Genomic DNA, 287,069 nt, shown 5'->3' on the forward strand with positions numbered 1-287,069 from the left:
GGTGTAGTGGACAGTGGGGCACTGGAGTCAGACCTGGATTTGAACTCTGGCTCTGCCACTTCTATGTGATGCAGAGTAAGCTGTGCTAAACTGTCCAAGGAAGCTTGTTTCCTTGTTCATAAATGGGATTAATACCTACTTCACAGGGTCGTTTTGAGGATTAAATATATGTGAAATATCTGGAACACAGCAGATACTCCATGAAATGGAACTGTTAAGCTTAAAGGGACGTTTGTTTTTAAAGATGGTAATGTTTATAGGTTGAGAAGCTACAGCCGAGAGAGGTTGAAAATGAAGAGGGTCTATATGGATGGTAAAGGGTAATCCGTGGTTTTACAGCCTGTTGTGTCTAGTACTCCACTTCTCATAAGTGACAGCCCCCCCGCCCCGGGCTTCCCTGATGGCGCAGTGGTTGAGAGTACGCCTGCCGATGCAGGGGACGCGGGTTTGTGCCCTAGTCCGGGAGGATCCCACATGCCGCGGAGCCTGCGCGTCCGGAGCCTGTGCTCCGCAATGGGAGAGGCCACAAGAGTGAGGCCCGCGTACCGCAAAAAAAAAAAAAAAAAAAAAAAAATTGACACCCCCAGAATTTCCATCTGGAGGAGTTTAGAAATAATCTTAGGAAGTGGGTGCTATCCAAGGGGGGGAGGTGGTGGTGGAATGAACGGGGAGATTGGGATTGACATGTATACACTAAAATGTATAAAATAGGTAACTAATAAGAACGTGCTGCATAAAAAAATAAAATTCAAAAAATAAAGTGGGTGCTGAGGTTGATTTTTGCCTTAAATCTAAGTATACGTATCAAGCATGAGGTGATTTGGGAAAGGGCTGATGGAGATCCTGGGGCGCTTTAGCCTTTGCAGGTCTCCCTTGGCACAGATACTTGCCGAGGGCTCTCTGGAGACTCCCGCGCTCTTTAGGTTTCCATACCACGCATGCGCCTGACGGTCTCGACCCATTTCCTCTGCGTGAGGCTTGCTGCGGGCCCTCCAAACGTGTGCCCGCCTCCCTTCCCCCTCATCGGGAGACGAACCTGGCGGGTGCCCTGCGCACGCTCAGGAGCCGGCGGACTGAGGCGCCTCCTGGCAACCGGACGCCAGCCTCGGCCTAGGGAGCGAGGCAGCAGCAACGGAGCAGCCAATCATGGCCATCGCCTCCGCCCGAGTAAGGGAAGAAGCGAGGCGGGGCGGCCTCGGTATCGCCTTCCTTCCCCGCCCTCCCACCTCCACAACAATGTTCCCCTCGCCGAGCTCCGCCCCAAGTCCCACCTCTCTCTAATCCCGGGCTCTGGCGCCCCTCCGCTTCTCACTACCTTCACGTCGGCACCTGCAGTCCTTTCTTCCCGATCGGTATTTGAGTGCCACTTCGTTTGCTTTCCTCTTCCCTCGCTCTCCCTTATCCTTCCCATTCGCCCTTTGTTTTCTGTGTTGTTTTTCCCCCCTCTTACCTACTGCTAATTGCACTGGACAACTGTTTTAATAGGGTAATTAGATTTCTTTCACTTTCTGCCGAGAGATTGCGTTTTTCCTTCCTTAGTCTATTGGACACGTTTTTGCCCTGCTTCCTACTTTAGTATTTATACAATATTTGAAAGTATCTTTGTTTAGTTTTTAAATAAATTTGGGCAAGTGATGTCTAACCCGTCTTGTGTAAAGTGATTCACCCCTGAAGTGAATTGGAAGTGGGAGATTGGTGAAGTTGAGATCACCTGTCCTGGGCAAAACAAAACAGGAGCCGCCAATTACCTTCCTTTAGATGTATCATGTTTACTTCTCCCTTCTTCCCACCTCATTTCCCTGGTCCTAGGTAGAGATGGGGACCTGTCTCGACCTGCCTGAAAAAGTTTGATTTCTGTGACTATAAATGTGCAACAGAGAAGAGTCAACATAAATCTAATAAAGGGAATGTATAGGAAGAAATTCAAACTTAGCAGTGCGTATGAAACAATGCTTTTTTAGAGAAATGCCTATATTTCATAGTAAAACTAAAGCCCAAGGGTACTTGTAAGTGGATATAAGTTGCTAGACAGGAATAATTAATTATATCCGTTGACTGATTAGATTGTTTATTATTTTTAATGCCTTGTTGCTTGAGATAACCTATATTTCATAGTAATAACAAAAGTATTCTAAATGAAAGTAGAACTCAATATTGTAATGATTTTACCTACTGGAAATAGCACAAAAGGAAAAAACTAAACAACCCTGTTCTGTTGACAGTTAAGCTGAAACAAATATGGGATAATAAGTGGGTGTAAAGTACTTACTATGGAAGACAAGAGTGTCCTTGGAAACTGAAGAATATCAAAATAATCTGCTTCTTAACTTGACAGATGAGATGTTAAAAATAAAAGCTGCCACTTACTGAGCCCTGGTTGTGGGTACAGGTTTTACAATGCCTTATTTTCATGCCAGGCCTGGTGCCTTTTTTTTGTATTCCTAAGAGGAAGCTGAGGTTCATTAAGGTTAACTTGCCTAGTGCTCCTAGCCAGTGGAGGAGCTGGAGTTCAAGCCCAAGTCATAGCATATGTAAATCCAGGAAATGGCAGTGTTCAACATCTGCCATATCGCCAGGAATTTGTATCCCAATATCCCATTAATGTGATGACTATACCTTGAGCTCCCTGAGCCATAAATCTTAACAATTATACTAACACAATTTTGGGTTTATACAACTCTTTTCTTCCTAAGAGCACCAAATTTTGTCACCTCTAATTATTCTCATGACATCTCTGTGAGATGGGGATGTTTATTACTCTAATTTACCCAAAGGGAATTTAGATGTTTAAAAAGCACTTAAGATCATAAAATAGTAATTTAAGGAAATATTACAGGCAAAATTTATCATTATGTAGCTTTTATTTTAATTCAGGCTCACCAGTTTGGTACTGGTATCCATTTTTTCAAGTACATGTTTTATAAGTGATGTTTAATTTCCAGGGATCACTTCTAAAATGAATAAGCACATTTTATGTTTATTAATAGAAACCAAGCCGGAAGTCATCTTTTGAAAGAGAAGGATGGTGGAGAATAGCATTAACAGTATGTATATTTTCATCCTTTCCTATTCAAATTATTTTCATTCTTATTAGTATTATAATCAGTCTAACCTGATTAATTCACTAATACTTAATTTTAAGAAAACAGTGGGGCTTCCCTGGTGGCGCAGTGGTTGAGAGTCCGCCTGCCGACGCAGGGGACACGGGTTCGTGCCCCGGTCTGGGAGGATCCCACATGCCGCGGAGCGGCTGGACCGGTGAGCCATGGCCGCTGGGCCTGCGCGTCTGGAGCCTGTGCTCCGCAATGGGAGAGGCCACAGCAGAGAGAAGCCCACATGCCACACACACAAAAAAAACAATAACAACAGCAACAATGGTTGTTCAAATCTACATGGGCCTTATTTCATATTTATAATTTTAGTATCAGCATATGACTGAGAAACTAACTTTAAATTTTGAATGCAGTAAAAGCTTGGAAGTAAAACATCTCTAGGCATCCAGGTGTTTTACAGGATATCTTGATAAAGTCAACCTAGTTTACGACCTTGGTGAGATTACACAAGGAAGAAAAAGCATGCATTCTGGAAATGTGTTTGATTTTGGTTGTTATCTTACTTAGATAAAAAGTAAGAGTCTAGGGCTTCCCTGGTGGCGCAGCGGTTGAGAGTCCGCCTGCCGATGCAGGGGACGCGGGTTCGTGCCCCGGTCCGGGAAGATCCCACGTGCCGTGGAGCGGCTGGGCCCGTGAGCCATGGCCGCTGAGCCTGCGCGTCCGGAGCCTGTGCTCCACGACGGGAGAGGCTGCAGCAGTGAGAGGCCCGTGTACCTCAAAAAAACAAAACAAAAAAAAAGTAAGAGTCTATGATAACTTTTGTTAACATGGTCAATGTATGAAAACAAGGTGGTAATATACGAAAGAAAGATGACTGGAAGATCTGCCTCTCAAGATACATTGCTTCTATATGGCAGAAATATTTTCTGTTCACACCTTTCTATAACAGAGGGGGCCTCAGGAGTCAACGCCTCCTTGGAATTGAACTAATTTTAATGGTAGAACTGAGCTGAGTGCTCAGTGGGAAGATGGCCACAAAAGCAGCAGCAACTAAACTGTCAGGTCTGGCCATTCAGCCATACCGTGGTTGTGATTTGAAAGTACCAAACCTCTTATGGGACTAATTAGGCCATGTGTTCTGCCAATTCATCCTCAGTCTCGTGTTATTATCCTTTAGCTTCCCACTTGAGGGCTAGAAAGAAACACGTGGTATCTACTAAGCAGAAGTAGGATAACTTCTGTTTAGTCACGAAGCTTATCCTGAGGGGTCTCATGAGAGGCCTGACATTTACAGTCAAATTGAATCTCAAGTTTAAGTATCTCTGAAGCTCCTTTTTAAAAAGTTAAAACTTCAACTATGGCCGTAACCCATTTGTTATAATTTAGCAATTGTCTCAGAGAGGACATCATCATGATTGTCTTGAAATATTGTTCTGGCAGGAGTGTTTACTCTGTTTGATAGAATCTTATTAAACTGTGAAACAAAGAGAAATGCTACTTAGGAGTGACCTTTGCAAGAATGATGCTTTAAGAGATGTTAACCAGTTTACACACTGACTTTAAAAATGATGTCAATTCTCCACAGAACACTCCTAATCCTGGCACTTACCACTTGAAAACTTTTATTGAAGAATCTCTATTAAATCCAGTGACAGCAACATACAGTTTTAAAAATGAAGGAAGGAAAAAAACACCTCTTCTGCGAAGAAACGATCTGGTACTAAATGACCTTCCCCAGTACACGCCTCCTGACTTCTTGGACTTGTTAAAGAAGCAAGTGGCCACCTACTCGTTTAAGGACAAACCACGGTCAAACCCCAGCACTCTGGTTTACAGAGATCAGGTAAAGCACTATTAGCCGCTGGCTTTGTATGGGAAAGCTACCAAGAGGCCCTGAGGAAAATATTCTCTATACTTAGAGTGTATCTTCCCCAGGAGAAACTGAAAACCTGTAGAATGCCTTATTTCGTCCACAAATCAAACAAAGGGCTGTCTCATTTGCAAATATATCCAGCAAGGTGTATCCCTGTGAGACCTCCTCAACCTAAAGTGGGTGCACGGGGAAATTTTGTTTCCCTCGCTGGGAACGGTTAGCAGGATTCGCCTGACTTGTGGTCTTATCCATGATGGGGCCATGCTCCTGGTCTCTTCAAGCCGTTGATATGGTGTGCCCTCTTCTTTTAAAGAGAAAGCTTTGCCTTTCAGTCAGTAGTCCTCTTATTAGAGCGTGAGTACAACTATACACCATAGGGAAGCTTTTGCAAGAATTTCTTGTAGAAATGAGCACCCTGGTACCAGAAGGGTCAGGGTGTACTCTCAGCTCCATCAGTTCATGCATCACATTGAGAATACAGAGAACTGCTTGCTTATAGCCCTGGGCTAGGCTCTTCTGAGGGAAGATGTTTCTGACTTGGAAATATTTAAATAACAACACAAGAGCCCATAGATCAAGTACTGAGATAGTGTAAGAGGAAATGCCAGGGGGTGGGATTGAAAGTCTGGAAGGCTCCCTGGATTGAGTAGGACTCAAGCTGGACCTTGGATAACATATGACATTTGTGTGGCTCTTAGCAGTATGCTGTGAGCTTCCACATATATTCTCCTAGTAGTTCGTCACAGGCATTCTGAGATAGGCAAAACAGATGTTAATCCCCATTGTGCAGATGAGAAAACTGAGGTGAATAGAGACGAAGTAACTGGCTCTGAGGCACATAGCTAATAAAGAGGGGAGGCAGTAATTTTTTTTTTTTTTTTTTTTTTTTTGCGGTACACAGGCCTCTGACTGTTGTGGCCTCTCCCGTTGCGGAGCACGGGCTCCGGACGCTCAGGCTCAGCGGCCATGGCTCACGGGTCCAGCCGCTCCGCGGCATGTGGGATCCTCCGGGACCGGGACACGAACCCACGTCCCGTGTATCGGCAGGCGGACTCTCAACCACTGCGCCACCAGGGAAGCGCGGGGAGGCAGTACTTTTAACGGAGGGCTTCTGAGCCCCAGTTTGGTGCTTTTTCCAGTCTACCTTGCGCCTCTGGCCTTGAATGAGGGGCAGGGTTTCAGCGGGTGGAATCCGAGGGAGGCGTTTCACGGGAGGGGCAGAGCACTGTCTGGGGCCTGCCCGAGGGCCAGAGTTGGGACTTGGACCTTGTTATTTGGGACTTTGGGCCTTAATAGCTCCCATTTATAAAGGAGCTAATAACAGTATCAGTCTTCACCACCTTACCAGAATAATATGGTGCTAACCGGAGAAGATGCATTGCCGCAGGTGGTTGAATTAAATGGAAGGGGTGTGGTTAGTAGGGTGGACAAGGAATCTTCAGCAGGATGAGCACGAACCCTTCCTGCAGCTTTGCAAATTATAGCTTTGAAATAGGACAGGATGATAAACGTTCATGGGATAAATCTTATCCCATTCGGTTCAGTGGATGAATACAAACACTAAATTAGATTTTTATGACTTGGTATCAGGTAACCAGGCAACTTGTGAAATCATTCTGGCCACCTCCAATACAAAATCATTCTTCATTGGCCTCCCTCACCATTTACTTCTCTTCTGCTTCCTCTCTCTGGCTTTTAGAGGTTTCTAAGGGTAGGCCCAGGCCCACTGCTGAAAGGAGAAAACATAGATGATTGGTATTAAGCAAAATTTAAGGCTTTAAAAGACCAAAAGAGTGTGGCTTACCCAGAGGGATGGATAAAAATCTTCTGAAAACATACTTTTCCTGTTTCTTTCCTTTCTTTCTCCTCTGTCTCCCTACCTCCCACAAAGGCTTGAGCTCCAGAAACTGGAAGAATTAAATGTTTTCCTAATTTTCTGTTTCAAAGGCATATAATAATATATTCATGAGAGGAGAGCTATTCAGATGTAACCCTGTTTAGTGACCAATAAAATTCATAATTCTGGTAAAGCAACTATACTCCAATAAAAATTAATTAAAAAAAAAAAAAGAAATCCCTGCCTACTCTAAGGCTGTACACATATTCTCCTATGCTTTCTTCTAGAAACCTTATAGTTCTATCTTTTTTGTGTGTGTGGTACGCGGGCCTCTCACTGTTGTGGCCTCTCCCGTTGTGGAGCACAGGCTCCGGACGCACAGGCTCAGCGGCCATGGCTCACGGGCCCAGCCGCTCTGTGGTACGCGGGATCCTCCCAGACCGGGGCACGAACCCGTGTCACCTGCATCGGCAGGCGGATTCTCAACCACTCCGCCACCAGGGAAGCCCAATAGTTCTATCTTTTGCATCTAGGCATATGATCCTGCTTGCATTAAAGTGTTTCTATGAAGTGAAATAGGAGAAAAAAATTCATAATTCTGTTTTTTTAATAGCAGAACTCAGTAAAATAATAATTGGAATTCGAGGTAGATACAGTATACATTATTATTTATTAAGATAGAACAGCATTCTCAAGCGTTATAATTTTTAATAGAATATTCACATTATACCTTGTTAGTGCTGTTCTTCATTTGTAAGAAAGTTTTTACAATTTTTAGCACCTTTATTCTGAAGCATGTAACTAGAATCTATATCAAAGAATCATGTGTGCATAGATATATTTATATTTATATTCACATTTGAATGTTTATGTGTGTATACTCATCTATATCTGGCTCTTTCCAAAGAGTATTTGATGTAGACCTACAACTTTAAAAGTAATTTTTTTCCTATTAGAGAAATAATGTTTTTATTTTAGAATATATGTACAGAAGTGGGACTTTTCTCTCCATTATATAATTTTATGACCTGCTTTTTCCCAGTGTTGCAGTCATCCCAGTAACCCCTGTGTTACTCCACCTTATTTCTGGGTGATTTTAGCTCCCTTTGCACCCTGTCACTCTTTTCCACTACTCCTGTCATAATTTCAGTACACGCACAGATGATGACTTTCCAACAATCTGGCTTCTCAGCTTCTTGAACTCTCCTGCACTTCAGCCCTCACTCCTTAAATTTTTTTCAACACCAATCATTTCAACCCTCCTTAATTTCAGTTGCAGGCATCCCACTCTGATCACTCTCCCCTGATCTTCTGCCTTACCCACTCTAATATCCCAGCCTCAACAATTTTTCTGTTCCCACCCAGTCTACAATCCGTTGATCTCACAGTTGCCCGAAAAATGAGTTTGCCTTCTGATGGGTGTCGAACCAAAAGATACAACTAAGCCAAAGAGCGGGAGGAGGAAGGATTCATTACTTGCAGCGAGTTAGGAGAAAACAGGTATCTTTCCCAAAGCAGTGTCTCCCCAACAGCAAAATTGGGGAAGTCTAAAGCTAAAGGTACATGCATATTCATGAGGGGGCTTGAGCAGAGGAGGATTCAGCGTAGGATCAGGGCAAAGGTCGACAGAGTCCAAGCTTTAGTTGATTGAAGTCAGGAGGGTCAGCATCATCCTTCTATCCTCCACCTGGTTAGAGGCCTTAGTTCCTGCAGAACTCAAAGACGCGAATCAAATTGTTACATATATCCCTTGAGGAGGAACTGCTACTCCCACTCTGACCTCGGTCTTTGCACTGGATCTTCCTTCATATGCTCTTTTTCCAGATATCTGCATGGCTTATCCCCTCTCCTTCAAGTCTTTGGTCAAGTGTCACCATCTCAATGAGCCTCATTTAAATTGGCCACCTGACACTCCTGACCTTCCTACCCTGCTCTTTCATTGTTTCCATAGCACCTAGAGCCCTCAGTATACTATAATTTATTTGCACTTTGCATTTATTATTTGTTGTCTGCCTCCTTCCTTGAGAGTGAAGCTTCATGAGGACATGAATACTTACCCGCTTTGTTCACTGTTACATCTTTGCCTCTAGAACAGTGTCTGATGGTTAATATTTGTTGAATGCATGAATGAATTAATGATGGCTTACATTTCTGAAATCTGACTCAGCCTTACTCATTTTGGTTCCTTGGATGTGTGATTATCTTTGACTGTGTGTTGCCCCGTTCCCACTGAAAGGTTGTTTTCATGAATTCCCTAAGATGAAAGACTTTTTCTTTCAGAGAAGGTTTGCTTTTGGTTCTCCTAATACTTAGGGGAGCTACCAGTTTGGTGCCACTTGAAATACACTGATTATGTATTCTTTTTTTTTTTTTTTTTTTTTTTTTGCGGTATGCGGGCCTCTCACTGTTGCGGCCTCTCCCGTTGCGGAGCACAGGCTCCGGACGCACAGGCTCAGCAGCCATGGCTCACGGGCCTAGTTGCTCCGCGGCACGTGGGATCCTCCCGGACCAGGGCACGAACCCGCGTCTCCTGCATCGGCAGGCGGACTCTCAACCACTGCGCCACCAGGGAAGCCCTGATTATGTATTCTTGGATCACTCTAGTGATGGGCATTTGGACTGAATCCATGAAAGGAACCAGCCCATGGTTACAGTCTCTCAAGGATGTGTTTCTTCCCCCTCTCCCAATTCTCCTTAGCACCAAGACAACTCTTTTTGCAGTCCCTAGCACTGGGGTGAGGTGGTAGGTTTGCTTTCAGGAAGTCCCCTTTTAGGGCCTCCAATTCCTGTTGGTAGGACTTCCATTAAATCAGCAACATTGATGGTCCAGTCCTCTGGATCCTGCTAGGGCTCTGAAGTTCACTCAAACACAGCTCTGTTCCTCTGCTGAGTTTAGTCTGGACCAGCATACATCCTCTGAGCAAAACTGGGCCATTTGCCTGTCTGGTTTCTTGCTATCTCTTGGTTTGGGAGGTTTATATTCCTTATTGTCATCAATTTCATATCTTTTTAAAAGCTCTTGTCTATTTTTAATATTTCAACTCTCATTTATAGTAAATGTCTTCAGTGGGAAGTTTCATCATCCAAATAACCTAGCCTGCCGTTAGCAGAAAGCAGAACTCTTTTTTTCCTTTGGAAGTATATTGTGAATCTTTTCTACACCATCATGTATTCTCTACATCATTTTAAATAGCTGCATAGTATTCTACTGTAAGGACATAACCTAATACTGCATATTCAGTCATTTCCTGCTTTTAGTCAGAGAGTGGGGTTGTTGAGGAAAGGGCATGTAGGTGTCTAAGTCTTTTGAGATGCATTGCCAAAATGCCCCACAGAAAAATTGTGCCCCACTGCCACTCCACCTTGCAGAGTATAAGTCCAGGACCATTTAAAATGTACTGTTTATGTTTTCAACTGGAAACCTGGATCCAGTGATTTAAATGGGAAAGTTTAAAGTGTTAGCTTGAAATCAACATGGTAGGGGAGTTTCAGAGCAATCCAAAGTCAAATAAGTCTGTGCCAGAGTTTCCCTACAATGAACGGGGCGAGGAGAAGATGGTTACTCTGCCCCAGTCTGTAGGCAGTGAGTCAGTACTGGCCCTATTGAGTTGTATGAGTTCCTTATATATTTTGGATATTAACACCTTATCAGATATATGGTTTGCAAATATTTTCTCCCATTCCTTAGGTTGCCTTTGCATTTTATTGATAGTTTCCTTGGCTTTACTTTGATGTAGTCCCACTTATTTATTTTTGCTTTTGTTGCCTGTACTTTTGGTGTCATATCTAAAAAAATCATTGCCGAGACCAATGTCAAGGAGATGTTTCTATATGTTTTCATTTAGGTGTTTTGTTATTTCATATGTTATGTTTAAGTATTCAATCATTTTGAGTTAGTATTTGTGCATAAGATAGGGTTTAGTTTTATTCTTTTGCATGTGGATATCCAGTCTCCCCAATACCATTTATTGAAGGGACTATCCTTTCCCTATTGTGTATTCTTGGTGCCCTTGTCAAAGATTAGTTGACTGTTTCTGTGTGGATTTATTTCCGGGCTCTCTATTTTGTTCCATTAGTCTATGTGTCTGTTTTTATTCTGGTATCGTACTGTTTAGATTACTGTAGCTCTGCAATATAGTTTGAAATCAGGAAGTGTGATCCCTCCAGCTTTGTTCTTCTTTCTCAAGATTGCTTTGACTATCTGGGGCCGTTTGTGGTTCCATACTGAATTTAGGATTGTTTCTTCTATATCTTTGAAAAAATGCTATTGGGATTTTGATAGGGATTGCACTGAATATGTAGATTGCTTTGGATAATATGGATATTTTAACAATATTAATTCTAATCCATAAACATGGGATATCTTTCCATTTATTTGTGTCTTCTTCAGTTTCTTTCATCAGTTTCTTATAGTTTTCAGTGTACAGATCTTCCATCTTCTTAGTTAAATTTATTCCTAAGTATTTTATGTTTTGATGCTATTGTAAATGAGATTGTTTTCTTAATTTCTTTTTCAGATACTTCATTGTTAGTGTATAGGAACTCAACTGATTTTTGTATGTTGTTTTTATATCTGCAACTTTATTGAATTTCCTTATTAGTTCAAACAGTTTTTTGGTGGAGTCTTTAGAGTTTTTTATATATAAGATTATGTCATCTGCAAACAGGGACAGTTTTACTTCTTCCTTTCCAATTTGGTTGCCTTTTATTTCATTTTCTTGCCTAATTACTCTGGCTCGGACTTCCAGTACTATGTTGAATAGGAATGGAGACATAGGCACCCTTGTCCTGTTCCTGACCTTAGAGGAAAAGCTTTTAGCTTTTCACCATTGAGTATGTGATGTTAGCTGTTGGTCACCCAGTTGGGTTAATCTCTCCCTATCCCCGACATCTCCAATCTTTCTTTTAGTGTCAATTATAGTGTTTTATATTAGCATTGTTTATGTATTATTAGAACACTCCTGTATTCCCCACCATACCTAGCACAGTTCTTTACCAACAGAGCAGGCTCACTAATTGGTGATCAATTGGATTTGTTGAATCTAGTAATAATTAAAATATGATTAATTGTACAGCATTTTTCTCCATACCACTGTAGGCATACTGTCATAATATTCACCATGAAAAGTGAATATCTTTTGAGTGTTTTGAAGCTCTACCTTTGAGAGTGTAGCTTTTCCACTCTCAAAATAGAAAATAAATTATATAATGTTGTATAAAATAAAGGATTATGAATGATAGATAATAAAGTGAGTTTGAGACTTGTATTAATCTATTATTGGTGTTCTTGTCCATTCTGTGTAGTCAGTTCAGCTTTCACCAGGACAATACGAGCTACTTCCTGCACCAGTTCCCAAGCATGCTTCCAGGTAATTATATACTTATTAAATTGCTTTTACTAATTTCACTGATGCCTTTCTATTTACATACTTAACCACCAACACTAATGACTTTTTTTTTTTTGGCTGCATTGGGTCTTCGTTGCTGTGCACGGGCTTCTCATTGCTGTGGCTTCTCTTGTGGAGCACGGGCCTAGGCGCGTGGGCTCAGTAGTTGTGGTGCATGGGCTCTAGGGCACACGGGCTTCAATAGTTGTGGTGCTCAGGCTTAGTTGCTCCGCAGCATGTGTGATGTTCCAGGACCAGGGATCTAACCTGTGTCCTGTACACTGGCAGATGGATTCTTAACCACTGCACCACCAGGGAAGTCCCAACACTAATGACTTTTAAACCTCATTTATGCCCATCATATTAGATTACCATTTTAAAAAAATATTTATTATTTATTTATTTGGTTGCTCTGGACCTTAGTTGCGGTTTGCCGGCTCCTCAGTTGTAGCACATGGGCTCCTTTGTTGGGGCAGGTGGGCTCCGTAGCTGTGACTGGTGGGCTCCTTAGTTGTAACACGTGGGCTCCTTGTTGTGGTATGCAAACTCTTAGTTGTGGCATGCATGTGGGATCTAGTTCCCTGACTAGGGATCGAACCCAGGCCCCCTGCACTGGGAGCACAGAGTCCTATCCACTGCGCCACCAAGGAAGTCCCCAGATTAGCATTCTTAAATATTTAATGAGAGACAGGGAATATGTTAAAGATCCTCACATTAAAAAAGAATAGATTTAGAAGATCATATCTTTTTTTGTTTTTTTAATATAGGAGCTTTGTATTTCGTTCTACAGTTCAAAGGTTTCCAACAGGCTGCTTCACTCCTGTAAGTATGTTGGTAGACAATTAACTCATGATGAATTTGATTTGATGTTTAAAATATGCCATGATTCCTTTTTTTTTTTTTTTTTTTTTTTTCGGTACGCGGGCCTCACTGTCACAGCCTCTCCCGCTGTGGAGCACAGGCTCCGGACGCACAGGCTCAGTGGCCATGGCTCATGGGCCCAGCTGCTGTGCGGCATGTGGGATCTTCCCGGACTGGGGCACGAACCCGTGTCCCCTGCATCGGCAGGCAGACTCTCAACCACTGTGCCACCAGGGAAGCCTGCCATGATTCCTTTTTGATATATCAAGATTAACATTTCACTCATCATAGTAGGAAAGCAATGAATGATTGATGTAGTTGATTTAAGATATACTTAAGAGGGCTTCCCTTCCCTGGTGGTGCAGTGGTTAAGAATCCACCTGCCAATGCAGGGGACACAGGTTCAAGCCCTGGTCCGGGAAGATCCCACATGCCATGGAATAACTAAGCCCGTGAGCCGCAACTACCGAAGCCCATGCACCTAGAGCCCTTGCTCCACAGCAAGAGAAGCCAATAAAATGAGAAGCCTGCATGCAGCAACGAAGACCCAACACAGCCAAAAATAAATAAATTTTTTTAAAAAGATATGCTTAAAATATATCTAAAGATACACTGGGTATTTCAATGTAAGTAACCCATTTGTGTCAAGTTATAGAAGAAAAGTAAAGGCTCCTTTACTTTCTTTAGGTCTTGACTCATATGACCTTCTTATTGAGGTCATTTCTAATCACCTGTTCAGAATTTCCTGTCCCTCTTTCTTGGTTTATTTTTCTCCATAGCACTCATCACTTTCTGATACATTACATTTAAAAATTTGCATATCCTGTTTTTATCTGTCTCCCCCACCAGAATGTAAGCTTCATGAAGGTGGGGATTTTTGCCTGTTTTTGTCCTGTATACCTAGTGCCTAGGAAAATGGCTGGCACATAGTGTTTGTGGAATTAATTAATTATTTAAATCATCAAAGATATTCAATGTATCACTGTATGAACAGCAAGAAAGAAAAGTAGTCCTAGTTTCTTTCCTTTAAAAAAAGGTGAAAATGCTTTCCTGTTTCTAAAAATTTTCAAATACATGTACATGTATTTGATAAAAATGAACTCTTTTAGATAAGTAACTAATCAGCAGGATGCCAAAATATAAAAAAAGAAAGTGAGAAAATATGAAGTTATTGTGGGGTGTTTTGATGGACTATGATTATTTATTTGTAACTAGAAACTTGAGGGGGAAAGATACAGTGAGCATATGAAAGAGGAGTTGAGACAACTGAACAGAGCTCAAAAACAGACTCTAGAATATGTAAAATTTTTATATTTGATAAAGATGGTATGACAAATCAGTAGGGAAAGGAAGAGCTATTTTGTGCTAGACAATTGATTAACTTGTAAATATTAGACTCTTCATACCACATATTATAATAAATTCCATATTGATTAAAGAATTAAATATTTTTGAGACTATAAAACCAGGAGAAAATGTATTAGCATATATCTAATTTTAGGATAGGCTGATTTTCTGAGACAACAGCAGTGGGTGAATTGCAAAGGAAAAGAAGTCTTAGATATGATTTTTAGATATATTTTTTAGATATGATTATTAGCATTTTGAATTTTTTGTACATCAGGAAACAAACTGTAAACAAAGTTAACAGGCAAATGTGAATTAGGAAAAGTATTTTGAACATACATGGCAGATAAACAGTTAATGGCCTTATCTGAAATTCTCTTGATGATTTATAGGAAAAACACCAATAGAAAAGTAAAATGGATGAAGGCAGTGAATAGAAAATTCATAAAATAAGAAATTCAGATATCCAGTAAAGGTGAAAAATTTTTTTTTTCACTAATACTTAAGTGTGAGAAACTAAAAAGCTAATTGAAAGCCTTCTGTATGTGGGTGGTGTGGTGGGCTAAATAATAGACCACAAAGATGTGCCCACGTCCTAATGCCCAGAACCTATAAATGTTACCAGATGGCAAAAACTTTGCAGATGTGAGTATATTAGGGATCTTGAGATGGAAAAATTATCCTGGATTATCCAGTGGGCCCTAAATTCAATCACAAATGTCCTTATTAAATGAAGGCAGAGGGAAATTTAAGAAAGGAGGAGAAAGCAATGTGACCAGGGAGGTGGAGATTTGAGTGATGCGGCCAAAAACCAAGGAAGGCGGCACCACCAGAATCTGGGAGAGGCAGGGAATGGATTCTAACAGTCTCCAGAGGGACCACAGGCCTCCCAACACCTTGATTTCAGCTCAGTGAAATTGATTTGGGACTTCTGGCCTCTAGGACTATGAGAGAGTAAAATTCTGTTGTTCTAAGCCACCAAATTTCTGGTAATTTGTTATAGCAGCCACAGGAAACTAATACAGGTGGGGATTATTTCCAGGTGGATTTCACAGTAGACTGATGAGGACTGGCTTTTCCTCTCTGTAGCTCATAAATGTTTGTATCTGTTAGGCTTTCTCTTTTGAACTTGTCAGTTGCTTCAGAATGACTCCTCAGCCTCCTGCCTAGGCTATAAGCTAGTTGCCAGTGTTCTGGTTACTGAGTGGGGGAACTGGCTGTGCTGGGGTGGTGGTGTCTCACCATTTGTTGTGCAGAAGTTCTCTCTCTTTTTAAAAATTGAAGTATAGTTGATTTACAATATTTTGTTAGTTTCAGGTGTACAGCAAAGTGATTCTGTTTTATATATATATATTTTTCAGATTATTTTCACTTACAGGCTATTACAAGATATTGCATATAGTCCCTGTGCTATACAGTAAATCCTTGTTACTTATCTGTTTTATGTGTTGTAGTTTATATCTATTAATCCCATACTCCTACTTTATCCTCCCCTCCACCTCTGGTAACCATAAGTTTGTTTTCTATGTCTATTCCTTTTTTGTATATCGATTCCCTTGCATTAATTTTTAGATTCTACATGTGAGTGATATCGTATGGTATTTGTCTTTCTCTTTCTGACTTTACTTAGTATGATAATCTCTAGGTCCATCCATGTTGCTGCACATGGCAATATTTCATTCTTTTTTATGGCTGAGTAATATTCCACTGTATATATACATACCACATCTACTTTGTCCATTCATCTGTTGATGGGCATTTGAGTTGTCTCCATGTTTGCCTGTTGTAAATAGTGCTGCTATGAAAATTGGGGTGCATGTATCTTTTCAAATTAGAGTTTTCATGTTTTCCAGTGCTCAGGGATGAGGTTGATGGATGGTATGGTAACTCTATTTTTAGTTTTTTAAGGAACCTCCATACTGTTCTCCATAGTGGCTGCACCAATTTACATTCCTACCAACGGTGTAGGAGGATTCCCTTTTCTCCACATCCTCTACATCATTTCGTATTTGTAGACTTTTTGATCATGGTCATTCCGACCAGTGTGAGGTGATAACTCATTGTAGTTTTGATTTGCAGCGATGCTGAACATCTTTTCATGTGCCTGTTGGCCATCTGTATGTCTAGAAGTTCTCTTAATTCCTGTTTTCAGTAAAAACCCCTGTCCTAACAGTGCCTGGGGCTCCTGGGTCCAGATCTCTGGCTCAGTCTCCCTGGAAACAAAAACCTCCGTCTCCTACAGGGATGAGGGAAGGGTAGCTACCTTACTGCTGGGAGTAGGTAGGTAGGGACCTGGGGAAAAGACACTCAGTCAATCTTCCTGCTTTCAGCCTTACCCTCACCTCCACCTCACAGGTGTCTAAAGCCTGAAATTTCTGAGCTTTTCTTGGATTCTGTGGAGCAAATCAGCCCTCTTCTCATCAGCAGGCCCTCTCCACACGCTGGGCTTTAGCATTCTCCACCTTACTACCTCAGGGCCAAACACATGATCTCTGTTGGCTGTTGTCTCTTCGCTTCATTCTGTGTGTGTGTACAGTTGTGTGTGTACAGGTGTATATGTTTAGGGGGAGATAGTTGTGCCTTTTTAATTTGATCGGGGAAGAATGGAGATAAATGCACGTGTTCAGTTCGCTTTGGCAGCAAGCAGTCAAGACATCAGTTCCCCCCGCCCCACTGGCTGATATTGTATTTCCTTTGAAATGCATGCTTTAAATGAATGCCGTGAGTTAATAATGATTTATTTACTAATAGTAAACAGACTCAGTTAAAATTAATTTGGTTTTAGTTCAGGTTAGGCATCCTGAAGGATAAGCAGCCTGGTATGTGAAATAGCACAAAGCAGTTGATTCTGACAGCTTTTGCCTTTGTTCTCATTGCTTTATGGAGGAGGAGTTTTCCGGATATCCTTATTCTGCCGTTTTCATTGATGTCACCTCATTCATCCCATTTTATAAATAAAAGTGATCACAATTTGGAACATCCTGTCCTTCAACAAAGTGAAAAGAATACTTTCATGGAAAATGTTCCAAGACAAAGAAATAGCTCAGGGCTGTGATTCATTTCTGTCCTAAACACAAACTCCCAGAGCAGAGTTTGTTAGATCCACAAACTTGTAAACTGCAGAGAGCAAATGACTTTGATCCCAACAGTGGGAGATAGTGGCACGCAGTGCGAGTGTGGTGAAGAAATGATGCTTGCTAGGAGAACATCATCCCAGACCTTCCGGAGATAAATGCATTAACCCTTAGGCCTTTATCTGGAAATTGATTTGATCACTTTTATCATTCAGTTTCCTTGTTCTAGATATTAACGTCATAAGTCATAGAACTGTCAAGGACTCTCAGAACTAGAACAAACTTAACTACTCTGTTGGGGTCATTTTTTTGGTTTGTTTTTGTGTTTGTTTGTTTGTTTGTTTTTGTGGTACACGGGCCTCTCCTGTTGCGGAGCACAGGCTCCGGATGCACAGGCTCAGCGGCCGTGGCTCACGGGCCCAGCCGCTCCGCGGCATGTGGGATCTTCCCGGACCAGGGCACGAACCCGTGTCCCCTGCATCGGCAGGCGGACTCTCAACCACAGTGCCGCCAGGGAAAGCCCTGGGGTCAGTTTTGATGATGGTGATCACCATCATTCATTGGTTTTCTGGTGCCAGGCACAGTGCTCAGTGACTGACATACCCCATATCATTTCATCCTCACTGCAATGTGGGGAGGGTGCTATTTATCATCTCTCTTTGATAGGTTAGGAAATGGAAGTCAGTGGCCCAAGGTAGAGCCAGGACTTAGACCCAGTCTATGGTGACTCAGAACCTGAGCTTGACCAAGTGACTTGCTTAATGTCTTTAGATGTGTAGAGCTGATCTGGGGTCAAATCCAAGTGGCAGACATGGTACCGTCTCTGGAGTCACAACTCCCCACTGATGACTGAGGCTTATTCATGGGGCCGGGTTGGCCTGCTTGACCCTGTTTGCAGTGGGATGAGTTCTCTCTCCTGTGAGGCCCACATGCCAGCCCGCCTTCTGGGCCTTTATCATCGAAGATCCTTACGATGGAGGGCCACAGCTTAGGCTCCTGCTGAGACCCTTGCTATATACTGGCTTTTCTTTTCTTTTTTTAACTTTTTATTTTAATAAATTTATTTATTTATTTATTTAATTTTTTGGCTGCGTTGGGTCTCCATTGCTATGAGTGGGCTTTCTCTAGTTGCAGGGAGTGGGGGCTACTCTTCGTTGCGGTGCGCAGGCTTCTCAATGAGGTGGCTTCTCTTGTTGCGGAGCACAGGATCTAGGCACGCGGGCTTCAGTAGTTGTGGCTCGCGGGCTCTAGAGCGCAGGCTCAGTAGTTGTGGCTCACGGGCTTAGTTGCTTCACAGCACGTGGGATCTTCCTGGACCAGGGCTCAAACCCGTGTCCCCTGCATTGGCAGGCGGATTCTTAACCACTGCGCCATCAGGGAAGCCCTAAAAATTTTTTTATTGAAATATAGTTTATTTACCATGTTGTATTAGTTTCAGGTGTACAGCAAAGTGATTCAGTTATACCTACACACATATATATACATATATATATTCTTTTTCAGATTATTTTCTACTGTAGGTTATTACAAGATATTGAGTATAGTTTTCTGTGCTATACAGTAGGTTCTTATTGGTTATCTATTTTATATATCTATTTTATAGTGTGTATATGTTAATCCTAAATTCCTAAAGGACATTTTCAAACATGCAAACATTCATAAGAATTACCTCCAAGATACCCTTTTTAAAGATGCCATTGGTGATAAAATACAGCAAAACAAAGGAATAATCCAGAAAGAGGAAGGGATGGGATCCAGGAGAAAGTGGATCCATTTTGGGAAAGTAGTTAAAAGATGTCCCAGGTTGACTACTGTATAGCAGGCTGAGAGAGAAACCAATCCACATTTGAGAAAGAAACTAAAAACTCCAGAAGGAATGATTCTAAGGAAAAAGGGACTCAAGAACAGCTGATGTGATGGGAAAATTTAAGAAAGTATGTATAGCAAAGTGTGCAAGTGAAAAAACAAGGCACTGATTAACTCCAGGTAAAACAAAAGATGGTGCAAGACAATAAATCATATTATATAACTTGACTCTGCAAGGAATATTATTTATTTAGCAAACATTGGTTAGTGATTTAAAATGCTACTTTGAGTGGATGGGGAGAGAGGAATAGTGGATAGAGCAAGAGAGCCATATCTTCATTTATTCCAGGACATCACCAAGAGATAATTTATAAAATATAAATTAAGGAATAACAATATGAACATATTATTTATTGATAAGGAAATAACTTCCAGAAGAACAACTAAGAGTTAAAAATAGCTGTCTTAGGCTCTCTAGAGCCTGCTCAGACACGTGTGCCTAAGACATGTGGAAAAGATGTTTCTAAGAGTGCTAGTTGCCTAAAAGAATCAGAATAGTGTCATTTCAGTGAAAGAACTGTGTTCACCATCTTGTGCTGCGTGTTATACACTCTTAAAAACAAAACCCATTAGGGAATGAAACTGGAGAGGGATGAGACCAAAGACTTCTGTTTTTCATTATAAGGCTTTTGGTTCCAGTTGATTTTTAAAATGATTTTTATCTATAAATTTAATAAAATATCTTAAAATTTAAGTAAAAATGTATTTAAAAATTTAAGTTAGAATGAAAATGAGTGAATAAAATTTGGAAAATATAGAAAATTATCTTTTTAAAACTTCCTATTACTCATAAGCACCAATAACGTTAAGTAATTTTCTCCCTTTTTTTCTGTGCAGTTTTAAAAACATACTTGTGATTATGGTACACTACAATTTTATATCCTTTTTTTCAATTAGCATATGTTCCACTTTTATGTTATTAGAAATCCTGTTAAACTTTCTTTTTACTGGGTAAATAATCAAGTTATCACATCTCAATTTATTCACCCATTCTCCTGTTGATGATTAACCTCATTTTCAATTATTCCTTATACAGGAGTCTTCATTATCTAAGTATAACTTAACCCACAAAAAAGACCTATTAAGGTGAACCTAATTTAAATGGAATCAAAATTTCAGAGTAATCAATAAAGTTATTGAATTTTACTGAAAAAGAGTTAAACTAAATGAGCCTATCTACGAAACAGAAACAGATTCACAGACATAGAGAACAGGCTTGTGTGTGCCAAGGAGGGGTCAGTGGGGGCAGGATGGATTGAGAGTTTGGGGTTAGCAGATGCAAACTATTATATATATAAATTGGATAAACAACAAGGTCCTACTGTAGAGCACAGGGAACTATATTCAATATCCTGTGATAAACCATAATGGAAAATAATTTTTAAAAGAATGTATATATGTATATATAACTGAATCACTTTGCTGTATAGCAGAAATTAACACAACACTGTAAATGTATCATACTTCAATTAAAAAAAGAGTTAAACTAAAAATCATGAAAATATAACTGCAACTATGTACTAAATCATATTAAAAAAGGAAATTGTATTCATTTTAGTTTATTTTTTCTGATAATATTTTATGATAGTATAGTGACATCCTTCATTTCATATTTGACATTCTAATGAAATCATGAAGAACAAATTTTAGAAAAAAGTATTTGAAGTTTCATCAGTTTTCCCAAGGGTGTCTTCTTTGATATTGTAAATCATTCTTTACTGAAGTGCCAATAATGTCACAATCCTTGTCTAGCTTTTCTTCTTTCTTTTTTTTTTTTTTTTTTTTTGCGGTACGCGGGCCTCTCACTGTTGTGGCCTCTCCCGTTGCGGAGCACAGGCTCCGGACGCGCAGGCCTAGCGGCCATGGCTCACGGGCTTAGTTGCTCCGCGGCATGTGGGATCTTCCCGGACCAGGGCACGAACCCGTGTCCCCTGCATCGGCAGGCGGATTCTCAACCACTGCGCCACCAGGGAAGCCCTCTTCTTTCTTTTTAACTGATCTAACTTTGCTGGATCCTCATTGGTCAATCAAAGACTGTTCCTGTGATTTAGGCACTTCATTACTTACATCAACTTCACGAAATATTGCATTATTTGGTAAAATTTGCATTTTCATGTGAAGTGGATTTGCATTTTATTTGCAGTGTGTTGTTGAATATCATTTAATGAGGGACAGAAACTGACTCACAAAGAGCCTCACCTGTCTGCAGTGGTGGATGCTAGTGTTAAGCAGGGAGGGATATTTGAATAGGATATAATTTTATTAGTGGTTAGCTCTTTGGAGAATTCTTGTGTGCTATGACAAATTCTGTCTACATTCACAGCTTTGTTATGCAAGGACAATGGTGCTGAATACACAGATCAAAAGACTAATGCTATGATAAGACAACGCATAAAGTCTTTTCTAAACTTGGGAATCATTTTTTATAGATCATCACAAATAGGATTTACTAGAGTAGAGATTATATACAGGTTCTTGATCTGTTTAAAAAAGTATTACATTAACTTATATCTCCACTGGCAATCAAGAGAGTACCGGGGGACTTCCCAGGTGGTGCAATGGTTAAGAATCTGTCTGCCAGTGCAGGGGACATGGGTTCAAATCCTGGTCCGAGAAGATTCCACATGCTGCGGAGCAGCTAAGCCCGTGTGCCACAACTACTGAGCCTGTACTCTAGAGCCCGTGAGCCACAACTACTGAGCCTGCGTGCTACAACTACTGAAGCCCGCATGCCTAGAGACCGTGCTCCACAACAAGAGAAGCCACCACAATGAGAAGCCTGCACACTGCAACAAAGAGTAGCCTCTGCTCTCCACAGCTAGAGAAAAGCCCGCTTACAGCAATAAAGACCCAATGCAGCCAAAAATAAATAAATAGATAGATAGATAGATTAAAAAAAGAGAGTACCGGGACTTCCCTGGCGGTCCTGTGGTTGAGACGCTGTGCTCCCAATGCAGGGGAACTAAGATCCCGTGTGCCACAGAGCTCGGCCAAAAAACAAAAAAAAAGAGTGCCTATTTCACAAAATTTTTTATAAATCTTGTTTATCATTGTTAATTTGATGGTAAAAGAATGATATCTCATTATTTTAATCTGTAGGATCGGAGGCTACACATTCTAATTATTTGTTAGCAAGTTCCTTGTGGCCCTTCTTGCATACTTTCTGGCCACATTCTTTACCCAGCTATCTATTGGTTGGAGCTTTAACATTCTTTTTTGTTGATTTGTATAAACTCTATAGAGAAGAGATATTAACAGTTCTATTTGTGGAAGTTTTTCAGGGATTTTTGCCTTTTACTTTGTGTTTTTTTACATACAGAAGTTTAAAATGTAAAAAAATTTTTTTAAAGTTTTTTTGATATAGACCATTTTTAAAGTCTTCATTGAATTTGTTACAACATTTCTTCTGTTCTTTGCTTTGGTTTTTTGGCTGCGAGGCATGGGGGATCTCAGCTCCCTGACCAGGGATGGAACCCACACCTCCTGCATTGGAAGGCGAAGTCTTAACCACTGGACCGCCAGGGAAGTCCCTAAAATGTAAAATGTTTATGTCATCAAATTAGAGAGTTGTAATCACCTTCTGGAATGTAAGATCCATGAAAGAAAGGGCTGTCTTATTCAATGCCCCCAGCACCTAGGACAGTGCTCCAAAAATGTATTGAATGAATGAATGAAACCTATGTCTCCTTTCCTTTTCCAAATTTCCAATTTTCCATTCTTTTCTATGTATCCTTTCCACCACTTAAAAAATTCCCTCCAGAGACATGATTTCACTTCAATTTTCTTTGGGGTATTTTTTGGCATTTTGGTGTTTTCTTTTAGCCAACTTGTCACTCTTTAATTCTTCTGAAATGCATTTTGTGTAAGGTCACAGTGTCACTTGAGCCCTGTTGATTTAGGACAGGTTGCCTCACTGTTGGTATACATGAAACCTACAATCACCAGAAATCTGACCTGTGGATCCGGTGCAATAGAGTACGACAACCTATAGACATTCACCAAGTCACTTTAAACCCTTTAGGGAATGAGGCAGGTTATAAAAGATGGATACATACAGGTGTGTATCTCTTCCTTCTTTCTTTCCATCATCTGTGAAAACTAGCTCATTGAAATGTGTTAATCATTTATGCCTAGAATCTCCAGGAGCAGCCTATCAAAAAATGAGTGGATGACCAAGTTGAAGGCATGACAGATTACTACACCATTTTTTTAGTTGTAAAAAGTACAGTAACTGGGGCTTCCCTGGTGGCACAGTGGTTGAGAATCCACCTGCCGATGCAGGGGACACGGGTTCATGCCCCAGTCCAGGAAGATTACACATGCCGCGGAGCGGCTGGGCCCGTGAGCCATGGCCTCTGAGCCTGTGCATCCGGAGCCTGTGCTCCGCAACAGGAGAGGCCACAACAGTGAGAGGCCCGCGTACCACAAAAAAAAAAAAAAAAAAAAAAAAAAGTACAGTAACTTTGAATTTGAAAATCCTCTAGGATCTTATGTGCCTGAAGGCCCCCCCATGTGGATGAGCCATTATCACTTGTCAAAAAAATGCAGCTTTTTTGTTTATGTCAAGGATTCCATTGATGAATTACACTTTGTCCCAAGGTGTAGGTAGCTCTCAGGAGAAGCAGTTGGGAAGGGATTTGTCTGGTTGGAAGATGGTTTCTAATCTTCAGATTACCAATGTAAGGTTGTATACTTATTGGCTATTTCAGTTATTGTTGAAATAATAATAATAATTGATTATGGATCAGCATAATCGTTTTGTCCATAGGAAAGACTGTGAGAAGTGTTTATGTGAGAATTTTGGGATAGACACCAGAAGATATGTTCTACCAAAAGTAAAAAGGGCCCTTTTGTACCCACAGAAAAAAATTGTATTGGAAAATTCTACCAGCGTTTTAGCACTTTGATAATAATGACCAAGCCCCTCAAATCCCCAGACCCAAAGGCACAGTTCCCTCATAGCAGGATTTTTTTTAAGAGCAGAAAACAAACTGCAACAAATCCCAGTCATTCTTATCCAAGCAAAGTGGACAAAGTAAAACTTGTCATTTGTAGTTTCTCCTCCCCTCATTCCTCCCTTTAATCTTAGCTTTTATAAATGACTCAATCTCTTGACCTACAAAAAAATTGCATGAATTTTGTTCCCTCCTGAATGCATTTCAAAATTCGGGCATTAAGGATAGCAGATATTCTGCACAACTTCTTTAAACATATAGGGGACACTGATGACTTTATTTAATACTCCCATTAAGGTAAGGAGGAGTAAGGAAGATTTTTGTTTTTCTAAATCTTTTTTCCCCAATATCTACTTGGCATGTGGACCATAACGTCAGTGCTTTTCTTGTCTCTTGCTGGTGGGAATATGTATTGAGCTATTAAAACTCTTTCTGTTAGCCCACTAATTCCGTTGTGTGAAAACCCTCATAAAGTAATAATTTATATACAGTAATATTAATCTATACAAAGAATATCATCAAGGAATTATTTATAATAGCAAGATAACAATAGCAACAACTGTGTATTCAGGAGAAGGATATAGTTGAAAAAGAATATTACATATCTACACAAAGGAATATTTTACAGTTATTAAAACAATTATTGTTAAAATTTATAAAATAGTACCAAAAATATTTATGATCTAATGCATAGTGAAAAAATGCAAGATACAAATTGGTATGTCTATCATGATTATAATAATGTAAAAAAATTATGTGTATGAAAAAACAGGAAATGAACCAAAATGCTTTTAGTTTCTATGCTGAGGTGTTGTGATTAAGGGTGGTTGTTTGCTCCCTTTCTCTCTTTTGCATTGCTTTTATAATTTTTCAAAGTATAATTTTTAAAAGTCAGAAAAGTGATAGTTTGAAGAAAAGAGCCATGGAAATGGTCAACATAAAAATATTTTGTTACTTTAATAAAAATAGTGCCATTACTACTACTTAATTAGGACTCAGTCATTCATATGATTTGGGGCTTCCAACAGTGATTCGCTGAGCAGGTTCTTTTCAGTGATTACTTCTCTCAGTTGTACATAAAGTGAAAAAATGAGACACACGCATCTTTCCTGACAGTAGGAATAAAATCTTACATCGTCAAATGAAAAAATGGGTTTCTTTTATTTGATATCAGAAGTGTTTCAAGATGTTTCTGTATTTCTTAAAACCAGACAAGCCTATAAAAAATAAGGAAAGGATCAGATAAACAGGGAACAGTCTGTACAGACACAAATGAGCGTTATGTGATTTATCTGTTTTAGTCACATTTGATAGAAGTTTGAAAAGGGGATAGCAGATCCATAGCAGGCATATATATATATGCCTATATATAGCTATATATAGCTATATATAGCTATATATATATATATATATATATATATATATATATATAGCTATATATAGCTATATATATATATATATATATATATATATATATATATATATATATATAGCTATATATAGCAGGCATACTCCCTGCATTAAAACTAGCGTTATGAAAGAACGCTGAATCATTTCAGTTGTTTCTGCATTTAAGGAATTACTTCAATTAAAAGCTAAGCTGCTAGTTTAAAATTCCGTGAGGAGCAGAAAAGTAATTAGTAAACATGGTCACATGGAAAAAAAGCCAAATGGACGTCTGACTGAAAGGAATCTGAAAGTTTAGATGTGAGTAAAACAGGTCCCAGTGTCAGTCTCCTCAAAGATGAGTTCACTTGTAGGTAACATTTTTGGAAAGATATAACCTTTCAAATATAACTACAGATGTACTAGGGTTTTTAAGAAGTACGGAGCTTCAGAGGTACCATCAATTCTTAATTTCAAATGTGAATAACTTTTGGCCCCTGGCAGGTTTGTTGCTACCCCACCCACCAGCAGGCATGTCTCCTTTCTCTGAACCTGTAGACCAATAGTTACAGAATTCTAGAATTTCCCAAGTTGGATACACCCTGCCACATGCCTCCTCCTGAATTCCCACAGAGGCAGCTCTAGCTCCTCTCTTTGCCCACCACCACACAGGGTTCCACCCTCCTTGTTGGGGCATCTGTTTTATTTTGGGCAGTGTGGTCCAGCTATCACACTCATCCACCACACCAAATTTGGGGGGAGATCATTTTTACCACCACGTCTAGTAATTTCAGTTTATGTTGCATATTTCTTATGTTTTACATGTGTATATATATACATTTGGGGCCATACATTTTATCTCTGACCTTTTCTCTTTTCAAGTATAATTCGTTGAAAGTTGTTTGCGCCTAGGATCAGTAGGGATGGACTGTGTGCTCTTTCTAGGTTCCCTTTAGCTTTATGATTTTAAAGGAAAATAGCTTAGAACTAAGTACTGATACCTCCCAGCGCTGAGAAGCAAGGTCAGTCACTGGTTCTGGCTTCTGCAGCTGAGGTGCTAAGTCATTTGTTTCTAACCCCACTGAGCCTCACTTATTTGTCTGTTAAATGGAGGTAATAGCATTTCTTCCACCGGGCTGTTGTGAGCCCTCTGGCCGTGCAGAAGGTCCTTGGGAACTTGCAATGGGCAGTGGTGGAGACTGCCTGCTGAGTCTGCTTCAGACCAGGCAGGAGAGGTGCCCTGGATGACCAGCACACCTGCCTGCAAACGAGAAGACTTCAGGAAACAGAGGACTTGTAGATTGGACATACTTAGGTGACATTTGACAGTTTACCTCTGCAATTAAATCGTAAAACCATTCTTAGTGTTAATACACATGTGAAAAAACAACAAAGTGGTAACGGTCACAAGCAAGTTGAATTTCAGGTCCCTAACCCTATTTTTTGACAGGAGCCTATGCACTTTTTATTTTATTCCTGTGATGCCATGAATTTGTCCCAACAGGGTTAGAATAAACAATATCCTCCTTTCAGGCTTGCCCTGAGGCCCTGCCCCTTTTGATGTTTCCTAATCCTTCCCATTACTTCTTCTTACACAGACCCTTCCTCCAGCCTTTTTGCCCTGCAAACTCCTCCTCCTCCTTGTTCTTTTGGTCTTAGCTCAAATGTACTTCTTTAAAGAGCTTCTCAGGCCCCTCAGGCCAGATCAGTTTACCCTCTTACATGCTCTCATGGCACCATATATGTCCTTTGTGTGATACTCCACACATTCATCATATTTTTGTAAGGTAGACATTCCCTACTGGAATGTAAACCCCATGAGAGTAGGAAACATGCCTACCTTGTCAATTAAGACTGAGTTCTGCTGCCACTAACAGAGCCCACAGGTAACTATATTAGAAACAAGATAGGAACTTATTTCTCTCTTGTATAAAGTGACTGTGGTAGGCAGTTTAGGGCTGTGTGGTAATTCTGCGGCATCAGATTTCTGTGTGCTGCTCTGCTAAGCATTGCTTCCACACCCGTGGTCCCAGAGAGATGAGAACATGGGACCAGCTAGCAGGCAGGAGGGCAGGGAAGATGGATGAGCTGCCCGCTCCTTTAGGATGCTCCTTAGAATTTGCATACACCTCTTCTACCTCCATCCTATTGGCCAGAAATTAGCTATGTGGCCACACCTAGCTGCAAGGGAGGCTGAGAAATTCAGTCTTTATTCTGGGTGGACATGTGCCCAGTTTAAAATTGTCCTGATACTAAGGAATTAGGAGAACAGAGATTGGGAGACAATCATATACCACTGTATTCCCAACTCCCAGCACAGTATCTGGCACATTGTATATTGTTTGAATGAAGAAATGAACTGAACACTTATATATTCATTAGCTAGGGCTGCCATAATAAAGGACTATAGACTGAGGTGGCTTAAACAACAGAAATTTATTGTCTCTGTTCTAGAGGCTAGAAGTCCAAGATCAAGGTGCCAGCAGTTTTGGTTCCTTTCGAGTGAGGGAAAGTCAGTTCCATGCCACTCTCATAGCTTCCTGTGGTCTCCTGGCCATCTTTGGCATTCCTTGGTTTGTAGATCTCTGCCTTCATCTTCACATGATGTTTTCCCCGTCTGTGTGTCTCGTGCCCAAAATTACCCCCTTTTAAATGATACCATTCATATTGGATTAGGGTCTATCCTAATGACCTCATCTTAACTTACTACATCTGGAGTGGACTTATTTCCAAGTAAGGTCACATTGTGAGGTACTGGGAATTCCAAATCCACAGGTCTTAAGACTTTGGGGGGGAACACCATTCAACATTCAATGTAATTCAACACACCAAAAACTCATAGGATTTATGGATTTGGGAGAACATAATTCAATACACAAAATCGTGGGATAATTTCATCTACTCTCACACAGTCTTTCAGAGGCACCTGGCACCTCTCAATTCCTAAGCGGTGTGTGTAGATAAGCCAGTCCCATCCTCTCAGCCCTGGAGGAGGAGTGTGTTCAGTGGCAGGTGAGAGGGTGGCAAGGCTTTTACCAAAGGCCTACAACGGTACTGAGCATTATTGCACATTAGGGGTTGGAACCAAATAGGTCAAGAAGGCCAAGGTGGAAGCTATGGTATGTCTTCATGGTATGATACAGTCCCAGCAGAACTCCAGAAAAATGAGTGAGACCCATGCATTCCGAGTCCTTTGCAGTAAGTGGAAAGCTCCTGCTCTTTGTAACATCCCACTGAGATCAAACTTACCTAGCACAGGCCCGGTACACCAAGGGCCTGGTTTGGAATCTTGAAGCCATGCAGCTAGCTCTGCCCTCACTCAGCACCATCCTAACTCCTCACATCTTCATTTATTCTTTTTTGGTGTTTCTGTTTGCCTGTGTCCCTCACTGGACCATAAACTCCTCTAGGTAGATGATAGTATTTTATTCATCATAAAATACTATCATACATAAAATACTGTGTAATCCCTTAAGGTTAAGATTGTCCTCAAGTAGAAACTCAATTAGATAAGACTCTTTCAAAGGCAAGAGAAAGATATGATCATCTTACCAGGAGGGTTGAGATGTAATCATGCCCCGAATCGAGGAATGGGAACTATAAAAGGTTCCTGTTGTTTCTTTTGGCAGAAGGTTCTGGGATTCTAGGAGGGTGATAATTCTGTTCTCCCTTGACACCAGATGTCAATGGTCTTTAAAAAGTTTAGTTTGGGAAACCCAGAGTTGCCAAAGCATGGCCCTGATGATAGGAAGGTTTAAGAAATGGTCCATCCAATTTGTGCAAGAGGTGCTTAGTACTGCTTGATGAAACTGGGTGCCACCCTTCACCCACACATCGTACGTAATGTGGTCCAAAGTTCTGGATCTTGCTCAGAGATCACCAGCAAACCAGAGAGCAGAATTCCCAACTTCAGGGAGGAGTAGGACACAGTAAAATTTCCTTCTTTTTTTTAAAAAAATAGATATATAGTTGATGTACAATATTATATGTTACAGATGTACAATATAGTGATTTACAATTTTTAAAGGGTAGTTATTATAAAATATTGGTCATATTCTCTGTGTGGTACAATATATCCTTGTAGCTTATTTTATACATAATAGTTTGTACCTCTTAATCTCCTATCCCTATATTACCCTTCCCTGTTCTCCTTGTTTTAAACATCCCTCTCGTTGAACCGGGTCCATTTCTCAACACACATTCATTCAGAGGCATCCTGGACCAAGTCCTCTTCCCTCCTTTCAGCTCTGCCCACTTGCCATCCTCGGTTAGGGCAGAATCGGGGACTCTGCTGGAGCTGCTTCCTGCCCATTGCAGGGCCCTGGCCTGACCGTTACTTCTCACTTAGAGCAGGATTCCTGTGGCTTCTGGAATATGAACTTGGGCCCATATCCACTTCCTTAACGTTCCCCATTTAAAAGATCCCATGTAACACATGGGGCAAATAGCATTTAGTAATTTCTTTCTGCCCTAAGTCTCACGCCCTTTGATTCAGATGACCAGGCACATGCAGGGAGGCTGCTGGATGGCATAGGCACACATCAGGGCTTCGCCAGGCCTGGCACCTGGCCTCCCAAGCAGCTCATGACTTGGAAGCTCAGAAGTGAAAGCCACATGAGGCTTGGGGGGAAAGGGTGCAGGTCACAGCATTTCTTAGCCATCCCACAGACAGCTAGGCTGTCGTAGGCATAGAGTCAGTGGTAGCACCCTCAGCAGCATCTTTTGCCCCAGCTACCACTTTGGCTTGAGAGCTTGCATTTCTTATGGCCAAACCAAAGGGACTTTGTACAAACCGTTCCTGTCTAGATTTCCCCGACTTTCTATGCCTGTGTTCTTATCGTGGCTGGGACTTCTCCAGTGGGAGTGCAGAGGTTGGTCACGTACGGAGAGCCTTGCCCTGACAGTGATCTTTGTCCCATGGATTCATCAGGTTGAAAACATTGCTATTTTCATCTCTCTGCCATGAATTGTAAAATGATGAGGTGCATCCCTTGATTATCAGATTTGTGCTTGGCTGATAATAACAGACTTCATTTGTGGTGGATAATTGAGAATGGCAGCCCTAATTATGGTACTGTGCCACCCAAAGGAGAACAGGGTTTTGAAAGCCTTGCTCTTAAATCCTGAGGAGGGGCTGCAGTTGGTGCTTGTTCAGCCAAAGCCATTGAGCTACCTTGTGGCTCAGCCTCGAGTGTTACAGGATCTTACAGGAACATTTCTGTTCTAACCTTACTACTCATTTTATTTTTTTCCCTACTCCCTTTTTCACTTACCCAATTTCCATATTCATTTATCTATACATTAGGTATATATTTTTTCATATTTCAAGAGTACTTAAGTCCATCATAGAAAAATTAGAAACTGCCAATAAGCAAAAAAAAAAGTTTCTTTTTACTCAACATGCCACCACCTGGAGAAAACTACTGTCAGTGAACATTCCATTCCCAGTTTTTTTATGCACATTTTTTAAAGCTTGCACTGTTCACTTAACAATATTTGGGAATAGTGTTTATGTCCCTAAAAATTCATCAACCTGGATGGCTGGATGGAAGAATCCCAATTTATTTAACCAGGCACACGTCATTGGTCATTCCATTTATTTCCAATTTTCAACTTTTAGAAACAATGTTATAGTGAATGTCTCTGTGGCCAAATATTTGCACACATTCTCAATTGTTTTCTTAGGAAGAATTCCTAAAAATGGAATTGATGGGTCAAAATGATAAATATATATTGTCTTTAACTTTGTACTGTAGAAAGTTTAAAAATATATACCACATAGACAGAACCCCCATGTACCCATTCGAAAATGACCAGCTCCTGGCCAGTCCATACCCCACCCACTTCCCCTAGTTCCTGTTATTGTTTAGAAACAGATGCAAGACATCATGCCAGAAAGACTCTTTTCTGTCAAATAGCACAGGTATTTGAAAATGGGAGAGGAAAAGAAGTGAATTTCTAGAAAAGAAAAAAAGGTTAACATTTTGTCTATGTTATCTACTGTGCTGTTTGGGCTGTGTTCATTTTCCTGCCATACCTGGGCTCAGGACTCATCATTTGTCTTCTGGGTTCCTGCAACAATCTTCTAACCAGACTCCTTTCTTCTTTCTCTCCCTTTGGATAGGTATATCTGTTTTGTTTTTTTTTGGGGGGGTGGTACGTGGGCCTCTCACTGTTGTGGCCTCTCCCGTTGCGGAGCACAGGCTCCGGACACACAGGCTCAGGGGCCATGGCTCACGGGCCCAGCCGCTCCGCGGCATGTGGGATCTTCCCGGACCGGGGCATGAACCCGTGTCCCCTGCATTGGCAGGCGGACTCTCAACCACTGCACCACCAGGGAAGCCCGGTATATCTGTTTTTAAGCTGTTTCATAGCTTGCCAAATTGTGTGCTTCAGAAAGGCTAATCAAATTAATACTTCCACTAGAGTCATATAGGAGTGTCATGCGGTGGATAAAGTTTTCCTCCCTCCTTCCCTCCCTCCCTCCCTCCCTTCCTCCTTCCCTTTCTTCCTCCCTCCCTTCCTCTCTTTCTTTCCTGGCCCCCACAAAAGTATCTCTTTGTTTTAATTACTCCTTATTTGGTTATTAATGACCTTAAAGCCTGCCCCAGCCCCCAATTTCCTCACTGCATTTCCTCTTTGTGAATTGCCTTTTGCTAACTTTTCTTCTGAGGTGTTTGTCTTTTTAAAATTGTGTTCATGCATTTCTGTTAAACTCATAGCATTGTATCAATACTTAGGTCAGTGAGTTGCTGTGAATACTTTTTTTTTTTGGACTAAGAGAACATATACTGCATTTATATGAAAGGATAAGCATGTTTTATAAAGCTAACAGCTCAGAGCAGCAAGTCACTGTCAACAGAGGGACAAGGATGGAGTGAGGCCTGCAGGGGTGAGCAGGGGGCCTGGGAGAGGGGAGGGCATCCAGGCAGGGACAGGGGAGACTTTCACAGGTCACCTAACTCCAGTCTTCACAGTCATCCATGAGGCAGGTAAAGCAGATGTTATTCCCATTCACAGTGGCTTGTGCCAGGGCACACCTTTAAGAAGATCTTCCAAGCCCCAATCCAGGGATTTTTCTACCCTATCACACTGATTCATACGCTTATTCATAAAAGGCAAATATAGCATCAAAATATATCTGATAGCCCTATTTATGAAACACTTAAAAAAAATTTTTTTTTTCTACAGCGTGAAGGCCCAGGACCAGGTCATTATAACTTGAAAATACCTGCAGTAAGTTCTGTTACTTCCTGTTTTCAATCCAGAGTACCTCGATTCTTGCCTGCCTGTTCAGTAAGTATCCTAAAAGACAGATGTGGTTGTAGGTTTTGTGGCTGGTTGCTGGGTGGAGAGTGGGCGTTGGGGGTCGGATGGGGGTAACAGAGTTATATACAATTCTAGTATATATACACTAAAATTGCTTATCAAGGCAGCAAAGGGCATAGAGCTCACTCGGCAAGCCCTCGGCCAGCTTCAGGCTCAGAGTGACTGCAGACCTGAAGCCCGTGGCTGAATTATGGGTCCAGTTGCGAACAGCCAGCACGGTAATTAGCCATCGGTGTTATGTCCCAGATGCTCTGGGGGGAAACTCCTATAATGAATTGAAGCCAGCAGTGGGCACAGGCTGGCCCCTCCCATCCAGAACTGTCATTCTTTGTGTATATGTCTTCTGGGAGCAAAAAGTCACAGCAGAAACATTATGATTGAACCAAAGGGGACCATTAAGGCCTGAGCCATCATCCTGCCCCCAGGGAGTCGGGACAGACAGGGAAGAGGCTCAAGTTCATGGAGATACACAAAGAAGGTAGGTTCTGGGAGTGTGCGAGAGCCTCTGAGGCCTAGAGAAGACCAAGAAAGATGGCAAAAGCATAACGTGGAGCTTATGAAAGTGGCTAGGGCTGTTGTTTGTTTGATGCTAAAAGTTTGAATTCCCTTGGCCTTATTGTTTCCCAGCCAGCACCTCAGTCTCAGAGTCCCCCAAACTCAGTGGTTTGTAGCCTTATTGGAGATTGTTAGGAAGACAGAAACACGAATTCTGCTCATAAGAAAACGGCACCACCCCGGGGTGGGGGGTAAACAAGGAGGGTGGGAGGAGCTGGGGCGGTGGGCAGGAGACAGCTGCCTGCAGGTCACCTCCCCCAGCACCCCCTGGGTTGTCCCAGGCCATCTTGCTGCAGAGCTGCCCGCTGCGGTGCTACAGTGTGGCAGCAGTGAGGTCTTTCTCTGGAGGAATACTGGGGAGGCTCTACCGATAATATTAAAAACAGACCAACAGCAGGAGGCTAGTGGATCCCTTCAGCAAATCCTCACGTGTTACATGATAATGCTAGTGACATTATCACGATCCAAACACAGATTTTTGTCAGAGCTCACAGGGCTGAGCTTCCTCAGGAAGTTGGAGTCATGCTAGCCAAACCCCAAGGAGACTGATGGAGAAGCCGGAAGGTGTGGTATTCATTTACAAGCGTCCAGCAAGGGGGCTGGTGTCCGGGGCCGCTGCTCTGCGGAGCGTCTCCCCTTGTAGGAAACTCGGAAGGAAGCCGACAACAATCAGAAGTTTGCTTGGTGACAGTGGAATCAGGGCTGGGGGACGGAGCCGGATGTTCTCAAGGTCTGAGAAGCACAACCAGTAGCCTCCCGAGGGGTGGCCTTGCGAGGCCCAGGCCCACGAACCTCCTGTTTGGGGACTGGCCTTCCAGGACTCCACACGCATGCTGCTTCCTCATTAAGAGCACTAATAAAAGCTTCAGCTTCCTTCGACGTCTGGCCAGGAGTTGATTAGATTTCCAGGCTGCTCCTCTGCTTTTGGCAAGGGAGACATCCTGTCGTTTAAAGCAGCTTCTGCAGGCAGCTGATCTCATCCACTCTGGGCTGACGCTCTAGTTAGTCCTGTTTCCACTCTCACTGTTTCCTGAAGAGATTACAAACTGCAAGGAAGAATGGCAGTGACAAGTAGGTGACGATAGGGGATAATAATAGCGGTGGTAGCTAGCGTGCGGCGCAGTGCAGTACTTGCTGCCAGCCTGGTGGTGCTGTCTGTCTTGGGGGGCCCCCAGTGAACCTCCAAACCTCATTTGCTGGGTGAGGCATGGGAAGCACGTGGCCCAGGGTCATACTGAACCATTGGTGGTGGGACTAGGACTCAAACCCAGCCCCGTCTGACATTAAAACGCTTCCCGTAACGATACCCAGAGACACCAGTGTGTCGCTAAGATCAAATATTGGGGCATTCAAGAATATGTGGATGCACCTCAGCATGGGCAACACTGACCTCAGAAATCAAAGTCTTCGTCTACGAGAATGACATTCATTTATATCTTATCACTACAGAAGAGAAGCTTTGTTTAAATAATTGGCTAAATAATTTTTCAAAAATTTCATCAGGGCTTCCCTGGTGGCGCAGTGGTTGAGAGTCCGCCTGCCGATGCAGGGGACACGGGTTCGTGCCCCGGTCCGGGAGGATCCCACATGCCGCGGAGTGCCTGGGCCCGTGAGCCATGGTCGCTGGGCCTGCGCGTCCGGAGCCTGTGCTCCGCAATGGGAGAGGCCACAACAGTGAGAGGCCCGCGCACCACAAAAAAAAAAAAAAAGAATTTCATCAAAACGAAAACATGGCTTTTCAAAATTAGAACTCGTCAGTCCCTTGAGAATACATCCCGAGGTCCACAGCCCCTGGTAGTGAAGCACCTTACTCTGTTATACTGGGGAAAACGATGGAAACACACGAGTTTGGGCTTTTGAGGTCAACCACCCAGGTTCAGAATCCATCCTCTCCAACCCATTACCACTAGACTGAGGTCATTGAGGGCAGAGGGTGGGTGGGGGGAGACGCTGGCATCCCCAGGGACAGGGGGTGCCCTGGAGAAAGCGTGCCCTGAGGTGAGGGTGGGATGTGAGCCCGCCTCCCCTGGGCTGTCACTTGCTTGTCCTCTCTTCTCTCAGCACCTCTGCAGTCTTGGGGAGAACCGTGGACAGGATCAGGTCTCAGCCCCAAGGACAGGCTCCAATTCCAGGGTGCATAGGCCCCAGCCCCGGACACCGTGGCCCTCGTCTCCCTCCGTGGCGATTTGCCAGCCACGTCTGAGCCCACAGCCAGGCTCAGGAGGCTTCAGGTTCTGGTGTCACTATCTCATCACTCCCTGTTTTCTGTTGTGTTTTCAGAAAACTCCAGGCCCAGGAGCATACACATCTTCAGCACAATTCCCCAAGCAGCCCCGGACCATAGCCAAAATGGGCCGAGAACATAGCCTTTTCTTCAACAACACAATTGGCTTTTAAAATAAACCCATCTTGGCCCTAAGGGACTTTGAGTTTTAGTAAGTTCTTATGTTTAGAAAACCCTATTTTGTCTCTTCTTTAGGAGGGTTTGACCACAGACCATAATCTATGGCCTGGGGGGACCACCCAGCCCGCTTATCTGGAATAGTCCCAGCAAAACGTCCAGTTCAAGTGCAGAAGTTTCCTGGTTTGAACAATCAGTTATATGTTCCCTCTGTGTGTTGTCAGAGGGTGTATCCCCAGAGGCTGTGCCCCTGGGCTGCTCTCACAGCACCCGGACGGGCCCTGATATGTCAGGTGGGCTCTGTGTGACCTTGGGCTCTCTAGCTGGGTCTCCACTGCACTGGGGTTATCATGCCTCACAGACTCATGGAGACTTTCTTGGGGGGTCGGCATTCAGCCAAGGCCAACCCGAACTTGACGGGATCCCAACAGATGGTTCTTTCTCTTTCTCAACTCCCTGAAGAGAACAACATTGATTCAACCCGACGATCATTTGTGGTTTCAAGTCAACAGAAATATTTTGAGGATCTGCTCCGTGTCAGGTGCTGTGCTGGGGTTAGGGAGTGGAGGTTGAAACAAAGATGAACAAGGCATGTGACTGAGTTTAGGGAGGGTTGGAGGGGAGACAAGGCCAGAAAGGTAGTTTGGAATAGTTCCTGGCTTGAGGAAGGCTTTGAAAACCATGCCAAGAGCCTCCTTCCGGTCACCTTGTGTGTGCAGCTCAGGGGTGGCCATCATGTGGATGGCAGTTCCACCAGCAGGACAGGCCCTAGTCTCGGGAAACTGTGAGATCACCATGCCTGGCGCATGGAGGAGCAAATTCTGACAACAAAGGCCACAACAGGCACTCAGAGCAGGGACAGGGCAGCACGGCCCGAGCAGGGAAGGACGGCCGGGTGCAGGAGGCAACTTGGCTGGTACCCAAGGGACCAGGAGGCCGAGATAGGCAGAGAGGAGAGGGAGGAAGATGGAGGGCAGGGAAGCCCGTTTGGGCGAAAAGCAGGAAGAAACATTTGCTGGAGGGGAACAGAGGGAGCCTGGCCCAACTAGAGTGGAGGGTGCAAATGGGGGCGGGAGGGGGCTTGGGCAACACCCAGACCACAGGCCAAGCAGTCAGTCCTGCTCTGGGAGCTCCAGACAGACAGACCCTATGCTGGACAGCCAGGGTCTCATGAAGGATGAGCAGACTAGAGTCATGAATCAATAATAGGAAGGAATCTTTTTCTTTTTAACTAAAAGAAAGAAGAAGAAAACCTAATATAAATCCCTATATTTTATTATATTAAAAAAAACCCAGCTCTCTTCTCTAGTCATATAAACACCATTATAAAGTGGGTGTTGGGCACAAGGAAGGGGAGGTCGTCATCTCCCTGGGTTTATCCACGTCTCACATTTGTGGAAGAAACTCCCTGCACTGTGTTCCTTCAGAGCAGAAAACAGCCCCTTGGAAGATGAGGCAGACGCCTCAGGGGTGGCAGCTCCTGTTCCGCTCTGATCAGCGGATGTGGCTGCAGGGCAGATAGTTCCCAATTTTATTCTCCAAGTGGGTCAAAGGCCCCTGCAGGATCAGAAGGTAACACTGGCAGTTCTGACAGTGTGTTCCTCTAGAAAGCAGTGTGTCAGGTTGTGCCTGGCTCTCAGGGCAGCAGTTTTAGAGAGAGGGAGGTGAGAGGCGGTCACATCTGTCTTGGGGCTCGTGGGTGGAAGGTTAGGGCAGGAGGGAGCTTGTGTTGCAGGTGTGTGGGTTATCTCCCCGACAGCAGTGTGAACCAGGGGCGGCCAGGAACTTCCTCTCTCTCCCTCTGTCTCCCCTCTGCTTCTCCCTCAGGCCAGCCTCTCCCCATGCTTAGGGTCTAATGCAGCCTTCTCCTCGCATCATTTCCTGAGCCCACGCCCTAAAGAATGTAAGCAGCACCTCCTGGTTCCAGTATCAGGTTCCCAGGAGAGAGAATCCAGTTGGCCAGCTTGGGTCAGGGGTCCACCCTTGGGCCCTCCAGCTGTGGCCAGGAGGGCCTAGACCCTTGGTGCAGACATAGCTGCAGGGCCCAGCTGTGCCGGGGTGGAGGGCAGCTCCCCTGTGTTCTAGAAGAGAATGAAGACCCTTTCAGAATAAGGAGAGGGCGTCTCCTGCCTGGCCTGCGAGAAGGGGGCTTGGGAGGCCTGCAGGGACGTCACCTGGAGGTGGAACCGCTGGAGAACAGTCTGCAGGGCCACCCTTGAGTTTCCAGTCCATGCACTAACTTTGCCCTTGGCTCCTGTGACTTCTGTCTTCTTTCTGGAGCTGGGGGTACCCCAGCCCTGTCCTCCTTTCCAGTCTTGCCACCTGCGCATCATGCAGCCTCCCCCTCCTCTGTGTCTCCTCTGTGGTGATGTGACAGAGGCTTTTCCCTAGGTGCTAGCAGAAGGGCTGGCAGGCACTAGGCGGCGAGGAGAGCAGTGTTTTGCTTCTCTTCTTTGACATATTCCAGCATTTTTTATAGTATCTCATACAGGTAGGGAGAGGCTTTCCCAAATAGACCAGAGGGATTCTGGATGGCTTTTTCCTGCCACAAGCCTAAAAACTGGGACAGGGCCTCCTTCTGTCCTTTCCAACATGGAGAGACTGGACAGACTGGGGTTGACTTTGAGCTTGAGCTTTGAGATTGGGATATAAACACCTAGCAGCTACGGCTGTTGTATGCATCCAGTGACAGGTCCAAACTGACTTAGAAAAGCCAAGAGCCAGCAGATGGAAGGGAATGTGGTGTTTATCCTACGTCCCGAGGGGCCTTCCTTGCAGGGTCCCTCCTCCATCCCCCATGGACCGCTGTGACACTGGCTTCTCGAGGTCCGGGCCCTGGCTTCCCTGAGCATTCTGCTGTTCCTCTCCCCTCCCCCACCCACACGCCAACTGCCCTCTGAATTTGGCTTCAACCAAAGCGAATGGTTTTCTTGGCTGCAAATATCTTCTGCCGTTGCCATGTGAAATTCCCTCTGCATTAAGTCAGAGCATGTCAAAAGTCGCAGCACTCAGTGGGGACAGCTTGTCCTCCCCCCCACATCTCTTTCCCTCCTTCCTCACCCCCACCCCATTGTTTTCTGGACCCACAGGGGACACCTGGCAGACCTGGAGACCTAGGGCCAAAGGTTGCTCAGGTGATCGGCCCCGGCCTCCAGCATCACCTCTCACCTGCTCGGTGCCACCCGCCTCAAAGCAGCACACAGCTGCCTGAACTCCGGTCCCTGTGGCTAGGATTACTTTGAAAGTCCTATTGTCTTGAAAACACGTTCTACAAGTTCAGAATCAGTTGTTCTAAGCTGCATTTTAGAATCCCCGGGGGAGACTTTACAAAGCTCAGTGCCTGGCAGCTCCCAAACAGATCACATCAAACTCTCTTGGGTACGACTCAGGCTCAGTATTTTTGTAATGTGCCTCCCGTCCCCACCCCCGCTCCCAGGTGATTGCAATGATCAGCCAAGGCTGAGAACTGCTGCTGAGATGGTGTGAAGGCACCAATCACCAATAACTCTGGGCGGGGCCACAGGGAGTTTCCCCCACCCCTGAAGGTTTAAGAAGACTTCGCCGTTGCCCTAGGAAGTCGTGCTCCAGCTAAGAAGTTGGTCCGTGTTAGCGTCTGGCTGAGTCCTAAGGAAAGAGGATGGCGCCGGGCCGGATCATCTGAGTGAAGTAAGTTCCTGGAACGTTACCGGTGGAGGTCGTTCTGCGTAGAGAGGTCAGCAGGGCCCTGAACTCAGGCACCTCTCGCCAGCCTGACTCTTGGCTGGGCTTCTCACAGATCTTTGCCTTTGGCCAAGGGCGGGGCTGCAGGCATACAGAGCCTGCCAGGCCCAAAGGGAGGGGTTTGGTTTCCGGATTCAAGGCCTCAGGGACCGGGTGGGCTTGTGAGGGCCAGTGCCAGAGACCCAGAACCTGGCCCGGCTTGCTAACCGTCTCCCCAGAGAAGGGGCGACTCTGGATGGCAGGAAGAGCCAAGGCTGACGTAGCCCTGGGTGTTGGGGGTGGCGAGTAGGTGAGGGGGTGGCGGAGAGAAGGAGGAGGAGCCAGAGGAAGGGGAGGCCCCCGGGGTGGACGCGAGGAGGATGTCTCAGCAGGTGCTTCGCGTTGCCTTGTTGACAGCACCCTTAGCTCTATTAGAGCCCAGAAGAGTGTGTCACCCTTTTGAAGAGAGATGGGGGCTCAGAGAGGCCCACCCATCAGGGGAGGGAGGTGGCAATGTGGCTGCTTTGGGTCGGAGTGTTGCTTAGTCCCTGAGAAGTGTAAGCAGGAAGGGAGCTCAGGCCCAGTGACACTGCATCTCTGGTCACCAGAATGGGCTGGGGGGTGGGGGTGGGGGGTGGGGGGGAAGGAGCCAGGGAACTGAGCGACCTGGGAGTGGGGCAGGGTTGGATGGCAAGGCAGTGTGCTGGAGCTGTGCAGGTCACAAACAGAGCTCTGGGCTTGATGAGGGCTGGCCTTTGTCCCCTCAACCCCTTTCTGAAGTCCCAGAGCTCAGAGGTCCTGCATGGTAACTGAGGGCCGTCACGGAAAAAGGAAGTTGCTGGAGCTTCTCTTATTCATCAGGACCAGAGGGGACGCTTGGAAACACGCCAGGCAGGGTCACAGCTGTTGAGGCTTCTAATCCCCAGCCCATACTGGGCTGGGCATGGGAGCTGGACTGCAGAGAACCTGTGTGCCAGGGTAGCTCGCTGTGGAAACTGACCATCTGTGTTAGTTTCCCATGGCCGCTGTAACAAATTTCCATAGACTTTGGTGCTTAAAACAACACACATTTATTCTGTTACAGTTCAGGAGGTCAGGGGTCCCCAAATCAGTCTCTGGGCTAAAGTCAAGGTGTTGGCAGGCTGGTTCCAGAAGGAGTCTCTTTCTGGGAGCTCTGGGAGGAGAATATTTTCTTCTCTTTTTTAGCTTCTGGAGACCACCTGTATTCTATTGCTCATGGCCGCTTCCTCAAATCACTCCAAACTCCCGCTCCCACAATCACATCCACTCCTGACTCTGATGCCCTGTTTTCCTCTCCTCTTGTAAGGATCCTTTTTTTTTTTTTTTTTTTTTTAAAGTCAAGAGTGGTACATTTATTCAGTATCAAAGGCATGCTGAGTATATTTGTTTGAGTGGTGGATAAGAGCCTTTGGTTAGTTACTTTCAGTTAGTTGGTGTAAGGATCCTTATGATTATATTGGGCCCACCTGGATACTCTCCCCATCTCAAGACCCTTAACTTAATCACGTTTGCAAAGTCCCTTTACCATGTGAAAGAACATATTCACAGGTTCTGGGGATTAGATATGGACACCTTCGGGAGGGCGTTATTCAGCATTCCACACCATCTATCTAACTTGTAGCTGGGATAGGATGTGAGGCATCCTTTTGCCTGAAATGCTACTCTCCCCTGGCCCTTTATGTGCTATCTTCACCTTCCCCAGTCTTCCCCAAGCTGGTTGGTGCTTCTCCTAAGGGCCCCAGTAGTCCCCAGATCCTTGCCTGAGGCCAGCGTTGGATTGTGGGCTCTGAGATCATAGAGTTGGGATCTACTGGGGCATGGGTGAATTTCCCAGTGCCTAGTACAGTGTTAGCACATAGTAGATGCTCACTGAATACTATATTTTACTGAGGTATAGTTGATACAACATTATGTAAGTTTCAGGTGTAAAACATAATGGTTTACAATTTTAAAGGTTATACTCCATTTATAGTTATTATAAAATATTGGCTATATTCCCTGTGTTGTACTATATATGCTTGTAGCTTATTTATTTTATACATGGTAGTTTGTACCTCTTAATCCTCTATGCCTATCTCACCCCTTTCCTCTCCCCACTGGTAACCACTAGTTCATTCTCTATATCTGTAAATCTGTTTATTTTTTTGTTATATGCACTAGTTTGTATTAGTTTTTGGATTCCACATATAAGTGATATCATACAGTATTTGTCTTTCTCTGACATATTTCACTGAGCATAATACCCTCCAGGTCCATCCATGTTGTTGCAAATGGCAAAATTTCATTTTTTTATGGCTGAGTAGTATTCTATTGTGTATATATGTGCCACATCTTCTTTATCCTTTCATCTGTTGATGGACACTTAGGTTGCTTCCATATCTTGGCACTTGTAAATAATGCTGCTATGAACATTGGGGTGCATGTATCTTTTTGAATTAGTGTTTTTTGTTTTTTTCTTTTTGGATATATATGCAGAAGAATTGCTGAGTCATGTGGTAGTTCTATTTTTAGCTTTTTGAGAAGCCCCCATACCGTTTTCCACAGTGGCTGCACCGGCTGCACCAGTTTACATTCCCACCAACAGAGTAGGAGTGTTCCCATTTCTCTACATCCTTGCCAACATTTGCTATTTGTGTTCTTTTTGATGGAGCCATTCTGACAGATGTGATATCTCATTGTGGTTTTAATTTGCATTTCTCTGATTAAGGATGATGAGCGTCTTTTCATGTGCCTGTTGGCCATTTGTGTGTCTTCTTTGGAGAAATGTCTATTAAGGTTTTCTCCCCATTTCTTAATCAAGTTGTTTGTTTTTTTGATGTTGAGTTGTATGAGCTGTTTATATACTTTGGATATTAACCCCTTATTGGTCATATCATTTGCAAATATTTCCTCCCATTCAGTAGGTTGTCTTTTCGTTTTGTCATAGGTTTCCTTTGCTGTACAAAAGCTTTTACGTTTAATTAGGTCCCATGTGTTTATTTTTGCTTTTATTTCTTTTGGCGTAGGAGACAGATCCAAAAAAATATTGGTATGATTTATGTCAGAGTGTTCTGCTTATGTTTTCTTCCTGGAGTTTTATGGTTTCTGGTGTTACCTTTAGGTCTTTAATCCATTTGGAGTTTATTTTTGTATATGATGTGGGAAAAGTGTTCTAATTTCATTCTTTTACATGTAGCTGTCTAGTTTTCCCCACACCACTTACTGAAGAGATGGTCTTTTCCCCATTGTATATTCTTGCCTCCTTTGTCATAGATTAATTGACCATAAGTTCGTGGATTTATTTATGGGCTGTCTGTTTTGTTCCATTGATCTATGTGTCTGTGTCTGTGCCAGTACCATACTGTTTCGATTACTGTAGCTTTGTAGTATAGTCCAAAAGTCAGGGAGTGTGATACCTCCAGTTTTGTTCTTTCTCAAGATTGTTTTGGCTATTTGGGGTCTTTTGTGTTTCATAAAATCTTTCATACTATGGAAGTTCCTTTGATTATTTTGAACCTCAAAGAATTGTCTAGGGAAGGGCTGTTAGCCTGAATATCATCAGCCATTTTTGGTGTTTGATGCTGACAAAAGTCACCTGATGAAATAAGTTTTTAAAAAGAGGAGGTAAAGAAACTTAGTACTGATTTTAGAAATCATTCCTGGAGGTTTGACCTTAAGATTGTAGGTGTTAGATGTTATAAACAGGCTCTCTAAGACCACTTAAAAAGCAGTCACATTGGGAGTTCCCTGGTGGTCCAGTGGCTAGGACTCAGCACTTTCACTGCCGTGGGTCCAGGTTCAATCCCTGGTTGGGGAACTAAGATCCCACAAGCTGTGAGGAGCAGCCAAAAGTTAAAAAAATAAAAAAAGTAAAAAGCAGTCACATTAAAAGTTACATTCTGGGGAATGAGGTTGGGCAGGGGGAGAACGCTCCTAATGTTTTACATATGTTACTTATGGCTCCAGTAGCCACATTATTCCAAAAATTTAAATGTGCCCTATCTTACATGGAAATGAAGATGAAGCTTCTGGAAAGTTGTGTTTAATGACCCACGTATCTGTAGTGCAGATGAAGATCCTAATGGCAAAGATGCATGAGTATTTCTAAAATAATTTCTACAATGGGATGAAACATACATGTAACTCTATTAAGAAAATATAATGGATTGAGACCAACTGTAGGTTCTTGAACAGCCATAACAGACTCAGGAGGGCTAAGGTCCCTCTTCGGAGCTTCACCCCCAGGGTGAAGCTCTGGGATTGGTGTGTGTGCTGGGCAAGAGGGAAGGCTAAGGTCAGCCGCTGGGTGGGGCCAAGGTGGCCTCACTCCACATTTGTACCCCAAGCCTCCCAATGGCAGGAGAGCCTCCCTAGAGGCCAGCCTGTGTCCCGCTCATGAGGGCATGTGTAGGTGTGGCTGAGCCCAGGTGTGTGGGATGTGGGGGCCACACCCGGGAAGCAGAACCCCCAGGGCCTGTGTGCCAGCCTGAGTGTTCTGACAAAGCATAAGGGTCCCATGAGGTGAGTGGTGAGGGGTGCAGTGGGGGAGGGAGGGGGGGAGAGAAACTTCTGGAAGGTGTGGGAACTGGGTCTTGAAGAAGGGGCACAAGGTGAATTCTGGAAAGAGGCCCAGTAGGAGTGGAGTGGACGTGGGAGAGCGTGGGTCATTGAGGGCACAGGAGACCCCCTCACAGGTAGGGAGAGGGCCCAGGACGGGGTGTTCCCAGCTCAGAGGAGATGCTGTCTGGATGGAGGAGAGTGCCTGGCCCCAGGCTAGCAACTGCCGGGGCCCTCTGTGTGCTCACACCAGCCTGCACTGGGCCAGGCCGTCAAAGCCCCTGCACCTTTGGCGGGGTGCTCTCAGGGGTGCGGGTGTGAGAGGTGTAGGGGGCCCCACTCACAGCCAGTGAGCCGGGGGCCTTGTTGGGGGTCGGGTAGTGAGCTGTGGGCTCCTGGGCATGAGACAGCTGAGAAGGAGCTTGCGGTGGCCTCTTCCTTCTGGGCCCAAGCTGAGGCCATGGAGGTCACAGTCAGTTACAGAGACTGCCCCAGCTGCTGAGACCTGGGGACGGGGAGCTGGGGAAGCCACCTATGCTCTGACCTCCGCACAGAGAAGGGACCCATCTCAGGTGTCAGAGCTGACACCTGAGGCCAGTTAGTCTTTGTGACAGTGTCCCTGTGCCTGCTCTGATCCCCGTTTCAGCATACACACTCCTCCTCTGGTTGGTGGGTGTCCCAGGAAGAATGCCATAGACCGAGGTTCTCGCATGCAGACCTCCCGAGTGTCGATCACTCACTGCCCAGGTGGCTGGAGGCCTCGGGCCGGTCACTTCACCTTCCTGCACTGCCTTCGCTCCCCTGTGAGATGGGTTTCGCCATGCCTACCGGTGCCCCTTTGCTTCGGGTCGGAGCCCCTCCCCCCATAGGCGGGTGCCCTGGCATGCGCCCCTCCACCCCCAAAGCCTGGTCTGGTCTCCAGGTGCACACTGAGAGGAGACCTGGGGAAGGAGAGTCTGCCTCTCTGGGGATGGGCAGGGCCACCAGGAACAAACACACTCGAGGTCCCTTACGTCATCAGGGGGTCATTGCAAGGACCGAGGAAAGGATTCAGATGGGAGTCTTGACTTCAGGCTGCAGGAGCTGGAAAGGTCGTCTGGGATAGAATGGAGCTCTCTTGAGTCCATCATCTTTTGCCCCCTTGAAAATGGGCATCCATTTCTTGTGATTGGAGAGCTCCATCTTTATGGAGATTCACCTGCTCTGCATTTTTCTATCTTCTTGCCTTGGCCCTTGGCTCCTGCCGCTTTTCAGCTTCTGCTCCCACCACCACCTGCTTCTGTCTCTGTCCCAACTCACACCACAGAGGCCAGACCCTCTGCAGCCTTCAGCACTGTCAATGTCATGCGAGGCAAGGAGAGGTGCAGGGACCATTCCACATTAAAGGAGACTAAAGAGATGTGACAGCTAAGTGGAATATGTGACCCCAGCCAGGGGAAGACAGTGCTACAAAAAACAGTGGTGACAAACTGGCATATGGACGGGAGAGGAGAGAAAACTACTGTGTCGGGGTTAAATTCCCTCATTTGTGAACTGTGCTGTGCTTATATAAGACAAGGACCTTTGTTCTTAGCGAAAACACACTGAATTATTAAGGGGTAAAGGGGCATGATTTATGCAACCTATTCCCAAATGGTTCGGAAAAAAATATGTTTTTAAAAGAGACCCACAATGACTGACTTCTTGCCAAATTCCAAAGAGACAAGTTAAGGGGGGAAGAGAATGCGTGAGAGTGTGAGAGAGCAGGGCCGGTCACCACCAGTCTGGGGGTCTCTGTGTGGGGTGCCCAGGCCACCTCATAGGCTGTGGGCCAGTGCAGGAACTTTGGTTCTAGAAACCACCCATGGCCCAGTCAGCTGGTGGGCAGGACAGTGGGGTCACGTGGCCCAGCGCACAGCTCCCATGGTGACCTTTTCTTGTTTCTGGGTTGCCTGGCCTCTTGAGAACCCTCTTGCTCTTTGGGGGACTTTCCAGCTTGTTGAGTGGTCTCTGTTTAAGGAACCTCCTCTCCGGCTGCAGAAGGGGCAAGGGCGGCAGGCGGCAGCACCGAGCATCGGCCGTCCTCCCCTGCCGGAGGATTCCTGGTGATGCACGTTTCCATGGATCCCAGAGGGGTCATTCTGCTGCCTCAGTGACGGGCACTGCCTGCCTCTCTCCCATCGTCTGGTGAGCTCGTGCTGGCTCTGTGGGCGAGGACCTTACTCTCAGCTTTGCCATATTCCTAGCTGGGAGTGGAGGCACCATAATCTCGTCACCTTTCATGGGGACAAAACCCACTTGCCTACGTTGTTGACTCCCAAAGGAGCGATGTTGGAGAGAGAGTCCACCGCTAAGCAAAGTGCCTTATGCCTAGTATAGTGTGGGGAGAATGTTAGGATTGTCATTATCAAGAGAAGAGACAGGACAGGAGCCCCCGTCATGTACCGTAAGTGACAATGATAGGGAAGGGGTGGGGTGGGTGTTCAAGGGGGTGTGAGTTCTGTTGTCCCCCTTCTCGGGGGGGACCTGCATCGTACCGAGTGCCCAGGAGGGCAAGGCTTGAGGGAATGACGGGCTGATGCAGGGTCTCAGAAGGGGCCCGTTACTGCTCACCCAGAACTCCAGCTGCTCAACCAGCCAGGTTTTGTGTCCTGAGGCCCATCCCCTTGTCACAGCTGGTTGTCCTTGGGGACCCATGGAAAAATGAGTGGGACCAGTGGGATCCTCTCCTCCAGGAATCTAAGCTCAGACGCTCAGAGGGGGGTTGCTGCAGCACTGGAGGTGGAAGGGCAGCCAGGGTATGTAGATTGAACGTAGTCCCATGGGAGCATCTCTGAGTGAGCGAGGTCAGCCAGCAGGGAGAGGAGGCAGGGCAGAGAAAATCATCACACAGGTATCCAGTGCTTATTATGGGCCAGGCACTGTTCTAGGCTCTTTCCATGTTTTTTCTCACTTAATCATCATGACAGTCCGCAAAGCAGGCACTGTTCCAGGATTATTCTTACTTTACAGATGAGGAGACAGGCACAGAGAGGGTAGGTGACTTGCTCAAGGGCACAGGGCCAGTCAGTGGTAGAGTGGCCTTGGAGTGGCCTTGGAGCTCAGTCTGGGTGCTGACTCCATCACCAAAGACGGATGCATGGCTGCTTCGGCCCCATATCTGTGCACTGCAGTCCCTGCCCTAGGGCTCCAGGGAACCCCCCTTGTCTCTTTCCTGGCGCTACCTTCAGTGGGTCTCTGCTTTTCGCAACTGAGAGAGTTTGATGAAAATTCGAAGGAGTTTCTGGCATGGGCTACTCTCCCAGTAGGACCTCCCTAGCTTCCAGAATCCAAGTCTGCACCACGTGGGTTGGTCCCACAGGTCGCTTATGCATGAGGCTCGCTGACTGTGGGTTGTCATCAAGAGCCGGCAGCGCGGGCTGGGGGATATTTGTTTAGCTGGATGCTTCCCGAAAACTAGGCCAAGAAGTATTTGCACAGTGACATCTGAGCGCTCAGAGTCGGGTGTGTGAATGCAACAGTGAGTACTTTGGTAGGAGTCTGGGGGTGGTGGCTGAAATTCCATTCATACCTGTGCCTGCAGATAAACGCTATTAATACTGCAGGGCTGTGGGCTGGAGGTCCATGGCGGTGACAGTGCAACCGAGTCTCAGCCCCAAACTGCAGCCCTTGTTTTGGTACAATGGGTTGGACACGAGGCTGGCCACCCCCCGCTCCAGGGAGGGCTCGAGAGTGAATGAGGGGTCTGCAGATGGGGAGGTGGAGGTCAGGAAGCGCCTGGGTCTCCACCACTGCCTGACTTTCCAACATCTGACCACCCTGAGGTCAGCTCAGCAAAGCCCTCCTCAGGGACAGGAAGGCCACCCCTCCCTGCCCCTCCCTCCCTCCAGATTCCCTCCAGTCTCCTCCTTGTAGGATGAGCTTTTCTAGGCCTTTCTCCCAGGCTGGCAGACAAGTGACACCATGTATAGCCTAAAGCAGCCTTTAATTCTCACCCCAGGGGGCCGTGAGCTGGTGGGTGAGGGTGTGTGACAAGTAATCTGATACTAATTGTTAAACCACTAAAGACTGAGTGCGTTTTCTAAAAAGTATCACAGGGAAATCAAAGCTGGGCACCTAGGAGCTCCAAGAAGGGGCCCTTGCTCACTAACAGCAAAACTGTAACCCCGGTAATAGGGCTGAGGATCAGGGTGGAGGTGGCCAGGGTGCTGAGCGGACAGCTCTGCCTAAGCCAGCCCCCGAGTTCGAGGGGAAGCCTTCTGGGCAGCTGTCTTCAGCCCGTGTGGGTGCAGCTTTGGGGGTCCATCAGATAATCCCTTGGGGTGCACGAAGAAAACAGGGCTTCTGTGTAAACTGATGTCATCCTTTGATACAAATTTTATGACAGTGTATTTGTAATGTGGCATAACTTCTATTAGGAGAATATCGGTATGGACTTCTCAGAGCAGGTGGCTGATCTGGATGTGGCCTGGATTCTCACCCCACACCCCTCCCCTGGCGCTTTCCCCCAGGTGCTGACGATGCTCCATTGGCAGTGCCCTTGGGGCAGTCTCTCCTGTTCAGGTGGCACGTCTGGCCCTGGCTTCTCCCAGCCAGGCGCTGGAGGCAGCAGGGGTCTCCAGCCCTGTCTGGACCCCTCTGGGCCTCCCACCTGCCTCCAGGCTTTGGCCACGCCTCCGCAGTCTTTAGCACCCTCCCCCAGCCCTCCCCACATATGCGTCCCTGCCGTGGCCTTCATGACCTCTCAGGCCTCTGCCTCTTCTCCAGGGCTCCTCCCTCAAGGCCTGTCCCATGGGCACCTGGTAGATAAATGAACACACTGCTTCACACACACACCTGCTTTCCCTTCATGGGCCTCTTTATTCAAGACCTTTGTTTTGAATTGTCAAGCAACTTGCCCGGCCCCGCTGAGGCTTCCTATAAGGAACGCTTCAAGTCAAAATGCATTTGTTGCCTTTGCCTTTCCTATTACCAAGGACTCAGTACCAACAGCTTTGGGCATCCCAATGTAAACCAACAGCATTTGCTTTTTCTTATTTTTTTTTCTAACAGAATTCCAGAATAAAAATAGATCTCTATCATATATATATTTATACACATACATACACATATAGAGATCCTTCAACCAGGCGGGATGAAGGATCTGGTGTCCTTACAGTGTCCCTTGGCCTGGCATGGGAAGGCTAGAGGCACAGGCTCTCCCTGGTAGCACCTGGGGGTGTGCAGTGCTGAGCCAGGGCTGGGAGGAGGGTGGGTCTCCAACAGCCTCTCGCCTCGCCTCCGAGGAACAGACCCGGCTCTGACGAGCCAGGGCAGCCCTCACCTGACCTGTCCACACACCTTCAAGTGAGAGATGTACCACACGGAGCTTTAAAACTGAAACCCAAAGTGCAGATAAGGAGTTCCCTGATAGGCCCGTGGGGGCTGCCTTGCTGGGGAGAGTTCCAAGAGCATCACGCAGCAGGGCTAGGGGAGCCGGCAGGGAAGACACCCACCCACCAGCACCCCCAGGACCCCGGTAGAGACGGGTGTCACATACACAGAGGCCTGCACAACCAGGGAGGGGCTAGGCTCCGGCCCTTCCTTGGGTCTCTAGTTACAGTTCCTGTTTGGCCCCAGGCAGGGGGAACCAAAGGGCCAGGAGGGGCTTGGGTCACCCAAGAGAGCCTGAGGTGAAAATGGGCTGCGACTGGTGAGCGGTGTTAAGGGCAGTCCTAGAGATTGCCAATCTCCCCATTATAACCCCTAGAGGGATCTACACTGTACCCATTGCCCAGAAAAGTAAGGCTTGAAGGAATGAGGTGTTGATGCGAGGAAGGGCTGGGTCCAGCGGCCATGTTTGTATCCTAGGGGCTACAGCCCAGGGCCTGAGGAGGTGGCTGAGGCCTGTTTCTAGAGAGGTGGAGGTGGGCAGAAATGCAAGTTTCGTTAGGGCCAGAACTCAGTGGCCTTGGCCAGACACCCGAGCCCCCAAAGGCACTTGACAACAGAGGGGAAGATTATAGGTGGGGCCCAAGCAAAGAGGGGCAGGGCCAGGCACTGTCCACTCACGTAAACCTGGGAGAGGACCCAGAGGTCCATCCTCTTCCCGATTGCCAGCAGATTCTTCAAGCCATGACCGCCCTGGGCACGACCTGAGAGTGGGGTGTGAGGCCAGGGCCATGGGGCTCCCCCAGGCACCGAGGCATGGTGAGGGTAGGTGGTGAAGTACAGCTGTGAGGCTCCCCCACTAGCGCTCTTGGGGAACAAGTCCAGTCACCATGACTCTAAGTCACTTAGGGTTCAAGCAGACTGCCTCCCGAGGGGCCGAGGAAGGAACCCAGGAGGACCCTCTCGGCTCGGCCAAAGGGCAGCTCATCTTTGGCGTGGGGAGCAGACAGCTGAGGTTCGAGACTAAAGCTTGTGCAAAGCTGGGAAATCCAGGGTCAGAGATATTGAAGGAGGGGGGAAGGTACAGTACAGGTGCTTTTTAGACAGGTGTGGGGAGGTACCCAAGCCTCACAGACCCTTACTGCGCATTTAGATGATGCACAGATACACCGGGGAGTGTCCCCCGTGTTGATGTGGCCTCCCAGCTACTTCCTTGCTCATAAACTCCATGGAGTCCGAGTTCCAAGGAACAAGGGATTTGTTTTTGATGCAGATCTGGTCCACCCTGCTCCAGATGAGCAGCTCCCAGTCCCAGCTGGCCCTGGAGGGAAAGCAGGGGTGGGGTGGTGGGGAGGTGAGGAGAACTAGGGCTGCAGCCTGCAGACATGTTCCCTAGAGGTGTATCTCCCTGAGGCCCCGAACCTCCCCTGACCCATGCTCCCTGCTGCCCGCCTGCCCACTGGGCAGCTCCCTCCCTCCCAGAAGCTGCGGCCGGCTGGCCGTGTCAGAGCTCTCTGGGGATGATGGAGAAGGGCAGCACTGGGCTGCTGGCCTCCAGTTCGAGGGCGGTGAGAAAGCAGTCGACGGCGGCCTCGCTCTGGCCCTGGGCCTGCAGCACCTCGCCCAGGCCCTGCCATGCCTCGTGGCAGGTGCTCTGCCTCTCCACGGCGTCCCGTAGCACCTTCTGGGCCAGGCTCTTATGGCCCAGCTGACTCAGCATCACACCCTGGGGAGCAAGCACAGGGCAGGGTGAGTGAGGCTGTCCCGGGGCAGGGGCATCCTGGCCATCGGGGTAAGGATTGGAAGCGGCGCGGCCACGAGCCCGAGAGGGCCCTGCATCTCAGGCTCGGGTACTGTCAAGTGACCGTGCCCTTGACCCATGCAAACCCTCCCTGGGTCCGTCCCAGCCTTGCTTCCAGCCCGGCCTCCCGGGTCACCCACTGTGGCAGCTCTGATCCTCCTTGCCCCAGGGGATGGGCTTTAAGGAGCAGCAGACCTGGCTTCAGGTCTCCCCATTACAGCTGAGGGATTCCGGGCAAGTCACCCCTCTCTGGCCCTCAGTTTCCTCATCTGTAAATGGGAAAGACCACTGTGCCCACCTCTAGGGTCGTTGTGAAGTTTACACGACAGTATAGGCAAAGCAGTTGAACAGTGCCTGACGTGCGTGAGCTCTCAGTCAAGGGATCTGTTACCCCAAGGCCCCGTGCTGCACTGTGGCGCTGCCCTTCTCCCCAGGGACCTGTGAGACCAAGGAGTGTGTGCTACAGGCCTGGGGACGACCTCAAGCCTGTGGGTGAATGGACGGTTCCTGTGCCCGCATCAGTAGCCGGTCTTCCCGGGACCTAAAGCCCATCCCAGCCTGGCCAGGCAGGGGAGGGTCGCAGGAGGAGAGTCAGATGGCCGGGGAAGCAGGGACAGATGCTGGGTGAAAGGAGGACCTCTGGGAGGGGGATCAGGGCCACCCGGGAAGCTGGGCCCTGTTGTTTGGAGAGATAGAGGAAGTGACAGGAACTGTCACAGAGTTGGGAAGTGAAACTGGCACCTTGTCCCCCTCTATGTCCACCCACACTGGGAGGGGTGTGGGGAGGTGGGGTGGACAGGGTGCTGAGCAGGGGGAAGGGCCAGGGTCCTCCTTCGACCTCCAGTCCCAGAAAGACTGCTTTCCACCATCCCACCAATCTGTGTCCCAGCCCTCAAAGGTGCCATAGGATAGCAGCACAGGGGGGCCATCCTCTCATTCAGACATGAGGTAAAGCCCAAACAACAGCGACTTCCTGGACAGGGAATGGGGGTGTGGAGCTGCCTTCTGTGCGCCTGGAGCCCCCTCTCGGGTGCCCGCCCACTGACGGCCATGTACATTTTTAGCTGGAACATTCTCCTCCTCACCGCACTCCCCAGAGTTAGGCCCTCCGTTGCTATGGAGACCCACTGGGGAAGATGCACATGGCTGATTTCATAAAGTCTTCCGAGGGCTTGGAATACGACCAATTAGGCAAGAGTGAAAGATGGTGCTCAGGAAGCCCTAGGAAAAGCCTCCCTCTCTGAAGGCACTGGCTGGCGGTCTGGTGGCCAGGGGGAGGGAAGGGAAAGGGAGCTCTTCAACCGAGGGCGAAGCTGTCCCCAGGGGACCACAGGGCTTGGGGGAGGACAGGGGAACCAGGGGCAGGGTAGAGCCTCAGGCAGGGCTCCTGGATCTGGCCAGATGGGTGCAGTGCTGACTCAGGGCTGTCCAGGACCAGTGGGCAGTGTCCAGTCTGGCCAGCAGGGCTCCAGGCCAAGCTGCTCTGTCCACATGGCCTGGGAGCTGGACCCTGAGCAGCTCATGATGGAACAGGGCCCACAAGGAGGAGGGCAGGAAGGCGAGACGACAGGCCACCAGACACCACAATTAAGCACCAAAAATGGAAGGTTTGAGCCCTGTGAGTGCTGCCCATGGGGGAGCAACAGAGGACAGATGGGGGAAGGCCAGCGGGGCCACCCAGGGTGGGGGCGGGGCCACGGTGGCTTTTACACACCAAGTTTTCTATATTGAGCTTCCATGTGAGATTTTTGTGTGAAAAAGAGGGCTTTATAGCTAAAAACAAGTTTGAAAACCCCTGATCTCAAGAAGTGTGTAGGTGTTTGGGAAGGGGCCAGATGTGTCTGCAGGCTGAACAGGGTGGGTGAGTGAGTGGGTGGGTGGGTGTTGGTTTTACTGGTGTGTGGGTGTGTTGGTTTTACTCGTGGTTTAGGAAGTTTGTGGCAGGCTCCTCTGTATGTTCTATGTAGAGGGAAAAAGCCCGGGGCTGCACAGCCGGAAGACCTGGCCGGGTTGGAATCCCAGCTGTGCCACTGACAAGTGCCATGACCCTGGGGAAGTGGCCCATTTTCTCTGAGCTGCTGTTCCCTCATCTGTAAACCAGGGGATAGAACAGTCCTACCTCATAGGATCTTGTGAGGATTCTTTCTGCAAGGATGAATTTGAAATTATATAGCAGGGTGCATGGAGGGCTGACAGCAAATGGAAGTGTCCCCAGGATGAACAGAGGGTCCTGGGTGGAGGGGCAGGGAGGGCACAGAAGAGCGGATTTCTCTGGAGGGCAAGGCTCCCTGTGAGGGAAGACTGTGGGCTGGCGTGGGGTTGGATCACGTCCCCCCCACCCTGGGGTGCTGACCTGAGAGCCTGAAAGGAGACACCGGGGTCAGGCTGGGGTCTGGAGGCCCAGGGTCTGTAACAGGATCTGCTGCCACCTGCCCGAGACACCAGCCCGTTGGGTTCATGTTTGGTAGCAACTCGGGAGCTGTTTGCTGCCTGACAACTGGGCGGGGGCCCTGCCCCAGGAGGATGTGAGCTCTCACCTGCTCTCCCACAGCAACCCCCCCGCCCCTGCCAGCTGCCCCGAGAACAGGTCTCCAGGGAGATGGTGGGAACACAGAACTGGTGTCTCAATTCCATCCAAATATCCCGGCTGACCTTCCCTCCCTGTGCCGAGAGAGGAGACCAGACCTGCTAAGTGACTCTCAGCTTCTGACGCTTGCCCTGGGAGATGCCATCGCCGCGCTGCCCACACAGGGATTAGAAAGAAGTGCGAGTCACTGATAGTGGTGGAGCATGGCGCCTATAACCGGAGCTCAGGGAGGGGCAGGGCGGTGGAGGAAGTCCCCAGAAATTTCCGAGGTCACCCGTTCCCTCTTCCTTCTCTCCCTTCCTGGATCTCAGAAAGGAGGGAGCATCGGGCCACCGGGGACCCTGCCTTTCTTGCCTAAGGGCAGCACCTGCTGCCACGCCTCTGCCTGGAGGGTATGCTCCTCACTAGCTCTCCAATGCCATCCCTGACCCGACCCCCTTAGGCTGAGACAGGGTCCCCAGCTCCTGCCTGCTCCGTGATTCCCCACAGGACAGCAGCTCAAAAGAGTTCGGGGGGATGGTGGTGGTCCTGGATGCAAAGCCAGGCACACCAGAGGCCTTTATGCTTACTTAGTGACCTGCTTAGGGCCACAAAGGCGGGCAGCCTGAGGGCTGCCTCCCTGGCTAGGGTCTGGTCTCCGGTTTGTATGGAGGCTCTGAAGGGACTCTCCCTGTTGGGAACCCAGGTTCTCTGGGGCAGTACAGGTTGGGGTCAGGAGCCGCAGCCTGGGATGGGGATGGAGGGGAGCGGGGCTCCTGCCTGCCTTTTGGAGAATTACCACCGCACACCATCTCAACCGGTTAATTCAGTGCCGGACGCTGTCCCCCAGAGGGGAGGGGCGACAGGAAGGTCCCGGCTGGTGAGCCTTTTTCTTCTTTGGGGGGAGGGCAGCCCTGGGAAGCAGCCCTGAGTGCTAGGCCATCTGCAGGCCAGGCTGAGGGCTCCCTCCCCACCCCTACCCTCAAGTATTTATAGAAGTTATTTTGGGAATTTTCTTTCTGAGCTCAAGGCACATTCCTGGGATTCTATAACAGCCTTTCCAGCTGGGAAGCCGGGAAATCAGCTGGAGGCTGCTGGAGCCTCCGGGTCCCTGGAGCCCCCTGCTTGGGGACCATGGGGCTGCAGGAAGGAGCCCATGGTGGGACAACCTCTGAGGCTGCTCCAGGGCTCCCTCCCTTCACCAACCCTAGGGGCGGGGAGGGGAGGGGAGGGGGGGGCTGACACACCCTTCAGGGAGGCCCACATTCCAGCCGAGCTCACAGCTCTCTCCATGCACTCCCGGATCCTCCCAGGTGTGTCAGCCCCTACCTGTCCAACCACACTGGGAATGAGGACTCTGTCCCTGCTGAGAACCTAGCCCACCCATCACCACATCCTGCCTGGAGCTGGGGCAGCTCCAGGCCCACAGGCTGGTCCTACCTCCTTGTTGGGGGGAAGGGTATGATTCCTTCTAGACCCACCCGAGGCCTGGCTGATGAGCTCCCACCCAGAGCTCCCCTTGGCTCTCTCTCACAGGAAGAGGCCTCGGCTGAGAGAGCCCCAAGACTCACTCAGAGCCCAGCCTAGCTAGGGGGCTTCTGGGGCAACAGAGATGGAGGTGCTCTTCACATGCCAGAACTCACGCCTGTCCCTTCCTCCTCCTGGGGGTTCCACAGGTGAGATGTCGTGAACACCAGCGGGCTCCTCGGCTTGGGGGGTGTCTGTCTTCAGAGGGCCACAGCCAGGCTCAAGGACAAGCCCCGGCTTGGTCAGAGGGTGGGCACAGCCTGCGGGGGAGGGGGGGTCTTGCCAGTCCCACTTCTAGGCCAGGCTCTGGGCTGGCTGGGGGCTCTGCCACCCTGGAGCACGGCCAGGCCCACGGGGCCAGGTCAGGAGGCTGCAGTGAGGCCTCTGGACTTTGGATTCTAGAAGTGAACACCCTGTGATGGGCAGCGAGAAGGGGACCCCATGGCAGATGCTCCTCTCTAAGCAGGAGCCAGAGCCGAAGGGGGTGCTGATGGCCTATTTGTGGGGTGTGCTGGCCTTCTGCACAAGGGGAAAGGCCTGAACCCTACCACATCCTCCAGACATGTCTTTCCGAACACTGATTCTGGGGTTAAATTAAGCCAACAGTGCTTAACCATGGCCCTGAGCTGAGCCCGTGACACTGCCAGAAAGCTTCCTGTCCACTTCCTAATCAGGGTTGGTGTGGACTTCAGGAGTCCACACATCGGCCTAAGGTTTGCCTAAAGTCCTGGGTCAGAGGCAGGGGGACCCGCCTCCACAAGCCCGGGGTGTGGACTCAGGGGGAGTGCTGGGGCTGTGCCAGCATGGGCATGAGGTGGGCTAGGGGCAGCCACTGGACACAGGAGGCCCAGGCTGAGGGGACACGCCCTGGCACCTCCCACCCCTCCTCCCTTCTCCACTGCCCCATCAGGGAATGCAGACCACAGGCAGCACTGCGGAGGGACCAGGAAAGAGAGCTCACGATAAAACCACTGCACTAAGAGGTCACATGGCCAAGAAGACGTTCCACGCACGCACGCGCACGCAAGACTTCCAGGTTCTCCCATTGCCTCAGGCTGCCTGGACCCTCTCAGCCCTCTGCTACGGCTCAGGAAGCCAACAAGGAAGAAGAAGCCTAGAGCAGGCGGGCTGTCCTGCATCTGGAGGCATGGGACCCTGGAACCAGAGACCTTGCTGTTCTATGTACTGCCAGCCTCATCCAGCGTCAGGGAACCTCCAGAAGGCCAGGTGCTGAGTTTCACTTCTCAGCTGCTCAGGACACTTTTTCCTCCTTCAAGTCAGGAAGCAGCGGCTGAACCAGCCTGACAAGACTATGGGCCCGAGGGTAGGGCCTCCCCGAGCCAGGCCTTCCCTGCTCTTCCTCTCCAGAAGCCTCAGGGCCCAGCAGGCCCCTTTAGCTGCACAGTCTCACCTGACATATGCGATGGCAAGAGGGGGTCTCAAATCCCCCTTGTCCCTCAATGCAGACTCTAGCTCACTGGGCCGGCTGCTTTTGCTCTCAGCCAGGGTCAGCCTGGCCTCGCACTGTGCACAGTCTTGTCCCATCCGCAGGGCAGCTGGGGCTGATGTCCCAGACCTCTGTGCCTTGGTCAGAGTCGCTTGGTGGACTCGGAGGACGGAGAGCCTTGGCTACAAGGAGTGTCTGGGCATCCCCTTCCCTCTGCAAACCAAGAGCGTCTGAACCTGGCCTGGGAGCCACACTTTGAAATGAAAAAGGTAAAAGCAAAAGCTTTCGCACAGCAAAGGAGACCATGAGCAAAATGAAAAGACAACTCACAGAATGGGAGAAAACATTTGCAAATGATGCGACCGACAGGGATTAATCTCCAAAATATACCAATAGCTCGTGCAGCTCAACAGCAAAAAAACCACCCAATCAAGAAATGGGCAAAAGATCTAAAAAGACATTTGTCCAAAGAAGACACACAGATGGCCAAAAAGCACATGAAAAGATGCTCAACATCGCTGATTATTAGAGGAATGCAATTCAAAACTACAATGAGGTATCACCTCACACCGGTCAGAATGGCCATCATCAAAAAAAATCTACAAATAATAAATGCTGGAGAGGGTGTGGAGAAAAGGGAACCCTCCTGCACTGTTGGTGGGAATGTAAATTGGTGCAGCCACTATGGAGAACAGTATGGAGGTTCCTTAAAAAACTATAAATAGAAACTACCATATGATCCAGCAATCCCACTCCTGGGCATATATCTAGAGAAAACCATAATTTGAAAAGATACATGCTCCCCAATGTTCACGGCAGCACTATTTACAACAGCCAAGACATGTAAGCAACCTAAATGTCCATCAACAGAGGAATGGATAAAGAAGATGTGGTACACATATACAATGGGCTATTTACTCAGCCATAAGAAAGAATGAAATAATGCCATTTGCAGCAACATGGATGGACCTGGAGATGATCATACAGTCAGGCAGAGAAAGACAAACGTCATATGATACCACTTATATGTGCAATCTTAAAAAATGATACAGATGAATTTTACAAAACAGAGACTTAAAAAATCACAGGGAAATCTACTCAATACGCTGTAATAACCTAAATGGGAAAAGAATCTGAAAAAGAGTGGATATATGTATAACTGAATCACTTTGCTGTACACCTGAAACTAACAGAACATTGTAAATCAAACATACTCCAATATAAAAAATAAATTAAAAAATCAAAAAAGAAAAAGGTAAAAGTAACCCTGTCTACTGGGCCATTAACTTACAGAATTCTTTAACCTAATCCTAACAAGAGCCCTAGGTGCTTGGCATCACGAGTCCCATTTTACAGAGGAGGACACTGAGGTTCTGGGAGGTTGAAGAACTTGGCCAAGGTTAAATGGTGAGTATAGGCAAAGTGGAACTCAAGTCCAGCTCAGTCATACTCGAATGCTGTGCTCCAACCTCCAGATGTGATACTGGGGGCTTAAAAACCATCCCAGCCGGGCTTCCCTGGTGGCGCAGTGGTTGAGAGTCCGCCTGCCGATGCAGGGGACGAGGTTCGTGCCCTGGTCCGGGAAGATCCCACATGCCGCGGAGCGGCTGGGCCCGTGAGCCATGGCTGCTGAGCCTGCACGTCCGGAGCCTGTGCTCCGCAACGGGAGAGGCCGCAGCAGTGAGGGGCCCGCGTACCACAAAAAAAATACAAACAAACAAACAAAAAAACCACCCCAGCCGAGCAGCCCCAGAGGCAACCCCAAAGGCAGCTCTGCTGGCACCACGGGCCACCCAACAGCACAAGGAAATTTGGGCCAATGACCCTTGTCCCATGGCAGTGAGGTCAAGCGGCCCAGTCAAAGGTGGGGCTCAAGCTCAGGCGACCTGGTCTTCCACGTGAATGGTAGCAAAATACCCAGTGTTGACTTATCTTCTCACAGCTCTCGGCTCGTCCCCTAAAACTACCCCTTCAGGTCACAAGGGCCTGAATTATTATCCCCGTTTGACAGAAGAGAAACTGAACCAGCGAGGGGAAGTAATCTCCAAGTGCCCCCATAACTTGAAGGCTGGCAGGGCTGATTGCGTGTCTCAGACCTCTCCTGTCTGGTCCTACCCTCCAGGATTAGGGATAGGACCAGTCAGGGGAGGGTGGGTGGAGCTCTGTGCAGCCAGAGTTCACCTCTTTGACCTTAGAGAGCAGAGGCTTCCAGGTTAGATTCCTGGATCACCTGCAAAAGGCCCAACCCAGAACCTCAGGTTTGGGTGGGACAGAGCCCTGGTCCTTGCTGACTCAGGCCCCGCCTTGGGGAGGGAGAGGGATGGTGGGAGGGAGCTTCTGAGGACTTAAGTCGTTAAGTGGCACACCCCAGCCTGGAGAGAGGGAGGCAAGAAGCTCTGGGGCCAACTGGGGCTGGCCGCACGCCATGGCCGTGCCCCAAGTCCACTTAACCATGCTGGGAGCCAGAGGGAACAAATGCAGGGGAATAATTCATCACCGGCTCTCATCAGAATGGGGTAACAGATGACAGAAACACTGTCTTCCTGTCTTTCCAGGGGCATCTGGAGAGAGGATAGGCCGGGTCACACAGCCAGGACTGCTTCAGAAATCACATCTCTGGGAATTACACGACAGGAGCCAAAGCTTACGCAGGGCTGTCTCCCCCTACTGCTGGGGTGTCCGAGCTGGAAAGGGTTCTGGGGAGAGGGGGCAGCAGGAGCTAAAGCTCTGTCCCAAGAAGAAAGCATGACCAGGGGCAGAGGCCAGTGACGAGCAGGGAAGCCTGCCCAGAGAGGGGCCAGGAAACCACTACCTCCCAGGATCTGTCCCTGGGAGAGGAGGGCGGGACGCCAACCACCACAAACACAGATGGCAGGGACGCAGACACACCTGCCCACTCCTGGCTGAGGCTTTCAAGCTATCACTTGCAGTGAGACAGGCTGCACCAAAGCATCCACAGTCCCGGCTCAGCCAAGTGGAGGGCAGGGAGAGTGAGGCAGTCTGTGGCCAGGGCTAGGGACCCTCCTGCCATCAAGGTCAGGTGACCTCAAAGGAGCCCCCTCTTGGGAGGGTTCTCAGGGACTTGCTGACTCCATCAGTCACTCCTGGGCTCCTTGCCTTCCCTAAGCATCCCTGCTCCCTTGGAGGTTCTCCTCTCGGCCAAGCCCATGGAGCCTTCTCTGAAAAACAGTATCACCCGAGGGACAACTCCTCTGCTGATCTTGGGAAGGACGCTGCTTCCATTCTCAGGTTTCCTCAGGGACAGGCAGGTAAAGTTCAGGTTTTCCCTTTTTTTTTTTTTTTTTTTTTTTTTTGCGGTACGCGGATCTCTCACTATTGTGGCCTCTCGCATTGCGGAGCACAGGCTCCGGACGCGCAGGCCCTGCGGCCGTGGCTCACGGGCCCAGCCGCTCTGCGGCACGCGGGATCCTCCCAGACCGGGGCACGAACCCGTGTCCCCTGCATCGGCAGGCGGACTCTCAACCACTGCGCCACCAGGGAAGCCCAGGTTTTCCCTTCTTAACTAGATTCTCTGCCAGTCAATTAAGTTCTGAGCAGCCAGGCTGAGTGAGTGGGGTTTCCGGCTACCTGGAGGGGAGGCTGAGACAGAGCTGGCAGAGACTGTCAGGACCTGCTCCTGGGATTTCACTGGGAATTTCCATTGGCAGAGAGCATGTCTTTCTCTTTGCGCACCTGGCGGTCTCCCAAAGCCACCTGGCCATCCCTGAGCCTGGTGGAGGTGGCAGCCTGTGGGATCGGGGCTTGACGGCACAGACTCCTCAGGGACGCTGCTGTGCGCGCAGCGGGAACTCTTTGCTGGCACAGCACTGCCAGAGAGGTGTCTCCTTCCTGCCTGATCTGGGTGGAAAAGTCTGATCTGAGCCCAGGGTGGAGCTGGAACCATGGAAACGTCCCCATCACATCCAGGGCCGGAGGACAGGAAGAGCAGAGAATATGCTTCTGGGCCAAAGTTCATGTTCTTGGAAGCCTGAACCCCGGCTCCTGAAAACAACAGCCCTTCCCTCCCAGAGGCTTTCTCCAGCTTGTCTCCAAATCTCGTGCCCTATGTACCAAGCCCGAGAGAGGCGACAAGGCCGGCCTCCTAGTGTTGGACCATCCTGCCCAAGAATTGCAGGGCAGAACCGGGCAACCACACAGCTCACTGAGTGCATCTCTGCCCTCCTCTCGCCGGAACTCGGAGCGTGGGACTCAGCCACTATATCAGAGGGCTCACTGAGGAACCCAGAGCTCTTCCAGACCAGGCTATGGGTGGCCATGCTCTCAGGGGAGGACTGTGTCTCCTTCCCCTTGTACCCAGCAGAGGATGTCTTCCCTGGGAACCTGCCTTGGCAATGACTCCAATGGGGGTGATGGTGTGTGTGTACCAGTTCCCCTCCATATTCCTCTTTCTGGATAATTCTCCAAGGATGCGCCAGCCTCTCGCTGAGACAACTGCTGTGTCTCTCTTATTCGCTACTATTTTTAGTTTGTGAATCTAAGGGATTCACATCAAATCTGAGGGATTTGTGAATCCCTTACATAAGTGCCAAGCTGACTTAGACCGATGGGGAGTGACTCCCATCATGCAGAACCATGGTGAAAAAGATCCCAAGATCCCATCTGTGCTCAGTGGGAAAAAACGCTGTGACCGATAAGCGACGTCTGTCATGGGCGAGGGACTGGAGAGTGTGGCATGTGTTGTGTTCTGTCTTTTCTGATATTGCACTGCAGACTTTCAGAAGCAGTCTCACATGCGTCACCTCATTTGATTAGAACAACACTGGTCTAGTAATGACTAAGGTCATTATTCATTTATAAAAGGAGACATCAGGAGCATGGAAGTTAAGTGTGTCTTTTCCTAAATCACCCAAGTGAATTAGGGCCAGAGCCGGGATTAGACTCCAGATGTCCTGAGTCTGAGGACCGTACAGGGAAGACACTTAGCTCAGGGAACACTGCAGTCCAACAAGCCAAAGTGTTCGCAGGTCTTTGGGAAAACAGTGCTTAGTAAATCTTCCCCAGGCTTGAAATTTGCTATTCTTTATGCATATGTGTGGGATGCTGGCAGGAACACAGAGTGTGGAAAGGGGATGGGCTGCCCACGCTGGAGCCAACTGCCCCTCTGGTTGCTTGTAACTTAACAGTGGGCAGTCCTTTCTCCGATTATATCAAATCAGCAAGGCACCCCAGGAAGAGAAAAGGGACCTTTTCAGAAACATCTGTAGGGAGCCACTCCGGACAACTTATTCAGTTACCATGGAAACCCACCCTTGCAAACTGCTTCAGTTTCAGGAAAACAGCTACCAACAATAATAAGCATAAATGAAAAATGGTACATGTTGCTTCAAAATTGTACTCGTTATTGGATTTGGTCGGGTTTTCGAGACCGAGACGGCAGGCTCATATCCACGAGCACAGGGAAAGGCAGCCATCTGCCTGGCTGCAGGCCTAACGACAGAGCCCACATCCCCCCTCCCAGATCCCAAATCAAGTTTCTGGATGTGACCTCCGGGGAGGCATTTATCAGAGGAGCTAATGTCTGAATTGTGGGAGGAAGGAGGATGTGCCTTGCAAAAAACAAACATTTGCTGAGCCGACAGGAAGGCAACATGGCGCCACGTGGAGGGAACCTGGACCAGGCCAAGATGTTGCTACATGGGCCTGAGCTAGAAATCCTTTAAGAGATCAGGCTGAGATGGGAATCTCTGTTCTAGTCTGTTTTCAAGGACTCTCAGGGTTAGCAAGGACCTTGTAAAGATGACCTGGTCCAGCTCCTCCCACGTGTGATATTTACATTCTCTGGGCAACATCCTCACCAGTTTATTCACGAGTCTGTGCCTGGACTATGCCAAGAGTTAAATCGCTTTTCCTGACACTGAGCTGACATCCGACTCCTCGTAGCTTCTACTCACGAACAAATCAGACCCCCTTTGTCAATGATAATCCTTCAGCCACCTGGAGCCATGCTCCTGATGCTTCTGTGTTCTCCATGGGGCAGACATCAGTGATACCCTCACAGCCATTCTCCTCAGAGAGCTCTCAAAGTGAGACATCTGAGGTGGAACCCAGACCCTGAGACTGGGAAAGACTGTTGCTGTAGGCTCCTAAATTATACTTCAGAAATCACGGTGCATACGCAGGCCTGTACACGTTCAATCACTACATTTATCCTGATACCTGCTCTCTGAAAGCAGATAAGGAAGGCAAGGAAAAACAGTCTTCCCTACGGTATGCTATATACCACCTGTTAGATGTTCCCTGGACCAGAGAAGCCCCATTGCACAGGTAAGTAAAACTGAGGTTCCAAGAAGGGGCTGACTTGCCCATGATCACGCAGGAAGAGAACGGCAAGGCCAGGACAAAAGCACCGGCATCCTGCTCCCAGCCTCTGAACCATCCCACAGGAGAGTCACTGAGCCCTGGGCACCCAAGTCCTGGGCTCCATGTCCTAGGATTAGCGGCTGCCGGCCCCTCTTAGCAGCCTGAGGCCATTCTCAATGTGTGCTTGAGTCAGGCCTGACATGACAGCGCACCCCCAAAACATCGCCTGAATCCCACAAGGAGGCACGGAGCTCCTCTCAAATGGGCAAGGCAGCCCCGTGATCAGGGAGGGCCTGGGGGCCCCCCGAAAAAAAGCATTTTGGTATCTGCCTAGAGTCTCCAGGGCAGGGACCTGATGAGTAACAGTGAAAACCTTTGGGGCGGGCTAGATCGCCTTACAGAAACGCAGCAAAAGGGAGTCACAAAGAATCAACCAATCCTCCACATCCCCTTAGGCAGGCTCTCATTGAAGGGGGATGGCCTGTCTCTACAAGAACAGAGAATGGTCTCTGTTCTCCCAACAGAACAGGAAGGAAGCCACTTCCCCCTGGACAGCAGGGAACAGTGGCAGCAGGGCACTGTAGGCTGCGGGGTAAGGAGGGGGCCCTGAGGCCTTCGGAGCGGGTACGGGGCTGACTCACCAGGCTATGCATGATGCGCACGCCGTCGGGGTTCACTGTGAGCGCCTCCTTGTACAGCTGCTTGGCCTCCTCCAAGCTGCCCTTCATCTCGGCCAGCCGGCCCCGCATGTAGAGTACCGAGTGTGACGTGGGGAAGAGGCCCACTGCCTCCTGGATGCAGAAGCCTGCTTCCTTGAGGTGCTGCTGTTCCATGAACAGCTCGGCTGTGAAACCAGAAGGGCAGGTGAGGCGGTGGGAAAAGTCAGAGGCAGCGGCCCTCTCCCGCATCCGACCGTCAGCCCCCCGGACTTTAGGAACTGGTCTTGGGTGATGGAAACCACCCCACCGAGACACAGCATGGGACTGGCTTGCTCTGGGGTGCGGCGGTAGCACCAGGCCACGGTTTCTGAGTGCTCGCTCTGTGTCAAGTTCATGCTCTGTGCTGCACGCAGACCGACTCCACCAACAGTCACAAAACCCTATGTGAACAACGCACTTCTATTACCCACTTCAGGGAGGAGGAAAGGGGCACAGAGAGGGTAAGGAACTCGCGTTAAGGCCACAGGGAGAGTAAGCGATGGAGCCAGGGTTTGCACTGGGCTGTCTGACTTCAGGGCCTGGCAGTGGGGGCATGAGTGGGGTCCCCTGCAGCTAAGCGTTTGCTTGGGTGACTCTTCTGTCCCGTCACTTCACCTATTCGTCACGTATCTGGGAACAGGGGGCGGGAGGCAGATGAGGTCGCTTTTCCAGGGAGGGCGGCTGACTAAAGAGCTAATCCGCCTGCGTGGTCAGGAAGAGGACAGCCAAGTGATGCTACCAAGGAAGGATGGGAGGAAGGAGGCCCAGGGAGCGCCCGCGGAGGGCAGTGCAGTGCCAGCACCTACTGAGAGCTGACCGTGGGCCAAGCAAGCAGCTCCTCTCATTTAATCCCCAGGAGTCTGGGAGGGAGACTCTCCCGCGCCCCAGGCTGACACACCAGGCTGAGAGAGGGAGGGCCTCACCCCAGTCCCTTGGTTGGAAGGGGCAGCTCCTGGCCTCCCTCCCAACTCGGGACTTTGTGTCGCATGGAGAGGAATCAGGGACGCACACGCCTTTCAACCAACAGCTGGGGAAGATCCGCCCCACAACCAGTTTGCCTTCTTCCCCCAGATCAGTAGAAAATAGGGCAGTTTCTCCAATTGCGGGCCCACCCACACAGACGCGCATTTCAAACCCTCGCTGCACAGGTACACACCCACTGGAGGCACCCTCAGAAGCGCGGAGCATCGGAGGTGCCTCGCAGCCCACTCAGCCTTCGTCTAGTCTCATGGCAGCCCGGGCTCGGCTGCCCCACACAGGTGGGAGGGAGCACAGAAGGGCAAGCAGAGCCGGGCTGGGGGCTTTGCCAAGAGCTGTTCCCAGCACAGGCCGAGAGCTGAGGTTACACGAGTTCAGATTAGGTCCTGGGGCTGGGGGCGGATAACAGACTCCGCAGAGAAAGCTCCCAGAAAAGGTGGAAGACCTGGGCCCAGGCAGCCTGTCTTCTGGTTCCAACGAGAAGCAGGAAGGAGGCCCGAGGCCTTGACTGTAGCACACAGCACAGCGGGCACTCAGCATGAATGTGGCCTAAGGTCCACTGTAATCAAAGTAGCTTGAAATGCTGCAGAAGGCATTCTGAGCAGGGTACTCTTTTTCTCTTCTGCAGTTGAGAATTCGGGAGAATCAGAGAATTAATTAAACTCAGAGGAGCCAGGTTCCCATGATAAGGTGTGAGAGAAGCACAGGCTCTTGTCCTCAGACAGCCTGAATTGGAGAGTCCCACGGTGGAAAGCTTGGAAGGCCAGGCCAGGAGGGGTGGGCTTTGAACCCGGTGCCCAGCAGGGAGGGCTGGTTATCTCAGCCTCGTTCTCTTCTGCTCTGCTGTTGTGTTCCCTTCCGGAGCTGCCGCCTGGGGCTCTCCGCCGACTGCCTTCATACGTGGGTCCAATGTCCAGCTGCTGAGGACTGACCGTGTGCCTGGCCCTCCCAAGAGAAGGAGAAAGAGGAGAGGGGGGGGAAAGCAGAGCAGCTGAGCCACCAATCCATTGGAGTGACCGAGGGCAGTGGAGTGACAAGTGCCATCGCTGAGTGTTCTGGGCGCTCGGGCTCAGGCTAGCTGTGCTGGTGTGGTCAGGGAAGTCTTCCTGGCGGAGGCGGCATCTGAGCTGGGGCCTGAAGGCACAGGGACACTTGGACTGGCAGAGAGGAGAAGGGAGACTGTGCTGACCTGGAGGGCTGGGCCCCACTGCGGCAGGACTTTTCAGGGTCACAGAGGAGAAGGGAAGAAGCAGAAGGAAGTATGTGGTGTGAGTGCTGGGCGTGGGGAGGCCTGTCCTGCACCAGCCCCTGTGGCTGCTTCCTCCATCGCCAGGAGCTGAGCTCAGAGGCCGGCTCTCCACTCCCCTGGACCTTGTCCCAGCAGACCCTCCCCAGGCCTGGCCCACCTGGTCCTGGCCCACCTCATTAAGCTGATTACAACTTGCTGCCCTGTCTCCTGAGCCCCATCTCTGGAGGCTGGCCCCAGTCCCTCCCTTGGGAACTCCTCACAGCGCCTTCACATCAACAGATTTCAATTACAGGGATCTCCACCTTCTTTCTTCCTCGAACTCTGGGTCTTGTCCTGGTCCTACACCCCAGAGAACATACCCTGAAAAATAGGTAGGACTGCTTTGCTCCGATGAACTTCATTACCAGTCAGGCAGGAAACCAGATGACACAGAACACAGCCAGAGAAGTGAGGTCTCCTGAGGGCTCCTGGCCGCCTTACAGATAGCCCCTGGCAGGCCCAGCCTCCAGGGCGGGGTCCCTGACCTACACACAGACCCACAGGTCTGGGGGCTGCAATGCACCACTTTTTCCTAGCCTCAGCGTCCCTGGGCAGTTGTTTTACCCAACATGGTGCTGCCCAGACAGCCGGCCTCGGCTGCAGCAGGAGCCGCGTGGCACGGTGCCCACCCACTGCCCGATCCTCTACCTCCCAGTCCTGGCTGCCAGGGCCCAGAGGTGCCCACACCCATGCCGGCCTCCCCTGGCCAGGGCTGGATGAGCAACCACTGTTACTGGATTTTCCTTGAATTCTCATAGTCGAGGTCACCACTCCAGCAAACAGGGGCCTTGCTGCCCTCTCCGTGTCAGAGGCCCCTCTCTGGTCCCCTGGGTTCCTTCTCTCTCCCCCTCCCTTCCGATTTTCACTTCTCTCGTCTCCTTCTCTGCCTGCTCCTGACCTCCTCTCCTGTCTGTCTGTCTGTCTCGGCCTTTCTTCTTCCTTCCATCTCTCTCCACCCATCCTCCTCTGTGCTTTCTCTCAGCAGGCTCCAAATGGAAAACATCTGTTCCCTGGAGCTTTGCAACAGTCCCCTTTATTATTTTTTTCGGAGGCATCCTGATCTAACCCTGCACCCAGAGCTGGCTCCAGCCTTCCTGCCCGTCTTGCCAGTGCCGAGCCCTCTCTGCAGGAAGGAAGGCCTTGCTCGGCTGCTGCTGAGCCGAGAAGCAGGGTGAGGGAGGGCCCAGGGCCATGCTTAAGGCCTTGTAGGGGCCTCGCCAGGTGAGATGCACTTCCTAGAGGCCCTCCATGAGGCCCCAGAAAGGAAGGGGGACCACCCGAGCTAAAAGGGCAGGGGCCCCCAGGGCAGGAGAGAAGGTTAGACCCTAAAAAGAATACACCTTGAGCTCCAGGGGGGTCCCCAAAACTGTCCCCTAAAGGAAATAAGCAGTTCCCCATGGAGCAAACCCTCAGGACATATGGATGCCCAGAAAAAAAGGAGAAGGAAGGGTGGGGGAGGAGGAATGAGGGAGAAGAGCAGGGGGCCGGAAGGGAGAATGGCCAGGAGAGTAACACAGAGAATCCAAAGGTCTGAAGGGATTTTTCGGGTTGGTCTGAGACCCTCCGTCCCTGGGATGCAGAGAGGGGCGCCGTTTTCCTCAGGCCACACAGGTGCCAGGGCTGCACGGGCCTGGGCTCCCGACTTCCTGTCCCGGGAGCGCTCTCCTCACGGACTCAGGAGGAGGGGCTGACGGGCAGGGAGGAAGGAAGAAGGACAAACAGGAGCAAGGAAAAGAGGACACGGGGAGCAGGCACAGGAGGCCGGAGGGAGGAGGGCCAGGAGCTGGGAGAGAATGGAGAGTGGAGGAAGAAAAGGGAAGAAATGAGGAGGAAAGAAGGAAACAGAAGAATCAGAGGAGCCTGTTGGACCAAGGCTCAGACGTAGCTTCTGTCTCAACTACATCTTTATAATAAATACGCTCTTTAGACACAGCCCTGACCGCCCTACCCCAGGTCCCCAGTCTGCCCAGCCGACAGCAGGGGCAGCTTCCACCTTCGGGGCCGCCTAAAGAGCCAGGGCAGCCCAGACAGTGTGGATCTGCCATCTGGGAGCTGGGACTCGGGCTAACTTCCCCTGACCCAGGGAAAGCCCACAGCCACCTGTGAGCCCCTGGACCTCCAGGGCAGGGGAACTCTCCCTACACCTATTTCCCTCTCGCTAGCACGTTGTTAGCTCCCAGAGACATGAGCTGCAGTGAGAGAGAAAGGTGGGCCGTCCTGTCCTTCTGGAAGGCATCTCTTGACACTCAGGATCCTGGAGCATCTATGGGGCCGGGTGCCTCTCCCATTTTCACACGAACCCACTGCCAAAGAGGCAACATGTTTGAAACTCATCTCTCAGGTGGAAACCCTCCGTGAGGCTTCTCACATCAGACTGGAATGGGAAGGAGGCTTGCAGAGGGAGGGGAGGAGGACGACAGTTGGGAGATGAAGGGTAAAACATTAACCAACCTAAGACAGGGTTAATGATGGAACTTACTGCCAAAACAGACTGGGATGCAATTTATCTTGAACCAGACTAGGGCCTTGTCTGTTATCCCTCTGGATTTTTCAAAGTTCCTCTTCCTACTTCAGATGTAACAAGCTGACGGTGGAGCACAGCCCCATATCCCTAGCATCCTAAGGGAGCCTGATGTGCTAACTGGGGCAATATTTGCATTATTAACATGCTTCCCCATCTAGTCTTTCTGTGAATCCTGGTCCAACTTTCCCCCCCCAGATTTAGAGCCTGTGGAGGGGGGAGCGGGGGTGTCCTGCATACTAATGTGTCCATATGTGAAATCCATGCAGCGGGGAACCTTAGATCCTCAATCAACAAGCACGTTCTAACTCTGACTTGCAAAATCCGCAGGTCCCAGGAAAGGAGTATCTACTTTGCCTCTTCTCCATCTCCCCTCGGGGCTATCGGCACCACCCCCTTGCTGGAGAGGGGGCAGATAGGAGGGTAATCAGTAAAAGGTGAGGAACTTCACTCCTGGGTCAAGGAAGCATGTTGGCCTGGTGCATTTTTAGGATTTCAATTATACGACCGCCGCCGCCTTCTTTCTTTTGCTGCTGCCATTTTATCTCATTCAGGTACATCCCCGGCCTTGATTCTCTTTTTTCACTCTAATCCACCTCTCACACCACTGTGGGGTTAAATTTTCTATCACTTCAGCGAGTCACTCCTCAGCATCCCTTAGCCAAACATCAAGGAACCTCACCGCTGGGGCTACCACGCTGCCTCTGCCCCTACCGTCATTATAGTGGACAGGACAGAAGCCCAGAACCATTTACTGAGCACCTACTATGTGCTAACTGCTTGACACACACTAGCTCATTTTAGATCAGGACAGGCAGTAAGTGAGCCGTGCAACTCTGAAGCTGCCGGCCTCCCCAGTACTAACAGACCCTCAAACTCCATGGTGGCAACGGTGCCCACTAGCTGTCAAGAGAGACTGTCACCCAAATGGCAACCCTAGGGTTACCAGCCCTCTGCCTTCAACGATCTTGACTACCAGGCCTCGCTTTCTTGGGGCCAGCACACCTCACCTCTGCTCTAGCTCTCCTGTGAGTTCTCGGGGGTTTGAGTCCTAACTAGTTTTCCTCAGGACACAGCTCCCCAAACTTGGGCTGCCAGGGAGGACCCGGAGGAGCCAGAGGGGGCCCTGGTGGCCCGCAGGCAGGGGTGTGGGTGTCACTGGGGCTGGGGACACTCACCAGCCTGGAGCCAGATCTGTTCCAGCGTGGTCCACAGCTGCATGGGGCCCTGCTTCAGAACCGAGCTGGGCACGGTCAGCTCCGACATGGCCTCCTCCAACCGGGAGGCTGCGATGGACGATGCCCGCTGAGAACCTGCAGAGCAAGGTGGGAGGGGCTGAGCCACAGAGTCCGAGTGCCCCACTGCAGGCCCCAGGACAGAGGCTGCACAGCCCCTCAGGACCGACAGGGCATGGCCAAGTCAGGGCAGGGCAGCCTGGCCCAGCAGCTGCAAAACAGCGCACAGACCCACTAGGAGGGGCCCACCTCCTGCCCTCACCCAGGCCGGAGAGAGGAGCTTTCTGAGGGGCAGTCAGGCGGTGAGCCCACTTCTAGGAGTTAATCACTAGGGAAGAACACCATGATTGTCGGTAACTGCGGGCATTCTACCACTGCCTGGGATACCGAAGACAGAAATGGCCTGACTGTCCGCCAACTGGGATTGATTAAAAATAAGTGAGAGTATAATCATACAAGACTATGCAATCATTAAAATAACGATGCATAAATATGGGTATCTATGCAGAAAGAGGCTGACATTATACAGTTTGGTAAAAAGCAGATTGCAAAAGAGTATGATCACATTTTTACAAACAAGAAAATATGGACATGTTTCCGAAAGTCTGAAAGGCCAGTCATTTATTAAGGTCTCAGTGATGAACTGACGGATGACTTTTCCTTTCTTCCTTTTACATTTTTACTTTCTGTTTTCACAAGTGCCTATTATTTCTTTATAGAAAGGTCCCATTGGTGGTTGGGCTGTGAAGGATCCTTGGGTAGCAGCTCAGGCCAGACCCTGTGCCCTCTGGAGAACTTCTCCATGTGGCAGTTCAGAGTGACATGGGTCCCTGTTCAGGATATATAACCCGTTGACATTTACAATTCACATGCAGGTGAAATGCGAGCACTTTTTCCCCTCTCTCTGAGAGGCAGTAAAGGCTCCAATAAACCCAGGAGACCTCAGGGCAAACCACAGATGATTTCAGTTTATAAGGCGGGTGTATACAGAGTCCTAATAACCTTGTCCAGGGTCCTTCCCTCTCTAACTGCAAGGGAGCTACACTCTCCGTCACCACTGCTTCCTCGGAGTCCGCAGCTCCACGTCCAGCCCAGCAATCCTCAGACCTGCCTCTCAAGTCAGGTGCTGGGCGTGGCTTCGGAAATCAGCTCCATCACTTGACAACGAAGGCACGACTTGGTTCACGGCCACAGGAGTGGAAAAGATGAGCAATGCCACCAAATACAACTCCCTCATGCTTCCCTTCCCGTGAGTAATTCTGCTTGTGTTTTTAAGGAAGGTGTTTGCTTTAATCAGGTCCTGGGTTAAAACATGTAAGTTTGCAGATCCCAAACTTGTTTGAATTTCACAAGTCGTGGATGTCAGGATGAGTTTTTCCAGGAAACAACAGTCAGCTTTGGGTCTGCAGTCGTAAACAGAAGCTCAGCCCTTCCTTTCTACTCGATGGATCTACGGTGGACATTACCACGGCAGACCTTGGCCTTGAGTTTTAGCCTAACGGGAAACGGTTTCCGTGCTCCACAGCCCCCTCTCCACCCCAGTCTCCCCCACTCTCTTCACTCCCCACACAGGGGGTGGGGTTCTTCCCTCGCCTACGCCAGGTGCGCACTTCCTGCCCCAGGGCCAGCAGCCATCCGGCCAAGACGGGCCCTAAAGAGGCCCGTGGCAGCACAGGCCCCTTAGCACAGCGGCCGGCAGGAGGTGGGGTGGGTTTGACCAGGCGGGCAGATGCTCAGGCTGGGAGAGGGAGCTGTGGGCTCACGTGGACGGCTGCTCACAGGGCACATTCTTACCGGAGTCTGCATCGTGGGCATCGGGCAGAGTCAAGTGCATGCCACTCTGCTTCTTCAGTGTGAGGCCCTCGCCGAGGCTGCCATCCTTTTCCAGGCCTCTGGAAGGTAAGGGAGGGCCAGGCCCCGGTGAGGCAGAGGGGACTGGCATGGAGAATGAGGGGAGCCTTATGCCAGGCAGGCTCTGGGGCTGAAGAGTTCAGGCCCGAGAACAGAGCCAAAGACCACTGGGAAGGATGGAGACAACCAGAGCAGCAGGCCAGGTCGGAGCTCAGGCTTGGCATTCTAGAATCTGGCTCACCCCAGATGCTAAACTGACATGTCAGTCCTGATCACACACATGCACAGGGTGCCCGCTGTGTGCCCGTGGGGCCGTCAGCCTCCTCACTAGTCCCTAACGCTGCCACATCTTGTTTCCAAAGCTACATGCTTATTCACGCTGCTGCCACCAAGCACGTTCTCGCCGTTCTTCTCGGTCCCCCCAAACCCCGCACTGTTCAGAACCCAGCCCGAGGGCCAACATCCATCTAGAGGCCTCCCGTGGCTCCCCTGCCCTCATGCTGCCTTCCCTCCCTGCTCTCCATCAGCGTGGATCCCAGCACCACGTACGCCGAGGATGAGAACTTCTCCCATCCATCTATTCCCTCTTCTACTTTTCGTTACCCTCTCAATGTCTAGCAGAGAGCCAGGCACAGAGCGGGCACCGTGGACTGGCTTCCAAGGGAAGCCTGGTTTTGCAGCCCCCTGAAGGCCCAGATGTCGCTCCCTGCCTCAGGTTCCCCCTCCCCGGGGCTGCCAGGGTGGCCCCAGAAGAGCCAGAGGGGGCCCGAGGGTGGGAGATAAACAGGCCCCGCCAATTCCCCAGGTCCCTGCAGCTCCCACAGGGCTAGGGAGGCTCCTCTTTTCTCAAGAGTGGGATGCGGGGGGACCACCAACTCAGAAAGGCAGCACAACTGGCTGTGCCCATCCTGGGGCACACACACAGCCCCCAGGCAGCCCCTGCCCACTGCTGGGGGTGGTGGTGGTCTGTGGCCTTGAACCTGCTGGTTGGGGAAGCTTAGAGGACTGAGGTGGAAAGGGCAGGAGAGGAGAAGGCAGGTCCAGCTGGGGGCCAGAGGCCTCCTCCCTTCAGAGGGGCACCAAGACGACGGTCCCACAAATAACGCCAGGGCCGGGGTATCCTTGCCATGCTAACTCCGGTTCACATAGAACTTGGTTCTTTGGGTGCACAGCCATCTTTGTGGGCATTAGAGGAAACCATCCACAAAAACACAGTTGGTCGGGCTGGTTCCCACCTCTCACACGCCCTTCTCACACGCCCTTCTCACTCCCAGGAGGCACCTGAGTGCAGGGCAAAAGAGCCAAGGACACTGGGGGAAAGCCACGGGGCTGCCCTCCTTAGCTATGTGACCCTCGGCAAAGCTACTTAACCTTTCTAGATCTTAGTCCTCTCTTCTCGAGATGATCACAGTTATTTTGTGGAGTTAATGAGCATGAGAATGTCCACCTCACAAGGTCGTCGTGAGGACTAAATGAGAACGTGGGCAGGTGCCCAGCCTGTGCTGGCCTGGAGCGGATGCACAGACACAGCGTCTCGTCCTGAAGCGGGCTCTCCTAGGGCTCCAGAAACAGCTCATCTTGGGGACCCCCTGCCTCCTGGTCCTAGGCCCCTACCCTGAAGAACCTGACAGCCAGATAGAAGGAGACAGTCCAAGCTGAGCGCTTAACAAAGACCCAGATGGAGAGAGGGCTGCGCTGGGCCATCAGAGGCCGGGCACTGGAGGCTCCTGGAGGGGCCGTGTGGGCTGGCCCCAGGCAGAGCAGAGGAAGGCGGCCAGGGAGGGCAGGGTGGGGCGGGGCAGGCCAGACCTTCAGGCTGTGGATTCTGGCCTTGATCCTTGAGTGCCCCAGCCCAGATTTTACAAGCCCTAGTTTCTGCTCTGTGGCTCCAGGTTCAGAAAGAATGCTTCCTCTTCTTGGGCAAACCAGGAGGGGACTGGATCCAACCCTTTGGTCCTAACAATTTGCCTGCAGGTAGCTGGCCGGGCTGAGCTCTGCTCCACCCTGGGTTGGTGGGGCTGGGGGCCGGGTGTTTGCCGGGGGCTTCCCCAGAGATGAGGCTGCGGGTGGTGACTTGAAAAGACCCCAAGGGAAACCCAACCGCCCCACCCTGGAGAGCACCTGACAGCCCCACAGCTCTGCTGCTCTGGCAGGGGTGGCACAGGCTAAGCCCTACACGCTGGAGATGAGGCTGCAGCTCAGAGGGGCCCCATCATGATTGCCTGGATGAGCAGGCAACCGGCCACCCGGCTAAGAGGCGCTCTCTGCCAGCTCTGGGGACAGCTCCTCTCTGCAAGGGGAGCCAGGCTGGGCACCTGCGGGACCTGTCACAGCCAGTGGGTGGCGGAGCAAGGGGCATCCAAGTGCAGGCCCCCCTCACACCAGAATCTGGCCCTCACCCTCACAGCACCCAGCTGCCAGGTGGTTCCCCATTTCCTTTCTGAAAAGTCCCTCACCCCAGAGCCGCCTGCTGGCAGCTTCCACCCACTGGTCCTGCTGGGCCCTGGAATCTCCCAAGGCCTGCAAAGAGAGGGCAGACCCTACCCTGCCCAAGGATTTTACTCCATCAGATTATCCTGAGGCCTCCTCTGTAAACTGTACCTTTAGAGATATTCCTCTGGGGATTGTAAGAGGCTGCTGGGCTGCCAGAGTCCCTGTGAAAATACATATAGCTACCAGAGTGGGGTCACAGGAAGAGATGACACAGCCAGACAAGGGGAGGAGGTGGTACCAGGGGACCGGGAAGGGGCAGTGCACCGCCCCACTTGGAAATGAGGCCCATTTCTGCTTTGGGCTGTATAGGCTGAGCCCAGGTGTCCCACCCAGTAGGTCTGAGCAAAGACTTTCTGCAGATTCAGCCTGGACAAGAGTGCCCTACTCTGGCCCAGGAGAATCCCAGAGCTTGGGCTGGGAACTGGAGAAGGAGATGGGTGAGTGGGGAGGAGTGGGGGGCCCTTTTAGAACTCACCTTCCTCCTCCCCTCCTCTCCCAAATGGAACCAGGAAAGAAGTGACAGGCTCCACAGGCTGGGGTTCAGGAGATCCAGGTTCAAGCTCCACCACTACCATTTACAGGAGAGTGGCTCTGGCATGTTATATAAGGTCTCTGAGTCCCAGTTTACCCCCTGGGATGAGGTAAAATCTGACAGTGGGTAAGATAAAAGCAGCTGATGGGGGAGATGCTTAATAATGACTTCTCTTCCTTCTTACCCCTCTGAACTTTAGTTTCCTAAACAGCCTCTTTCTGTCCTTCATAGAGGAGGTTAAAATTAGAGCAGGGATGTAAAAGGCCCCAGAAGCAATAAGTCCCATTCCCTCATTCAAACATTCTCACCACCTCCACCCATCAGGCATCACGGCCACTCAGCTGTGTGCTGTTGCCTTGGCAACCACCGCCTCCCAACTCCATCTGGAGGGACCCGCCACTCACCCCAGCTGGGAGAAGCTGTACAGGGTCTGCCACAGCCGCAGCATCTGTCTGCAGGTCACAAGGGCTTCCTCTGGGCCTTTCAGTATCTGCTCCAGCTTCACCTTGGTGAACATCAGGCTGTGGGGAGACAGCACGGCAGTTAGAATGCTGGAGGGGGGCCCCCTTCCCCTGGCTTTCCTCCCAGGGTGGAACCCCAAGGGATTCTGCCCACCTCCCCAGCCCTTAGAAGGCAGAGTGCCCACAAGCACAGTGGCCTCAGCTGTATCCCTGGACCACGTGTTCTCTCCGTGCCTCAGTTTCTCCATCCTCTCTGCCAAAGCGCAGAGCACTCTTCTGCATTCACCAGTGTCCCTGTCGCTCACGCCTGTCCCCTGATGGTGTCCTATCCCACCCAGCCTCTGAAGCACTGTCCAGGGCGTTTACGGTCTTGCTTTCTTCGCCCCTCCCCTCCCTCCACACCCTCGGCTCTGCAGCATCCTCACTGAACACGTGCCTATCTTTTTACTTACATGGCCCACCAGGCCCACGATGGGGCCTTATATAAGAGACAGACCCAGAAGCAAACTTTGACTCAAGGAATGAGGCTAAGCAGGGAACTGGTGAAAGTTCACACAAGGGCAGGGTTCTACTTTCCGCCTCACCAGCAGGCAGCAGGTGCTCAGTTAACCTCTCCTAATTGAATGCAAACTGTATCCTGACCCTGTATACCTGAGGAGGGTCAGGTTTTACTCGGTCAAAGGATTCTTCCCCGGATAGCCAAAAATTGCCAGCCCTCCTTATCCATTCAATAGGATGAAAGCGACATGAAGTCTTATTCCATCACCGTTTGGGAACAACCTCAGAATCTCTCTCAACCCCCAACCCTGAAGTCCTCTTGGGTAAGAACAGTGGGGATGTGGCCCTGAGAGGGCCTGGGAAGAGAGGGAAAGTGCTGGCCCAACGGGAGGCAGGACGCAGGGCTGGCTGGCTGCCTCCCTGTGCCCAGGACACAGACAGACGGGCAGAACACGGGCTCAGCATGACCAGGACGAGGTCTGGATGCCCTGTGGTGCCAAGGGATAGATCTGTAACTGCTGGGGAGTCTGGGGTCCTGGGGAGAGTTCAAGGCAGTGGCTGTTTACCCACACGTATGGAAGTACTGCCACCTTTTTACCACGGGTACTGCCAGATACACTGATGCGCACCAGCTGCCTGGCAGCCTGCGGAGAACCTGGCCGAGCCACTGAGGCCCAAACAAGCCTGCGACTCCTGGTGCTCAGTGGGTGGTGAGCAGTGACGCCCTGCCGTTCACGGCACTGCTTTTGGGCAAACCCGAGTATCAGGCCCTGAATCTGACTGCTGCCTGGTGGTGCTGCCGGCCCACCTGAGGGTGGCGCACGGGCCCTCGTGGATCACAGAAGCCGAGTCCTGCGTGGAGACAGGGTGCACCCCCATGACCGAGGCTGCAGCAGAGGGCAGGCCCCACACTGGGAGGCCAGGCCTCCGTCTGGGGGCTTCTCTCTCTGACATTCCCCCCTCAGTCGGGGCCCTGGCCTCCCCTGCTTGCACTGAGTCCTGGGCCTCCAGCCTCACAAAGGACTTGGATGGCTTCACTCCATTCCTTTCTTCTCACACCTTGTTTTTCTCGGATTGTGACTTGTTAGCAGAGAATTAAAAGGGTGGAATTTGCCTCTTTTCGATGGAGACGGTTTGGGTTCTGGGCAAGTATATTTTTCTTCCTCACTTTCCTTCAAAAATCCATGTCCCGGGGCTTCCCTGGTGGCGCAGTGGTTGAGGGTCCGCCCGCCGATGCAGGGGACACGGGTTTGTGCCCCGGTCCGGGAAGATCCCACGTGCCGCGGAGCAGCTGGGCCCGTGAGCCGTGGCCGCTGAGCCTGCGCGTCCGGAGCCTGTGCTCCACAACGGGAGAGGCCACAACAGTGAGAGGCCCACGTACCGCAAAAAAAAAAAAAAAAAAAAATCCACGTCCCTCTGCCCCTGCTCACAGGGTTGTCCCCACGACCACATGGCGTCTCCTCTCCTTTTTCATCCCTTCCCCCATGCTCAACTGTAAATCTCACCTCCCCCAGGAAGCCTTCCCAGACTCTCAGGATGCCCTGCACCCTCCGTAGAACATTTACTAACGAATCGCCCGGCACGCCTACGATGTCCAGAGGGCAGAAAGCGTGTTCTCCACAGTGCAGACTTCACGGGCCTGGTCAGGAACGTGGTCTCAGTACCCCGGTGGGAGCTGCTGGGGACCCTGGTCCTGCCATCCCCACTCCCCTTTCCCGAATCCTCAAAAGGTCCAACACTCCAACATTAGGAGCCTCTGCTTTAGGAACATGAAATAGAAGACACAATTTCTGCCTTCAAGGTGACAATCAGTGCTAAAAATGACAAATTGCCCAGAGAATCCAGGGCTGTATTTTTGGATCAGACTCAGCGCAAGGAAAGAACAGATGAGGGGTCTTGCCGGGGCTGGTGTTTGATGAAGAGGAGGGTGGGGTGGGATACGGCTGGGAGCTGGGGGAGGGAAGAGAAGCATGGGGGAGGGGGAGGGCCTGCGGCTGGAACAGGTGTTGGTGCGAGTGAAAGCTCCTCCCCCTGGAGGGTGGGGACACCCAGACTTAGTCCACTCCAAGGCTGCACCTTCCTGGGGCAGGGCCACTGGGAGCCCACCGTGGGCAGACCAGCCTTGCAGCATTCCCCAGCTCCCAAATCTCCCCAGACAGGCCTCCTCTGCAGCTCGGCCCTCTCCGCCCGGGCCCTTCCCCCTACTGCTGCCTGCACCCCTGAGAGCAAGCAGGGGTCCATGGCAGACCCGGCCACATCGTGTGCCCGGAACAGAAGTGGCTGAAAGCTGAGCTGGCATTACAGTGACTTCTACCAACGCAGACTCTGACATTCCATTAGCATGAGTGACCCAGAGCGGAATTTCTCACCCCAACCACATCCTTTCTGGGCTGGGGCAAGCACTCCGACAGTCACCCTCTGGTTGGATCCCTCACTCCCAGATCCTGGGAGGCTCCAGATTAGCTCCTGAGATTTCCTTGGTCTCGCGGTTCAGCACTGCCAGAACCGTCTTCCTCAACAAGGGGCCCTGCCCCGACTGTCCGTCCCACCTTCCATTCCTGCCACCTCTCGCCATGACCCTGGATACCTGTGGGCTGCTCACGGGGTATAAGTGGCTCCCTGCAGTGCAGGACAGGCTTTGTTTCACACTGTCGCCCCTGCCGGGGCTCACCCTTCCTCTCTGACATCCGGTCAACTCCTAACCAGATGTCACCCTCTGACCTTCTGTGCGTCCCCATGGGGGCTGCACCTCGCCCCGGGGGCTGCATCCCGCCCCAACCTCCATGGCCTTTACTACATCGTGGGGACTTAGTCATCCACACACAACGGCCGTGCCTCTAATTCACCACTGAACTCTTTCCGCCTGGCAACGGGGATCAGTAAACCACCCCGCTCCTTGCCACTCTTCTGAGACAACCAAACCACTGGTCCTGCTGGAGCACAGGGCTCCCTCTCCATTCCATGTGCCAGGATGGGTGGCCCAGTTCTTCACACAATCGTACAAGGAGGCTGGCAGTGCCCTAGGGTGCCACTGTGGCTGGTGGGGTCCACACCAACAGGCCAAAGCCTCATCAGAGCACCGTGCTTCGTGGATGGGGCCGTGTGGAGGCCGCTGCAGTGAGGGCTGGGGAACAGAGGGGGCGAGCCTGGGCTCCGCGCTCCCTTCAAACAGCCCAGCCCCCGGCATACCTGTTTTATATGCCGAATGAGTCTAAAATGTCATCGGAAGAAAGGATTCTGAGACTTAAAAAAAACCCCACAATTTTAATCCAACGGTTCCAGTCCCCCTCCAAGAAGCGTGGCCACCCCTGCCCTTCTCTGAACGCTCAGGACAATCTTCAGTTAGCACTTAATTAGTCTCTCTCATATGTGTATGTATGTGTGTGTGTACACACACATTTTTCTTTTTTGCCACATAGCCTTATGCTTTTAACAATGAAGATAAACTCATATCAAGCAATGAAAAATTCAAATATTCTAGAAACAGTCTGCAGCCAGTCCTGCCTATAGATGGCAAAACTACCACTTATCTTGTCCTGTGTCCTGCCGCGTCCCCCCACCTGGATGACGACTGCCTGAAGGACAGGATCCTGCCTCCCTCCATGTCAGTGCCCTCCTCGCCTCCCCAGTGCCTGGCACAGAGCTGAGCACATGGTGTCCGCTTAGCTTAACTCTATGAAAATGCGTGTTGTTACAACCCTCCAGCCACGCTCTGTGTCTCGCAATCCATGTTGAATCAGAGCCGGCTTGTGGCAGCCCCAAGTCCTGCTGCTGGCTCCTGGCTAGGAGGCAGGCGATGAATCTGCTCACTGATGCCTCGGAGCTGCAGAGAGGGCTGGACTCACGCAGCCCACAAGCAAAGTGCTGGCTGATTCCACTTTAAGCTGTCCAGAAGCAAAGTTTCCCAGGGCCTGGGGAGGAACAGGGAGTTCTGGACGTGACATGAAAGCGTCTGGCTCCACGTGACTGGGGGTCTTCATCCCAGAGGACGGTCACCCAGGCAGAGCCAAAAGCACAACTGAGGAGAGTCTCTGAGACAGGAAGGCTGGGGTATTGGAATCTTGCAGCCCTCCAACGACCTGACAAAAGCCATTCCGGAAGAGGAATGGCCACATTGCTGTCCTAACCCTGCACTGTAACGTCACTCGGTAGACAGATACTGGCCCAGGAGTGAGAAACCCGAGCCAAAGTCCCAGCTTTGCTGCTACCCAGCAGGGCATGTCACAGGTTCCAAACCTGTGAAATAGGAGTGGAGTCTCTTGCCCTGTCTGCCCCAGGGACTCCTGCAGGATGAACTGTGATGACCCAGAAGCAGCAGCTGAGAAACCCACAGCTGTACTAAGTCCTTAAGCACAGGCCTGCCCAAGGCTCAGGGAAGGGATTCCTTTAAAAATGCAGGCCTAGCAGACCCCCAAAAGCAGTGTCCAGGCCAGGTGTCTCTGCAGGCTCTCAGAAAACCCCAGAGCTTCATGGCCTGTTCAGCAAGGCAGGTGGCACCTTTGGCTCCAGGTGGCTCCTGGGACCAAAGATGGGCATGAGAAAGGTAGAGGATCAGAGGGGAAGGACAGAGCCACAGCCAACCTGGTCAGGGTGAACGAACCTCGGCCGTGACCTTGTCTTGCAAGCACCTTCCTGTTTTTTAAGATGTAGAATAAACGCTGAGGTCTTTTAAGTGCCGCCATTGCATCTGAAGGCAGATGTGAAAGTGAGAGTTCTCTCTGGGGAAGGCGAAGGAGCAAGTGTCAGTGTAAACGCCATGCCCTCTGTCCCCGCTGCAGGCGTGAGGCTGCTGGGCTGCGGGGAGGAGAGTCCCGGGTCCTGGCACTCTGCACACTCCAAAGGCTGAGGCATGTGCACCCTGTTCCTAGCAAGGAGGCCCAGTGTAGCCGCGGGCCCACCCTCTAGAAGCGCACGCCCTCCCTCACGGCCACTGGAGCCTTGGCAGCCCACGCCGGCCACCTTCCGAGTCACCTATATGGGTCAGCACCTGGTGCCAAAGACAAGTGCCCGTCGGACCTGAACAGAGCCAGCCCCTGCTGAACCGTGAACGACCACAGCCCTGCAGTCAGTCAGTCTGTCTGTCTGCATCTGGGCCAGCCCTCCTCCAGTGGGGGAAGAGAGACACCAGTGAGGTCAGCGTCTCTGGGTGTTGCCACAGGTCACTGGCTTTGCCAGTCTTCGTGATCGCTCTGGCCAAGGGCTGATGATGGAGGTTCCCAGGGGAAAGCTCGGGTGGGCCTAGCACCCGCCTCCTCTCTCTCCTCCCAGGCCCTGCCTGGCTTGAACTCCTAGGCCAGGATCAGCCTGCTAATTATTTGTCAAAAGGATTAAGACTTGGAGCTATTCCCATTTGAAGCTAAGACAAATCATTTCTTTCCACTGCTGTGAAGAGGAACCATCGCAGAGTGGGCCTGCTCAGAACTGGGTGAGCATGAGCCTTTCCAAACCTTTTTTTCTAAAAAAAGAATTATTTTGCAAACGGGGGATATTTTTGTGACAGCAGCTCTGGCTAAGCAAGCACTGTCCTGGGGTCAGAGGTCATCTCGTCCATCCCCCTCACCCAGGGCCTCCAACCATCTTCCCCGGTGTTCCCTCCCTGCTGCTCACCCCAGCACCCCACTCTCGGTGGCAGGGGGGATGCTGGCAGAGCAGAGCTGGCTGCAGGGAAGGACACGGGCTGTGTGGGAGGCACGCACAACAGGCCATGTTTTTACTTTCACGTTCCTTGAAAGAAGTTCCCTATACAATTTACTCAGCATGTGCAATAAACACTTGAACACGGTACCTGCTGTGTACCTGAGGGAACCACCTCTGGCCCCTGACTCTCTCCCCAGCAAACAGGAGGATGTCGTGCTGAAACACGGCCTTTGGCATCAGGCAAAGCAGGTACACCTCCAGGTCCTGCTGCTTCCTAGCAGTTGCCTTCACCTCTCTGAGCTCTACTGGATGTTGGTAAAATAGGGACAGTAACGGCACCACCACCAAGGAGGTTTGTTGGGAGGACTGAGGGCAACAGAAACTGTCAAGGCAGCCAGCCCCGGTACACAGCCACCCCTCAAGAAAGGTCAGCCCTCATCCTGAGACCGCTCCATCATTCCCACTGGTCTTTCCTACCAGACTCTACGCTCGGGGCAGAACCCCGTCTTTCTTATCTCTGTCTCCCCAGTGCCTCATCTAATGTCACTCAACAAATCTCTGTTGGATAACAGAAGAAGAAAGTTGAGTCACAAGGATTCACCGAGGCCTGGAAAGCTGTAGGGTCCCCATGACCAGGAACCAAGGAAACAAAGCTGCAGAGCATCCTGCAGAAACTCTCTCCCCCACTGCCCCATGTGTGCGTTCCGGGGCCCTGGCTTCTGGCTCCTGGCCCTCTGTAGTGGGGGAGAGGGAGGCGGCAGGTATGGTGAATGCACAAAAGGGGATATTATCTCTTTAAAGGACGGTAATTAGTAATTCCAGCTGATGGCTGTGCTGCATTGTTTTAATGAAGAGTTCTATTTTTATAGAAAACACATAATTGAGTGGAAAAAGCAGGCTATTCTCTGAGTCAGGAGGCCACGCCTCTGGAAAGTCTAACTCCTCAGCCAGGAGGCCAGAGCCTGCATGCAGCCTGCATGGGCTTCTACAGGAAGTGGGTCTTGTCCCGGAAAACGGGGCCCAACTCTGATGACCCACGTTCAAATCCCAGCTTCCCTTCTTGTAGCCATGTACCCTCTGGCCAGTCATTTCAACTTCTCAGAGCTTCAGTTTCTTATCTGTAAAATGGGAATGACAGTATCACTACACCCCGGGGGCTGTTATGAGGAAACAATGCACATAAAAGGCCTAGCACTTCATAAATGGTTCAGTCCACGTATGACCTGTCATTACTACTTACCTAGCCCCTATTATGTACAGCCGCTTACTTAAGCCCTCTGTGCCTCTGTTTCCTCATCTGGAAAGTGGGAGTAACAATAGTTCCTACACCTCCCACAGTTGCTGGGGGGATTAAATGAGTTAATGCACGAAAAGTGCTTAGAGGAGTGCCTGGCACAGAGCAAGCACTGGGTGTGTTGTTATTTTGTTATTATTGAAGCACTTGGGGTTCAAGCATACCAGGGTTGTTCAGTCAATCAGCTGCCTTGGGTTCTAGTCCCTGCTTTGCCACTCATCAGCTTTCTGACCTTGAGAGACCATCTAACTCTCCCGTTAGTTTCTTTACCTCTAGAGTAGGAGGGCTGTGAAGACCAAAAAGTAAACAAATCAAACCAAAGCAACAACAAAACAGGGTTAAGGGGTATGAGAGTGCTCTGAGGGCTGTAAGAGACAACATCCCCATGTATTCCCTTCCCTCCTTCCAGAACAGCTCCTACGGTCTACCCATCGGGGGCTCTCGTGGTGTGCTGGGTGTCCAGCTGTGGGTTCCCTACAGGGAGGAAGGGGAGGCAGAGGACAGGCCATAATCTCTGCCCCAAAGGTGCTTCCACACTCTCGGGGAAGCTCAAGAAACACATCCAAGGCAATTAGGAAACGAAACAGAAGAAGAGAATCAGACACTCAGTTGAGTGGTTCAGCTCTGAGTACAGGAGCTTCAAGGCAAAGTAGAGCCCAAGGGGAGTCTCTGAGGATGGGCAGGATTTGGAAGCAAGGCGAGGTAAAGTACTCCTTCGGGCTGGACTGGCAGGGACAGGTCTGAAGGCCTGGAGGTGGGGCTCAGAGGCCCCACCCGTAGCCCAGGATGAAGGGGAGGAGCAGCCCGTAGGAGCCAGCCACTCCCTCGCCTCCAAGGGCTGTAATCACCTGGCTCTCACCCTGGCCAGGGAAGTGCTGAAGGACACAGGTCTCAGGCTCCTCTAAATGCCATGCCTCTGGGAGAGACTCCACCAGGGCAATTAACTGACTAAGCTCACACACTTGCTCTTTGAGGATATTATTTTAAAGCTCTAACAGGAGGGCCCTCCCTAAAAGGGAGAGGGCCACAGATAGGCCCATCTTTATTATCTTCCCATAGACTAATCCCTAACTTGCAAGGGACACTTATGGCAGCTTTTCTTAGCCCTAAAAAACCAGTAATTTTTCCTTGGTTCTGGAGGATTACACTGACTCACGTCCCCCCAGTCTTTTAAGGTTCACACGGATCCTCTACCTCTTAATGGAGTCATTCAATGTGATCCGAAGTTTAAAATCGACAGCCCATAAGCTTCCACATCCAGGAGTTAGCACCTCGTTGCTTCAAAAGCTCTGGCCCACCCGCAGAACGGCCGCCTGCGCCCATGGCACCCACAGCCTTATCTGTGCTGACCGATGGCTGGCCCAGCTTCCCTCAGCTGCAGGTCACCTCCAGTTACCTCCAGGTGACTCTCCAAACACAAATTCTTGACCTTGAAAGATATGAACACAAACCATACAGAGCCATTCCATAACCATTTTGGGGCGGAAGAACTTCCAGAAAGCAGGTCCTTAGATGGAACAAAAGTTGGCTCCCAGCCAGGTATAAGACACCAAGAAGCAAACACCTTGGTCTTGGTCTATAATCTCTGCCCAGTGAGCAGACCTGGGGACCTGAAGACCACCCACTGCAGAGGGGAGGCCAGCCCTACTTCATGGGCATGAATTCGCCTCCTGAGCCCTCTCCCAGGGAGCAAAGAGCTAAAACAGCTTTAAAACACAGCTTTTGGAAAAACCTGCAAATATCTGTCTTCCTTCCTTTCCCTCTTCTTCCCCAAACAAAATAACCTAGGTCATCTACCCTCCTAGCTGAAGGGTGAGCAGAGGCTACAGGGAGACTGAAGACTCTCTGACTGCAGTGTCACATGGCGTGAGGTTTCGGGAGGGCTCCCAAGAACCACCAGCGAAGGGAAAAGCTGAATGTCAGACTAGCTTCACGGATGAGGAACTGACCTTTGGGGAAGAGTGTGCCGGTGCCAGTGATTACGCCTGGTTTAACACTTCCCTCCACCACATGGCCTGCAAGTTTACCCCATGGTGCCTTGTCCTCATCAGGGGATGTGGCAGCCAAAAATGTTTCATGAACCTGGCAAAGTGATAAACTATGTTTGTGCTAATACCTTTGATTCCAGCCCCCTCACTGGAGTGCTGGTATTTTAAGCATCCCTTTGATCTACTCCAAGTCCCTAATAAGAACCATCCAATAAACACGCTGGGTTTAAGTCAGAGACATTAACAGAAGCCCCAGGACTCTGATCCCTTCTGCTCAGTGGAATGCACCACTAGAAATTTATCACACGCAACCTGAGAAAAAAAGGTGAGGCAGGCCAGGGAGAGATCAGAGCGGTACCCTCGAGGCCAACTTGGCCTTAGCCAGACTCAGTCACGGTCTGGCCCCAGCTAATGCCTAGTTCTCAGCCCAAACATTTTCCAAAACAGCCCAGGTTTCCTGGGGGAGATGCTGTGACCGGTTCCATTTGCTTACAAGGGGTGAGCTCTGGCTTGTCAAGAGGGCCCTATAGCTCCTGCTCTGGGGAGAGCTCCCTAGGACTCCGACACCCCTTCCCCCAGGACCTTCCAAGGCCCCCAGGACCTTGGCTGGGCTGGCCGGAAACCCAAGAGGGGTGGGAGGACGCGGCCCTGCCACCGAGGGGAGGGGAAGGGAAGGGCAAACCAGTTTGCTCCTCTTTTGTCAGCCCAATAACCCGGGCTTTCAAAACCAGTCTGGCAGGCTGCCAGGTCTGGGGTGGGAGCAGTGACTGACAGGCTGGTTATTGGAAAGCTCCCATCATTAGTCCAGGAATGCTGTTTGGTTACTATGGCGACCTCCCCTACAAGCGGCCTGACTAAAACACAAGGAATCTGTTACCTAAAACTAGCACCCCACGGAGCCCATGGTTTCAGGGACCAAGCTTAGCAGTGGCCTGTTCCCCGTGACCCTCCCAGCTAAGCCTCCCAATCCCAGGACTGGAGAAGGGACCAGCAAAGGCATCTCCAAGCTTGCTGTGGGGATCTCTTGCATTCCGAGGCCGGGCCTGGCTTGGAACCCAGGTGCAAATAGGGAGTCTGCTGCCCCCTTGAGGCCCCCCAGCAAACTGCCAGCAATGGCCAGGCCAGCACATGTGTCCAGGGCTCCGTCGGAAGCCCTCAGGATTTCAGGAAGCTGCTCAGGTGTCTGGTTCCCACCGTGCCAGGTTCCCACTGTCCCCGCAGGCCCATCAGTCTTTGCCTCACCACATTTCTGCCTTTTTAAACTCAAGCTCCATTAACTAAAGGTCACCACACAGCTTGGAAATCAAGATCCTCTTTGCTTTGCTTTCTAATCCCTGAATTCAGGAGGATTCTTTTTTTTTTTTTTTTTTTTGCAGTACGCGGGCCTCTCACTGTCGTGACCTCTCCCGTTGTGGAGCACAGGCTCCGGACGCGCAGGCTCAGCGGCCATGGCTCACGGGCCCAGCCGCTCCGTGGCATGTGGGATCTTCCCGGACCGGGGCACGAACCCGCGTCCCCTGCATCGGCAGGCGGACTCTCAACCACTGAGCCACCAGGGAAGCCCCAGGAGGATTCTTAAAAGTCAACTCCACGAAAGCTGGGTTTTTCTCCTGGAGTCTTGAGTCTGCCCCCCAGGAACGGCAACCTCCTGTGCAGCTAAGGAGCTTGGACACCTTTTCACAGCTTCCCCTGCCCTCATGTGCAGGATGCGCTCCCCCACCTTCCGGCCACTGCGGGCACTTGCCTCCTTCGGGTCTCAGTTCCCAGCCTTACACTGTGGACCATCTTCCAGACCCACCCCCACTGCTGCCCTTGAAACCAGTTGTAAATTGACTGTGAGATCTTTTCTTGCCTGAGTCTCACAATAGTCCTTGGAGGTAGGACAGATGTCAGTCTTTTAGCAGCTGAGAAGATGCAGGGGCAAGCTGCTGGAGGCACCACAGGTAAGTTGACAGTCAGGGACCTGCTGTGGCTCCCACATGGGGAAAAGTGCAAGAGGAAAGGGGTCTATTCCACCCACCAGCATCCCCCTGGGCCAGGCCTCCCAGACCCCTGACACCAGCCTGCCAGCCTCTCCTACACTAAGGTAGTCTCTGCAGAAAGGAAGAGCCTCTACAAGGTCTCAGCCACCTGGGACCAGCGAGGCACTGGGTGGCAGACAGACCCAGACCAGGGGACTTTAAGTGACTGCAATACAGACCTTGTTGAGGACACTGAAGGACGCTGAGGTCAGGGTGAAGGAGGCTGACTTTTTTGTTTGGCTGCAGTGCTATTTACTGGATCAGGGGTTTAATTAACTGCCGTGGCAATAGCGGGAGCCACACGCAGCTTGTTCCCAATGCAGGGCGCAGCTGGAGAAGCAGGATGCACTTTCAGTTGAAGAGCAATGACATTCTTCAGTGATCCCTGACCAGTAATGGACTCAGCGACATTTCCTGCTAATCCAGGGGTCTCATCCATGGGGAAAAGTACGGACTTATTTGCAAAGAGCCATGGTCACACCCTAGGGTCACTCCACAGGGCTGCGTGGCAGGTGGATTTTCCACCCCCCACTCAACTCGTGCAGTCAGATGGGAGACGCTGGCACGGGAGGCTCCTGCACTGGGCTGGGGGCACCGAGGGGCCATCATGTGGGCCCCCTTCCCTGGCTTCCACAGGACAGGTCTGCTCCCATCTGTTCACAGTTTCCACCTGCATGCAAGATTTCACTCAGAAAAAGGACAGTGTCTGATGCCTGGCCCAGTCTCTTGTTTCTTCTGTGACATGAACTCTGACCCAGGGGACGGGTGAGGCAACCCCTCCCCACTCTACGATTCTAACCCTCTCATCGTGACAGTTTCTGTTTCCACCGAAGCGTAACCGACAATAAACGCACACACAAAGAGGCACACTCATACACACATATGTGCACACACATGGCTGGCAGCAGACCATGCATCAGACCCTGCCCAGATAGCCATGAGGATGGAGCTTGGAAAAAAGCCAGGTAACTGGTACTGGAAGAGGAGGACCTTTGTCCTTCGTGTATTTGTACAAAAGTAAAAAATAAACTTCTACACAGTAGGTCTTGCTGTATTATATTTGGGATTAGGTAACTAATCCCTTGCCCGCACAGGTTGTTTTATCTACGTGTAGTATTCCCTAAGCGACCTGTCTTTTAAAGTGAACCGATTTCAGTTTTAATAATCTCTCAGATGCAGGGTGGAGACCAAGAGCCAGGGCTGTCTCTCGAATACAATACAAACAACAGGCTCCGTGGAGCTGCCCTCGCACCACACCTGGCCAGAACAGAATGCCAGAGCCAGGCTCCGCCCCCCACAGGTCCCGCCCCGCCTTGACGCTCAGCGTGTGCGCGCACCAGCCCGCCAGCCCAGCAGCGTCCATGGGGAACTCACTTGAAGTTCTCGGGATACTCCGTGATGGCCATGTTGATGACGTCCAGGGCATGCTGATAGTGTTTCTGGGCGGAGAAAAGGAGCGCCAGCAGGTGGAGGGCATTGGCATCGTCCTTGCACACTTTCAGGGCCTCCTGCAGCTGCTCCATGGCGCTGGAGATCTGCCGGAGAAAACTGCCAGCTGAGCGACCTTCCCCAAGGCCCGCACCTCTTCCCGGACTCTGGGGCCAGGTGCCAGCCAACAAGGGTGCAGCAGACTCAAGTGAGACCCCAAGCACTGTGGGGCAGGCAGGGGCTCTGATGAGAAAACACCCCCCCAAATCACATGGCTAAGAGAGATCTGCTGTCCAAAGTCAGGCCCTGGAAGCTAGCGCTGTCCCCACGCAAGAGGGAAAAGGGGCAGGTTCACAGTGTACCACAAAGGATCAGCCGGGAAGTACCAACTAAACCGGAGGAGCGGGGCTGTGAGGAGAGGCCACCTGGACCACTAGCTACAGAACTCTTCTCCGAACCTGTTCACGCAGTGATGGGGGCTGACAAATAAATGCTGCCTCCTACTCAGAGGCTCACAGTGGCAAGAGCTCAGGCTCTGGGGTCAGATGGGGGCATGGATCCGAGCTCTGCCACTTCCTAGCTGGCGCCCAGGGCAGGGGACTTCGCCTGTCTGAGCTGCAGTCCTTACGCTGCAAAGTGAGGATAACGGTCATACCTATAACGGTGGATGAGAGGGGTGAGACGACGTAGGAAAAATGTCCTGCTGAGTATCTAACACGTTTGAAAACGTGAGTATCCCTCTTCAAGCCCCCAAAGCCCAGGCAGCTAATGAACAGGTAAGATCCTTTTTTCCAGTCCTGAGGGACGTGTCCTCTCCAGAACTCAGGCCTGGGAGTTGTGTCAGCTCCTGTGACTCTATCCACGCCAGGACCCCGTCCTCCCAGGAACCTCAGGAGCCCTTTTCAGAAAGTCTTGTTCTTCACCAAACCTCAGACCCCGGTCTCCAATGCTCCTTGAGGGGCCTACAGGACACAGGTCAGCTGGGGCCTCTGGTCCCTGGCGTGCCTGGCACCTGCCTGGTCTCCACCCGGCCTCTGCACAGGCTGTGGGCACTACTGCCAGGCCCAGAGTTCTCCCACGGGGACCTCCCTTTGTGGAAAGGTCATGGAAAGTAAAGGAGGAAGCTAAGGTCAGTGTGGCTCCTGGCTCGGCTTGCCCGTGCCTCCCCAAGGCTGCTCCTGCCCCGTTATTCTGGGCTGGGTGTCCAAATCCTCGGCCTTCACTACTTGAGCAGCCATGCACGCTCTGGGCAGGATGGGCCAGAGGAGCTCAGAGACCCAGGCAGGAAGGACTAGCTTAAGAGTTCATTCAGGGACCTTCAACCCCCTGAGGTTATCAAGATCTGGGTCCCCAAGGACAGTGGGTGCCAGGCTCCACCGGCCTGGCCCAGCCATCTCTCTGGGAGGACAGATGCCATTCATCAGAGGTGGCTGAATACGTAAAGATATTTAAAAAATGCATCACCAAAGGTTTATCGGGAACTTGATTGGCAAGGAAAGCACCGGTTCTTTTACAGAGGGCTAAAAATAAACTGGTCTCGGGTATCTTTGTGTCCGTGCTCCTGGGAGCACCAGAGCAGACTGATGTTTCTGGAGAGAGCAGCAGAGAGGTACGAAGTGCCTCCTCCAGGACCTGGAAGTCAGGAGCCAGGGACACAGTGGGAGAGGGGCTGGAAACACAGCTCCCTGAAGATGAGACCAGGGGCTAGAAGTTGACATCGACCAGTAAAACCAACCACCAGGCCCGGTGGACAAGGCTCCAAGTGCCCAGTCTCCAAATGGGACAGGGGAACAGGATACTTAGAGCCCCAGGGGGTTGCTTCACTGGATCAGAGTGGGCTCTGGAGCAGACACTGTGCTGGCCTGGCCAGTTCCCAGTTCCTGAGCTCAGGAGAGCTTCAGCGCCTCAGGTGTCAAACGGGGCCACCGACGCCCTCCTCATCAGACGCAGGGCTCGCCCAGGCCACGGGGGGTACGGCAGCACCCTCGTCAGCCAGGCTGCCTGTCACCTGACCACGAGCAGATGGGGGCTCTGTGGACTCCTCTCCAACAGTCTGGAGCCCAGCCCGGGTCCCTGCTGGCTTGTCTGCAGTTCCCGAGTGGCCCAGCGTCCACGTTCACCCAATCAAAGCCACTGAGAGGTCCTGCTTCACACAGAGCACCAGCCTGAGGGACACACGTGAAAGCAGAGGCTCTGAGGGGCCTGGGCGACAGGAGCTCTCGCTCGTTTCTGAAAGGCAACTGGCTGGGTGGGTTGCCCGGCCTCACTCCCTGGACAGACCAGTGTCCTCTCAGCACCAACAGCTCAGCTTGAAGAAGGAAGATGGGTCGGGATGGAGAGCCATGTAGGTCGAAGGTGGTTGGCGGACAGCCGGCCCCCGTCAGCCCCCAGAGGCCGAGCCTGCTGGTGGCATCCACAGGGTCAGAGGAAGGCTTTGGGTCACACAGAAACAGTGCCACATGCCAATCACTCTACTCCTCCAGACCCCTGGGGAAAGCTCAACAGAAGGTGAGGACACAAGCAAATGTTTATTGTGGTCACCTGTCAACTTCTGAGGAGACGGACACATTGTAGGAGGAGTGAGGGCAGAGAATAGCCCCTTCCTGTGAGCCCACCATGGGCCAGGGGCTTTACCACATTAGCTGACTTAATCCTTACTAGGGCCCTCTGAGGTGGAGTATGAAGGTGCTGACATAGCAGACAAGGAAACAGAGGCTCAGAGAGGTCAAGTCACTTGCAAAGGGTCACACAGCTGATAAAGGCAGTGGGGCCAGGAGAAGATCAGCGGCCCCCAGAGACCTGGGTGTTAGAATTGTGAGGACTCACCTGGCGGACGAGGGCCAGCTGCAGGGAGACATAGAGGATGACCTGGGGGTCACCGGGCGCCAGCTCCTGGGCTCTGTATGGGGCAAGGGAGCAGCAAGTCAGCCATCAAGGTCGACAACCGGTGTGTGACGTGGGTCTCCAGCGTGCCCACCCTGTGCTGGGTGCTCCAGGGTCAAATGTTGGAGATTCTGCCTGGGCCCGCTTTGGAGGGTGCCCTGCGGGAGACGATGGCTGGGGCAGAAAGCCCACGGGCAGCCCAAGGCAGGGGCAGTGGGTGCCGAGAGGGCTGGCTCTGGCTGAGGTGGGGGCCGTCTGGGAGGACAGGATTGGTGGGTGGGGGAAGCCCCTTTCCTCCGGGCAGCTGTTGACCCAGCTGTGGCCTGGGACAGAGCCTGGAGTCTGCCCTCCCCATCGCCGGACAGAAGGGAACAGTTCCCGGAGGACGTGGGGCTGGGATGGCCTCTCTGGGCAAGAAGCGCCAGGAATGAAGGGGAGGGAAGGAGATGTCTCCTGATCCTGGGAGTTCAGAGGGGGTTTGCCAGGATGGGCCTCTCCTTCCTCTCTGGGCTTGAGAACAGCCTGCCCCAGAGGGGAGTTCCCAGGAAGCTGGCATAAGGAGTCCAGGGCAGGCCCCTACCCAGCAGCTGCTATCCACGCTCTGAGGAAGCAAGACACGCGGGGCTCATGGGGAAGAGTCCTGCGATGGGCCAGAGGAAGGAAGGGGAGGGATGCTTAGATGGGTCCCCGGGCTGTGGTGGAGAGGGGGCTCAGCCAGGATGGGCCTGGAGAGGGAGGAAGGGCTGCCGCTGGGGGAGGGGCTTCTCTGCCGCCCGCTTCATCCCCTTCCTCCCTCCCTCCTGGACTCTGGGCTCCCAGAAAATCTCTGTGAGGACTTGGGGTAGGGGTCCTCACAGCCCTCAGATTGCGGAGGGGCTGGGAGGAGGCAAACACTCTTTCTGAGTCCCTGCTATACTTGTAGGTCACTGTGCAAGGTGCTTTCCTGCTACAGCCCATGTCCCCTGAGCTCAGCGGGACGGGAGCCGAGCCTGGGGGGAGCTCTACTCGTGTGGAAGGGCTCAACCCACCCACCCAACCCCAAAGGCCTGTCCCTGCTTCCTGTGTGAGCTCTCAGAGCCTCGGTTTGCTGGTCAACAACATGGGGACAGAAACCTTGGTTCTGTCTACACCAGAGGGTCTCCTGAGAGAACACGAGAAGGAGCCACCTCGAGCAACGCTGCCATTCGGGCCTCCCTCACCTCTCCAGCGTCTGCAGTGCTTTCCGGTGCAATTCATCTTGCTTGGATTTCAGAGTCGCTGCAGGAGACAGGATGGAGACGAAGCCATGAGGGGCTGCTGGAGGGGGGCCGACCCAGCTCTGTCCTGCCCAGGGCACAGAGCTCTGCGGGGAGAGGACCGACCCACCGGGACCCCGTCTGGCAAATGCTCGCACTCAAGCAGTTCCGGAATGGTGCCACCCTCTGCCCTGGTTACTGGGGCAAGGGGTGCAGGTGTCACCCTGGTCCCAGCCTCCTGGCATGATTCCTGACACAATAGATCCTTGTACTCCTTTGCCTTCCTTGCCACCTGGGCCACACTGACCCTTCCAAAGGCCCAAGCCTCTAGGGAAAAGTTACCACCTCTGTCCTGGCCACATGCCTCCCTGGGCTTCCTTACTGATGAAGCTGCTTCTTTTCTAACCATTTCAACAAATTTCAAGAGGGCGATTCCGCGGCATTAAGTACATTCACCATGTCGTGCCACCATCACCACCATCCGTCTCCAGATCTTTCTTATTGTCCCTAACAGACTGTCTGTACCCACTGAACACTAACTCCCCTCCCACTAGGCCACCAGAAACCTCTATTATACTTTCCCCATGAGGCTTCTCGATTTAACCCAAACTGGGCACCTTTCTGGTAAATGAAATCATCTTTAAATGTGGTAGCACAGGCATTCAAAGCCTTAGCAGCACACTGAAACCCTGGGAAGCTTTAACATGACTGCTGTCAGGCTCCAACCAGATCAGGTCAAGATGCTGCTGGCATGGATGGATGTCAGGGGTCCAAGCAGCCCTGCTTCTAGAGGATTAAAGGCACATGGAGGGTCTCTGGACTCTGACTGAGGGACTGATGACTCCCTCACTTGACCAGTGTGTAGGGACCCCAGCGTTCCTTATCAGAGCCTCAGCGATACCTTGAAGAGACAGTGACTACTGTCACTCAAGAACAAGGAGCTGGCACAGCACCAGGATCTCACCCCTCTTCCTTTCCTCGTCGTGCAAGTGCCAGCTGTTCTTACCTCTCATTGTGCGGGGCCTCTGAAGCCTGCTCCCAGGGGCTGGCATTCAGGCGGTGTGGGTTGGAGCTGATTACTATTCCGGGTTTGGTCTGGGTGGGGGCCTATCACTCCCTTTCCCTCAAGCTGCAAGGATACAGAAGTAGGTGGCTGCTGATCCCTGGGGGAACACACAGCTGAGCTGGTGGGCTTGGGGACGGCACGCCAGACTCCAGGCGGCAAACCCACGTACCGAGCACAAGTATTCAGTAAACGCCTGCCGTGTACCCAGCTCTATGCCATGCACTGGGGGGATTTAAAAGACCCCGGAAGATGACAGTGGTGCCGACGGTAAAGGTGAACCAGAAAGGAGACTCTGTGCGGTCAAGGGCTGGTGGCGCATCGCAGACGGCAAGCGCCACAGGAGCTCCAGGGGCAGAGGTCAGCGTGGGCTGTGCCGCGGGGGGCCATGAGGAGGCCCGAGTCACCCCGAGCAGAGGCTCCTAGGCCCCAGCACTCACCGTCGGTGGCCTGCAGGCTGTAGGTGAGACCCAGTGCCAGGTAGCCCTTGGAGAGGAACTCCCCGGCTTCCTCTCCGAGCTGGATCACCATCATGGCGAAGCACTGTGCCTCCTTCAGCTGCAAAGAGGAGAGGCGCAGGTCACCGTGGGGGGCCGCCATTCATAGTCACCAGCTCAGGACCCTCAGAACCGCAATTCCTCGTGCCCGACCACAAAGGCCGAGCGCCTTCCCGAGGCCACACGGTCACTGAATGGAAGGAGAGCTGTTTCTTCCACAAGCAACAACCTGGACCTTTTCCCAGAGGCCTTGTGCTCAAGATCACGGGACGTCACCTCTCACAGGGAAAGCTTCCCTTGCTCCAAGGATCCCAGCTCCCCAACAGCTGCTCTGCTGAGAGCCTGGACCCAGGAGCAGGCCAGTCTGTGCCAGCTCCTTTCCTCACTCTGCCCATGTCTGTCCCTGCCCCGCTCGGCAGACAGAGGGACGCCGGGAGCGGGGGGCAGGCAGGGCTCAGGGACTGGGCCTCCGGGACACCGCCAATCCTGCAGAGCGGCCAGGCCACCACGCTGGCTCCGGCTGTGGGCTTGCTCCCTGACACCGGGAGCTCTAACTTTTCAGGGGAAAAGGCCTGGGGTTGTTTTTGTCCTGAGAGCAGGAGGGACTTTTCCAGTTGGAAAGGGATCAACTGGCGCAGGTCACGTGTGCACACATCACACACAACATGTGACACGGAGAGAGGGGCATGCGGGCAGCCCTCTGGGGGCACCCACGGCAGGCAGGCCTGTTGGGAGGCAGGGAACAGCTGGGGGCCTCAGCTGTGCCCACTCAGGGCCCACAGGCCTCCCAGAGGTCCCCTCCCTCCTACCCACCCAGGAATGTCATCTGCCCGTGTGCCTGCTGTGGCAGTGTCACCAAGAACAACTGGTACCACCCCCAACCAAGGGGCTGAATGATTCATACCCACAGCCCCACTGCCGCCCAGGTGTCAGGGCCCTCTTGTGTGGAACGTCTCCCCTCCCCCATCCGGAGGGGCCCACAAAGTGAAGCTGGGTTCTGGCACCCCAGCCAGTGAGCCCGCGCTCTGCTCCCGTCCGTGCTCAGACCCACCCCACCCAGCAGGAGAGGGACAGCTCTGTGCATCTTGTGGCCTGACCACTGGCCACAGCTGGGGGCACTGGTGGACTCTCCCTCCTTGGAGTATGAGGGGACCCTGAGATAGAGGCCATTAGCCGTGGGGAGGCGAGTTGGGCTGAGTTCACCATTTGGGCACAGCCATGGTGAGCTATGTGCAGGAAAAAGGCTGATGGAGCAGAGAACCCACTGAACAGAGGGGGTAAAAAAACCTCAAACTACAAGAGAGGCAGAGCAGGTGAGGTGACAGCCCAGAGAGAGATGGTGGGAGGGGGCTGAATCCCAGCGGCCTGGCCACCATCCCTGCCAAATGCCGACAATGGCAGCTCTCTAGCCTCCCTGTAGTAGAGCTCAAGCTGCCGGCCTGGGTAGTGGGCCACCTCCAGGTTGGTGGGCTGGTCACTGAAAGGACATGGGAGTCTGGGGAGCTGGGCCTGTAACACCATCAGGACTGAGGTCTTGGGCTTCAGGGGAGGCAGCAGCTCAGCAAACCCCACAGCTGCCTGCTGCCCAGTGTCGGCTGGCCGGGTGGACCCGGACCTGTAGATGCGGAGATCTGTCCCCCGGAGCACGTGGCCCAGCAGGACTCAGGAGAGCTGCGGGGCCCTGAAGTCAGAGCCAGGCTGAGCGAAAAGCACAGGACAAGCCCCGCGACACAGGCGCGGCCCGACAGACATGGCGCCTTGAGCAAGTCACTTCAGTTCTACGTCCCAAAAGGCCTTATCTGCAAAATGGGGAGCTGGACCCCCTCCCACAATGTAACTACTCCTCCCTACAAACCTCCACTGAGGCTTCTGCAGCACCAGGCTCTATGCTGGGCCTGGCTGGGGAGGCCCAATGACACGGGGGCAGGATGCCCAGATGAGCACGCACGGAATCCCTAAGGAGGGAGAGACCCCACAGGACAAGGTGGCTCTTAATTAAGGCTCCACTGTATGGGGCTGGCCTGGGGCCATGGGAGCTCCCCAAGAGCAGGCAACCTCCTGGCTGGGGTTGTCCAAGGAGGTCTCGTGGCAGAGGGCGGGCAGGAGGCACCAAGGGAAGGGTAAGTGAGCAACAGCATCTTAATATCCCTACTGCTGGTGCGGCTGGTCTCCCACACTGTCTTTAGGCATCATTATGCCCCATTCAAACAGGAGAGAGCTTTTTTATAAACCACCGAGTACGAATTATAAATAGAATTCAGAAACCTCCTGCCACTCCATGTGTATACACTCTTCTCACGGCCATGTCCTTCTCCTCAGCAACTGCCAGCTTCTACCTCCTGCAACCCATGTAGAGAGGGTGCCAGGAACAAAGCTCAGCAATTATTGACAAACGGAGAAAAGTTACTCTCCAATTTATATATATCATACTCTGGATTAATAAAGCTCACCATCCTTTAGCTTTAAAAAGTGACAACGTACATCCTTAGCTTGTCCAACTTGTGGTCCACTCTGACCCCAGGTTAGTAGCCGTGCTTGGCCAGTACTTGCCAGCCTTGCCCACATAGTTTTAAATGGTCTTGAAGTGTGGTGTCAGCATCTGTCTCAAATCAAACCCGCAAGGCTTCAATGTACCATTTTCTTACATGGCCGACACCATTTTGATTCTCTTACCTACCACAAAACAGTTTTTTTGCACGTGGAGTCACATGATTATGAACAAAAAGAAGTATTATCAATTCTATTAAATATGATAATATATAATATGATTACAGTATTAATGTATTTATACATGGGTGCTCTAACTAGCTAGCAAAAGGGAAAAACGTCACATTAAAAATCAACAAAAGGGCTTCCCTGGTGGCGCAGTGGTTGAGAATTCGCCTGCCGATGCAGGAGACACGGGTTCGTGCCCTGGTCCGGGAAGATCCCACATGCCGCGGAGCAACTAAGCCCGTGAGCCATGGCCGCTAGGCCTGCGTGTCCGGAGCCTGTGCTCCGCAACGGGAGAGGCCACAACAGTGAGAGGCCCACATACCGCAAAAAAAAAAAAAAAAAAAAAAAAAAAAAAAAAAAAAATCAACAAAAAACCCCAATATGTATGAATTTCAAATATAAAATATATATTAAAAAATATATGGGCTTCCCTTGGTAGAGCAGTGGTTGAGAGTCTGCCTGCCAATGCAGGGGACATGGGTTCGAGCCCTGGTCTGGGAAGATCCCACATGCCGCGGGGCAACTGGGCCCATGAGCCACAACTACTGAGCCTGCGCGTCTGGAGCCTGTGCTCCGCAACAAGAGAGGCCGCGACAGTGAGAGGCCCGCGCACCGCGATGAAGAGTGGCCCTCGCTTGTCACAACTAGAGAAAGCCCTCGCGCAGAAACGAAGACCCAACACAGCCAAAAATAAACAAATAAATAAATTTAAAATAACAGTAGGAGTAAAATAGACAATAAAAGTTATTTTAAAAATATATATATATACATAATGTACAATTCCCGTTCATCTAAGACAGGAGTGGGAATCCTAAAGCCCTTGAAAATATGGCTTTGCCACCTTTGCTCTGAAGTATGATAATCCCACCTAAATCCAGAGTCAGCACCATGCCCGTGGGTAAATTTTCCATGCAGAGAGCAGGACGGCCTAGCAGCTTAGAACATAAGCTCTGGGGCCAGGCTTCCTGGGCTCGAATCCTGGCGTGGCTATTTACTGTGTGACCTTGGGCAAATCACTTCACTTTGCTGTGTCTCAGTTCCCTCTTCTGTAAAATGAGGATAACGGGTGTGTGTCTGTCTCACAGGGTTGCAGGAAGGACTGAATGAGATAAAGACACAATGAACGCTCAGAACAGTGCTTGAATAAACTATTATTATTGGTTGTGAGTTTAGATCTATAATCTTCCAGAATTTTTTTAAAGTCTCAGCCTAATACGTGTGGCGAATGCCATCTGAATAGAGTCCCTGTCGCCTAAAGCTACATGAGCTCACTGACAAATTAGGAAGTGGCATCAAAGACCCTCTTGAAATCCAGAGAGGGGGCACCACCGTCTGCCTTTTGTCTCTGGCCTGACCTTTCGTCTCAGATGAGGAGCAACTCTACACAAGGACAGCTGGGTCTCCCTGTGCAGTCAGCTGCGCCAGGTCGGTCAACCTCTCTGCCCCGTGGTCTGGGACACACATATGTGTAACCACCCACCTACCCTGTCACAATACTCACCTCTACTGTGGGTAATACACTCGGATATTTTCTATGCTATTCTCTGATTGTCTATTTCTTTTTTGAAAAAGTTCTATTTCACAATTCACTAATGGGTCTCAACCTACAATGTGAAAAGTAAATTGCTCATTTATCCACCCAGCACCTGCCCATCTACAACCACCCAGCCGCCTAGTACCTCACCTGCCCTTTCCAATCTCCACATACTTCCTCCCGTGGCCTCCAAAGTTAACAGCTAACGGCTCTGGAGTTGTGCCCCTGCTTCTGCAAGATTTGCTCGGGTTACAGCACTGGGACGTCCTTGCTCATCAAAATATACTTCTGGGGTGAGGGGTTTCCAAAGCTTTCAACCATTCCCCTCCTACACTGCTTTTTAATACCTCCTTTCCTGTGGAGGCCATGTAACTTTGTCACAAAACCCAGGCAGAGATCCTCTCTCTTTTTCCCTTGCAATTCTAGAGCAGTTGGGTGCCCACCTGGCGTGTCATAGCACGGCAGCCACTTGATGGAATGGGTGTCTTACAGCTGAGTTTCTGAGGCACAGGGTGCTTAGGGGGACCTATCCAAGGTCACCCGGCTGGTAAGTGAGAGAACTGAATTTCCAACCCAGGTCTTCTGAGTCTACATTTGGATCTTTCTGAGCTGCCTGATTCATGGCTGCCCTCTGTGGGTCTTCATTTTTCTCCTCTGTCCCTTTGAAAGGAAAAGGATGCATCGAAGGATGTAATGTTTTGACCCTTTGCTTTTGCTTTCTGTTAAGTGCAGAAAGCGTTCCCATGCCTTTCCAAGTTCCTGCATCTCTCCAGTTCTCCTCATTTGGTCCCCACACAGATAGGCTCCTGGCTTTACACTTCACTCCTGCTCAGGCTTCCTGGTTCACCTCACAGTGGGCCAAAGAACTTGTACCCCTGGAATCTTCACCTCTTCTTCCCTCCCTGGGAACCAGAGAAAGGTCATTGCTGAGCCCCCAGAGCTCTGCTTAAACAGCACCTCCAGTTTCTCCTGAGTTGCTTCCCATAGGATCCAGGACCTGTTGTTATCTGCTCTACTGAAAATGCACTTTTTTCTTCCTGGAAGGAATAGGCACTCTTCCTAATTTCCACAAGCTCGTGGCAGGAGAGCTGGCATTCTTTCTGGCCTCCTGAACACTTAATCCATCTTCCTGGCCCTCCCCATCCCTGAATCTCAAAAATGAAGGCAAAAACACAAAGGCGCATCCTTCCTGAGAGTCTGCTATTTTGAAGGGGCTGTCACAGGGATGGCTGCCATTTACCAGGTACCTCCCACATGCTAAATAAGCAGGGACACTGCTCAGCTCTGGTAGTCAGAGTCACCCTGTAACAGTGGATGTAACTGTTTCCAGGTTACTGATGAGGCACAGAGAGGGTAAATTACTCACCCAAAGCCACACAGCTAGGAATCTGAACCCTATCCTCTCGGCCTCCAAAGCCTGCACTCTTTCCACCATCCCATCCCACCCCCTTAGGGGAAGAGGCCGAGGGACAGCACCACAGACCTTTCCAAAGATGAGCATGGCCTGCTTTTCCATTCCACAACCTTCTCTCCTTCTGTGTGTGACACACATGCACACCCCCATCTCCTATCCACCTAGAAAGGTTTTTAACTTTTTTAATTAAACGAATTTGAACTAATTGTGTTTGGAGGGATGTGAAAAAATATTTACAGCTCCCTTTTCTCCTGCCCCACTGCTGTCACTGGGTCAGAGCCTGGGACGCCCTCCCCCATCGAGGCAAGCCTCAGGCTAAGCAGCGGGGCCAGTGCTCTCAACCCCAGGGCAGCCAGCATGGGCCCATGCAGGCACCTCTGCCCAGGCCCCTCCTCACCCACCCTCACCCAGGGGCAACCTTGATCTCAGACCCAGACCCAGACCCAGTCTGGAGCGTCCTACACTGGCTCTGGGCATAAGGACGGGACGTGGACAGGACGCGGGGACAGCAGTTGCTCCACCTCTGGGCACACAGCCACCTGGTCCGCTTTCACCCAGCACAACTCGTTTTTCCAGTGTCCCAGTTTCAGCCTCCCTTCCTGCAACCTGGGCCAAACTGTTTATCCCCAGATCTCAGGCCCCAGCTCATGGGGCTTGGCTGGGCAATGGCTGGGCCTGCTGGGGGCTGAGGTGAGCCAGGAGAGCTGTGAAGGCAGGAGGTGGAGGTGGCATCAGTCGCCTTTCAGGATCTGTGCCCGCTTATAAGCACCAGCACCCCTCTGCCCGCCTGTCAGACCCATTCTTCCTGCTCTTGGCCTTGAGGACAGAGAGTGCTGGGCTGCCCCTCTCCTGGCCTCCTAGGACAACAGCCTGCTCTCAGCCCAGCGCCAACCCAGGGAGCCAGAGAGAACCCTGAGCCAGATGTAGACTTCCCACAGCTGTCCCTCGTGGACCGCTGAGGCAGGTGTTATTCTGTATTTCTGAACACCTACTATGTGCAGGGTTCTTTGTGGGAGAGAAGGGCTGAGGGTGTGAGAAACAGTAAGTGAAGAAGCTCCTCGTTTAGATAGAAAGGCAAGTACCAAACAAGGCAGAACTCCTCGACAAGTGATTGTGCTCATTGGCAAGTAGGATCCATCCAGTAAGCACGAGGCATTAACTCTGGGCTAGGGTTTCAAGAAAGAAGAGAGTGAGTTCCTGCCTTCAAGAAACACACATGCAACAAAAAATGCAATGCCTTGTGCTAAGTGTCCAAGGCAGGTAGGCAGGTACAGAAGGTTTCGTTCAGGGCAGGGAAGGCTGCCTGGAGCCCACCCCCAGCCCTCCAGCAGGACCACGCTCTAGCCTGTACCTGATTTAAACCCTGGCTCAAACCAGCCCCCAAACCCAAATAAACTTCTCCGCTGAGGTTAAACAACTCACCCTCCTCCCCAGTTCTGAGGCCGAGTCTGTAAGTTTAAGTTTCCTTTTGGGCTTTTCTATTTATGTTGTCATTGATTACTTTGCTCCTAACTCATCTGTTTTCAATTTGGACTGATTGGATCCTAATTTTATTACCATGTAATCTGAATGCACATAATCACTGTAATTACGCTGCTGAGGGAAACAGCTCCTCCGCTGCGGGAAGACCTACATTTAGGGTTTCCCAGCAAGGGCAGCCATTGGCTGGGTGGACCCACAGCCAACTCAGAGCTGGCAGCCCTTGGGAGCACAGATGCCCTCCCTGCCCCACCCTTGGCAAGGCAGGTATTTGGGCTTCATCCCAGGGATGCACTTGAGGCCCCTCTCAGGAGCCCTGGGAACACACAGGGGTGTGAGCCACGGGTCAGTGAGCCCTCCCTCTGCATCCTCTGGCTCACGCCACCACCCACTGCTGCAATGCGCTCAGACTGGGTCCCCACTCTGCTGGCACCCACATCTCAACGGCACCCTACCCTCTAGGGTGTAAGACGCTAACAGTCTCCCTAAAAACACTTGGGGGACGAGTTTCCCCACTAATCATGTGGCTGAGGAAAGCAAGCTGTGATGGAAGGGCGCACCACTGGCCCACCTCGGAGCCCAGTCCATGGCCTCCTCCTCCAGGAAGCCTCCCTGACCTGTCCAGCCCTCTCCATACTTTATGTCATTTACGCCACATATGAGGAACAGTGAAACTCTTACCCACCTCATCACGATGCCTCTTCCAAATGCCTAGAGCCTATTATAGATCAGTCTAATAGAAAAACATCATAAAGCCTGGGGCCAAAAGCCATGCTTTTCCCTCCCCCATCATCCACAGTCATTTGGGGACAAGGCAGGGCCACGTGTGCATATCATACATGGGGACCTGAGGACCAGGGAACAGAGGGGAAGGTGCTGCTTCCTCCCCCCTCCACCAATCGTGCGAGGGAGTCAGTCCCTGCAGCAGAGGGGGGATGAGACCCGCTGGACGGTGAGGCAGGGACCCCTTGGAGAGGGTCCTCAGGATACCTGGCGGAGTCTCCCTTCCCAGGACTGGAGGAGTTGGAGAGGCTGCTAATTCTGCAGTGCCTACTGCAGGTACCTGGAGCCTGGCCCCTTTGCCTTGGAACAAGCTGGGCACCCGACAGCGAGGGTAGGCTGGGGTGTCACGACATCAGGAAGGGGAGGACCAAGTATGGGAGAAGCTCCCCCTTTGGGAGACGCTGGGCCAATGAAGGAACTGGGCTTATTTAGCCTGAAGAGAGGAAATGTGGGTGGGGCTGACAGCCAACACATGGGAGAGATGCTGCACTATTCTATGCCACTCAAGAGGGTGGAAATAGGACCTCCCCTGACATCAGGAGGCTGATGTGGACCTGAGGAAGCCAGGAATGTAGGCAAGGGAGCTCCCAGCGAGAGGAGACACCCGTGCAGAGGCCCCGCCGCTAGACCCCCCAGGCTGGAAGTAGCAGCCCAGTGCTGCTGGGCAGAGGGCACACGCTGAGCTCATCTTTAGTTCAGCCACCTCAGCAGAGTGGGAAGCAGGCAGCTGAGCACAAGGCAGGGACCAGGGGGCTGGAGCCCAGAGGAAGGAGGGGGCTGACAGAGAGGCCACCTTCCCACTGGCCCAGAGCTGGTTCTGGCTCCAAATGGTGCATTGGCCCAGGTAACTCCAACGTCCTGCCCACTGCTCCTGCTGCTGGGCAGGCGGGGGGCACCCCAACTTTTGACTCCACATTTGGCTCCCTGGAGACATTCAAGGCTGAACCACAAACCTGACACTATCCTGGGTTGAGGATGGAGGCTGGAGTTTTCTCAGAAGCCATTCTCCACCCCCCTCTCCCCTCCAGGCCTGTCTGCCTCAAAGCTCCCCATGCTCCCCCACCCCTTACCCACACAGCGAGATGCGCACACGATCACCTGGCGCCCACCTGCTGCCATCCTCCCACAGGAAGCCGCCGGGACCTGGGCCCTGACCCCGTAGCTCACTCACCCAGTGCAGGGACCCTATGCAGAGCTTGGCGGCCATCAAGGGCACTGTGGGGTCCGAGGGCCGCAGCTTCACGCACTCCCGCAGCAGCGACACGGCATAGGACGACTGCAGGACAAAGGGTGGGCAACACAGTCACTCGCAGCCCCGGGCTGTGGCAGACTGGGTGCCTCATGCCCACAGAGGGGGCAGCTCCCAAACAGCCAGCCCCGGCTCTGCACCCCGTTCCTCCCAAGCCAGGAAGAGGCCCAGTGGGAGGAGCCCAGGCGGTGATGGCAGGCAAGTCCCCCCCCCCACCCGGGTCTCAGTTTCCTCATCTGGAGAATGAAGGCTGTGACCCTTGCCCAGAAGTGATGTGATAAGAGCTAAGGTGACAACAGAGGGAAGCTCTTCAAAAGGAATTCAAATGTGAACCACAGAAATTTTAGAGGTAGAGGAATTCTCTCAGACCCCTGAGTTCAACACCCTCAGTTTATAGGTGGCAAGATGAGGATAAACCCACATGGGGACTGGAGACAGGACCAGTGGTGGGGAGTGCGGGGAGCATAAAGGCTGGCAGAGAGGAAGCAGGAGAGAAGCCATGGAGATGGGGCCACACTAGACGTGCTGAGGATGGCCAAGTGCAGAAGGTCTGCAAAACCCAGCCCACAGGCCAAATCTGGCCCTCTGCCTGCTTTTGTAAATAAAGTTTTATTGGAACTTGGCCACGTCCATTCATGTGGATATTGCCTATGGCTGCTTTCGTAACGCAAAGGCAGAGTGGAGTAGTTCCCACAGAGACTGGCCCGCAAAGTCAAAAATGTTTACTCTCTTGACGCTTTACAGCAAGTTTGCTGACTCCTGTTCTAACTGCTTTATAAATATGAAGTCATTTGCTTTTCATAGCTCTCCTATGAGGTAGGTTGCTATGTCCCTATTTACAGATGAGGAAACTGAAATGCAGAGAAGTTAAATAGTGTATTTGAAGCCACACTGCCCCTAAGGGGCTGAGCTGGGGTTTGAGCAGTCTGGCTCTAAGCTTGTAACCACTGCCCTATACCTTGGCCAGAGAGGAGGCCTCTCTTTCCCTGCCCCCCCCCCCCACATACACGGCGAGTGTGTGTAACTACAATTCCCATAAGCTGGGCCCTTCAGTGGGACACACACACACACACACACACACACACACACACACACACACGGCGAGTGTGTGTAACTACAATTCCCATAAGCTGGGCCCTTCAGTGGGCCAAGCTCCCCACCGTTAGTGAGCTCTCATCCTCCCCAGCCACTCCAGGCCCTGCTGGGGAAATGGGGGATCCAGAGGACTCTCCTGTCCAGAGCACAGTGTGGAGACTGCTGATGTAGACCTGGGGCCCACTGGTCTGTGTTCACTCTGGACCTGTGCCTTTTTCTAGCTCCCTTTCCTTTCCCCCCTGAGAAAGGAGAGCTTTTCTCAGCCCCAAGCATGGGGCTGGGGGATGCGGGGTCACTGCATGGAGGGGGAAGAGGCCATGGCTCTTGCCTGTCAGGTGCCCACAGAAAGACTGGGGAGAGAGGACAAAATCCCCACCACACTGCTGTCTCATGAAAGAAGAGGGTATGAGACCAAGAGGGTGTTAGCATATGATCGGCTGGGAGGGTGCGGGGGAGGGAGGTACTCGGCCTGGGCTGGGGCCAGGGAGGCCGGTGAGGGGCTCTGCAAGAGCTGCCAGGCCATCTCCCGCTCTGGAGACCCTCTCCTGTGAAGGTCACTCCCAGCTCCCTCAGCACGGCCCCTTCTGCCCACACACTCCAGCAGGCCTGCCCCCTCCCTGGCTGCTGACCTCTGCATCCCTGAAACATGGGCTTCTCTAACCCTTGACCCTCCACGTCCCACCCCTACCCAGACCACAAAACACTGCTATTTAAGGAGCCATCTGAGGACTCCACAGTTGGAGCTGCCGGCTCTTTTTTTCTTTTCTTGTCATTCTGGTTACCTAGCAACGCAGCCACTGTGATTGCCGAGGAGACCAAGAGGGGTGACCTAAATCATGCCATGGAACTCCTTCTCGCTTCCTGCAGGTGGAGGTGCCAGATATATTGATATCCACTCGGCCTCACCTTCTGCGCACAATCGCAGGTACAGAACCTTGATTCCCACCTTAGGCTCTTGGCAAACGCGAGGTCTGGCCACGCTTCCGAGGGCTGCCTGAGCCAACCCGGCAGACTGATCTGGTGCGCAGGGTTCCTGAGGGGCGGGGGGTGGAGAGTGCACTTCCAGAACAGTCTCCTGCTGCACTGAATGCAGGGGTGGGGGTAACCCAGCCTGTGGGGCCTCACGCATGAGGAACTCACTGATCACCCCAACTTCCTGCCTGTAAGGCCATTCTCATATCTACCTTGCTGGTCTGGGAAGGAGCCGGGCCAGGACACCAGCTCCCCGGATCTTGGGGTATATGCCAGGCTGCATCTGGACCTCTCTGAGCCTGGCTCTTCTCAGTAAGGAGGTTGAAGACCCTGTAATGTGACAACTTTTCCTGAGACTGGGGGGGGGGGCTTCCAGGAGCACCCCCAGAAATTAAAGATAACTTCTGAGCACAGTGCACTCTTCTGAGGAGGGGTCACCACTTTCCTCAGCATCTCAAAGGGGTCCATGACCCACAGAAGGGTGAGAACCTGGCCCTGGGCCTCTTGGACCATACTCAGTATTACAAGCCTAGAGGCTCTTTCTCTGTTCCCTGGAGGCGGGAAGAAGCTGTCGCAACCCACTGCAAGCTGTCTGCCCAGGCTCCATACGAGCTCCAGCACCTCGCCACCCCGAGGGCCTCGCCCTATCTGTGTTCTGAACTCTGAGCCTCGGCAAGACCCTGCAGAGTGCAGAGCCAGGGTACATCATGTCATGACTTCAGGATGCTCGGGGAGGTGGCCAGTGTGATAGGGGAAGGGGAAGAGGTTTGGGAAGACAAATGCCTAGCAAGGTAAGGGGAGTACAGAGAGGGCTCCCACTTGATTCTCGGCTTCACCTCTCCGGGCCCTTCCCACCTGTCAGGCTGCAGCACCTGCCCTTCTTGCCCTTTCCTGCCAGGACCTGGTCACCCTCCATTCATGGAGGAGCTGCTGGCAAGGCCGGGAGGGCCCTCCTCAGAGATGGCTGCGGGGCTAGAAATGGCAGGTGGCGCAGATGGGTCGGGGTTGGGGGGGCAGGGAGGAATCCCCTCAGCCCCACAAATGGGCTCCGGGTGTTACAGCTCTTGGAACCATCTGCGAGCTCATGCCTCCTTACTTCCTGCCTTCGTAGCATCCTCGGCCCCAACACCCTCAGCACCCAGCTCCGGAAAGGTTTTCCTTTCATGTCACTGCTGAGAATAGCGGCTTATGTAAGTGTGATTCTCATGGGAGGGAAAAACAGTGGGTGCTGGGGCAGGGCTTGGCGGGTGGAGAGCAAACGCAGCTCTGGAAACTGGAATGAGGTCAGCCCCGCGCTGAGCAGGGCTCCTCCTGACCACCCCCGGCCACGTCCTCCTCTCCTCGAAGCACTCCCTCCACACTCCCTCAGGGGAGGGGGGGCGTGCTTCCTCCTAGGTGAGTTCCGGATGTCTTTTCCTGATGCCACGCTCCCTCCTGAGCAGGAAGAGAGCTGAGGCCCAAATGGAACAACGTTTCCCTTGCCTGGAACCCAGGTCCATGCCTGCCTCAGGCAGTCACACCAACCAACTCACAGGTGGAAATGCTACGATGCCCCAAGTGTGCACATATACTCAGAGAAAAGCATCCACAGACACACCTGCCTACCTGGCACAGTCGTAACTCACAGGTAGGCACCAGATTCACACAGGTGTCTGTGTGTGACCCTTCATGCCCTTCATTCCCTGGAGATTAAAATCAGCTGCTGGACAATATTTCTGAATCACTGCCCCGCCCTCCACCCACCTCTGGGAAGGACTAGAGGAGAGCAGACCACCCTCCCCCGCCAAGGGTGAGTGTACAACCCCCAGCGCACCCGGGGTCTTACCTTCCCACAAGCCACCATGGAGAGGGCCACTTGGTACCAAAGGTGAAATTCTCCAAACGCAAACTTCATGGCTCGCTCCAGGCACTGGGGAGAGGGAGACGGTCAGTACTTCCCCTCCAGGGGTCTTCCCCACACCAGCCCACCCCATACCCTTCCAGGAGAATCTCTGCCCAAGTTGCTTCCCGCAGGAGGTCGCCAGAGCTCGTACTTGGTTCCTGTTGGAAAATTCCAGGGGTAACCTGTCTCTGCCACTCGCATGCTGTGTGACCTTGTGCAAGTCTCTCACCCTCTCTGGCCCTCGGTTCCCCCCTCCATATCATGTGAACACCTCACAAGGGCGATGGGGAAAAGCAAATGAGATTGGTTAAAGTGCTTTCGAAATGTAAACATCCAATAAAGATAATAACAGCTGACAATTCTTCTTACTATTGTGCCTGGCACCATACTCAGCTTTCTATGTGTATTAACTCATTTACCCTTCCCAACAACCCAGTTAAGCGGGTTCTCTAATTACCCCCACTTCACAGATGAAGAAGCTGAAGCTTAGTAAACGACTTGCCACAGTCATAGGGCCAGTCAGTGGCAGATGTACTGACTCTAAAGCCCGTGCATAAAACGCTGCCCAAATGTACCGTCTTCCTTCTGTTCTTCTCTACGACCACCGAGAAAAACTGTCTGTTCCCTGGCCACTCTGATCCTGGGCCACTCCAAGTCAGGGGCTGCCTGTGAGATCTGACAGTCACCATCAGAAGTGGTTCCAGGTGACAGAGGCAGAAGCCAGCATTCGAGGCCAGGATTCACTGTGTGGCCATGGTTAGGAGGGTGGGGGACAGAGGTGAGGGGTACAGGACCACACAGCAGGTACTTTCAGAGCTTGTTGGCCTGGGTCCCCCCGTGCTGGCTCAACTGCACCCCCTGCACCATCCTGGGCAGAAACCCACCTCTCTGGGCCTTGCCTTCCTCACTGGTGAACTTGAGAGACCACTTATCCCCCCACGTTAAAGAAGGTATCTTCTGGAAGCACCTCGCACAGTGCCTCGGTGTGAGCAAGGGCTCAGCAGGTGTGCCCGCCCCTCCTCTCGGGAGCCCTCCCAAACATGTGCAAAGAGAATCTGCCGCCAAGAGGGCCACCTGTACAAGGAGCCGAGGGCCCCCAAGCCACCCTTGATCCCAGCGTGGATCTGAAAGCTCAAAAATGTGCGCAAGCCATTTGCACCGTGGGGAGGGGGCGGGAGAGAGCGGCAGCTCTGTGCTTCTGGTCCCCACATCCTGGAGAGGGACCCCCCCTCTGGGCCCAGCCCACGCAGCACTGCCCGGGCAGTGTTTGCCCAATACAGTGGGCGTGCTCTGTCTAGCCAGGGTGTGAGGGGGATCCAGGCTCGCGACCACACCCAGTTCAGAACCCTGCCAGTACAGGTAGTCACAAAACACCAGCATCACCTCTGGGGGAAACCGAGGGGTGGATAATTTTCCTCTTGTGCTTCTCTATATAACACCATGCATTCTTTCACAAGAAAAAACACATGAAAATATCTGTCAAACAAACAAACAAAAACCACCCTGCCAGTGAAGGGCAGCCCTCTCGGCACTGGAAATAAGACAGTCCCCAGCTGGGTCTCACAAGAACAGAGCTGTACCCCTTGGTGGAGGCAGGGGAGGGGCAGCGGAGGAGGCTGTACCTCGGAGAGCATGACATACTGGCCCCTCCTGCCCAGCGCGACGCTCAGGAGGTCGTAGATGGCCGCAGCATTCTGCAGGCTCACTGTCCGGTCCTCCTCCTGCTCCGGTGCCCGGCTCAGCACCACATCCCGAGTAGCCTGTGGGGAGACACGGTTTAGGAAAGAGCAAGGACAGAAAATGAGCAGGTGCCTGTCCCCACAGGGCCCCTGCCTCTGAGCCCCAGTGACCGCCACCCTTTCGCTGCTGACCCAGGCAACACTCCTAGAACCAGCCAGAGCCTTTCCCCACCCCCAAGACAGAGAGCAAACCCTCCACCCACAGCCCAGGCTGGGGTGAGACAGCAGGCCTGAGGGCCCATGCTCCCGATCTTCAGTGTTTTATTCTGCAAACAGTCAAATCTATAGAAAAGCCACAAGAATAGTACCACGGCAGTAAACCCAACTGTTAACACTGACCACACTGGTTTTGTCTAATAATAGTAGTAGTAGTAATAGTAGTAGTAGTAGTAGTAGTAGTAGTCAGTTAAGGCAACTTGGCCCTTCACCCCTAAAGAAAAGAGGATATTCTTTCTATAACCACAACAGAAATGCCAAATTCAGGAAGTGGAACACCATTATTTCTATTCTCTAATGCCAGCTCATGTCCAGATTTCGCCACCTGTCCCACTGATGGACTTTCTGGTAGAGTCATTGTGCCAGGGTCCTATCCAGGACTGGTGCCATGTCTCTCGTGCTTCCTTTCATGGGAAGAGTCCTGCAGCTCTTGCCTGGCTCCAGGATACTGGCATTATTATTATTATTATTTTTTTGCAGTACGCGGGCCTCTCACTGTTGTGGCCTCTCCTGTTGAGGAGCACAGACAGGCTCCGGACGCGCAGGCTCAGCCATGGCTGAGCCATGGCTCACGGGCCCAGCCGCTCCGTGGCATGTGGGATCTTCCCAGACCGGGGCACGAACCCGTGTCCCCTGCATCGGCAGGCGGACTCTCAACCCCTGTGCCAACCAGGGAAGCCTGATACTGGCATTATTGAGGATACAGGCCAGCTGTTCTGGGGGACAGCTCCTTGTGTGTTTGTAACCGTCCACTCACAGAAAGAGCTTCAGACAGTATCTGGAACTGACAGATCAGGTGGGCGGCTCTGCAGCTTGACTCACAGGATGGGCGTTTGGGCTGTGGCCCCTCCGTGCCCTCTTCTCTTGCTCTGCAGGCCCCCCAAGTCCCTCTGATAAGGAACCTCATACCTCCTTCCCATCACCCCTGCATCCAGCCCAGACCTATCCCTGACTCCTTCTGACTACGGAATCCTCCTCTCTGTCCCTCCTCAAAACCCGGGGTCTCTGTGATTGGCATCTGGCACTCAGGAGTCCAGTAGCTCAGAGCTGCCTGGGCAGGGCGGGGTTTGCTGCTCAGGGAGGGGAGGGGCGAGGGAAAACGTGCTTTAGAAGTGGGCAATTCTGTATGATCTGAAGGGGGGAACTCTGTATCACCCCATCAGGGTGAAATCTCCCCATCAGGAACTGGGGACCCTCTTGTTCTGTAGCCTGTGGTCCCACCCTCTCTTGTACAGTCACACCCTGGGGACAGCACTCAGGCTCGGGAGTAGCTAAACAGGAGTCATGGGGATACCCTGCAGGGTGGGGACCAGGCTGGGGATGCTCTGGGCCCCCCATGTCTCCTACACACACACAGACACACACAGACACACACACACACGGCTGTGCCTGAGCTAAAGCGAAGCTGGGTTCTGGCCAGACGCCCCCACTGGCTGCTCCCAGCATCCTCCCCCTCCTGCCTCTTCTCCCCTCTGCAAAAGGGGTCTCTTCCCAGCATCCCCCTCCGTCGGTAGAAGAGGCTGAACCCCCCTTCCATGAGTTGGGACTCACCCTCCTCTACTTCCCCACAAAGGACTGCAGATCCAAGGACTTGGCCTTTTTGACAGAATAAAAGGGACCTGCTGACTCTTAAAACCCAGATCCCCACTGGTCAGGTTCAAACAATGCATCCACAGGTGGTCCTCACAACCTTCTTCCGGGCAGGACTACTTATCCCCTCCTCCAGGTCAGGGGCTGAGGCTCCCAAGGGTGATGACTGCAGAGGCAGAAGCTCAACAGCCTTTGGACTGTAGGCTCTGGACGTGTCCTACCGTGCAGGCCTGAAGCGCATTCCCATAGAGGCTTCTAGAAGCCAAAATGCCTGTAAAACCCAGGACGTGACTCACCCAGGGGGGCATTTCAGTAAGGCAGGCCAGTGGCCAGGGGTCCTGACGGCTGCCCCTCTAGGCACAATAGGCAAGGGCTGCCCACCGCCCCGACGGGCAATGGACCTGCCCCAGGAGAGGTTGCCGGGGATGCCAGGATATCCCCAGAAAGGCTGAGCACCAGTGCCAGCCTGGTAAACAAGAGCTGACGGTCAGGTGCCAAAGGGTTAAGGGAGAGGAATGGAGAGGGAAAGTGCCAGAGAAATCCCCCTCCTTCCTGGTGATATCCACCCACACAGGCACCAACAGGAAGAGAGAAGAGATTCTAAGGAGAGCCATGGCAGGAACTATTACACTGAGGAACACAAAACTCGCTCTGCGCCTGGCCGTGGACCTCCCCACTCCTCCACCTCCAGCAACGCCCCAGCTCTCGCCGCCCTGGGTGGGCCCCAGAGAGGCGGCCCCCGCCAGGCAGCAATGGGGGTGGGGTCGGGGGCAGGAAGTCAGGGAATGAGAGGATGGGAGACACAGTCCCTGCACTCAGGGAGGGGCTATGGAAATGGGACGCAGCAGCAGTACACAACGAACACAGTGAGTAGATCTGACCTAGAACTCTGGTGGGAGAGAGAGAGGTCCTGATGGAAGGCGCCTGCAGGGATGGCCTTCCTGCAGGACACATCCAGGATCGGGGCCCCACTCATGCAGACTAGTCTCACGCCGGGGATGGTGAGCGGTGAGCTCTGGTCAACCTATCCTCCAGGTGCAGCCCCTACCAGACCCCAACTCCCCTCCTTTCTGTGGCTGCCATGAGACCCTGCCCACCCAGCCAGCTTCTCTCCACTAGCTCCCAAGTCCTTCCCTGCAGCTCCCTCTCCTCACCAAGGCCCATCTTTGTTCCATCTGTCAATGTGGTTGCCTTCTGGCTCCTCAAACTCAATTCAAGGATCCCTTCTTTCTGCCACTGTCCCCGACTTATCTCAGCAGGCGAGGCTGCCCCCCTGCCCCATCCTCTCCCAACCCTGGGAACACACCCGGGCCCCTGCACACCCCACTGGCTCATGGGTTCTCGGGGCACAGATGCATCTTGCTCATCTCGAGCCTCCCAGCCCCAGCACAGGCCTGCACACAGCACTCTCAAGTGACATTAGAAAGAGAAGGATCTCTGGGCCTGGTGTGGAAACTTCCTCCTGTTGCCCTAGACCTTGACCTTTAAGAGAGCAGCGTCTCTGAATGTGTGTGCCGGGTGGGAGGGAGGCATGGATTTCCAGCTCTGGGCAAGCATTAGGTCAGAAGGACAGGAACAGAGGAGGGGCTCACAGCAGCATCTCCTCTGCCTGGGGACCTCCCCCCAACACACAGACAGTGGGGAAGGCATCTTCTCGGGGGTCCTCAGGACTTGGCACTTGTGCCAAGAGGGAAGCGTGGGTCCCCAAAGGAAAGCCAAAAGCAGAAGTTTGCGGAGTGGTTGCTATGGCTTTGGGGCAGGGCTGCAGTGAAATGCTCCAGTGCTTGCAGGGCAGCTGGGCGGCGTGTGTACGTAACCACACAACAGGGTGGGGTGGGGAGAACTGGGGCAGAACAAAAGGAAGCCTCGGGGGGGCTGGCAACAGGGTAGGAATTCACGTGCAGCTCAGGGGCCAGAGCAGGCCTCAGTGCACAGGGCCTCAGACCCTCTGGGGGCTTCAAGTCCCATCCTAGGGCACCCCAGGTGTCCCATTCCCTCCTCTGCTGCACTCACCTCCCTTGGGCCACACAATGCTCCCAGCTCCATCAGCAGCCTGCCTTGAACTAGTCCCAGTTACGCTCTTTTCCTTCCACCATTTAAATGTCCTCACATGGAAATCCTCCAGATCAGATGCAGTGAGACATGAATCATGCAGAAACTAAATGGTCTTCCCACCACCATACTCCTTACTGGTTTGGGGACAATGGCAGGCTATTCTCCTCTATTTTCCCCTGCAAAACACCCAGGCCCCCCACCTCTGGGGGTGCCCTGCTCTTATTGGATCCATGCATTTAATCCCAGGCAGGGATCAGCAGCTGTCCCTGAGACAAGTTCCTAGCCTTGGACCCTCTGCTGTCCTCCCAGGGGCAGTCTCCCCAGACTAAGGGACATTCACCCCAGGCCTCCAGCAGGTCAGAAGAGGAAAAGCCAAAGAAACGTGGTCCCCCCCTCCCAATCATCATCCAGTGTGACCCACTTGTGGTCTTTGGACACGTACCCATGAAGCAAATATGGGGCCTTAAGAAACGCCCACAAGGGCATCGCCATTCCCTGAGGTGGGGCAGCCCACGTGACACCTCAGGCAAGATGGTTCTTGCTCAAACAGCCATCCCTCATGTGTGTGCCATGCATTTTAGGAACTGAATTATCACTGCCATGATCTCACAGTAACCCCACGGAGAGGCAGGATGAAACTGCTGATGCCCCCTTTGCAGGCAGGGGAACTGAGCCCCAGAGGGTGTACTAACGTGTGCGGGGTCTCCAGGATTAAGGCTGAACCTCCGATAGCCAGTCCAGGATGGCTTCTGCTGCCCTGAGCACCTGCTGCCTCGTGGGCTCCTCTGCCAGCCCGGTCCCCACCCTCTGCTGGCTGCAGGGCCAGACAGTACTGACCTTCACTTCGCCCAGCCCTGTTTCTCCTCTGATCCTGGACACAAGCAGGGTAGGAGAAGGAAAGGGAACTAACTTGTAGAGCACTTTGTAAGTGGTATCTCATAATGCTGACAACAACCGTCTCCCGTTCTACTGTCCTATTTTACAGATGAGAAAACTGAGGCCCAGAGAGACCAGGGAGGCTCCTCAAGGCATATAGATAGGGGGTCTAGGACCCAGATTAGAACTTAGACATTCTGACTTCACTCCTGGCTCTTCCCCTGCCTCCAGGTGCTTCCAAGGAAGTGTCCACTAGCCCCGCCCATGCCATCAGAGGCCGTCAGATGTCTGTTTAGGGAAGCACCAAAGCAAAACACAGGCTGGACTTTCTCAGTCAGACCTCGGGTGCTGCTTCTCTGCAGAGAACAAGCTCCTTGGACCACGTCAGCCCTGTTCTCAGGGACAATCTCTCTGCTGGCCAAGGACCCAGCCTCAGGGCCTGCTGCTCACCTCCCTCAACAATCGCCCCAGAAAGGAGTCTCCTGGTGGCGTCAGTGCCTGGCCCCTGCCCCTCCTCCCTGGAGGATGCTGTCACATTCTGCTCGTGCTGTCACCCCCACCGGCAGACATCATCACCACCAGCTCTCGAGCCGCCAGTCCACAGAGCCAAGAAATAACATGCTCTGTGCCGTGTCCCATCTACACAGCGACCCCGGCCAGGCCCCCGCCAGCCCACGCTCCTGCGCATTGGGCTCCTGCAGCAGAAATCTTCCTGCCAACGAGGGCGCGAGGCTTTCCCACCTCCACTGCTCCAAGGTTTCTGAGCTGGCAGCATTAACGGACCCTTTCCGCTTGCAGCCTTCAGCACAGCAGGGCCTCGTGTCAGAGCAAACCAGGCGCCAGAAGCTGGAACAATCTGTGCTCATCTGCTGAGTCCCAAATGGAATCAAGCCCAAGAAGCGTTTTTGTTTTGTTTTGTTTTTCTTAACGAAACAGTATCCTCAAACCAATTTTTCTCCTAACCAGACCTGAATCTAAATGTTTTCTAAAATTAATGACACAGAACCAGGTAGTCATCAGGATAAAACGAATACAAGTTCAACACCCACAATGTACCAGGCACCTTTGTGCTCATTTTCTTACTTCATCCACCCAATTCCTGCAAGAGAGACCTTATTAGCCCCATTTTACAGAAAACTGAGGATTAGGGAGGTAAGAGACTTGCCCAGGCTACACAGGTTGTGAACGGCTAATTCAAGATTCAAATCGCTGGATGCCTGATGTTGGGCATGGATGGCAGTTAGTTTGTTAACCTGCAGGATCCCAGGCCCCAGGGCCTTACCCATTCCCCCACCCTCTCTCAACCCAAGCCCCTGTGTCCTTTCAGCTCCCGAAAGCCTGACACCAGCAGCAGCTTCTTTCCCAGCTGAACGAAACAGGGGCTCGAGGATTCAGTTTGCTCTAACACATATTTTTATGCCTTAGGTCAAGATTTGAGAAATGGCAGAGTCCTGTACCTCCTGGTTACCCAACTGAGAAAATCAGGCTGGTTTTGACACTTTTCTTTCAAAAACTAGTCAAAAAAGAGAAAAACAAATACTGTATGCTAACACATATATATAGAATCTTAAAAAAAAAAAAAGTTTTTGAAGAACCTAAGGGCCGGACAGGACTAAAGACACAGACGTAGAGAATGGACTTGAGGACACGGGGAGGGGGAAGGGTAAGCTGGGACGAAGTCAGAGAGGGGCATGGACATATATACACTACCAAATGTAAAATAGATAGCTAGTGGGAAGCAGCCACATAGCACGGGGAGATCAGCTCGGTGCTTTGTGACCACCTAGAGGGGTGGGATAGGGAGGGTGGGAGGGAGGGAGACGCAAGAGGTAGGGCATATGGGGATGTATGTATACGTGTAGCTGATTCACTTTGTTATACAGCAGAAACTAACACACCATTGTAGAGCAATTATATTCCAATAAAGATGTTAAAAAAAACAAACTAGAATATGCATTTGAGGTTCAGCAGACTGAGGTAATTCCTTCTGATTTGGGGACCAGGATTTCCTCCGTGTCTCCAGACACATGTGCCACTGGGTAGGAAGATGCCTGGGACAAGCGCTGTGATTTAACTATTCCTCATTCTACCCCCAGTGCTGAGCACAGCCCAGCACACTGTCACTGCTCAAACAAGACTGGATGGTGGAGAGATGAGTAGGGGGGTGGGTGGATGGGTAGGTGGATGGGCATTTTTAAGTGTCCTTTTGGTCCTGAAAACTCAAAACTGAGTCCAAAACACAAATCTCCTTTAGCGAGTTATAACTCATGTTCCTGGCGTTTCTGTGAAAGCGTTTGTAAGGTTTCTATTTACCTCTTGAAAGACAAGGGCTGCCCGATTCATTCTGATCACACTCAGCCCGAAACAAAAACCATACTTCAGGTACCAACCCCACACCCAGACTCCATGCAGCCTACTCCTTTGAGTTGCAAACCACAAAAGAGGGGTGGACGTGCTCAGGAAGCCTGCAAACACCCTTTTCTGGAGCAGCTAGCTCTGGCGACCCTGGAAGTGGAGAGCTGTGATGATTATGCCTCCTGGGCTGGTTGTGCTGGAATAGCTGTTACTGCCGCATAAAGAATTCTGCAGGGATTAGGAGAACCCAAGGAGCAGCCAAGGCAGCTTCTGCTTCTAGAGGTTTCTCCCTATCATCTGTAGCCAAACCCAGCCAGCATTAAAGGGAGATGAGGAAACCCTGCTGGTACATGGAGGCCGGGCTGAGCCTCAGGGGTCAGCTGAAGGGTCAGAGCAGGAGCCTGGCGCCCACATCTGATGGAGAATGTGACCTGCAGGAAAGCAGGGGGGTAGAATAAGGGCAAGTGAGAAGTCGGAGGCGGTCTGGTCACTCTGAGAAACCGCATGGAGCCACAGTGGCCAGATCCGGATCCCAGGTGGAAAGCCCTCAATAGATGAGACACCAAAGCTACATCCATCGCCAACATCCTCCCCCAAATACCTGAAGCTTCTAGATGTGTGACAGGCTGTGTGTGAGCAGGAGGAAACCAACCAGCCAGCCCTGGAAGAGCGTCTCCTCCCAGCTGCGGCACACTCGGCGTCTGAGCACTTCTGCTGCTGTGCAGGCCACAGGGAAGTCCCATGACACCCGCCTGGCCAGCCAGCCTGGATCCCCCGAGCAGCCAGTGGAGGCCAGCCGGCCACATACCCTCTTGAAAGAGCTGCTTAGAGGGAAACCACCTTGGCTCCAAGTATGGGTCACCTTTTAGTAAAAGGCCATTTTCTACTTTGAGATATACGGGCAGCTTGAGGGTTTGGGGGGAATAACTTTGATGGAAAGGCATCTCAGCTCTGGTTCTGGGCACCCGGATCAAGCAATGGCCACAGAAAATACTTAGGGAGACAGAGCCCAGCCTCTATCCCTGCCAGGGAGAAAAATGCTGACCATTCTCACACAGACGGCCAAGGCCTTCATTGTTAACAAAGCCCTCCCCAGGCTCTGTCGCACTTGATCCTCAAAGTTATCCCCCTTGACCCTTTGACAGATGAGAAAACCAAGACTGAGAGCAGTCAGTGAATCACAGACGTGATCTGAATCATGGCTGCAAGGATTATTAGTATGTGACCTTGACCAAGACATGTACCTGTCCTGGACCTTACTTTTCTCACCTGTAAGATGGGAACATATTAGTATTAGACTGAATCATATGAAACTGTTATTTTTCAAACAGCTCAACACAATGCCTACCTAGATGAGATAATCAGCTTGGAATCTAGCAGAGAAAGGACCTAAGAAACGTTCCCATTTTCACCTTTTTACTTCCCACCTGCGGACAACACTGTAACCCTCAGCATAGGAAAGTGTCAATAATGACCTGTGTTTCCCGAGACAGGTGAGTTCTGTGCAGTCACACCTGATGGTGTAGGTGCTGAGATGGCTGAGGTGTGTGAAGGGGGCAGGGAGAGGATACTGGTCTATGGCTGAAGTTCCATAATTAAAAACTGGGGTTCAGTCTGTGAGAAGTACACTGTTCTCCCATGAAAATCAGAGCTGGCACGTGGTACCTCTACCTCCACATTGGGCTAACCAGCTAGATGTCCCCACCCAGCAGCAACCACCTAACCTCCAACACAAGCACGCATGCACCGTGCAAACCTTTCAGGACCATGTCCCGGCCAGTTTGTCCTCGGGATCCAAATATCCACGCCCCTTCCCCGGCACTCTGGGATCCGAATGGACCCCGCCTGGCTGAGGAAGGATACAATCTCTCACCGCCGAGTCCAGTGTCCCTCTTCCTGTCTACTTGCTGGGGGACCTGCTCAGCCAGAGGCAACCCACTGACCAGAGTTCTCTAAACAAACCCTGGCAGCACGCAGTCCCAGGTTTCCAAAGGGACATTTGTTTCTGGCCATTTGGGGACCCAGTTTCTTAAACTCCACTTTCACACACTGCTCTCAGATGCATCATTTTAAAAAACCTAGTTCTCAACCCGGGGGTCCCCAGCTCATAAGCTCTGAGGGGCCCCCCAGTCAGAGGACACCTGGCTTTGCTACTCTTGCCCACCCTTCCTTCAGCCCCCCTGGACCACCCATCCTTCATCTCACCACCTCCCGGATGACCCAACACACTTCTCCCCGATGCTGAGCCTCCACAGCACGTGTGTGTGTGTGTGTGTGTGTGTGTGTGTGTGTGTGTGTGTGTGTGTGTGTGTGTGTGTGTGTGTGTGTGTGTGTGTGTGTGTGTGTGTGTGTGCGCGCGCGCGCGCGCGCGCGCGCGCATGTGTGTTTGCCCGGGGCAGGAGAAGCAGGTCTTGTGAAAAAATCTAGAGAGCATTTCACGTGTGCTCTATCCGGCACACCTTACCTCCTCTGCCTTATTTTTCCACAGCACTTACGACATCGCAACCCTGGGTAGTTGAGCAGTTAATTCATTTACTGCCCACCTCCCTCACTAGAATGTGAGCTCCATGAGGGCAGGGAGTTTTCCCTGTTTGCTGCTGCTTCTCTGGAATCTAGAACAGGGCCTGGCCCAGAGTGGATGACACTCTGCATTAAGAGTGGCATGAATGAGTGAATCCCTTGTACAGGCACCTCACCTCTGTGAGTTATTATCACCTTAGAGGTGGGAGCTGAGGCTCACAGAGCTTAGGTGATCTGCCCAGGGCCCTCAGCTACTGAGTGGCAGGGCCGGAACCTGAATCCAGGCCTCCTGCCATGAAAGTACACGTTCCTTCCACGCCCTTCCATCACCACCGACCCCAACACAAAACTGTTCACGCAACCTTCTGTTGACTTGCTGATGATACCTTGTGTAATTCCAGAAGCAGGAGGTGGGAATTTGTTAGCTCGCCCAGTCCCTATTCATTCAGGGGTAGGACCCAGGCCCCCGAAAGCAGCCTTGCACTCCACACCTAGATCTCACGAGGGAGCCGCACCCCCTGAGAGGGGAACAGATCCGAGAAGCCTGCTTCAGGGACATCCCTGGGGGCTGAGCTCGGCCAGGGCCTGGCGGCCTGTGCCCAAGCCCCACCGCTGTATCCCACGGGCCAGAGGCCTTGAGCTTACCATGGATTCGCTGATAAGCAGCAGCAGCAGGGCTTCCTCAATGTTATCCTTCGGGCAGTGAAGGCTGGAAGACACAGATGGCAGCCTGGCTCCAGCAAGGCCCTCCGAAGCAGCACGGCTGGCCTGCCACACCAGCCCTTCTACCCTGGAGTCAGCACCAGCCCTGGTAAGGTGACCTTCTCCTGCATAATTCACAGGCACTGGATCCCACCTGCAGCTCTTTATCATGCCCCAGAGTCATGGATCTGAAAGCCTACGGTGGGCGAGGGCTGGAAATACTGCGATGCTCTTGAGGGAGTTGCCCCTTCCAGCCCCCAGCATTGCAAGAAGTGGCTGGGGCCAGCAGCAGACAAGAGTGAGAAAGAAGCTCACAGACCCCCCCCCCTTCGATTACTGGCACAAACACGACAGATGGTTCATTAAGACCATTAGGAAGGCAGGTACCCCCCCTCCCCCCGCCCGCCAAATAATTTGTTTGGCCTTTGGGTGCCTTAGAGGACGCCCCCTCAACCCCCCACCCCGAGACCTGCCTTCTCTAGTCTATTTGGCTCCTGTTGCTTCTGAAGAGCCTGCCTGGCAGGGAGCTGGGCAGCGGCTGCAGGAGAGCATGGGGCAGAGAGAGGGGCCGCCAGTGGGGACCGAACTCTGGGGACGGTGGCCTGAGCCTGGCGTGGTCCCCAGAGCAGATAGGCTTACTTGTCTCCTTCGTAGAGTTGAGGTTTCCGCAGGGCCTGTGTGATGAAGGAATTCTCCTCCTTGCTCATGAACTCGGGCAGAGGGTGGGACAGGGGGCTCCAGTAGCATTCCTCACTCAGGGAGTGCAGCAGAACCCCCGCCAGGTGCTTGGCTGCCATCTGGCAGAGAGGGAGGAACTCAGATGCAGGCACGTACTGGGGTGCCCGGCCACGGCCTGCCGTGCCCTCCACCCACCATCCAGCCAAATCTACCTGCTTGAAAATTGCTGCCCCTCCAGGAGGTCCACCACTGTGCCCCAGGGAGCCCCCATGCTTCCCTGTATCTCCAGCACTGAGCTGCCCCACCCCTTCTGCTGGCCTGTGATGGCTCCGACTTCATCTTTTGTCCTCTCTCTTCTCCTAGATGAGAGGTACATTTCCTCCCCCTCCTGGCCCCATGGAGCCCAGCACGGCTCTGAGTATTCATAGCCCTTGCAGAGCATAAAGCCCTCAGCGCAAGCAGCTCTCTCCACCAGATACCTTTCTGATATTTGACTGAAAAGTCTAGAGTGAGAGGCAGCTGTGGCTCTGATTAGGGGTAGAAGCCTAAGAAGGTAGGCCTGAACTGGGGCAGGAAAGCAAACCAAGGTTATTTATTAAGATCATAAACAAATCCCTAAGAATTAGCACACCACCTTGCTAGGAAGGGATGACAGGTTTCAGCATTCATCTAACATGAGGGGCTATGTGCAGTGCTGTGATGAGAAGGATGCTGAGGGTGTGTCCCAGGCTTGGAGGAAAAGAATGCTGAGATTGACTAGCAATGTCTGCCATGAGCATGATAGGGAGAGGAGACGCACACACTTGACATATTGTTATCCCTGATTCAGAGGCTGCCTGCTAGGATTTCTGCTGCCTCCCTCTGAAATCAACCCCTGAATAAACCAGCCACAGCCAGCACCCAGCCCTGGGGCCTCCTACATTACCACTTTGAAGTTCTGAGTTGCTTTGGTCTCCACAGTGCGTAGGACCTCCCGGAGTTCTCTCATGCCTTTCACGATGTTCCTAGCGGGAAGACAGTAGAAGCAGGCTCATTACCAGCCTAGTTCCCACAAAGACATCCTCATCAAACCTGCAGACACTAGGAGGAGCCTGCCCATTTGAGTGTTATTTGAAAACATCCAATAATTGGTATGAAAGGTCAGAATTGTAACACCAGGATCCTAGAGGCCCAGGACATCAGTGATCAAAGAATAGAAAGGATCCTTCTCCACCGAAGCCCTCTAGAAACCCAGGCCTCCAGTTTACCACCAGAAAGAGACCAAGATCAAGTATTTCAAACAAGATGTTATCTTGGCCCAAGTGCTTTGGGCTGGTGCCAGACTTTCTGACTTCAGTCAACCTCAAATTCTCCATCTTCAGGCTTCCCTGGTGGCTCAGTGGTTAAGAATCCACCTGCCAATGCAGGGGACACGGGTTCAAGCCCTGGTCCGGGAAGTTCCCACACGTCGCAGAGCAACAAAGCCCGTGCACCACAACTACTGAGCCTGCACTCTAGAGCCCGCGAGCCACAACTACGGATGCCCGCATGCCTAAAGTCCGTGCTCCGCAACAAGAGAAGCCACTGCAATGAGAAGCCCACGCACCACAACGAAGAGTAGCCCCCACTCGCTGCAACTGGAGAAAGCATGCACGCAGCAAGGTAGAGCCAACGCAGCCAAAAATAAATAAAATAAATAAAATTTAAAAAAGCTATTAATGAGATTAAAAAAAAACCTCCATCTTCATCTGCCCCATCCGGTCTACACTGGAATCCATCCTCACCTCTCAATCCCTACCACCAGGGCCCTAGACTGGCCTGCATCACCTGGGGCCTAGATGACAGTGACAGCTGGTCTCACCCGCTCCAGTCAGCTCTCTGTGCCTTAAAGTCATTTGCAAGCTTTTTAAAGTGTGATCCATAGTAAGAAATACACCTGACATTGCAACCCTGTATATATATGCACATACTGCTTACATAAAACTGAAGTTAAGTTTCTTGATATATTACCTATCTCTACTATGTGCAATGCAACCCACTCTAATATTTTCTATTTTACGTCTCCCACTACTTCCCCATTTTAAAAATGCTGGCAGCAGCCCACTACACAGATCTTGCAGCCCACTGATGGGTGTGGCCTGAGTGTGAAAGACAACTCCCATTGCCTCTTGAGGGCTCTACCTGACATGCAAAAGTCATGTTGTTCCTTCCCATGTTGGCCTTTCTTTGGTGCCCCAGGCTTACAGAATTCAGTCTAGGCCCTCAGTACGGTGTCCCAGGGCTGTCGGGTCTGCCCCTTGCCTCTCTCCCATCTCATCTCCCACCACTCAAGTCCTTTCTGAACAACCATCCACAGTTCCCTATGTCAAGTCTTGGAACAGGCTTCCCCTGCTGCCTTAAAGAGCCCTTCCCCTACTCATCCTTAAAAAAAACCTGTGTTTTTACACATCACTTTCAAACATCACTTCCTCCTTGCAGCCTTCCCTGGGCCCCTCCCCACAACCACCCCTCCTCACTGCACAGCTCTTGCCCTGTGTTAAGTCCTCTTTTGAAGCAAGCATAGCATTGCAGTCATTTTCCATTTACAGGCTGACCCCTTTCCCACTGTGCACCCCCTGAGGGCAGTCTTGTTCCTGAAGCTCAGCCCAGGCATGTGTGCTCAGCAAATGTCTGAGGACTGCCATCCTCACTTTTTCCGGGGGGTTCCCTAGATCAATAGCTCACAAGGGAAAGCAGAGGCTCCCAGACCAGCAAATTTAGAAATGAAAGATCACAGAGGGTGAAAAGCCAAAGGTGGCAGCCAGGAAAGTCACGTGAGCCCCTCCTGCAGCTTTCATGAATGAAATAGATTCCTGGGGGCTCTGGAGCTTGGAGGCATAAAAGGACATGAGATCAATTCCTTGCCTTCTGGGAACCTCTGGTTTCATACAAGCAAGCCCCAAATGTGCAAACAACAAACACTATGAACTCAGACTCCTGTCTGTAAGGCCGAGAATGGAGACAAAGACCTGGGGGATAGAGTCAGAGTCACAAAGATATTCCCTAGTCTGCCTAGAGCTTCTGAAGAACCAGGAGGGGCAAGCAGCACAGAGCTCCACAGGGTCCTTAGAGATGGTTCATGCCTGGGCACTGCTACTGAGGGCAGAGCTCACCTCTGTGAGCTATGCACAGCCCTCTCCTCTATAAAATCAGCATCTCCCCGACTTCTGTCATCTGCATACCACATCTACAATTTTTGCTACTAGCTGTACACCATCACTGTTATTATTTTGTGTAATACTTTTCTTTATATCTTCTTTCTTTTTACTTCAGTAGATATCTCACTTTAATCAAGCATACCTGAAATCATGGACTTGGTATACTAGTTGTTTTGTTTCAGGTTCCTCCCCCAAAACACACTCAATTTAGGAATGAGAACTGCAATTTTAACAAGATCTTGTGCCTCCCAAGTTGTATATTTTTACTATTTTCAAATCTATATGGGACTCTGACATCTAAATAAGCTCCCAGGAATTCTTTAGCAAAGCAAATAATCACCTTTAGGCATCTTTTGGGTAAATCCCTGTTTTTATTGAATGCAGGTAAAGAGAAAAACCAACATAGGTTCCAGTGGCCAGGGCTAGACAGGGAGAGATCTGGGCTCCTGGCTGGTGCCGACCTGTTCGGAAATCTCGGGAATGCCTCTCCGCCTCGGCTCAGCCCTCTGGGAAATGGGAAACTAGATGGCGTTTCTCCCACCGGCTTGAGTAATCCTGTCCCGGGTCTAAACTGCCAGTGCCAAGTAGAGCTGGGGCTTTTCTGAGCCCCGTGAGAGGCCAGCTTGAAAGATCTTTTTGTTCTGGTCTCTCACACTGACCTTTTTGAGCAAAGCTGCCACTTTAAACAATATTCAAACAGGGCCTCAAACAAACCCTGGCCCAGAATCAGGCTGCATGTGGAGAAGCCAGGAGGTCATGGATTCCAACTCAAGTAAACTCTGGCTGGCCAGGAGCAGAGAAAGAGGATATGTGTAGGCAGGGATGCGTCAAGGGAAACAGCTCATCTTAGGGGGGCCTCCAGGGGAGCCATGCAAGGAGGCGGCAAGCTCCCCCAGGCCCCTGGTCAGCAGTAGGCAGCAGGGCAGATTTTTCCAAAGCACTTCATCTTATCCAGTCTTTGCAACTTCTAATGAGGTTGGTGAGGGAAGCTTCACATTCCCAGGTACCAGCACAATGCTTGGAACATAGAAGGCACTCAAGAAGTCATTGTGGGAACTTCCCTGGTGGTGTAGTGGTTAAGAATCCACCTGCCAATGCAGGGGATGTGGGTTCAAGCCCTGGTCCGGGAAGATCCCACATGCCGCAGAGCAACTAAGCCCATGCGCCATAACTACTGAGCCTGCGCTCTAGAGCCCGCGAGCCAAAACTACTGAGCCCATGTGCCACAACCACTGAAGCCCACGTGCCTAGAGCCCGTGCTCCGCAACAAGAGAAGCCACCGCAATGAGAAGCCTGCACACCGCAACAAAGAGTAGCCCCCCTCTCAGCACAACTAGAGAAACCTCACGCACAGCAACGAAGACCCAACACGGCCATAAATAAATAAATAAATTTATTTTCAAAAAATCATTGTGGAATAAATAAATCCTCATTTTCCAATCACAAAATTCAAGCCTGGAAGATGCCTGCCTTTTCAGGTTATCACTCACCCAAGGGGAGAGGTGGGTTCACCGCAGGTACCAAGGGGTTCAGATTTCACGTCCTTTTAACTAAAAAGACCCTTGAGAAAGACAATGGCACAGTTACACTTTTCTTTCCTGGCTATTTGAACTCCAGGACTCCCTCAACTAAGTCTTTACAAAGTGCCTACTGTATACCAAGTGCCTGGATACTGTACACCAAGTGTCCTGTTCTCAACAGGCATCCAACTAATGCAGAGAGAAAGAATTAAGAGACTGAATGAGTGAATGAATAGCTTATTCACAGCCCTGCACATAAGGAGCTCACGGTCTGTAAAATTAGACACACTCATGGTTTATTCAAGAGCTTAGCAAAATATTTTGCATACAGTAGGTGCTCAACAAATTTGGGGGGCGGTGGGGATTTTGTTGGATTTGAAACAGAGAATGAGAAAATGCATGGAATTTTTCACTGAATGGAACCTAAACAGGCTCTGGTACGTACGACACTGGCCAGAAGTCCCCGTTTCAGGGCTGGCATTGCTAATTGTGTATAAGAGGTTTCTGGTCAAAGACCCAGAATGCTCAGCCAGTTGGCAGATCCCAACAGCTAGAGGATTGAATCAGGAGACAAGGTCAGGTGAAGTTCAAATGGTTATGAAGCTATTCCTTCTTGCCACAGACTCACATTATCAGTTTCAAATGTGAAACTGAGAGCTCCCTCTTCACTCCCAGCCCCAGAAAAAGGCTGTGACACTTCCTTTGCAGGACACTGAAGACATCCAGGCAAGGGGAGCTTTCTAGTGAGGTGGGGTATGGGCAGTGGGTGCTGACAATAAATAAAGGCTCTGCATTAAGAGACGCTGGAGGGGCTTCCCTGGTGGCGCAGTGGTTGAGAATCCGCCTGCCAATGCAGGGGACACGGGTTCGTGCCCCGGTCCGGGAAGATCCCACATGCCACAGAGCGGCTGGGCCTGTGAGCCATGGCCACTGAGCCTGCGCGTCCGGAGCCTGTTCTCCACAACGGGAGAGGCCACAACAGTGAGAGGCCCGCATACCACCAAAAAAAAAAAAGAGATGCTGGAAGGATGTGCTCTCTCCGATGGACCTCAGAGGTCTCCCTATGCCCAAAGGGGTCTCTTCTGTGACCACCAGGAGGCTCTCTTGGGCTTCACTGTTGGGTGATTCTGGCCCCTGAATGCCCGAGAGCCTTCTGTCTCATGCCCTCCCCCAGCGCTGCAGATACTGGGTGGTTGCTAAGAATACAAAATTACTGCTGACTGAACACACCCCTTATGGGGTCATACCCAACAGCAGGTTTTCTAAGGTGCCTACACACACAGCAGAAAGGGAGAGTGTCTTCATAAGGCCCCACAACCCGCCAAGCCCTGGGCAACTCCCTCAGAAAACACTCTCTTCTCTGTTGTTTGGTTTTGGTACAATGAGCATATATTGCTTTAGTGATTAAAAAAAAATTTTTTTAAGAGCATGCACAAGACATGCAGCCCACCTGGTTCAACACACATGGCCCAAGCTTACTCTCAGCCCTGAGCCAAGAGTGGGCTCTGTAGGTAGAGCGAGGAGAGAAAAAAAAACACCCCAAAGAGAAATGGCCTCTTGCCTGCTGTGGGGGAAGGAGCCAAGTTGGCTCACGTTCTTTTTTTTTTTTTTTTTTTTTTAATTTATTTATCTTTGGCTGCGTTGGGTCTTCGTTGCTGTGCGCGGGCTTTCTCTAGTTGCGGCACGCGGGCTTCTCATTGCAGTGGCTTCTCTTGCTGCAGAGCAGGGGCTCTAGGAGTGCAGGCTTCAGTAGCTGCAGCATGTGGGCTCAGTAGCTGTGGCTCGCGGGCTCTAGAGCACAGGCTCAGTAGTCGTGGCCCACGGGCTTAGTTGCTCCACGGCATATGGGATCTTCCTGGACCAGGGCTTGAACCCGTGTCCCCTGAATTGGCAGGTGGATTCTTAACCACTGCACCACCAGGGAAGCCCCGGCTCACATTCTTTTCTTGGGAGATACTCAGAGACCCAGTCCTAGTGAGGTCAGGGTCATCAACAGATTCCCTGGCATTGCATCACCCCCAGGTGTCCCCTGCTGCCTCACCCCTGCGCTGCTTCGTGCAAAGGAGAACCAAGCCTCCCCCACAGCCAAGACCCTGGTCCCAGCAGCCATCAACCCCCCAGCCCAACAGAAAGCTGCCTCCTGGCAGGGCATCCGCAGAACTGCCTGGGGCGAGGCTCCAACCAGAGTCCTCGGCTGCCCTCTGGTGGCAGTGAGGGGAAGCGGACCCCAGGTAGGGGCCTCCCAACTCCTGACTTTCAGGCCAGCACTTTCAATCCCAGGTCAATTAGGAAGAGCAAGGGGCAGGAGTCAGCTGGGGGAATTAACTGCTGGATCAATAGGGCAAGGCCCTTGGGAAAAATGAATGTCCCTCAGACAATGAATAAGTGGGCAGCATAAGGGAGGCCCAGGCCTCACCAAAGCTCAGAATTAAAGGAGAAGCACTGTCTGCAGGCCAAGGAAACGTCACCCACATTACATAGTGGAGAACACCACACCCTTTAAATTATGTCAAATCCTCAACTGGAGGGACAAGTTGGACCCTGGGAAGAGCACTGCTTGTGGCCATCTGGCCCCTGGGGCTGAGCACCCCATTCTCAGCAAGGGCTCCTCTGGGGTCTCTAGAACCTGGGTCCACCCCATGCCCACATGGGAGTGAGCTCAGGCTCTCAGGTTACAGCCCAGAATCTGTGAAGCAGATCCCACCACCTCTTCCTGTTCTTCAGGCCCTAAGGAACCTCTTCTAACACCCAGCAGCGCCTGAGCCCCAGGGGCTCCATTCCACCTGGCCCCTCAGGATAAAATGTCTCTTTAGAGTCCATCCTGTCCCAGGCAGCACTCACACCTCTCTGTCTTCTTTTCCTCTAGTACAGAGCACTGTCCATTGTCAACATCTGGATCCCACACTGTCATTTCCCCACTGGGACGTGAGCTCCGTGAAGTGGGTCCCCATCCTGCCCTGGGCAGGGGCCCTGACACCCCGTGGGCTCTCGGAGGCCAGCTGGGAAATGAGCTGCTGGGCTTTTCCACCTTAGCGCCATCTCCCCTACTGGGCTGTGACCTCTCTGAACACAGGGAAGGGTTTCTCCCCAACTCTTCCCAAACACCACAAGAGCCCAGGCAAGTGCGGGTGAGCTTAACCTGCAGGAAGTGGCTCTGGAGGCCTTTAAAAGATTCTCCAGAGCTGTCCTGGAGAAGGTGACCCAATATCAGGCGTCTGCATCCCAATCTCCCCCTGACCTCTCACACCTTGGGCTAAGACAGTGGTTCTCAAGTGGGGGCGATTTCACCCCCTACCCCCAGCCCAGGCCACTTTTCAGTGCCTGGAGACATTGTTGGTTGTCACACTTGCGGGGTGGGGTGTTCTACTGGCATTTATTGGGTGGAGGCCAGGGATGCTGCTAAAACCTACAGTGTACAAGACAGGTTCCGACAACAAAGGAGATCTGGCTCAAAACACCAGCAGTGTTGAGGCTGAAAAACCCTGGGCTAAGGTGACTTTTTTTTTTTTTTAACTTCCTAATAATGACAAATGTATAAGAAAAATACTGGAACCAGTGATTCACCCAGGAAGATGTAACTTTGACCTGAAGACCATGATACATAATTATAGGAGCTCACTGATGCAGACCTACTGTGGGTGGGTGGTATCCTGGGCCCAGGACTATGTAATGAGCATGGCCTCAGGCTGTGGGGTTGCGCAGACACAGTTTGGCATCAGGCTCGCTGGCAATACCACCTGTTAGCCTTGTGACCTTGCGCAAGTTACTTAACGTCTCCTTCAGGAAAATGGGGATATTACTAGTTCCAACGTTACAGGGTTACACGTAAAGGCATTAGCATTCTGCCTGACATGCAGTAAGTATTCAACAATATTAGCTACTATCAAGAGGAAAGGTGTAAAGAAATTATTTAAAGCCCACACAGGCACCCAGGGCTACTTTATATATGTCACATTCCAGGGCCACCACTGGGCTGTATGTGCTCACAGGAAACTGAGAGAGGGGCTGAGTTGTTCCCACGTGTCCTGGGAACTGCTCCTCACATTCAGCCTTTCAAATATTTGGGCTGTTTGCTTGGAAAGAAATGCTGATCCAGTTTCCATTCCTCTTTATTTAGGAATAAAGGGCGGGGGTGGGGAGGGAGTCAGCATCAGCTTTTTTTTTTTTTTTTTTTTTTGGTGGTACGTGGGCCTCTCACTGTTGTGGCCTCTCCCGTTGCGGAGCACAGGCTCCGGACGCGCAGGCCCAGTGGCCATGGCTCACGGGCCCAGCCGCTCCGCGGCATGTGGGATCTTCCCGGACCGGGGCACGAACCCTTGTCCCCTGCATTGGCAGGCGGATTCTCAACCACTGCGCCACCAGGGAAGCCCAGCATCAACTTTAAGGACTGAAATTTGTGCTTCAGGAAGAAGAGGACAAAGACAGGGGAACAAAGTGAGAACGACAGAAAACTAACTAAAATTACTTGGGCTTTCCTGGACATCAACTCACCCCATCACCGGGGCTCTGTCCTTCCACACACCCTACAGGTGCCCAGGCTGCCCTTTGACACCCCCCAAACTGGAAACGGCATGGGTTTCCAGGCTGCTCAGATCTAAAGCTGGAACCCCAGTGGGTGAGGTTGGGCAAGTGACTCAACCTTCTCTGATCACCAGCCCCTCACTAGTGGGCTGGGGTCACATGACCTCCTTCACAGAGTGTTGTACACAGAGCATGTGGTCCAGCCTAGCACACAGCATGTGCTTGATAACTGCTGGCTCTCTCCCTCTTTCCCTCCTGACTGTACTGGACGCTCACCTTGACCTCATCATATCTGCAGAGAAGCTGGTGTGGGGAAGGGAGCAGGCAGCCCTGAGGGGTGGAGGTGGGGGGACCTCAGCGGAGAGTTAATAGGGCTCTGAATTCCGTACTCCAGTGTCTTTTCATTCCCTCCCTCCTCTTGGACCCTCACACCCTGGGATGCAGGACAAAGAGACACCCCCCATTAGAGGTGGGGGTGAGGAGTAGAGGAGGAACTCGCTCAGGATCACTGAGTGGCCTCCACTCCCCGGCCCTGCCCTGACGCCCACCAACTCTTCAAACCAGAAGCTGGGACCACGCATACCAAGTAGAGGCAGACTCGGAGGAACAAACGCTAGGCTGTGAGCACCTCGGGGGCGGCAGCAGGGTCTTAACTGCTGGGTTTCTGCTGTGGGCAGTGTAGACTGATGGTTAATGGTGTCAGACAGTACCGGCACACACAACCCTGGCTCTGTCCAGGAAAAGTCACTTATGTTCTCTGTGCCTCGGTTTTCCCATCTGTAAAATGGGGGTGCTAACAACAGCACCTACCTCAGAGGGCTCCTGGAAAGACTAAAGACACATGCCAGCAAAGCACTTAAGTGCCTGGCACAAATTCAGAGTAGGCATCGGCAAACTCTTTTCTTTAAAGGATCAGGGAGTAAATATTTCAGGATTAGCCCTCTGATCTCAATCCCAACTTCTCAGCTCTGAGGGTGAGACGGTATGTAAATGAATGGGTGTGGCTATGTGCCAATAAAACTTTATTTGCAAAAATAGGGCGACTACAGTCTCCAGCTAAAGCGAAGCAGCTGGGTGGCAGCTGCCTGGGAAGTAAAAACAGGAACCAGCCTGCTAGGCCACCATTTCACTGAAACTGAAATTCAGTAACTGAATAGGAACAAACAAGCCATGGTGGAGCTAGAGCAGAGGCAGCATGTGTGACCCGGTGACTCCCCCCTGCCCCACCTCCCTGGCCACAGGGTGGTTGGTCGGAGGCACCCAGGGCTCCCAGGCCAGTCCCGCCCTTGGGAGGTAAACCACCTTGGCTCTCTGGGCCTCCCGATCCTCATGTCCCAAACGGGACACCACTGCCTCCCTGGCCTAGCACTTGAGAATTTTTTTTTTTTTAAGTGTAAACTTTAAGCTTGAGGCAGCAGCCCAGCCAGCTGTGGACGGCCTCAAAAAAATAATAATACAAACAAATGATAATACTGCCTTAGATTTTCTAAGCAGCTGTGACGAATCAGGTGCTCTGGTGGGTGTTCATGTACGAGGAGAGAGCAGGGAGAGAGCCTGTTTCCTGGCCAGGACCTTCTCCCTGCTCTTACCATCTGGAGGACAGGATTCGTGCGGCACCCCACCTCCTCTAACACAAGGTCAGGGTGGTAAGAGAGAAGGAGGACACAGGCCTCCTCCAGGCCGACGTCCAGCTGGGGCAGGACTGCCTCCCCCCAGGCCCACGCCCACCCCCAGCCATCTCAGCCACTGCTGCTTCCTGGGAGTGGCCTCACCATGGCCTGCTCTGCTTTGTGGGCAAGGACTCCACTTCCTTCTCTTCCAGGCATTCAGGGCTGAAGCTCGGGGGGGCTTCCAACACCCCAAATGGGATGTAGCTCTGATGGGACAGGGATGCCTGATGGATGGAAAAGCTGCCTGGGCCAGAAACTCCGTTTCAGTCTAGCTGTTCCCCTTGGAGTCCCGGAGTGCTGGTTCCTAAAGAGCGGTCCCCAGAGACCCACACCAAACAAGGGGTCCATGTCAAACGAAACTGAAAACTTTACATGTCTTTGCCTCCTCCTGAAAATTTACTATCGGCAACCATGCTCCTTGGATTCCTATTCTAAAGGGTCTGAGAAGTCTTTAACCCACTGTTTCCCAAGTGTATTTGGCCTTGGACCCTCCCAAGTTCCCCATCCTGGAATCCTAAGCCTCATCCTACCTCTTCTGCCCCACCTAGACTCCTCCTGTCTCTGGGATTCTCCCCTCCCTCAAGGCCCAGCTCCAGGATGACTGTCCCAGCCACACAGCCCACCAAGCCCTAAGCCCACCTGCAGGCGTGGGCTTGGCACCTTCCCCTGATGCCACAAGAGAGTGACTTCATACAGAAGAGAGATTAGGAGGAACACAAAAGAGGCTCCCAACCAAGCCCTGAGTGGAAAAAGCAGGCTACAAAGCAGCAGTACTGTAAGATACTATTTTGTTGTTGTTTAAAAGAGAAAAGAAAATAATATACCTGCATATCTGTACACAGAAAGATGTGAAAAGACATACATCAAAATGTTGACAGTGGGGAGCTTCCCTGGTGCTGCAGTGGTTAAGAATCCGCCTGCCAACGCAGGAGACACGGGTTCGAGCCCTGGTCTGGGAGGGGATCCCACATGCCGCGGAGCAACTAAGCCCGTGAGCCACAACTACTGAGGCTGTGCTCTAGAGCTCGTGTGCCACAACTACTGAAGCCCGCGCGCCTAGAGCCCATGCTCAGCAACTAGAGAAGCCACTGCTATGAGAAGCCCACACACCACAACGAAGAGTAGCCCCCGCTCAGCGCAACTAGAGAAAGCCTGCATGTAGCAACAAAGACCCAACGCAGCCAAAAATAAAAAATAAATAAATACATTTATATTAAAAATGTTAATAGTGATTACCTAGAATATGGGGCCAGCAAATTTTTTTCTGTAAAGAGCCAGACAGTAAACATTTAAGGCTTGGAGTCATATATAACTCTGCAGTTGTTGCTCTAAAGCAGCCATAGATATAGAAGACACCTAAACCAACAGGCAAGCTGTGTTCCAAAAAACTTCACAAAAGCAGGTGATTGGCCAGAAGGTCATAACCTGCCAGTCCCTGATCTAAAGATTGAATATGTAATTTTTAAATTTGCCCGTTTTATATTTTTATGTATTTTCCAAGTTTTCCACCATAAACATTATATTACTTACATAAACTAGGAGGGAGGGAGGGATAAATTAGGAGTTTGGGACTAAAATATACACACTACTATATATAAAATAGATAACCAACAAGGACCAATAGGTCCTTGTTGCACAGGAAACTATACTCAATATTTTGTATTAACCTATAAGGGGAAAAGAATCTGAAAAAGAATATACATATATATCTGAATCACTTTGCTGTACACCTGAAACTAAAACATTGTAAATCAACTATACTTCAATTAAAAAAATTTTTTTTAATAAATTATGCATTTTTAAAGGTGCAAACAATTAAAACATAAAAATCTAACGAACCTCACTCCTAAGAAAAGTGCAAATTTAAAATGACGCTGAACCAATAAGGACCTACTGTATAGCACAGGGACCTATATACCCAATCACTTGTAATAACCTATAACGGAAAAGAATCTGAAAAAGAATATATATATATATATATATATATATGTACATATACATGTATACATATATATATAACTGAATCACTTTCCTGTACAACTGAAACTGCTAACATTATAAATCAAATATACTTCAACAGAAATAATTTTAAAAAACAAAAGAAGTAATTACCTTCCAAGTATCAACACTGGAAAAGTGAATAGATAAGTATCATCTGCCCCCCCAACAATAATGATGCTGAGATAGTGTATTTCACCAATCACGCCTAATAAAACATCAAAAAGCTTGCATTAATCCTCCTAAACTGTTGGAAGGAATGTAAACTGGTACAGCCACTATGGAGAACAGTATGAAAGTTCTTTAAAAAACTAAAAATAGAGTTAACCATATGATCCAGTGATTCCACTCCTGGGCATGTGTCTGGAGAAAACTATAATTCAGACAGATACATGCACCCCAATGGTCATTGCAGCGCTATTTACAATAGCCAAGATGTGGAAACAACCTAAATGTCCATTGATAGATGAGTGGATAAAGAAGATGTGGCATATATACACAATGGAATACTATTCAGCCATAAAAAAGAATGAAATAATACCATTTGCAGCAACATGGATGGACCTAGAGATTATCATATTAAGTGAAGTAAGTCAAAGACAAATATTATATGATATCATTTATATGTGGAATCTAAAAAAATGATACAAAGGAATTATTTATAAAACAGAAATAGACTTACAGACATAGAAAACAAACTTATGGTTACCAAAGGGAGAAGGTGGGGCAGGGATAAACCAGGAGTTTGGAATTAGCAGAGACACGCTACTATATATAAAATAGCTAAACAACAAGGACCTACTGTATAACACAGGGAACTACACTCAATATCTCGTAATAACTTATAATGGAAAAGAATCTAAAAAAGGACATATATATATACACAAACACAAATACACACATGTATGACTGAATCACTTTGCCATATACCTGAAACTAACACAACACTGTAGATCAGCTATATTTCAATAAAAACTTAAAACAAATAGCTTGCACTATGTTGTGAGGGCTTACGAAGCAGCCTCTCTCCCACATCTTGGTGGCACAGAAACTGAAACAACCTCTATGAGGTCCAAGTTGGCAACCTCTACCCAAATGACCAGCGTTCGTACCTTTTGACCCAGAACATTCCTGTCTCGGAATCCACCCTACAGACAGATTCCCACTGAAACAATGCATAGGTATGGTTCTGTTCTGGACTCTGGCATATGCTGAAAAGAGCCCAAGTCTGGAAGTGACCTATCTGTTCCTCAGTTGGGAACTGAGTAAACAAACTGTAGGAGATCTGTACTATACGATACTACAAACACTGTGCAGCAGTACAAAGAAAAGGCAGCTCTGATGTGGAACCATCTCCAAGAGATTTTTTTTTTTTGCGGTACGCGGGCCTCTCACTGTTGTGGCCTCTCCCGTTGCGGAGCACAGGCTCCGGACGCGCAGGCTCAGTGGCCATGGCTCACGTGCCTAGCCGCTCCGTGGCATATGGGATCCTCCCGGACCAGGGCACGAACCCGCATCCCCCGCATCGGCAGGCAGACTCTCAACCACTGCGCCACCAGGGAAACCCAAAGAGATACATTTTGAATGAAAAAAGGCAAAGGGGAGAATATGCATTTAAAAAAGGAAGAAAATAATATGTGCGTAAAATTGCTTGTGCATGCTGCTAACTATCATGGAATGATACAGGAGCCTAGGAACACTGCCTACAGAGGAACCAGGAGGCAGGGGATGGAGATGGAAGGGAAACTCTTTATTGTCTAGTCTTCTGTACCTTTTTAATTTGGTATCCTGTACAAGAATCATCTATTCCAAAAAATGTTAAATGAAAAGGATGAATAAAGTGAAATTTAACAAAATAAATCATACCAAAAACAAAATAGGGGCTTCAAAGGACTCTAGCCAGTCAAAGAAAAGAAAGCTCTGTGATCCTGACCCTTCGTTTCCTCACCTGTGGGGAGGAGGGAACACCTGTGTGGCTGGCCCACGTCCACCTGGGAGGCTCGAGAGGGGCGAGACGTGCACCCAGCCTCCACGGTGACTGGCTGCACTCGCCACATGTGAGTCCCTCCGCTTGCCCGGATGTCCTCACGGCCCCAGCCCACGGTGTATGCAGAGGGTAGTAATGATGCTGAGGAGGGAGCCGATGAGGCACGGGAAACCCAGGCCCCCACCTGCTAGTCTCCAGCCTGGTGGAGGCACTCGGCCCTGCAGAACCGCCAGAGAGCCACGGTTGCCAGCAACACGCCCTCCTGGTCCTGTCACTTCTCCCTCCATCTCCACCACCACCCAACGCACCTACGAAACACCACCAGCCCCTCACACCCAGATGGAAGCGTCACCAGACTCTTCACAGAAGGAGGGTGCCTTGCTTAACCCCAAGGAGCAAAAGACTAAGAAAGGGGTCCTGGGCACCATGTTCTTGGGTCCCAGGACCCTCCAGTCAATGCACAGGAAAACAAGCTTCCTGCCACCTCACCGGCAGGGCAGTCGCACCCCCAAAATGATGCCAGGCCTTTATTTTCACCACACTTCCCCTCGGATCTCACAGCCCCTTGAAAGTTGGAATAATCAGGAATCACCTTTTCCATTAGATTTTGGGGAGAATGAGGCTCAGAGAAGCAAAATGACTTTAGCTGACACTTCAGGCGACAGTGACCACCTCCAGACCGCCCTGCTCACTGTCCTTCACCCTTCCCACACCATCATCGGGCTCCCAGAACTCCGCCTTCTAAAGATGACCACCCCCAACATGTGCAGGCTTTATTGCTTCAGCAGCTTCCTGAAGCTTGGCCCTTCCCCCGAGGGCCTGGGCAAGCTCAGTCTGACAAGACGGGAACAAGCCAGCCGCCATCGTCCTCTCCAGGGAGCCCGCACACACACAGCCAAGAGAAGAGGGAGGCCTGACCAATGTCAGCAGCTCCCAGGCCTGAAAGAAATGTCCAGGTCCCGCTCAGCTGCCAGCGACCTACCCCTTCTTCAGGTTTGTCACATAAGCGCTCTGGAGTGCAGCTTCCAGGAAGTAGGTGAGCTCATAGTCGACCGGGTGAGATCCTTTCAGGTGCCGGGATGTGGTGTTACTTGTGATCTGGGAAGGGGAACACAGAGAGAGCTGCTGTCTCCAAGTTCTGAGGCCGAGAGGCCAGGGCCAGGGTCAGCCCAGGCAGAGGTGGCAGCCCCATCGCCACCCAAGCCCCCAGCTACCTTAGGGGCACGTAGAGCAACACTCAGACCAAACTCAACCTAACTTGCTTTAATTCAAAATAGGTCTAAAGCACTCTCCCTGTGCAAATGCTGGATGCCCATAATAACAGCCCTACAAGGCTGGTTTTATCTGCACCTTATAGATGAGGAAACTGAGGCTCAGAAAGTGCACGAGGACACAAAGCTGGCCTGGGCCTGGACCTCAAACTCAAGTCTGGCCAGCTACACATTCCAGGCTCTTTCTACTACTTATTGGTGCATTCTTTCAATATTCGAGTGCCAGACATTGCACTGTCCCTGTCACATAACCATGTAACCTCAGAACAGCCCAAGAGCTGACCCCTGGTTCATGGGAAAGCTGAGGAACAATTGTTATTAACTGAGCTGTCGCTTAAGCCTCAGCTCTGAGCGGGTCACCCAGCCCCACCGAGATGGGCCTGCCTTCACTATGCCACCTCCCTCTCTGATATGAGGGGGAAAAAAAAAAAAATCAATGAGCCATCCACCTTATCTTTCAGAAACTGAAATAGGTTTTAGAGAGATTCTTAGTTCCTCAGAGGTTGGCACTGGGTCTTAGGAGGGACATCCAGCTTTGCAGTGCACAGGGTTCTATGGCCTGCCCTCCCTCGACCTGAGATAACCAGCTATCGGGGCCCATTTGTCCACCCAGTGCCCCTGGGGCGCTGATTCCAGCCCTGGACACCATTCCAGCTCATCACCTTAATCCCCTTTTACGAGTCCAAAACCCAGGCTTCTGACTGAACGGGGGACTTTCAATTTTTCATGAAAGCTTCCTCCAAACTATATGTAATTCAAACATGAAGAGCTCCTGAAACATTGCATGTGACCTTGGCAGAGGTCAACTCAAGTCTCCACGTGGACCTCTGCCAGGGAGTACACTCGAGTCCTGTTTCTCCTGAGCCGCCAGTCACTTCTTTCCCGCTGAAGTCCAGCCAAGCAGAGGGACTCTAGGACGGTGACTCTCAACAGGGGGGCAGTTTTGCCCCTGAGACATTTTGGCAATATCTGGAGACACTTTTGGTTGTCACAGTTGGAGGGGGGTTGGCTGCTGGCAGCCCATAGGTAGAGGCTGTGAGTGCTGCTGGACATTCTACACAGGGCAGCCCCACAATGAAGAATTATCTGGCCCCAAACATCAGAAGTCCTGAGGCTGAGAATCCTGCTCCATGGGAACTGACCCTGGCATGAGGAGGACGCCTCCAAAAAAGTCCATCACAAACAGGTGCCGGGTTGACGTTTTGGCATTTGCCAAAGTAGGTGAGGTTCAAATATCTCCTGGGTGCTGAGCCTCTCAGCTCGTGCCCACCTCCTCTGTCTGGATGCCAATCCTAAATCTCCTCTGCCAAGCCTGCCATCTAGCAGCTACTAAACATCTACTAAACAGAAGACTTAAGCACCACCCCAAAGTCACAAGCCACACAGGGTCCAAGCCCTGCCAACGCCACTTATGAACTGTCTGAGCCCCGGGAAGCTACTTAACTCTCCACACCTGAGTTTCCTCACCTACAAAATGGGAATAACAATCGTAACCTGTTGCAGTTGGTTACTATTTGAAGGTTAAATTAGAGAACAAGTGTAAAGTACTCAAAGTAGTGCCTGACGTGAAAACAGGGATGCAGTAACTGTAAGTATCTTTGTTGAATATGGTTGCCTGTACCCCACCCCATTAAACCAGGAGTCCCCAGAAGGGAAGAACTGGAGTAACATCACAGTATGCTGCTAACACCTGGAACTGCTGTCCTGTTGACAGTTCGTTCAGGCCCCCCGAAGCAGAAGCTGGGAGATAAGTAGGCCTGAGAATTTCCAGACCCCTGTGGCCAGCTCTGCCAGCCTCTGCAAGGCTTTAAGAATGGGCCTCCTCCCCACTAAAGGGTCCAGTAGGGAGCTTCCGGAGCACCTGAGAGCTGGGAAGAGTGCCTACACGGACCGGCCTGACTGTACCCTTCCAAGGGAAGAGTAGTGGGCAAATGGCTTAATCTCTCTAAACCTCATGTATTAAACAGGGATGAATGTAATACCTACTTCAGAGAGCTGCTGTGAGGGGTAAACAAGTTAACAAACACAACAGGGCTATCACATTTTGGGTCGTACAAGCTGAGCTCACCGAGGAGGTTCCCAGCCGCTCGCGGGTGGCATGGACTCTTCTGTTTATTAAAACTCTTTTCTGGCAGTAGAGAGCCTCATGCTTACAGAATCAAGATACTATAATGAGTTTTCCAATGGATAAAGCAGAGCATCTTCAGGGCAGGTGGAGGGTCCTCTTTTCTAATTTGTACAAGCGGGACCGACGGTTTTAGTGGGGTGGGGGGGTTGCACAGATACAGGTGCTCAATAGCGGGCAGTGATGACCATGGGGCTATTATTTCCAGCTCACCTTCTCCAATTCCTGCAGGAACACCTGAGCGATCCAGGAGGCCCTCTCGAAACAGGTGATCACTTCCTCCTCCCTCTCGGTCAGGCGGTGGCGGGAAGCGATGGAGTTGGGTAGGCGTTCCAGGGAGAGGCCTGTGGGAGGAGGGGAGCACCTCGGACCTGCCCTGCTCGGCAGGGGAGGGGGGGTGCCCAACGCCAGGCCCCTCCCAGGGGCCCAGGGTGGGCTCATCTGAGGAGACTCTGGAGCAGCCAGTGGGAGGCGGAGGTCCTGGGAGGGGAAGGAGGGGGCTAAAGCAAGGATGGTATTAGCAGCGGCTGGGATCAAGCGGTGGACAGACAGCAGGCACCCATGCCCCACGTGGGGAACCACACTGGTGGCACCCCCATGCCCAACTTCTGCCTGGCCTGCCAGGCAGTGCCTTCCGGAAGCAATCCTGACCCCTCCCTCCCAGGTGCTAGAAGAGACCCCTCCCCAGGCACTCAGCATGTTTACATCATGGAGTGGTTATTTACATCTAGCTCTTCTCTCCCCCAGTAGTTCAATGGGGGCAAAATGAGACTGTTTGGACTGCCACACACAGTCCCTAGATGACTTGACTACACAGCATTTATATGCACCCCTCCCGTGGAACCAAACAGTTTCTACCTCACCTAAGCCAGGCGCTCAGGTCCTATGTGACTGCAGTGGAATTTGCTGTTTTTGCGTCCCTGGCATCCATTTCCCATTCTTTCCACAGCAGCACCTCTTTCCCTTTGAGCACCCATTGTGCAGCCTCGCTCACCCACTGTGGTTCACAGGGTGAAGACCCCGCCCCACCTCAAAGGCAGGCACGTGATCCAGGCTGACCCATCATCAGGGCCACAGTGATTGGCTGAGGGTGTGCACGTGGCCTGGTCTGGGCCGAGAAGACCCAATCCCAGAATTCTTACCCCTCCCACTGGGCTTGTTAAGCTGCTAAGAGGCCAGGAATAAATGTTAGGGAAAGGCTGCCTTAAAATGAAGCTACATAACGTGAATGTCATTAACATGATTGTACACTTGAAAACGGTTAAGGTGGTATATTTTATGTTTTGTGTTTACCAAAATTAAAAAAAATTTAAATATAAAAGCATAGCTCTAAAGCAGAAAAAAAAAAAAAACCTGAAACTATAAGAAACCAAGAAGGGAAAGCTGTAAAGGGAAACAACTATATTTATGTCTGGGTTTTTTGTCTTTTGCTTTTTTTTTTTTGAGACAGGAAAAAGATTGAATAAACTCAGTCATGACAAAAAACAAACAAAGTCTACACAGAGATGAGACTTGATGGAAAAGGGCAGATTCCTAAAGACACTGTTTGAACACCTTGCCTGAAGCACTACCCCCTGAAACTTTCCAATATATGCACCAATAAACCCCTTCCCCCATTTTCTCAGGGAGGGGTGGGGTCAAAGTCCACTTAAATTGTGTTGCTGTCACGTGTACCTCACAGTCCTGACTAGAGAGCACTGTCCTAGACTAAGGTTCTCGGTGGGCAGAACCCAGATCTTTCTCACCTTTGTGCCCACAAGGTACTTTATATGTAGTAGGTGCTCAAGATGAAGTGACTGAAGGAAGGTCCAAGAAGAGAATCCTCAACTCTCTCTTGCCCTTTGGCCCCAATATCCAACTGATGACCAAGCCCTTAACATTTCAAGCCTCCCCTCCCCTTCCCTTCTCTTATCTCCTTATTTTAGGCTTTATCTCTTGAGTGGATGATCATCTTGGCCTCCTAGCTGGCCTCCCTGCCTCCAGTCTCACTCTCATCCATCCTGCTCAAGGATCCCAGGGTGATCTTTCTAAAACTCGACTGCTTAAAACCCTCCACTGGGGTCCCCACTGTTACAGGGTGATGTCCAAACTCCTGACATTCCATACCATGCCCTCCAAGATCCATCTGTCATCTCCCCAGCCTTGTCTCTCATCATGTTATAGATCAAATATTTGTGTCCCCTTGAAAGTCATAAAGTCATTATGTTGAAAACCTAATGCCCAAGGTGATGGTATTAGGAGGCAGGGCCTTGGGGAGGTAATTATGTCCTGAGGGTGGAGCCCTCATGATAGGGATTAGTGTCCTTATAAAAGAGACCCCAAGGCTTCCCTGGTGGCACAGTGGTTGATGGTCTGCCTGCTGATGCAGGGGACACGGGTTCGTGCCCCGGGTCCGGGAAGATCCCACATGCCGCCGAGCGGCTGGGCCCGTGAGCCACGGCCGCTGAGCCTGTGCGTCCGGAGCCTGTGCTCCGCAACGGGAGAGGCCACAACAGTGACAGGCCCACGTACCGCAAAAAAAAAAAAAAAAAAAAAAGAGAGAGGGACCCCAGAGAGCCCCTTCCATCATATGAGTACACAGCAAGAAGCTGGCAGCCTGCAACCTGGAAGAGGGCTCTCACCAGAACCTAACCATGCTGGTGCCTTGATCTCAGACTTCCAGCCTCCAGGACTGTGAGGAATAAGTGTCTGTTGGGTATAAGCCACCCAATCTGTGGTGCTTTGTTCTAGCAGCCTGAGCTGACTATGACACCATACCTGCTGCATCCACACCCAGCCTCCTGCTACCAAATGCTGACTAAGCTCAGGTTGCTCCTTTTGCCTGGAATGCACCCTCCACCCCACCCCCCAGAGGCCACCCAAAATTACAGCTCACCTTCTGCCACTGGGTGCCCCCTCCTCTATGGAGCCCCCCCAATCTGGTATAACCAACCACTCTCTCCTTGGGCCCTGATCTACACTTTACGTATTCCTGCCCCACCATTTTGTTATACTTATTTGTTCACGTGTTTGCTCAGCCAGACTATAGGCTCCTTAAAGGCATCAACCTTAACACGTTCACCTTTCTATAACCTGGCACACAGTAGGCCCTCAGCAAGCACTGGCTGGCTGAAGAAACAACAAGCCTGATGGTGTCTGACAATGTACAAAGTACTCTACAAACACAAGATAAAGAAATACTGCCATTCTTGGCTAGATTCCCAACTCATATGGTTTCAGTGACCTTGTCCTCTGCCAGACTGGGGTGTGGATGGGCCCAAAGGTCAGGATGCCTCGGGCCTGGGGCAAGGTGGACATAGATTGTGAAGGCCCTTGCTCAACACAAAGACTCAGTTACCAGGGTCACCAAGTGTCATCGTGCCTCCTGCCAAGTGACTCTTGACCGGGAAAGGACTCAGGGGGAGGAGGAACAGAGGGAGCACTGGAGAAGACATGGCAAGAAGGCAGGAGAAGGCTGTTCCCCTCTGCTCACTGCCGGCGCTGGCCCAGCCACTCCTCTCCAGACCCATGGCCCCCGTGTACCCTACAGGACAGTGGGACACAGGAACTGTTCAGGGCCTGGCCTGCAAGCCAAGTGCAAATGGCAGAAGGGCACAGCCAACTCCAGAAGACACAGAGCGGGTCTGTTTTAACACACCCTGTGCTCCTCCCCACCCCCCGAGAGATGTGCTGCTGTCTGGGTTCCCTCCTGCCCCACCTCTGGGCCCAGGACTGGGATGGGCCAGGTTCAGGCTGCCAGTCCTAAGCCTCTGGCGGGCTGGCCACAGCAAAGCGGTGAATTCAGCAGTGTCTGTCTGTGGGACCGCCGCTTTCCCCTTGCTCCATTTGTTCCTTCCGCCCCCAGCAGGGCCTCCCCACCAGGCTTCTCTGAGAATTCTAAATCCCATCCTCCTTGAAAGCTCACAGCAAACCACCTCTTCTCCGAAGGCTTCCGAAGTCTCCCAACTTCAGAGCCAGCAGGAGGTTTTAGCTGCGCCTCCTCTGCGTATGCCTTTCCCCTACATTGTGACCATCCTCTCTGCCCATTTCTGCTTCATCTTTGCACCCAGCGAGAGCAAGGCCTGGTGCTTAGTGAGTGTATGGACACACAGATGAACACACACATTCACTCGTGCCGAGTGTAGAGGCCGGTGGGGTTTCTCCCTCTCCATCTAAAAAATGGTTCTTGTGGAATTCATAAACAAACCGTAGCATATTTATACAAAGGAAAACTACTGAGAAATAAAGAAAAGGACACACTCTTGATACATACAACATGGGTGAATCTCTCAGAACTTATATTGTGCAGAAGAAGCTAGATATCAAAAAGTACAGGCCATATGATTTTAGCTATATGACATTCAAAACAAGGGCAAAATTATAATCTATATTAACAGAAACCAACCAGTCATTGCCTGGGGTGGGTTTGGGGAGGGGATCAATTGGCAAAGGACCTGAGGGGATTTTCTGGGATGATGGAAATGTTCTTTGTCTTTATTGCAGTGTTGGTTACATGGGTATCTATACTTGACAAACTCATCAAATTACACACTTAAGATCTATGTACTGTGTAAAAATATATCTAAAAATAATAAATATATTCCTTTTTGAAAGGAAGCAATTATGATTCCAGAGAACAAATGAAGATCAAAGTAAAGGGGCTACAGTCACTGAGGTAGTAGCCTGTGAAAAAATTTCTAACATACAGCAGACCAAAAAGCTTCCTGGAGCTGGCAACAGCTCTTCCTAGTGAGGGTCACAGTCCAGTCACCCCAGTTCTGCCCATAAAAAGAGTCTTCTTTGTCTACCTGCCAATGCAGGGGACATGGGTTCGAGCTCTGGTACAGGAAGATCCCACATGCCGCGGAGCAACTAAGCCCGTGTGCCACAACTACTGAGCCTGCGCTCTAGAGCCCACGAGCCACAATTACTGAAGCCCACGTGCCACAACTACTGAAGCCTGTGCGCCTAGAGCCTGTGCTCTGCAACAAGAGAAGCCACTGCAACGTGAAGCCCATGCTCTGCAACGAAGAGTAGCAGCCAAAAATAAATAAATTTATTTTTTAAAAAAGAGGCAGGGCTTCCCTAGTGTCTCAGTGGTTGAGAGTCCGCCTGCCGATGCAGGGGATACGGGTTCGTGCCCTGGTCCGCGAAGATCCCACATGCCGCGGAGCAGCTGGGCCTGCGCATCCGGAGCCTGTGTTCCACAACGGGAGAAGCCACAGCAGTGAGAGGCCCGCGTACAGAAAAAAAAAAAAAAAAAAGAGGTTTCTTTGCCTTATGTTTGCTCTTTGAGTCATATGACAGGCCATTTTCCTGTCACAAACATCTGATGGGAAATCTACCGGGGATTCCAACTGTCAGGTTCCTTCATCCTCTGCCCTGTATGTTTCTGCACAAGTGGCCAGACCACAACACTAGGTCCAAGATGGAGACCGGCTGTTTCTGAGCCCGCCCCCAAAGGATCCCAGTGGATCCCAGCCCTGTTGAGCAGGCAGGAAGCCAGAGGCTGTCAGGAAACACGGGCCCTGCCTCCTGATTCCCGCTGGCAGAGGGGCCTTTATGTGAAAACAACCAGTCCTGGAAGCCAGGGGAGGTCCCCTTTCAAGAGGAGCGCTTGTTTTTTCATTAACTTTGAACTTAGGTTTGGAGGCAAACTGACCCTGGCACAGCTCAACACCCAGGCTGGTCCGGGCCTCATTGGTCTCAGTGACTCATCACATCCCAAACAGCAGCCCTTCCAAGAAGCCCCACCCTTGGAGCCCTGGGCCCTGGATGCAGAGATGGAGAGCATGATGCCTCCCCTGTAATGGAACTTTCCAGATGGGTGGACCCCCTCCCTCCTGCCTACCCAGCTGGTCCAAAAGCACAGGGCACCCGAGAGGCGTAGGCCTTGTGGGGGTGGAGGATGGGGGGGGAGGAAGAAATGCAAGTCATTGCTTCAGCCTTCAGGGAGGAAGCCTCAAGGCCAGGTTGGGAAGAACCCTCATAAATCATACTCAAAAGCGGGCAACTGTGGGAATATAAAATGGTACAGCTGCTGTGGAAAACAGTCTGGCCATTCCTCAGAAGATTAAAAACAGAATTACCATATGATCCAACAACTCTACTTCTGGGTATATATGCAAAAGAATTGAAAAGAGGGTCTAGAAGAGATACGTGTACTACACCCATGATCATAGCAGCATTATGCACAGCAGCAAAAAGGTAGAAGCAACCCAAGTGTCCACTGATGGATGAATAGATAAAGAAAATGTAGGACAGGACTTCCCTTGTGGCACAGAGGTTAAGAATCCGCCTGCCAATGCAGGGGACATGGGTTCAATTCCCTGGTCCGGGAAAATCCTACATGCCGTGGAGCAACTAAGCCTGTGCGCCAAACTACCGAGCCTGCGCTCTAGAGCCTGCGAGCCACAACTACTGAGCCCGCGTGCCTAGAGCCTGTGCTCCACAACAAGAGAAGCCACCACAATGAGAAGCCTTCTCACCACAACAAAGAGTAGCCCCTGCTCACCGCAACTAGAGAAAGCCTGTGTGCAGAAACAAAGACCCAATGCAACCAAAAAAAAAAAGAAACCATTATTTTTTTTAAAAATTATAGTATATACACACAATGGAATATTATTCAGCCTTAAAAAAGAAGGAAATCCTGCCATATGCGACAACATGGATGAACCTTAAGGACATTATGCTAAGTGAAATAAACCAGTCACAAAAGACAAAGTCTGTATGATTCCACTTCTGTGAGGTACCTAGAGTAGTCAAACTCATAGAGACAGAAGATAGAATGGTGACTGCCAGGGGCCGGGGGAGGAGAATAGAAAACTGTTTACTGGGTGCAGAGTTTCAATTTTGCAAGATAAAGTGTTCTGGAGATTGGCTGCACAACAACATGAATGTACTTAACACTACTGAACTGTACACTTAAAAATTTTTAGGGTAATAACTTTTGTTATGTGTATTTCACTGCAGCTAAAAAAATTCTTAACGGTTAAGATGCTAAATTTTATGTTACATTTTACCAATTGAAAAAAAAAAGCAGACAATTTGACTCCTTGTATCAAAGTTTCTGAAAAGAGTACACATTTCAATCCAGTAACTACTTCTAGAAATTTATCCTTAAAAAAAATAAGGTATGCAAAAAATGCAAAAGTTGAGCTTCAAAGATATCCAGTGCAGTATTGTTTATAATGGCAAAAAAAAAAAGAGATTTAACCTACAGGTTCAATAACAGGAGACAAGTTTGCTCAACTACAATGGATTCTTACAATGAAATGCTATAAAGTTACTTTATGCAGTGATGTAGATGTATACTAGAAACTATTTCGTAAAATATTAACTTTAAAAAACAAGCATATAAAATATATGATTGTAGGAACTTATTTTCGTTTAAAACATAAAAACCTTTAGGAAAAAAAGACTGGAAGGATATAACTCAAAATGTTTAGAAAGATCTTAGTTTCAGTTTCCCCAAAGACAAAATAAGATCACTAACAATGCCCACATCATAGGGTAGCTGTGAAAATTAAATTAGATGGGTCTTATAAAGAACAGAAAGTATGCTCTTAGAAAACATTTCAAGTGACGCTGAAAATGACCTCTTATGTAGGGCTTTAGCCTTCCCTAGAATGACAAATGAGAAATCTAATTCAGGGAGAAGATATTCCTTCCAACATCCCTCAACTCAAAGTGCCAACTAGATCCAGGTCTTTTGGCTTCAACACTGTCCGTTCTCTCGGCCCAGACTCCATGCGTCTTTCCTTACCCTCGGTAACCCACCAGGGGTTCCCACGTCTCAGGCTTCTGGCCAGCGCACAGGGGCCTGCCTTTCACATGTGTATCCAATGGCTGAATTACAGCTGTCTAACCTGGCAGGGATGGGCCCTAGTGTTGGTGCTGGTTTCTCAAACACACCCCCTCAAAACCCTGTCCATACTCCACACCTCCACCGACTACTCTCTGGGGTGACCTCCAACGATGGAGGAAAGGCCTGCCAGGAGAAGATGCGGGGAGACCACTCCAACTCTCCATGGTCTCCCTCCATGAGTCCACTTACCCTCCTGCCCTGTTTCGTATCTCGCAGTCCAGGCAGAACCTCAATGAAAGCTTGGTGAGCACACAATTAACACACCCAACCTCCTTCCAAGACACCCTCATCTGCTCACTCCTCTCCATCTGGAGGCCAGCCTCTCACTCCGTGGACCACAGCCCGGGGCCAGGGCAGCAGCACCAAAAGTGCTGACCTGCTTCCCCACAAGGCAGACGGCCCACACCCCTTTGAGAAGGAAGCCAAAATAAACAGTTCATTCCTGCCATACCAGGACTAAAAAAAAAAACCCAAACCAATATCCCACCATGTCCTGCCCTAGGAGCAGCCTGGTGTTCTTTTATTTTTGAAAGTTTTGCTAAAGCCATAAAATCCCAGGTGAGAGCAGAGGAGCTGGGGGTTTCAGAGGTTGAAAGAACAGAAAAAAAGAAAAAAAAAATCTTGAGGGGTGAGGAGAAGAGAATTTGCAGATCATAATTTTCACAGCTGCCTAATGTTTTTTACATTTCACAGCACCTTCACAATTTAGCATCTCACTGCAGTATTTTGGGTGAACCGGGGGCACTTTCCTTCATAGCCAGGCAGGTCTTCTATCGGTCAGCCAGCAGGCAAGCCTGCCCAGAGTGGCCTCGCTGGTGCTGGGCTGTGAACAAGCGGCAAAGGGGTTTGCTAGGCTGAACCACAGGGCAGCACTGGTTTTCAAGGGGCCCACAGACTCAACAAGCCCCAAACTAGGCAGCAATGACTAGGTCTTTAGGGCTCAGGGCAGGACTCATGGCTGGAGAAATGGGGGGTCATTCCCCACATCATTACCACATTGAGCGAGCTCCAGAGAAAGGGAAGCAACACAGGCCGGAGGAGAGAATGAAGCCGTTTGCCACAGAACGGCCCTCTTGAGAGGTGGACGATGACACTGGCGCTTTTGGGGGCTGAACTGGGTAAGGCTTGAGATGTCGAAAGAACAGTCCCTGAAGCATCCTGCACGTCCGTCAAAGCTGGGGCTACCCCTTAGGACTCAAACCAACAGAAAAGAGGACAGTTTGTCACCTGGATCTACAACGGCTTTGCCTAGTCTAGGGCTCAGAGTGCTCTGCTCCAGATGGACCCAGACAGCGTGTTGACCAACAGGTGAGCTGATTTTACGGGAAACAGGCTGGGCCACACTTCATGGTACGGCTACCTAAGGCCAAAGTTCTGGAACACCAGCAAAAGGGAGACCCTGAGCCTTCCTGCTGGGCTCTCAATGCCCCCTCATTTCCCAGTCCTCCCATGCACAACCTCTCTTAGCTCCAAAAAAGTATGACAACACCCCGCTCCAAACAAGCCACACCTCCATTTCCCAGGGGCCTCCCCCTGGACTTTCCTTTACCTGCAAGGTACCTCTTCCACTCATCAGCAGTTGATTCCTCCTAAAGTTCAGCCTCACCTCCCAGCTCACATGGGAAGGCCCCACAGCTAGCTGGGTCTCACTCACTTCCCTCTCTGGAACAGAGTGTGTCAGTGAAACAAGTACTCCCTGGGCATTGGGGACAAGCCCCAAAGCCAGAATCAGAGAGAGCCAAGCTCAAACCCTCACCTGGTCACTACTGGTGTAACCCGAGGAGAGTCAATTCTGCCTGAGCTCTGGGGTTCTGCCCTCCATACCTTTCACCTACTTTGGTAACAGCACCCTGATTTGCCTTCGAGGAACCATTCTTCCAGCTCGGTCCACAAGATTCAAGTGGGGAAATCCCACCTCGGGCACCAAACCAGCCACCTAAATGCCGATCACTGAAATTGGTTCCAGGGTGGGCATGAGACCAAACCAGGTCAATGAGAACCTTCCCTAAGGCATTCTCTCCTCCCGAGGTTGTGAGTTTAGGCCGCAGGACCATATAAACCTGGAGCTGTTGAGGAGAAGGACCGCAACACGTGGAGTCCCTGGATCCAACTCTGTTTGATGCTATCTGCCCCCAACGACCTACTAGTTACATAGGCCCATACATTTTCAGTCCCTCCCCCTTTGGGTTGTTGCTTTTCCAGCTAGTTGGGGTCGTATTTTTGTCATCACAACCATAAGTCTGATTATACAGAAACCAATCCCTAGAAGCATGATGTCAGAGGAACAATTCCTGAAGTGCAGGACTGGCTGAGCTGAGGTCAGGTACGGGAGTGAGGATGTTGCCACTTCTCAGCTAAGAAACTGGAATTCCAGATACAAGGCGGCAGCAATGCCAGTTGAAATGCAGCCTATTTTGTCTTGAGGCGAGACCTTGGGCCGCAAAGGCTGGAGCTTTAGGATATCTGGTAGAACATTTCAGGGTAATTAGCCTGTGTGGGCGCCCACAGTAAGGCCTACAGAAAAGGGCAAGCTGCACTCCCGGCAGCCGCTCGGAATGACACAGCTTTGCAAACAGGCCCTTTTTGCCTGTGGACAAAAACAGAGACGGCTGAGAATCAAATCAGACAATCGGAGTTGGCAGTTCTCTGCTCCTGTTGAAGGTAGTGCTGGAAGGGGCAGGAAAACTGGACCCCATCAGGAGCTAAGGCTGCGGCCTGGGAAATGCCTGATTCCTCCGGGACCCCCCCAAAGAACCCTGCTGTGGGTCTAACCTTGCTAGAGTCCCCCATGTCCCCAAGGCCCACTTAGGGCCCCCTCTGGGCTACCCTCAGGGGCAGAATGACAGTGCCCAAAGGCATCATCCATCCTGGCCAGCTCCCCCCACCCACCCCAGGCTCTGCAGTAAGTGCCAGGAACCTACCTCTCCTTTCTCAGGGCTCCTGGACGTCCCATACCCTCCTCTGTCTGTGCGAATGCATCTTGGAGGTAACCCCTCTGGAGGGGTCCTCTGTCATAGGCAGGACTCAGGCTTGGGAGACAACCACTGGCCACCAGACCAAACTCTGCTATTCACAGGCTGCACGATCGTGGGCAAGCCTCAGTTTCTCCATCCATACAGTGGGCATATAACAACTCCCTCCCATTCTACAGAGATCAACTGAAAGTTAACCCACCAGCCAACGAATATCAATATTTATTAAACAAGAGTTCCAGGGCAGTGCTTCTCAAACTGTAAGGTGCATACACGTCACCTGGGAATGCTGTTAAAATGTAAATTCTGATTCAATACGTCTGGTGAGGGGCCCGCGAGTCTACATTTCTAGACCCCTGGGTGGTGCACATGTGATAATCCTGCACCCTTACCACGCCCCTGGCCCCGACAATCATACGCTCAGGTTCCAGAGGGGAAGGGTCCACGCCTCAAGTTTCTGGGTGCACCATCGAAGTAAGGTACACCAGAGGAGTTTGGAAGACTGGGGAAGGATGGACCAAATGGGGGATTGTACCAGCCAGGGGAAGGGCCCTCAGCCCTGCCAGGGCCGGCAGGTGACTTGGGAGCAGCTGGCCACAGGACAGGCCAGACCCGTTAACCTGGCAGCCAGGAGGAGCTAGAGGCAGGACCTGGGGAGAGGGAGTTCTTCCTCCAAAGCCAGAGGTCCCAACAGGGCCCAGCCCACCTCCCAGGGGCCAAAATAAGGCCCTAAAATCCAGGCCTCCGCTCCTGGCAGGACCAGGTCAGTCTGAGCCCAGCTATGATGTTGGGGGACAGTTCGCTCAGACAGGGAAGTGAAACTATTTTATTTATTTTTTCTATCTTAGTGAAAAATCTGTGGTGTTCATATTGTTTCTAAACAAACTTGACATGGACAATAACCTTTTTCCCCTTGGCATATATCACCCACCTCCCCACCAAGCAATATATACATATATGCACATAATGTTTCTGCACTTCAAGCAAGAGAAACCCACGACTGCTTCAACTGCCCCCTTCTCTCAAGCTTCTGGGACAGTGTCTGAAGCCCTCCCCGGGAATCAGAAAGCATCTTCTGGTCTAATCCATGTCCCCCCAACTTCAGAGCAAGGCCCAGTCCTTGTGAGTGACCCGCCAGAGGACACCCTGCCAAGTCCCTCTGCTCTGAAGGGGAAAGCAGGCGTATTGAGTATGCCTTTTGTGGGTGAAGAGACCCGGAGCCTGCTCTTGAGACACCCATACACATGCCGCCAATGAGCCTCCAGGCCTGGCTGCTCAGGCCCCTCCCACCATGGCACACTGCCCCGCCCTCCTCCCCACCAACCAGGTGTGCCTGAGAACTCAATTCCCTGCCCCACTGGAAGGTACCAAGTGGAACCATGGAGCAGAATACAATGCAAGATGATAAATGACCTGAGATGTAATGGCTTAGCCAGGCCGAGTACTGTGGAGAAGGCACATCAGGCTCCCACAGGGCGCCACCTGGCATCTGACAGAGCCTGAAAAGAGGCAGCCTGGTGGCAGGGCATTCTGGTTCACACACAAACTAACTGACATTTCACTTTCACCAGCCTCAGTTTTCTCATCTGTAACCTGAGAATTGGCCTAGATCATTTCTATGTTTCCTTGCAGTCTAGAACCCTCAGCAGCACCATCAAGGGGTGTTTACAAGCTCTGGCTGCCTGGATTCAAATCCTGGCTCTGTCAATTCCAGTGAAATCCACAAGAGTCCCTTCACCTCTCTACTTGTAACTCCTGGGCTGTAACATGGGAATGAAGAGAACACCTACTCAGGGAGGGGGGTTACTGTGTGGATTGAATGAGAGCATACCTGGCATGGAGTGTTTAATAAATATATATTATTATTCTGTGAACTCTGTGGCATGCTGCTGCCACCATTCTTCTTATGGCCTGAATGTTTGTGTCCCCTCAAATTCATATGTTGTAGCTTTTACCCGAAATGTGATGGTATTTGGAGGTGGTGCCTTTGGAAGGTAATTAGGGCTAGATGAGGTCATGAGGGTGGGGACTTCATGATGGGATTAGTGGCTTTATAAGAAGGCAAAGAGAGAGGGATCTCTTCATGAGCACCCATGGAGGAAAGGTCACGTGAGGACATAGCAAGAAGGTGGCCATCTGCAACCCAAGGAGAGAGCCCTCACCAGACACCAACACTGCTGGTACATGGATCATGGATTTCCCAGCCTCTAGAACTATGAGAAATAAATTCCTACTGTTTAAGCCACCCAGTCTATGATATTTTGTGATGGCAACCTAGCAGACTAAGACAAGCCCCATGCTCACAAATGAAGTCAGGACCAATGACCAGCCATCCCCATCCCCTACTCTCTGCATTGGGAGCCACACCAGGTCCCGCCAAACCCAGGAAAATCAACACCATGCACACCCTGGAGGCCACGTGCAGTCTCAAGCACACACAGGGTCAGACGAACCTCAGCATGCTGAGCAACAGGGAGCAGGCATTGCGACAGGACAGGGAGGACGGGCAGAGAGGAGGCAAGCAAGTGGGAAGCCTAGTGCAGTCAGTGGGAGGGCGGGGAGCCAGTACAGCCCACGACCGAGCAGCCCACGCCAGGGACACCCAGCTCCTTACCTCCCCTGCAGCACCTGTGACCACCGGGCCTGTGTTCCCCCAAGAAGCTGGAGGCGTGCTGGAAAGAGTAGAGAGCAGGAGACAGGGAGCGGTAGGTACCGAGCCAGGTCTACAGGAATAAGTGCTGGAAAGGAGCCCTAAGAAAGGGTGTTAGGTTCGGGAGTCCATGGCATAAGTGGTTTCCAAGAGGCCAGAAAGACCCAAATGCCAAATGAAGATCACCCCCAAGACCAGCCTGTACCGGGGGCACAGAGCAGGGGATGAGAGAGCAAAGGGAGAAGACCCCACACACTGGACTGTCCCAGATGGGCACCTGCCTCCCACAGGCTGGCACCAGGTCTGTCTGGGGGAAGATCTCAGCAGATTTCCTGGGACTGTGTGAACAGTCTCTCAATGGGGAAAGGGACCCAGGGACCCACACAGGTGGACAAACAGCTCTCAAGAAGCCCCATCGGTCATGGTTAAAGGAGGCTGTGCCCTGCACAGATGTCATAGTCAATCTCCCAGGACCCAAAGGACACAGAGGTGTGGGAGTGGGGACTCATAGTCCAAGGCCAGTGTCAGAGAGTGGAGGTTCCACTCCTGGATCCACCACAAATCTCTGGGTAACTCCAGATAAGGTACATCCCCTCTCTGGGCCTCAGTTTCCCTGTATATAAGATGGGAGAATGTCCCCATCTGTAAGAGAAAAGAAGGTGACAAATACTTTACCAATGACAGACACCAAATCCCCACAGGGTCACACGTGTTTCTAGACTTTTCTCTGGGGGTTGGTTTGTGCTGGAATAAAGAGATGATCAAACATCCAAGATTCCTGGCAACAGTGTGGACAGAGGGGCTCCTGGGACCTCACTGCCACCAAGAGCCACCACTCAGGTTCTGTGATCCCAGGATTCAAGGATCCAGCGAAGAAGGAGCCTGAAGTACAAAGTCTGGGGGAGGGATTTTACTGCCATGTAACACCTTCAGGGTCAGTTCAAGGGCACTCTTTCCCCAGATGGGTATCCATGGCGCCCATGATGAAATTCCTACATCACTGACCCTGTGTGCCTGGCTTCCCACCACAGCATCACTCGCCCTGGGAACTGGCTCTGACCTGCCCATCACAGGATCCCAACATTGCCTCCCTGGGCCGCTCACTGCAGGTGCCCAGCAAATACCTGAGGAGAGCCAGGCTGCTCTGTGCCATCGAGCACCTGATCTGTAGCCAACGCCAGTCACTAGTGCCACTCTTAACAACGGGTGGCATGCTTTTAAAGCCTTTCTCACCCTGGTTACACCACTGATTCTTCTTGTTCATGGTAACCCTGTGAGGGCAGGTATTACAACCCTGTCTTTCAGGTAAATCCACTGAGGCCAAGAAAGGTGAAGAGCTATATGCCCAAGGGCACACAGTCAGGTGACTATCTGTCGGCAGAGCCAGGGCAGGAACCTAAGTCTTCTGACCTGACATCCGGCCCGGGGCCTGCCGTCAGCCGGCATGTGCTGATGTGGTTGGTTACCCTGGCATCCACTTGGCTGGTTGGTGCCTGGGCACTCCCGGGGGCTAAGTATCTTAAACGCTGCCCTGCAGGCCCACCCTCAACACAGCACTGCTGCCCTGCAGCTGCCACCCGCTGCCAGCACATGGGGGCCAGAGTGTAACGAGCTGTGTACAGTGGTGGGGAGACCCGGCCGGTGCTCACACCTACCTTTGATGACAAAGGCCTCCGCCAGCAGACGCATCTGATACAGGGGCTTATTCTCCATGGACATGTCATCAATCCCAGCCCGCGCATACATGCTGATGGCATCTCGGTACGAGCCCTCCACGTAATGCAGCTTGCCCAGGATCAGCATGGCCTCACGCATGTACTGAGGCTGAAAGGCCAAGGACCACATCAGCAGGGTCCTGCCCCAGAGACCCCGGCCCCACCCCCACCGGGGACCTGAGAACGAACGCTCCCCTCACCGAGCCATGAGGGTTTGCCTACGATCCTGCTCAGAACTCCCCTCCTCTTCCAGGAAGCCTTCCCGACCCTCAAACACATGTGGACAGCTCCCCTCTCTGCACACCTGCAGTCCGTGACCTATGCTGTGGCTCTTAGTGACATTCTTATACGAGTCCCTAATTGCTTCATGTGTGTGTACCTTATGCCCCCAACTAGACTGCAGGCAGCTTGCAGACTGGCCCTGACTCCTCTCTCCTGAAGCTCCCAGAAGCTTCGGCCCAAGGCTGGCACTCAGTTCAGGCACTTGTTCTTAACACAAGTGGGCAGTCAGGGGCCCAGCCCAGTTTTGCAGGGCCTAAAGCTTATATAACTGGGGGGCTCCTCTATATATGCATATATGTACAAATATATAACTAGGTGAAAGGCCTTGGAAAGAGTACTGCAGGTGAGGCAGCTGAAGCCCGCACTCAAAGCAGCAGAACCCGTGGGGAGACGGCCACAGCAGCAGCATGGACAGAAGACAGGAGAAGAGTGAAGGCCCATGAGGCCACTGCCCTCATCTTATCAGAATCAAGTGCCTGCATTCGAACCGGTTTTCTTTCCCCTACTTGATCAAGTGCTGCTTACACCCAAATCTCCACCCCATACAAGGACTCTTAGGGTCTCCCTCAGAGCCCAAGGACATGTGGTCAGCCCTGCCTGAGAGTCCAGGCCTTGGATGCGGGCCCAGAGCTCCCACCTTCTGAGGCCACTCCACTTCCATGTCTGTGCTCAGCTGACCCACCACCCTCTTGGCCAGGCTCTAGGCGCCACCCCTGCCACACAGCATCAATTCTGTCCACGGAGCTCCCAGGAGATGCAGCGCTCGTCAGCACCCTGGCCTCTGTCACCAACAGGAAGGTGGTGTCTCTGACTCCCTGCAGGGAAAGCAGAGTCTGGGGAATCTGTGACCCCAGGGGAGGCGTCCACCACTCCTCGCCATCTACTGCCCTCTCAGAAGCCCACGAAGAGAAATAGAACACTGCAAAGCCGAATTCTCCTTCCTCACTGGTCTTTGGTTTTTGTAAATACACGTTCTTCCTTTGCTCACACAAGCCCCCATCTAGAAGAGCCTTCCCTTCCCCTCGGTCTATCCGGATCCTCCTCTATCCTTCGGAGCCTTGTTCAGGCCCACCTCCTCCTAGAAGCCTCCCTGACTACCAGAGAGCTTCCTTCTGCTGACCTCCTACAACGTCTCTACCAAGTGGACCCACTGGGCCCCTGCATGCCTGACCTGTTGACTACTGATTAACTCTCAAAGGCTGAATTTTTCAAGGGGATTTGCTAGTCTCCCCTAACAGGCTGCCTACACCCTGGGCCAGGGCCACAGATCACACACACCCAGAGGCATGTGGCCCACAGTCCCTCAAGCTGAGCAACAGCTCTGCCATCCCTGCTCCCCTGGCCTCAAGCCACAGGCACATTTCCTCCCTGCTCTGGCCTGGTTTTCCCCATTGCTAAGGGTGAGAAAATAACAGCCACCCCTCAACTCCCAGCACAGCAATGCCAAGAGCATTAATAGGGCAAAGTCCAGAAAACAGCTTTGAACTTTTCTTTAGAAAGGAGCTAGATAAACACAGGCCATGAGTAATTATTATTATTATCCTGTCCTACTATAAAGCCTACTATAAAGGGGGAAAAGGGCAGCTAAGCTCAGGACACGTTTCAGGGCAAGAATGACAGGGTGTAGCTCAGAGTGGTTCCTGGTGGATCAAAGACAGTTGACAACAGAGCTTCCACCAAGCTGGCAGAAAATTAAGGACAATGTGGTGAATGTTTCTAAAGCTAAAGTTATACTATTTAAAACGTTACCCTGAATTCTTAAGCACCTCTGTCTTGTTTCAGTGTTGTTTTTTTCTTTTATGGAGTGATGGTTATAGAAGATGGTATGGTTTTGCTGTTGTGTTTTGGGGCTTCTTTAATGTCCTTACTTGGCAGAATGAAAAGTTGGCTACACTCAGCACGACCTATGCCTCTGAATTTGAACCTGGCCTGTCAAACCAACAGTAAGGGAACCACAGAGCCCGGGCCCTGTGGAAGGATGCTATGCAGGAAGTCACTGGGTCTGGGGAATAGTCCCTCTCCTGGGTGGGTCAGGCGTGTCATCTAGTCTTTTTGTGCCTCATTGTCTCTGTCAATAAATAGGGAAGAATGACCTCATGTGGATACCCACGTAAGGGGAAGAAGAGATGAGAAAATACTTCACAGATGCAAAATGAGACCTGCAAAGGCAGGATTGGCAGCATCACCACCAACGTTAGCTCAGGTTTCTCAGTCATTATTTCATTGCTACTCCAGCACTACGGAGACAGCACCAGGAAATGGCAAACAGCATGAGAACTTAGCAGCAGAGGCAAATAGGCCTGCGTTCAAGACCTGCACTGTGGTCCTTGGCTAAGTGACTAACCTCTCCTAGGTCTCAGTTTCTTCATCTGGAAAATGGGGATAATAGTAAATACCATTGCAGAAGGTTGCAGAGAGGCACCAGTGAGAGGGTACAAAGCCTGGCACTCACTGGATAACAGAAGTTAGGACAAATGGCTCATTTTCACCAGCCTCCAAAGCACTGAGCTGTATAGGATCTCAGAGGTGACTAAGAGTAGAAAGTTCCAAACTACCCTGAGGAGGCGCCTCAGGACCCACCTCTCCTCCTCATCCCATCAGAGCTACTCGGGATGTAGGGGAATCCACCTGAGATTTCATCTGCTGCCAGGAAAGAGCATCCCCCCCAGCCACACCCTGGCCTTTGGGGTAAGATAGAGAATCCCACAAACTATTTTTAATATTTTATTTTGCCTGATTAATAGCAAGTTTTTGGCCTGGCTTGGAAAACAGTGAATTTCTCCGTTTCATTGGTGCCTATAATATGTCTTTGATTAATAAAGCATGGTAAATTTTTTAAATTAACTGCTAGCCATTTTTTAATTTTATTTCTTTGGTCGCACCACGCAGCTTGCGGGATCTCAGTTCCCTGACCAGGGATTGAACCCGGGCCACCGCAGTGAAAGCCCAGAATCCTAACTGCTAGGCCACCAGGGAACTCCCAAGCATGGTAAAATTTGTACTTGATAAATGTGATATGGTAGACAACATAGTTTTCACAATTAATACACGTGGATACCATTCAGCCAATACAAAGAATGAGGTACTGACATGCAGAAAGCTTCAAGTGAAAGTTTTCAGTGCAAAAGAGCAACTTGACAAATATGAATCCTATGACTAATAAGAAAAGAAAGCTCCACACGTGTGTATGTGTGTTTGTTAGTACACGAAGAAAGCATATGGGATTCACACCAAATGGTGACCAGCACTCAACTCTGGGGGTAGAAGTGGGCATGGGGGGAAGGGTGGAAACAAGGATGTATTTATTATCCAAACTCTTTATTTATTTAGTGAATTTTTTTTTTTTTTTTTTACAATAAGTCCGAGTCATTTTTATTTTAAAAAGAATTTTAAAATATATAATAGAGGGCTTCCCTGGTGGCGCAGTGGTTGAGAATCCGCCTGCCGATGCAGGAGACACGGGTTCGTGCCCTGGTCCGGGAAGATCCCACATGCCGCGGAGCAACTAAGCCCGTGAGCCATGGCCGCTAGGCCTGCGCGTCCGGAGCCTGTGCTCCGCAATGGGAGAGGCCACAGCAGTGAGAGGCCCGCATACCGCAAAAAAAAAAAAAAAAAAAAAAAAAAAAAAAATATATATATATATATAATAGAGTCTACTGGAAAGGAAAAAATTAAAAGGGTCTTGGTGGGAAAAGCTTGAGACCCATCAATCAAGTCCAAACATTTTGATTGGCAGATGAGGCATTGGAGGGCCCAGGATATCAGGGGGCAGGCTCAGGGTCAAGCAGCTATTTTAATCTGAGACAAAACCTCCCAGAGCTACAATAATCCCTTATCAAGGAGTCTCAACACAGTTACCTTAAACTTCCAGTATAGTCTCCCCACACTGCTTACAGAAAACGCCCCCCACTTCTTGGCCTGCTGTTCCAGTCCCACTCTCTCGCCCTAATGTCCCTTTACATCAATTACACACCAGTCCATTACACTCTTGCTAACTGACATACTTTAAGGAAATTCTTCTAAGAGGAGCTCTTTGAGTATACACTGCTTCCATAGCTTGGAATGCCTTGTCTTATCTGTGTATGTCCATATCCTGACCTCCTTCAAGATCCAGCCCCCAGATGGGTCCAATTCCAGCACTACCATAATCCTGAGTTGACTCCCCACCTCACCCCGGGGAGTGTCCCCCTCAGACTTGCCTCCCCATGTATGCTACTCCTGTAGCATGTGTCACAGTACACCTTGAATAATTTTTTAATAGGACTATCTTCCCAGTAGCCTTGCAACCTCCCTGACGGCAGGGTCCATGCTGGACTCATCTTTATTGCCCTCAAAGTACATAACACAATGCCTTGCACATAGTAGGTTGCAATAAAATATTTAAGTCAGGAAATATATTACTTTGGAAGTAATTCTATTACTTTGAAAAATCATTTCCCCTTTGGGTCTCTAATGAGAAACCCATACTTCTACTATAGTTCAGGATACATGGTAATTGAGAACAGTTTCAAACTTGAAAGTGCCTGAGGATCACCAAGAGAGCTTGTTAAAATGCAGAATCAGATTTTGCATTCTTAACCAGCTCCCAGATGATGCCCATACTGCGGGTGGGTGGACCATGCTTTGAGCAGTAAAGGTCTAAAGAAAGCTGTGACTACACTTCCCTCTATACTGCCCCTCAGTGCCTTGCATATAGTAGTTGCTCAATAAGTGCACGTGGACTCGAACTGGTTTGCCATGTTATGGAGTGCTTCCGTGGCTAGCCATCTCAGAATGTTTGCCTGTTTCCAACTAGATCATACCTTCACTGAGGTTTTATTTCCCTGAGATCCTCAAAGAAGCCAAAGGACCAGGCACAAACTAGGTCAACCAAACGCTGTGTGATAGAAATATATAACTTGGGCCACAAGTGCAAGCCACAAGTGTAATTTAGATTTTTCTAGTAAACATTTCTAGCCACATTAAAAGAGGTAAAAATAGGTAAAATTTATTTTAATAATACATTTTATCTAATATATTCTAAATATTATCAGTTGAATATGTAATCAATATAAAGAATTGATGCTCTTTTATATTCCGCGTTTTGTACTAAGTCTTTGAAATCCAGTGTGTGTTTCACACTCACAGCACAGCTCAGTTTGGACAAGCCATGTGGCTAGTGGCTACTGTACTGAACAGGGCAGGCCAACCCTTAAGGGACACTTGCTACTCAGGTGACCCAATGACCCCAGAAGGTCCTCACAGCAGAGATGAGGCAGGAGAGAGGAGAGATAGCTCCAGGCTGGGTGGGTGGGGGGTCTACAACTTACCGGCAGCCTCCCGTGATTAAGGATACTGCTCAGATAGTTTCTGGCTTCATTCATCTTCGGCTCACTCTTCTCCAGCAGAGGGATAGAGTCTTTTATCTTGGCGTGGTTCTCCTTCAAACACTGCTCCAGGAGGGCCTCAGCCAGGAGCAATTTCCCAAAGCAATCTGGAAAACAGGGCAGGGATCAGAGTGGATACGTGAGGACAGTAGTCCCCTGAACATGGCAGATGTGGAGACTGGTACACGCCCCTGTACCCACCCAACCACCCCCAACCCACCATTTGAATGGCTCGTATCTGAGAAAATAAAGACATAGTTTCTATGCACTTAAACAGCCTTCAAAGAAAAAACACACGTTCTATCATGGTCACAGCACAAACTGCCCCCTTGGGTTTATTTTCTGTAGTTCAGTGTTTGAGGAGGTGGAGTTCCCAGGACTTGGAACAAGCCCAGAGTTTCAGAATTTAAAATGAGGGACAGAGGTTGGTTCAAGATGGTGGAGTGGAAGGATGTGCGCTCACTCCCTCTTGCGAGAGCCCCAGAATCACAACTAACTGGTGAATAATCATTGACAGGAGAATGCTGGAACTCACCAAAAAAGATGCCCCACATCCAAGGACAGCAGAGAAGCCACAATGAGATGGTAGGAGGGGTGCAATCACAATAAAATCAAATCCCATGGTGGCTGGGTGGGTGACCCACAAACTGGAAAACACTTATACCACAGAAGTCCATCCATTGGAGTGAAGGTTCTGAGCCCACGTCAGGCTTCCCAACCTGGGGGTCCGGCAACGGGAGGAGGAATTCCCAGAGAATCAGACTTTGAAGCCTGGCAGGATTTGATTGTGGGACTTCGACAAGACTGGGGGAAGGGGAGACTCCACTTTTGGAGGGCACACACAAAGTAGTGTGCACATTGGGACCCAGGGGAAGGAGTGGTGTCCCTATAGGCGACTTAACCAGACCTACCTGCTAGTGTTGGAGGGACTCCTGCAGATGCAGGGGGTGGCTGTGGCTCACCATGGGGACAAGGACACTGGCAGCAGAAGTTTTGGGAAGTACTCCTTGGCATGAGCCCTCCCAGAGTCCGCCATTAGCCCCACCAAAGAGCAGGTAGGCTGCAGTGCTGGGTCCCCTCACGCCAAAAAACCAACAGAGAGGGAACCCAGCCACACCCATCAGCAGACAAGCAGATTAAAGTTTTACTGAGCTCTGCCCACCAGAGCAATACCCAGCTCTACCCACCACTCAGTCCCTCCCATCAGGAAGCTTGCACAAGGCTCTTAGATAGCCTCATCCACCAGAGGGCAGACAACAGAAGCAAGAAGAACTACAATCCTGCAGCCTGTGGAACGAAAACCACATTCACAGAAAGACAGACAAAATGAAAAGGCAGAGGACTTTGTACCAGATGAAGGAACAAGATAAAACCCCAGAAAAACAACTGAATGAAGTGGAGATAGGCAACCTTCCAGAAAAAGAGTTCAAAATAATGACAATGAAGATTATCCAGGAGCTTGGAAAAAGAATGGAGGCAAAGATTGAGAAGATGCAAGAAATATTTTAAAAAGACCTAGAAGAACTAAAGAACAAACACCTAGGAGAAATAAAAAATGAACAGAGATGGACAATACAATAACTGAAACGAAAAATACACTGGAAGGAATCAATAGCAGAGTAACTGAGGCAGAAGAACGGATAAGTGACCTGGAAGACAGAATGGCGGAATTCACTGCCATAGAACAGAATAAAGAAAAAATAATGAAAAGAAACGAAGACAGCCTAAGAGACCTCTGGGACAACATTAAACACAACACTATTTGCATTCTAGGGGTCCCAGAAGGAGAAGAGAGAGAGAAAGGACCTGAGAAAATATTTGAAGAGATTATAGTAGAAAACTTCCCTAAAATGGGAAAGGAAATAGCCACCCAAGTCCAGGAAGTGCAGAGAGCCCCAGGCAGGATAAACCCAAGGAGCAACATGCCGAGACACATAGTAATCAAATGACAAAAATTAAAGACAAAAAAAATTATTAAAAGTAACAAGGGAAAAATGACAAATAACATACAAGGGAACTCCCATAAGGTTAACAGGTGATTTCTCAGCAGAAACTCTACAAGCCAGAAAGGAGTGGCACGATATATCTAAAGTGATTAAAGGGAAAAACCTACAACCAAGATTACTCTACCCAGCAAGGATCTCAATCAGATTTGTTGGAGAAATCAAAAGCTTTACAGACAAGCAAAAGCTAAGAAAATTCAGCACCACCAAAAAAGCTCTACAGCAAATCCTAAAGGAACTTCTCTAAGTGTGAAATGCAAGAGAAGAAAAGGACCTACAAAAACAAACCCAAAACAATTAAGAAAATGGTAACAGGAACATACATATAGATAATTACCTTAAATGTGCATGGATTAAATGCTCCAACCAAAAGACACAGGGTTGCTGAATGGATACAAAAACAACACCCATATATATGCTGTCTACAAGAGATCCACTTCAGACCTAGGGGCACATACCGACTGAAAGTGAGGGGATGGAAAAAGATATTCCAGGCAAATGGAAATCAAAAGAAAGTTGGAGTAGCAATACTCATATCAGATAAAATAGACTTTAAAATAAAGAATGTTACAAGAGACAAGGAAGGACACTACATAATGATCAAGGGATCAATCCAAGAAGAAGATATAACAATTATAAATATATGTGCACCCAACACAGGAGCACCACAATACATAAGTCAAATGCTAACAGCTCTAAAAGAGGAAATCGACAGTAACACAATAATAGTGGGGGACTTTAACACCTCACTTACACCAATGATCTCATCCAGATAGAAAATTTATAAGGAAACACAAGCTTTAAATGACACAATAGAGCAGATAGATTTAATTGATATTTATAGGACATTCCATCCAAAAACAGCAGATTACACTTTCTTCTCAAGTGCACACAGAACATTCTCCAGGATAGATCACATCTTGGGTCACAAATCAAGCCTCAGTAAATTTAAGAAAATTGAAATCATATCAAGCATCTTTTCCGACCACCATGCTATGAGATTAGAAATCAATTGAGGGGAAAAAAACTTTAAAAAGACAAACACAGGGAGGCTAACCAATATGTTACTAAATAACTAAGAGATCACTGAAGAAATCAGAGGAAATAAAAAAATACCTAGAGACAAATAACTATGAGAACACAATGATCCAAAACCTATGGGATGCAGCAAAAGCAGCTATAAGTGGGAAGTTTATAGCAATACAATCTTACCTCAAGAAACAACCAACATCTCAAATAAACAATCTAACCTAACACCTAAAGGAACTAGAGAAAGATGAACAAACAAAACCCAAAGTTAGTAGAAGGAAAGAAATCATAAAGATCAGAGCAGAAATAAATGAAATAGAAATGAAGGAAACAATAGCAAAGATCAATAAAACTAAAAGCTGGTTCATTGAGAAGATAAACAAAATTGATAAACCATTAGCCAGACTCATCAAGAAAAAGAGGGAGAGGACTCAAATCAATAAAATTAGAAATGAAAAAGAAGAAGTTACAACACACAGCAGAAATACAAAGCATCCTAGGAGACTACTACAAGCAACTCTATGCCAATAAAATGGACAACCTGGAAGAAATGGACAAATTCTTAAAAAGGTATAACCTTCCAAGACTGAACCAGGCAGAAATAGAAAATATGAACAGACTAATCACAAGTCATGAAATTGAAACTGTGATTAAAAATCTTCCAACAAACAAAAGTCCAGGTCCAGATGGCTTCACAGGTTAATTCTATCAAACATTTAGAGAAGAGCTAACACCCATCCTTCTCAAACTCTTCCAAAAAATTGCAGAGGAAGGAACACTCCCAAACTCATTCTATGAGGCCACCATCACCCTGATACCAAAACCAGACAAAGATACTACCAAAAAAAAAAAAAATTACAGACCAATATCACTGATGCAAAAATCCTCAACAAAATACTAGCAAACAGAATCCAACACATTAAAAGGATCACACCCATAATCAAGTGGGATTTATCCCAAGAATGCAAGGATTCTTCTGTATATGCAAATCAATCAATGTGATACACCATATTAACAAACTGAAGAATAAAAACCATATGATCATCTCAGTAAATGCATTAAAAGCTTTTGACAAAATTCAACACCCATTTATGACAAAAACTTTCCAGTAAGTGGGCATAGAGGGAGCCTACCTCACATAATAACGACCATATACAACAAACCCACAGCAAACATCATTCTCAATGGTGAAAAACTGAAAGCATTTCCTCTAAGATCAGGAAAAAGACAAGATGTCCACTCTCGCCACTATTATTCAACATAGTTTTGGAAGTCTTAGCCACAGCAATCAGAGACAAAAAGGAAATAAAAGGAATACAAATTGGAAAAGAAGAAGTAAAACCGTCATTGTTTGGAGATGACATCATACTATACATAGAGAATCCTAAAGATGCCACCTGAAAACTACTAGAGCTAATCAACGAATTGGGTAAAATTGCAGGATACAAAATTAATGCATAGAAATCTCTTGCATTCCTATACCCTAACAACAAAAGATCAGAAAGAGAAATTAAGGAAACAATCCCATTCACCACTGCAACAAAAAGAATAAAATACCTAGGAATAAACCTACGTAGTGAGGTAAAAGATCTGTACTCAGAAAACTATAAGACACTGATGAAAAAAATCAAAGATGACACAGATAGAGGGATATATTGGATTGGAAGAATCAATATTGTGAAAATGACTATACTACTCAAAGCAATCTACAGATTCAATGCAATCCCTATCAAATTACCAGTGGCATTTTTTACAGAACTAGAACAAAAAATCTTAAAATCTGTATGGAGACATAAAAGACCCCGAATAGCCAAAGCAATATTGAGGGAAAAAAACAGAGCTGGAGGAATCAGACTCCCTGACTTCAGACTATACTACAAAGCTACAGTAATCAAGACAATATGGTACTGGCACTAAAACAGAAACATAGATCAATGGAACAGGATAGAAAGTCCAGAGATACATCCACACACTTATGGTCAACTAATCTATGACAAAGGAGGCAAGGATATACAACGGAGAAAAGACAGTCTCTTCAGTAAGTGGTGCTGGGAAAACTGGACAACTACATGTAAAAGAATGAAATTAGAACACTCCCTAACACCATACACAAAAATAAACACAAAATGGATTAAAGACCTAAACGTAAGACCGGACACTATAAATCTCTTAGAGGAAGATATAGGAAGAACACTCTTTGACATAAATCACAGCAAGGTATTTTTTGACCCATCTCCTAGAGTAATGGAAGTAAAAACAAAAATAAACAAATGGGACCTAATGAAACTTAAAAGGTTTTGCACAGCAAAGGAAACTATAAACAAGATGAAAAGACAACCCTCAGAATGGGAGAAAATATTTGCAAATGAATCAACGGACAAAGGATGAATCTCCAAAATATATAAACAGCTCATGCAGCTCAATATTAAAGAAACAAACAACCCAATCCAAAAATGGGCAGAAGACCTAAACAGACATCTCTCCAAAGAAGACACACAGATGGCCAAGAGACAGATGAAAAGCTGCTCAACATCACTAATTATTAGAGAAATGCAAATCATTTACAATTAGGTATCACCTCATACCAGTTAGAATGGGCAGCATGAGAAAATCTACAAACAACAAATGCTGGAGAGGGTGTGGAGAAAAGGGAACCCTCTTGCACTGTTGGTGGGAATGTAAATTGATACAGCCACTATGGAGAACAGTATGGAGGTTCCTTAAAAAACTAAAAATAGAATTACCATATGACCCAGCAATCCCACTACTGGGCATATACCCAGAAAAAACCATAATTCAAAAAGACACATGCACCCCAGTGTTCACTGCAGCACTGTTTACAATAGCCAGGTCACGGAAGCAATGTAAATGCCCATCGACAGACAAGTGGATAAAGAAGATGTGGTATGTATATACAATGGAATATTACTCAGCCATAAAAAGGAACGAAATTGGGTCATTTGTTGAGACGTGGATGGATCTAGAGACTGTCATACAGAGTGAAGTAAGTCAGAAAGAGAAAAACAGATATCATATATTAACGCATATATGTGGAATCTAGATAAATGGTACAGATGAACCAGTTTGCAGGGCAGAAATAGAGACACAGATGTAGAGAAACAAACGTATGGACACCAAGGGGAAAAAGCGGTGGGGGCGGGGGGTTGTGGTAGGATGAATTGGGAGATTGGGATTGACATGAATACACTAATATGTATAAAATGGATAACTAATAAGAACCTGCTGTATAAGAAATAAATAAAATTCAAAATAAAATAATGTTAAATTTTAAAAAAGGAAAAAAAAAATGAGGGACAAAGTCACACCCATGCTCCAAGGTGATAAGTTCTGACACAAGGAAGGAATTCCCTCCAAACAACTAAAGAGGAAAAATATACAAGGTGGCTTAATAACACATGTCAGGTGCTCCTATCTTCCATGTAGCAGCATTGGTTTTCTCTGTTATTAAGGTATTTTAGCATGACCCAGGGATAACCTAGCAACCAAGGAGAGTTAAGGCCGGAAGCAGATTTACTGGTGTAGCACGGCCATCCTTGGCACTTTCTGGAGTTCCCTCACATGTTAGCTCGTCCACAGACTTCACCCCTTGGCTAGTGATTTCATACTGCTTGGTTTAATTTGCTGTCTCCCAGCACTGAAAACTTCAATCCTGGAGCAACCGTATCCCTGCTACCTACGGCAGGGGCGACCTGAGTGGGGTGGGATCCAGGTGCTCAGGGTGCAGGGTTTGAGGTTGAGGGTGGTTTCAGGACCACCTTGGGTAGCTGTGCTTGGTGACTGGTTCCTGGCCTGTCCCCCTCGAACAGAGCAAGGACCACTTAATACAGGCACCCAATAAATAGCTGCTGAGTAATGGGATCCTTTCCACTCCCCCATGCGGAAGCCCTGAGGCTCAGGGAGTTCTGTGCCCATCCAAAATGCCTCCAGGGGGGCTTCCTTGGTGGCACGGTGGTTAAGAATTTGCCTACCAATGCAGGGGACATGGGTTCGAGCCCTGGTCTGGGAAGATCCCACATGCCGAGGAGCAACTAAGCCTGTGCACCACAACTACTGAGCCTGTGCTCTAGAGCCCACGAGCCACAACTACCAAGCCCGTGCACCACAGCTACTGAAGCCCGCGCGCCTAGAGCCCATGCTCCGCAACAAGAGAAGCCACCGCAATGGGAAGCCCGCGCACCACAAGGAAGAGTAGCCCCCACTCGCCACAACTAGAGAAAGCCTGTGCAGCAACAAAATGCAGCCAAAAATAAAATAAAATACATAAATTTATAAAAACCCAAAATGCCTCCAGGAACATGTGCTCTATCACACGTCCTCTAGTGCTCTTCTTGCTGCCAGGATGGCATTCTCAGACCTACTCAGAATGCCACTCACTCCTTACTCTCAGGACCACTGCAGTTTGCTCACAACTCAAAGCCAAAGGTGTAAACTTTCATGTCCCTGAAAAATTGTCTCTCTTCGTAAGGGAGATTCCCCACAGAGAGCATCCTGGAAGCCCAGATCCCACAAAACAGTCACAGGAGATGTTCCCTCTGAGGATGCCACAGCCTAGTAGCCCATCCTTTGCTACCTACCTCATGATTTCTAAAAGTAACATTAGGAGGAAATGGCCAAAAATGATGGTTCAAACTATCATCCATCACTAGTGGGACAGAAGTTGGTAGAACCTCTACAAAGGGCAAGTTGGTGACATATATCAAAATTATTACTTGCACATCCCCATTGACTCAGCAATCCCATGCCTACAGACGTCCTCGAACATGTGTAAAACGACCAACATATAAGGTCATTCCTGCAGCGTTGTTTATAATAGCAGAAAACCAGAGAAAACTTTACGTCCATCAACAGAAGGCTGATTAAACAAAGCATGATATATCCATTAAAAGGGACACCATGCCACCATATAAAGGAATGAGGAGGCTCTGTATGGGCTGTCATGACATGAACTTCAAGATAAACTGATTAGAAAGTAGGGCACACACAGTGGACCACTGTGTGTTTATGCATGAAAATATGTAAAAGGATAACACAAACATCTGCTAACTTTTCTACCTTACAGGGACGGCGGCAGAGATGGAGGGAGGCTTTTCACTCCTTACTTTTGGGTACCTTTGGGAGGTTGACCCATGTGACTATATTACCTAGTCAAAAATAAAATTTAAATCGACCCAAGAAGAGAAGGAATCTTCTACGTTTCCAAAGCTCAGCCAGGAAGGGGAGTGGGCTGCTTAGAAGTGGGTGCCTGCGCAGCATTCCTGAGCTGTGGTCCACTTGGCAATTGGCTGTCCCCTTCTAATCTGTTTTGCATCTGTAAAACCTGAGGTAGAGTTATGAACCTGCTCCTTCCCAGGGAACCTCATCCCTCCCCAGGCTCCGCCTGCCGGGCTGGTCCCGCCCCTCTACCGTCAGGTGCAGTGGTGCGCACAGCTCCCGTCCCGCGGTCTGCAGGTGCCAGTCTACAGCCCAGCCTTCCGGCCACCGGGTCCCGCCTCTGCCACCCAGTTGCCCAGCCCAGAACTCCCTAGGGTTCCTTTCCTTTCATGCCAAGAGAAACCAGCTTCCTTCTAGGCAAACCTCAATCTTGAAATACTCCCCAGGACCCACACCTCTCCTCAAAATGCCCTCTGAACACATGCTGCTCAAAGTGTGGCCCGTGGGCTGGGGTGGGTCTGTGCATGTTTGTGACCCAATCCCGGGGGATGAGTGCAGAAATTTAGAGTGTATGTTCAGAAACGCTGATAACCATGTGACAGAATAATTGTTGAATCAAATACTAAAAAATTGGTAGTGGGGGGAGCAGGTATCAGTTTATGTATTTTAAGAAAGTATCGGAACACAACAGATTGGGAATCTAAAAAAAAAAAAAAAAAAAACAGGACATAAAACTGAGCCTTCACCACAGACCGTTTGAGAAGCACTGCTCTAAACTTCAAAAGTGCCTTTTACTGAAAAAGGGGGGCTGGTATTTGCTGATGGCCCACCGAGTAGCAGGTACTTTATGATATAGTATCATTTAATCTGCACAGTCCTGAAAGGTAGAAATTATTCCCATTTTATAGATGACAATAAAGATGCAATGTTGTTATGGTCACAACCCACATAACATAACACAGCCAAAGAACAGTCCCTCTCGCCAATATCCCACGCAGAGCAGAGCTTCTGACAGTTTGGAAATGAAGAACAGTCTAAGAGCTGTAAACAGTAGGTTAAAAGCTAATCGTAATTCCGAGGGCAGGAATAAGAGTAGTTCTCACTGTCCCACACTTGTGAGTTTCAGACTGTTTTGTAGATTAACTCCCGATCCTTCTCCAGAGCCTTTTTGCCCTCCCTCTTCACATCCCACTCAGTCTCTCTGTTTTTCCGTTTAGCAGACACTCAAGTAGATATCGGGAATTTACTTTCTTTTCTTCCTTGTCCAACTCTCCTCTCCCTGCTCCACATTTCCCATCCCACTGTTCTCAACTGGTCAGTCTGTAGAACTGAAGGGTAGTTTGGAATGAAAAGTTCTAGGTTTTCAGTTGTTAAATTAAGAATCCAGGTGGATCGAGGCTTTCCTATCCTTCTCCAAAGGGAAAACAGATTGCTCTTCATCATTTTACTGTCCGAAACCTACTCCCTATCCTGGTTTGGGTAAAGTGTTCCAGCTTCTCCCTTGCTGGGGCATTAGGAAGGCCTTCCTCACGGACAGTGCAACAGACTCTGGGTGCCTGGCTCCTGATTCTGGCAGCCCAGCCCAGCTCTCTGCTCTTAGCAGAGGCCCAAAGGAAGTCCCCACTTAGTGGCACGCCCAGTCTCCCCACCTGGTTTAGGAGGCCTCTGGCAGCTAGCTTCCTCTCCACTCCCACCCCTCTCCAGGCCTCTCGCAGCGTGCCAGTTCACAGGGACCCACTTCAAGCATACCAGCCTCCCCCCCCATAACCCATTTTTGCAGGGCAGTACTCCCCATCCTTCCACCTGCCAATTCAGTCAGGAAAGGTGGTTCCAGCTGGCAGGCCAGATGCTCAGACCAGACCCTTCCCTACTGGGTCAAATGGGGACACGGTGGTCTCTGCAGCTGCTCACTTCACAGGACTGCAAAGGGCTGGGACCTCCCAACCGCGGCAAGAGGAGGAAGAGGGCAAAACTAGTGAGAGGCCACCTGCCTCAAACGTACTCTCGCTAACTTCAACTGAAAAAAATGCTCCGAACGATCTCCAGTTTTTTTTTTTAAATCACTAATTAAAAAAAAAAAAAGATAGGGGATGACTACAGATTAGGAGAGACTCCGGATGGATGGAGAGAGTAACAGATGTGATTAAAGCAATTATAGTAAAAGAATATTCGAATCGAGGTGGTGGGAGTACAGGTGTTTACTGCAAAATTCTTTCAACTTTTTGTATGCGTGAAATTTTCATAATAAAATGCTGGGGATAAAAGAAAGATTCAACCCATTAACCAAATGCAATGTGTGGCCTTATTTGGATCCTCATTCTAGCAAACAAACTGTAAAATCAAATAATTAGATGAGGGGGAGCTGTAATAAAAATATGGTAGTTTTATTTTTCAAAAGAGTTCTTGTTTAATAAATACATACTGAAATATTGCAACGTGGGGGAGAAATGGCCCAGGGTGTAGCTCAGACCAAACTATTCATGAGTTTGTGATCACTGACACTGGTTGATGGGTATATGGGATTCATTTTTCTCTCTACTCTTTTGATGTTTTGGAAATTTTTCTTAAAGTTTTTTGTTTTTGTTTTTTAAACCACTTGGATGGGGCTCTTTGTTTTTACATGAACAAAATCCATCACAGCTAGCCACCCTCTGGGGTTCCCCTGCTCTATCCTGACCAAATCTAAACCGGACGTGAGTTTGAAAGAAAATGTACAAACAGTAGTAACCACCTCCCCCCTGGGCAGGTGGTGGGGAGCAGCCTCCCCAGACAGGAAAAGGGGGTATGGGCCCCTTCTGAGGGAGCATCTCCTGATCCTTCACTCCCACCAGACCAGAAAGAGGTCCCCCCCCTTCAGTTGGGTCTTCCCCTCCTGCTCCCTGGAGTGAAACCCATGTTCTGGGGGCTATTCTTCGTTTCTTTGGGAAATTCCACAGATACAGCAGGGCCTCAGTCTGTAAAATAGGATTCAGCTGGGGTTCATCCTCCTCCCTCAGCACCTTCCTCAGCTCTCCCAAATTATGTAATTATGTTGAAGTTTCTGGTCATTGAGTCTAACAGACCAGGTGGGACTTTTAAGAATCTCCCTCCTGGGCTACAGGGGGCTCAGTGTCCACACAGCCTCAAAAAACGGGCCCTTAATCCCTCCAGTGATCCAGGAACCCAGTGGAGAGAGAACCAAAATAGCAGATAATCTAAAAAAATGCCCTAAGCATGGGCTTCGGGAGTCATTTGTTTTCCTTCCTTGCGTGTGTCTGTGTGTGCACGTGCGTGCAGGCATGTGTGTGTTCTGGGATAAATGTATCTGGAAATAACAATGGGAGAAAATCGCTCATAGGACCAAACCCCAAAATTGGCAGGAGAGACCCCACTGACCTTAGCCTCCCTCTTTGTGCTGGTCAGTTCCCACAGTGAAGCCAACCCAGGCTCCACACTCCTCCCTCTGTGACTAGTAGACCTGGTGTCAGGGACTCCGGTTTGGGTACAGTCTCTGCCACATACTCATTATATGACCTTTCTGGGCCTTGATGCCTAAAATGGGGACAATAATTCCTGCCCTCCCCACAGGGCTGTTTACAAAAAGAGTTTTTTTCAAATAGAAGAAGCACTTTATAACTATACCATACCATTTATAAACTATGCCATACCAGTGCTTCCCAATATTCCTTCATAGAATACGGTCAAAGTAAGTTTGAGAAATGTGGTGTTTATACTCTAACTTTGGCTTGAACATCATACGCAGGTGAGCATATTAAAGGCTCTGAGAAGTCCTGCAGTTAAAAAAGATCAGTTTAACAATATTGAATCTGTTAGGTCTAATGACTTAGCTTTTCTGGCTCCCCAAACCCTTTTATCCTAGAATACCAAGGAATTAATTACTCAACCTTCTTGAGACCTCTAAAGAACAGCTTAGGAAGTAAAGCCCTGGATAGACTCTAGGTGGCCCCGGTTACTGTCTTGGGCCCAGCATGCTTCTCTGTGGTGCTGCCTACCTCACCCAAATTCCCACACCTTGACCAGGCCCCAGTGCCCTCTGCATGGGTCATCTTCCATTCCACCCTCACCAGCCCCACCCCACCACATCACCCCACACAGGGGACAAAGGGGAACCTGAAATGTATCTGTCCTTCCCTGGAAGGCGGGGTCTCATCAGTTTCTCCCAAACATGCATCTTTAGCTCTGGCCACTACCCCTCACTGCCACACTCAGACCTACCTCAAAGCCTCAAACCGACTGTCCATCCCTGCCACCTAGCCCCCTCAATGTCCATCTATCCTTCCTCCTCATTGGGCAAACATACTCTGCCCTTCCCAACACCAGTCAGAGGCCAGTACCAGTTCTGCTGCTTCCTGAAAACTCCTCTTCCTCTGAGCACCATAATCTAACACAATTGCCCTCTGATCGCCCCTCTGCCTTCCCATCAATTTTGTCAACTCTTCAAGCTGGGATTTTGTGTTATACTTCTTGGAGAGGTAATGGTGCAAGTGGTTAAAAGGATGTACTCAGAAACCTGGGTTAAAATCCAGGTTCCACCACTTATTGGCTGGATAATCAAGTTATTTAAGTTCTCTGTGCCTCAGTTTCTTTATCTGTAAGTGGCAAACAAGAGTACCTGCTTCATGGGGTTGTTGGGAGAAACTGAGTTGATTACAGTGCTTAGTACACTGGCACACAGTGAGTGAGCGAGTTAGCTATTACTGTTACTATTATCGTTATAATTCTGTCTCCTCACAGAGCCTTCCACAGGCTGTGCAGTCTTTAAATCTCTTTATATCTGTATTTATTTACTCCCTGCCTCCTTCCACAAAGGCTCTAAAGTTGGCTGCGCACAAAGAGAGGGCTCAGGGAGGGCTCTCCAGGGTGAGCTGAAGGCACCAGGAACAGGTTTGAGGTTGGAGACTGGGACGGGGTGTTCCCCCACTGCCACATCAGGGTGCCTTCCCGCCCCAGCACAAGAGCCCAGCCCAGCCAAACCAGCCCTATTGCTAAAGCCACAGACTGGCAGGGCTAGATGCGTACCGAGCCAGAACTCAGAAGAAGAAACTGAGGCTTGCCAGGCCTCTTTCCCACTTCTCCACCACTCCACCCTGGCTCTCGTCAAGCCCCCAATCATACTGGCTGTGCACAGAGCTTCGCCGTCAATTTGACCTGGGGGAAAGAGGGGGAGGGCAAGGAGAGACCGGCACCTTCACCTTCACCTGACGCAGTTTAGGAACCGGAATGGGGGTTGGAGGAGCGGCGCAAGAGTCCGGCCTAATCCCCAATCTGATGCATGCCGAAACCACCATTTCACAGCAGTCCGAGCAGCCCACATGATCCGAAAGGGCAGAGAGCAAAAGCCGTTTCTCTCTTTTCCCCAAAGCACCCTGCATGTGAGTTTTCTCCTTGGGTAGAAGAACCTTTCTTACTACCCTGGTTGCTCCTAAGACCAGCACTGTAGGAAGGGTAATACCGAAAGCAGCCAGCGCCGGCCCCACGCTGTCGGGGCCCGCTTCCTGGAGGAGGCGCCTTCCACGCGCTCTGCGCTTGTGAACCGGCCCCTTCCTTCCCTCACTCACCGGTGTCCACAGAGGTGAGCACGGCGTTCGGGTTGGCTCGCCGGCCGCCCCCGCCGCCGGGCACGACTAGCGTCTGCATCTGCCGGACCAGCTCTGGCATGCGGTCCCAGTGGCCCTCGGCGCGGCAGCGCTCCAGCTCGCTCTCCATCTTCAGGTGGGAGCCGTACGCACCCTTCGCAGCCATCTTCGAGCGGGCGCTGTCATGGGAGGTGCGGCCGAGAAGTGGAGACCCGGCTGGGGGCGGCGTCCCGGCTGGGGCACACACGCGGGCGGGGTCGACCGGGACGCGAGCGGCGGCCGGGGCCCAGGTGGCAGCACGAGCCCGGGCGGCGGCCGGCGGGCAGCAGCCGCAGAACCCAGCGCACCGCCCGGCGTCTCCGGGCTGGGGCTCCGGCTGAGCGGCCCGGACGCGTCCAGGAGCAGCCTCTGCCTCTGTGCAGCAGCTCCAGGCGCCGCCACTGCCGCCGCCGCCGCAGCTGCTGCTACAGCCTCCGCCCCAGGCCTGGGCGCCGCCAGCTGCGGACCCGCCCCCGGCCGCGGCTCCACCCCCTCGGGGGCGTGGCGCGGCCTCCGCGAGCCGGGCGCGCGGGCCGCCAACGCGGCCACGGCAGTCCGGCGCGTGCTGGGCACTCGCGGCCGTACCGGCGCCAGCCCCGCGCCGCCCCCGCCGCTGCCACCGCCGACTCAGCGCTCACGTTAATGCTGCGCGGAGCCCCGGAGCTCGGGGGCGCCTCGCTGCCCACCCACTCCCCATCCCATCGGGGCTCTTGGCCTGGGAGACCCCCGCCCCGACGACCCGGCTTTATGTGGTGGCCCCGTCACCACCGCTGTCCGGCACGTCACAAATCCCGGGAGAGGCCGGCCGGCCGGTCACTCCCAACTCCTAGAGCGAGCCTCCCCGGAGATCCGCCGGCTGCCGCCCGGTCCCACCCTGCTGGGCCGCGCGAACCTTGCGCGCCACCCGCGGGGCTGTCGGGAGAACCCGCCGGTTCGGAGTCCAGCGACTCTCGGGCCGCCTCCACGGCGAGAGACTTGAACGTTGTTTTTTCAGAGCGGAGTTCCTCTTTCCAACCTGTCTCCCCCCACACCAACTGGTAGGCCTGTCCTCTGCGGAATCCTGTTGCTCTGGATTTCTTAAACTTTTTTAAGCTGTTTCTCCAACTTGGTATTTACATATTTCTTAATTCTGGTGTCTGAAGACTGTGATCAAAGCTGTACCGAGCTCTAGGACTTAGCCCGGTGCTGTGGGGACTAAGAAGTTCAAAGGATTACTGGGCCGCCTTGGGGGCAGAGGCGGACGACACCCTCTGCCTGACACTGGTTATGGTGGCCCCGCCTCCGGGCCACCCCAGCGTACAGTCCCGTGTGGGGATGGAGGCCATCACTCAAGAAATCACAGCGAGACCAAAGCGACAAAACAAAACTATTTAAGTGACATACTGCATGGCACAGACCGATGATTCCAGCAAGCTTTTAAGTGTCAGGAGACTCACTGCTTCCTGCTTCTAGACAACTGTAACCGTGGGAAGTTTTTGTCAAGTGGAGCTCAGGCTCCTGGGCCCTTTGCTTCTGCAGCCACAAGGGGTTATCTGTTGAAGGCAGCCTTCCTACCCACCCCTCGTCCCCCCTTGTCGCCCCCAACTCCCCCCTACCCCCCCCCCCCCGTGGATAGCCTTCTTCTCTAGGTTTCAAATGCTGCTCCATTCCTTGTTTGGGGGGCAAAATTCCTCACCTTGGCTGCTGCTCTGGGGTCTGTCCTGAGCTCTTAGAGACCAGGAGATAGATGAAGGAAAATGGGGACAGCTTTAGCAGTTTATTCAATTTACGCAAACTCCTCCTCCTCGTCACCTACTCCTGTCAACTGCTCTAGCCGGCTTTTTGTTACCCTTTGCCTGCCCTTGCTGGTCACCAGAACCATATTTCACTTGGAGAGAGATGTGCATGTCCTTTGGGTGAGGGTGGCCTGAGGACACCCTGCGATTTGCCCCAATCTGGCATTCCCCAGAGTCAGCCCTAGGGCAGGCAAAGAAAAGCAGAGCTGATATGAGGAATCTTGACAAAATAAGGAAAACTCCTCTCCTCCCTCTTTTCTCTCCAATCCTTTGCCAACCCCTCCCCCAGTTTGCTGGACTCCAGGGAACTAACTGAAGGGGTACTGCTGCCTGTTTCTTCCGCGGGTGCATCAATATTTGCGTGGGCATGGGGCATGGGAGGGAGGAACACGGCATCATGGTGAAAGCTTATGACAAACTGCCCCTCAGCACCACAGAACACATGCTGGACCCCTTCACAGCTCTTTTCCAGCAGAGACAGGACCCCAGCCCATCAGTGACCAACATCTTTCAGGGGAGTAAGAGGCTGTAGGAACAAGAACAAAGAACAACCATGATCCAATCAGTAATATTTGCCAAAATCAATGACAAATAGAAAGTGTGGTGGTTGTTTTTATGTTTTAATAATCTGGGATTTCTCAGATGAGAGTTTAGGACACATTCTGATAAAGACCACTGTCTTTTGCCAGCTCAAAAATGCTACTGAGGGCTTTCCTGGTGGTGCAATGGTTGAGAATCCGCCTGCCAATGCAGGAGACACGGGTTCGTGCCCTGGTTCGGGAGGATCCCACATGCTGCAGAGCGGCTGAGCCCATGAGCCATGGCCGCTGGGCCTGCGCGTCCGGAGCCTGTGCCCCGCAACGGGAGAGGCCACAACAGTGAGAGGCCCGCATACCAAAAAAAAAAAAAATGCTACCGAAATAACTTGCTGATCAGGTGAAGCTGAGTTCATTGCTTACCAGAGTGAGGGAGAGCACTGCCTTGACAATCTTTGTAGCATCTCAGAGAAAGGAAGGAAGTTCGCAGGAGGTAAATCGACTTTATGAGAAATGTGTATTTTCAGGGAGCAACAAAGATGGTACAGCACGAGGGACCATCTGGTTTAAAGGAGACTCTAAAGCCAAGCCAATAGGAGACTTTGTTTAGCTGCTGCCCCTCAACAAAGTGGGAAGCTCTTGCCATTGGATCATAAGAGAGGCTAAGCTATTAGTCTTTATTCTCATGAAGTTAAGGGCTTAGTGAGATCTCTGATTTACTTATAGGTTGAAAGGCTTATGATGTTTAGTTAGGCCCAGAGTTAGGAGGGTATTGAACACCTCATTTGAACTCACAAAAAACAAGTTCATGTTTGTTCTCAGAGAAAAGGTTTGGTTACCAGAGACTTGGGCAAGTCAAATAATGGTATGGGAGTTTCAGAAAACTTGGGAACACACAGCCTGCATTGGCCAGTGAGACCCAGGAATCCTCATAATTGTCTCTTAGTTGGCCGGGTACCTTTTGCACAGCTGGTTGTCTGGATTAAGAGATTTGCCTCCAGGGAATAAATCTTGTCTTAGGTCGTGCACTTTCCTTTGACAACTTGTTAACTTCTCTCTCGAAACCATATGCCCTCCCTGAGCTAAAAGAGGAAGCAGAGAGATGAATCAGCCTTAGAGCTTGCCTCATCTTTGGAACAAGAAAGATTATCCACATATTGGCTAAGAATAGGGTCACAGGGCAATTTAAAGCTCTGGAGGTCCTGGTTGAGGACTTGTGAAAAGTAGGAGGGCATCTCAGAAACTGAGGCATACCAGTCCAAGTATGTTGTTGATTTTCCTTGGAGAAGACAGGTATTAACTTTTGATTTAAAGAGACACCAAAGAAAGCACAACGGAGTTCTACAATTTTACAACACGTGGTCAGTCTCCTTAGGCCTTGAGGATAAAACAGTTTGAGTTTGGTTCTAAAGGGAAGTGGAGAATGACTTATTTATGGCCCCAGGGACCTAAGTGAATCTATACTCCTGCCACTGGGCTTTTGACTGGGAGGATAGGAGTATAACAAGGACTAGGATGAGGTATGAAGACTCCTTTCTCTTTACGGCTTTTGATTTTAGTTTTATTCCTTCCTTAGTGCCTTGTTTTAAAGGTTATTGTGCGAGCTTGGGTAGAAGTTTAGGTGGGTCAGTCTGAACCTTGATGGGTTTAGTTCTAGTAGAATGTCCGTGGAATTGTTTGCCCACAAGAGAGCTTCAATCTATGTTTGATTTACACACAAAAGTACTGGCAAATAAATATCCAAATTAGCCAGGACCTCATTATGAACAGGGAGGTCCTCAGGGACTGGAGGGAAGAGGCCATCATCAGGAGAGCATTTAATGTGGCAATTCCATTCACACAATAAATCCCTTGCTATTAAGTTAATGAGTATAGTGTCACAAAGGAGAAAAGAACATTCCTTGGTTAAAAGTACAGGGCTGATGGTTAAGTGCCGGGGGCCTAGGGAAGGTGTGGTTTTAGATATTTAGGATTATTAGATAGATTAAAAAAAAGTAGTTTGTTGACTCCAAGGAAAGGGTTGTACAGAGGGTCCCTGACTTACGATGGTTTGATTTCTTCGAACTTTAAGATGGTAGGAAAGTCATACCAGTTTGGTGGAAACCACCCTTCGAATTTTGAATTTTGGTCATTTTCCCCAGGCTAGCAAAGTGCGGTAAGATCCTCTCTCATGATGCTGGGCAGGGCAGGGCAGCAAGCGGCAGCGTCCAGTCAGCCACGTGATCACAAGGGGAAACAACCAAATACACTTATAACCATTCTGTACCCACACAACCATTCTGTTTTTCACTTTCAGTACAGTAGTCAATAAATTACAAGAGATATTCAATACTTTATTATAAAATAGGCTTTGTGTTAGATGATTTTGCCCAATCGCAGGCTAATTAATGTAAGTTCTGAGCATATTTAAGGGTGGCAAGACTAAGCTATGGGGGCTTCCCTGGTGGCGCAGTGGTTGGGAGTCCGCCTGCCGATGCAGGGGACACGGGTTCGTGCCCCGGTCCGGGAAGATCCCACATGCCGCGGAGCGGCTGGGCCCGTGAGCCACGGCCACTGAGCCTGCGCGTCCGGAGCCTGTGCTCCGCAACGGGAGAGGCCACAACAGTGAGAGGCCCGCGTACCGCAGGAAAAAAAAATAAAAATAAAAAGACTAAGCTATGATGGTAAGTTAGGTTTACTAAATGCATTTTTGACTTAGGATATTTTCAACTTATGATGGGTTTATCGAGATGTAAGCCCATTATAAGTTGAGAAAGATCTGTATAATAGTGCTCAGGTTTAAGATTGATATTATTGTGACCATATCAATCAAAATTGTAAGATTGTCTTTTAATTTTTATAGAAATGTTTCCTTGTGGGTTTGCAGGTACAATGGGCAATTGAACATCTTCATTGATAACTTCTTTCTTTCTTTTCCCTTTAGTTTCTTAGTTCTAGAGTTCTTTTTTTTTTTTTTTTGCAGTACGCGGGCCTGTCACTGTTGTGGTCTCTCCCGTTGCGGAGCACAGGCTCCGGACGCGCAGGCTCAGCGGCCATGGCTCACGGGCCCAGCCGCTCCGCGGCATGTGGGATGTGGGATCTTCCCAGAGCAGGGCACGAACCCGTGTCCCCTGCATCGGCAGGCAGATTCTCAACCACTGCGCCACCAGGGAAGCCCTAGAGTTCTTTTAAAATAGAGCTCTTTCAAGGTTTTGGAGGTCTGGCCATGGGCCTATTTCCCACCCTACTTTTTGCTTGCATATTAAATCCTCTATTTCTGCTTTGAGGCCATTCACAAAAAGATAAGAGGGAGAGCCAGGGTCACATCTGCTTCAAGATTTACTACTGAATGCTGTCTCAACGTATTAAAGAACCTATCCCTAAAGTCTCCATCAGGCTTCTCTTTTTTTGGCTTGAAGAACTGAATCAGAACACTAATTTCACAGGAAAGGCAGAGGATAGCCTCCAAAAGTCCTTGACCGACATCTGCAGTGTTTCTAAGTCCCTTCAGCTTCCTATACAATTCAAGGTCTTTTAAGTCATCATTGGAAGGTCTTCCCATTCTGACTTTTTCATCGAACTTTTTGCAACATATGCACTATTGGTTTATATCTGGTCACTCTGGATTACATGTCCCTCAAACTATTCTAAATTCCTCTGCAATGTTCTATCTTATCTAGGCCTTGGAGAGTCTTAGGCAATGGCTTTCAGCTGAGAATGGAACCAGAGCTTAAAATTCACCATAAGAGTTTTTCTCTGTGCTGAAGGAGGTTTCCCTTAAAGAGGTTAAGTGAGGTTTGGGGTACCTGGCCGGCTAGGAGGGAAGGAGAGGGGGTCAGAGGGAGAGATGGGGCAGCAGTAGATGGAAGAATGGAGGATAGAGGAAGAGGAATAGTATGTTTGAGTTGTGATTTGTGGGAGATCTAAAAGACAGATAGTTTTAAGTTGTTCATATTTTTCTTTTGCTTTGGCCAAGGAATCTGTTAAGGGGGCAATTTTGGAATCCAATTTCTTTTGGATGCTTCCTCATGCTAATAAAAAAATGAAGACCATTGGATGTTTGGAATTATGTTCCCTTTTCCTTCAAAGGCACTTCTCAAGTGAATGACTTTGTATCAAAAGTTCTTATAGTGGCCACTGTAATTCTGAATTATCCTTGGTGAAATGATGCTATTTAGAAAGATAAGTGCACAAATTTGGGCCATAGCATCAGTACAGGTAAGAAGCAGAGTTGGGTCCAAGGAAGGCATGGACTGAGGTTTATACTAAGACTGGGAATGTCAGTGGAGAGTTGCTTGTGTATCCTGTGGCTTGGGGACCCCCAACCTCACAGCTAGACCTTACCCAATGGCAACTCTGTTGAACTTACAGTTCTCAGCAGATGATGGGTGTGGAGAGATCTCTGCTGATCCAAACTCTCACAGACAAAACTAGTCTGAGGAAAGTTCTCATGAGGTGTTGATCAGTGGCCTGAGACAAAGTTTTTCCCTGGGCTGGCTTAGGGACGGACTTATTGGGACCCACACCTGTCCTCTTCACCATAAACTTTATTCTAATATATGCACAACAATAAATGACCAAGACGGACATAGACAAATAGTTTCCTGGTTACTGATAAGGTGGATATGCACCAAGGAGAAAAGATTTTCAAATATGGTCAGGTAATCAAAGGATTCCTGAAAAGGGTTCCTTATTGCAAGGAGACAAAATAGATTCAGTATTTGAGGAGCTCAATAAAAAGGAGATTTAAAACAAGAAGAAATTGGAACTTGGGCCCAGGACAAGCCTTACATCCCTCACTAGTGAAGCCTGAAAGACCCCTGAGGGGATCAAGGGCCTCAGAAGGGGACACTGTTTCTGAACCAGGGGTCTTACGCTGCAGTGGTGAAGGGGGTCTCCATTGGATCTTGATGGGCCTCAATAATTGAATGGTGGCTCCCTGAAAGTACCCTCAAAACAACTTTGTGATCATGTAAAGCTGAGTTCTCATCGCAGGAAGGGAGAACTCTAACTACGCTGCAGAGCCAGAGTACCATCTAAAATGGGGAGGCAAAGTCAGGATATTTATGAAGTGTTGGGGTCTATTTGAAGCTAGCTCTTCCAGTGAGGGGGCTTGATTAGGGACTGGACAAGAATCATGATACAATAGTTGAGGATTATTAGGGCAAGGGGAGGGTTTTGAGGCAAGGATTTCAGAGTCTGAGAGAGTGGTTAGATGCAAAATATTGAAAAGTCGCAAAGTTCATTTAAATGTTTTTCTTCTTGAAATTTCTGCAAAAAAATGATAGTTACAACTTTTATTATCCTGGGCAAGAGTTGCCTGCAATAGAAAAGCCATGTCAGTGTCAACAGTAAGCTGTCAGGATGTTTGGTTCTTCCTATGCACTGACTCAAAGTTGTATTATATATGATTATTCCAACATCCCCTTGGCCCCATCAAATCACTCCTATTTATACTGGTTATCACAGTGGCCATGAGTCGTTAGGCCATCCAGAGGGAGAGAGAGCCTGATGAAGAGATGTTCTCCCACCTCTTCAGATGTTCTCTCCAGCCTCTTCTTTCACACTATTGTATTTGCAATTTGGGGTTCCCAACAGGAACCCTAAAAGTACTAACTTTGAATATGAATTAAACCTTTAGTTCACGGTCAACAGTCCCTTCAGCCACCCAGGCCATCAGGGTATGTGATGTACAGCCGAATGACAACGGCCTTCCCAGTCTTCTGTAGTCATAGCCCAAATCCTTAAATACAGAAACCAGCTTTTACTTATTACCATGATTATTGGCTCATAGCATTTCTGGCCCATGATGTAACTCATGTCTTAATTATCAGTGCTGTGGACTGGCTAGCCCAACCAGCCCTCCTAGAATGTTGACATGAATTCTGCCAGGGGCGGGCTTGTATGGTCAGTCTTTCCCTTTGACAGCTGCCAGAAAAGCTGGGGGTGATCACTAGATAAGGAAAAAGGCCGTACAAAGGCAAGTTTCAAAACCATGAATTCTTTGTGCTTGTGTGTAATTAGTAATTACTTGTTATGTTTTTAAATTTTATTTTATTTGTTCCTTCCAGTTTTATTGAGATATAAGTGACGTACAGCTCTGTATAAGTTAAAGTGTACAGCATGATTTGACTTACATACAGCAAAATTTAATGAACATCCATCATCTCACAGAGATAGAAAATAAAATAAAAAGAAAAAAAATACTTTTTTCCTCATGAGAGCTCTTAGGATTTACTCTCTTAACAACTTTCATATATAGCATACAGCAGTGTTAATTATATTTATCATATTATACATTACGTCCCTAGTACTTATTTCATATATAGCATACAGCAGTGTTAATTATATTTATCATATTATACATTATGTCCCTAGTACTTATTAATCTTATAACTGGAAACTTGTACTTTTTGACTACCTTTATCCAATTCCCCTCCCCCCGGTTATGTTAATTTTAGAATCCTAGAACATTAAAAGTTTTCCTAGGCCTGGGAGATGAGAGCTTTGGAGTATCTCCTATCTCCACCCACCCACTTCATGAATGAGATACTAGCACCGCCCTCCATGCACGAAACTCCCTCCCATCAGCCTGTCTGTTCTGTTCCCTGGGCTCCCAGGTGACCCCTGCTTCTCTTTGGTGGCTTTTGTGGCATCTTGCAGGACTGTTGCAGTGGTACCCTCCCAAGAATGGGGGTCCATCCTTCCTCCTAGCCTTGGTCAGTACTGGTTCCCTGCCCAGTTACTGCCATCCTGGGAAGAGAAGCCAGCCTCACCCACCAGCACCCAGAGCCTTTTCAGCTCACCTTAGCTGGTCTGATTTTAAGCCCCACCACTCCTAAGGCCAACCTGAGTGTCTGCCCTTCGGTGATTATAGCACTTTTAGGCCTTAAACAATAGCTTTGCTCTATCTGCTTTTCAAATCTTTCTTTTCTATCTGTTTAAAAACATTTCTTATTGTGAAAAATAACACAAAGGAAAGTACATAAAACATAATTATTATAAAGCACCTTTTTTAAAAATTGAAGTATAGTTGATTTACAATATTATGTTAGTTTCAGGTATACTACATAGTGATTCAATATTTTTATAATTATGCTCTATTTAAAGTTATAATAAAATGTTGACTATATTCCGTGTGCTAGACTAAAGCAAACTCTTGTTTACCACCAACTAGAATCAAGAAATAGAGTTTTACCAGCTTGCTAGAAGTCTCCCTTTATATCCCTTCCCAAACACAACCCCAGCCCTCGTAAAGGTAACTGCTAGCTTTTATGGTAATTACTCCATTGCTTTCTGATATCCTTTATTAGATTTAGGAAGTTCCTTCTATTCCTAGTTAAAAGAATTTCTAAAAAAATTATGATTGAAGTTGATTTTTACAAATCCTTTTTTTTACATTTTTTGAGAGAGTCATAATTTTTCTCCTTTAAATTTATTAATATGGTGAAATATTTTGATTTGCAAATGTTAAACCATCCTTTCTTTTCTAGAATAAGATCAATCTAGTTGTATTAGCTTCCTATTGCTTCTTTAACAAATTACCAAACACATAGTGGCTTAAAACTAGCACATTTGTTATCTTACAATTCTTGAGGTCAGAAGGCCAGAGTGGGTCTTAGGGGCTAAATCAAGATGTTGGCTTAGAGCTGCACTTCTGGAGGTTCAAGGAGAGAACATGTTTCCTTATCTTTAGCAGCTTCTAGAGGCCAGCTGCATTCCATGGCTGGTGACCCCTTCCTCCATCTTCAAAGCTCATCACTCCAATCTGTGCTTCCATGGTCACATCTTCTCTCAGACTCTGATCCTCCTGCCTTCCTCTTATAAGGACTCCTGTGATTACATTAGGCCCACAGGGATACTATAAGATAATCTGCCCAGCTCATGGCCCTTAATTTAATCACATCTACAAAGTCCTTTTTGCCATGTAAGATGATATGCACAGGTTTTGAGGATAAGGATGTGAACATTTTGGGGCCATTCTGTCTCTGACATTGGTTGTATTTTCCTTTTTATATATAGTTTGATTTGATTTTCTAATACTATATTTTGGTTAAGATTTTTGTATCCATGTTCCTGAGTGAGATTTGGCTAAATTTTCTCTTATGGAACAATCTTCATTGGCTTTGGTATCAAAGTTATACTAGCCTTATAAATGAATTGGAGGGTATGCCATTTTCTTGTATTCTCCAAAGAGTCTGTATATGGTAACCATTATTTTTCCCTTAGCTAATTATGGGGAGGTTTATAAATACGGATTCAATTTATTTAAAAATTATAGGACTTCAAATTTCTGTTACTTCTTTGATCAATATTTAATAAGTTGTATTTTTCTAGGGAATATATTCATTTCATCTAGTTTTTCACATTTTAGACATAAAGTTATTCATAAAAATCATCTTATCTTTTTCATGTTTATAGAATTTATAGTGATATCTGCTTTTCATTCCTGGCATTGATTATTTGTGTTTTTCTTTTTTTATTTTTCTTGATAATTTGCAAGGATTTATAAATTTTATTGGTCTTTTCAAAGAACTAACTTTTGATTTTGTTGATCCTCTCTATGGCATGTTATTTTCCATTTCACCGATTTTTGCTGTTATCCTTATTATTTCATTTATTTTACTGTATTTGGGTTTCTTTTGTACTTCTGTAAGAGTCAGGATTGGCTAAGTTAGGCCGCAGTAACAAACAATCCCCCCCAGCTCTCAGGGCTTTCAACAACATAGTTTATTTCTCACTCATGCTGCCTGTTCCATCCAGGTTAGCTGGGTTCTTTTCCACATTGTCTTCACTTTGTGGCTCAAGCTGGCAGAACAGCCACTGTCTAAAGCATTGACAATCATTATGGCAGAGGGAAGAGACAGCATGGTGAACCGTATGTAAAAATTCTGCCTAGATGTGACATGTAACACTTCTGTACACATTCCATTGACTGGAGCAGGAAATACAGCTAAACCTGATGCCCGTGCCCAGAGGGAGTGAATCTTTGTGAATAATAATATAGTATCACATGTCTTATTTTCTAACTTTTTGAAGTAGAATCTTAGCCCATTAATTTTTAACCTTTCTTATTTTCTAATATATGCATTTAAGACTATAAATTTCCCCTTATCAGCTGTATCCCACAAATATTTATACATAGAAATTTTGTTAACATTCAGTTCAAAATATTTTCTAATTTCCTTTGTGATACCTTACTTGAGCTATGTGTTATTAAGAAGTATTTCTTAATTTTCAAGTAAATATGGAGTTAAAAATTTTTTTTTTCTAGTGTAATTGCATTGTGTCAGAGAATATGATTTGTATACTGTCAAATCTCATACTTTTTTTAGACCTCACTTTCAACAATGTGATCTTGGGAAGAGGACTTTGAGCCTCAGATGAGATCCTAGCCCTGGCCAACATTTTGATTTCAGCCTTGTGATACTTTGAGCAGAGAACCTAGTTGATCCTGGACTTCTCCCTGAACTGTGAGATAATAAGTGGGTGTTGTTTTAAGCTGCTAAGTTTGTAGTAATTTGTTATACAGAAATAGAAAATTAATAGAGTGTTTCTGCTAGTCAATAAATCAATCAGTTTTTGTTTGTCTAAAAATGTCTTCTCAGACTTCCCTGGTGGTCCAGTGGTTAAGACTCTGCACTTCCATAGGTTCAATCCCTGGTCAGGGAACTAAGATCCCACATGCCACATGGTGTAGCCAAAAAAAAAAAAAAAAAAAAAAAAGTCTTCTCATCTTTATTCTCTTTTTTTAAAAAAACTTTTTCATGTTTATTCTGGAAAGATAGTTTATCTGGATATAGAATTTTGGACTAGCAATTTTCTTTTAGCACTTAGACAATATTACACTGTTCTCTGGCTTCCATTGTTGCTGTTGAGAAGTCAGCTGTCTGTTGCTCCTTTTAAAATAATATTTTTTCTCTTCTGCTTATCTTTAATATTTTTTGTTTTGTTTTTTGCAGATTTATTTTAATGTTCCAAGAATATATTTAATTAAATTATCTTGGAATTTGTTGCTCTTTTTTTTTAACATCTTTATTGGAGTATAATTGCTTTACAATGGTGTGTTGGTTTCTGCTTTACAACAAAGTGAATCAGTTATACATATACATATGTTCCCATATCTCTTCCCTGTTGCTCTTCTTGATTCTGAGCTTGAAGTCTTTTATCAGTTCTGGAAAATTCTTAGTTATTATCTTCAAATACTGTCTCTGCTCATTCTCTACTCCAAGTAGACTCCAAGAAGGTATAAGTAAGAGCTTCTCACTGTATTCTGTATCTCTTACCGTTGCTTTTGTATTTTCTCTCTTGTTGTCTCTCTTTACTTCATTCTAGATAGTTTCCTCTACCATGTTTTCTGATTCATTGACTTTCTTCTCATGTGTCTAAACTGTTGTTGAACCCATCCCTTGAGTTTTTAACATCTGTTATTGTATTTTTTTGTTCTCAAATTTTTATATGATTCTCTTTCCAGTCTGCTATTTTGTCACTCTTCTATTCTATCACAGAGGGACATCTTCCTTGACTCCCCCCATAATCACCTTAGGCTTGTTTACATGCCCCACCCCCTGCCACTGTGTGCTGCCATGGCAACCTGGGCTCTAACAGGCATTTACCATGTTCTCTTACATTCTCTCTCCAGCTAGACTCTAAGTATCTTGAGGATAGAGAATAACATTTACTCTGTGTCTCCAGCATTTATCACAGTACCTGGTAATAGCAGTCACTCAATAAATGTTGTGGAACTCAACTGAACTTTTACTAAAGAAACCTCCTTGACCATCAAACACTACCCCACTTTGAGGATATGGATAAACTTCAGTTAAGTCTCCACTACTTACAACTGCTCTTTGTGTGAGGAGATTCTTCTATGGAGGGAATGCTAAGAGCTGCTATTTCTGCATCCAGGCTGATGAGAGGAAAGAGTGGAAAGCAAAATAGACACAGAAATAAGAGGCTAGGGGCATCTCAGGTGAGTTTCTGGGAACGAAGAGAAATTATTGGACAAGATCAAACTTTTCCAGGCTGTGGAATTACCCAGACCTCCAAAGAATGAGGAACTCTTGCTGACATCTAAGTGGTACTGTTTCAGTGTAACTAGGAACTCAAGGCAGAGTGGCTTCTAAGAAAGGAATCTTGTACAACCAGTATGTTGAACACACAGGACTTGTGGGTTTTATTTGTCAAAGCCACTTTATTTTTGTCCTCCATTGACTTTTTAAAAATTTGAGGTATAGTTGACGTACAATATTATATGTTTCAGGTGTACAACATAGTGATTCACAATTTTTAAAGGTTATATTCCATTTATAGTTATTATAAAATATTGGCTATATTCCCTGTGTTGTACTATATATCCTTGTAGCTTATTAATTTAATCATAATAGTTTGTATCTCTTAATCCTCTAACCCTATCTTGTCCCTCCCTCCTTCCCTCTCCCCTCTGGTAACCACTAGTTTGTTCTCTATATATGTGAGTCTGCTTCTTCTTTGTTATATTCACTAGTTTATTTTTTAGATTTCACATATAAGTGATATCATACAGTATTTGTCTTTCTCTGTCTGACTTATTTCACTTAGCATAATAATACCCTCCAAGTCCATCCCTTCCATGGCTTGTTTTTTTAAAAGTTTGTGTCTACATTTTTAAAAATTAATTAATTTATTTATTTTGGCTTCGTTGGGTCTTTGTTGCTGTGCGTGGGCTTTTCTCTAGTTGCAGCAAGTGGGGGCTACTCTTCGATGTGATCCACGGGCTTCTCATTGCAGTGGCTTCTCTTGTTGCAGAGCATGGGCTCTAGGTGTGTGGGCTTCAGTAGTTGCAGCACATGGGCTCAGTAGTTGTGGCTCATGGGCTTAGTTGCCCTGTGGCATGTGGGATCTTCCCAGACCAGGGATTGAACGCGTGTCCCCTGCATTGGCAGGCAGATTCTTAACCACTGCGCCACCAGGAAAGTTCCCTTCCATGGCTTTCTCATCACTTCCAATGGGGGTTAGGATGGTCTTTTCCTGGCCATGTGTAAAAATCCTGTCAAGCTCATAAATTTTTCTGTGCATCCTTAGGTAAAAGTTCAGGGGTCACTTTAAGTCACAAATGTGGACTTAATCAATGTTTAAATCCTCATTCAAAGATAATATTTCTCTCCCACTCCCACAAAGCTAGGGTCAATGGCAGGTGGGTGGTCTGCAGCCTTGGAGGAGGCTGTGTTCAGTTTCTTCTTTCTTACTCTCTTCCTCCTCATCTTGCTGCTGCTTCTGACCTTTAAGGTTGAAGTTGGAAAAGGAGCAGAGGGAAGGGGGATAGGAAAGTTCCTGGTAGAATGGATTTATAAGTTCTACACCTGAGGACCCATAGATTCCTGGCAGATGTTTAAAGCTGACTCCTAGGGGCTTTCATGGAGACTCCTGGGAGATTCCCCTTCTGGGTTCCTCAGACCCAGCTCCCTCTCCTCCTGCTCCTCTGCTTCCCACAGCCTCTGCTGCAGCAGTTGCCTCCTGACCTCTAACGGCTGAGTCTCTCTTGAGAGACTGGCCACCCTCTTGGTCAGGCTTCACCCCAGGTGGACCTTGCCTCTGCCCCCTCCTCATCTGGTCCCCAGAATTCTTGTCTCCTTTGACCTGTACTCTGAGAGTAGAGCAGTTCATGCCCAGATCCTCTTCTGTCTGCCAAGGCTGCTTAGCTTTCCAGAGCCAGCCAGTGGCGGCAGAGGTCACATCAAGCTCCTGCAGTGGGCAGTCTCCGTGAGGCCTTTCTCACTAGACTGGAGTGGAGGGAGCAGGTAACTCCTTAAATTTTCCCAAAGAAATCCTCCCCTCAAAATCTGCCCCCCTGCAACCTTCTCTTCTTCTGACTCTCCTATATCATCTTTCTGGGTGAGGGATTCCCTAGATGAGAGGACCAAGAGACAGGTAACCAGATTTTGAAAATTTCCTTTGAAGATCTGCATCTTTGTGGTCCACTCACACCTTTGATGATCAGTAACTATCATATCTTGGCATTTCAATCAAAATTTCCCACTTAACATCCTTCATTGTACTTATTTGTTTTTTTGTGTGTGTGTGTGGTTATTTGTTTTTTATTGGAACAAAAACATCATTTTTTCTGATTATAAAATTAATGTATGCTTCTTATAAAATTGAACTAATACATAAATGTAAAAGAATGTAGTGACCCAGGGCAATCCCACCTCCCAGAGATAACTCAAAGGTAGGATTTTCCTATGTAGCTTTACACTTCTTTTCTTTGACACACTTGCACTCTTTGTTAATAACTAAAATGGGATTGTAACATACGTGAACTCCAAGGAGCCTTTTCCCTTCCACCATAAGGATATGTAAGCCCTCCCATCACCTATATACCTAAAAGTATCTTGGAGTGGAATAGGAGAAGAGAGAAAAGCTAAGAGACTGAGCAATTCCCTGGATAGACTGAGGATCTAAATGGACAGCTTACATTATTTAATTAAACTGTGATTTAGTGGAGTGGACTAAATTTAGTTTTCTCTCACTTTCCATCAGGATAGTTGCTTTAGAGGAAATATCAGTTGTAGAAAACCAAAGGGCTGCATTTGTGTTTCACACTAGGGAGTATCATGTAAATTTTCAAATCCCTACTACGAATGAAATTGCTGGGTTGGACAGTATGCACCTTTTTAAGGCTTTTGGTAAGCATTTCCATTGTGAGAGTACACCCTCTCTTACATTTTCCCTATACCCTCCTAACACTGGATATTTATATTTTTGCCAGTCTAATAAGCCAAAATTAAGAAGCCTTTCTTTGATTTGTAACAATGTTGAGCAAATTTTGCATTGGGTTATGACACATGCTAGTTATTAAGGCAATACACTCTCTTTGCCCAAATTTCCATTTTGATTTCCCAATAAAATCTTAGTTAAGTTTTGCCCCAGGCTCAGTTTTTAAAGAATTCAGGCTAAAACAAGTGGGCTCCAGAGCGGACTGTGAGAGGCCTGTTCCTTCCCCAGGCCCCAGGGTATATGTGGGCCCTGACAGGAGTAAAGGCTGAAGGAGATACTTTCCCAAGGCACTTTGAGAGGCCACCATCAGGGCTGCTTCAGGCCTGATCAGTCACCCTCCTCCCTTCTAGGAGAATCTGCCCCACTCATTCAATAGCCCCAAACTCTGCCTAAGCAGGTCATTCCATGCCAGGGAACCTTGTGAGTTTAGATATGAGTGACCACAAGACAGAAGAGTGGGCTCCTGCTCCAAGGGAAGCCAGGCCATGCATGGACCAATTAGTTGCTATGGATGGCTTGACACACAAAAATGGCCTCCACCAGATTCTTCTTCCCAGGGATTTCAGCTAAGAAACCCAGAAAGAATTTGCTTGTAAACTGTGGAACTAAAGTTGTAAAGATAAGGAGGTAATGAACTGAGCCCTGGGCAATCCCAAACCCGGCTGAGTCAGCAGGGAGAGGAAGATAAGCAGAGTAGAGGAGCTGTTCCCCCTGACACAGGGACCTCTCTCTCCTGTAGCTGGGGCTCCAACCTTGGAGCTGCAGCCACCCTGCCTGACTCTGAGAGCCAGGGGCTGCCCAGCCATCTGCTGTCTAGTCCACAGGAAGACTGCAGTGCCTTCAGCTCTGCTCCAGGTTCACACTTTCTTGTGTCCCCCGTATTTATTTATTTAGTTAGTTGTGCTGGTGTTAAGTTGCTGCAGCTTGCAGCCTCCTTAGTTACAGCTTGCTGGCTCCTTAGTTGCAGCAGGTGGGCTCCTTAATTGCGGCATGTGAGCTCCTTAGTTGTGGCACGCAAACTTTTAGTTGCAGCATGCATGTGGCATCTAGTTTACTGACCAGGGATCGAATCCAGGCTCCCTGCATTGGGAGCGTGGAGTCTTATTCACTGTGCCACCAGGGAAGTCCCCGTCCCCAGTATGTATATAGATGTGGTCTCTGTCCATCACAGGTTGCAGGTGTAGATAATACATACCTCCGATAGACTCTGGATTGGCTTCGCCAAGCCACTCAGAACACCAGAGGAAAGGTTTTGATCACAAAGGATAAAAAGTATGTGAGCATTTCTTTTTTCTTCTTCTTTTTTAATTTTTGGCTGCATTGGGTCTTCGTTGCTGTGCGTGGGCTTTCTCTAGTTGCGGAGAGCAGGGGCTATATACTCTTTGTTGCGGTGCACAGGCTTCTCATTGCGGTGGCTTCTCTTGTTGCAGAGCATGGGCTCTAGAGTGCAGGCTCAGTAGTTGTGGCACATGGGCTTAGCTGCTCCGCGGCATGTGGGATCTTCCCGGACCAGGGCTCGAACCCATGTCCCCTGCATTGGCAGGCAGATTCTTAACCACTGCACCACCAGGGAAGCCCGTGAGCATTTCTTGAAGCATTTTGAGCAGATATGGAGCAAGTTTATAAGGACCTTCCAAGAAAAATAAGACAAAGTACACAATAGCATTTTACGGTGAACTCTCTCCTTAAACTTGGATGGGAGAAAGTTGTTTATTAAAATCCTCTTGGCAATTCTGGTAATAAACCCAAAGGATGGCATCTAAAATGGACCTGCTTTAATCTCCTCTTCCCCCACTCTACCTCCAAACAATAAAGGATGAGCCATCAATCAGTATAGAGAGGTTCATGTAAACACTCTGCATGGTTCTTTGGATGTAAGACAGCCCCTAAAATCTAACATTCTTCCAGAAGGATCAGAAGGATTCAAACCTTTACCCTTTTCTGAAAAAGAATGCTCTGTCAAAAGAAGTCCCTTTAAATTTAACACATTCCTTTCATCCATGTCAAGGGTGGTGTGAGTGTACTGTTGGCCCTGAGAACACTTATCCTAATTACTTACAAAGAATAGTGAAACAACTGATGACTAAGCAGAGGGTTTGAGCTAATGCTTGGAGTAAAACACTGTGGCTGGGAAAACGACAGAACAAGTAAGTAACTACCTCCGTTCATGCAGTGGCTGCGATGCTGGAAAGTAACATATCAATTGAAGTTTTGTGAAATTAAATATTATTAGAAAAGCAGAAATGATCATCATAGAAAATGCCCTCTATATGAAGAGACTTTTATAATGTGAAGTCAGGCTGTAACCTATAGTTTATTGGGTTTGTTTAGCCAATGGCTTGTAAGGATCCTAGTTTCCTGAATCAATACCCAGGGGCTCCAGCTCAACACTCACCTGCTCTGTAAAGCCTTCCCCTCCCACCTGGGTTTTAGAATTCACTTTCATTCGTCTCTGAACTCAATTTTAATATTATCTGTGTCCTACAGTTCAGCTCTTTTGGCTTTCAATATTCAATTCCTACAACATCTTTTTTTTTTTTTAACAAGGTACAATTTAATATCAGAATTTCAGGTATAGGTCAACAGGTGTCACTATGATAAATAAAATTTTAAAAGTTTACCATTCTTTTAAAATTGATTATCAAAAGGTACAAACTTCCAGTTATAAGATAAATAAGTACTGGGGATGTAATGTACAACATGATGTACAACTGCTATATGTTATATGTGACAAGTTGTTAAGAGTTCTCATCACAAGAAAAAACATTTTTTATTTCTTTAATTTTGTATCTGTATGAGGTGATGTATGTTCTCTAAAGTTATAGTGATAATCATTTCATTGTATATGTAAGCCAAATCATTATGCTGCATACCTTAAACCTATACAGTGCTCTATGTCAATTATATCTCAACAAAACTGGAAGAAAAAAATACTAAGTAGATAGGAAAAAATTTGATTAACTGCTTCATTCACTAGTCTATCCCTTCATTTATTGTTATTAAAACTGTGTGAGATATTGGGTGGAGAAAAGAAAATAATTATTAATGTTACTTAGAGAAGATTAAACCATAATGGTGGGAATCTGGGGGGAAGGCAGGAGAAAAGTCAGCATAGGAACTGGTTTGTGAATTGCCTTTTTCCACCAAGTAAGTCAGTTGATATAGTCAAGTTAATTTATTCTGAGCAGGCATGTGTCAACATTTTACTGAAAAACAAGTGCAGTGTACTGAACTGACCTGTACTTTAGAAAAGTACTGGAAGCTGATTGGAAGCAGCCCAGATCCCTAAAGGCCAGTTCACAGAAGGATCAGTTAGTTCAATGTCCAAGCTACTCCCAATTTGCCAAATGTGTGATTTACCAAAAACTTAAGACTACTCTTGAAAATATCCAATGAATATTAAGGTATTTTTTATGAGTATCACAGGGAATATGTGTTATTCAGGATAGTCTTCAAGATATTACTGTCATATATTCTAATTTAAAACATTTGTATTCAAAATGTTCTAGAATATATTTTTCTTCATGTATATGAATATATTCCATAAATGTATTCACTTCTGTTTCTTTCAAAACACCTTAAAATGCTGGTAAAATACATTAAGCTTTCTGTCAATTGGAAAGCTAAGCTCACAAGAAAGTAGGGAACATTCTCAGTGGTCACAAAATTAAGAGGGAGTTAAATTGTGGGGTAGGGGAGAGCGGGAGTGTCAGATAAGTTGAGGCGGAGGCCTCTCTGGGGTTAACTGGTCTCAGGATCCAAGGACTTTGAGTTTTAATGGACATATAGCAACAGAAGAGACCTTGGGTTAACAAGAATGAAGAGATAGACTTGATGCTTTCACATAAAGTTAGAACTCTGCAAGGGCTGTACCTTTGGTGAAAGCGTGTACCAGAAACAAAACTGTAGAAATGCACAAGGAAACAGAATCTCCTGGTGGAGCCTCTTGATTTGGTTAAAAAAATTTCCCCTGAGAATTTAAAATTATAGTCTGCTCTTACTCAGGTCTAGAGTTCAATCTTATACTACCTATAGAAACCAGGGGCCCACAAATTGAAAAATTAACTTAAAAATGGATACCAAGCAGATAGAAGCAAATATAAAATCTCTTTGTAAGGAATGTACTCTTCACTTGGACCACACAGGATTCCCATAGACAAAACCCCACTAAAGATGAGCTCATCATCTAAAATTACAAAATACAGGAGGAAATAATCACCATGAGTGAGAAATGAGAAATTCTGAGGAGGAAAGTAGTATGGACCTCGCTTAACGTGGTAGCCTCGGCCTGGCATGAATATTCCACAGTTAAAATCTTTAAGTTGTCAGAAGAATCTGTCAGTGGCTGAAATTACTTTCTTTGTTCACCCTAAGCAACCCGTTCGGGAGCTCACTTCACAGACTAGACTCAGCTAGATGACAGCTAATCAATTAGCCTCCCCCCACCCAAATATCAAATGGAAAGAATCCAAAAACTTACTGTGCTTAGAGTGTCTGTAGTTTTTTCTTTTCTCTTATAAAGCCCTTTTTGTTGACAACAGCCTAATGACTATTCTCCTTAAAATAAGCAAGTATATCATTTGCATGCAGATAACTAAATGTCTCAGAGGTATGCTTTCACAGAGTCAAAAGAATAAACACAACAGCAGGACGAGACCACAATAACTTCAGATAATATTGAACAGAATTACTAGACTATTACAAAACCAGGTTTGTTTGCCCCACTCCACAACAAGCCAAACACAGAGACATGGAAGTTTGCAGCAGAGAAAGGGTTTATCCATGAGATAGCCAAGTGAGGAGATGGGAGAACAAGTCTCAGATCCTCATCCCTAAAGGTGAGGGGCTTGGGATATTTACAGGATAAAGAAGCAGGGTGGTCTGAGGTATGGGGAAAGGGCGTTGAAGATAAGAAAAAGGTGAAGTAATCAGTGTCCTGCATAGGTGTATCTGAGTTATATGCTTCTTCATGAGACACATGTTCAGAAAATGGTGGCATTAGCATGATCTGATGATGGAGTTTTTGTCCCTCTGACAACAATAGGTTATCCATCTGACACTTGCACAGGCCCAGTTGAATGGTCAGTGTGCTTGACCAGTTTGAACTGGGCAAGACTAACACCATGTTCCTGAAAAACAACTTAAGAAACCATTACTGGGACTTCCCTGGTGGTGCAGTGGTTAAGAATCCGCCTGCCAATGCAGGGGACAGGGGTTCGAGCCCTGGTCCGGGAAGATCCCACATGCCGCGGAGCAACTAAGCTCGTGCGCCACAACTACTGAGCCTGTGCTCTAGAGCCCATAAGCCACAACTACTGAACCCGCGTGCTGCAACTACTGAAGCCCACGCACCTAGAGCCCATGCTCCGCAACAAGAGAAGCCACTGCAATCAGAAGCCTGCACACTGCAACCAAGAGTAGCCCCTGCTCGCCACAACTAGAGAAAGCCTGCATGCAGCAATGAAGACCCAAGGCAACCAAAAATGAAACAAAATTTTAAAAAATTAAAAATTTAATAATAAAAAAAATAAAATAAGAAACCATTACTATAGCAACCCATATGTCAGAGGTTTTATCTGGAGGGGGCGGTTAAAGGAATCTTATGATATATTGCCCAGGCTACAGTGAAACTTGGAGGGTATGCAATTTGCGAGAACAATTAAAGCAAGCTTGATTAGTGAAGGCAGGTTACAAGTTTTCATTTATTAAGCAAGTTATAGTTCAAGGATTCTAATTGATGACTGCCCTCAGTTTCAAGACTACTAAAAAGTATGCTTAAAATAATTAGACTTATCCCTAAGTATTTTATGTTTTGGGATGCTGTTGAAATGGTATTAAAAAAATTTCATTTTCTACATGTTCACTGTTAACATACAGAAATAACATTGATTATTGTATATTGACCTGCAGCCTGTGGCCTTGCTAAATTTACTTAATAGTTCTAGTAGTTCTTTTGTAGATTCTTTAGAAGGATTTTCTATCTGCATGATCATGTTATCTGTGAGTAAAGACCATTTTCCTTTTTCCTTTACAATCTGTGTGGCTTTTATATGTTTTTTTGCAGTGGCTTAAAGCTCTAGTATAATGGTCGATAGAAGTGTTGAAGGTGGACATCCTTGCTTTGTTCCTGATGTTAGGGGCAAAGTATTCGGTCTTCTGCTACAAGAACATTAACTGTGGGTTTTTGTTTTTTTAATATTTATTTATTTATTTGGCTGCGCTGGGTCTTAGTTGTAGCACTCAGGATCTTTGTTGACGCATGTGAGATCTTCCTCGTGGCATGTGGGATCTTTTCAGTTGTGGCATGTGGAATCTAGTTCCCTGACCAGGGATCGAACCTGGGCCCCCTGCATTGGAACATGGAGTCTTAACCACTGGACCACCAGGGAAGTCCCAACTGTGGGTTTTTAATAGATGCCCTTTATCAGGTTGAGAGACTACTTTTCTGTTTCTAGTTTGCAGAACATTTTTATTATAAACAGGTATTGACTTTTGTCAAACACCTTTTTCCCCATCTTTTTAGATGATCGTAAGATCGCTTTTCTTATGATAATGTATTTATTTCTTCATTTAGATACTGAAGGAAAAGAACTCTGAACCTGAAGTTTTATATACAATACAGCCAAATTTTCATTTCAATGAGAGAAAGTAATAAGAACGTTCTCAGGCACACAAGGCCTCAGAAGTTTAACACACAAAAATCCATAATGAAAATACCTTTAAAAGAAGTGTTTATATAAGAGAAACAAATCCAGGAGAACCTTCAAGAGATATGAGATGTCAGGGTGATCAAATATTTTGAGAAATTTATTGCTGTTTAAAAAACTTAAAAAGCTAAGACTAAAGAAGAGAATGTTTATCCAAAATAACTAATGTCAAAAATTCCAGGGGCTTCCCTGGTGGCGCAGTGGTTAATAATCCGCCTGCCAATGCAAGGGACACGGGTTCGAGCCCTGGCCTGGGCAGATCCCACATGCCGCAGAGCAGCTAGGTCCATCCACCACAACTACGGAAGCCCACGTGCTGTGCTCCGCAATAAGAGAAGCCACCGCAATGAGAAGCCCGCGTACCGCAAAGAGGACCCAACGCAGCCAAAAATAGAAAAATAAATAAAATAAATTTATAAAAAAATTCCGGGCTTCCCTGGTGGCGCAGTGGTTGAGAATCCGCCTGCCGATGCAGGAGACACGGGTTCATGCCCTGGTCCGGGAAGATCCCACATGCCGCGGAGCAACTAAGCCCGTGAGCCATGGCCGCTGAGCCTGTGCGTCCGGAGCCTGTGCTCCGCAACGGGAGAGGCCACAACAGTGAGAGGCCCGCATACCGCAAAAAAAAAAAAAAAAAAAAAAAAAAAAAAAAAAAATTCCAAACGAGAACAACATGATGGGGGAGGAGAGGGAGACAAAGGCGATATTAAAAACTGCTAATGCATTTGACTTGTTAGGAGGGAGGTATATATACTTAGAAGTTTAAGAAACCAACAGTTGTGGGAATTTTCATCAAGAGGTATGTGTTCTTTGATAATAGTCAGGGATGGAAGAAGTGGGGTCATAAATATAGATGGGTATCATTTCCACCACCCCAGTTTATAGTATAGCTGAAAAAGAACATCCCAAGAGAAGCCAGAATTCCAAACTTTTAGCGCCATGTTTTGCCCTTATCAGAAATATGAATAAGAGACGCAGAAATACAAAACCCTATCCCACTGCCTTGATTAAGCAGATTTTACTGACATCAGTAGTTTGAATTGCCCCCTTTGTGGTTATCCTGAGATTCTTATACCCTGGGACAATGCATCTTAGTAAGATTCAGGATGGCATTTCATTGTTTAAAGGGGGGAGGGAACATGACTGTGAAAAGGACAAATGCCGTGATGTTCTAAGGCAGGTCCTTCTCAGGCAGGTCAGTTTTAGTGGAGTGCATAGAAAAACGAACAAGCTGGAAAGTAATCTCTAAAACTACCCGTGCCTGAGCACCCTTGGAATATTTGCATGTACCCTCTAGTACTCGTGCTCTGTATGAACAGTGATGGGCCATTATGAATGAATGGAGAAATTTTTAAAAATTAATTTAAAAAATCACCAACCCAGAATTTAAAAATCTTGCCTCAAACGAGTCAGAGCCTCTAAAAACGTCCTAAAAGATCTCTTTTGTCTTAGAGCTGCTGAACATAAGCAGCTAAAATCCAGATGCAGTGTCTGATGCTCTGGTAATCTATATTATAACGTAAGATGAATTTACAAACTGTCAACTTAAAAAATGCACAATGTAAAAAAGTTGTGAGTTAGGTTTTATTCAGGGAACTTACTGAGGACTATGGCCTGAGAAATGGCCTCTCCGTAGTTCTGAGGGGACTACGCTGAAGAGTGAGGGAAAGGCCAGTATATATATATATATATATATATATATATATATAAATTTTTCAGCCGGGAAATACCTATAGTCAAGTATACATCTTCGTAAAAGATTACTGCTAATGACAAAGAATGGATATCTATGTCTCGGAAGATACAAGAATCTGGGATCACTGAAATTCTTCCTCAAATGTGCATCTTAATTATCTAGGGTCCCGTGTATCCAAAGCACAGAATGTCTCATCCTGTTTTTCCCGTCGGGAATTCTGCTCAGGGCACACCACTGGTGGACAAATATAGTGGGTTACGACTTAACCCCTTGTATAAGGGGATGAGTGACACCCTTTGTTCTTTTTGTTTACAAAACGAATCCTGTCTCTTACGAGAAAGTTATGGCATTGATGAAGAACATATGGGACCTTGGGAATTAGAATGGGGGAATCTAGGTGGATTTCAATCTGAGTACCTGGCATTCCTAAAACTCACTGGGTCTCCCTTCCCAGTAGAGGCAGCTTCGTCCTTCCATCCTCTGATCCCTTGCTGGTACTCTCTATTAGCTGAGCCAGCAGGAAGCCAGCTGACATGCAACCCATTGGGGTCAGCCTGCTTGTGATGCAGAACACAAGAGCGGAAGAGTAAGGAATGGCTCTGGAGGCAAATACGCCCAGGACAGGACACCCCTGTGCTTCCTGCATGTGCCACTAATGTCCAAAGTTCTGCCATGGCCTCTCTCTGTCAGGTGGATCTACTTTGCATTTTCCTCATCCCAGGTCTCATCTGGTGTGCTTTGCTCTCACACCTAGCCCTCTTGGAGGCCTTTGGAAGTCTTGCCTCCTTTGGCTGAACCATGCTGGGGTTTGAGGGCTTGAGAGCTTGAGGATGCTCTCAGGCCCGTCTTCTTAGACATCACTCTCAGAATTGCTTCTCCATTGTTCAGGTTCCATACTGGGCTCCACGGGGCTTGCCATCTCCTGGAAAACACCCAAGGGAAAGTGGGGACTCTACCCTGGTCTCCTCTCAAACCTAACCCAAGTCATGAGCCCTTGAACCAGCTTGGGATCATTTTTTTTTTTTTTTTTTTGCAGTACGCGGGCCTCTCACCATTGTGGCCTCTCCCGTTGCAGAGCACAGGCTCCGGACGCGCAGGCTCAGCGGCCATGGCTCACGGGCCCAGCCGCTCCGCGGCACGTGGGATCTTCCCGGACCGGGGCACGAACCCGTGTCCCCTGCCTCGGCAGGTGGACTCTCAACCACTGCGCCACCAGGGAAGCCTTGGGATCATTTTAAAAGGGATTCTGCCCAAAAGAGTATCTGTTGGACTGCTAGGGAAAACCAGATATTGAGAGAGGACCACAAGCCTTCTAAAAGAGAGGTGCTACCCATGTCAGGGGGACTGCAGCGAGGGGTCCAGCAGGGGAGCCACACAAAGGCACTCAGCATTAAACATCAGTCAGATGGAGTGGGGAAAGCAGAGCTGACTTACTGTACCAGTTAAGTAACAACTTCCTTATCCCCTTTACCACTCTCCAGTCCATCTCCCCACTCAACCCTAGTGTGGTCATAAACAGCAGCTAGCAAGATGGGGAAGATTTGGTGACTGAGAGAGAGGAACTTGGTTTTTTATTAGACAACTTTCTGTTCTCCTTTTTTCTAGCCACATCCATGTGTAACTTAGATGCAAAAACTTTTTAAATTAAAATTCATGAAATGTACATTAACCATTGTATATAATCAAATAATTATGCAGACCGTACCACTCTAAATGAACAATCTCCAATTTCAACTGGGCCTTCAACTCAGGCCAGGAAGTCTTCTATCTCCTTTAGGCAGCTTGCTTTCCCAGATACACAGTGATGATTTCAAACTTTGACCCACTCAATCTACCTGCCCTTCACCCAATCACGGCACTCCCAGAAAATAGCCATGCCTCCCAAATTTCAGGCTAACACCCATCTGGGCTTTGTATCCATTCTCTTCTGCCTCCTCAATAACCTTGTTCTTTCAGTTTTGTCCATTCTGCTCTTTTCAGTCTCATTTTTGCTGGCTCCTTCCCAAAAGGATTTAAACACGCACAAGGCCCTCCACCTTAAAGACAACACTTCCGGATCCTGTGTCCCCCTCTAGCTACTTTCCTTTCGCTCACACACAAGTATGAAAGGCTTGCCCATACTTGCTGTACCCAGTCTTACCCACCAGCCACTCACCACCCACTGTACGTTGGCTGCTGCCCAGCACTCCACATAAACTGCTCTCTGAGCCCCCAGTGACCTCACACTGATAAATCCAGTTCACATCTGAGTCCACACCTTGCTTGACCTCTGTATCACTTGAGAATGCTTTGGATTGCAAGTAACTGTCTTTGAGTGGCTTAAACAAATAGGAGTTCTCTGCACATAACAGGATATCTGGAAGTAAGCAGCTGCTGGTGCTGGTTCAGTGGCCCACAGTGCTAGGGCAGCCTTTCTAAATTCTCTCCCACTTCCGTCCATGACTGAGGATGACTGCTGAGACGGTATGTCCCCATTTAGGGCTGGAGGAAGGGGAAAGGTCTGCACCCGTCACTTGTCTCTTTTATCAGAAAAGCAAGATTTCCCAAGTTCCCCTTCTGTCTCATGCCCAGAACTATGTTACCTAGCCATCTAGCTGCAGAAAAGATGGGGAAGTGAGTGTTTAACGTTTTTTAGCCTTCATTGTGGAGACAGACAAGAGAGAAGGGTGGTGAAAATGGAAACTGGGCTACCACCGACTCAAACTCATCAGCGTTGGCCCGGTGTAGCTCTTTGGTTACCTGAAACCCATGCACATCCCTCTTTCTCACATACACATCTGACATGCGGGGCGCTCACTCCATAAAGGAGGTAATCCTAAAGTCCCAGCCAGCTCCTACATACAGCTGGGAGTCCAGGTACTCTGTATACTATGCAGGTCCCTTTCAGGTCCAGATGTGGCTTCTCATGGTTGGATGATTTAAGCTAAGACAAGTTCATTTTCCGCTAAAATGAGAAAGATGGGATGTACCAAGTGTTGGAGAGAATGGAGACCAATAGAACTCTTGCTGGAGTGTAAACTGACACAGCCACTTGGAAAACCTTTTGGCGCTATCTATATAGCTGAACACCTGCGTTCCCAGGAGCCAGCAGTTCTACTCCTAGGTTAATACCTGACAGAGACCTGAACAGATGTGTAAGAAAAGACATGTTCTACAATGTTGAAGTAGCATAATTTATAACAACCTAAAATTGGAAACCACCCAGATATCCACTGACAGTAGAAGGGAAAAGAGAATAGCATACAGAGATGAGAATGAATGCTCTAAATCTACACACTGTGAATGAATCTCAAAATAATGTTGAGTAAAAGAAGCCATAAATAAAAGAGTATGTACTGTGTGATTCCATTTATAGAAAGTACAGAAACAGGTGAAACTGCTCTCTGGTATTAGAAGTCAGGATAGCAATTACCGTTTAGGAAGAGGGTGGTGCTTGAAGGGAGCACAAGCGGGTCTCCTAGGGTGTTGGTAATATTCTGTTTCTTGATCTGGGTGCTGGTTATATGGGGGTGTTCAATTTCCAAAAATTTATTGAGCTGTATGCTTTTCCGTATGGGTACTTTTGTGTATACTATTCTGAAATAATAGAAAAAAACCATATATTTACATATATGCCCCTGGCTCCTGGCACAGAGCTTCTAAAACCCTTGTAATTTTATAAGTGATAAGAACACTAGGAGCATCTTTTGTCCTAATATTTGGCCTTTGACCCTGGTTCCTGACAGTTTTTAAATCCTTTGGAATTTCCTTGGTGATAGGAGTGTCCTTTGTTCTAATATGGTGACCCCTGGTGGGCCCCTGGATGGCTTCAGGATGGGTCTGATCACCAGAAAGACCAAATCATGATTAGACACTTTGAGCTTTTAGCTCCACCCACTATCCTCCAAGAAGGGGAGAGGGACTGGAGATTGAGTTAATGATCAATTATGCCTATGTGAGGAAGCCTCCATAAAAATCCCAATAGTACAGGGTTTGGAGAGCTTCTGGGTTGGTGGAACACATCCACGTGTCTGCAGGATGGGGCACCCCAGCTCCAAAGGGACAGAGGCTCCTGTGCTTGGGACCCTTCCAGACCTCACCCTATGTATTTCTTCATCTGACTGTTCATCTGTACCCGTTATGATATCCTGTATTATATAATAAACTGGTAAATGTAAGTAAGTGTTCCCCTGAGTTCTGTGAGCTGTTCTAGCAAGTGATCAAATTCCAGGAGGGAGTCATGGGAGCCTTCAATTTGTAAAGTCAGACAGAAATCATGGGTAACCTGGGGACCTACTAATTGTGCTTGGCATCTGAAGTGGGCAGCAGTCTTATGTGGCTGAGCCCTTTACCTGTGGGGACTGTACTAACTTCAGTTAGTGTCAGAATTGAATTGCATTGTAGGACACTCAGCTGGTGTTGTAAAGAATTGCTTGGTGTGGAGAAAAACCACACATCTGCTGTCAGAAGTATTGTGTGGGGCTTCCCTGGTGGTGCAGTGGTTGAGAGTCTGCCTGCCGAAGCAGGGGACACGGGTTCGTGCCCCAGTCCGGAAAGATCCCACATGCCGCGGAGCGGCTGGGCCCGTGAGCCGTGGCCACTGAACCTGCGCTCCGCTATGGGAGAGGCCACAGCAGTGGGAGGCCTGCGTACTGTAAAAAAAAAAAAAAAAAAAAAAAAAGAAGTATTGTGTGTGTGAGTAAAGGGAAACAGAAGTGTGTTTTTTCTAAACAACCGTGCATCAATAAAATATCAAAACCAAAACCAAACAAAAAATACAGGGAAACACATTCAATGCACAATGTGAAAAAATAAGAAATGCTTCCTTTCAGAAAAAAAGAATGGAGAATACGTAGTATCCCCCAGTCAGTGGCAGTGTATTAAGTTCTTGTTGGGAAATCTGGCAGCCCTTCCCTTGTTTAAACAGGAACAGACCAATGTTGACCAGGCTTGAGATTTTAGGGACACATGATTCCCTCAATCATTCGTTAGGCTTCTGGTCAATTCCATACATGAGTAATCACAATCAAATAACTTATCTAGGGTGTCTTTAAATGGTTTTCTAATGAAAGATTATATTTTCCCCCCAAATAATTAATATATTTACTTGATTTTTTAAAAAATTAAAGCCAAACAAAAAGATATAAAATGAGGTCTTATTCTCACCTCTGTTCTCTTTTATTAGTTTCTGTGTATACTTCAAACGTTTCTTTCTGCAAAACAAGCAAAACCAACTATTAGAATACTTAAGTCTTCTAGGGGCTGGTATCTGTGTGCTTAATTGCAGTGGAGACAATTCAAAACAAAGCAGGTAGAGAAGCCACCTATAGTCCATCCTTGCTACCTTGGGCCTCCATCTTCTCTCCTGATAAAGCTGCCTCTTCCCTGTCTCCATTTGTGCTGGCTTCAGCTTGGGTATTTAAAGAAAATTGTTTATTTCAACCCAGCAATTTTCCAAATTGTGGGATTCAGCTAATTTAGGTTGTAAACTGCAGGTAAGATGTTCCTTTCCCACCAAGGCCTTATTTTCTTTAATCTCTGCTTTCCAATCAGTTATCTCTAATCTGGATTTGCCACTCTCTTGAAGGACTTTGCTGAAAGCTACTGAAAAAAGGAAAAAAAAAAAGCCGACAGTCACGAATGTTCTGTATTGTTCCTGAGATTTCTCCTGCAATACAACTTTGGTTGAAATGTGGGTTTTTCCCAAGGTCCAGCAAGTGACAGCAGTTCAACAGTTTAACTACTGCTTAACATGTAGGTCACCAACTTTCCTTTTGGAATAGTCTTTACCACTGGCTACCTTAATCTTCTGTTAGCCAATTTTACGTTTTAGTATCTGTTTTTTTTGTGTCCTACTTCTGGTACCAAGTTATTTGCCTGTTAGGAATGGGTTCAGCTACAAGTTATAGAACGCTCACCTATAAATGGCTTAAACAATTGACTCACGGACTAAAATGGGGCAAGAATGAAGGTAGGTAGCAGATGATAGTTTCCTGGATGTCAATTATACCTCAATAAAGTTGAAGGAGCAAAAAGGATAGCTGCTCGAATTTGGCTTGAACAACTAAATGGATGGCAGTGATATTCACTAAAATGGGAAAAACAGAGGTACATGTCTGGGGGTGAAAATTAATATTTTGGTGGGCCAAGTTAAGTTTGTGATGCCAGTTAGATACTCGTGTGGAGATGTCAAGTAAGCAGTTGTTTAGAGGAGTCAGGACTTACAGGCAGAGGTCATTGTTAGAGATCTACCTTTTGGAGTCATCTGCTTGCAAATGGCAGCTAAAACCATACGACTAGATGAAATCACAGAAGGAGAGTGCGTAGGGAGACAAAGAAGGGGACTAAGGATAGAACACTAAGCACTTTGATATTTGCAGGTTGAGCAGAAGATGAGGTCAGTGAAAAGAACCCAAGAAAGAATAGTCAATGAAGTAGGAGGAGGACCAAGAGTACATGGCATCAGAAACAAGAGAAGAAGGTGTTTCAAAGTGGGGATGGCTGACTGTGAGGAATAGTACTGAGAGGGAGAAGCACCACTGAATTTGCATGGAGATTGTAGTTTCAGCAGTGTAGTGGGGAAGAAACTAGAGCAAGATATGATCGTGGAGATGGGCTATTAGAGGGGGAGTAATTGGTGATTCGAGAGAGAGAGGACATGGGATAAGATCTATAGAAAAAGTGTAAGCGTTGGTTAAATAGAATGAGAATGCTTTATCCATCAGACACTGAGCTTGTTGAAGGAAGAGACCATATCTTGTTTGTATTTGTTTCTCTGGTAACTCCTAGCACAGTGCCTAGTACCTAGGAGGTACTCAAGAAATGCTACTGAATTAATGAGCAAATGGAAGAATGGTTGGATGGCAGAGAGAGGGCTGAAAAATGAACTAGATCTAACTAACTCAAACTTCAGGGTAAGGAAAGGGGAAGGAGCCTGGAATTAATAGGGTTTCTTCTATCCTACAAAGCCCCTGCTCTCTTGCCACAGTGGTCAGGGAAGGGAGGAAATAAAGATTTCTGAACTTCAATGGAAAAACAGTGCCTTCTCTGGGCTATTAAGCTATTAAGTGGTTCTTGATCCCAGACCGTGTTTTCACCATCCATGTTTATTTCTTCATCCTGCCAACACATAAAAAGATAGGAAGCTCGGGTGCCTTGTTCTCCCAGTTCCCAGACACCCAGCACGGTCCTCTCAACCAAGTCCCTGCATCTTCTTCAGTCCCTGGCTGAGCCCCCAGCAGTTCCATATTTCCTGGGGTTATTTGGAATTTTTCCTTAGAGATGCATCTTACCTATCTAAGGATCTGTATATCCGAAGTACAGAGTTTCCTGTTTTCCTCCATCCTGAATTCCTCTCGCGGCACACTGTTGGTGGTCAACTGCAGTGGCTAATGGCTTGATCCCTGTAGAACGGGAATGGCACGCAACATTTTTTTTCTTTACGCTATTATCTTTCTTCCCAACTTGCAGTCAGAGGAACCCAGAAACCTGTAAATGTGGAGGTGGAAGTGGAGTTGGAGCTGAAAGCCAGTTTTGACACCCGCTGCATCCACTTTCGCCACCTTAGGTCCTCGCCCTACTACGTCCCTGGGGGCTTCCAGGGTTGCCTAGCAACCTGCGGGGACTCTGGGGGTTCAGGTGGCCCAACCGACTGTCGCCCTCGGGAAGGTAGGCCGAAGAAATGCCTCCGCCCAGCCCTTACTGGGCCTCAGCCCGTTACACAAGGAATCACCCCAGCGGCCCACACTGCCAGGCGCCGGGCAGGGGCGGGGCCCGCGCCAATGGGCGGGCGGAAGGGGCGCGCGTGCGCACAGCGGGGACGGGGGGATGGGGCGGGGCCGAGAAAAAGCGTTCTGAGGACGGGTGCTGGCGAGGCTCACGCCGTAGGGCTTCGGGTACGGTGAAAGCTGTTTGGCAGCTGCTGGCTGCGAGGGTGAGTGAACCAGGGAGCAGCCGCAATCCGGCTGCGGCCTGTGAGGCCTGTGACCCGACCTTGGAGGAGGAAGTCCGTGGGACGGCATTCAGGGGTCCGCAGCGGGGCGGAATCCCGGCGTTCCTTCGGGGGGCTCGGGGCTTCTGGCTCAGGTTGGGAGGCAGGAGCGGCCTGGGTGAGGGTATCGGAGCCCGAGTCGGCCCGGGAAGCTAGCCGACTAGGAGCAGAGCCCCTCCCCCGGGGCAGATGCCCGTAGAGACTTTAAAGCCTGATGGGCCTGATTAGGGCCGATTTCTGCCCTCTTGGAGGACCTGCCGTGGACCTGCGCGTGGGCCTGAGTCGTAGCTCTGCATCTGCTCCTGTACCCCATCTCCCTCTGGGGGAGACAATAAACAGGTCCTGTCGGGCGGGCGAACTTGGCCAGGCCGTGCCAGGGGAGTGGGGAGGCGGGGGAAGCTTGTATTCCCCTCTAGTATTCCCTGTCTGGGCATGGCACCCGCCATCCACCCAGTTGCCCAAGCAGAAACCTGGGCGTCATTCTCACCTCCTACACTCTTTACCCACCCACATCGAATCCATCACAAATCTCTCTGGGATACACCCACTTCTCCACGCCCAGTTCCTCTGCTCTAACTAGTTCAGGCTACCTTCATCTTTCCCCTGGACTACTCAGTAGCCTCCTTACTGGTTCCCTGTATCCCTTCTCCATCCTCTGTAGTTTGTTATGTAGTGGAAAGCCAGAGTGACGGTCTTAAAACAAATCTGATCACGTCACCAGACCCCTCTCCCCATTCCCTTATCACCCTTCCGTGGATTCCCATTGCTCTTATAACCTCTTGAACAGGGCTTACAAGGCCCTTCGTGACCTGTCCTCTTTTTACTTTAATTCATCCATCTCCACTATACTGTGTCTTCAACCATATTGAACGCTTTTTATTTCCCAGATTGGATCAAGTGCCTTCTAGGCTTAGGTGTTTGTTACATTATGTTCCCTCTACCTGAGGTGCTATCCTTTAGCACCTTGAAAAAAAATCATCCTTCATGCATTAACCCAGGTGTGGGTTGGGGCTTCTGTGGTACCCCAGGGCTGTCGCATTAACTGGTGTTTCTTTTCCAGCAGGCTGTAATCCGTGTGACAGGAGCCTGTCTGGTTCACAGCCCTATCATTAGAACCTTGTGCAGCACCAAGCTGTTAGTGAAGAGTGTTAGTTAAATGCATAAAGGAAGCATGGCAGCTCCCTGGGCTCCCCAAATGAACAAAGAGATCAAGATCAAAAATGCCTGCTGGGCTTCCCTGGTGGCGCAGCGGTTGAGAGTCCGCCTGCCGATGCGGGGGACGCGGGTTCGTGCCCTGGTCCGGGGGGATCCCACATGCCGCGGAGCGACTGAGCCCGTGAGCCATGGCCGCTGGGCCTGCGCGTCCGGAGCCTGTGCTCCGCAATGGGAGAGGCCACGGCAGTGAGAGGCCCGCATACGGCAAAAAAAAAAAAAAAAAAAAAAAAAAAAAAAAAAAAAAATGCCTGCTTTTTCAGAACCAGTTCTCAATCCCCAACCCATGTAGAGGTTTCTTTGCCTAGGAACCTGGTTCTTTTCTTGCTTTCAGTCCAGGACCATGGTAGTTTTAAATGGGGAAATGCCAGTCGGGTTTTTCTTTGGCATCGCCTCTGGCTACAGGATGTGTGGCTGCTTTGAGGTTGATTCTCAGCTGAGGGCCCCAGCATGAGAGAAAAGTGGCTAACAGCTGCTGTGGTTTTTATGGGAGGAAGGCTCGCTGCAAACTCTTAGGTGTTGGTAAGACACAATGAGCGTGGGCCTGGCCAAACCACTGGTGGGACGGCTCCAAAGGGAAGTTTTGTTTGTTTGTTTGTTTGTGTAGTGTAGTCAGATCCTCTGTGATAGGGAACAACAAAGCTAGGTTGCAGGATCCACTGCCCTGATTCAGAGTGAAGGTGTGCTAGGCCAGGTCAGCTCAGCACTTTGTAATAAATTCACTAGGGTAAAGGAGAGACAGAGAAAATAGGTTCCCTGTCCTCAGAGAGGGAGAGAAAAGAGAAAAACAAACGGAGCACAATACGTGACCATATATTAAGGCCAGATGAGTGTGAGAGACTGCAGACTGAGGTCAGAGGAGGGAACAGTTGGTCTTGGCTGGGAGAGCACAGAGGTGACATTTGAATTGGGCCTGGAAGGAACAGGGAGGACGGACAGGTGGAAACAGTGGGAACAAATGCTGTGGGACTGGAAGAGGCTGCTGGAGCTATGAGGGAAGGCCTGTTACAGTCAGGGCACTGCGGGAGCTCCCTACCAGCAGTGGCCTAGCGCTTCCTCCCAGGAATGACGCTTCTCCTTGTGAAGGGTGTCTCAGTGATTGTGTTCCACTCTCTCAGAAATCTCTCCTCTGGATTTTTCTCCAGCCTAGCCTTTAATTTCTCAGAGGCCAGTGAGCCCAGGAGCTCCTGAGGCTTATCTGCCAAGCTCTTTGCTTATGGCCTTGAGCTAAGTCGTTGGAGTGTGGATGATGCAACTTGTTCTTTCGGTGGAAAGGACTTGCTAATATTTCCTTTTCAATATGAGTAGTTTAACTTGTTAAGTGGCAGTCAGATTCCCTGTGCTCCTTGTAGCACTTGTAGGGGGGAGTTTCTCTTCTGTGTTTGTAGATTTGACTTTTGTTGTGGTCTAATGGTTAGAAACCTGCCACAACAGACCAAAATGGGTTAAGTCCAAAATGTATGGTTCTTGACCTTTATCCTGTCTCCTATGAAGAGGGGATAATTTGGACTCAAGCACTTGGTTGCTTTTTGGTGTTATTTGAATAGAACCTCTCCCCCACCTACCCCACCCCTATCTGATATACTAAGTATCCAACCACATAGTTATAGGAAATGGTGCCATGAGTCCGATGACCACTCAGCTTTTCTATCTGATAGATATCTCCAAAACAAAGTTTCATCCTCAGTTACATTGACATCAAAACTTGGCAGCGTTATCTATGAAGGTGGTAATCCCCCCAGCTCCCGAGGACCATGGCACACAGGCTGAGAATCACCAGCCTCTGTGCAGGCACTGTGCCCAGTGCTGGGGATGTGGATGCAGTCCCCAGCCTCACAGAGCCCAGTTCCGCAGGTGGTACTGAGAGGTAATCAGGCATGTTCAAGGTCATGTGCACAGCTGTTGTCAGCGATGGACAGGACCCTTCTGAAGGGAATCACTTAGGAGCATATGGGAAGAATGCCTAAGCCAGACTTGAAATTGAAGAAGGCTTGCTGTAGAAAGAGACATGTAATGCATATGAATCTGAAAGACTTGGGAGGAACTGGCTTCTCCCTCTTGTCCCAGAACTCTATGGTGTGTGGTCAGAACAAGTTGTTCTGCTCTAGTTGGGGCAGTCTCTGCTGAGAGTAACTTGAGACCTTGTTTTTTGGTACCAGGTACAGTGGCAGTGGCCTCATCAGGGTCTGGACACTTTTATTTGGTAAGATTGGGATGTAGTTTCTGGCTGTTCCTGAATTATTTTGTAGAGATGAGACTTAACTGGAATCCCCCTTTTTATTCCATCCATATAGTCTGGAACAAAATTATGGGGTGAATTGCATTAAATACATATTTGTAAAGACAGAACATGTTTATAGTAGAAATTTTAGAAGCAATAGAAAAGTAAAGAGAAGAAAAATCAAAATCACTCCCAGGGACTTCCCCTGTGGTCCAGTGGTTAAGACTCCAAGCTTCCACTGCAGGGGGTGTGGGTTAGATCCCTGGTTGGGGAACTAAGATCCCACATGGCATGGGAAAAAAAAAATCACTCCTAATCTCATAATTCAGAAAATAATCTCTGTTAATAGTTTTTAGTCATTGTTCTGTGTATGAGAAATATACATACATTGTTTTGGTTTTTACAAAAATGAATTCTTCTTCTTTTCTTTTTTGACTGTACCACGTGGCTTGTGGGATCGTAGTTCCCCAACGGGGGGTTAAATCAGGCCCACAGCCGTGAAAGCAGAGTCCTAACCACTGGACTGCCAGGGAATTCCCCCAAAATGAATTATTCGTTACAGACTTTTGTAGCCTGCTCTTTTTCTCTTGATATAAATTGAACATCTTTTTCTGTTTCTGTTATGAATTATGATGATTGCATTGTGATGTCCCTGTTCAGTTGTGAGACTAGATGCTTCTTTTTACACCCTAGAAGTTATACATCCCAATGACCATCGTCTCCTTAGGGAGGATACTGCTGATATCCAGCAAAGTGGTCTTGGGAAATTTTCTTAAACACTGTGGGGATGGCATTCTCCCAGGGTCCTACCCTACAGAGCCTTTCAGGGTGGGTGAGAGGGGCTGTAACACCTCAGTGGAGATGGCGGCGGCTTCGGACCTGAGCTCTCTGTGGCACGTGCGAGGGTCTGACTAGTACCTTATGCTTTCTCTTCGCTGCTCTAGGTTTTTTGGCTGCAGCTGGCCCCTTAGAAATCACTGGCTCTTATTATCCAGGGAATTGAATGTGTGAGTCAGGTGTTTCCTTTGTGTTGTATGGAGGTCTCCTGGCTGTCCTTCACCTTCCTTTCTGAGGTCAGTCTGTAAGCCCCTGGAAAGACCAGGACTTTCTGTTTAACAGCAGTTAGTAAAGGCCTGAGCCTTGGTGGGGATGCGGATGGGAACAAAGCACTCCTGTCCTCGGGGAGCTTGCTGTGTAGCCAGTTGTGTCTTCTTGTTGACCACGATTCCAAGTCTAGCCAAACCCCAGAAGTACTTGATGGAACCTAATTCCTATGGGACTCTCCTCTCCAGTGCTCTTTCACCTGGTTCAGTTACTTGCCTCCGTCACAGCCCTGGGAGGTGGACAAGGCAAGGGTTAATGTCCTCTTTTCTGTGTCCACCACTGCGGGCCTTGATCTGACCCGCCCCGTTGCTTCACTTCCCTCAACCCCCGTCTCTGGACTCACTCCACCTGATACCTTCCCTGCTGTGCTGCCAGCTGAGCCACTGTGAAACCAAGCTCTGATCTCGTCTTCCATTCATGAACCCTCAGTGGCTCCCATTTATCCCCAGGAAACTTCAGCCCCCTTGGCCTCGCTGGCAAAACCACATCCAGCACAGCCTGGTCAACCTCTGCGGCCTGTTGTCCACCATTCCGTCTACTTCATACCCTATAAGCTCCAGCCTGACTAAACCACTTGGAGTTTCTCTCCCACTTGTCTGCACCTGCCCCTCTGCTCACACCTTCCCTTCGTCCTTCAGTCCCTGCACATCCACTATGTGCCCATCCATCCGGGCCCTGCTGAAGTAACCCCATGTCTGTTAACCTTCTCTGGCTTTCCCTTGCCCAAAGGAAACTTCTTCCTCTGAACTCTCAGAGGATTTAATCTTTCTTTAGTACACCTCACTTTGTGCCTTGATTCGTGCTCTCAGTAGGAAGTATTTCTCTCACCAGACTGTAAGCTGCTTGTAGGCAGGAATACTCTCCAAATCCCTATAAGCTCTCATCAAGTTGCTTGGCATTCCAAAGGGGCTTCAGGAAATGTCGTGGACCTGCCTTCCCGTTTGAGTTATGGGTACCTGGAGAACGCAAGGTCATCCTGCAGTCTGGTGTCAGAGCTGGCCTGGGCCCAGTCCTCCTCTTTCCCAGCCCTGCTTCTTCACCCAGGTTCCCAGGAGTGCACTGTGTCAAGTCTTGAAAGAACCTCAGTTCTGGTGTTCTCACCTTCATCTTCTGTGTTCCCCACCTCCCAGGTACCGGTGACCATGAGATCTCTGCAGCTGCTCAGAACCCCCTTCCTGTGCGCCCTGCTCTGGGCCTTTTGTGCCCTGGGTGCCAGGGCCGAGGAGCCTGGGGCCAGCTTCTCCCATCCCGGCAGCGTGGGCCTGGATAAGAGCACAGTGCATGACCAAGAGTACGTATTCAGCTGGGGCTGTGGTCGTGGTCCAGGGGCCTCCCCATCTGCAGCTGCAGCCAGCTGCAAAGGCACGCGCTGTCCAACTTTCCTTCTACTATTTGTACGACGCCTTAACATTTTCCAAGGATGGTATTTATTCCTTATAGCCACCTGTAAATCAGGTATTCTTTTTTCACCATCATATCACAGATGGAGGATCTTGAGACCCAAAAGGGATAAATGACTTGCCTGAATTCATTGTCTCTCTCTTTCACCACAGACAGACAGACACACACACACACACACACACACACACACACACACACACACACACACACACTCTCACACACACAGAGTAGTAGTTGCAGAGTCCAAAATAGAGCTAAGGTTTCTTGCTTCTGACAAGGCCTTTTTCTTTTGTATTGGCATGTTCAAACATTGAATCATTTGTTGCCACTTTTGCCCTGGGCCAGTTAGCCTCACACATTATGCTCTGTTATCCTTAAACTGGTTTAAGAAAAAAAAAAAAATTAATAGCTCCCCAAAATACTATAACAGTATTCTAATAATAAAAAGAAAAAACACCCATAATCTTGCCAGCATAACGGATGAACTATTTGATTTTATTTTTCCCCTGCTCCTTTCGGGGCCTTGCCTGTATCTGTCTTCCTTGAGTGTGGTCTGCCACTGTTGATGTTTGTTTTTCTGGGATGGATGAACTTTAAGATCTTCTTGAACGTTTCAGAGTCCTTAAGATTTTGGTAGGATCCCAGCATCGCCACCAAGTGGTCTGAGTCTCACTGTTGGTCTTTAGGCATATCATGGAGCATCTAGAAGGTGTCGTCAACAAACCAGAGGCAGAGATGTCCCCACAAGAACTGCAGCTCCATTATTTCAAAATGCATGATTATGACGGCAATAATTTGCTTGACGGCCTAGAACTCTCCACAGCCATCACTCATGTCCATAAGGAGGTAGGTCAGGCAATGGCTCAGTAGACAGCATCTCGGAAAGGCCTCCCTCTGGTAACTCAGTCCCCGAACTTGACGACCTACCCCGTCCTTGTGCTTCTCCTTTTTCTGCTCACCCTCTGTTCTGCCTCTTTTCCTGTTCAGCGGTCCTTCTCATACAGGGTGACAGGCTGAGGCAGAAGCCCCAGAGCTTTCCTTTTATCTTTAGCAAGTGCCGCTGCCATTTCTGCCGCACTCCAGCGTCTGAGAACCAGCTAAAAGACAGACCACATTCCAAATGCAGAACAGGGGAGAAGTTATCTCATTTGGGAAGAATGTCGAATGAGGGGACCAAGGGCTCAAGGGATTTGGTGATGATTGAGGGTTTGGGTGATACGGTACACGGTGCTCGTAGTTTACAAAGCACTTTCCGGCAGGTTAGCGATCTCATTTGATCACTGCAGTAGCCTGGGAGCAGGAAGGCGCAGGCCTTGTTATTGCCCCCAGTTTGAGAGGTAAGGAAGCTGAAGTTCAGATCTTATGTCCCCAGATCTAATGTCTGTCCCACTGTGCCACACTGTAATCTCCAGAGAGCAGGAGAGGCAAAGTTGGGGAGGGCGTGTACTCGCACGGCTGCGAGCTGAGCCAGGCGGGGTTTGCCTTGAAGGCTGCGGGGAGCGCTAAGGGCTCGCACAGGAGGCTGGCATGACGAGCGCAGGGTCTGCTGTGGGAGGCATACGGGCGGACACCAGGCAGAGGGACTGGGGTCCAGCAGCCCTGGCAGGCGAGGATGCTGGTGGTGGCAGGAGAGGGAAGGGGGACGTGGGAGAGGAGGCAGGGGAAAAATCAGCCGAGGACGTGAACAGCAGTAGCTCAGCGCTCAGCACGGTGAGCAGAAGTGCCTTCACCTCAAAGATCGTGATGGGGTCTCTACTGGTCGGCAGCGCCTCCTTCCTCTTGCTCTGACCCCGAGATGTTGTCTAGCATGAACTGTTTCCACTGTAGCAGAGCTGACCCTCAGGAGGGCCTGGGCGGTGAGCTTTTCTCTAGGATGGGGCTGCGGGTCCTGGAATCTCTGAAGCTCAGAATTCTGTGTGGACCCAGCTTTCTACAATGAACACGTATGACTTTTGTAATGAGAAAAGAATGAAAAGTAATCTTTAAAACAAATAAGCAAGGGCTTACTTTGATTGTATCGTCCTTTTAACTGCCAAAAATCATTTCTAAATTGGATTATTATGAATTGACTCTGGATCTGATGTGTGGTTTGTGGATTCCTGGAAGTAGAAGTACTACATCTGAAGGAGTTTATTGACATTTTATTTTGGACATTAACCAAGCGCTTCCAGTAAAAGATGCAGCTCATCCTTGTCTAATTTGTACCTTGTAGGAAGGGAATGAACAGACACCAATGAACGAAGATGAACTGATCAACTTAATAGATGGTGTTTTGAGAGACGATGACAAGAACAATGACGGATACATTGACTATGCCGAGTTCGCAAAATCACTACAGTAGACACAATGTGGCCACCTCCCAGTTAGATGCAAATGTGAACCATTATAATGTGATCAAACACTTTCGGTAATACAAAATAACTCATTTCCAAAATCCTGCTACGGTATTTTGGTACAAACCTGTAGCAGCTTGTTACACTGGGGTGAGAAAGAGAAATCAAAAAGCAGAGAAATGGGACATACTGTAGTCCCCAAGTACTATTAAATCTCTTATTGGACAAGGGCTTGATTAAAGAATCCTTTTTTAAGAATATTGGATAATTGGAGCTGAGCACTCAGGAACTAGACTGGAGAATGCTGCCAGGCTCTTGGTTTTAATTCATGCTACCTGAAGAGTAAGACAAGCTCTTGCTAACTGGACACACTTTTCAGCAACTGAAGGAATGGAATGAATGCCACATGTTTCCCCTGGTGGGTCCTGTCTTCAGGAAATGTGGTCAGTATTCTGTAAAGTTCCCCTGGCCTAAATGATTACTTGTTCTGGCCAAGGGAGTATTTATTAGGCTATTTCAAAGCCACAGCATCTATTTCGAAGAATGTCAAATAGTTCAGCTAGCCACAGAGTCTAAGATTCTGTATCTCCTGGCATTTTGGAAACAACACACCACTGACCTAAGTGATTCACCTTTTTCAGTTTTTCAATATTTTATAAAACTACTGCCACATCCTTACGCTTTCTTTTATGTCTACTTCAACCTAGGAGAGACCTTGAGTCTAAAAGTGTTCTCTACTTCTCATCATTAGCAAATGTTACAGCTTTCTAAATATTTGTACTTAACTCTTGTTTCTAGGGTTTTGTTTTGCAGTTTAGAAGCTCTTAGGAGTATAAGGACTTTATCCCTTCTGCTTGGTACAGCAGGGGTGAACTACTAGCTGGTCTAGCGTAAGTGAGAAGTGTAAAGATTCTTCACCAAGCACAGTGATTAACCCAATGCAAGTTAGATTTAGAAGGAATGTTGTTTAAATTACCTCTTCTAGCCTGAATATGTAAATTCTTTCAGATCAGGAAAGATTAGAAAAAGAAGCCGAAAAACTCTTAACATTGTGAATTTCAATAGTAATTGAAAACAAGCAGCGGCAGCAGATTATAATTTGGTTTATGGGATGTGACGCATGTGCCGTGGTAGGAAACCCGAAATGATGGTTGAATGGGAAAACTGCATAAAATTTGCTGTAAGATATATAGAGACTTATTTTCTGTACCAAAGTATTCTTATAAGAAAAATAAGTATTTGTAAAAATGGTTTCGTGTCAAGTATTTGTGCAATCAGAGCTGAATTGTAAACTATTCTTGCAATATCTAAGATTTTGAAAGATTTATATAATGAATTCTGGATATATGACCAATAAAACTGATGAAACAAAAGAGCAGTTGATTTTGTCCACATAGGCTGCTTCTCCTACCACACGAAGGGGCGGTTGGTTTAATGCAGACGTTTACACGTGCCTTCTCCATCCTAGGTGCTGGGGCCCACCCCGGCGCTACCCTGTTCCTTTCTGCAGGGGTAGATTCCCAGGATTCACAGTCAGTTTCCCCTTTTAGGCATTTTTTCCTCTGAATGAAATCACTTTTCTGGACCTTCCTTCTCTGGCCAAGTTCAGATTATGACCGCATTCTCTAGCTTAGGAAAATACAAGGTTTTCTCCTTGAGTCTGGTGACTGGTTTTTCTTTGCCAGAAAATTTAATTAGATAGTGTATTGAAAGCCTCCCTGGCCCAAGCAAACAGCACAGTCTTCCCTGGCTTTTTGGAAATGACACTTTGTTCTGCCAATTGAAAAGTGAGCAAGGGAAGAAGTTACCAATGCCTCCCCCCGCAGCCCCACCCCCTGCCTGAAACCCCTTCTTCATCCAGAGCTGCCCTTCTGGATGGATCTAGTGAGCGGGCTCGCGGCTGAAAGGACCTCACACTGTTGGCAGCTAGGGAGTGAGGCAGCTGGGGAGCAAGAAGCCGATTCTTACAAGGTAGAGTCACCCAGACCAGACACCTCTTTCCTCCTCCACAGCTGGCTGCTATTTGAAATTATTCCATGCTGGCCTCTGCGGTCCTGTTAACCTACTTTTCCTCTTAGGAAATTTCCCTGTGGGAGAGGGTCCTGCACCATCAGGGGCAGAGCATGGTCTACCCTTCCCTCTCATATTGCCTTTATCTCCTCTCCCTTTTGTGAGGCATTGGCCTTCTCATGGTTCACCTCAAGGATTTCTCAGAATGTATAAGAAATATCTCTGCACCTTAGTTTCTTTACCTCTAAAATGAAGATAAGTATACTTGAGAGAGGCCGCCTCATAACCGCACAAGCCTTGGACTCAGGCAGAGCTATGCTCTGAAGTTCTCTCCACTGCAGTTTCTCATCTAAAACTATAATGAAGCTTACCCCCTCAGAGTGGTTAAGAGTATTAACAAAGTGAGAGAAAATGTATAAGACATCAAGTAAGTGGCTGGCACAGAATAGGCTCTAAACACGGTCAGTCCCTTGTTCCTCAGCCTGGCTGAAGAGTCAGGGCCCCTTCTCACTGGAGAGTGGGAGCTGGAGGGGCTGGACAGAAGTGTAAGACCCCTAGGGGCTGGCATCAAAGGGTCTTCTCTGCTTGTCTTTTTTAAAATCTGAATTAAAAATTTTTTTTAATTTTTATTTTTTGGCTGTACTGCGCAGCTTGTGGGATCTCAGTTCCCTGACTGCAATTGAACCTGGGCCATGGCAGTGAAAGCGCCAAATTCTAACCACTAGGCCACCAGGGAACTCCCTCTTCTCTGCTTCTTATATTCCTCAATCTAAGTGCTGAATGAATGAGTGAGTGAGTGAGTGAGTGAATGGATTCTCAGAAGAGAAGAAATGAAGGGTCTATTAAATGCAATGGTGAAAGACACAAAAGTGTTGAAATAGAAATCAGACCAAAGGAGTTTTCTTCTCACCTGACCTCCTGAGTTGATTTCACTGGGCCTCAGTTAATCTCCCTGAGAAAGGGGAGAACTGACCACCTCCCACAGTTCCTTAGTCGGCACACAGAAGGCACCAAGCCATTAGCTATGCCTCCCTCCTTAGAAAGATCTGGAAAAGAGAAGAGAGGCACCAGCAAGTGTGCAGGGCTGTGGGGATAGAGATCACCAGAGGACAGCTGCTTCCAAACTTGCTTTTTCACCTGCGGTTCCCCAAGAGAGTTTTGGAGTTGTGTAGTTTTAAGAAAGCACTAGAGAAGCATTTTTAAAATAAATGGCAACTACAAGATGATAGAATAAAGGCATCTATATCTCCATCTCAAGTACTTTGTCCCAAATCAAGAATAAGAACAAAAAACCAAATTCCATCTTCAGTGACCTGGGTTTGCCAGATGTGAGGGTGGAAAGCAGGTGGAGAGTGGTAGGTAGGTAGACTGACAGGAGAGGAATGGGGGTGGCACTGAAGGAAGCAGCTTCTTTGTCCCCTAGAATTCTAGAAAGGTTCAAGGGCTAGAGGAACGAGGTACCATGGGAGGGAGACATGAAGTGGGAGCCACAGGCAGGAATTATTCCATCCCTGTGAGAAGAGGTGATAGACCCAGCCAGGCCCAGTCTGTCTCATCTGGGCATCCCCCATTTGGCCTCCCCAGAATACTGCAGGCTGGCTCTGAAGGAGGTGAGCCAGAGACGCTCTCGTCTTGGGAATGCCGAGTGGAGAAGAGTGGGGATGAGGGACCACACTAAAATAAAAACAGAAGTGAAATGCACTTCTGCACATGATTACATAGCTCCAGACAGCCAGGAGACAGGCTTGTGTTCCCTGTGAATGACAAGTTCATTCTCTCGAGAAACTGAGCTGCCCCCCACCAAGACCTTCAATTACTAACATTTCGGGGTTCCTAATGAAAAATCAGGCTGGCCACCTGCTCCCCCAGCAGACAACCACCAAGTGGAGCCCGTCCACATACCTGCGGCTGCCAATCAGCTTGTCAGTGTCACACTTAAATATGAATGGTTTACTTAAGGTCATAAGTCAGTTCAGGGAAACCTTCAACACCAGAGAGAGACAGTAACCAAAACAAACTGAGAAAAGGAACATTGGGGAAACTGAATTGATGCAGGGATGAGCAGACAATTAAAAAAATTATAATCGGTGTCCTCAGAGATGTGAGACTTGACCACATCCATGAAACATAATTAGGATGCCATGAACAAGGAAAAATTGGAAAAACAATCTAGAAATGAAAAATGGGATACTACGGCATCTAGAAATGAAAAATGGGATACTACGGCATCTAGAAATGAAAACGTGATACTATGGCATCTAGAAGTGAAAAACGTGATACTACGGAATCTAGAAGTGAAAAACGTGATACTATGGCATCTAGAAGTGAAAAACGCCCCACCCCCCACCCCCACCATGTTTTCCATTAAAAGGGTTAAAAGGTAAGGTCAAGGAAATTTCCCAGGAAGTAGAACAAGAAAACAAATAGATGGGTGATAGCAGAGAAAAGATCAGAAAATAAGAGGATTTACTGGGGAAATCCAACACCCAATTAATAGGAGTTCTTAGAAAGAGAAAACAGAAAATATGACAGGGAGGAAGTAACCAAAATCCAACTCAAGCTATTTAGAATAAGGGGGAAAAAATGGGTGAGAGATGTGGGGAATGTGAGGATGTGTTGGTCACATTACTAAACTGGCTTCAGATGTGGCCAATCCCAGGGCTCCCCCGGCCACCAGCACCTGTTCTCCTCCCATCTTCAGCTCCATCCCCTGCGGCGTGTGCTTCACCTTCGGGTCCCACGCGGCAGCCCCAGGGCATCCGCCTCCTCGGCTTCAAGCCTAGCAGAGAAGAAAGCCTGTCTCTGTTGCAGCACACCTGTGCCCTGACGGTGACCTAGAAGGCCCTATGGCATGGCGTTAAGAGCGTGAACTCTGGCATCCAACTACCTAACCGTGAGTCTTGGTTTTGCCACTTAATAGCTGTGTCACTTGAGCTTGTTATTTAATGCTTCTGTGCCTCCGTTTCCTCATCTGACAACAGGGATGGTGATGGTTTTAGCTCATGAGGCTCTTGTGGGGAGCAATTGAGGTAACATATAGGTAACACAGGCAAAACCCTAAGCACGGGGCCTGCACGCTTTGTCTGTGTCAGCCAGAACTATTATTCTGAGCCCATCCCTGAACCCATCAGCGAGGCCAAGGCCATGCCACACAGACTGCTGGGCTCAGGCCTTGGTTATAGCTGCATTTCTGGGGAGGGGCTGGAGCCCTACTAGCATAAAATGACTGACAGTGAGGAGGAAGTGCTTCTGTGAAGGAAATCAGGATACAATTTCTAGAAGAGGAAGGTGGATAGCTCTACATGGCATGTCCTAGGATGGTTGGCAGTGGAACTGTCCCTTCTTTCAAGGAAATCTCCCCACTCCTCACCAGCCAGGGGCCCAGCCTCATGGTCTGCTGAGACAGTTAAATACTACTCTATTTGAAAGCACAGCTCCCTGCCTGTTCCCATCTGGGCCTCCATTACCATCATGAGGCGAAGCTGTGTTCTGTATTCTTTCTGTCAGCACCTCATCATCCAACTTGGACCCTGACTTCCCGGAATCACTCACACTCACCTCCCAAGAGCAAATAATCGTTTTCAGACATGGTCCAGTCTGACACCATTTTAGGAAAAAAAAAATCTTCAGCTGTGCACGGCACACAGTAGGGCTCTTTGAACCAATTTACACCTCTCAACACCTGGATCTACAGTGGGATTACTTCCTCCTGTCCAAGGTGTTCCTTAGGAACCATGAGTGTTTGCCTTGCAGCCAGGAGATCGACGGAGCACCTCGGAGGCTGCTTCCTGAACAACAAGACAGATCTGCCTACAGAAGCGAGGTAACCGAATCCCACAGCCAGGAGGAGAGAATGGAAATATGTCAAGGACACAAAAGAGAGACTAGAGAAATGAGAGAGAGGGCTGATAGAAAGGTTGGCAACACTCCAGTCTGTGGTCAGGACTCGGGGGACCAGGGAACTGAATTGAGGACCAATGTGGGGTGGGGAGAGTCCGAGGGATGCTCTGTGAGGACAAGCCTTCAGCAGGGGGAACTCAAGGGCGGGGAGTTTGGATGTCAAAGGTAATTGATTTCACAATAATGTGCTTTAAAATGTATTAATGTGTCAGCTTCATTTTCCTACTCTGTGCTTGACTATGTACCCAACCACAGTTCACTCTCTTCCTCTTGGTGCTATAGGAATAAAATGCTGGAATTTTATTATAAGAATATAATACATTTTCATTAAAAATAATGTGAAAATCCAGAATAGTAGAGGGAGGGAAAAAATGGTCTCATTCAATAGAGCCACAGTACAATGGTGTATTTCCTCTTAGTATTTTTTTTTACATAGTTTAAATCATAGTATTTATACAATTTGTATATGTTTTTATCAAAGGCATGTTCATGTCTTAGGACACAGTCCTTGTAAACTTCACTTTTAACAGCTGCAGGTTATTCCGTTGAACGGATAGACCACGATGTCAATCCATTTGCCTACTGAGGAAATAGATAACAAGTGAGAATGTTCTCATTTGTGGTTTTAAAAATTACATTGCGATGTCTCTCTTTGTGCCTAAAGCCATTTCTATCTTTACTATTATTTCTTAAGGAAATTGAATTAGTGTGGTTTGAATAATTTTGTGTGTGTGTGTGCGGTACGCGGGCCTCTCACTGCTGTGGCCTCTCCCGATGCGGAGCACAGGCTCCGGACGCGCAGGCCCAGCGGCCATGGCTCACGGGCCCAGCCGCTCCGCCGCATATGGGATCCTCCCGGACTGGGGCACGAACCCGTGTCCCCTGCATCGGCAGACAGGCTTCCAACCACTGTGCCACCAGGGAAGCCCGGTTTGAATAATTTTAAGCCTTGGTAAGTACTGCTAAATTGCGGTCCAGAAGAGTTGGGTTAATTAATACTCATCTCCATTGTATATAAAGAGCCCATTTCCTTTAGCTAGACCCACAGTATCAATATATCCCAATGAGTTTCCCTAAACATAGAGTGACCAAACATCAGTGCTTTTAAATTTTGCTCAAAATAGTACAATCTACACCAATGCTATATATCTACAATTTGTTCATTTGTTGATTCACTCATTGTATATGTATTGTGTTTACCATGAAACCTCTCTGGTTTCATTTCTAGATTTCAATAACTCCTGCTGAAGAGAAAAAGAGAAAAAGCTTTTTGTCTTGGCCAGACTTCCCTTGAAGGTGCTGAGGGGGACACAGAAATATTCTTGCACAGCATCTCCAATAAAAGCGAAAGCTAAATCACATTCTACCTCAAGAAGAAATCCATTATATCAAGGCCCCAACCAAACATCTAGCATTTCAACAGGGAATTAGTTGCAGAAACCATGAGAATTATATCTGTACCTTTTGGATGTTAAAAAAAAAATACAGGACTTTTGCTTCTGGGAAGAAGGAGTAGACGCATTTCTCCCTGTTCTTCTAAGCACAACAAAACCCCGGGACATTAAGTACAAAACAAACATAGGAAGACTGAAAGGTGGAGAGAAGAAACAGGCTGGCCAGAGGACTTGGGGCCTCAGCAACAACGTGGTGGTGAGTTCCCTTTCTTTCTGTTTTCATTTTTTTATCTCATATATCCCAGACTTGGAGCTAAGGAAGCTGGCAACCCAGAAATGCCAAAAAGCACAGACATAAAAAAGCCCCCAAGAAAACCTGCTCTCTCTAGCCAAGGATGAAGAAAAGAGCAGCCTAACAAAGCAGAAAACGTTTAGACAATAACTGCTCTACTCCAGCCAAACACCAGGGAAAACTGTGACCCTGCCAGCAAAGGCTGAGTGGGGCCCAGGTGTCCTCCCTTGCCAGCTGTAATGAGGTGCCCCTCCTCCTTCCTGTATTTGAGGTGATGCCAGAGGAGCCCAATTACGGAGCTGGGACTTTCATTCCTCCCACCCCCTAGGCAGTACCAAGGCCCTCCTCCTGCCTGTTAGGTCTGTGGAGAACACACAGGGAACCAGGATCTAGAGTTCCATCCCCACCTGGGTTCCCTCTGCCTTCCTGCTGGGCATATCAGAGGAGGCCTAGTAAAGAGCTGGGGTTTCACCACTGTGCAGTGATAACAAGGTCACCCCCACCACAGTATCAGTGGAGACCACGCAGGGAGCCCAAATTCCCACCCCCTCCCAGCAAGAATGAGGAGCTCCTGGCCTTGGGTATCAACAGAGGCCAAGTGGGGAGCCTGGACTTCTCCCTCCTCCTGTCAGTAATGAGGCAGCACCCTGCCAGGTCCCTGCTGGAGCGATAACATAGGAAACCAGATAACAAGGTTGAAATAAGATCCAGTCCCATTTATAATGGGAAAATGTCCAGGTGTCAATTTAAAAAATCCCTCATCATACCAAGAACCAGGAAGACGTCAAACTGAAGGAAGAAAGATGCTGACACTGAGGTAACAGATGTTATCTCTTAGATATCTGTATTAGCTGTTAGGTAATTAGATGGGTTAGAACTATCTGACAAAGATTTTAAACTAGTTGTGATTAAAAAGAAAGTGCTTCATACGTATGCATATAGCTGATTCACTTTGTTATACAGCGGAAGCTAACACGACACTATAAAGCAGTTATACTCCAATAAAGATGTTAATACAAAAAAAAAACAGTACTTCAACAAACAATCACAAACATGCATGAAACAAATGGAAAAAACAAGTCTCTGCAAAGAAATAGAAGTTATAAAGAAGAACCAAATGTTGAAAGGATACATGCACCCCAATGTTCATTGCAGCTCTGTTTACAACCACCAAGACATGGAAGCAACCTAAATGTCCATTGAAAGATGAATGGATAAAGAAGATGTGGCATGTATATACAATGGAATATTACTCAGCCATTAAAGAAGAATGAAATAATGCCATTTGCAGCAACATGGATGGGCCTGCAGATTATCATACTAAGTGAAGTAAGTCACACAGAGAAAGACAAATATCATATGATATTGCTTATATGCAGAATCTAAAAAAAATGATACAAATGAACTTATTTACAAAACAGAAACAGACTCACAGACTTAGAGAATGAACTTATAGTTGCCAAAGTGGAGGGATAGATTGGGAATTTGGGACTGACATGTCCACACTGCTATATTTAATATAGGTAACCAACAAGGACCTACTGTATAGCACAGAGAATTCTGCTCAATATTCTGTAATAACCTAAATGGGAAAAGAATTTGAAAAAGAATAGACACATGTATATGTATAACTGAATCACTTTGCTGTACATCTGAAACTAACACAACATTGTTAATCAACTATACTCCAGTATAAAATAAAAATTTTAAAAATTGCTTGTCAAACTATTAGCTGGCTGATAAAATTGCCCAAAGTTCTAAAAAATAAAAAATAATAAAATTAAAAAAGCAGAACCAAATAGAAATTTAAGAACTGAAAAATATAATAATTGAAATAGAAACCTCAGTGGCTAGGCTTGGCAGCTGAATGGAGGGGAGAGAGGAAAGACTCAGTGAACTGGAAGATAGAACAATTGATGTTACCCAGTCTGACCAATGGAAACAAAACAGACTGAAAAAAAAGTGTACAGAGCCTCTGGGACCTGTGAGACTGTCATGAAAGATCTAACATTCTTCCTGTCACCAGAGTCCCAGAAGAAGAGGAAAAGAAGACTGAAGCTAAAAAAATACTGAAAGAAATAGTGGCTGGAAACTTTGTAGATTTGACCAAAGGCACGATTCTACAGATTCAAGAAGCTGAGCAAACACCAAAGAGAATAATAAGCCCAAAGAAATCTACACTGCGACTCATCATAGTCAAACTTCTGAGAACTAAAGGCAAAGAAGAAAAATCTCAAAAGTAGCGGGACAGAAACAACACCTTACCTATAAGGGAAAAACAACTTGAATAACAGCCCATTTCTCATCAGAAACCATGGAAGTCAGAAGGAACTAGCATACAGTTTTCAAGTACTATTAAAAAAAAAAAAAAAAAAAAAAGAACCCTCAATCCAGAATCCTACATCTAGTGAGAATATCCCCTAGGAATGTAGGGGAAATCAAGGTATTCTTCTTTTATTTAAAAAAATTTTAAAATTTATTTGGCTGCACTGTTCTTAGTTGTAGCATGCAGGATCTTTGCTGTGTGCAGGATCTTCATTGCAGCACGTGGGATCTTTTAGTTGCAGCATGCGGGCTCTTAGTTGCGGCATGCAGGATCTAGTTCCCCGACCAGAGATCGAACCCAGGCCCCCTGCATTGGGAGCGCGGAGTCTTAACCACTAGACCATGGGAGAAGTCCCAAGATACTCTCAGACAATGGAAATTAGAGACTTTGTCACCAGCAGATCTACTCTAAAAGAATGGCTGAAGGAAGTTCTTTAAACACAAAGGGAACAATAAAAGAAGGAAACTTAGAACAGCAGGCAGGAAGAAATAACATGGTAAACAAAATATAGGTAAATAAAATAGACTTTCCTTCTGTTCTCGAATTTTCTAAATTTTGAAACAGAGATTATAATACAGTCTGATGTGGTTCTAAATGTATGTAGAGAAAATATTTAAGACTGTTATATTGCAAATGCAAGATGGCAAAACAATGCAAAGGTGAGTTTTCTGTACTTCACTCAGGTGGGTAAAATGATAAAAGTAAAATGATACAGCCACCCTGAAAAATAATTTGGCAGTTTCTTAAAAAACTAAGCCTGTAACAACCATGACTCAGCAATGGAATTCTTGGGCATTTATGTTTGCACAAAAACCCACCTGTGAATGTTCAGAGCAGATTTGTTTGTAATAGCCAAAAACTGGAAACAACTGAGAGGTCTCTCAACAGGGACAAGTTATAACACATCCATAACATGGGACCCTACTCAGCAATCAAAAGGAACAAGCTATTGATACGGGCAGCAACCTGGATGAATCTCCAGAGCATTACACTGAGTGAAAAAAAGCCAATCCCCAAAGGTTATATACTCTATGACTCCATTTATATAGGATTCCTGACACGACAAAATTAAAGAAATGGGGAACAGATTTGTGGTTGCCAAGAATTAAGGAGGGGGTGGGAGCAGGAGAGAAGTGGTCATGGCTATAAAAGGGCAACCGGAGGGATCCTCGTGGTGATGGGAATGCTCTGTATCTTCACTGTATCAGTGTCAAAATCCCAGTTGGGATATTGTCTTATAGTTTTGGAAGGTGCTACTGTTGGGGGGAACTGGGTCAAGGGTATACAGGATCTCCCTATGATTTCTTACAACTGCATGTGAGTTATCTACAATTATCTCAAAATAAAAAGTTTAATTAAAAAATAAAGTGTTGAGGGCTTCCCTGGTGGCGCAGTGGTTGAGAATCCGCCTGCCGATGCAGGAGACACGGGTTCGTGCCCTGGTCCGGGAAGATCCCACATGCTGCGGAGCAACTAAGGCCGTGAGCCATGGCCGCTAGGCCTGCGTGTCCGGAGCCTGTGCTCCGCAACGGGAGAGGCCACAACAGTGAGAGGCCCGCATACCGCAAAAAAAATAAAAATAAAAATAAAAATAAAAAAAATAAAGTGTTGAAAGACATAGTCTTTTCAGCCCTACCACAGCAATTTTAAACGTGGGCCCTCTGAGACAGTGTTAGAATAGGCCTGTTACTTGGTGTTAGTGCCCCAGGGGCTGTACTGGCAGTGCTCACAATTAGAGCCTTTTTCCAGAGGCTTTCAGAGAATTCGCTTTGCTCTGCCAGAAACATTGCACTGGGCATTTTCTGTCCATGAATTTCTAATTGCTTCCCACTGGGTGGCTGGGGAAGGTCACTCCTGCCAAGGCTAAGAGGCCCAGGGATGGGAGAGGAACAGTGAGGAAGTCACTGCACCTCGGTGGAGGTGGGTACGAGGGGCTGACCTAAGTGGCTGGAGTCCCACAGGACTGAAGAAGCTGAGTGTCCCTTGTCCCTGGCTGTGGGTACAGCCAAAGAGGAGTGGAGTGGGGGGAGGAGTGGCTGTAGTGGGTGAACCTGAGAGGAGAGATGCAACAGGTGTCCAAATGGAGGAGATCTTGGGGAGAGACCTTGAGCTTCACAGATGTCAGGGAATCAGACTGCGGGAAATGGTGTGTGTGTTTGTGTGTGTGTGTGTGTATGTGTGTGCGTGTGCGTGTGCGTATGTGGGGTCATCCACAGGCCAGGGTCTGGCATCCATAGCTAAATTCTATGAGCTCTCTGGGGTGAGAGGTAGAATGGGGGGACCATATCTGAAGGGATAAGGGTTTTGAAAGTACCCATTCATGTAGCCTGTGGGTTATGGGAGCCCAGGGCCCCATCAACAGCAACCTCATGAAAACCCATCCTTGGGTTGTGGAAGTAGGTCACTGGATGGGAAGAAGATGGTGTAGATGGGGCAGACAAGGAGCAGAGGCAGACGGTGAAGCCATAGGGCTGCCTCAAGGTGGGACCTCTAGACAATAGTTAGAGCAGGTGTGCCTCCCTTTAGAATGCTCTCACATTTCCCCCCTCCAAGAAGACGGACATACCCAGCTGTAAGGCAATACTGATCATAGTTTCAGAGCTAGGCCTGGATATCCACTCAAGCTGGGCCAATGCATTCTCCCTCCCAGGGATCTGATGCTTGGGACCAAGGGACACAGCAGCGGGGTGGCACAGTGGTGGAGGCATGTGTGGGACCCTTGCTGTTCAGTGTGTGGCATGGACAAACAGCATCACCTGGGAGCTTTATGAATGCCCCCCCCCAGATCAGCTGAGTCGGAGTCTGCTCTTTAACAGATCCCGTGACTCGTGTGCTCATTTAAACTGGAGAAGCTGCTCTAGAGAGAAGGTCCCCAGACACCTTTTGCCAGGAGGCCTGAGGTGCCCTGTATCTGCTGCTCTGGGAAGTTTGGTTCTACTCTCCCTTGGATTCCAGTGGCCTCCACTGAATTGCCTTTTTCTGTCTGGCTAACTTGGTTTCTATATTGTTTATGACCAAGAGAACCTCGCCAATGCACAGGGACAAGTCGGTGGGGACAGTGTAACTCAAGGGCAGGCTGACCCAGTTCGCCACAGCAACTGAATTCCATCAACAGATAGTCAGTCCTCTGTATTCATAGATGCTTTGAGTCACGTTCAGTGAAAATCCTCCCCAAATGAAAATGATTTTAGCTATTCATCCGTTAGGACAAAGTTATCTTCTTGGATTCTTTTCAAAGGGATCATTTGCTGGGCTGGACACAAGAGAAGTCATAGAGACTTTTCCATGTCCACATTTTGGCAAAGCCTGGTTCTGCTTCCCCAGGAAAGGCTTGTATTGAAGAAGACCTTCACCCTTTCTCCTCTGACTAGTCCAGCCCGTTGTCACCTGTCCCTCCTCTGAGCCTCCAGACAGCAGACCTTGACCTTTTGTGTGCCATGGATCCCTTTACAGAATAGTTTTCAAATGCATAAAATAAAAGACAAAGGATTTCAGAGAAGCCAATTATATTGAAATACAGATATCAAAATATTTTAAAGGGTGAGCGACTTAATATATATGCTTCTTAATTAACATTAGTAAGATCTAGCAGCACTTCTAATAATCACTGTAATTTCAAAGTTGTGATAAGTAAGTGATTTGAGACATTTGCAACAACTGCACTGTGATAGGAAAACGTTTTATATTTTTCTCTGAATGACAAAGTCACGGTTTCTGCTAATACCAGCACGGTTTGTTGCCTAATGCATAATTGAAGAAAATGCTAAGTTTCAGCTTGAGTTTCATGAAAACAAAGATGTACTTTTTATCCTGCCCAAGTTCATGGATCCCCTGAAGTATATCTAGGGACGGTTGGTGGACCTGAGGTTAAGAACCCTTGCCCTAGAAATACCTGGTCAGTAACATGTAATAAATTAATTATAGCCATTGAAATAAGGTATTTTTTTAAATGCCAAAGAGATGTGTATTAAAGTAAGATTCCAGGCCCCATTACTTCTCCGCCTGCCTGCCTGCCCTTCACTGGGGTCTGCTTCTCTTCTATGTGGCATTGTCTTGGCAGGGTCCTGTGTTTGATGGACCTAAGTTTGTCTTCTCTTGTCTGCTGGACCACCACCCCGACTTGAATGTACAGCAGAGGCTGGGCCAAGAAGGACCACTCAATCAGCATTTGTTGACTCTGCCTGTGATGACTCTTCGAATGTCTATATTTTAAGATTCTGAGATTTTTTTTGTATCTACCCTGTTGATCCCCTCAGATCTCTTGATGCAAAATTTGTCATTGGCATATGAACCACTAGATGGCAGCAGCATCTCACAGAATCTCCTCTCCCAGCCCTTAGACGCCCATCCAAGGGCTATTTATTTTTTGAGTCAGTTCTATTTCTCTCCTGGAAAATCCAAGGTCACTACCCTCCTCACCTCCCCGGACCCGTGTGGATTTCTCAGACAGAGTCGTCACTGCATTATTTTGCTCCTCCAGTGGGAACGCGGTGGGGAAAAGTGGACTAGTGTGGGAAGGTAGGTAGACTGTCTAAGGTCAGTACAAAATGATCTGATTGGTATGCATGGGGAATTCAATTCCTACCAGCATTTACTGGGCACCTATTATGAGTCAGACCTAATGCTATGCTTCATTTACAGGATACACTGTCCCTGTCACAGATGTGTGTCCACTTCCTGAGAATGAAGGGAAAGAGTAGCTCTGGTCTTTGGGCGGGGAGGTTGGAGAACGGGTTAGAGTAGCGGTGGGAAGCAGTGCTGGTCTGAGCAGTACTGCTCTCCCTGGGCTGTTCAGCCCATTTGGAAAATGTAAGTTACAAGAGACTCTGATTGCAACGAAGCTAAAGTATGTAAGTGGATGAAGCCTTGAAGGCGACATGTAAGCATGAAGTCAGTAGCTGGGTTGCAGTTGAAGGATGATGGTCTATATGAAATATTCTCTATACAAATTACTCTGTCACACTGCCATTATATAATTTTAAAAATAAAAACATTAAAGAACATATCATTGATGATCCTAGTAAGAAGTAGACCTCAAGCTAGCCCCAAACCTATTACACATGCTATTCTTAGATGAATCAGGCTTGGTGAGAAACCTTACAGTAGATTGTGTTTGGGTTACTGAACTTGACAAGAACACAGAACGTTTCCTTGTGGGGTCGGCAGCTTTGTTTGCTTCAAGGTGGGACAAAAGCCTTTTAATCTTCAAATCCAAGCAGCAGGCTGGCTGACATCAAATGCTTATGTGTATTCCTGAGCAGCAGAGCCGAATCACAGGGTCTTTTTAATTGGAGGTGACTTGCCCTCCGTTCCACACGATCATTTACACGGCCAAAAAGATAAGCTGACTCCTCTTCACATCTCCTGGCATCAAACGGCCACTAGGACCCTTCTTCTAAAACATACACGCACACACACACCCACCACCACCACCACCAACACATACACACACACACAATAAAAACAACAACAAATCCATTCAAAAATGAATAAGAACTTGAAGAGAATGAAACTGCTCAGATTGCACTACTTTGGGAGAAGGCATTATTAACCTTTCCCCAAACAATGGAAGTGATGACCTGGCTGCGAAGAAGAGAGGGTGGTGCTGTGGACCCAGTAAACTCTGAACAGGCCAAAGCAGTGTATGAAATCTAGGCTTTATCAACCTTTGTGCCACTGTGCTTTTTTTTCCTGATACAAATGCCTTCTGAAAAATCTCTACCCTATGGAAGCTCAGCCAAGGAGAAAAGGAATTTCCCCTGCACTCCAATCAGGATGGCGCTCCAGGGGAGCAAGGCCACCCCAGAGGTTGCCACATTGTGAGGATGGGGGTGAAGAGGCATGGGGATTTATGGGAAGCAACCTGGATTTGGAAAACGGGGTAGACTGAAAGAGCCAAACTCCAAGGGAGAGACGGGAATGGGGCTAGCTCTGTCAGTGCCCTGCACCCTGGTCTTTATATCCTAACCTTCATCCTTAAGGTTTGATTCCAGCAAGCTTCTCAGATGTTACCAAAGCTGAGAAAATCCTCCTGCCACACTTCTCTTCAAAAAGTCTAAGAGGGACTTCACTGGTGGCGCAGTGGTTAAGAATCCACCTGCCAATGCAGGGGACACGGATTCGAGCCCTGGTCCGGGAAGATCCCACATGCCGCGGAGCAACTAAGCCCATGCACCACAGCTACTGAGCTCACATGCTACAATTACTGAAGTCCGCACGCCTAGAGCCTGTGCTCCGCAACAGGAGAAGCCACCGCAGTGAGAAGCCCGCACCCCGCAACGAAGAGTAGCCCCCACTCGCTGCAACTAGAGAAAGCCCTTGCAGCAATGAGGACCCAACGTAGCCATAAATAAATAAATAAATAAATATTATTAAAAAGTCTAAGAAAGCTGAAACCCCAACAGAGGTGAGAAAACTTTGCTTTTAGAAATGTTACTCATCCTTTAGCAACACAAGCACCAAAGAGAACTCAAACTGCTTTATTTATTGTCAGGCCTTGAGGAACAGGGCTCTACAGATCAGTTCAGACAGCATTTTTGAACATCTCTCAAGAGCCAGGATTGAATGGGGTCAGGATTCTAGGGGTTAGGTGGCCTCTCAGAGCCTCAGTTACCTCCTCTGTAAAGTGGATAATCTAGTGCCTATTTCATAACATTGTTGTGGAAATTACGTGTCAAGTGCCTGAAGCATTTATTAATAACTGATGGATAAATTGTATGTATTAATATGCTTCTTGGCATGGATTCCTTCAACCAAATCTGATGGATCTCTGAGGCCATAAAGATAAGTGAGACCCTATGAATGTATATACATCCACATATATTACATCGATTCTAAAATGTACATCTTCGTGTTTTCACATAATTGAATTTGGCAACCCTTCTTCTTTCTTGGTGGTATATGAAAATGGAGTAATGGTGTGACTTAACGGTGTGACTACAATCAGTGAAATCTTAGAGTTGGTGAAAACCAGTAACAATCATAAAGACAGAGTCATCAGCTCTCCACCATGATCCAGCCTCTAAACGACACTCAGAACCAGAATCCCAGTACAGGTGACTCAGGATGCTGTCTTCTCTCTCCTCCGATATGTCAGCTCCCCTGCTGCCTTTGGAGCACAGGAGTGAGAGGGGCCTTTGGGTGACTGGACTCATCACCTCTGGGCAGCTGAGGGCTGGGCCATACCCAAACTCCAGTGCACATACAGGTCTGTGTTTAAAACGCAGGCCCTTAGGCCCTGCCCTGGGGGATCTGGAAGTGGAGCCCCAGGTGGTTCAGCCATCCCTGGTCCCTCCCTGGTGCCAGGGGATTCTTTGCTGGAGGGGATCGTCTTAGTTGTGGGCTCAGAAAAGGTTCTTTACCAAGAACCCTGAGTTTGCTTCCAGATGCTGCTCGTCCAGGAGCGTGTTGACGCTGGTACATGCTAGTTAGTGTGAAATCAGCCACGGTGGAAGCATTTACACCAGAGCAATAGGCAAACCCACCAGCTGAGGCTTTTTAAATTTTTTTTTTCCTTCAGAGAGCCAGTTTACCAGCACACTCTGTAACTTCTCCTGAGCTGGGTGACCTTGAGGGAGGAGGTCATGGAAAACCACTCTGAGTGAGCCTGTCTTTCCATCTGAATGGGGATAATTATATTTCTCCCCTCATGGGGTTGTGGGGGAATAAACAAGTTCATGAGAAAGCATCACGCCCAGGGCTAGGCTCCATCAATTTGCAGTTTATTCTTTTGCTCCAGAAGTTTCCTATAATGTTTTCTCTTTGGGAACATACCAGGGAGAGAATGAAGTGAAATGAACATTCTTCATGAGACAATTCAAATCTCCATGTGGGTAACTAGCATTTAACAGTAAGGATAATAGCAATCAACTTTATATGACTTTTTATAGTTTAACCAACTGTATTTAATGCGGCACAGCCTCCCAGGGCAGACACTGATCTCCCCATTCTTCAGATGAGGAAACCGAGCCTCCGAGAGGTGACTTATTCTGTGTCAGGTGGCTTGTAAGTGAAACGGGAACCACGACTTTTGATGTACTTTTTTTCTTCCCCATCGCATTATAACAGAGCCTGTGTGAAGAAGGGCCATGGGTGGACAGGGAGGTGGGCGGCAGTAAAACAAACCAAACCCCTGAGCCCCACAAAGTTCCTGCCCAAAGCTGAAAGTTTAGTTGGAAAACCTAAAACACCTGCAAGGGAATCACTTGCGAATGATGACCAAGCAGAGTTGCAAAAGGTGCCATCAGCGGATGGTTTAGTGAATTCACATACCCAAACACATGGAGGGAGATGCAAGACCATCTCAGAACCTTCAAATGAACAAATCTGAACAGATGCTTCCCTGGACTGTGTTTCTCAACTGTGTTGTGGTTCTACTACCTTTGCTCCGGTGCTTGCAGGGGAAGCCGAGCTTGGGGCTGAGCGGCGGCCTTTCTCTTTCCCTTGGCTGCAGTTAGGCTCTTGGTTTTCTCCAAGACAAACATTAAGTTCTTGAAAGCTGAGGCTGTCCACCCTGGGTGTGAATACAGATGGTGATTTAGTCTTTGGTTTCTTCAAGTATGAACTTTATGGCCCGAGCTGCTTATTGACTTATGAGCTGATTAAAAGGAAGGGAAAAAAACCTCTTCCAACTAAAGACACTCACCAGACCTTTCCAAAGTTTAAATAAAGTTGAAATTCAGCAGCAGTTTGGCTGCAGTTGAGGAAAGGGAATTTGAGTCAAGTTCAGCCTTCATGTTCAGAAGGTGTTCAAGGGTCCAGCCCTGTGGTTGCAAGGAGCACAATGTCTACCCTTAGAAAGGGAAAAAGTTTGCTTCCAAGGTTGGTTGCCTCAGCCTTGGGCTTTGCTGAGACGATAGAGGCAATTATTCAAATAATTCAGGAATCCAGAGAGAGCAGGGGGGGACCCAGCCATCTAGCTCCTGGACATGGTGCAACATAATGGTAACCATCAGCTGTCCTGATCATATCACCCCAGGGCCACCTGGGCACACAGCCCTCTGGTTCTCTCAGCCCTCATCTGTGGCTCAGTAAAGGGGTGGTTTTTTTAGGGGCTGGGGCTAAATCTTGCACATGATGTGTTTGGCCGATGCAGAGTTTTAACTTTTCTTCCCTTCTCTTCCAAAAATGTGTGTGCCGTTAGGAGGAAAATGCTGCTACGATTCATACTTCTCACTCTTTCCTGATTTTTACACCCACTTCACACACCCACAGAATAGGAGATTGGTAAGGACTCTTTCAGCTTTAAAGATTCCATGATTAAGATATTCATGATTCATCCACATCTTGAAACACTAAAATCATTTTGTTGAAAAATATTTGTTGATATGGAAAAACTATTCACAATGTAATGCTGTGTATAAATGATAATGCTGGTACTAGAAAGTCATGTACTAAAATGTGAACTCTGGAAATCTCTGGGCTTTGAGATGAAGGGTGATGTGCTTTTTATCTTTCTGTAGCAGATGATATCATAATTATTCCTTTCTGAGTTCTGGGTGAATGGTAAGCTCTCTGAATGCAGGGTCCATGCTGATGTATTTCTTGATGTGTCCATAGTGGCAAGAACGATTTTAGGGATACAGGAGCCACTGGCTGAATATTTGTTGAATGAATTAATGAATGCTTTTCTGAGTTGTACCAATAGAAATAGTACAATGAACATAAAATACTTTTATTTATTATGGAAGGGTAGGGGAGCAATAAATGCTAATGAACAAAAATAAGATGTACTCTGATGAAATTTCATATTCTTAAATATCTTCATTAGAAAACAAACAACAGCATCAACAAACCATAATGGAAAAGAATATAAAAAATAATGTGTATATATGTATAACTGAATCACCTTGCTGTACAGCAGAAATTAACACAACATTGTAAATCAACTATACTTCAATTAAAAAATAATTTTAAAAAGTAAAAAAAACAAACAACAAAACATCAACAACCCACAGAAGTTTGAATATTGTGTAAGTAAACAGCCCTGCTGAACAGGGCTTCTGCTGTCCTCTCAGCTTCAGGAGGAGATATTGTCGAGTCCAGGGACACCCCCCCCCCCAGCCCTGGAAAGTCTCTGAAGAGCGCACAGAGAGTCCCCCAGAGTGTCAGCGTGGACCCTGAGACCCCCTAGCCACCTCAGAGCTGACGCGCTGGCCGAGGGAAGGGGAGACGGCGAAATTGGGTGAGAGTTTGGGGCTTTGATATTCAAGTGAACTGGCTTTTGATTACAGAAAATAGGACTTCATTTATGCCCAAAAGTAAGTGGAAAGCTATGGAACCCGCCTGCGATTTCATTGGAGGAAAGTGAGCTGCTAGAGAATCTTCGAACCCGGCCCCGCCCCGTCCCGCCCGAGGCAGCGTATCAAATGAATGGATTCCACCTGTTAGAGATAAGAACTGCTGTGTCCTTGAAGGAGCCGTGTTGCCGCCCGTGTCCCTGTTTCTACCAGCTCGCTGCCCCTTGCAGTCCTGGTGCGCCCGAGGTGGTCAGCAAACGTTTGTAAGAGGAATGAAAGGGGATCCTCAGGCAGCTGGGTGTGCTGCACTCAGGACATTTGGTGAAGGTCAGAGGAGCAAGAAAGCAGGGCCGAGAGGACGCATGCGTGTGTGATGACAGTATGGGGCGGGGAGAGCAATGGTTGTGTGTGTTGTTGGGAGCCCCCAGACAGATTCAGCTTCTGGGCTTGGATCAGGTGCAGCTGCTGTTCCCCAAGGTACCACATCCCGCACCCAGGCATCCTCCCAGGGTCTCTGTTGCCTGTGGGATGTGGGGAGTCAGCAATACGCTTCATGTAAATGAGCCTGGGCACAAACGGTGTCCCATTTCTTGTCCCCCTTCCAGCCCACACCTGCTAAAAGCTTGCTGTTTGATTCATTGATTGGCAGGGTGGGGTAAGGTCTATTTAGCTCTGGGCTTGGCTGTATATCAGAATCACCTGGGTGGCTATTACAGCCCCTCCCCCCTCCCCAGTGCCCAGGCTGCACCCTAGACCAATTATATCAGAATCTCTCAGGGTGGGACCGTCAAGAAGACCTTTTAAAGACCCTCCCGTATGCCCATCCCCCACAATTGATACCAACCAGCAGAGCCAGGTTGAGAGTCGGGAATATACCTGCATTCCGGCTGCCTATCCCGGCCTAATCCTGGCCCTGGCTGACCCCTAAGCGCTCTCTCAAAACACGTATCTGGGGCTTAATGAGCAGGGGTGAGGCTGAGGTGATCCCCGCCATCTGTGAGGCTGCCTCTGGCTGTGGAAGATATAACAGGGTCACCAGCAGCATGGGCTGATTTCTCACAAGTGCAATTTACGAGGCAAAAATTTCTCTCTTCATAAAAATGTCCCATGTTCCTGTCATGGAGGGTAATTGAGGCTTTTAGCTTCTGTGTCACAATCATCATCCATTTCTTTATGTGCCTGATAGTATCGCCCACGGGGAATTAAGTCATATTCTTGGTCAGTGAGTAACAGACAGGCCATATGAAATGGACATCCAGGCAGGTGACTCAGCCGGAACCCGAGTCCCTGGAGAGCATCTCTTCCTGTCCCCGTCCCTCAGTTCGCTCAGACTATACCAAAGTGGGGAAAAATCTGGAACGGCTTCCACTTCCTCTTCTGTAAAAGGAGGCGACTGTGTTTACTTCCTGGGGCAACTGTGAGGGTTAAAGGAAGCAGGGAATGTGAAAAATCTGTGCGTAGCGGGTAATGGTTCATTTAAGCCGCCCGACTGCTGCTTCCGTTTGCATCACCCTCCGTTTCCCCACAGGGCCCCAAGCGCACAAACACCATTTTACCTGCAGCAGGAGCTGAGAAATACTTGTGAGCTGAATTCCAAACAGCTGGAGTTTAGGATAATACTGTTAGGGGATTTTAGGCCCGGTCCCTTTACCTGCCAAGAAGCCCCGTCCTCTCTTCAGTGCCCACAGTCCAGACGCAGGGCTCGCTCCCTCCTTGAGCTGGGAGCCCCCTGGCGGCAGGCTGAAGTGCCCTCGTTACTCCTCAGGCCGGCTTCTCACCTCATCTGAGACGCTGTGTGGTTAAGTAGACACAGAAACAAAATAGCTGTCATTCTTCCTCCTCACGGAGGAAGAAACAGGCTCAGAGAAACTAAGCTACTCGTCCAGGTCACAGAGCTAGTTCCTCTGTTCCAATCATTTTTCCAGGCTTGGTGCCCAGCGATGAACCCGCCCTCTGGACTTGGGGGTGAGGGCGCCCCCTGGGAGTGGAGTCTCAGAGAGAGAGAACTCTGGTATTGGGATCCCCCTCCCCAGGGTCAGGGTACTGAACTGAGAAATCCAAGGACTGGAGATGGGGAAGCAGAGTGCCTGGGAAGAGGAAGGATGGGGCATGAGGACCTGGGGTTGGTCCAGGCCGGGTCTGCTGCTTCAGTGCAGCAAAGGCACCAACTCACCAGGAAAAAAATGGCCAACTGCTGACTGACCAGCGGGTTTGTCCTCTGGAAAGAGCCCTGCAGTGGAGCTAGAGACGCCTACATTGTGACTCCAGGTCTGAAACTGTTAGGATGGTGATCTCAGGAGCCTGAAGCAGGCTTGTCAGGGAGAGCGTGTGAGAGGTGCTGAGGGCTCCTAATCCTGGTTCTCTGGTCACCAGTGTGTGGTCTTGGGCCCAGCTAAACTCTCCAGGCCTCAGTGTTCCACTCTCTAAAGTGTGCATAACAGTATCTATCTCAGTGGGCTGTTAGGAGGATTAACTGAGTTAACACAAAGAAAGCTCTCATAAAGTTCCTGGCCCAGAGCAAACACTACGTTCGTGTCTGCTATCATCCTAAAGTGTCCTTGAAGGCACCAACACACAGCAGGTACTCCGAGCTCAGTGAATCTGAATTTATTGGTCTTTTTCCAGTGAGCAGAGGTCAGGATAGAGGGCAGGGCAGGGACTTCCCCCACTATACCCAGATCCACACACATTTACCAGAATGCACGCTCGTTTGGGACTTCTGCAATATATTTAAGGCTTAGAGGACATGCAGTATACATTGGATGGATGGATGGATAGATGGATGGGTGGATGGATAACTGACTAAACAAAACAAAGAATGCATACATTGATGGATAACTAATAAATAGGCTTGGTTCCTTTAGAGGTCCATGATACCAAGGTGACTCAAGAGTCATAAAAATGTTCACCCTCATTGAGGCCTTAATCCCATTCTTGTGAATTCACTCTAAGGAAATAATTCAGAGGCAGAGAATTGTTCTGGCCCCGAAAGGTTGTAGTAGCATTACTTCTAATACAGCAACACCAGAATGTCCTAAATGAGCAATGACCTGGGGCTGATGAGTAAATTATGGTAAAATGTTATATTATGCAAACTTTCAAATGATAACCAGAATGAGATTGTAAAAAAAGGTAACACTATTTCTGAAATAACATTAAGTAATAAAAGAATTTAAAATGTGTAAGTCTGTAGAGCTATGTTAAAAGTCAGGCGGAAAGGTATTTAATGGAAAGAACATTTTTATGACTCTCGATTCACCTTGGTATCATTGACCTCTAAAGGAACCAAGCCTATTTATTAGTTATCCATCAATGTATGCATTCTTTGTTTTGTTTAGTCAGTTATCCATCCACCCATCCATCTATCCACCCATCCATCCATCCATCCACCCATCCATCCACCCATCCATCTATCCATCTGTCCGTCCATCCATCCATCCAATGTATACTGCATGTCCTCTAAGCCTTAAATATACTGTAGAAGTCCCAAACGAGCGTGCATTTTGGTAGATGTGTGTGGATGTGGGTATAGTGAGGGAAGTCCCTGCCCTGCCCTCCATCCTGTCTCCCAGTTTCTACCCTTTTCCTGGATCAGCCCCTGCTGCTGCCCTGGCTCTCCCTGAGCCATATGTTTCCAGGCTCTGCCTCCCTCCACCCCCACCCCACCCTTCTGCTGCCCTCAGCTGACTCCCTCGTTGATGCTGGCAGTTCTGTCTTCCTCAGCTTCCCTTTACTTATTTTGGAAGATCTGGCCATTTAACTACAGCCGCTGGAGTCATTTGGTTCCAGCTGTTTCCCCAGGGCCTGGCTGGTCGAGGGTCTATGCCAGAGACAGCCAGCCTGAGTCAGGCGAGGTCAGGTCCCTGGGGGAGAAGGAGACCAGCAGTAGCTCTAGGACATCCTCAAAGGCCAGTGGCCTGTTGTGGGAGAATTGACTGTGGGTGAGCTTGGCCCCAGCCTTTCTTCATGGCCTTAGAAGGTCACAGGATGTTTTTGAGATGCTCTGCTCCCTCCTGCCTACGGGCAGGTTGTCATAGTGTGTGTGTGTGTGTGTGTGTGTGTGTGTGTGTGTGTGTGTGCGCGCGTGCGTGTCTGGGGACATTGGGAAACACTGGAGGGGACTCTTTTCTCCAAGAGAATCTTGACAATGAATTTGTTTAAAAATTAAAACCCCTTTCTGTTTCTTTATTAAATAAGTAAAACATTGCTGTGATAGAAAGTACAAATAAGCAAGAAAAAAAAATCATCTCCGATTCCACCACCTAGCAGTGGCCGTGCTAACACAGGGTGTATACCCTTTGAAGTGTGGCTAAAGTGTGGCTTGGAAGGCATGAGGCTGGAAGGTGTGGATTAAGGCCAGATTATTTTGTGTCACCAGGATCTATATGGAGAAAGGTCATGGGCCTTTTTCTCATACCTGGGATCAAAGCCTAATTTTGTCCACTTCCTAGTTGTGTGACCTTGGACAAGTCACTCAACTTCTCTGAACCTGTACTTGCTCATCTGTAAGATGGGAACAATAGTACCTACCTCATGGGGTTAAATGAGAGTGAACCTGTCTCATGCCTGGCACGTGGTAGAAGCTGTTCAGTAATGTCAGTCCCTCCCCAGCGAGTTTGGATCATCCCTTGTGAAGCTGTATTTTAAGCAACGGAGGGGAAAATTTATTTATGACTGATTGATTCTTTGATAATCATTTGCAGGCTCATAGGACCCAGTGCTGGTGAGGCATGAGGGGATGTACAGTCTCACAGGCTGCTGGAGAGGGGGGTTTCACTGATACAATCTTTCCTTGGAGAGAGGTAGGTGATATGCCTCAAAACACTTGAAAACCCCAATGCCTACCCCATAGTCCAGCAATGCTACTTAAATAACTATCTGATGGAGATGATCACTCAAGATGCATGTACAATGGCATTCTTTCATAATGTTGTTTTCCATGTTAAAATGACAAGCTAACTATCAAACAACAAGGCACGTGCATCTGACCCTGACATGTCCTTACAATGGAAATACTACCAGTAATGAATGAAATTTTAAGTCTAGGTTTATTAACCTGAAAAAATGTTTGTGATATGTTGTTGAATGAAAATAACAAAATAATGGATGTACAGTTTGATTTCATATTTGTAAAAACTTATACTTGTATCCACATTTGTATGGAAAATGTTTGGGGTGGTTTCTAAGGCCTTCATCCTTGGTTTAAGACACCCTCTACTCCTTAAACTGAGTTCCCGGAGGCCAGCTCCAGCGGGTGTTAGCCTGGTAGCCAAACACATCTCAACCAATTCAGAAACAAGCTCTTCTCTTTGCAGGGTTCGTGTTCTTCAGAATGCTCACCATATCAGAAAACACGCACCTCCTGCTGCGGTTTCCCCAGGATGGGGTCAGAGAGGCATGTAGAGACCAGCTGCTCTCAGCGCTGTCAGCCCAGGTGAATTCAGGCTTCCACAGAGGCAAGAGAGGCTCTGTTCATTAACTGTGTAGGGAGCAGCGGGGGTCAAGGTCAACATTGGACTTGGGACATTGGCCCAAAATTATTTATGGAGCATACATTATGTGTAACGCACCGTGCCAAGTGTGCAAAGATGAATGAGCCACAGCTGTTGCCCTTAAGGAGCTCAGTCTGGGAGGGGAAACAAAAACCAACCTCGATGTGACTGGTGAGAGGGGAGAGGTGAGCCAGAGGAGGAAGGGGTGCCCTGCTTAGGGGAGCAGGGAGTGGTACTACACCACTGCACCCCTAAGTGTTGCTTCCAGAGGCTGATGCTATACAGCCTTGACCCTGTTATCTTTAAGGCACAAGCTTGTGATTGAAGAGCAGTAATTTTTATCCAAAATGTGTTAGGAAATAGTGCTTTTCCAGGTACATGCTGCCCCATGTGTGCATACACACACATGTATGCACACACTCAAACTCACAAGCCCAAAGGGGGATGAGAAAAGTCAACTTCTCCTGCAGTCTGACTTATGCCTCCAAGGATCATCCACACAAACAATGCAGGGGTGACTCATCGCCTGTGACTCACAGCGCTGCGGGGCTAAGGTCCTGCCGGCACAGGGCAAACATCTCATTTATTTGTCCTTTCTGTCCTCTGAGATGGAGGGTCCCCCCAGCCTGGCCTCCACCTCCAGACCCAGTGAGTCTGGGGGCGGGGAACGACAGCTCATTAACGTAGGAAGTCGGGGAGCATCCTAGAGAAACTCACCCGGTCTGGGCAATGGGGGTCATGGGAGTGGGTGTTACTTTACAGAAGGATTTACAGAAGATGTATTTCAACACAGCATTCCCCACTGGGCATTCAGAACAGGGTATGATTTCCCAAAAAAACCGATTTCCTGGCATCTTTTCAGGAATCCACTGATTGTGCAAAGTGAGGTTGGAGTGTTGGGGGTGAGGAATATGCGGGGGGCGGGGAGCAGAAATTCCCAGTTGAAAAGTCAGAGGGGTCCTTGGACCATTGGGGCCACTTCCTCCCACGACCTTGATCCTCTGTCATCACCTTTACCCCCCTCCGGATGCCCCCCCTCCCCAACATCTGGCCCTGCGCTCAGAGCTGGAGACTGAGAGGAGAGGCTGTCCTGGTCCTTGATGGCAGCTTGATTCTCTCCAGCCCCTCCTGAGAACACTGCGCCAGAGGGTCAGATTCCTTCCCCTGCCACCAGTGTTTATCAAGCATTCACTGTGGATCTCCCACGTTCTAGTGTAATGGGGGACGGGGGTGAGGGGAGATGCAAGAGGCCAGCTATTGAGCCAAGAGTCCCATGTGATGTGCTTAGGGAAGGGGGGGCTTTAAATTCTTATGCTGGGGTGGAGGTGTACAGAAAGACTGCCATTTGGGGGCCAGTTCAGAGGAGATGTGGCTGCGTTCTAGAGCAGGCTTCCACAGTTCTGGGCAACCAGATACCCAAATCAGTATGTCAGTAGCTTGGGGATGTCCCTGTTTGGAGGCGATGGGGCCTTTACCTTTGAGATAACCATAGGTAATGCTTTCGAAAAGGGCATCCCTGGTCTGAAAGGGAAGATGGAATTTCTCCCCTTCCTGTTTCCCATCCTTCATAGCAATTAATTAACATTGGCAACGGGAACTCAAGGTGTGCAGAGGAGTCTGGGACTTCCATTCATCTCACTGGGGCTACTCACAAGAAGCCTTCAACGTGGCCTTATCCGTCAGATTGTTGCAAGGAATAAATGAGTCCTTTGATGAAAGAGTGCTAATTAACAAAAACCACATTAATTACAGATCATTTGAAAACCAGGGCCTACAGATGTGTTAGCTGGAAGTCAAGGCCCTAAAGGTGTTCTAAAGACTGGAACTTTCCCTCCCCCTCTCCTGCAGGGCCAGCTTGGGGGAGGAAACAGGACCACAGGGCAGGGGAATAAAGAGATGAGGAATTAAAAAAAAAAAAGGCAGCAGGACTGTTGTGCTGGGGTTAGGGAGGGTTGGGAGGGGGTGCAGAGGAAGCCAGGGAATTGGGAAAGAGAAAAGGGTATAGTGCCTCCTGGGGTGAAGTTGCTGGAAGGGGGCCCAGTACATGTCCTAGGGTGGGAAGCGATGGAACAAAGTTATGGTATCAGGGGGTAGAAATCTTGTATATTGACCCACGAGGACTGTAGCAGGAGACTGAACTTGTATAGCAATAGGTACATTTCAGATACACACGGACACACAGAAAAGAAATGGAGAACATGAAAGCCTGGGGCAGAAGGCTGATCTCCTCAGCCTCAGGACCAGGGGTACCCCTGACCCTCTGCCCAGAGACAGGCTCAGAAAAGTCATGGGGGGGTCTGTGGATGTGGCAATTGGGAAGGCGGGGCTGGCATGAGGAGAGGGGTTGGCCTGAGGAACAGGGTGGGGGATCCAGGCTTTGGAAGTGAGGTCCACAGTCTCTCTGTAGACCAGACACAGGGCCAGGCTTTGCTCTCCCCGCCGCCAATGAACCTTACACTCTGCCTCAGGGTGGTGCCCATTGAGGGAGAAGGAATATGACAGCCTCTGCCCCAAAAAATGTCCCCTACCTTATCTCGCCCAGTCAGCATCCTGGCCTTGGATCTGGCCAGGAAGGAGGCTGGTCTTCACCCCTGTGTAGAGCCCCTGGTGGGCCAAAGACCAGGACTGTAGTGCTCAGGCTTCACAAAGGAACACCAAGGCCCATGATAATAATAATAATACCTCTTCATCGTTATCCAGCTCTTGGCTCTGCTCTACGTACTGATACTTTGCAGCTGGGAGTCCTCACCACAGCCCTGCTATTACCGCCCCCATTTTACAGATGTGAAGGCAGACACAGAGAGGTGAAGGGAATTGCCCGAGGTCACAGGACAGAAGGGGAGCAGCCAGACTCCAAGCCTGACAATCCCACTCTCTTGGGCCTGTTCTCCAACCTCAACCCCAAACTGGTCTGATGGTACACTTCCCCTTAGAGTGTCCTGACTTGGAGCAGATGCTGCCAAACTCAGGCTGGGTGCCGTGGGGGCCTCTGGGATCTGTGTCCCAGGCTCAGGAGGGGAGGGCCAGCCAGGCAGAGGGAACTTGGGGTCCGAAGGGTGGACAGGGCATGGGCCCAAGGCTGGGGGGATGGAGAACGGGGGGCGCTGGGTTAAACCGACAGCAAATACAGGCCAGTTTGGTCTATAAACAAATAAAAGTGAGCCACAATGGGGCAGACACATGTCCTGGAGACAGCCCTGCTTTCGTTTGGCGTGTGTGTGTTCTGAGTGAGTTGCCGAAACACTGAGCCAGGCTGGTGGAGGGTGGGCTCTGGGCTGCTCTTGATGGATGCCCCGTCGGGCCCCTGTAGCCCACAGTGTCAGAGATGGCTGAACACGCTGTAAGCTCCAAAGAAGAAGAAAATTCCCCTAGCTGGCCGGAGTGAGGGTGCTGGGAGGGGGAGAGGAGGAGCCCCTCAAACTCAGGCAGGTGCTGCCCTGCGGAGAGGACACAGGGAGTCTTCTGGGACTTGGCCGAGGAAGCCGCAGAGGTGGGCTCCAGGCCCCACCCTGCCCCCTGCCCCTGGGGGACATAAGGCTGGTCGCAGCCCCTCTGAGCACATCAGTCCCTGGGAACACAGACTCTTGATCTTGGCAGGATTATTCTTATCACCAGGACACCTTCCTGGGAGCCCTGCTTGAGCATCTAGGCTCCTGCTGGCTTCAGTGAGCAGGGGCACCCCTGACACCGTTGTCTAAAACGGGGTTTCTCAGCCTCAGCACTACTGACTTTGGGGGCTGGGTAATTCTTTGTTGTGAGGGCCCAGCCTATGCATTTCAGGATGTGTAGCAGCACACCCACCTTCTACCCGTTAGATACCAGTAGCACCCCCTGTCCCTTCAACCCCAAATGTCTCAGGACTTTGACAAATTGTCCCCATTGAAAACCACAGGTCTAAGGGGAGGGCTCAGGTCCGGAGGAGCCTTGAGACTGGCAGTTGCTGGACTGGCTGGACTTTGGGTGGGTCCCTTCACCTCTCCCCAGTCCTCGAATTTCTGCCTCTTGTCATGGGAACCAGAACTCTGGGCCTTGACACAGAGGAAGGTGGGAGGTTGTTCGGGACCCAGAAAGGTGTTTTAAGTTGGGGTGGCCAGGCTGGGGTCACAGACTCCACCCCACCCCCACCCGGACAGCAGGAGGAGAGAGGCACGTCACGTGGTCCGGGAAGGTGGCTGGGGGCCCAGGTTTGTTTCCTTTGAGAACAGCTTCACTGGGTGTGCAAAAATCATGCCCGCCCGTAGCATGAAACACACCTAACTGGTTTCTGGACCTTCTTCCTCCCAGCCACTTCTGATGGTTTCTGCTCTGGCTGCCTCCTGCCTCTGGGTGGCTGTTGATTCCATGCCCACCGTACCATGTCCGGTCCTCCTTGCTTCTTACTGGGCTGTTGCAATAGCTCGCAGTAGCTTTCCCTGCCTCCACTCTCCCCTTATCCACCCTCGCCCATGATCTGCCCTCCACACTCTTGTGTTTTTTTCTGAGGAAGAGATCTTCATATCATCTTCTCCTGTCTAAACCCTTCAGTGGCTCCCTGCGGCCCTCGGGATAAAGCTCAAGCTCTTCAGGCTGCCCACTAGGCCTTTCACTTTGCCCTCACTGACAGCCTCACCCTCATCCCTGGTGTTCCCCTCTCCTTCACATCCATCCCATTTTAGACCCTTGCAGTTCTCCCCTATGCCATGCTGTTTCATACCTCTGTGCCTTTGCATATCCTAGTCCTTCTGCCTGGAGTTTTTTTTTTTTTTTTTTTTTTTGCGGTACGCGGGCCTCTCACTGCTGTGGCCCCTCCCACTGCGGAGCACAGGCTCCGGACGCGCAGGCCCAGCGGCCATGGGCCACGGGACCAGCTGCCCCGCGGCACGTGGGATCCTCCCGGACCAGGGCACGAACCCGTGTCCCCTGCATCGGCAGGCAGACTCTCAACCACTGCGCCACCAGGGAAGCCCTGGAGTATTTTTTTTTAGAGTATTTTTGTGCTCTAGTTTATTGAACTTCTATTCACCCTTTAAAACCCAGTTTAGGACCCATCTCCTCTGTGAAACTTTCCCTGACCTCCCTGACTGAGCTGTTTGTTTCTTTCCCTGACCTGCTCTCTTACCCTATGTCAGTGAGGTCTTATTGACCGTCTCCCCTACTAGACTAAGAACTCCTGGAGGGAAATTCCTTAAGCTCAATGATGCCCAGCCCCGAGACAGGCACATGGCATGACCTACCTGGTCAGTGTTTGTTGAGTGGAATTTAATTCCGAGGCAGAGGGAGATTCAGCCCCCGTTAGCAAGGCAGAAGCCCCTCCCCTAGAAGGTCCAGACATGCCAAGAGAGAAAGGCTGCCTTTCTTACCATGGGAGCTTTTTTTTTTTTTTTTTTTTTTTGCGGTATGCGGGCCTCTCACTGTTGTGGCCTCTCCCGTTGCGGAGCACAGGCTCGGGACGCACAGGCCCAGCGGCCATGGCTCACGGGCTTAGTTGCTCCGCGGCACGTGGGATCTTCCCGGACCAGGGCACGAACCCGTGTCTCCTGCATCGGCAGGCGGACTCTCAACCACTGCGCCACCAGGGAAGCCCACCATGGGAGCTTTGAGGACACCCAAATATAAACCAATTTAGGAATACAGGGCAAGCCATTAATGTGGCACCACTGGTTCCAAAAGAGGAATCTAGAACCTTGAAGTTGAAAGGGGGCTCCAAGATCCAGCATTCTTATTTACAGGCAAGGAAACGGAGACGCAAAGAAGTGACATGCCCTTCCGTAGCACACTGCAGTCCCTGAAGTCCCAGTTTGGGGATTGGGACCGCTCTGAGTAGCCCCGAGTGACTCGCTATGGGGTGGGGCTCAGCCTCTGCACGGTGGGAACGGCCCCCCCACAGGGAGTCAGGGTGGGCATCCTGCAGCCCGTGCCACACAGCAGACCTTCACAGGGGCCAGTCTCCCTTCCTGCTCCGTGTAGGGAAGGTGCCAGCCCCGAGGCCAGGCAGTTCAGAATCGGGAAGTCTGTCGGAGGCGACGGGCCAGGATTTACAACAGGAACTGCTGTTTCCTGACAACACTGTGTTCCCAGGGGCCTCCCCTCTGCTCCCTTCAGAACCCTATCCACTCCACCCCACCTCACGCAGTCACCCATTACTGCAGGTTCAGCCTCTGCTTCTGAACCTGCAGCCTCCCTCCTGAGGACCGCCCCCCCCCCACCTTCCCACTGGCCAGCTGGACCTTGGCCTTGGCTATCCCATCCTCACCCCAAAGGCCTGAAACCTGCTCTGGTGTGAGTGACACAGGGCAGTTTGTCAGATCTGCCTTGGTGTCGTGAGAGCTTGTATTATGGGGCCAGAAGGGGTCTGATCTAAGTCCAGGTGTTTTGTTAGCTCCACAGGGCACAAAACACAGGCTCCCTCCCCAGCTCTTGGTCACTGCAGCTCCCCATCTCCCCCCTAATCTACTCCCCTACCCCCAGTGTCTTCATTTCTCTTGCACTTGTCCCCCTTGCTGAGTTAAATGCCACTGGGCTTGTGGGTCGCATGTCAGGGAAGTACATGGGCTTTTAGGCTGCAGGCTCTCAGGAGCCAGAGACACAACTTTTTATCTGCAGAGGTTCAAGGACACAACCCACCTTCCTTTTGCTTTCTCGCTTTCTTTCTTAAGTATAGCTGCCACCTCCCACTGTCGATATCACAGTGAGACTGAGGAGGCCATAAGATGGAGGTCAGATCAAAGGACTCAGAAGTACTCAGATCTTTCCCATCCTCTCAGCCCCTCTCAGAAACAGGTCAAGCAAAGTAATAGGATACTTTGTTACTAGCTGGGGCCTTGACCCTAAACCTAGGAACCAACACAGGACTACCTTTTTCCTCAGAATCGGGGCCCAGAGCCTTGGACCAAAGGGCCTCTTAACCCCACAAGGTCACACCCAGGTCTCAGGGAAGCAGAGGCCAGCACAGAAGCAGCAGGGGCCTGACATGTGGGACTGCATGGCCCAGGTGGCCTTCCTGGGATCAGACTCAGGCTCACATTTTCTAAATGGAGCAGGCTTGGGGTGGGGCAGGAAGAGCCGTCTAGGGCTACTTGCAACAAGTGGGGAGAGGGAGACGCATGGAGAAATATCTGTTCTAAGGGAAAGCGAACCCTGGGCCTTTCATCTCTGGACTCAGCCCCCAGCTGGGCACAGCCCTGGTTTGGCCTGCAAGGGGCCACACCCTAGTGCACAGTGACCCCTCCCACTAGCCCATGGGCCCCATTGACATCCTTGAATTGGCCCAGGAGGGCGGTGGGAAGGGACAGAGAGAACTTTTTTCCTCTCCAGGATGAGGGCCACACCTCCACACCTGGAGGCCATTCTCCTTTTATCAAGTTTCCCAGGATTGCTGTGGAGCATCGGCTGGCAGACAACAAAAGTCACAGACGTGGGAGGTTGTGAGGGTTTTGCAGACCCTGCCTTCTTTTCTCAGGAGCCCCAGGATGCCTGGTGACCTCTGGGATTGTGGCATTGTTTCCTAATTGGCGATGTCCCTTTCCCACATCTCCGATTTCTCCAGTTGCCCCCAAATCCTCCAAAAACATCCCTCGGATAAAATGGAGTTGCAAGGGGGCTTCCCTGGTGGCGCAGTGGTTGAGAGTCCACCTGCCGATGCAGGGGACGCGGGTTCGTGCCCCGGTCCGGGAGGATCACACGTGCCGCGGAGCGGCTGGGCCCGTGAGCCATGGCCGCCGAGCCTGCGCGTCCGGAGCCTGTGCTCCGCGACGGGAGAGGCCCGCGTACCCCCCCCCCCCCAAAAAAAAAAAAAAAGGAGTTGCAAGGCAGTTGCATAGTGAAAAAGTGGACGCAGCCAGATCTGGGATGCAATCTCTGTTTTCCCACTTTTTGGCTGTGAGAACTTGGACCAGTTCCTAGCCCCTCGGACTTGGGTTTGCTCAACTGCAGGATGGGGGTGCTGTCTTCCAGGCTGGCTGTGAGGACCACTGGAATCCCACTCAGAGACAACCTGCATCGTGCCTGGTGGGATGAGATGCTCGGTGAGTGGTACCCAACAGTCGCTTTGGATTAGCAAATAAACACCCATGATGGTAAGGATAAAAAAAGGACATTGAGAGGATACTTCCTACATGCCAGATACTATGCTAAGGACTTAAATCTAATCCTATTTAATCCAAGAATAGCTCTATGGGGTAGGTACTATCATTATTCCCATTTTACAGAAGGAAGTTGGGGTACAGAGAGGTAAGTAACTTGTTGAAGAAGCAGAGGTAGGATTCAAACCAGAGACCTGGAACTCCAGAGTGGTTACTTTAGGAAGAGGCGGCAAAAGGGGCAGAAGTGAGGCTGGGATACCGATCAAACATGACCCAGGGGTTTTTCTGTTCTTAAAGAGGGGAAGCCTCTGAAACATATGGTAAAGATCTCATTAGGGAGGTAGCCAGCCCCCTTGACAGTAGACGCTGCTCTCTGAGCCATCCCAGGTGGCTGTTTGGTGGGGAGAGCCGCCTTTCCTGTCTTTCGGGTCTCTGTTGAAAGACATCACCTAACCTCTTGCCCAACTCTGATGCATCCCAGGCAGCCCAGTCAACTGGGGGTTGGGGTGGTGGTGGTGGGGAGCAGGGCCTGGTACCTCAGAATGTGGAGGGAAGGGTCCTCTGTAGCACTCATGCTGGGGATTTGAGCCAGGAGCTGGGAGGGCAACGCTGCTGACTTGCAAAAGATATCTGCTGGCATGCGGACTGTGTGAAGGAAAGCTTGTAACTGTAGCCATAAATCAAATGCAGACAGAGGAAAAACTGTCAGACTTTGGGGAGTTATTTTGTACAGAAGAGGTGGAAAAATGCAGCTGTGGTGTGAGAGCTGGGCTGGCTGGATATTGGCAGAGGTGGGACTCACGGGGTCACCATGGAGTGGAGGGGGGACCCCTGCTCCAGAAAGCTATTGCTGAAGCCCTCACTTGCAGGATGACAAAATAGCCAGTTCCCCAGAGAACGAGGTCTTTCATCATGGGAGCTGTCCTGGGGGACAACTCTGAACAAGCCCAGCTTATCTTTAGCCCTCTTGTTCTCCTCTCTGTGGATTTGAGTTCTGGCCAGGCCACTTATAGCTCTGTGCCCTTTGGCAAGATGCTTAAAGGGAAATGACTATAAGTATTTGGTGCCTGCTATGTGCCAACTCCTGGAATTGGCCTCAGCTGGCATGTAGCTTCTTCCTCAGTAATAGAACCTGACTTAATCCTAGCACCCACTCTCCCCCAGCCAGCCTTGTGCCTCAGCCCAGGCTGGGCCTATCTTTAGCTTCACAAGTTGGGTCCCGATTGGTTCAAGCCAATCATGAAGGTTCCATTCCTCTTGTCTGTGATTGGCTTAGGCATGGACATGTGACCCAATTCTGGCCAATGAAGTATAAAGGGGAAGTCTATTAGGGGTGCTTCAGAAGAAGATTTCTCATTCTCATAGGAGGAGATCTCTCTTACACCTCTGGATATTGTGCCTGGAACCACTGTAAGCATGTAGTTACCAGCCCGAGGCTGACAAGAGCACCAAGGATAGCCGAGCAGAAATGTGGAAAGAACCTGGGTCCTTTGTGATGACATTAAGCTGCTAAATTAACCCTTGCTGGAGCCAGCCTAACTTGTGGTTTCTAGTTATGTGAGATGGTTTAAGCTACTTTGAGTTGGGTTTCCTGCTAAAGGTAGTTATGTGTCCCTACCACTTCCTGCTTCACTGAAAAATGGGTAGAAGTATGTTCTCTTCCCCATGTTGGAGGGTCCCTAGCTGGGTTGTTTGGTCCCTGTGGTGTCATTCTTTTAGCTTTTCATGTGACAAGTCACTCCCTCAGGTGCAAACATATCCCTAGGGTGTCAAGTTGAGTGGCTTCAAGTAACAACCACTTTGCCCCTGCAACTCTCAAGCCGTTTTGCTAGACAGTGCTCATTACGGCAGGTGTATTCTCTTAGGCAGACATAAAATGATCTTGGGAAGTCCCTGTTCCATAAACGTCCCTCACATAGTATGTGCTATTAATTAGAATTATGAGATATTTTACATTGCAAGCTTGCATTGGGCGATCTTGGTGATTATTAAGCACCCATTGTCTAGTATTAGTATCAGAATGTCTTGCGTTTTCTGAATGTGTATGAAATGAGGACTGAAAACTCCACAGATGCCTGTTGGAGATCTCTGGCTTTCTAACAAGGGATAATGTCAGAACTGCCCCACCTGCGTCTCCCTGCTCAGCACTTTGCCTGGAGGGAGAAGCTGATTAATGTAGGACCATCAATTCTTTCTGGTGTCAAGAAGAGGAAGATTAAAGGCCTACATCTCCCCCTCCCCCAACACCTCTAAGCCAGACAGCTGGGGCCATTCCAGTGCTGAGGGGGCCAGGCAGTGGTTAGGGAGGAGTCCACTTCCCCCGAGAGGACTCCCAGCCCGTGTCCCATATTTGACTAATGGCGTCCTAAACATGTAGACCTCTGCTTGATATCTTGGGGGTCAAATGCTCAAGTGAAGCAATCCCTAGGTTGGACTCAGAAGACTGGAGCTGTTCCTTCTGTTACCCATAGTTCATCCCTCCTGTGGAGATCTGTAAATCCCTGGTTGAATCTGTGGGTCGATACTAAGGAGGGGAGGGGATGGGGAGTGGGGGGAGGGGATGAGGAGTGGGGGGAGGGGCAAGGCTGCAGGAACTCTGAGCCCAGCTGAGCCCCAGCCTGGGGACAGAGGTGGACCTCAGCCAGTAGGAGGCAGGGAGCTCCTTTGGACTTCACAGGACCAGTTGTGTCGTCTTCAGGTGGACCTCTTCTTACTCTTTTGGAAGCAGTGAGTGCCTTTCTGGCTACCTTCAGCTACAAGGAAACTGAGCCAGTGATTCAGAGAGCAGCCCCTGAATCTACCGGGGTTCACATCGTTGCTGTGTCATTACTGTATGCCTGACTGCATGCTCGTTACACGACCACTCTGTCCCGCTTGCCTCAGGCTCACAACAGGGAGAATCACAGCCTCCCTCTCCCCCCTCACCCACCCCCAGGGAATGATCAGGAGTGTTCTAAGAGGTGGGACGTGGAGAGCTAGCTCTCAGATCAGCACATGGTGGTGCCCTGCAGATGGGAGTTCTTACCATGAACTCCGGCCATCCAGAAAGGGAGGCGTCCAGCTGTGTTCCCTCCCAGAGACCTCTGTAATCTGGTTGTAATCTCCCTGTTTGTCAGAAACGTCTGTATGCCACACACTCTGAACCCCAGTCCTGATTTTCATGCAGCCCTCACATTGGCTTGGTGAGGTAGGTGACCCTGTGTTATTGGTTTCCTCTTATCGATTCCTGTAAGTTAAGGAGGCTCGGGGAGCAGCTGAGTACATGTCAGCTCTGGGTAAGAAAGACAGGTATATTCTCAGAACCCCTCCCTCCACCTGGCCCAGCCTGAGGTCCCCAGGAGGGGAACCTATGAGGACAATTGGCATCTTCTAATCTGGAAAACTCAGGCTTGCGGGGCCAGGGGCTGAGCCAGGAAACGGGCTGGCAGGGAGGGCAGGCTGGTAAGCAGTCCTGGGACACTGACACGAGAGCTCCAGCGTGGAGAGGGAGAAGGGCTGGGGTGGGCAGCTGGCAGCCTGTCCTGTCCCACCCAGTAGGGAGGACACGCACGGTGCTCAGAGAGCTAAGGTGGGGACACCGGACCAAGTCTAGAATGGCAGCTCCCCAGGGACTCTGGGGGCAGAAGTGAGGGGTGAGGGGCATTTAGGGCAGCTCCTCTCTGAACTGTGCCCTGGGTGTGCCCCATGTTGAGATGGAGTCCAGGGCTGGGGAATCACCTGTCCTATGCAAGAAGGGGGCTCTCGTGCACAAGATACCTGGACACCTTTCTTCCGGTGGCGCTTGTAACATTTCAAGGGAGTTGCCTGCCCTCATCCACTATACCCCTGTCCCTGCAGCCTCCCTGCCCCCTAATAGCTGTCCCCCAAGCTAGACTGAGCTGCTTCTTCTGAAAAGTCTGCCTCTGGATTTTCTCTTTTTAGGCTAGAAAACCTAACCATATTGGTAAAGAGAAGTTTGACAAAAAAAGTCAGCCACCATCTTGCCACACCTCGTCATTTTTTTCTGTTTTCTCCCAATCTTGGTCCAAGTGGTGGCCTACTTTCACCACACCATCCTGTGTCCTACCTGTAAACTTGGTGTCAGATGCCTGGTCGCCCGTCCTTTGATACATTAATTTGGCTCCACACCCCTCCTAAGTAGCTGGACACCCTCTGTAGTTCCAGGTCCAGGCTCCACCTTCTCCGTTCTAGGGCCTGACCTGTATGAACCATGCCCATTTGCTCTCATGCCCCCCTGCTTTTGGTGGGGTTTGGCCAGTGGGGGTGAGGCACCAGCCAGAGCTTGTAAAGAGGGAGGAGGGTAAATCTGGGGTACTCATCTATATTCCTTTGCTAGGGCTACCATAACAGAGTAGCATAGGCTGGGTAGCTTAAACAACAGAAATTTATTTCTCCCAGTTCTGGAGGTTAGAAGTCCAAGATCAAGGTTTCAGCAGGTTGGGTTTCTTCTGAGGCCTCTCCCTTTCGCTTGCAGATGGCCACTTTTCCACTGTCTTCTCACTCAGTCTTTCCTCTCTGTACTTCTGTTGCTGGTGTCACTTTGTGTGACCAAACTTCCTCTTCTTATAAGGATCCCAGCCAGATTGGATTAAGGCCCATCCTAACGACTTTGTCTGAAGTTAAGCACTTCTGTGAAGGCCTTGTCTCCAAATACAGTCACATTCTGAGACACTGGAGGTTATGGCTTCAACAGGAATTTGGGGGGATGAAATTCAACCCATAACATCATTCCCCCTACTCCCTCCCTGTGGGGTCACTGAGAGCTGTCTGTGCCCCTCAAACAGAAGGTCACAACTCTCGTCATGTGGCCCACAGCCTGTTCTGTCCCCGTCCCCGCAGGCCTAGTGGAGTTAGTGGTGCTGGGCTATTACCAGCTCCATGGTATCCACACACACACACAAAGCTTCCCACAGCTCTGTAAACAGTCCCTTCTTTCAACTCTCTCACATTATCCGTTTTGAGCGTGTCATCTGTTTCCTGCTGGGCCCCTGCCTGATACACCAGGTATGGTGGTAGACTGTGCGGTGGGGTGGGAACCGACCTGGAACAGCCGTCCTGTCTCCTTGGCATTGGAATACTCTGTCCTGTCACTTACTAAAGGCATGAGGGTGGAGAGGGAGGTGACCCCATGCCATGACATAGCAAAGACCTTAAAACAGAACGTCGCACATTTTTTTTTTTTTTGGCCACACAACATGCAGGATCTTAATTCTCTGACCAGGGATCGAACCCGTGCCCCCTGCAGTGGAAGCGCCTGGTCTTAACCACTGGACCACCAAGGAAGTCCCTGTCACCCACTGCTAAGACTGTCGATGGCTATTCCTTCACACAGATACCAGTTGAATGCCTGAATGTTCTCCTTGGCAGTGCCTCTCTCCTCCAGCAGCCAGCCCCAACTCTCCAATTCCTAGTATTTCTTTCACATGGGCAATCCAGTAGCCCTCCTCCACACTTTCAGCCCGTGCAGGCCATTCCCTGGGGGCTGCACGTTTCACACCCAAAGACACATCCTAGTCCTGGCCAAACAGAGGCTCTAGTTCTCTGGGGGAAGTCGCCACCACCTGTAAACGAACAATTCCCCCTTGTGCATTAGGGCCTCATTAGGCATCAAGGACTGGAATTATCCACCTGGTGTAAAAGGGCCCCAGGCCCTCCCACCAGCAGGGTCTCCTCATGGGCTGCATGTTGCAATCACCTGGGAAACCTACAAAAAAATACTGATGCCTGGGCCCCATCTCCAGAGGTCCTGATCGAGTTGGTCTGGGGTGTGACTGGGTGTAGGGATTTTTAGGGATTTTTAAAAGCTCCCCAGAGGATTCTAGTGTGTGGCAATAGCTGGGAACCCCTGCCCTGCAGTGTTCTGCAGCTTTTTAGGCAGCAGTGACACTGAAGTTGTTCAAACCTCCCTAAATCAAAGTACTTTCTGGAGACCCCAGGGGCTGACTCTTGCTATTTGAGGTGATTGTAACACTAAGTATCTTGAAATGCCCTGAGGTCCTGAGAGGAAGCATCCTCCTTTCTCACTAGAACCTTCTGAATCCTGACACTTTGAGGGCCCTGTCCGCAGGCCCAGTCCCCTCCTGTCCATCACAACTATTCTTTCCCGCCCTGAGACTGATTCTCGTCCCAATCTGACTCACACACCAAATTGTTTCTTTTTGACAACCATTAAAGATAAAATTTTAAAAATCATCTAAGAAGACATGTGTAACCCACTGGAAATTTCAAGGCAGTGAGTCATACTCCTGGGCCCCCTCAGATCTTATGTAAGGTTGAGTCACTTTTTGCGAGGTCTGTGCATAGCAGAAGAAAATTGGAAGGCTCTCAAGATATGTGAGTGTGTGTGTATGTGTGCGTTTGTGTGAAAGAGAGAGAGAGAGGAGAGCGATGTCATTTGCAGCTTTAAGAGACTGGCAGTAACTCTGAATTAACTTCAGAGATTCCTCCACCACCAGGAGACACAGATGAAAGATAATCAGGAGAGACCCAGAACCTGGAGGTGGTGGAGCCATTGGGGAAATGCCACTCCTGGCTCTCCCCCGCCCCCTACCTCCCCAGGGGCGTCCCCTGCGTCACCATAGGCCTCACTCTTTTTTTTTCTAATTTCTTGAGCCGTACCGTCCAACAAGGTACCACTAGCCGCCTGTGGCTGTGGAGCACTTGAAACGTGGCTCGTCTGGATTGAGATGTGCTGTAAGCGTCACATACATGATTTTGAAGACTTAGTATGAAGAAAAGAATGTAAAATATCTCGTTGATCATTTTCTGTATTGATTAGATACTGAGATAATATTTTGGAGATACTGGGTTAAAGTTAATTAAAATTAATCTTATTAAAATTAATCTCACTTGTTTCTTTTTACCTGGGGTCCTGCCCCAAGCACCACCAGAGTGAAAATAAAGGGACAAAGACAACAGAACAGACAACAGCGACAGAAACTTAGGAGCCAAAAATCAGATGGGGGAGGAGTCATGGACTTTACTGACCAGATCAAGTTGAATCTGACATTGAACCGGGTTGAATGGTACGCCCCCTAAAATTCATGTCCACCTGGAACTTCAGAATGTGACCTTAATTGGAAGTAGAATCTTTGTAATTGTTTAAGTTAAAATGACATTTTACTGGATTAAGGTGAGCCCTAAATCCAGTGACTGGTATCCTTATAAGGAGGCCATGTGAAGATCAAGACACAGAAAGGAAAGGTGGTGTGGTGAGGTCAGCAGAGACTGGAGGGAGACAGCCGAACACCAAGGAACGCCAAGGACTAACCTACGGAAGTTAACAAGAGGCAAGGAAGGGTTCTTCCCCAGAGCCTTCAGAGGGAGCACGGCCCTGCCGACACCTTGATTCTGGACTTCTAACCTCCAGAATTATGAGAGAATAATTTTTTTTTTTTTTTTTTTTCGATACGCGGGCCTCTCACTGCTATGGCCTCTCCCGTTGCGGGGCACAGGCTCCGGACGCGCAGGCTCAGCGGCCATGGCTCACGGGCCCAGCCGCTCCGCGGCACGCGGGATCCTCCCGGACCGGGGCACGAACCCGCGTCCCCTGCATCGGCAGGCGGACTCTCAACCACTGCGCCACCAGGGAAGCCCGAGAGAATAAATTTTTATTATTTTAACCCACCCTGTTGGTGGCACTTTTTTCTAGCTGCCCTAGGAAGCGAATACACTTAGCATGAAAAAAAAGAATATAAACTATCTCATCGATAATTTTTTATGTTAATTAAAGGTTGAAATGATAAGTTTCATTTGAGTTAATATACATATATTGGGTTAAATAAAACGTATCATTCAAACAAATGTCACCTTTCTCTTTTTAAAAGGTGGCTATTAGAAAACATTAAATTGCAGATACAACTCTCATTTATGGCTTGCATTTTATTTCTATGGTACAGTGGTGTTCCAGAGTGAAGGAAACACTGTGTCAGATGCTGGGGTTCTTTATCTGGAGAAGAGAAAGTGGTGAAGCTTTGGAACGCGAAGTCACAAAGGTAGGAAAGGTTTTTTCACAAAGCCCAGCAGACGAGGACGTGTCAGCATTTCAGCATGAGGTTAGGTCTGGAGGAGCATGGAGGACCTTGGATGGGATGGCAAGAGAGATCAGGAAATTTCTTCCTTTACCTGTAGAATAGGGACTCTGTGCTGCTCCTGGCAGGGGGCAGGGAGCGGACCCCTGCTCAGAGAACAATCACACCTCCCCAAAAAGGGTTCCTGCTCAGGGAAGGCCAAGCAGGCAAGAGGCAGGCAGGTTGAGGTAGTCTCTCTCCTGGGAGCCAGAGCCCCATACTTCTCACCCTTTCAAAGGCAGCGACCCACAGCCAGGCCACAGTTCTGGAATGCTGCCAGAACACTGGTGCTGGCTGTAGACAGTGTGGAGAGGGATCTTGGGGTTACCCAAACACCTCACTGGCTCTGAAGAGTGGTAGTCAGAGGGACGGAAGGTGGGGAGAAAGAAGCCACCTGGCTTAGCCAGTCCCGACTCCTCTGTTTACCTTGGCCGGAGCTGAGATTCCTCTCACGTTTTCTGCCCTGAGACAGCAGTGCGCTGAGCTGGGTAGTGGCGAGAGGCTATATTTCATCCTGTCCAGGCTGGAGGGGAACCAAAGATCATCCACGGGATGTGTGAGGTGTGCAGATCTCCCTTGAAGCGTTGGCTGCATGACTGTCTTTGGAGGTGAGAGTTTAAGGGGGTAGGGATTCAATGAGCGGCCAGCCCAGAACCCCAAACAGCCCACTTTTCAGGGGTTCTCGGGTTACAGGGCAGCAGGCTGGGCTGCTCCAGTTATTCTGAAGGTTTCAAGGGGGGCCAGAAGTGACCTTGAAACTACACTCTGGAGCCCGTCAGAAGATCCACCCCCCACCTCTGCGCTGTAGCACCCATCATTATTCTTATTGTTGTTATTGTTGGATGACTTTCTTACAAACACCTAAAAACACCCCAGATGGGTCAAGTGCTCAGGTCATCCAGATTCCCCCATGCAGGCCACCTACACTTAACCAAGCCCCTCTGTGTTTGCTTTAAGGGACACCGGTTATCCTTTCTGCCTCTGAAATTCCATCCCTGGGGAATTTGTCCCAGCTAAAATGCCAGCTCCCTCCAGGTGGAGTAATACAGCAAGTCATTCTTTCCCCAGATATATACTGAGTGCCACAAGGCCATGAGCCAGACCTGGTCCTGTAACTGAAGCACAGAGGGGAACAGTGCTTCGTTAAAACCCGCTGACGGGATGAGCTCTGCCATCCCCCCCTCTGGGCAGCTCTGCAGGAGCTCTTGGGGCACGGGGTCCTGGTGGGGGGCAGTGCCTGTGCTCGGGCCGCTCAGGAAAGCACGAGTTATGACCACAGAACTACTGGCCAGGCCAAGGGCGCTGGCTCCCGCCGCTGTGTGGCTCGCACTCAGCGTGGTGTCAGAGCCGGGGTGAGAGCCGTGTTCCGGCCTCGTCCAGTCCCCTGTGGGGTCCAGGTGCCTCGGCCTTTCTCAGCAGGGAGCCTGCTTTCCTCCTGGGCCGTCTCCAGCTCCCAGGCCTCTCCTCCCGTCTGCTTCTTTCTCCAGTGTTTAGAAAATGTCATCTTGAGTGGCCAGGGCTGTGAGGGGCTCTGGGAGCAAGGAGAGGTTTGCTGCAGGGTGATGGGGGTCCCCCAGGGTCTGGTTTCAGAGCTCAAAGCTTGTCAGAGTTGGAGGAGCTGCCAGAGACCAGCAGATGCCTGCTCCCTGGGCCCCATCAGCTCACCTCTACCTCACCTTGGGGAAGTCAAGATTTGTAGATTTGATAGATGAGGGAGAGAATGAGATGCTTTCTCTCTCCCCAACTTCTCCCTACCCACCAGCACATTTTCAAACAGGAAATCAAGGGCCACCCCCTCTGTTTTTCTTGGTCAGTGCAAGACCAGGAGACTGATGCCATCTGCTTAGGAGGATGACACCTTGGTCATGAGGTTCAGACAGTTGCCCTACTGGGGCAGCCCTGGATCTGGGGCTTGCCCTTTTGTGGGATGGCACAGATTTTAAGAACTAGGTGCCTTGGGGTGATAGAGAACCCCCAGCCTGCTTTCCCTCAGAGCCTAGAAGGACTCAAATCACCAGCTCTTCTAGTCTCTTGGTCATTGTCCAGTTCTCACAACAATTGAAAGGAAAGAAATGGACTTTAATTCCAGCAACGGGGATGTGACTAGAATGGGGGTGGGTTGTCTTGAGACTGGGGGCCCTGGGGCTGCTGATGGAGCTCTCCCCACCCCTGGCAAGGTGTTCACAGACCAGCACCTCCCTGTGGGCCATGCTGGTACCTGGTGGAGGCAGAACCAGGAGACAGAAGTTTCCTCCGTATCTTTCCATACTTACAGTTTTTATAATTAGACTTGGAAAAACTTCTTTTTCTTTCTTCATTTCTTTGAAAAAGCAAGATTGGCTTAAACACAAAGTGATCACGGGGGCTTTTTGAAAGCAGAAAAAAGAGAGAGATGGCCTTTTGAGAATAATGCTTCATTTCTGTGCTCCGTTTCCCCATCCCACCCCCATGGCTCCCGCCCCTGCCTCATCAGGAAAAAATGCCCCGGCTGAGGCCTCGCCTCTGGAGGAGATGGAAGACCAGGTAACCTCCCCCCCGCCCCCCCCCCCCCCCTGCCATGTGTCCAAGACATTTTCCCCAAGGGCCCAACTGCTTGCAAAGCCTCTAAGAAAACCTTGGCCAACTCCTGGCCCAGCTGCTGGCCTTCAAACCAAGCTGCTTGGCCCATCCAGGAAGCCCGTAAATCCCCAGTCGGCAAGAAGCCGCACTCGAGCTTGCTTGCCCCTTCACTGAGATGCCTGGCTGCAGGCCCCGGGCTGTCCTCAGCCAGTCTAGAAGTCAGTGTAAATAAGCACATTTCTCTGAGGCAGACCTCATTTTCTGAGGAATCGTATTCCCTCAGAGGCATCACTAATCAAAAAGTCCATTGTTCCCTTTGGGGGCCACAGCTCTTCCCCACCTGGCAGTTGATATTTAATTGATGGCTGCTGTCCTCCATAGAGTTTTTTTAGCATATCACATTGTGTTAGTACAGTTCCAGCAAAGTGTTAACTCCTTTGCCCACAGGGCAGAGAGTGGTGGTTCTCCTAATATCTATTGAACCTGTTATAAGCCCCCCAAAGGGTAAATGCACATATATCATAGGTCAAAAATTCAAACGTCCTGCCTTCCCTGAGGCCAGAACCGAGCACAGCTTGCAGACGGGTGTTCTGGGAGTTGAGGTAAACTGGGAACAAGTCTGGGGGCAAAGAAGGAACTTTAGTCTCGAGGGTGGAAGGGCTGCAGAAACAGTGTAGAAGCCTCAAGGATGTGAGACGTCATTATTAGGGGGGCAAAAGATGGCAGCTAGGGTGGAATTTGGGACCCCACCAGGGCCATGCCGCTGAGGTAGGGCAGATGAAGACCACAGCTCATGAAGTAAGTCTTCAGATGCTGGGCATGGTGCTGGGCAGGAGAAAGCAGGGGGGTCCCAGGCACAGCCCAGGCTGCCCTGGGACAGCTCAGGAGCATGAGAGGGAGGCTGTGGGCCAGACTGGCCTGTGTCCTAGCACATCCCAACTCCTCTGGCTACCCGGCCTCGGGCCATCCTTCATCCTTGCACCTCAGTTTCTTTATCTGTGGCAGGGGATGGTGATGCTGAAGGAAAGATAGACACACAAAGGCTGTGGAAAATGCTTACTGCAAGAAAGGAGCCTACCGAGGAGGGGTGATTGCTATGGGGACCCCCGGCCAAGTCCTACCAGCTGAGTTCCATCTTGGGCCCAGGAGCCAGCAGGGTTTATACCCACAGACAATCCCGAGATGGCTCTTGAACCATAACGCCCAACAGGTGGGCAGTCCTGGTCCCCTAGCAGGCACACAGCCTGTTTTTTCTCTGTTGGCCAGGGGCATTCTGCCTCCTGGCTGGGTGGGGGGGGGGGACTCAGGAGCTCTTGGTGGACTGACATTGCCCGAGAAATCCTGGCTGGCCTTTCCCTCTCACCCCATTCCTTCCCACTCGTGTGTTTGAGATTAACATGTATCCCTTGAACCTATTCATTTTTCTACTGAGATGGAAACTTGGCCAGAGACCAGGCCTGGATGTGCTTGTGGTGTGGCTGGGCTCAGGCCAAGCCCACGGTAATTGTAATCACATGTGAGGCTCTTGCTGGCTCACTAGCCTCTGGGGTCCTGAGAGCTGCCAGAGGGAAGGGCGCTGGGCTGGGTGTCGGGGCCGTGAGCAGTGTGCAGACAGTGTGGCCCTGGGCTCCTCCCCTTACCTCTCTGACCCTCAGTTTGCCCATTGATAAAATGAAAGGACTGGCTCACAGGACCTCTGAGACTCTAGGATCTCAGGAGATATGGACCAGCTCTCAAGTGCCCTCTTTGGTCTTCCCAGCCCTGGCCTGGTCTTATGTGTACACAGAGAGGGACCGTGGCCAGGGTGTGGCTGGAGGGCTCCAGGAAGACCTGCCACTGCCCTGCCTCCTCAGCCTAGACGCTTTCTCACAGGACACAGAGCAAGCACGGGCTCGCTGAGTCATTGGGGGTTGAGGATGTCATTATCTCATGATGGTAAGCCCAGGGGTAGCTGGGGGTATAGGATACCAGGGTGGGATTGAGTGTGCTTAGAGAAGGGCCTGGAAGGAGAGGCAGAAGAGTATCCAAGACCAGCTTCATGAGCCACCCTATGGCACAAGGGCAAACCTGATTCCCATCCCCTATTAGCCCAGAAGCTGGGGCTGTCGCTCTGCTTGATTTAATCTACCCTCTGGTGAAACATTATTCTGAGCCCTGATGGGGCAGCCCAAAGATTTCTTTAGCCAGTGGATTGTTGTGGCTTTTTCCATTCACACTGGAGGCTCAGAAAGCCTGAGAATAAGGCGCAGTTGAAGGGCTGTGAACAGTGGATACCTGGCTAATCAGTACAGCCGAGAGCAGAGGTGACATTCTGAAGCACACGGTCTGAGTAGAGGTGGTGAGGAGATGAGTTTCTCCACCTTCGCACAATCCCTGGGCCTTCTCTCTCCTCTCTCCCCTTTCTTCTTATACACGTGTCTCCCCCCACTCCTCCCTTTGTCCATCTCTCTCGTTTCCTCTTCCTGCTGCCTTTCTCTTTCCCTCTTGTTCTTCCTTCCTCCTTTCTATTAAAAGAAGCCGACTGACTCGGGAAAGAGGATGGCTCAAGAGTCAGGCAGTTTTGACCTGTTTGAGCCTCAGGTTTCTATGAACCTGGGAAAATGCTGTCCTCACTTTGGCATTGTTGGGAAGATTAAATAGGATAATATATAAAACAGCTTCAGGCAGCGCATAGAAAAGTGTCAATAAAAGGCAGCAAATACTATGATTTACCCCAAATATCAATAGAAGTGTGTCTTAAAAGATTAGTTGTGCTTGATTAACTTTTGTTCGCATTCTTCATGGAAATCAGGTAACATAAACTTGTTTTTCTCCTTGCTCTTATAAAATAGAATGGCCATACTCAAAGAGATTGCTCTGGACTTCCTTGTGGCTTCTGGTTTTTTCCCTATGTGTCATCAGTCCTGGAGGGAAGGAAGACTCACCCCTTGAGCTGGCCGTGTTGATCATGATTCTTTTGGATCTTGTGATGGGCGAGGGTAGGACAGAGGGGCTCTCCTGCCTGGAACACGTCTCAAAGGAGAGCTTTGATGTTAACCTCGTGATTCCAAGGTCACACACCCACGATGGCTCCTACCAAACAAACAAAAACAAACCTAGGAGCCGATGTGACACTTCATATAAAAAATTTCACTTTCTAGGAGGAACCTTTTACATTCCAAAGGGATCCCCGCCCCCCACATTCACATCCTTTTACACAGCTTCGTTACTTGTGCCAGTTGGGGTTTGGTCAGAGAAACAGAAGCCACTCTATATACCCCAAATACACAAGGTTTAATACCGGGGATTTAGAAGCTTACATAACTGATGGGAGGGCTGGATGAGGGCAGGTCAGGGAAGCTACCTTCAGATTGCACAAAATCGGGAAGTGCCAGGACTGCAGAGAAGATGCCGGGATCGCCCCAGCACCAATGTGGGCGTCTTGCAGGAGCTCGCCTGGAGGCCATGGTCAACCTCACGCCCGTCCATGCCAATTCAGAGAAGGTGGACTCTGCTATCTTTGGTTTATCGAATCTTGTGCAAGTGACTCTATTGCCAGGATCTTTCTTAGAACAATGCTGGCAAGGAATGCCAGGAACCGAAGACCCCAGGGCTCTCTACTGGAGGCAGAGAAACGTGCAGAGTTAGGTGGAGATGCTGCGGTCCTGGCCAGGCTGGAGGACCAGCACCCCTTCGGTGCATCCTTTCCTGTCTGCTCAGCCAAGAGGCCGCTCCTATTTCCTCAGCTGTACTTGGCAGGAGCAAGGGGTTCATGAGCCACTATGTCCAGAGAAGCAGGGAAAGGGCACAGGAATAGAGAAGTAGAAGAGGCGTTTTACAATGGGTAGAGACATGAATAAAGTCAGTTAAAAAGATAGTTGTCTTTGCCAGGGGCACACTGTGAAGTCCTGGCCGCACAGGAAAAGGAAGGGATTGGATGTCACGAGCAAACAGCTGTGGGCCCTGGGTAAGTCACTCTTCTCTCGGACCTCTGCTTTTTCATCCATAAAGTGAAAGGGCTACATGTGAAAGTCCCTTTCTGTCCTAACCTCCCATGACGCTCTGATTTGTGTGAACAGAAATATGATGTGCTTGGCATCCGGATGTGACTCTTGCTGTCTCCTCTTCTGCTTCTTTGGATTCTTCCCTCAGCCTCTAAAAGGATGCTCAGGACTCTGTGTCCTTCAGAGACAGATAAAACCAAAGAAAGCACTTCCCATGATCTTATAATTAATTCTCTCTTAAAATACTGATCCATCTTATGCTTCACTTTCACTCTTTTTTTCAGAGGGAATTGGAAAACAATTTTTAATTGAAGTTGACCTATAACACTATGCTAGTCCCAGGTGCACAATGTAGTAATTCAATATTTTTATGCATAACAAAATGGTCATGATGATAAATCTAGTTACCATCTGTCAACATACAAAGATACTACAATATCACTGACTATATTCCCCATGCTATAGATTTCATTCCTGTGACTCATTTATTTTGTAACCGGAAGTTTGTACCTCTTAATCTCCCTCACCTATTTCATTCATTTCCCCCATCCCTCTCCCCTCTGGCAACCACCTGTTTCTTCTCTGTATCTATGAATCTGTTTCTGTTTTGTCGTATTTGTTCATTTGTTTTTTAGATTCCACACATAAGTGAAGTCATACGGTGGTTGTTTTTCTCTGTTTGACTTACTTCACTTAGCATAAGACCCTCTAGGTCCACCCATGTTGTCACAAATGGCAAGATTTCATTCTTTTTTATGGCTGAGTAATATTCCAATGTATGTGGTGTGTGTGTGTATAGTAATATTCCAATATATTAGTATGTCTGTATATATATATATATATATATATATATCTCACATCCTTTTATTCTTGAGATCTCTTGAAAGCATCATGTTTGTGGATGCTGAGGAGTAGGACACTGGGGTATGAGCTGTCTTAACTTGCAGGTCTCAGGCCTTGGAAGGAAAGAGCAGAAGTGTTCACTTGCTGGTCGGGGAATGAGTATGTGCTTCTGTGGCCTATATGTCTGTGCAGGGAAATTGCCTTGCCAATGGGTCATGCTACTCAGGAGGCTCTCTTTTGATCAGTGTGCCTATATTAGTTTCCTAGAGCTGCTGTAATAAATGACCACAAACTTGGTGGCTTAACATAACAGAAATTTATTTTCTCATAGTTCTGGACGTTGGAAGTCTGAAAAGGCATTGTCAGGGCCACCCTCCCTCCAGATGCACTAGGGGAGAATCCTTCCCTGAGTCTTCTAGCTTCTGGTGGTGCCAGGTATTTCCTGGCTTGTGATTGAATAATGCCAACCTCTGCCTCCATCTTTGCACGGCCTCCTCTGTGTCTGTCTTTTCCTTAGAAGGACACTTGTTTTTAAATTTAGGGCCTATTTGAATAATCCAGGATAATTTCATCTCAATCACGTCTACAAAGACCCTTTTTCCAAATAAAGTCACGTTCACAGCTTCTGAGGATTAGGACATGGAATATCTTTTGGGGGCCACCATTCAACCTACAATAGTGCTCCTCCACTTCCCCAGGTGATTGGATGAAATGTGGACACCTGAGCTCCAGACAGCCTATCCATAGGCTGGCCTGCCCACCACAAAGTGGTCCAGGTTGAGGATATGAGCCAGCCAGTCACTGTGATGATTTCTGGAACAGGAATGGGGGAAACATGGAGAGGCTGAGTCAGCTAGCCGCAGGACCAGAAGGTGAAAGGGTGCCATAGGTTGATGCCCAGGGCAAGCAGAAATGGTGAGGGAGCAGGTGTCGGAAGTAAATAGAAATAAGACAATCAGCAGAGAGGAGAATGGAGCAGACAGAGTGGGAAGAGGCGCCATGAGGAAGACCTTGCAGCTCAGCGGTGAGACAGAGGAAGAGCTTCTGCTTCCAGGGACTGCTTTGGTTCCTGGCAGCCCTTCAGATGCAGCGCAAGGCCATAGGTACCCTGAAAAAGAAAACGCATTCCTTGGGGCATTGGGGGATTTTTTTTCTTAGGGCCACAAGAGCCTGAACAAGGACACACGTTCCTTGTCTTATAGGTGGAAGCTGAGGTCACCACGGAAGGCTCTTTGTGAAGATGTTATGAAACATTCCTCCTGTGCTTCTCAGCAACGTTACTTTACTGCTCTTCCCATCAAGAAGTGATTTTCTCTCTTCCCCTTGAATCCAAGCTTGGCAATATGGCTTATTTTGGCCGATGGGCCATTTGCAAATGTGATGCAAGCAGAGGTTTGAAGCACACTTGTGCATGAGATTTGCCCTCTCTCTGGTTGTGGTTGGAACAGAGACCAGGACGTGAGTGCTGAAGAGGCCACCTGGAGAACCGAGACACCCCAGCTTTAAGATTGCTGACTGCTGGATGCGTGTGTGAGGACATCTTAGCCCATCCAGCCCTAATCAAACCACCAGATGACAACAGCTGCATGAGTGACCCCAGGCAAGACCACCAGCAGAACCACCAACTGCACCCAGCCACATTGATGACCGACAAAACCGTGAGCCAAGAAAATGGTTGTTATTTTAAGCCACTAAATTTGGGGTGGTTTGCTGCAAAGCAGCAGATACCAATATAGTCCCCAAGTAGCCAAGCCTCCCGCACTCCTGAGCATAGAGTCAGGCCCTGGGGCCAGCCTCCTAGTGGCTCTCAGCAGCATGTGGCAAAAGCCGTGGTCTCCCATAATCATCCTCCCCCTCTTCTTTTTAGTAAAGGAACTTTTTAGTAACAGCACAAGTCCACTCCACTAGAGGCTATCTTTTCCCATCTTCCTTGCAACTAAGTGTGACCATGTTTTTCACCAGTGGAATGGAATGAAAGGGACGTATGAAACTCCTATGTTACCTCTTTTTTAAAAATTGAAGTATAGTTGATTTACAATGTTGTGTTAATTTCTGCTGTACAGCAAAAGGATTCGGTTACACATACATATGCATTCTTTTTTATATTTTTTTCCATTAAGGGTTATCACAGGTTATTGAATATAGTTCCTTGTGCTATACAGTAGGACCTTATTGTTTATCCATTCTGTATATAATAGTTTGCATCTGCTAACCGCAAACTCCCACTCCATCCCTCCCCCTCCCCACCTCCCCCTTGGGCAGCATTACTTCTTTAAAAAGAACTTGCTCGCCCTACACTTCCTCTGTTTCCCCCTTCCTTCAGGCTGGAATGCAGAGCTGGGGCCAGCAAGGGTGGACGAAGGCCTCTGGGGCAGGGCTACTCAAAGTGTGTGCCACTGACTGGCTGCTTGATACAGCCCGTGACGAGGTGAGTACAGAAATTAGGATCAAGTATTGACAAATTTTTATAACAAATTGACAAATTAATGTTAGGTCTGTTGAATACAACAGTAAAAAAAATGAGGCGTTAAAAAAATGTGTTGGGGCTTCCTTGGTGGCGCAGTGGTTGAGGGTCCGCCTGCTGGTGCAGGGGACACGGGTTCGTGACCCGGTCCGGGAGGATCCCGCGTGCGGCAGAGCGGCTGGGCCCGTGAGCCATGGCCGCTGAGCCTGCGCGTCCGGAGCTGTGCTCCGCAACGGGAGAAGCCACAACAGTGAGAGGCCCGCGTACCGCAAAAAAAAAAAAAAATGTGTTTAGGGTATTTTTTTTTTTTAAGTTTTTAAAGTTGTGTAGTGATTTATAGTAGATTGGGGAAAAAATCTGGCCCTTCCCCACAGAAAGTCTGAGAAGCACTGCTCTACAGAACGGCAAGTTAATAAGTCGTCCTGGATCTTAGAAGTGACCAGAACCCTGTCAGGACCCTCCCCTCAGCCTGTCATTTTCATTTCTCTCTGAATGTCACCTTTTTTTTTTTTTTTTTTTTTTTTTTTGCAGTACGCGGGCCTCTCACTGTTGTGGCCCCTCCCGTTGCGGAGCACAGGCTCCGGACGCGCAGGCTCAGCGGCCATGGCTCACGGGCCCAGCCGCTCCGCGGCATGTGGGATCCTCCCGGACCGGGGCATGAACCCGCGTCCCCTGCATTGGCAGGCGGACGCTCAACCACTGCACCACCAGGGAAACCCTGAATGTCACCTTTTGCCACAAGGCGGGGCATCTGGCAGCAAGGAGCTCCATAATCTAGCTTTTCAGCCTCAACCAAAAAGGAAAGAGGCCATTTCTCCATAGCTCTGGTTAGAAAACTTTTGGGGACCAGCCTGGTTGGGTCATCCACCTCACAGTGAATCCCTATGACAAGGAGGCAAGACCATGCAAGGTGGCGGCTCCCATTGGACCACACACCTGAGTGTGGGGAGCGGCTCACAAAATGTGGGGAGAGGCACTGCTGTTCCCAGGAGAAGGCAAGTGCCGGGCAGACAATGAATGTGTCCAGCGCAGGGAGCTCCCAGCTCTCCCCCTACTCTTTTCTCTTGTCTCCCAGCCTCCTAAACTCATTCCCAGCAGGAACAGCCCTCCAGCTCCTACACTAGGAACAAAGGAGGCAGGAGGGGAGGGGAGCGCGGGGGAGAGCAGAGGAAGCAGCACATACAAGTGTCCAGAGGGGAAAGAGATCAGCAACATTTGGTGAGTTGAACGCAGCTCAGAATGGCTGGGGGTGCAGGAAGATGTGAGGCTGGAAACCACATCATGAAAGGGTTTGGTCAGTGGGGAGTCCCCAGCTGGCTGTAATTTAAATAGATGACTCTGGCTGCTGTATGGAGGATTGAAAGGGGATAAGGCTGGAGGCCGGGAGGCCAGTTAAGAGGCTGTTGGAGCCATCCAAGCAACAGATGATGATGGCCTGAGGAGTAAGGTGGTGCAGAGGAACAAGACAAGTACATTCAAGAAACAGGAGGGGGCTTCCCTGGTGGTTCAGTGGTTGAGAGTCCGCCTGCCGAGGCAGGGGACGCGGGTTCGTGCCCCGGTCCGGGAAGATCCCACATGCCGCGGAGCGGCTGGGCCGGTGAGCCGTGGCCGCTGAGCCTGCGCGTTCGGAGCCTGTGCTCCGCAACAGGAGAGGCCACAACAGTGAGAGGCCCGCGTACCGCAAAAAAAAAAAAAAAAAAAAAGAAACAGGAGGAAAAATGGACTGGATTTGTGGATGAGTTTGTTGTGGGGGACATGGGAGAGGTGGGAGTCCGGAATGACTCATGGGGATGGTACAGAAGTGGCATGGGGAAACCAAGCTGGCTGGCGTCTGTCTCAGACATGCTGGGTTGGAGGTGCCAATGGGACGTTCGGATTCTCTTTGCTTTTCGCTTAAACCATATCTGGAGTCTCTTAACTGGTTGCTCTCCATGTTTTCCCCTTTTTAAGTTAAATTATCTGAGCAGGTTAATGTCCCAGGTGATATCACTGCCATGATCACAACCTTCAGTGGTTTCCTGCTTTCTGTAGACTGTCTTCTAAGCTCTTTATCCTGGCACCTGAGGCCCCCTAAGATCTGATCCCTGCTTCCACCTCCTCCCTCATAGGCTACACCACCTCTTCCTGGGCCTGTGTTCTGGCCACCCTGAATCACTCAATTTCCCCATTTATAGTCTGCATCCCCCATACCTTAGGTCACACAGTTCTCCCAGCCTGGAGTGCCCTCTCTCATGGATACATATGACAAATTCCACTCATCCTTCAAAGTCAAGTTCATATGGTACCTCCTGCATGAGGTGATCCTTGATTTCTGAATTTCCACAGCATTGTATCTAAACCCCTGTCACCTCTCTCTCATGTCCTATATTCATTACATATGTAAGACAGTAATTGATGGGCCTGGTACCAAAGTATGAGGGGTCACGTGTTATTTTTGTTTGTTTATGAAGCATCTGTTCTCCAGTTTCTGGTAACAGCACCCCAGTTTTCCTTTGGGAGCCACCCCCTCCCCTGCTCTCAGCCCTTGTGCTTCGGACAGGGCTAACTGCCCCTGCCCTTGGCAAATGCCCAAGCCCTGATGAGCCAGGAATTAGCTCATTTCACTCTCTGACTACAGTGATTAGTTCAAGCCTGAAGTCAATTCAGTAGGGGCCCAGGCAGGACTTTTGGGGAAAAGAGTAGAGGGAGCCTTAGAAAGGGACGTTAGGATGGGAGAGGAAGAGCTCACTATCCTTGGGGTCTGGAACTGGAAGATGAGATTCTGGGACAATCTGCAGCCATTTTGCCTCCACCAAGGGAGCCCTCACTCAGGAATGGAGCCAATCAGAGGAAAACTGAGCTGAGAGGTGTTCTTGATGATGCTGTGCGCACACCAGGATCAAGCCACCCTTGTACTCTTTTAGTTACTTTAGCCAACAAAGTCCCTTTTATGCTTAAGCCAGTTTAAATTTGGTTTCTATTACTGGCGGACAAAATGATTTAACCACTATAAGATGCTCAAACCACTGGTGTGAATGAAGGAATGAATGAATGAGTTGGTGACTAAATGTCTCTCCCCTCCTACTATAGGAATACTCCTTTGGGAATCGAATCTCAGTGTTATTTGGGCAGATTTATTCAAGGAATTATCCAGTTAAAGCACCAAGTCTAGTTACGATCTATGGGTGCCTCCCTGTATGAGACTGAGAGAGCCTTAGCAGAAGGAGAAGCCAGGCATGTTTCTGTCCTCAGGGAGCCAGACGCACATGCTTTCTGTAATGTATTTGTAGAATTAATGTACTTGTTTGTACTCCCTCCTCCTACTTGCTCCAGGAGGGCAGCAACTCTGGTTCTCAGCTGTATCCCTAGCACCTAGAGCAGTGCCTGGGACACAGTGAGCTCTCAGCAAATGTTTGCCCTGATGAATGAGTGAAACGTCTGTTGAATGAATGAGAAAACAAATCAATATAGAGAATCATGGAAACTGGACCCCAAAGAGGATATGGGAGTTTCCCAAGCCAGGCTACTAGGGCTGGGACTCATACCTGTCTACTGACTCCTTGCCAGTGCATGAGGGGAGGGCTGCAAAAAGGGCCAAAGGGCTGTTCTGGGAAGAACTGTGGAGACACCAAGGAAACAATGACACAAGGATTCTGGAAACATAGCAGCGATATTAGCGACAGTAGCATACACTGTTGTTTTGTTTTTACACCTCTACTGAGATATAATTCACATACCATATAATCCACTTGAAGTGTACAATTCAACAGTTTTCACTATGTCCACAAAGTTCTGCAACCATCACCACAATCAATTTTAGAACATTTTTCTCACCCTCAAAAGAAACACTATTCCCATTAGTACTCATTCCCCATTTTCCTCCAAACCCCCGCAGTCCTAGGCAGCTACTAGGCTACTTTCCCTCTCTATAGATTTGCCTAATCAATATTTGGTCCTTGGTGATCGGCTGCTTGCAGTTAGCATAATATATTCAAGGTTCAGCTATGTTGTAGCGTGAGTCAGTACTTCAATCCTTTTTATTAATGAATAATAGTCCACTATATGGGTGTACCACATTTAATTTATTCATTTATCCATTGACAGACATTTGGGTTGTTTCCATTTTGGGGATGTTATGAATACTGCAGTTATGAACATTCATGTATAACTTTGTATGTGGACATATGTTTTCATTTCTCTTGAGTATTATACTGAAGTGGAATTTCTGGGTGATAAGGAAACTTCATGTTAAAAATTTGAGGAACTGCCAAACAGTTTTCTAAAGTGACTGCACCATTTTACATTCTCTCCAGCTGTATATGAGGGTTCCACATCTTTGCTAACACTTGTTTATCCATCTTTTTGATTATACCCTTCCTAGTGGTATGAAGTGGTAGCTCATGTGGTTTTGATTTGCATTTCCCTAATACCTAATGATACTGAGCATCTTTTCATGTGATCATTGTCCACTTGCATATCTTCTTTGGAGAAATGTCTGTTTTGATCCTTTGCCCATTTTTATGTTGGGTTATTTATCTTTTTTATTATTGAATTGTAAGAGTTCTTTATATATTCTGGATACAAGTCCCTTATCAGATATATGATTTGCACATATATATATATTTTTTTAACATCTTTATTGGAGTATAACTGTTTTACAATGGTGTGTTAGTTTCTCCTTTACAACAAAGTGAATCAGTTATACATATACATATGTTCCCATATCTCTTCCCTCTTGCGTCTCCCTCCCTCCCACCCTCCCAATCCCACCCCTCTAGGTGGTCACAAAGCACTGAGCTGATCTCCCTGTGCTATGCGGCTGCTTCCCACTAGCTATCTATATTACATTTGGTAGTGTATATATGTCCATGTCACTCTCTCACTTCGTCACAGCTTACCCTTCCCCCTCCCCATATCCTCAAGTCCATACTCTAGTAGGACTGTGTTTTATTCCCGTCCTACCCCTAGTCTCTTCATGATATTTTTTTCCCCCTTAGATTCCATGTATATGTGTTAGCATATGGTATTTGTTTTTCTCCTTCTGACTTACTTCACTCTGTATGACAGACTCCAGGTCTATCCACCTCATTACAAATAACTCAGTTTCATTTCTTTTTATGGCTGAGTAATATTCCATTGTATATATGTGCCACATCTTTATCCATTCATCTGTTGACTCACATTTAGGTTGCTTCCATGTCCTGGCTATTGTAAATAGAGCTGCAATGAACATTTTGGTACATGACTCTTTTTGAATTATGGTTTTCTCAGGGTATATGCCCAGTAGTGGGATTGCTGGGTCATATGGTAGTTCTATTTGTAGTTTTTTTAAGGAACCTCCATACTGTTCTCCATAGTGGCTGTATCAATTTACATTCCCACCAGCAGTGCAAGAGTGTTCCCTTTTCTCCATACCCTCTCCAGCATTTACTGTTTCTGGAGTTTTTGATGATGGCCATTCTGACTGGTGTGAGATGATATCTCATTGTAGTTTTGATTTGCATTTCTCTAATGATTAATGATGTTGAGCATCCTTTCATGTGTTTGTTGGCCATCTGTATATCTTCTTTGGAGAAATGTCTATTTAGGTCTTCTGCCCATTTTTGGATTGGGTTGTTTGTTTTTTTGTTATTGAGCTGCATGAGTTGCTTGTAAATTTTGGAGATTAATCCTTTGTCAGTTGCTTCATTTGTAAATATTTTCTCTCATTCTGAGGGTGGTCTTTTGGTCTGGTTTGTGGTATCCTTTGCTGTGCAAAAGCTTTTAAGTTTCATTAGGCCCCATTTGTTTATTTTTGTTTTTATTTCCATTTCTCTAGGAGGTGGGTCAAAAAGGATCTTGCTGTGATTTATGTCATAGAGTGTTCTGCCTATGTTTTCCTCTAAGAGTTTTATAGTCTCTGGCCTTACATGTAGGTCTTTAACCCATTTTGAGTTTATTTTTGTGTATGGTGTTAGGGAGTGTTCTAATTTCATACTTTTACATGTAGCTGTCCAGTTTTCCCAGCACCACTTATTGAAGAGGCTGTCTTTTCTCCACTGTATATTCTTGCCTCCTTTATCAAAGATAAGGTGACCATATGTGTGTGGGTTTATCTCTGGGCTTTCTATCTTGTTCCATTGATCTATATTTCTCTTTTTGTGCCAGTACCATACTGTCTTGATTACTGTAGCTTTGAGTATAGTCTGAAGTCAGGGAGCCTGATTCCTCCAGCTCCATTTTTCATTCTCAAGTTTGCTTTGGCTATTCGGGGTCTTTTGTATTTCCATACAAATTGTGAAATTTTTTGTTCTAGTTCTGTAAAAAATGCCAGTGGTAGTTTGATAGGGATTGTATTGAATCTGTAGATTGCTTTGGGTCATAGAGTCATTTTCAAAGTGTTGATTCTTCCAATCTAAGAACATGGTATATCTCTCCATCTATTTGTATCATCTTTAATTTCTTTCATCAGTGTCTTATAATTTTCTGCATACAGGTCTTTTGTCTCCTTAGGTAGGTTTATTCCTAGATATTTTATTCTTTTTGTTGCAATAGTAAATGGGAGTGTTTTCTTAATTTCACTCCCAGATTTTCATCATTAGTGTATAAGAATGCCAGAGATTTCTGTGCATTAATTTTGTATCCTGCTACTTTACCAAAATTTGCACATATTATATCCCATTCTGTGGGTGGTCTTTTCATTTTCTTGATGGTATCATTTGCAGCACAATTTTTAAAAGTTTAGCATATTAAAAAAAATAGCTTTATTGAGGTATAATTTATGTACTATAAATTTCACCCATTTTAAGTGTGCAATTCAATGATTTTTAGTAAATTTATAGAGTTGTGCATCTCCATAACCATCATCATAATTTAGTGTTAGAACACTACTATCACCCCACAAAAAGCTCTTGGGCCATTTGCAGTTAATTGCTGTTAAACTGCCAACCCTAGCTAGCCACTGTAGATTTGCCTGTTTTGGATATGTCAGTATAAATGGAACTATGCAATATGTGTTCTTTTGTGTCTGGTTTCTTTCACTTAGCATAAAGGTTTTGAGGTTTATTCATGTTATGTGTGTCAGTAGCTCATTTCTTTTTAATTGCTGACTGGTATTCCATTGTTTATCCATTCATTAGTTGATGGACATTTGAGTTATTTCTAGTTTGGAGTTGTTGAATTATTTTCTTAGTGGTTGCTTTAAGGATTACCACAGGCATCTTAGCTTATCACAGGGTAGCAGAATATTTGACATTTTATTTGACAATTTGTCAGCATGAATTATTTAATAGTTTTAATATGTAATAAGTAATTTTATTTAAATATTTAATATTTTAATATTTAACGTATAGTAATTTAAATGACTAATTATTAATTTAATAGTTATTTAATACATAATTATTACATTATTAATTATTAAATTGATTGAATAAATATTTAATAAATAATAATTATTTAGGCATTTGGCATGTGGTCTCCATTTGTATCCCTGCCCCAGGCCCCACACATGCTGGGTGCACACCTGTCTCATATCTGTATGCATACATAACTGTATTCATACTATGAATTATATATTATGAATGCTACAATTCCATATCCTGCTTTTCAAACTTAACATTTTGTTGTAGGCGTTTTTATTTACCATAAGCCTCTGTGAACTTCTTTTATAAAAGGTGCATTGTGGGACTTCCCTGGTGGTCCAGTAGTAAAGAATCCTTCTCCTAATGCAGGGGACACAGGTTCGATCCATGGTTGGGGAACTAAGATCTCACATGCCGCAGGGGGGCAACAAAGGCCATGTGCCACAAACTACAGAGCCCATTCTCTGGAGCCCGTGCTCCACAACTAGAGAGAAGCCCACACGCCACAGCGAAAGATCCCACATGCTGCAATGAAGATGCCACGTGTTGCAGCTAAGACCCGACACAGAGATAAATAAATAAATAAATAAATTTTTTTAAAAAGAAGCTGCATTGTATTTCATTGAGTGGATGGGGCAAGCTTTAGTTAAGCATTTCTTGCCTTTAGGACATTTAGGTCATTTTCGTTTTTTTTTTTTTTTTTTTTTTTTTTTTTGTGGTACACGGGCCTCTCACTGTTGTGGCCTCTCCCGTTGCGGGGCACAGGCTCCGGACGCACAGGCCCAGCGGCCACGGCTCACGGGCCCAGCCGCTCCTCGGCACGTGGGATCTTCCCGGACCGGGGCACGAACCCGCGTCCCCCGCATCGGCAGGCGGACTCTCAACCACTGCGCCACCAGGGAAGCCCTAGGTCATTTTCAACTTTCAGCTTTTGGGGGTTTGTTTTTTTATTCTGCAATGAGTATCTTCATGTACCTCTTTCCACCTTTTAGAATCTTTGGCATAAGTCCCTAGTAGTAAGATTACTCTGTTGAGGAGAACAAATATTTTTATAGTTCTCAGTATCTATCACTATATTTTCTTTACGAATTGTAAGGTGTAATTGTTATCACCCATGCATGAGCACTGGATGTTAGTTGAAATTTTTTTCCATTTAACTTTGCATTTCCTTGACAGTTAACTAGGTTGGATGTTTTTCTACACATCCATTTACTAGTCATAATTTGTTTTATGTAAATTGCTTCTTCATGCTCCTTGCCTATTTGTATATAAGACCCTTTGTTTATTTTTAAACTATCAGTTTGTATGAGACAACATTTTATCTCCCTTATTTGCTGCATTTCTCCCCACTTGCCCCTTCTCAGTCTTTTTTTTTTTTTTTGTGGTACGCGGGCCTCTCACTGCTGTGGCCTCTCCCGTTGCAAAGCATAGGCTCCGGACGCGCAGGCTCAGCGGCCATGGCTCACGGGCCCAGCCGCTCCGTGGCATGTGGGATCTTCCCGGACCGGGGCACGAACCCGTGTCCCCTGCATCGGCAGGCGGACTCTCAACCATTGCGCCACCAGGGAAGCCCTCTCAGTCTTTTTTAAGTGCAGAAAATGTAATTTTTCTGTAGTCAAACCTGCTAATCTTTCCTTTGAGATTTCATCGATGATTCCAAGTATAAAAAAGACACTCTCCCTCCAGAGATTTGTTGAATGTTTGTTTCTCTTCTAGTTATTCTAGGTTTTTAAAAAAGTATGTAACTCTTTAATCCTGTAAAATTTCTCTGTAAAAACTCCCGCTGGCCTGAAGAAAGGGATGATCTCAAAGTACAAGTTTCTCAGACTCCAGGGGTTTCGTTTCCTGGTTTCCTGGGCTGCCTCTGCCTGGGGCCATCTGTCTGGAAGGAGGGAGGGGATAAATCAGAATCAGCCCTTGCCTCTTAGGGCTAAACCCACCTCCAAGGAAGCAGCACAGAGTGGTGGAAAAACAGGACTTGCAACCTGAGTTTGACCCCTGGCTGTGTGTGGACCCTCCGCCTCTCCTCTCTCTGCAAAACGGGGCAAAGGATGCCTGACTGACAGGGCAGCTGTGAGGATGATAGGAGATGAAGTTGAGAAAGTTCTAGAACACCACCTGGCCCATCATAGATCTCTGGGTCCTGCCTTTGCATTGACTTGGCTCTTGGGCCCCACCTCCTGCCCAAAGGTGACCTGGAGCTTCCCTCACCACAGAGCATGGGCAGGTCTACCAGAGCAGTTAAGAGTATTTACTTTCTTGGGTGAGAAAATTGAGGCTTAGAAAGATCAAGTGGTAGTGTAGCAGATACTCTTGACTGCTCCGATGTACTGCGTCCTCCAGCATCACTTTGCCTCACTGCACCTCAGCTCCTCAGCTTCCTCAGGTGTGAAATGGAGCTAATTGTCCTTATTGGTTTCTACTGCTGCGGGGTTATTTGAAGATCAAATGAAAGGTCCTGAAAAAGGCCACGGAAAAATCCAGAGGCAAGGTAGAATCCCTGTGGGCCGCTCAGTCCACCCTCCTTCGGCTTGCACACAGACGAAGCCTTGTGTTAGTTCTGCAAGGCTCCCCGCTCCCCAGGAAAACCACGCGGAGTCTCTGTGAAGGCCCCTTGTGCTGCGGCTCACCAGGCAGGAAACCCAGGGCTTGGCTGAGGCCCCAGGAAGCAGAGCCCGGAGGTGGCTGCACTCAGGCCCAGCTGTATTCAGCTTGGAGCAGCTTCTGAGGTCTCAGAGGGCCTGGTTGAGGAGGGCCCTCAGGGTAACCGGGGCCACCCCCATTTCACAGAGGTGGAAGTTGAGGCTCAGAGGGAGGAGCCAGTTAGTGGCAGTGTCAGAACTTAGTTGGGGGGAATCCTGGCTCCCAAATCCAGCACCCTTTGCACTTGCCCTCTGCTGCAGCAGTGGCCTCCTCAGGAAGGGCTCCTCCAACCCTTCTGGAAAATTCTGTATTATCTGATGACATCCGAGCAAAACCGCATGATGTTGGGGGATCTGAGCATTTTGACAAGCACAGTGCAGTACTGAGAACAAGATGCCACCACAGTCAGGAGGGAGTTTCCTGGGAATAGAATTTTCCAGGAAGGGAAAGAAGCATTTTGAACAGGAGCTTGGCTTTATTGGAGCAGCTACAAGAATATGGGGTCAGTGGCTGGAGGAAGGCAAAGGTGGTGTGGAAATCTGACACCACCACCCCACGCTGGCAGTTTGGCATTTAAAAATAAAGTTGCTTTCTCTTTAAGCATTTTTTTTTTTTTTTTTTTAAACAGAAGCCATATCATTCCCTCTGAGATTTGAGAGGCTAGCAATGGTTCTCAACCCTGGCTGCAAATTAGAATCTCCTGGGATATTTTTAAAATCCCAGTGCCTAGACCAACCCCCAAACCAATTATATGGGAGTCTCTGGGGGGAGGCCAGGGCATCAGAAGTTCTTAAAGTCCCCCAGGTGATTCTAGTGAGCAGCCAAGGTTGGAAACCACCAGCCCCTGCATTACTTTGCCAGCTGATTTGTGAATCTAAAGTATATAAGCACGTGAGGCATATGTGGAATTCTGTTTACCATGCACGCTTGTGGGACCTTCTTCACAGGGAGACCGCAGGGAGAGATTTCACGCCTCTTCCCCATCGCCACCCCCAGTCCAATCTTACTTCCTGTCAGGGTCCTGCCCAAGGCCTACCCCTCTAAGAGGCTGTCCCAAATCAGCACTCTGTATTTCCTCCAAATTTCTACCGAGTCATACTGTGCTGCTGATTTGATTAGGGATCCATGGCCAGCCTTGAATCTTCCCTGTGGCTGGTACGTGATGTGGGGTGTTATTTCTGTCTTCAGTCCTGTGCCTATTCGCTGCTCAACTAGACGGTAAGCTCTCTGAAAGCAAGACCCCCGTACTCTCCCTCCCTGGAGTCCTGTGCTGCTCAGGAGGCTTCAATTACGACTTGTCAGGAGCTGAATGAATCCACTGGATCCACTTGGATCACACTCAACACATTTAATTCTGACAATGGCTTTGAGAAATTGGGATTGTATTATTAGTATTTTTCTCTCCATCTTATGCTGAGGAAAATGCAGGTCAGTGAAGTAAATAGTTTGCATAAGGTCACTGATGGAGGAAGTGGTAATACAACAGGTCCATGGGGCTTCTTTTCTGACACACTGTTAGGGTTCTGCTAATAGTAGGGGTGGACCCAGAGCAGGCAGGACCTGGCTGGGGGCCAAGCCTAGTGACCTCTCTCCCCTGCAGAAGGCCTAACTGGCCAGTAGGAGATGTCTTCTGTGAAGGGCTGTCTGGTCTCCAATTCCTCAGGCTTCGGGAGGGGCTGAAATGGGATGTTGCAATGGAAGTGTCTGCTGAGATCTGAAGATGATAGGGATCAGTTCCCAGAGTCACTGCAGCAAAATGCAAATTAAAAAGAGATATTTTAGAACTTTACAAATCTTATGGCTCTTCTTGTGGTTGAGGGTCAGGTTCTTGGAGATTAACGAGAATTTTGGGGAAATGATTTGTTTATTTTATTTATTTATTTTTTTTGCGGTACGTGGGCCTCTCACTGTTGTGGCCTCTCCCGTTGCGGAGCGCAGGCTCCGGACGCGCAGGCTCAGCGGCCATGGCTCACGGGCCCAGCCGCTCCGCGGCATGTGGGATCCTCCCGGACCGGGGCACGAACCCGTGTCCCCTGCGTCGGCAGGCGGACTCCCAACCACTGCACCACCAGGGAAGCCCTGTTTAAAACAGCATTTTATGAGTCTGTGTTGTCTAGAAATGAACACAAAGGCCATGGGACAGAAGAAGAACTTCTCCCATTGAATAAAGGGAAAAAAAAAAATAAAGGTGCTTTGTAATTTCAGCCCTGAGTTGTGTCTGCTCAGTTTAACAATTCCATCTGGAGCAGGAGTGGAGAGGAGGGGCTGCTACCAGCAAAGATGTGGCTCCCAGGGCTCACTGGCAGGCAAGGGTCATCTCACCTAATCCTCAGAGGAACACTGGATCCCCATTCTACAGATAAGGGAACTGAGTTTCCGAGAGATCAAATGACTTGCCCAAGATCACAAAGTAGGTGGCAAAGGAAAGATGTGAACCCAGGTCTGCCTGACTCCACAGCTCGGGCCCTGCCCCTGCTGCACGTTTCCTCATGCTGATGCTGCAAGTTGTCCCCTAAGTGCCTCCATAGAGCCCAGCACAGGGCTGGACCCTCAGCTGCTGCTCAGGAGATTCTTCTTTCTAACTGGATGAGCTTAGTTGAATCACAGAAAGTTAAGACCGCAAGGGAAATTAGTACTCATTTCTCGTCTCTTTCAGCAACAGTCTTTCTCTTTGGTCTCAGTTCCCGGTGGCTAAAATGAAACAAGAAATGGTGGAGTAAAGGGGCTTACCTCATGTGGGGAAATTAGAGCCTGGCCGAGGGTGGAGGCAGCCAGGAGAGGTTGGAACACTCTTGCTTTCCAAATCCAAAGAGTCTCATCTGTCATTGGGCTGCTTTCTGCTGGGACCCTGGGCTGACTCCAAGGAAGGCTGGGCATGGGGGCTCAGAGGATCAACCAGGACCCAGGGTGATGACTGGTGCCCCCCATTCAGGGGCAGGGTCACAGGGAAATGCAGCCCCAGGTGGGCAGAGGTGGGACCCAAAGGACTCTGGAGGCTCTCCTGCCACTGGGCCTCTGCCCCTCACCTGACTCTGGAATCTAACCCCGGTATTTAGGGTGGTTGAGCATCTCGGGAAGCCTTTCCTGATCCTCTCAGCCCTCCTCGTGCATCACGGTCCCCTCTGGCCCTGCGTTGTGGCTATCTGGTTACTGACCATCTTTCCTACTGGAGAGCAGGTGTGCTTTGTCTCTGCGGCTTGGTTCAGTTGGGTGCAGTTTTCTGGGGTCACAGAACACAGGGCTCAGCAAACTTTTCTTAAAAGTCCAGATGATAAATACTTTCAGCTTTGCAATGCCGTATGGTCTCTGTTGAAATGATCCAACTCTACTGTTATGGTGTGGAGGCAGCCATAGACCAGACATAAACAGATGAGTGTCCTGGGCCCAATAAAGCTTTATTTACAAAGACAAGCCACTGGCCAAAGGGCTACGGTTGCCAACCCCAGACCTAGTGTTTCTCATGGATGAAATCGCACATGAGCAAAAGTGAAACTTGCATTACGGTCACATTGTTCCCTCATATCCCAGTCGTATGGGAACAGATTTGTATTTTCAAAACAAACATTGTGGCAGAAGTGACTGAACTTTATAGGGTTGTTGTGAGGGGAAAGTGAACTGGTGCCTGTAAGGGCCTGAGTCACTGGCCGGTCCATAGTCAATCGATGTTAGTGATTATTATTAGCTAAGGTAGAGGGTTGTTGCCAGGATTGCAGCTGCTTATGGCTGTAATTTACTGAGAACCCTGCCTGGAACTTGGTAATTTTTAAATAAAAGCAGCTACCATTTTCGTCAAATCTAAGACATACTTTTTTTTATTGTGGTAAAATACACATAACATAAACCTTATCATTTTAATCATTTAAAAATGCACCAATCCACTGGCATTTAGTCCATTCACAACATATGCAGCCGTCATCATTATCTATCTCTAGAACATTTTCATCACCCTGAAAGGAGACCCCATACAGAGTAAGCATCATTCCTCATTTCTCCCTCTTCCAGCCTCTGGAAGATGTACATTTCCCCCCCCTACATCTTCACATCTCTGAGTTGGAGCTGTGCTTCCAATCAAAAGCATCTTATGATCACTGTTTCTCAGGTGACAGCCCCACGTCATTGTCACTGCTTGCGTGAGCATGAACTTGGCCATCATTCTTCAGTAGAGTTTTGTGCTTTCTTAAAATTTTATTCTTGAGTTTAACTGCCATTCAAACTGCCTTCAAGGATGCTATGATTCAGCAAAGGAATAAAATGTTAAGTAAGAGGAAAGACACAAAACCGAGCGGCAGGGCATAAATTTGATATCAATGAAACAAATATTCATCATCAGAGGAATCATCATTCTGTGCTTCTTCCAAAGCAACAACCAAGTGCTTTATGAGACAGGAAAGGCAGATACAAATACATGAAGCTGTGTTATATTTTGTTAATGAGATATGTCTAAAAAGATGGCTTATCACATCTGAAGCAAGGCAACCGAAAGCTGAAGCTGTTATGAAATCCCTTGGCCTAGATAATTAAAAAATTTCAAAGTAATGGGAGATTGGTGTGACTGGTTCATGTGTCACGTGGGACAATTATTAAGGCATCCTGTCTCAGTTTAATGGCAGTGTTATTTTTCTTGATGGTACAAGCAGTGTGTCTTACAAATAATGGTATCTTAAAATGGTGATTCAGTATTATCATCATCACATTGCATTGTTATTTTCATTTACTTGTATGTTTCCTCCACTAGACTGTCAATGTATTGAAGAAAAGGAGTTTGTCTTACTCACTACTGAATCCTCAATGCCTCGCCCAGTGTCTGGTATGTAGTAAGAATGAACAAATGATACAGGGTGAACAAAACTCATTTGGGAGATGAAACTCTAATTAATTGGTATTTACACTCAGCTTATGGTTGCTGTGAAAATTAAACAGAAAAACAGCATTAAAAAATACTGTCTTAGAGAAAGAGAAATATCGTATGATATAGCTTATGTGTGGAATCTGAAAAAAATGATACAGATGAACTTATTTACAAAACAGAAACAGACTCACAGACTTAGAGAATGAACTTATATGCTTACCAGAGGGGAAGGGTGGGGGGAAGGGATAGTTAGGGAGGTTGGGATTGACAATGTACACACTGCTATTTTTAATATAGATAACCAAAAAGGACCTACTGTATAGCACAGGGAATTCTGCTCAATATTATGTAACAACCTAAATGGGAAAAGAATTTGAAAAATAATAGATACATGTATATGTATAACGGAATCACTTTGCTGTATACCTGAAACTAACACAACATTGTTAACCAACTATACTCCAATATAAAATTAAAAGTTAAAAAAAATCCTGTCTAGTCCTGTGCTCGATAAGAAAACTTGTTGGTGGTTGTTTTGTACCAACAAGTAGGACTGTGTTTGGCTAAAGTGATAGAACACCCAAAATAATGATGGCTTAAACAAGATGGAAGTTGATTAACCCTGTAGATAAATAGTGTGGAAGTAAATATCCCAGGGACTGTAGTGCAGCTCCATGATCATCAGGGTCTTAGGTTCCTTTGATCATGTTGCTTTGCCATCCTCAAACATGGCATCCACCTCATGGCCCAAAACGGCTGCTCGAGCTCCAGCCATCATGTTCACATTTCAGCCTGCAGGAGGTAGGAAAGGAGGGAAGAAAAAGGGCTTCTCTCCTTTTATGAATACTTCCCCAAGGTCGTAAAGGACACCCTGCTTATATCCATTGGCTAGAATCTGACTACATCTAACCATATGGAGACTGGGAAATACAGGCTTTCATCTAGGCAGCCGTGTACCCCACCCCACTAAAGTTCAGGGGTTCCATTACTGAGTAAGAAGGGGAAAATGAATGTTGAGGGACAAGTAGCAGGCTCTGCCACACTTATTAACCTCCATGGTGCTGATTACAAGTGCAACATAGGGTTCCAGGAAGACTTGTTCTGTGACGGTAATGGAAGATTTTCAGGTGGAGTTGGGCAGGAGCTGGGCTGTGAAAGGTGAGTATGATTAAATGATCAGAAAGGATGGGCAAGAGCATTTCCCACAGAGGAATGACCAAACAAAGGCCCAGAGGCAGGAACGTACTAGGTGTGCCTGTGGGTTAATAAAGTTGTCTTGGCAAGAAGGGGCTTTGTGTCAGGAGCCTGGCTAGTTAGCTGGGTCACAGCTCTGGGAGCAGGGGGTCAACCCTGTGTTGACTGTGTAATCACCATGGGGTCACTTAACCCCCAGAGTCTGGTTTTCTCCTCTGTAATTCATACACAGAGTCGATCCTGTTGTGAGGACTCAGTGAAATGCAGCAGGAGGAAGCCCTTTGTAAACTGTAGGTTCCGGAACACTTTAGATGTTCAAAAGACAACAGCCTCTGTCATCATGACATGGGCCCAGGCTTGGATAGGGAGGGGGAGGAATCTGCACTCCACTCTCCAGGCGGCTCCCCACTTGTGATGCCCTTGTGCGGATGTGGGATGTGGTGGTGAGTGGGGACATGTGGGCAGACAGGAGGACAGGAGCCTTTGGTGGGGCACGGACAAGGCACACAGATGCTCCTAGGATGCAAGACAGTGATGGGTGAATGGCAGGGGTGGGGTGGGCCTGCACTGCCCTAGGGCCTTTTGTCTTTTCTCTCCCTCACAAAAGGAGCAGAGTGGGTCAATATCCCGTGCTGACCCAGGAGCTATAGTCCTGGGCCTCCCATATGCCCACTGTAGTCAAGCCAGAGAGATTTCTAGGCTCCTGGGTTGGAGGCCAGCCCTGGGGTCAGGGGTCTCATTCACATCCCTAAAGGAGCACCTGTGGCAGAAGCCAGAGGCTGCAAACACTGAGGTGAGGGTGGAGAATGCAGGGTGGGGTTGGCCTGGGTCCGGGTAGGTCCTGGAGATCTGACCAGGCTGCTGCCTCCCCATAGAGGGCTCAACAGCATAGAGCAGTGTCTTAGTCGGCTCTGGCTGCCGTAGCAAAATACTGTAGATTAGTAGAAACAACAGACATTTATTTCTCACAGTTCTGGAGGCTAGGAAGTCCAAGATTCAGATGCTGGCTGATCCCACTCCTGGTGAGGGCTATCTCCCTGGCTTGCAGACAGCTATCTTCTTGCTGTATCCTCACGTGGCATAGAGGAAGAGCTCTGGTCTCTCTTCCTCTTCTTGTAAGGGCACTAGCCCCATCATGGGGGCCCACCCACATGACCCCACCAAAGGCACCCCCTCCAAATACTGTGACAATGGGGTTAGGGCTTCAATATATGAATTTGGAGGAAACACAAATATTCGGTCTATAATGAACAGCTAACTCCACTTGGAACTTGGAAACATGGCCTGGCCCCTGTGGAGTCCTGTCTGTCCCTATACTTGGCTGTGCCTTCAGGGTATGCATTGTGGCTGACATGTTTCTGCTCTAGCCTGATAAGGAGCAGTCAGGTAGGAGCTGCACTGGAGCTGGTGTCTCGGGCTGGTGCACAAGGATGTTCCTCCGGCACAGGTGGTCCAGGAGGAAGTGAGGGAAAGCCGTAGCAGGGAGGTGGGCAGGCCCTGTAGCCCAATTCTAAGGCCATCAGGGTTTCATTGCACTGAAGAAAACCAACTGGTGCCTCTTTCTTTATTTTCATAAGGTTGCTGCAAAGTGGGTTATAAAGCCCATAGCCATGAATGCAGATGGGAGGGCTGTGGAAGGGAAGGAGGGTCAGAGAAATGGTCAGAGGGAGACAGAACAGGACAGAGAGACACTGTGGGAGAGACAGCAGAGAACATTGTGAAGCCATCGGGAGAGATGGGGACAGGCAAAGACAGAGGAGAACAGGGAGCCAGAGACAGAGAGAAAACAGGGACAAAGTGACAAAGGTCCAGAGACACACACGTGGGAGATGGGGTCAGTTAGCAGATACAGAGAGTACCTAAGGCAGGTGAGCTAGGGCGGGAGAAAGGCCTGAAGGAGGAAGGTGCCTGGGGGTGGGTGGCAGACAGAGGGGTCCTTCTCAGCCCTCACCCCCCAGTCCAGCACTGTGTAGCTCATCGGGCACCAGGCTGCCCTCTCTCCTCTGGTCCAAGCCCTCACCTCTGAAAGAGGAGGTCAGACCTAGAGGGGGAGGTTTTAGGACCCTGGGGTCTGAGCTGACAGGGTGGCTGTTCTGATGGGTCGAGTGTGGCCAGGCCTAGAGGCTGGGGGTAGGGATGTGACCTGGGAAGCCCCTCTTAGGCCCAGGGCCCACGGGACAACCGAGGGCCGTCACCAGCACTTTACGTTACTCCTTTCTCAGTCACCGTGTTGCTGTTGGGAGCGAGAGGAAATCGAGACCCAGGGTTGATGGGGGTGGTGAGGTGAAGAGAGAGAAAATCACACATTTGCATCATCAGCTATGAGTCGCCTTCCTTTCTGGAGAGTGTCGTCTTCCTGAACTGGATGTCTGCTTGTCCCCAGAGCAGGTCCACGGCCAGACCCTTCCCTGACAACACAACCCCGCAGGCCAGGCCTCAGTCTGACCTGGGCCGGGGGTGAGGAGGCAGCTTTCCTAGAACTGAGTTTCTAGTAGCTTCTCCCAGAACCCACTGGAGAGCCCCAGACTGTAGGAGTTTGGTTCAGGACCCAAGCCCAGGCTTGGCCAGAAGTGACCTGCAGGGCAGGGGCCACCCTGTGTGTGGGGGGAGAGCTGGCTCACAGGGGATCACAGAGACCAGGCAGGAAAACCCACCCAGGGAGCCAGAGGGTGTGGAGCGAAGGGAAGCAACAGATCATTCCCAGGCAGGAGAAGGGTAAGGCCTGTCTCCCTCACTCTGCCCTGGGCTCCCCCAACAAAACGTCCTCAGAAAGCTTGGTGTCCAGAACAAGGCACTGGCCAGTGGCTCTGAGGTGTCATGAGGGACAACACGGAAACTGCCGGCAGCATCTCCTGGGAAAGGATCTCTTAAGAAGGGTGAAGATAAAGGTGTTATTCTTCATAAATGAAGAGGAGAGGAGCCAGACTGCAGTTGAGATTGGCTGGTCAACCCTCTCAGTGCACAGAGAGGGACAGCAACTTGCCCGAGGCCACACAGCCAGACTCATCTTTACACACCCTGTTCACTATTCTTCCACCTCCTCACGGTGTCCTGCGTCTAACATGCCTGCATCTTTCAGGTCTTTTATCTCAGTGGCACACACAACAGCCCTGAGATGTAGGCAGGATTATTCCCATTTTACCAGTAGGGAAACTGAGGCCCGGTGGGTGACTTGTCCAAAGTCCCAAGGCTCATTCAGGAATCAGAACTGAGAGTGCCCTGGACTCCCAGCTCAGTGCTCTTTCCCCCTCTGTTGTGAGAAGGCAGCTTATCTTCCAAGGTCGGGGGGAGGGGGGCAGCCTGTGTCACACTGATCACTAGGCTGCCCTCCCCACCTTCCTGCCTTGAGCAAGGAAGTCCTGTGTTGGTGGAGAAGGCAAGCCCACCTTCTGCATCCCTGACCAAATGGCTCCATCCCAGTCTAAGAGGTTCATTTCTTTGATGGAGCCTTGTTTCCCAGGGGCTTCTCTTTTTAATCCTCACCCTCTGCCCCGGCCACACTCACCCTCACCCTCACCCTAACCCACCCCAGTTCCTCAGTGTGGGTGAGTGTGTCAGCCACTAATCTGGGCGTGAGGCTTTGGGGCAGCCACAGCACAGTGACACACGCTCTGATGTGGGATGAGAATATTTTAAATCTGAGTTATCCTTCAGAGTCGGGAACATGTGGTTTCCAGAACCAGGAGGGCACTGGTTTCCCAAAGAGGGGGAGGTGAAGCAAGAAGAAAGTATTGAAAGGGTGGGGAGGTGGGGGGAGGGACAAGACCAACCTAGCACAACACCCAACCTACTAAGGGCTGGCCTGGGAAGGATGCTGCCTGCAGACAATCAGGTCAACCCCTCCTAGACCCTGGAAGCCTCTCCTTCTTGTCCTCTCGGGACCCCTGCTCCCAGCACGCTTCCTGCAGCCTCAGCAACATGTTTCTATTTTTTACCCATCTCCCTGGTGCAGCTCATTCCACCACACCAGAGTGAGCCTGTGGGCCAAATGCCTCCCCTCGCTCTGTCAAGAGAGAGTGTGTGGGAGGGAAGGGGGGGTCACATTTTCCTCGGCCCCAGTGCCCCGGGCAGGGTGGAAGCTGGGGAGATAGGACAGCAGAGCCCCGAAATCATCAAGCAACTTCAAACCTGCCAGTCTGGGTCTGGTCCAACATGCATGCCAGCCATTGCCTGCATGTGGCCAGCTGGGCCAGGCCCCTGGAACGAGGAGCAACCCCCGGAACCCTGCCCAGCTCGAGAAGGAGGGGCACCCAGAGGAGTGGCCACAGGGTGGCCCATGAGCAGCCAGAGGGAGAGAGAGTGACAGCATGGCTGGCTGCCCTCTCCTGTGACACAGGCTCCAGTTTTTGTGGAAGAGACAGATGGAGATCCCTTCAGTTCTGAGGCATGGGAAGATGAAGCGGGCTCTGCCTCCAGGGGTTCCAGACTGGGCTGGAGAGCATGAATGAAAGTCAGTGACTTTGAGGGAAACGCTCCCGTGCCGACGATATCTGATTGGCCAGCTAGCCACCATTCCCTGTAGAGTCACATACTGGGCAGAATCTCTGAGCAAACCATGAGAGGGGAGTCCAGCCTCCCTCCCACCAGCCTCTGTGGTTGCCTTTGGCTGGGGTCCCACCCCCTGGTCTAATCCACTGGAGCAGGTCAAGGAGGTAGGTTTGCTGAGCACGTGGCATGAACCATAACACCTTCATGCAGAAAGAACTATCTGGGGCCACTTTGTTCCAAGGGGCTCCGGGAGAGGCAGGCACTTACAGCAGCCTGGGGGATACAGGGTGCCAACACTCATGGAGTTAAAGGTCAATGGGAAAGAGTAGAAGTAAGCTACGATGACAGCCAAAAGTGACACACCAGTCAGAAGGGGAGGACAGGGTGTTTGGGGTGCTTGTGGGGGCCCTCATTCAGTACTGGGGTCAGGGAAGCACTTCAGAGAACAAGGACACCTAAGATGATGCCTGGAGGGTGGTAGTTAAGTGAGGGGGGTGAGTTTAGGGAAGAGCCTTCCAGGTTGTGGAGGCAACAGGAGCCCAAGTCCTTGAGGCAAGAGTAATGATGGTGCTTTCTAGAAAAGATTCCCCAAGCAGGTGGTGGAGAGGTAGGGGGACACAGAGATAAGCAGAAGCCACTCACAAAAGGCCTGCATGTCTTCTATTTTTATACCTATTTTGAGTCTTCAGCCAGAGTTTTTCTCAGCCTCCAACTCCATCAGGAAACCCAGTGGGAAATGGTTACTTCCTGCCCTTAGAGAGGAGAAAACAAAACCCCAGCAGTTCCTGCTTCACCCCAGAATGTCAAAGTTGACCCCAGTGGTTGTGGTGGTGTAGAGGATGGGTGACTTTCTCTTTTAAAAACAGTGCTTACTGCTTTTCTACTTATAAAGGTATAAGTGTTCAATAGAGAAAACTATAAAGAAGAAAACGAAATCACAAATAATCCCTTCATGTGGAGCTCAATGACACCAATATTTTGTGTTTGTCCCTCTGTCTTCCTCTGAGTTGTTACATAGTTGAGGTAAAACTATACATACAATTTTATTACCTGCCTTGTTCCCTTAACATAAATATGTTCCTACATTGTTAAAAGGTTCTTTTTAACCTCCCTACTAACTTTGTGTGTGAATGACTTCCTAACTTTACTGTATGTTTGCCTTTACTGGTGAGTTTTTCACTTTGTAATTTTCTTGTTTCTAGTTGTGGCCTTTTCTTTTTTGCCTAGAGAAGTTCTTTAGCATGTGTTGTAAAGCTGGTTTGGTGGTGCTGAATTCTTTTAGCTTTAGCTTGTCTGTAAAGCTTTTGATTTCCATTTTCATTCAGATTAAATCTGAACAAGAGCCTTGATGGGTAGAGTATTCTTGGTTGTAGGTTTTTCCCTTTCATCACTTTAAATATATCATGCCACTCCCTTCTGGCTTGCAGAGTTCCTGCTGAAAAATCAGCTGACAGCCTTATGGTAGTTCCCTTGTATGTTATTTGTTGCTTTTCCTTTGTTGTTTTAATATTCTCTGTTTATCTTTAATTTTTGTCATTTCGATTACAGTGTGTATTGGTGTGTTCCTCTTTGGGTTCATCCTATATGGGACTCTGTGCTTCCTGTTTCCTTTCCCAGGTTAGGGAAGTTTTCAACTATTAGGTCTTCAAATAGGTTCTCATGCCCTTTTTCTCTCTCTCTTCTCCTTTTGGTAC

At 48.9% G+C, this 287,069-nt stretch overlaps 3 protein-coding genes and 1 long non-coding RNA gene across 5 annotated transcripts; 2 read left to right on the top strand and 2 right to left on the bottom strand.

The window, feature by feature from the left end:
• Nucleotides 1-949: 949 nt before the first annotated feature.
• On the top strand, nucleotides 950-35,952 carry STPG4 (sperm-tail PG-rich repeat containing 4). The gene is made up of 7 exons (XM_059078337.2): nucleotides 950-1,167; nucleotides 2,988-3,044; nucleotides 4,639-4,896; nucleotides 12,068-12,132; nucleotides 12,918-12,972; nucleotides 32,831-32,935; nucleotides 35,804-35,952. Exons 1-7 carry the CDS (start codon nucleotides 1,147-1,149, stop codon nucleotides 35,918-35,920), a joined length of 678 nt encoding a protein of 225 aa, XP_058934320.1. The 5' UTR covers nucleotides 950-1,146; the 3' UTR covers nucleotides 35,921-35,952.
• A 13,042-nt stretch (nucleotides 35,953-48,994) lies between these two features.
• Nucleotides 48,995-172,986, bottom strand: TTC7A (tetratricopeptide repeat domain 7A). Of its 2 annotated transcripts, XM_059078299.2 has the most exons (20): nucleotides 172,508-172,986; nucleotides 158,689-158,852; nucleotides 153,038-153,206; nucleotides 138,128-138,258; nucleotides 135,501-135,616; nucleotides 120,572-120,650; nucleotides 119,608-119,765; nucleotides 118,912-118,975; nucleotides 108,538-108,675; nucleotides 106,859-106,942; nucleotides 102,889-102,993; nucleotides 93,736-93,853; nucleotides 92,197-92,254; nucleotides 90,941-91,013; nucleotides 88,061-88,221; nucleotides 75,192-75,308; nucleotides 71,706-71,803; nucleotides 69,855-69,989; nucleotides 63,833-64,035; nucleotides 48,995-51,255 (listed from the first exon to the last, which is right to left on the bottom strand). In XM_059078299.2, exons 1-20 carry the CDS (start codon nucleotides 172,689-172,691, stop codon nucleotides 51,034-51,036), a joined length of 2,577 nt encoding a protein of 858 aa, XP_058934282.1. In that variant the 5' UTR covers nucleotides 172,692-172,986; the 3' UTR covers nucleotides 48,995-51,033. The 2 variants fall into 2 exon arrangements, with proteins under 2 accessions (XP_058934282.1, XP_066863746.1); XM_067007645.1 differs by lacking the exons at nucleotides 153,038-153,206; nucleotides 172,508-172,986 and having other exon boundaries at nucleotides 158,689-158,757.
• Nucleotides 172,987-174,436: 1,450 nt separating this feature from the next.
• On the bottom strand, nucleotides 174,437-204,725 carry LOC131765003 (uncharacterized). The gene is made up of 4 exons (XR_009337988.2): nucleotides 204,284-204,725; nucleotides 202,158-202,204; nucleotides 200,425-200,588; nucleotides 174,437-174,865 (listed from the first exon to the last, which is right to left on the bottom strand). It is a non-coding gene; the product is annotated as an uncharacterized lncRNA (long non-coding RNA).
• A 79-nt stretch (nucleotides 204,726-204,804) lies between these two features.
• MCFD2 (multiple coagulation factor deficiency 2, ER cargo receptor complex subunit) lies at nucleotides 204,805-214,625 on the top strand. The gene is made up of 4 exons (XM_067007646.1): nucleotides 204,805-204,924; nucleotides 210,649-210,809; nucleotides 211,606-211,765; nucleotides 213,132-214,625. The coding sequence occupies exons 2-4, from the start codon at nucleotides 210,661-210,663 to the stop codon at nucleotides 213,258-213,260; spliced, it is 438 nt and encodes a 145-aa protein (XP_066863747.1). The 5' UTR covers nucleotides 204,805-204,924; nucleotides 210,649-210,660; the 3' UTR covers nucleotides 213,261-214,625.
• The last annotated feature ends 72,444 nt before the right edge of the window (nucleotides 214,626-287,069 follow it).

The sequence above is a fragment of the Kogia breviceps genome, chromosome 11 (genome assembly GCF_026419965.1).
Source record: "Kogia breviceps isolate mKogBre1 chromosome 11, mKogBre1 haplotype 1, whole genome shotgun sequence".
Taxonomy (NCBI): domain Eukaryota; kingdom Metazoa; phylum Chordata; class Mammalia; order Artiodactyla; family Physeteridae; genus Kogia; species Kogia breviceps.

Bases quoted from the DNA above. Each gene is read 5' to 3' on its own strand.
- MCFD2 (XM_067007646.1), top strand. From the start codon at position 210,661: ATGAGATCTCTGCAGCTGCTCAGAACCCCCTTCCTGTGCGCCCTGCTC. The intron at 210,810-211,605 runs GTACGTATTCAG...GTTGGTCTTTAG, and splicing joins AGCACAGTGCATGACCAAGA to GCATATCATGGAGCATCTAG. The intron at 211,766-213,131 runs GTAGGTCAGGCA...TGTACCTTGTAG, and splicing joins TCACTCATGTCCATAAGGAG to GAAGGGAATGAACAGACACC.
- STPG4 (XM_059078337.2), top strand. From the start codon at position 1,147: ATGGCCATCGCCTCCGCCCGA. The intron at 1,168-2,987 runs GTAAGGGAAGAA...GTTTATTAATAG, and splicing joins TGGCCATCGCCTCCGCCCGA to AAACCAAGCCGGAAGTCATC. The intron at 4,897-12,067 runs GTAAAGCACTAT...CATTCTGTGTAG, and splicing joins CTCTGGTTTACAGAGATCAG to TCAGTTCAGCTTTCACCAGG.
- TTC7A (XM_059078299.2), bottom strand. From the start codon at position 172,691: ATGGCTGCGAAGGGTGCGTACGGCTCCCACCTGAAGATGGAGAGCGAG. The intron at 106,943-108,537 runs GTACAGCCTCCT...CCCTCTCCCCAG, and splicing joins AGTATGTCATGCTCTCCGAG to TGCCTGGAGCGAGCCATGAA. The intron at 93,854-102,888 runs GTGAGTGAGCTA...TCCTCTTTGCAG, and splicing joins GCATAGGGTCCCTGCACTGG to CTGAAGGAGGCACAGTGCTT.